The following is a 266,829-nucleotide window of genomic DNA, read 5'->3' as shown; positions in this document are numbered from 1 at the left end:
AAAGCCTGTGGTTCAAAATTTGACTACAATACTCTTTATTTTTTTTTTTTTTATGGTATCTTTAAACCGAATTCCTTTATCACATACAGCACACATTGCTATGTAAGAAAGTGTCATAATGCTCATGTGTCCCTAGGTGGTACTTCCAACCAAGGCTTGCCTTGTCCTGTGATCTGTGTGTGGATAATATGGAGTTTTATGAGAGCTCTTGGCTTATTAAAAGCCTCTGTCTGGAGGTGACCACCAGGCCAAGCATCTGGCAGCTCAGCTGAGGTGCCAGCAAACCCTGGCTTAAAACTTCACATTCAGTTTTTGAAGGCTAGCACTGGGAGGGTAGCAACAAATCTGAATTAATGGAATAAAATTCTACTCAACTGAAGTACCTGCAGCCTGTATCCTGATTTACACATGCAGATAAGCACAGCAAGCCAGGATCCTGGGGAAGACAGCAGCATTTAGTTGGAACTTGTGTGGGTTAGAGTAAAGAGCTGGACCATAGCTTCTCCCTGCACAAGAAGAAAGGATCTAAAAACATTTGAGCATTACTAAAACAACATAATGAGAACGAGAAGGCTGAAAGCTGCTTGCTCACAGTGTTTAATTCTTGAAAGTATTGGTGTTAGCATCCTAACGATCAGAAAGCAATTTGTGTTCAGGGCAAGGACGATTTTTGTTGCTTAGTTACCCTACTTTTGATTCTAAAAGGCAAACTCGTCGCTTTGTTACATAAGCAGCAGAGTTCCATCCATCCTGAGAAAAACACGGCGAAAACCTGAGAGCCTCACTCAGAGGAGGGGCTCACGGAATAGATTTCCATAAGGAACATGGAGTTTTTTTCCATTTTTCTTTTGCACACAGATTTGCTCCAGATGGTCTGAAAATGCCCTAGATGTAAATGGTACGGCAAAATATGCAGCAGTAGAGGAGATTATGGAGCCTCAGAAAATTCTTTGGTCTCTTCTGAAAACACAAGATGGATTAAAATGCAAAGCTTTCGGTGGATCCTATCCCAAATACTCCCTGCACACCAGGAACAACTTAGTTTCAGTTCCCTTGCTGCCTATTAAGAAGACTGAGAGAACAAAGCAGCAACAAAACCCCAACAGTGAGACAATGTCATTAACAAACAAGTCTTCCTTGCTTTGTCTTTTCTGGTAGACAAACTGCTCGCTGCAAATTAAATGGCTGCTTAATTACCAGTTGAGGAGTTCTGTGCACAAAACGAGATATAAAGCTTGGGTTATATTTTAAATGCAGGGAATTCAATGCAGCTTTGAGGGAAGAGAGGAGCAAGGAGCAGTGCACCGAGTTGGAAGTGTGGTATTCTCCCTGCCAGGGGTCAGGATGGCTCTGGATGAACACAAAGCTGGATTTTCAGTGCTGCGGCAGAATATTCCTGTTGCAGAATATTCCTGCTCCTTTCTCAGCTCACTCTGAGCTTCAGCATCACCTCTGCAAACTTCCTGACTCTGAAGAGGAGACAGAAAGTTAAACAACACCAAGGAAGGTTGTTCTGTGTCCAGCAAATGAAGGAATACCAGAAATACATAAAGGAAAATACTTGTTGGTCAAGAAGAATCTTTGGATTTTAATAAGAACGGGATGGAGTTCTGCTCTACCGTGTGACCACTAGACATCTGTTACAGTCCCAACTGTGGAGATATTGCATGTTCAAATTTGAATCTACATCCAGCCTGAATAGTGGCATAAAGCTCAGAGAGTATCAGATGTCGATAGACACAGTGTTGCTCCAGAGTCTGAGAAGTTAATTTCCTGTACAAGACACATTTTTTTCAATTTAGCTACAAGTAAAATAAGCTAAAGTAACATCAAAATGAGTTCAGACTCCCTGACTAATTTTAGGAATGATAACAAGTGAAACCTGCAAAACACAAACACCACATTTTTCTAGTCTAGTCTAGTCTAGTCTTCTTTAAAGTTTACATAATGACTCCTTGGGATCATTAACAAAATCTTCCAAATATCAACAAAATGCCATAGCAGTCTTTTATCACAGAGAGTCAAAGACCAGCAGATCTAGTGCAGCAGTTAGTTCACATTAAAGTTCTGTTACAAATTTTTCAACTATGCTGATTAAAAATCAGTTTATTGCTAATTAGGCAAAACCCATCCTTTCTAGATTAGAGTGGGGGGTGTTGTTTTGGGTTTTTTTGTCTTGAAAGGTTCTGTGACAGCAGCTAAAGCGCAAGTCTAGACTGAGGAAGGCTCAGAGCATCAGAAATAATTTAGGAGTTGCTAAGGAAGATTGTTAGGAAATCCTTATTTCAATATTGCCTTTCCAGTTACCTGTGCAGGACAATTCTCAGAAAACTAATGTCAGATAGGATTAAATATATGATGGAATGGTTTTGCATACTATTCTACAGGAAACATCTCCTAAATCAGACACTGAATTATCACAAGTGAAACCTGATTTTCCCAGGAACCCCGTCTCTATGTCAGCACTCGGTTTGCTCGTCTGGGCACTTCATTTGCCAGATTTACTTTTTAGCACTTTACAACCTGCTCTGCATCTATTGAGGGAAATTTAATTGCATCTTTTACTTCACTGCATCGACTGTGGCATTATTAATGCAAATGGGACTTGTGTTGCAAACGTAAGAAGCCGGCATCTCACTGCCTGCAGAGAAAGGAAAGCAAACCCAGAAGCAGCTCAGCTCCTTGCTTTTTAACAGATGAGCCCTCCACCAGTGACTTCGAATTCTAGCCTATTCTTGAAAGGTTAGATGAGGCTCAAGGGTGCACATCTTTGCTAACTACAAATAAAAGCTGTGTGCACTATGAATTAATGCTGCACAGCATCAGTATTATCAAAGGCTGCCACAGCAGAGTCCTGCTTTGGGCTGACCTCTGTTTAGGAAGTGATTTCTGTTTTGTTTCTAGGAAGGCAAACCAGACTTTCTGTCTGGCTGATCCTGCAAGACTTTCACGTATGACTTCCCAGGATGAAAACCAAGCACAGCATAATAAAGGCAGCAAGATAATTAAGATATCTGAGTATTTACTCTTGGTTCTTAATGTGTGTGTCAGATGGGAAGCAAATACTCTCAAAAGGAACAGCACACTCACCATTCCAGCATTCTCCTGAAGGCCAATAATGGCACTTTCATTTTCTCTGAGCCAGAGGCAGTTTGACTTCAGCAAATGTTGCCCTAAGCTAAAAGCCCACTGCTGCTGCTCTGATTTTCCTCGGAGGGATGTTCTGTGACCACTGCTCATTGCCATTCACTCTGTGTCTCAGTCAGTCTGGCTCTGCACTTTAAGAATCAGTTTCCATTTGTTATTTTGAACATTTCTCACATTCATCAGTAAAAGATGACCTAGCAGAATATTGCTCTGAATGGAGATAGAAAGACTGAGTCATGACAGGATGCTGATGGATAACAGTCACCAGCAGCACAGAGCATGTTGTGCAAGTGCCCTTTTGCTCAGGGAAAACACAAATATCTGGAGTTTCACCAGTGAAATAAAGAAGGAGAACTATTAAAAATGTTGGTACCTTGGTAGCTGGTGAGGTGAAACAAGAATAAGTTATTTGTGTATTTGATTGCAATAATCAGGTATGAAACTGCTTCTGTAGAGTTTTTCACAGAGGTTATCACCCCTTCACCCTGGGTTCTTACCCAGGTCAGGTGATATTGCAACAGGAAGTCTCTAAAAAGAGGAAGGGTATGCCAGCACATCAGTGCTGGGAGAGGAAAAGAACTTTATGACTGCAGGAAACTCTAAACAATGATAGGAGTAGGGTTTGAGTAAGATGGAGAATAATCTTTAAACACTACAAAACTAAATACAGATTTCATGCATTACTGGCAATCAAGGTTTTTTCTGCCAAACCTTTCTGTCATCAAACACATCCCTCATTGTTCTGCTGTGTTTTCAGTACTTCAGTCAGGCAGTAACATCCATCTAAACACTCTCTGCTGTGTGTATTAAGTAGCCTGGCTAACCTCTGGCACACACAGGTTGTTTCCTCTCTCATGCCCTGGCCACACTCCCACCACTCACAGCACACTCAGAACTGGGAATGCTGTGATGTGCTTGTGGTTGGGGAGGAAATGTGGAAGTGTTGCCCTTCATACTTGGAGTAGAAAATACCAAGGTTTGTAATAATCCTTTTACTGGGATTCTTTCTGCACTCGGAGTGGGAGATTAAAATAATAATAATAGAAAAAGTGAATTGTAAGGAAATTTTCTGTAACAATGTGACTCATAAGTTTTGTTAGCTATAGATTGATCCTACTGGTTGTCCAAGCACCTAAAATAAAATATAGGCTCAGTATTTCAGAGTGATTATCCTAAGTATTCCACCTTTTCTGTTTCTGGCAGTTCCTCACACATGTCACTGACAATCCTAGAGACAAATACACTTTTGATGAAGTACATTAAAGCTGTTCTTTTCATTCTCCCAGGTAATTTCAGTGTCTCTCTAAAACATAAATAGTTCCTCATAATTCAGTAGAAACCTCCAAATACCTGATAAGCAAAAGATAAATCGTTTGATAGAAATGATAAAAATTAGCGAAAGACTTGGTAATTGCAGGATTTAAAACAGCTCAGTGTGGGTAATCTCAGAACATCTGTTGTGCAGCACAAGGCAAAGCTACACTTACGGAAAAACCTGGAAACAAGGCAAAAGCAAGAAATCACTTGCAGGAATGCTTTGGGGTTTATTTTATTTTAATAAGATCTGTCAGAAATGAACCCACATAAAGCACAAATCAAATGAGCAGATTTCAATGATCTATCACCAGATGTCTCCGAGACAACAGCACAACTCCTCCGGAATGTGCCAGGACTCAACGTGTGGCTGAGCAATCCTGAGCCCCACAGGGATGCAATATGGGATTGCTCTCTCTGCCACTCCAAGCCAGAGGGCATTTACAGCCTTAATCCACTGCTCAAACACAGCAAGCAGAGTCCCCAGGTCAGGACTGACGTGTCTGCTCCTAAAGACGGCTGCAGAAACACTGCCTGCCTGTGCTGGCTCCAAAAGTGCCCAGGGAATGAGCAGGGAATGAAGGGGGTTGTTTGTGCTGTATGGAGGGACTTCAGCTGGAGCTGGATTTCCATACTGAGCATGGCCCAAAAATACAAAATGAGCTCGTGACCTGCAATCTGATGATTAGAGGTAGATAACACAGTCAGTATTTGCCTTTGCAAGTGGAAAGCCAAAGTATAAGACACAAATGAACTTTCCAAGGTCATTATTCAGTGGACATGCAGCATTCCAGTCTTCCTTTCTTAAGATTTCCTTTCCTCCCTAAGAAATTGCCAACAATTGCATTTCCATTTTCCATTGACTGGGAAAGTTCTGATAACATGATCCATGACCACAAAGGCCTTAACTATGGAAATCTCCTACTGATTCACCAGAAAGTAATAATAAATAAAGATTATTAAAGTCAAATGCTACAGAAGTGGCTTTCAAAACCGGTTCTAAGCTTTCTAAACAGAAATCCACAGTTTGTTGTGGGAAATGCCTCTGCTGTGGCTCTCCTTCCCACCTGCTCTGGCACAATGTCACTGCAGACCAGGAGCACTCAGAAAGGGATTTACAGAAACAATAGGTATTTTCATTTCTTCTCATAATTTCAAAAGATGACTAAATGGATGTCAAGGAGCTTGAAAGAGAGAGAAAATTTGATTTGTACTTCTGTTCCGCTGAATTTCTGCAGAGGTCAGCATAAGGAGTACTGAAGAATCCCAAAGAAGGAGAGAGAACACTTTGCCTGGTTTGCCTGAGGATTCCAAACTCGGATAAAATTTAAGTGCTTAACAACATTGATTTGACAACATTGCCACATCCTTAATAAGCTTTCATGAATGAGTGAAATAAACCCATATCTTTCACATCTTTCCTTCACAAGTATTTACATACTACCCGATGGCTTGCCCTTGGCTATTTGCATCCAAAAGCCTTAAATAATTAGCATTAATTAGACTGATCATAGCAGGAAATTTCAATGATCTCTTTATAAAAATTGGATTGCACAGTTCCATTTCTCAGCCTTATTTCTTAAGAGTCGCTCCATCCACACAAGTGAGATCAGTATCCAACACAAGCTTTCTTCTCCCTCTCCAAATGTTCCTATTAGAGAGATTAAGTGGATGTGGTTTCTTTGTTTTTAATAATTATTTAAATTGTATAACTCAGATTATCCTACCAGGACAAGCCATGACATTTTTTAGTTACAACACAAACCCACCTGTAGCTGGTTACAAAAGCCCACGGTGTAAATAAAAACATATAGGAAAAAGTCTTAATAGCTGCCCTAGTTTTAAACAGACCCAGTTTGGAACAGTTGCTGGGTTTTTTTAAAGGACAAATGTATTCCTTCTTCTCAGCTGTTTCCTGATACCACTGTCACACAGCAAGAGACAACAAAACTCAGAGATAGATCCAGTTCTTATCAAAGGAAGCATCGTGGAACCAGCACTGCTGGGAATCTCCATGGGAATCTTGGAATTTGGTCTGGATCTTTGGTGACAAAGCAGAAGTAGTCTTTACCTGTCCTGACTGAGCACAGTTCTAATGATTTGCCCTGCAGAATAAATGGTCAGAGAGGGGAAGGCAAACTGTGTTCACACAGTGCCCCTTTAAACAAGATTGGTTTACCCTCGCATTATTCAATTCCTTAAACAAGACTCATGGCAAGATCAGAGTGACAATATTTATCAGATTAAAGATCTGTGATTTCCTGACGAGATACACTCAGGCCCAGAGCATTCCATCAGCAGCCAACCTGCAGTGATAAAGAAAAGGATAAAAGCCCAGGGTTCATGTGGGCACAGCCACACTGCCTCCCCCTGAGGAGAAACAGGGGGAGAGGAACACAGGACAGGAGTGGGAAGGTGGACAGAGAGGCAAAAATACACAACATTTTTGTTGCTTTTGTTTCAGAGGAACCACTTTAATGAGCAGGGGTTTTGCTCTGAGCAAAGTTGGCATTCAACCTAAATCAACATACTTTTGTATTAACTTTGGTTTTCTTCAGGGACAGGTTCTGAATCTTGCATGGCCACATGTATATCTATGTCTTTATTCATTGAGTTAAAAAAATATCAGAAAAGTCTACTTTATATTCCTCTTAGGCTTCCCTAATGGAAATTATGTACCAGCCTTCAAAGAGATTGATAGAATACATCTGAGGCCTTTTACTATTAACACAAATCAGAGAATGTATAAATGATTTTCTGAAGATAAATATGCATGAAGAGAAAAATCAATTCTGTTTACCTTCTTCAATGGAAAAGATTCAACACCACTTATGTCTAGGACAATGTTTAAAAAAGCAATACCAGCAAAACATACAAACTTCTGATTCTGTTTTACACTTGAAAGCAAAAGGATTCCCTCCCTCCCCACCTCCGAATAAAATCCAAGGCTCAGAAAGAGCCCAACTCAAATCTTGTGTTCCAGTTATAAGTATCCTGTTATAGGGCCTGTTGGAACAAAGCAAATCACAGAGAATTGCTGGGCCAGGGTAACTCCAGAGCCCAGGAAGAGGCTGTTCTCAGAGGCAGCAGATAATTATCAATAGGATGATGCTCTATCCAAAGTGTCCCTGGAGGAGGACACGCTGCTCCCACCTTTCTACTCACCTATCCTATGTTCTCTTTTCCCCTGGAGGGAGAAAAATTGCTACACTGCAGCTGAACAAAGAACATTGTCCATAATTCACCTCTGCAGTCACTTTGGAATTTTTTTAAGCTCTGTGTTTCTTAAAAGCAGCCATCACACATGGAAGGTGGCAGAGACTACGCTTGCGACAAACACAGGCCCCACATTTTTATTTCATGCTGCTGTTTTCCCTCAAAGCAGGCACCAAAAGAGGTTTTTTTATTCAAGTTATCTGTTGAAAAGAACAGACTGCACCTACCTAACTGTATTGTGCAGCCATTGTGGGAGGCAGCCAAGTTTATAGTTAAACTTTTAGATGAGACCATTGATAGGTAAAACAGGAGCGAGTCCTGGCTTTTTACTGTTTATTTCCCTGCCTTCATGGGGAGCTGGAATCAAATTCTGTAAAGACATTTCTGGTAAATAAGACAACTGAAAGATGATATTGAAAGGAATGTACAAGGGGAGCAGTGCAAAGAATCTGGGCTGCCAGGTTGTCTGGGGGAGGACTGGCATGAGGACAAAGGGATGCTCGCCTGGGCCTGTGGGAAAAGCAGGTGACCCAGAGGTTTTGCTGCACCTTGTAATTAAAAGCATGCCCTGTTGCCATATAAGGCACCCACTCATTACTTTATGCTTCCTGCCTCTTTTCCAAAGGTTTCCCTTTGCCATGAAGACAGCCTTAGCTGTGTTTACAGCTGGAAGCTTTCCTTGATACAGATGAACACTACACAGCTCAAAGACTAGAGCCCAGCTCTCCCAGAAAAACTGAGAAACCTCCCAGATGAAATCCTCAATCTATAGGGCTCCAGTGACACTCACTGTTTTCGGAATATTTTGCCAGCAGTCACATTCTGATTCACATGATATTGCCAGCTGCCTTCCCACACTGATGCCACTTGGAGAGACAGCGATTTGTAGGAACAAAGCCTGGTGAAAACAATATTTAGGGACCTTTCAGCTGCAGAGACTGTGCATTACAAACACCACCTGTTCATAAACCAGGCTTCTGCTGCTACATCTGCTGTACCAATCCAGGCTGGGGATGACCAGCTCCAGAGCAGCCCTGGGAGAAGGGCTTGGGGTGCTGATGGGTGAAACCTGAACCTGCCCCAGCCCAGAAACCCCCGGTGCCCTGGGCTGAGCCCCAGCATGGGGAAAGGGATGGGGATTCTGCCCCTCTGCCCCCTCAGGTGAGACCCCACCTGCAGAGCTGCCCCAGCCCTGGGGCCAGCTCAGGAAGGACCTGGAGCTGCTGGAAAAAGTCCAGAGGAGGCTCCAGGATGAGCAGAGGGATGGAGCAGCTCTGCTGGGAGGAAAGGCTGGGAGAGTTGTCCAGACTGGAGAAGAGACCAGGGGTGACCTCATTGTGGCCTTGCAGTGCTTGAAGGGGCTACAAGAAATATGGAGAGAGAGTTTTTTGGAGAGCATACAGTGATGGGACAAGGGGGATGGCTTCAAACTGATAGAGAGTGGGTTCAGACTGGAAATTAGGAAGAAACCCCTCCCTGTGAGGGTGGGGAGGCCCTGACACAGGGTGCCCAGAGAAGCTGTGGCTGCCCCTGGATCCCTGGAAGTGTCCCAGGCCAGGTTGGACAGGGCTTGGAGCACCTTGGGATAGTGGAAAGTGTCCCTGCCCAGGGCAAGGGTGGCACTGGATCAGTTTGAAGGACCCTCCAAACCCAAACCATCCCATGATTCCACAATATGGCAAAAAACTTCAGGCTAAGATAGAGGCTATTAATATGAATCTGTCTTTTAGTAAAAAAACCCAAAACCACTTGAAATTAAAAGTGGATAAATGCTGCAACTGTGCATAACCACCACACTCAGAGGAGAGAGGGCTTTTTTTGGGCTGAAATATGCTGATTTATAGCTGCTGGAGGTGTCCTCTGCACAGAACAACAGCAGCATCCCCACATGTGCAAGTTACCAGTGCGTGAGTTCTTTCTTGCCTTTCCCATCTACAATTTATTAAACCTGTTCACAATTCCCTTGTTGGAGCAGATATTTCTACTGCACGGTATCTGATGCATCTGCAGAAAAATAAAATTGGGGATTATGTAGGAAATTGAACACTATGGTAGGATTTTTCCATATTGGTCAGCAGCGCTTTTACGATTGTAATTGATCATAAACAGAAATCAGTGCTTTGCAAAAACTGCCCTCCCTGCAGGACTGTGACTGAAAATGATTGGGCAAATGCTGAGTTTGCCATGGGAAACGTGGCCCTTATCACTCAGCTTTTAGAAGGAAAATGGAGAGGTTTAAAATAGCAATAATGCCCTTCCTTTTGTAGCTCCTGTTTTCCTCTTTATGTGGGTATTTGTGTCACCACGAAGTCAGGGGTTTGGGTCTTGTCTCCAGACAGCTGCCAAGCACAAATATTTTCATTTTCTCATTTCCAGCAGCAGTCAATCAGTGTCACAACTGTCACTCCAACAAATGACAAGCCCATACCTTTGGGATGCGTGGCTCAGAAATTTAATTCTCTTGAAGGAAATTCAGAAAATCGTGCACAGAAAGGGGCCCTTTCATTGCTCCTGTGTGAAAATCCCATCCATATACAATGACAAACCCAGTTATGTAACAATATCTGCTCCAGCTGTAAATTGGAGAAGCAGTGAGCAGCTACAAAAAATGGAATAAATGCGACTATGAAAAATCACCACCTCTTCTGTAAGGTTGTGCACAGACATACCCAGAGAATTTAGTGCTTCTATTTAATCAGCCACACCTAAACCACTTTCTGTTGCTTTCAGTCCAGTCAGCTTCCATAATGTTTTCAGGCCTTGTTTTGAAAGCTGCATTTATTAATTGGCTTCTCTTTAAAAACTACAATGACAACTCTCCTATTGCCACCATTTAGCTCATTCTGTGCATCTCATATTTGCTTAAAATAACCTAAGCCATGTAATTAGGCATGATAGCTGGTGGGGAAAAACCAAACAAACAAGCAAACAAACGCTAAAAGCAAATGAGGACACGAACTCTAGGAGAGCAGAAAATTCTCTGGAAAAATGTAAGTTAAAGCAAAAAGGGAAGATGCAGCCCTCCCAGAAAGGCTGAGTGAAATCTTCTAGAGCTCTTAAAAGGAATCAGTGTATCAGTTAAAATTACCTAAGTGCACGGCAATGGGAGATGTCAAACCTCTGACATCCCACCAAAGGCTCTTCAGGAAAATAAATCCCCTCAGAACAAAAAGAAAAGCCTTTGCATGGACTAATCTTTTAACAAACAAAAAAGGTCAGGAATAAGCAGAGAGTTTTCACAAAGAAGCAATATTAATATGGAGGTCACCAAGCACAATGTTTGGGACTGGTACAGTTAAACACTTGCAGGAATGTTCTGCAAGAAAGGGCAAAAACCACTGAGTTTTGAAAGGGTGAAACCCACTGAGTTTTTCAGACTACCAAAATCTAAAGCAGGCTTCAAGGATCTCATTGAGTGATGAGAAAATCAAATGCACAATGTCAAGAAGTGCAAAGCAATGCATAGTCAGGAAAAATTCCTTTGCTTACCCAATTACAGCTTTAAAATTAGCTGTTACCTCTCAGATAATATATGGAAGATGCTCTGGTGGCTCTCTAAGAACACAGGATTAACAAGAAAAGACACTGAAAATGTAAGAAAGTAATAGGAAAAGGATTAAGAAGAAATTGGAAGATTAGAAGGTATTCTGCTACTTAATAACACTCCTGTAATGAACACTTGGGGGAACTGTGACTTCCCACTGTCCCACCTCAAAAAACACAGATGGATTGGAAATGATAAACAGAAGGGGAAAAAAACCCAGTAAGGAGTGAAGTTGTCTTGTGGGAAGGACAGGGACAGCAGGGATTCCTCAAGCAGGAATAGCACTGGTGTGAGATGGGAAACTGGAGGAAGTCCTGCAATGTGAGTGAGAAGCAGTTACATCCTAAAGCAAAAGGAAATACTTGCTGTGGGAGAGAGAGTAGAAGCGCATTTGTTTTTAATTAAATGGCTTAATTGAAGATCTATCAGTTGGTGGCTCATCTGGTGAAGAGGAGGGGACAGAGGCATCTGACACGAGGTCACAGCTGTCTGTAGGGCAGCCAGAAACACAACTGGCCAAAACCTGCAAGGGAGCAAAGCCAGGGCAGCAGCCACAGCCTGGAGCTTGGGTCTTTGCCTTGGGCCGTGAAGGGAAATGTGTTCAGCAGCCCTGCAGCCCTGGGCAGTGCCCTGAGGGATGGAGTTCTGCCCCTGGCCAGCTGCTCACGCCCTTGGCTGGCTCGTCCAGGACCAGGGACAGTCCTGCTTTGCCTGGGAACTTAGTCCAGGTGATCTCCAGAGAACCCTTCCAGCCTCTGGTGCTCCTCTGGTGGCTCACTCTGCAAAAATTCTGTCCCTGCTGGCCTTCCCCTGGATGGCCACTACGGGCAATTATCTTGCTGATATTATTTGACTTACATGAATGTTTTCATACTCTCCTTCAGTTGTGAAGAATGCCTCAAATCAAGTTTGGTTTGAAATCCCTGGTGCCTTTCCCTGGTGAGAATGCCCGTTTTCACCAGCAGCGTTTCCTGGGCCTCGCTAGAGCTGCTCTTGGTTCTGGCACTCTTTTCTTTTGTTTAGCCCTGCTTTTGCCTTCTGCACATTCTGCTGGATCTGGACAAGATAAAGCTCCTACAGATAGAAGCAACACCCAGAGGACAGACTATGGGCATTTAGTCTCATTAATTACAATTACCAGGCAGCAAAAGCATTGTAACAGGAACACTCCGGGTCCTTTCCACTCTCTGATTCTGTGAGGGAATGATAAACTGGAGTGATATGTAAAGAAACTTCCTTTGAGAATATTAAGTGTTTTTTTCCCACATAAAACTCTGGAACAATGCTGGAACATTAATTTGGTTTCAATTAGAATGACTAGCCACATGTCCAATTAGCCCTGTGAGAGAAAGAGTCTGGTTTTGGTTCATCCAAAATACCACCATTACTAGAGAACATAAGAAATCTTTCATTGTTTACCCTCTCTCAGGATAAGAAATAAGCTGTGATATTTTTATGTCAAGATTCTCTCATTAGAAGATTCCTACCTCTAACAGTTATGAAATAGATTCTGTTCTCTCAGGTCCTGTGAAGGGGAAGTGGGAGAAGGCTCTAACTCACAAAGCAGCATAAATTTCATCATTCCTCCTTCTGGAAAACAGTCAGAAAAGTGGGTTGTTTCTCCTTTAATTAGAATGTAAAGGGCAGAATTGAGAAACTGTGGCACATTTATCACTCCATATGCCAGTGTAAAAGAATGCCAAAGAGATTCAAGCATTTTAAAAGCTAAATGTGTCATATAAGTGTTTAGACTAAGCTAAACAAATATTTTCATCTTGTTTTAAATCAAAACACCTATGATCATATAAAGGTGGTTTTTCCCATCTCTTTTCACCATCACTCACTCCAACCACTATGTTTTAAAGTAATTTTAGCCTGATTTTTTCTACTCATAAAAAGGCAGCTGTGTCTTAACAACATTCCCTTGATGTTTTCCCTTTTTTTTTTTGTAATTAATGGCCTGCATGACTCAACAGTTTCCACTGTTTTTATCAGTCTGTCCAGGCAGCCTTTTTTTTTTTTATACTCTCAATATTTGCAAGCAACTGGTCTATTATAGCAGGGTTAAAATCCTCTTGAAAACCACTTCTACAATTTTGAAGAGGTGGCTATTTAGACATAGGTGATGCGACTTTTTTTAGCATAGGAAGGGGAAATTTAATAGTCTTTGTTTACTGAACATCTCTGACTCATCTTGCCCAAGCTGTCAGTGCTCTCACTGAGGTGGAGGGAGGGAGCAGAAAAACCAAAATAAAACAGAGTGTGCAAGAGAGCGAGAGAAAACGAACGTGATCATGTCATTAGAGACTGCATTCTAAATTATACACAACGGGGAGCTGAGTTAAGATCTTAAATCCCCAGTGTTAAGTGTTATATTTGCCTTGTTCAGAGAGCAAAGCCATGTGCTGACATTCTAATTGGTACTTTCTGAGGGAGCTATGCAAAGGAAACTAGCATCACTTACATGGGAAGCAAAATACTGCCCCTGCATCTTCTCCCAGGCCTGCCTCCAGGCAGCACATTCATGTTTCAAAATATGGCACAGAAAAATCCCAGCTACCTATATCACACTCACTTTTGGTTTGCTTGAAATGTTGGTAGGATTTATTTATGTCTAGCAGATAAAAATATAACTGTACGTTGGATTCTCTTGCCCCAAATACCCTTAAATCCAAATCCACGATTTCCTCTGTACCCACACCCTTCACAGAATCTACACAGGATCTGGGATAAGAGGGGTTTGTGTTGTTCTCTATCAGAAGTGTGGCTGCTCCTCTGCAGAAGCTCACAGAGATTTGTCTCCTAAGGTTTAACTGACACAAGGAATTCTGTAAAACTCTCACAAACACCCCAGCCCTGCCTGCAGTATTGGCTCAGGCTTCAGAAGGAATTTTTTCACTGTCAATCACATGGCTTGTCAGATGGAAGTGAGAATATCATTTCTATCCCATCTCATCCAGTTCATTGCTAAAGGCTGCCATTTAGCTTTCCTTTCAGTGGTATAGATGATGGATGGGTAGAAGATTATTTGGATCACAGAACAGATGATTGCTGAATATACACTAGGAAGAATATTCTATATTTCATTTCAGAGATATCATTAACCCATGAAGCCAGGTGAGTATCCCAGGTTCCAAGCAACAACCTTCCCAATTTCAGAAACACTAACTCATTAAATAGGATTTCAATTTAAAAATCCCATCTCATGTTTTTACAGCAGGATGCTAACTTTGAGCCACAAACAAATTATGGCTAATGAATTAATATTAGCAACTCAATTAAACAACGCTCTAATCATTAGCTGCTGTGATAAGAATTTCTGGAAAAGGCCATTCAGGCTGTATTTACTGTATTTATCTAGTACTTTTCAAAAACACTCTACTGGAATACTTTTCACTCTTACAGATTTAAGAAATGCTTTAATTTAACACAAAGCTGTTAATCCTGTGCTAGTCCTATTCCTGGGAATACGGAAGCAGCAGAACCCATATCTGACCCCAGTTTAATCTTCTGCCTTGACATCACTGTCTGATGGCTAAATGGTGATCCCTGCCTGCACCCAAGCTGGTGCAAGCTCTGCAGTTGCAGTTTGCATGGTGCTGAGACCAAAGGATTCTATGAAAATAAACTCCCCAAAGGTGGGTCCTGTCTTCTGCCAGTGCAGGGGGAGCAGCCCAGGGGGATGAGCCCTGGGCTTTTTGTCATAAATACCAGGGCAAGTCAGCCCAAACAATGTATTTTATTTAAAGCCTCTAGTTACATTTTGGCCAGGCAGCAGTGTCCTTCAGGCTTTGTAAGAGACACCCACTCCATCCAGGGGACAATCAGCCTGTTTGGAAGAGTGCCGCTCTCAAAATGCAGATTTCTTTTCATCATTCTGGTTGGGGGAAAAACATAGCTTTTGGGCTAAGGTCTTGGCAAAACTGCCAAGCAATTCATTATGAAGTGGTTATCTTTGTTCAGCACCTAAGGTGCCCACGACTTTGCTAAAAGGGGTGTGTTAGCTCTGACTCCCCATGGGTGGGCACATTCCCAGTTCCTGCCCAAGGGACTAGCTGTGTATATACATGAATATTCTTATATATCACTTCTGGAAAGATAGAAACACCAGTAGTAACTGGCAAAAGTAAGAACTGAGCCCAAAAGAGCCAGGTTCCAGCTTGTTTGGAAGCATTGTTTGACACTTCTCTCAGCTTTCATGCTGCTGTTCACTGTCCCACTCCCCGAGGTGAGAGACGGCCCCCAGAGAGGATCCCAAACACCTCAAGGGTGTAAGAACTTCAGTGCAGTGACTGAGGGAATGCTGCCTCAGCCCTGCAGCCTCTGCCAGAACCATCCTCGCTGTCAGCGTGCTAACAGAACACCCATCTCACACAGCTCCATTCCCCCTCCAAGGATCTGCAAATGTTCCCCAAAACATTCCTTTTAGAGCTAAGCAATCAGTAAGCACATAAGTGATCAATGGATGTAGGAAGATCATTCAATCTGCCTGGCGTTGCTCTGTTACATCACCTTAGTGAGTGGAAGCATAATGAAATTGTCAAACTGATTTGTTATAAATCCTGCTTTATTAACTGCACTGACTCCTTTATTCTTTCCCCTTATGCACATATCCTCTCCTCTCCAGAGCAATTTGGTTGTAGGAACAGAAAATAAGCACTGCTTAGGACTGCTGCAAAAACCCCTGATGTTCAGCTATCAAATCCCAAACAAAAGGTTTCCAGATATTTTTATAAGTGCATATTATAACTTAGTTCCACATCTAATGTCAGAATGAAATAGTAGGTTCTGAAAGTGTCCTGCAAAGGAGACTCATTACAAAGTTAAAGATAGAATATCTTGTTAGGCCCATTTAGATTTTGACAGAGCACCATAAAGATGTAAAGTTCTGTGTTCCCCTCCTTCTTTTGATGAGTCACTGCTTGTGACACGGAGACGCTGTGCAGACTCAGTGTCTTTAAGGAGATTAGGTAGCCTTATGAAATGTAATTACAATAAATATGTACCTGTCAATTTGTAATTACATTCTGAACAAACCTCACGTTAACAGCAGAGTTAGAAGCCAGCAATAGAGGAATACAGTCTGCCAATAACGTGTCCAGCCCGTTTCCCTGGAGCAGCAGGCAGGGATTCAGAGATAGCCTTCCCTTCTGATTTCAGCAGTAATCAATTTATGCCCCAAAGCACAAAAAGGGAGCATCAGCCAGGCATTAAGGCTGTCTCTAAAAATACAGGGATATCTGGTTCATATGGCTACTGAATCAGAGTCATCTTGCTGGCTCCATGAGAGGGGCTCCTGGATAATCCAGTAAGTGAGAAGAGTTTGAACAGAAGGAGTTCTGGGAAGAGCCAAATGAACTCCTGTTAGCTGCCCATTAGATGAGAAAAGGAACATGTGTAAGTAGAAGAGTTGAGGTTTGGGTACCACCCTACAGAATGCGCTGCTCAGGCAAGGCCAGGCAGGCAGTCCACCCACACCTCCACCCAGGGATTTCTCATAAATTGAACTTAAAAATCTAGACTAAGATTTATTTTTGCTATTTGACAGTACCTCTTGTACCTCATTCAACCGACACTTAGCATCCATCTCACCTAATTTTCCTTGGAAGGCATAGCTAAAAAGCATAACTACTCAGAGCCAAAATGAGGTACCACTACTTTTACTGCCACTTCTACCTCCTGACGTGATGATGGCTGTCACTTGGGGAAAAACAAACCAGGAAAGTGCTGCAGGATTGCAAATGCTGCCAAGCTTGCCCCTAGCACAGATTTGACACCCAGGCAAAGGACAATACTTAAGTTCTCTAGAACAGGTGAATCAATATGAAGAAGCAATCAAAACCCAGGTTTGTCTGATATTTTTAACCATACAGAAATAATGACTGCTAATTTCTTTGCCCAGCACTCGGTGTGCTTATTTACAGAATTTCCTCAGGAGCTCTGCTCTTCACCTTGATTAAACAGTGAAAGGCACATACAGGGCACTGTGCATAACAAAGTTTCAGTTCTTTAACACAGAGACAAAAATATTCAGTGTCTCCACATGGGTATATTCACTGTTGCTGCAAATTATATGCACAGATGCCTGTGAAATGAGGTCCCTGTGCTGGGGATGGGCAAAAGGGAGCAGGGGCAGGCGAACAGCTCCCTCAGGAAGAGCAGGAACTCTGAGCAGCCTGTTGGAGACAGAAACACAGTGCTCTCACTCTTGCAGGTCAGTGGCCCAGCAGATGCTGCATGCAAGGCCCAAAACAAGAAAAGGACAGTCAGACACTTGGAAATGCAGAGAGGAAATTCCAGCCCTGTTTAGTTTGTATTGGCCATGACACCCACTGCTCAGGGGAAGTTTAATTAGACATGGGGGGGAGTTTGCCAAAAGGAACTCGTTGGTCTGTTGACTGTGACAACTGGCTGCAGTGTGCAAACCATTACTTTAAGTCCTTGTTCCGTCCTTCTCCCATGCTCCCAGGTAATTCTCCAGCCAACAGTTTGCCCTGTGGCCAGCTCTTTCTTAATTCATGTATTTAATATTCTGTAAATATTCACAATTCAGAAAAAGATTTTCCGAGCATGGATTTCAGGTGCTTTGAATCTTGGCAATATAAATAGCTACACATGGTTGTACTGCTCCAAAAAGGACAACTGGGAAAATTCAACAAAATTTCAGCCATAAAGGCACTCAGTAGAATGGGAGACCACTCTTTCTGGAGAGAGGAAATACGCTAATATTTCAGGTTATTCACTCTATTCATGTCTTCTTACTGTTCTCAGTAATGCTTTTGAAAGTGCATTTCTCAGAAATGTTTTTGAAAGTCTTAGGATCCTCCCAGAGAAGAACAGGGATATATATTTTCCTAAGATTTTGTAGAATGAAAGAATGTTTCTGTGAGCAACTTTGAATATATTGCCAGTTTGTGGTTCTGCACTTGCAAGAGCCTTCTGTTGGCTCACCCTCATATGTGGTAATCAGAATATTGCAAGTGCTAAAGGCCACAGACAGTGTTAAATAAGAATGAAAGATACTCCTGAACTTATCTAAACAAAACTCGTCGTATAATATGAACTAATTCTCTCCAGTTGCAATGCCTCAAAACCTTTGGATCGAATCCAAGTTCCTTCCCACGCAGACATTTCAGCCATGTTTGATGCACTTAGAGCTGACAGAGTTATCAGACTCTTATTTCACTCAGAAAAAGCAAAGGCAAACAGGATTTCATTTTGCTCGTTGCCTTGCAGGAGTTTGTGTCTATTCCTGTGTTCCCCAAAGAAGCTCCAGGATTTACCCAGAGCTTGCAGCAAGTGTGCAAAACACCATTCCTGTTAAACTGGCTGGTTAACAGGGACAGTGCAGTATGCTCTTCTTCAAACATGGTTTTACATTCATATCCATCAGTTTAAGTGTCTCTGACTGTGTTCCACATTTACCAGGTACACCCTTCCTGGTCTAATTCCTTGGGTTTTATAGAGAGCCCAGTGCTCTGATTGAATTTCTACAGCACTGGCTTTTGTTTCCCACTACTTATAAGCAGCTGAATATCACCTGCAGACCAGAATATTTACCCTTGCCTACAGGTGTGTGCAGTCTGTGATACAGGTGTGCAACCTGTGTTATCCTGATTTTCAAACCTATTTAGGGATGCACAAGATGAAATTAGTACAGAAAATAGAAGTGCAAGTGACTCAAAACATTTCGAAAGAATGTTCTTTTTTCTCTTTTGCCTTACCGTCCTCTCACAGAACACTTGGAAAAATTATGAAGGCATTGCACAATGGAAAATACATTTCCTCTTGCATGCAAGACATTTCTAATGCTTTTACTGCCTGACATATCAAATGAGATAAATTACATACATGCCAAGCATCAGCAGACGAAAAGCACAAATGACAAACACAGAAAAAGGAGGATGGAAAAAGCTCTGGGGCTTCAAGGATGTGGTTGTGGGTTTTCAGACAAAATACTTTAATGAATTTATTAAGGCAACAACTGTATTCATGCTAAGAAGTTCTGAAGTGCCAATTCCTTTGTTGAACCCTGCACAAGGCAACGAGGTTTTGGTCAAACCTTTCAGTGCCACAGCCTGCAAAATAAAGCACTGCTCACAGGCCAGCTCTGTGTACAAGCAGAGGGAAGAGAACACAGTCTCTAATGAAGGAACATTTTATTGCAAGGCATTTTTGGAGTAATGACACAGCTAAATAGAGCAGTTAGCCCCAGTGCCCTTCATATGTGGGATAGAACGAAGCCCTGTGCTGTGGTCATGGCTCAGCATTCATTGCCATCCACATTAAAGTCATCCAAGTCAACGTTGTCCAAGCTGGTGTCATCCAAACCAAAGTCATCCAAGTTGGAGTTGGCATTGGAATTGCCCCAGTTGTCATCACAATCTGAGCTGTTCTCATCACCATCCAAGTCAACATCCTTATCTGAGCTGCTCTCATCCAAGTGAACATCCAAGTCAGCCTCTGAGTCACCACTGGCCGTGTCCAAGTCATCATTGTTGCCACTGTCATCCAAGTGACTGTTGTCATCTCAGTCATCCGCGTCGTCGTCGTCATCCAAGTCATCTTCTGATTTATTGTAACACCTTTCCTAATTGCATGTTAGTAATGTAAATTAATATTATCAATTAATTACACTTAGTAAATTCCAAGTTCCCTAACCCAAGTGATTTTCTAACTTAACCCTGCAACGCATACGTGTTTCTAGTAGGTAAAAAAAAAAAGTGGGCTTTAGAGTTTCGTTCTGTGTTCAGGCTTTTCTTTCCTGGACAGTTCTAGTGGGGACTATATATCTATATAAACTGCATATAATACCAGGATGAATAACCAGAAAGTGCTCTCCAAGTAGTTTAAAAAATAAATTATTTAGTCTAGCTGTTAATAACATAATAAGATTAAGGTACAAAGAAGAGAATGAAAAAGTAATTTTTATTAGAAAACCTGACTTCATTTTCATATTCTAAGGACAAAAAAGAGAGAAAAATGGAATTTCTGGATTAACCAACAAGAGACAGAAATTTTCCTTCTAGTTTGAATACACAATGTTAAAGTTGTACTGCATTTCTTAAATGTTAACATGCAAGTTGAAACCAATTGTTTTAAGACAGGGAACACTAATTTTATTCTCAATGTACTAAATTAGCTCAGATCATTTTCCAGTTAGGGAAAGGTGATGGAAATACAATGGAGACAGAAGAATAAACTGCACTCTAACAAACAGTTACAGATTTCATCCTTATAGATTTCACACTTCCATTATCCAAAGTTTTCTACCCTCACCAGTCATAAATGGTAAGGAAACTCAAAATAAATCTGTTTTAGGATTAACATATGTTATTGAGCTACTGCAAGCACTCATATTATGGTCCTTATAAATGTTATACACAAGCAAACAATTTAACTGCTAGGACCACAGTAAAAGGAGTCAAGAACTCATTTCAAACAACAAGAATTGTTCTGTGTAGCTCTTAGGGAGCTATGCAAGAACTCAGAAAAAAAAACGACAGTGGATTTTTATTGAGTTGTACAGATTTATAAATTTCTTTTAAAAAATAAAATTAAATAAGAAATTATCAATACATTTATTTGTAAACATCTTTATAAGATCAAGACTGTTAGAGACATAAATAAAACTCCAGATGAATTCAGAGTTCTCTTCTGGATTAAGCAAGAAACCCTGGTTGCTGACCTGAAAGGGGAGCACTTTGTTTCTCTCTCCCATCTCCACACACTCAGGGATTGCTTGCCTGAGGGCTGTCTGGTGCTTGGCTGCTGCTGGAAGCAGTGGCAGCCCAATTCAGAGCAGTTTGCCAGGTGCTGGAGCTGACCCAGGTGCTGGAGCTGACTCAGCCTAAGCCCGCAGACAACCTCTACAGCTGGGCTGGAAAGGGGCACAGAGGGGCAGGATCATAGTGAGGAACAAATGAGGATGAGCAAATCACCAGATTTTTTTCCTTCAATAAGAAGAGCTCTTAATCCAGTACATCTCCATCATTAAATTATGGCCCTCTTTAGTATTAAACTTCAGCTTCCCCCCCCTGAACTTTGGATCCTGTTATATGTAATTTAATCGTGTGTGTAACAAAATTGAGGTTTTCAACTGCTAGAAACCTTGTCTTCTCTCAGTTTCATAAATTTTTTTCTCATCTTAGACACTTTGGACTGAAGAAATTTTTATTACAGACTTTCAACACAAACTATAATTTGGCAACTGTGAATTGTACTGCAGCATTTATATTAAACTTTAGAAATGGTATTAACAGAAAACCATCGTTCTTCTTCTACCAGACATTCGCATGGTTCCACTTATTTGTATTTGAAGTTCTGACCTTGGGGTCTCTCCAAGTAAAGGCCCTTCCAAGCCTTTTGGCTTCACCAGGTTCACACTCCACTGATGTTGTTCTACAGCGATGCCCATGAGAAAAGACAGATTTGCCTTGTGTGTTTTATTGTAGGAGACTGGCAGACAAACAGCACTGTTCACCAGGACAGCTCACTGCTCATCAGCACTTGGAGTTTGTCTTTCAACAAGGACTGGTTTCGTCTCTCGACTATGAAAGCAGGAGTACAAGAAGAAAATGAAGAGATCACCGTACTCTACTTGGAATTCAAGGATTCAACCAACAAATAAATGAGAAAGGTAAGTCTGACTTATCAAGAAAAAGCCAGACAACGAACGAAACAACCGATCATTTTCTAATTCTCCACAAGAAGCCTCTTGCCAGCACCTCAGTATTTAAACACATGGCTCATGCTGTATGCTCCCTGAGTCAGGCACGCTGCCACTGCCACTGTCAGCTGCTTGGCAAACCCAGCAGTGAGGTCAGGCAAGCGTTGCAATTCCCAAAACTTGTGCCGAGAAACAGTCAAAGGCACCTTAATAAAGGGCATTGTAATGCCTAACACAAGCTATGTCCTCCTACTGCTCATTATAGATGGGCTCTCTCAGAATCCATACTTTTTGTTTGTGTCTTGTGGGGTTTTCTAAGGCTTCAATATCATCTCTACACCATGGAAGCTCCTCCAGACTCTCGGTGTTGCTATAGGAACAGATTATTTCACTTACGCTGCTCTTTTAAATGGTCAAATTGGGTAAATGCAGAAATCATCAGCTGCAAAACTGAACTGATTACTCTTTTCAAGTTCCTTCTGAGCACACCAAATTTTAAGAGACATGAATCAGCAAGATATTTGGCAACTGAAACCAAAATTGGATCCGAAGGCAATTTTAATGGGTATCTTAAAAAATATCTTTAAATAAACTATATGACATATTCTCTTACATGAATATTAAAATCTCTTTAATTTCTCTTGAAGTCTGCTTGTTCCTCACTCTATAATTATTTCTGGACTGTTTGTATAAATCTAGACTGAGAGAATATACATTCCCCCCCCTCTTCTTAGTGCTCAGTATATTTGATTACCCACAAATTTCCTGTTAAAATTCAGCAAGGGAAGGAAACTTTGGGAGGAGAAGCATTTTAATTATTAAATCATGCTGCAATGAGGGCTACATGGACTGACCACAAGGAAAAAGGCCCAAATGATATTTGTGTTGTAGTGAACAAACAACTTCATATAGTCATCATATGTGAAATTGTTCATATGTAGTAAATGCAGTATTGACACTAAAACTGAGGAGGAGGGGAGGGAGAATTATGGTCATTATTCCACGGCCAGAAAGTTAAAACAGTCTGGAATTCCACAGAAAACTTCACAATCTGCAAGCAAATCAATTTTTGGGGTTTTTGTGGTGGCAAAGGTTACAGACTTTTTTTTATGGATAGGATCTATAAAGTTGGGATTAAAAAAAAAAAAACCAATAAGAAAAGGACATGTTTCTGTAACATACAGACATTAACCACCTTGACTGCCCTCATACACTGGAATTAATTTATGTTATCAGTGGTACATCTGGATTATACTGTGGTACATTTTTGTCTAAAAGAACTTTGGACCTCTGAGTATTTTTTCATTGTGCAAGAGTCATTCAGATATTAAATGTCTCTCTGCTGTCATAAGAGCCAGGTTCCTGAAACCATCCTGAGTGAAGGAATAGGAAACCTCAGGAATACTCTGTTTGGACTTCATATCTCACCTTTCTTCTTGGAAAGAAGAGTGCAACAATTACTTCAGAGCCCAGAGCAAGTGGAGAACACCAAAGAATTGCTTTCATGCACAGAACAGCACTGACCATTTCTTCTGCCTCCCCTTCTGCATTAGCAAAGTGTCCAGAGGGGATGGGGCCAGCAGATGGTGATGCTGCACCCCAGGGAATGCCAGGGTCACCATCCTGCGTGGAGCCTCTGGGTGTCCTTGTGCAGTGCAGGAGAACCCCAAGGCAAGTGGAGCAGCTCGAGGTGAATGCTGCCAGAATGTGCAGGGTAAGGTGTGAGAGAGGCAGCCCAGGCTGGGCTTATCAGAGCTTGGAGGAAAGGCAAAGGAAAATATATTGAGTGTTACACTCTGCAGGGGAAAGTGAAGTTTGTGATAAACTCTAGAGATGAAGGGTGGGTGATGGTACAGTGAAGGAAGAGGGGGGAATATGGTTAAAGGAAAGTCCTGAAATAAAACTCTGGGAACCTGATGCAATGAGAAGTGCCCCAAGAAAAATCTGTACATGAACAATCTCGGACATTTGATTGAAGTAAAGATGGACATTCTTCCATGGGAAAATTTGACAGGAATATTGTTTACGTCTGTCTGAATCCCTAATCAGTTTTTGCTACCTGCAGAATACACAAGACTTGAATTTTTGATGCTCAACCAAAAAAGAAATCTGTGCCTGCATTTAAAATTCCAGTAATGCTGCAGATGCTCAAGTTCTTCTGCAACACTTTGACTAATTCACCTTCCCTTCAGAATAACACAAGTTCTTTCTTACACATTACTTTATTATTCTTCATCCTACAGCTGTATTAAGGATATGACTCACTAAATAATGAACGGTTTCTCACATTTTAGCAATTTTCTAGCAGGTTAGATTTTAACTGTATGTCCACAGGACATGTCACAGGCAGAAAAGGTTTGCTTTGCACACCCAGGGGCAGCGCAAGCACTTGAATTCTCACACTCTGCTCCCCAGCAGGTCTCATTATTGCAGACAGGAGCTCTTGGCTCCCTGGCACTGATGGGCTGCATCTGCCCAGATCAGAGCTCAAGAAAAGCCACCCTGTGTGCCAGCAGAAATTTCTACAATCCATTAAGAGTCTTCTGCTGAACAAGACCCTGATATACTTCCCTCTACTTGTCCTGTGGGAAACATCTTTTGGTATTTTGCAGTTCTATTTTTCCCCAAAGCTCTCTGTAAGAGAGAAAATCATTTGCTCATGATTCATTTTTGTCTGAGAAGCTCTGCACATGTCACCATGTAAAAGAAAGCACTCAGTGCCAAGCTGTGAAGTATCCTGCATTGCCAATGTGCTTTTATTATTTGGTTCCTTGAGCTATATAGGTTTTTTTTAAATCAAAACTGAAACTTTTGTTTTGAAATCCAACCCTAAGGTTGTCAGAAAGATCAGTCTATTGCTATTAGAGAAGGAAACTGGGCTGGGTTTTTTAAATAGTGCCCAGAATGTCAACAGAAACACTTGACATTGATTCTTGCTCTGGAATGGAGGAGTCTTAAAGAAGTGAGATCCGAGCCAGCTTAATTGGCTTGGATTCTTTACAAATCTGGCTTAAAGTGGGTGAACTACTCAGTCAATACTGTATTTTGGGAGGTTGTGCATTTTATTCTGAAAACATGAGCTTGAAGCGGTGACATTTCAATTCTCTTGGAAGACAGCAGAAAAATAGATCTGAGAATTAAACCTCCTACATGGCCAGAGACCAGCAACAGAAAGCCCGAAGTCGCTGCTCCGACTTCTCCTGCGCTTCTGGCAATGAACTGCAGAGCTCACCTTGAGAAATGCCTCCTGTGCTGCCTTGTAATTATTCAGAATTATAGCAATCATCTACACATTTTATAGGGATATTCTTTCTTTGGAGATGCACAAACAGCAGGAACTAGTCATGAACTGGGCAGATTCCAGCCAGCCAAAGTTGGTCACCTGCCATGTGAAATGTGTTCCAGTCACTGCACAAACAGTAGCACTGGCAGCTCCCTTTAATGACCCAGTTTATGTTCTACTCCTTCAATTCGGGGTACCTGTAAAGGTGAAGATATCTTTCACTTAACTAACACAGACACCTTTTTCTCCTCAGTAATATGTAATTTAGTCTGCCAAACAGACCTATAAAACTGTTAGCAGCATATTGAAACAAAACCCTTAAAGCTTGCTTACCCCTTTAACTTAAAATAAGGGTGGAGAAAGGATTCTAGCACTGACCAAATCTCTAAAAACTGCTGTCCAAAATTCAAGAATATCAGAGTTTAAATTTGGGCTTATATTTGCTATATAATCACTTATACTGAAAAAAGGTTTAACAGAAACATCCCATAGGTTGGGCTCAAAATGTATCCAAGGTTCCCAACCCAGGTATGCATAGAATAATTAGGTCACCGATGTTAATGAAGGCAGGTACACCTTAATGCTATAGTGAAGGGCTAGCAGAGCTGTACATCCTTTCCCAAAGGCTACAGGAGCGCCTCAGTTTCCTTAAACACGCATCTAAATCCTGACATCATTAGAGCAGAGAGTGACCCTTCCAAGAACTGCTGCTGGAAATCTGTTTATCTTTACAGAAGCTGACCTACAGCATTAGAACAGACTGTTTCCAACAGGGCAGTCAAACACAGCATTTTTCTACCAAGAAACAGTTGTTATTCTCATTTACTATGAAGATAAACAGCCAGTCCAGGAATCATCTGAATTTTCGCTGTGTTTTAAGACACTGCTAATTAGAACCTAAGGAAAGCACTAAAAATACCCAGCCATGCAGCTGACATCTCCCTGATTCAACGTGAGAACCTTCTGTGCTGACTGAGAGCAGTGACTAACACAACTGCTTCAGTGTGTGCTCTGCCACGAACACTGCCACTTACCAGAACTACTTTTGCCTAAATAAGATGGATAACTAAGGTGAGAAGAGTTTTATCCCTTGCTGAAGGCAAGTAATTATTAAGTAATTCAGGAATTCAGTGAACAGAGCAAACAGCCAAAATTCAATATGTTCTGAGGGCAGGAGATCCAAGTTGCTGGGAAAAACAACTCCTGATCTAAGTCCATGAACTGTAAATGATATTTGAAGCAAAAGCTTTTTAGTGTTTCCAGACTTCTGGTAAAAGTCTGTGGTTTTTCTCTGACAAAACAGCAAATGAAAGAAGCAATAGTCCAAGGAACAAATACATAAATAAACCCCAGAAAATGTCATTAACACTACGGGTCAGAAACCGTGGAACTTTTTGCTCTGTGCAACATACAACCCTTCAATATTATTGCTACTTCAGATTGAACTGAAATATTATCTCAAGACTTCTCAGATTTTAGATTCATTAGAATGCTATGATGCTACTTCCCAATTTTTACCAGCACACCAAAGGGAATCAGAAGAACATCCCAAATTACTGATCAAAACTCAGGCACTCAAATATGTAGTTGCAACAAAGAGATACATTACAACAATAGTTTCTGGCTACTGGACAAAATTAATGAAAGCAAGGTCTCACTCCAGCAAAGGTGTCTAGTAATCTTGTCAAGAATTTGCTTCTAAATCTATTATTTAGCTAATAAGAGTAGTCCTAAAAGCAAACCAAACAGGAATAGGCTATGTAAACTACATGTAGGACTCAAGAATCTAAGTAATACAGTCTGTATTTGTCTATTTAACAACCTTGTATTTAAGTAAATATGATTTATGTCACACAAAATGTCAGAAAGAGCGTTCTATGTGCATCTGAATCGACCAAGGTGATTTTCATCTTCATCCTTCACAGCTGTCAAAATTTCAGATTCTCTGATGACAACTAGAAATCCAGTTTCCTACTAACCCTAAACGTGAGGCCAATAGAGCATCACACAGGTGGTACTCAAATGCAAGTTATCCAATTCAAAAGTTGTGGCTTTCGAGCTCAGAAAAATTTTAAAACCACTTCAAGCTCCTTTAATAACCTGTTTTGGTTTGAAATTATTTGCTTATCCACAGTTTGCTTTTTTTTACTGGATTCATTAGGTAGTTCTCAGCCTTTGGAACACATAATTTTTGCAAAATAAGTAAGAATTTAAGAACTAGAAGTAGACAAAACCTTTCTGAAGTTCACCTTTATGTGCTTCCATCTCTTCAGTAGCTCAGTGCAGTTTGCACTGAATATTTAGAGCCCTTCAATTTAGAGAAAATCCAACAATCAGAAATTACTTTTTGCTGTTCTAGTACCGAAAAAGAATATATTTCATGCTGCTTCCTCCACAGCACAACACTTGCATTCAAACAGGTTGATCTGAAGAAAACTGGGCAGTGATTTAGTTATACACAAGGGGTATCAGGTCAATTTTTAGATTTTTCATAGGTGTATTGCTCTCCCGAGAAATTCTTGCTCCCTCCTGCTGCTCTACTACCTTATCTGAGGGAATTCCAAATGCATGAAACAATACTCCTTTTACTGTTTCCGTGGGGAAGTTGGTAGGCCTGTAATAAATCATTTATCCTGAAATGCATTCATCTCTCTTCCTTTTTTAATTTCAATTCAGCAGTGCTAAATCCCCCAACCACCTACCTGAATTAAAATTACACCTCTCCATACCATTTGATACCATTTCCATCATAAAACACTAATGAGATTTTGTGAAACATCCTGATTTTAAAACACTGTGCCAGATAATTTAACACTTCCATCTAGAGCATCTCAAAGATTCGGGATGAATTCTCAAAGTTAAGATTCCCAGGGAATTCTCATTTTTCTTGTAATAAAAAGGTTTTTCCAGATTTAACTATTTACTTTGGACATGACACATTTAAGATGTATTTTACAGATCTATACTATTAATTTCTTGCTTCAGCACCTATGTGCAAGACTGGTTTCATCAGCTTATCACAAATTCTTCAAAGAAATTCAACAGTAACGTTCCATTTTGTTTTGGAATCTGAAGCAGACTGGAAATCCAGAGAATATTTTACACAAAACATATGTACAAACAGAGACACACATCAAAGTGGTTATTGAGGATCTCAGAGTACTAACAAGGCCAAGAACATCTAATTACTTCCCCTCTGGCGACAACAAATCTTACACAGCTATACAACCCAAACTGCTTTGTTGGCCACACTGGGATGTTCACTGGTCTGCACATAGAAGCTGCTGTTTCAGCACCAACACATTTGAAAGGCAAATAAATCCCAATAATTAATAGAAGTGTGATGCTTTTAGAAAAATAGCACTAGTCTGGTTGGATTTTGATCATCAATATGGGGGATTTTTCAGCACTGAAGTATCGCCTGCTTGCAGCTAATGAGCCTGGATTGATTGAACGAGCAAACCCAGGTACAGGTACTGATTCACCTGGATGAAAAAACTCCTGGGGCAGGGAGAGAGGGTGTTCAGACAGCATCAAACTCCATTTATGAAACTATGGAGGGACACTGGACTCGGTTTTGTTCCCTGAAGAACTGCACTTGCCACCAGCTGCCCCTCCAGCTGAGCCCCACTGCCTGCTCCCCTCAGAGCCTGGCAGCTCAGCTTGTCACCTCTGATCCAGCCCATCCCTCACCATTTTGGTCACAAGGATGTTGTGGCAGCCCAAGGAAATTTATTTTCGACAGAGAAGAAATACAGAAAGCATTTATGAATGACTACTTGTGTTCATTCTATATCATTCTTTTTAGAAGTCTAATTAACTATGAGATTAATGTAATTTGTAACAATTAGAGGCAGCTAGCTCCACCCTCCCCAGCAAAAGTAAAGCTATATTCTTACAGAGTTGTATTACCTATGGATCATATAAGTTATCATATAAGACACACAAAAAAGGCAGCCTGCAAAGCTGTGACAAAATGAGCTCATCACTGGGATTTTTGCAACAGTTTTGAACCTCTAAATGAAAGCAAAGAGAAGCCTTTTCAACGAAAGTTGAAATTCAGTTCTTTATCTTTTGCCTTTATCCATTTATGAGTGCACTGAAGTTTAGAGATGTTTGTTAAACACAGTCTTGAAGATTTCATAACTGCAAGAGAGACCAAAGGAAAAATATTCACCACAAGAAAGATTTAGTGTGTAACTGTTGCTCTGCAATGGAGTTCAAATCCTCTGAGGTTCTTCGAAGCAGAGAAAACAAAGCCTTATGGAATTAAGTGCAGAATAGGAAAGTAAATATAACCACAACTCAGGTGAACTGCACATGTGGACTGCAGGCATTTCAGACAGAACTGCTTAGGCACTTCAAGGAGCAGCATTTATGGTGAGAGAAATGAAACATAAACACTATAGCACTGATTAGCTACATGAAAATGGCCTTCTAAATATTTTTCATTTCCACTACAGATAACAAAGTTCATGTGAAATGCAGATAAGAATGGTCATTTCTAAATTATTACAAAATGCCAAAAAATGCATATTCTCATTTTTCATGATCATAATACATTATTGCCATGACATTATAACCTATATTCAGTATTAAAAGCTCCAATTTTCACAGAATATGAATTCCATTGATTGCATCTCCCACTATAACAATTTCAAGTGAATCAGCTTAAGCAATGGAAGAGCAGCTAGGATTCCACTGATAACAATGTAACGCAAGTGAATATTGTCATAAAGGAGGAATTAGAATGACAATTTGCCCTTTCATCTGTGGAATGAGGCTCTTTATACCAACACAGGGCCTCCAGTTGGACTAGAACCTAGAAAGGATAAAGAACATAAATGAACACTTTTTGAGGGACGAAAAATTCCTCCTGATTAAGACCAACCTCTTTATGAAAATGAATAGAGGTTTTTGAAAATGGCATTCTGAAGAAATGGCCACCAATTGTGTGATAGTCATTTTCTAGATCAACACCTTCCCTCATCTTTATCCCTGTTTTTGCAGCCCTGTCACCTTGCTGTCCTCCCTCTCTTGCTTCGGAACATGAAGGGCCTTACCCAGCCGGGCCAGGTAAAGGGAAGCAGCAGAACAAACCCCTTGTTTAGTAGCAGAACTGCAGAAATTATTGTAGGAGATAAACTCTTTGTGCTTTCGCACAGCCCACACAAGCATTAGCTTAAAATATCACTGTAATGTATTTTTCTGTGTCACTTGCTGTTTATTCTGCTTAATGATCCTTTTTATTCTTTCTTGTGTGTGCACAGAATTTCAATTCTGCTTTGGTAATTCATCATGATGAGAACATGCAGTTTGGTGGCTACAATTATTAGGCTAATAAATAATGTCCTGTATTGAAGCTGTATAGCTGCCTTCCTTATGATTTAAATATATTAGCATATTAGTAATAACAGAGGCAGCTAAATTCACTTTAATTCAGACACTTGAATTCAAGCTGTTGTCCAATAAAGTTCCTCCAGCACACAAATTGTACGATCTAACTACAAGATCTCACTTTCATGAATTAGTATGCAATCAAATGTGGCTAAGCTGTAATTAACAGCTGATCAATTAAAATACACAGGAATACCCCTGCAGAATCCATGGGGATCATTCAGCAATTCAAGCCATCATACCCTCAGCCTGACACCCTTACATGACTTATCACCATCTACACATATCACAGGAACAAACATTACGGTTAATCACCCAATTATGTTTAGAAGTATTCACAAAATGAAATTTTTTTTAAAAAAAAGGGTGGTAAGGAAGCATCCTGTCACACTCAGTGCCCTTGAAAGCATTGCCATCACTGAAATCACTTCTTTCTGAAGTCACCTTCAGGTGGTTTCATCATGTGCCTCACAGAGCCGTTGGCGAGCCACCATCTGGTGTGGCTCTAGGTTAATGCTGCTGGGAGTGCAGCTGGAGTTCTGTTACCACTCCAGAGCCAGGGCTCTGAATAATTCAGGAGTAGGGAGCTGAAATAGAAAGTATTGAAGTGGGGATAACCTACGGCTCCTGTTTGTTCCATCTAATAATGGCGCAATGGAACCCCCTCATTTGTTGCTGTTTGATGTCTCCATAGAGAGGGAAAAAAACATAAAATGTGGGGGTTTTTTCTTATTGCTTATCCAAATACTTAAAATGGTTTAAAGCATTCAGGAAGAAGAACGAGTGCTATTGATCACTTCTGCAAAATGGGCTCCCATCTCCCCGGGGATTTCAGCTGCTCCCATAGAGAGAGGTCAGTTTTCCGGGGCTCAGAAGTGGCTGGGGGCAAAATAAATCTCCCTGGCCTGGGGTGCAGCAGCCTGCAGTGCACCACCTGCAAGGACACAGCACGATTTTCATCTCCCAGTGCTTCACTGCATCCCACAGAGGGATGTGTTGCTGAGTGAAAACATGTTCTCTCACACATTGCCAGTCTGTCACAGAAATCCCTTCCTGACTAGAACAAGCAAGGAGGCAGGACCAAAGCAAGAAGAAAACACACAAATTTCAGTACTTAACCAACTTCTATGCTCATTTTAATTTCAATTATCTCGACTATTATTCTTGCCTAGCAAAAATGCATTTGTTGGTTGCTACTAACTGCTCCTGCTAATAATCTCTGGGCAAGAGAAGGATGAGCCTGCGTGTGGTGATGGCTGAGCTGGTTTCAGCAACAGGTCTGGAAGAGACAACTGGAAATATCCAGCTGCATCTCTGTCCTTGCTGGAAAATAATCCCTTGGATACTGATGAGTCAGAGGGTCACAAATAAGCTTGTGGGGGTGAGGGGGAAAGCTGTACTGCCAGAATGTACCAGAGTGCACATCCCCTAACACTCCTCAGTGGTTGCACATCACAACCTCTTCAAAGCTGAGAAAAAGGGTTGTGTGTCACCCCTCACCCCTGGGGTTTGTTCAAAATGAATATTTTCGAATCCAGAGGAGGATCTCCAGGAGGTAATTCAGATCTGGTACAGAAACAGAGGACACCTGGTGGTGTTTAGTTGTTAGCATATAAAAACAGCAATCTAATTCAGATGTGTATGCAGCTGCACCAGCAACAATTAACAGAACCCATGCTTTAAATAAATAAAAGATGGAGTGATGGAGAATTTAAAATAGTGCAATCACAGAAACACACAGATATTTCAAACAAACAACATGAGTTTCTGATTCCAGATGCTGCCACTACTTTATGAAAATGAATTTTTTTACTTACAACAGTTACAGGCAAGAAGTAGCAACTCTACAATCATAGGAGTCTGCCACCTCCACCAAACAGACACATGCTATGGAAAAGTAGGACAGATTCCCCACTACTGAAAATCCGAAGGGCACAAAGTTGTCAGTTTTGTTGGAGCAAGATCCACGGAGGCAAGAGCAGAGGAAGAACCAATTGAGCAGACTGTGGGCAGCAAAACCACCATAAGTGAGGTGCTCAGCACCTCCCAAATCACAGCATTCCTGATGCTGCAGAGAGGAGCCACTGGTCCACACAGGAGAGCTGAGCCCAGCTCCAGACTGCCACCAACCCATGGACTGACAGACTGTGAGTATTCAGATTCCCACAGTAAGTCAGTGAAATTGTTCTTTTAATTGAAGATGCTGTTGTTAAGATAACTGTGAAGACCCAGACTGGAACTTTCTATAGGGCAACAGATACAGGGAGCTGCAAATATCTCTTGGAATTCAGACGCTGAACAGAGTCAACCTCTGTGAGACTCCTTCACTCTAAGGAGCTGGAGAGCACAGGGGTGGCAAGGCAGAAACAAAGACTACACGTGCAGTTGTGTGGGGGCTATTCAAAGTGTGCATTTTATTGCCAAAAAATAAAATAAAGGCTCAAGGTCACACTCCTGTCATGCTCTCTCATATACTGCAGTAAGTATTAGAACTTACTTGGCTGGAAAGGAATGAATATAAGCAATGGACTGTGCAACATGCAGAATGTTGTTCCTTTCCTTACACAACTTTAATGCATGGACTTAATCACAGCCAAGGTTTTAAGTGCAAGAATTTTGTTTAAAAAACCCCAAACAAGTACTTTTCTCTTTTGAACCAGCACTGTCAACAGAAGAAGAAATCTTCTCATCTCTCCTGCTTGTACCAACACAAACATGTGTGGTGAAGCACATCAGTGACCTGCTTAAAACTAGACTGGTTTAAAAAGCCCCAACAACCCCAAACAGTTGGTTTGAACCCACATCAATTCCCCAATCTGTTCTGATCTGCAGCCACGCAAACACCTACACTGATACAAGCGGGTAGAAGAAAACTGCTCCCTTCATCAGCAGTGCTGGCTGAGAGTGAAAATCAAACTGAAGACCTTCTGGTGTTTGCAGGCTTTCTTACCAAAGTTAGCAAAGCAAAACTTCCACTGAAAAACAGATTAGAGGCCAAGTTCAGAATCAGTATGAGGTGTAAGAAAGCTTTATATAAACTTACAGATGAGCTCTGAGTTTTGTCCCAGATGACAATTAGTCTTGACACTGACTGCGCTACTGGAAACAAAATCAATTTCAAAGTCAGTAGTAGATGCAAGAGACAAACTTTAGATTTAGCCTAAAATACATGAAAGTCAGCTAAGGAGGAATTGCAAAGAATAAAGTTGTAGGAAAGCTGAAAAACAAGGCCTTTAAGTTTTTGAACAAAATCCACCTTGGAAGCCTCAAGGAGACAATTTGAGCTGGCAAGGTAGAGGTTGAGATGGACTATTCTGCAACACTCGAGCAACTTCTTCCCCAGATTTCCTCTAATACACAAATATCCAAGGTAAAATGTCCCAGAGATCATACCCTCTCAAAAGTTTGCTTTGTTACCCTAATTTTTAATGCCAGCCAACAATATAACTTCCTTCTGAAATGTTACCAGCCCGTTAATTTTCAAAGAAGCTTCCCCTTTTTTACTTATTTATTAGAATAAGTGTATTCTAGTTCCGTACCATCCATAACTATATATATATATATATAAAGGCCTCCAGCTTCTATTTTGACTGAATGAAATTAGACTTCTTTATAGCAGCACAGAAGGTGAATAGAGTTTAGAAAACAAACTTGACCAGTAAGTCAGTGTAGATACTTGAAAGTTTCTGCATGAAACTTTCTCAGTTGTGCAAAAAGAACTAGCCAAGCAATACCAGTTACTTATACCACCAAAATGTTTCTTTGTGTACTTCCATAAATTGTGTAGGGCTACATCATTCTCTCAAAAGTACTTCAAAACCTTTGGCTAACCTAAGCAGCAGGAAAAAACTTAAAATGTGAGCTCAGCAAATCTACTGTTCTTTATATTGTGTGCCATGAAGTATTTAAATAATAATTATTAATTATAGTGTATATATAATAATGTAGTGTTTCATATCAATGTGTTATTAATACCTTTAATAACTAAAATACTTTTACTAAGGAAAGAACAAGGTCCATGATCTGACTTATGAGTAGTTAAATCAGTTCAGAGACATTACTGGGCACTGAATCACAATCCTAGGGGAGAACAAAAGTCTCCAAACCCCAGCCATAATTGGACCTTTGGGATCTTATTATTCAGAGTAGTAAAAATTCATTAGTTACAATGTGATTTTTTCTAATATAAACACATTCCTCTTAGCATGCTGTTTTCTCCTCTGAAAATGGATATGTAGAACGGAGACTTCAGAAGGGTCTGTCGGGCTGCATCATTTGACGTAGAGAAGCTCAGAAAAGTTGAGGTCTGGTGCAGTTTTATGGTGGAACCCACCTCACACCATTAAAGTTTTACATTATTTGCCAATAAAAGGATTGTTCTCTTGCTTCAGGTGCTGCCTCCCAAAATTCCCGATGCCCAGGGTCACACACAGGCCGATTTATCATGTATTTATCTGCCATCAGAGTAACAGTTGTATAGACAGTGACTTAGCTGTGCATATCAAACTTCCGTGGGTGTAACGGGGTTACAGAACATCTCATGTTTGTTTTAAGCAGATATTAAGAGCCCAGTGATGTTTAAAGATCTAATTGTGTTTGGAATTTAGTGTGAGCATAAATTTATCTCTGACTGCTGGCCTTTTCTCAGAGCTCAGGTAAGGAATTTTGAAAGCCATAAACCACAGGAAGGTAAAATGTGATTTCTGGGTACCAGATTCAGGCAAGTGTAAAATCATGAGGGAACAAGGCACGCTTCAATTTCATGAGGCACATTTATACATCTAGCACTCACACGGAGCTTTATTATTTAGGACTCGAACATTCAAACCAAGCCAGGCTCTGCACACGGAGAGCGTGAGACAGCCCTGAGCACAACCACGATGATTAAAAGCTGTGGGTTTGTGTTTGTGTTCCTCGGGGGATGTGTGAAGAACTGTAACGCCGGCAACAAGTCCTGAGGAAAGCCTTGGAACAGGATAAAACATGAATTAAAAAAATAAAAAGTTAAAAAAAGAGAGGAGGAAAAACAATCGAAGAAGGGGCCCAGACTTGTGATGACCTAAAAAAATTAAGCCGGAACAGCGGTGGGGTGGAAGACTAAATGCTAGGCACACATGCTGAGCATCACCTCACTGTGCTGGGGCTGCTTGGCTCGGTGGGACAGCACAGCTCGGGGGTGGGGACCCTGAGGGGACTCAGAGGGGACAGTGAGGGGACACTGAGGGGACAGTGAGGGGACACTGAGGGGACACAGGGGACACTGAGGGGACAGTGAGGGGACACTGAGGGCACCCTGGGGGGAGCCTGAGGGGAACCTGAGGGGGACCAGAGGGGAGCCTGAGGGGGACCAGAGGGGACTGTGAGCGGCGTCCTGAGGGCAGCGTTGAGGGGAGTCCCGAGTGGAGCACTGAGGGGACCATGACGGGACCCTGAGGGAAGCCTGAAGGGAGGGCTGAGGGGAGTCCTGGCTGGAGCAGAGGGGATCCTGAGTGAAGCACTGAGGGGACGCTGAGCGGAGCACTGAGGGGACGCTGAACGGAGCGCTGAGGGCGTTCTGAGCGGAGCACTGAGGGCATTGTGAGCGGAGCGCTGAGGGGACGCTGAGCGGAGCGCTGAGGGCATCCTGAGTGGAGCGCTGAGGGCGTTCTGAGCGGAGCACTGAGGGCATTTTGAGCGGAGCGCTGAGGGCATCCTGAGTGAAGCGCTGAGGGCATTGTGAGCGGAGCGCTGAGGGCATTCTGAGCGGAGCGCTGAGGGGACGCTGAGCGGAGCACTGAGGGCATTTTGAGCGGAGCGCTGAGGGCGTTCTGAGCGGAGCGCTGAGGGCGTTCTGAGCGGATCACTGAGGGGCTGCTGAGCGGGTCCCTGCCAGCCCCCGCGGACGGCCCAGCCCCTGCGGGCGCGGCCGAGCCCGCCATGCCCACGCCGGGCTGCAGGGGGCGCAGCGCGGCGCCGCCGCTCCCCCGCCGCGGCCTCTCCTCACGCCGCCGGTGGGCGGGAGCGGCCGGGCCGGGCGGGCCCGCGGCCGGGGCCATGGCGCTGCCCGTGCTGTCCAGCTCGGCCGTGAAGTTCCGGCGGGTCCTGGCGCAGTTCCCGCAGGAGCTCAGCCTGGCCTTCGCCTACGGCTCCGGGGTGTTCCGGCAGGCGGGGGCCTCGGCCGAGCACGGCGAGGTGAGCGCTCGGGCCCCGCGGCGTTCCGGATCCCGGAGCCGCCTCCGGCCCTGCGGTGTGTGAACGGCAAGGGGCGAAGATCCCAAATCCCCGAGGGAATAGCGGGGGGGTGGGGGTCCGGTCCGTGCCCAGGGGCTGCCCGGCGTGGTCCCGGCAGCGGGGTTGTCATTGTGGGGGGCTCGGGGTCCCCTTTCAGCCCAGTGTGTACCGATGTGTGTCAGGTTATTTACCACTGCCTTTAAAGAGAGTTACTGCAGCTTGTCCAACTGCTGTGCAGCGTATGAGGGGAATTTAAAATATATTGCCGCACTGAAATGGCAGTCTGGGGGGCTTCCTCATCGTCTGAGGGCCAACAGCTTGGATATAATGTTTATTTTTATGCTTTGGGTTGTTTTGTTGACAAAAGCGAAGGAATGCACTAGAAAGGAATATGCTAGAAATGCAGTTCCTTGCTGCCAGCTCTCGGGTGGTGCTTTTATTTGCCCACATCCCTCCATTCATGGCCCAAAAGTGCTGTTCATTAGCACTGTAAGCTGTTCCACTGAGCTGTGAATTAGGGTGGTGGAGATCTTACACCTGCTCCCCTGTTTTGGAGGGTTGAAGCTTGGTCATGACCAGGACAGGAAAATTTTGGACTGTCTGATAGACTGACAATAAACATACAACTTCATTAGAACCTTTAAGCAGGATCTGACACTAATATTTCCGTTTTGGGTTTTATTTTTATTTTTCACTCATGAAAAATGACTAGCTGGAAGTTTGATACTGTGTATATCTTAAATTATTATGATAACATTGGCTCTTCTTGACGTGTAAACCCCAACACTCTTTTCCTTATCTTCAGAACAATATGCTGGACTTCGTGTTTGCTGTTGATGATGCTGTGAGCTGGCATATGACAAACTTGTTAAAGAACAGGAGTCATTATTCCTTCCTAAAATTTTTTGGCCCCAAAAAGATAACTACCATACAAAGATACGGAGCGGGAGTTTACTACAACACCTTAGTGCCATGCAATGGCAGGGTAAGTACAAGTAGTCTGAGTGAGTTAAGTCAAATATTTCTGTCTGTGAAGCATTAAAATTATTAGCTTAAAGCAGATTTCAGGCAGCAAATATTGCAGATTGTAATTGCAGATTAACTCGTGGTATCTTCAATATTTATGTCTCAAACTGCTTCACCAACAGCACTTTAATTAAAAAGCAAACAGAGCAGCTGGTCTTGCACCTTAAAAGTGTGAGCAGTGTTTGGAACTTACAGCTAAAGCACTTCAGGAACTGGATTTATATTCCTTATCCCTTGCTGTCTCCCAGTTTTGGTGGTGGTAAAGTTCTGGTGGTGCTTCATTTCAGCAGTTGACCATGTAGTAACAGCAAAGTGGTCTTTTACCATTTGTTTGATACAAAATTCAAGTTCCAACACAGCAAGCTGGAATTGACATTTGTGTGGTTTAGTGTCTAATGCCCTGACCTGCGAGGCTTGAGTGTAATTAATAATTTTGGTGAGTGGTTCTCATCCAGCAAGTCCTGTTCTTGCACCTCTGTGTTTGGTCAGGAGTGAGGGAAACACTCTGTCAGTCTTGGTGTTCTTGTCCCTGTACAAGATTTTGGGATTTAAGCTTTATCTGCTTGATGTAAAAAGGGATTTGGGATTTCATTGGAAGGACCAGTGGTCTTGGCCATGGCATTGTGTTCTTGGCTCTTTATGCCCTGGTCTTATTTTCTAACAACTCAGTCATATTACAGTCTATGGTCCCTTGTTGTCCAGAAATTCTAGAGCTGGCTGCCTTGCTGTGGTGATAATCTTTGGAAATTCAGGTAATACGAATTTATAACAAACTGTGGGAACTACCATGACTTTTCCAGTTACATAAAATAAGCTACAAAATCACAGGTTTTTTTCCTAATATCAAAGAGCAAGAGAAAAAACTCCCTGATACACACCCACCTCCCAATAACAGGATACATAAATGTCTGTAGGTTTTAATTTAGGTCTCTGAAAAACTATTTCTTGAGTATTTTCAATATCATAATGTGAATTATTCCAACATGTAAAGTTTGCATATGAATGGGAAATTTTTCTCTTACTTCGTGTGTTAATTAAAACAGATAAATATTTTCCTATTATGCATCCAGTTTTTTATTGGAGGTACGTGTTCCTTAGAATTAGGGACAGCTATGGCATGTAGGGAAAACAATGCAAGTATAGGTTTTTTCAAAAGCCTTTATATTGCTTTGGGTTTTTTTTTCCAGATGATAAAATATGGAGTAATTAGCACTGATGCCCTGATTGAGGATTTGTTTCACTGGAAAACTCTCTATGTCGCTGGGCGCCTACAAAAGCCGGTAACTGCTCAGTTCTCTCTCTGGAAATGCAAGAAATTACAGGGCTGGAAAATGATCAGTTGGAGTTTGAACTTTATCTGTTAGGGATCTGTGCATCAGTATTGCACAAATAATCTGCCCTGATTTAGGGGTGTAGCCCTAGAGGGATAATCTCTCAGAAAGGAGGTGAAATGTGGTTCTTAATGATGTTCTGTGTAATGTGGAAAAAGAGCCCCTAAAGGTGAGTATATTAATAACAGTTTTCTGCCTGTAGTAGATCTTGAATAACTGGACTCTTTTAATGCCAAGTCCCTTCAATGTTAAATGTGTTATTTGCCTTTTATAACAGATTATAGGGGTGGCCAAAATTTAACACAATTAAAGAATGGAAATCTTTAAAGGTGAAAGCAGCTTTGCTGTGCAGTTACTGTCTGGTTCATAATTGAATGAACCATGGGTTCTGCACGTTGGTTTTTCTCCTCCATATTTGGGTCATAAAAAATAGTCTTTGCTTTCCCCCTTGTGCCTGCCTCGATGTGCTTTCAGCAGATGGCAGCAGTGCTAAGGGAAAATTTGTTAGGAGGGGAGGGGAAGAATTAGAGGAGAAATCCCTTCAGGTCTTGGAACACAAGTTAATTATGCTTTTAACTAAAAAATTTGGAGTGAAAGTTTGAATAGATTGTCTCAGACTGCTGGCTTTATCTCCAGATACATATTACAGCATGATCCAGGTTAGAGCAGCTGTTGTCTTTGTGAAGAATGAAACTTAATGCATTGAGGAAGATAACTGAAGGAAGAATTCTGGATGTCATATCAACAGTGAATAGTGAATAGCTATTTTCAGTGTGACTGCATTTGCTGCTGCTTTGATTTGTGACACGGTACAGTGAATATAAATTCTCTGTACTGTGAAAAAGCCTTCCTTAACTTTGCTGCTCTTTCAGATTTACCCCAGGAATCAACATTCATCCTTGTTGTACCAGGGTGATAACTATTGCACTCTGACTTCCTGGGAGATTTGCAGCTCTTTGAACTGTTGCAAATTTGTTCATAAATGCTATCAGTGTTTCAGGCATTCAGATTTTGAAGCCTAGCATATTATTTTCATTTGAAAAAAAACAGCTTTATATTAGGGGGTGATTTTTACAAAAGGAAGAGGTTATTCCTTTTGCTTCTCTAAGACAAGGCTGGGGTCTTCCATGAGGAGGAATAGTGTCTCTGCTGAGTTTCATGTTATAAAAGGCCCTAACTGTGATGTCCTTAACATGTCCATAACTTGCTGATGTTTCCATGCCAATTCTAAGGTATTGCAGTCACCTGTGTGACTGCTTGGGGCGCCACAGATTTTTCTGTTCTGACTTTCCTTAGATTTCCCTGTAGCAGCAAGTTAGGAACATACATCTAAGTGAATTGGTTGATGGCATTTGAGAAAAATCAAGGGAATACCTTTGTTCACAATGGCCAGTGGGTTTGAATTTTAAGGTGTTGTAGAGTAGACAAATATTGAAAAGACATCTTTTGTAAGCAAGACAGTATTGCTTAACCAGAACACTTGAAAAAGACAGACTCACACCGAGCAGGGATTCCTAGGGGAGTTGTTTCCAGAAGTGCATAGTTATCCATCTCCTAAACCAGGCTGCCTTCATGTGCCTGGTGTTCTGTAACAGTGCGTTTCTATCTTCAGTTCTTACCGAAGATCTGCCTTTTATTGCAGTATATTTCCATATCCTAGGTGACTGGATCCTGTAGCTGGTCTTGAACAGTTTCAATGTTTCCTGAAAATAAACACTTCTTGGGGCAGGTAGAGGCACTCAAGTGACCTGTTCTTCATGGATAAGTGAAGATCCCCTCGAGTTCACATTCTTCTCATGCAAAGTACAGAAATAAAGCCCTGCTTCTTCTAGGACAACTTCTGTCTGAGAAACTACTTGAAGCATTTGATAGGGGAGTCCTCTATTAAAAAAAAAATTGAAAGAATGAAGATGAATAAGAAAACTTATCTCTGTCTGGCATTCTGTTCTCTTTCAGTGTGACAATAGTCTTTTTTGTTATTGCACAATGCCATATGAAGTATTTCTGTTGATGCATTCATATTTCCTGTTCTGATTAACCTTAAATTGATGAACATGAAAAGGTGACTAGCTCGTCAGAGATTAGCTAATGTCTGTTGCATATAGCACTTCCAAACTTGTGTGTAAAAACAGCCTTTTCCAGCAGACTGTTAATTCTTAAAAACATGTTCCTCTCTCTCACATGGTGTAAATAGAAGGGGATACTCTAGTACTTACTGTACCATACTAATAAGATCTAATCTTAAATTAATTTCTTAAACAATTCAGCATGAAAAATAAATAACATTTCTAGCTCCAGTAGCGCTTTCCTGAAGTTTTGCTTCCAATGGCTCTGCTTTTCCAGGTGAAAATCCTGGCCCAGAATGAGAACAGCAAGCTGCAAGCTGCTCTTGTCAGCAACCTGAAGAGTGCAGTCACAGCAGCCTTTCTCATGTTGCCAGAGAGCTTCTCTGAAGAGGACCTTTACATGCAGATTGCAGGACTCTCCTACTCTGGTGAGTCTGTGGGGTCTGAAGTGGCTGAGGAGAAGAGCTGTAGTTGGAGCTGCTGTACCACAGCTGGAATTTCATGTGTGATAAATTATCTGCCTTCTTGCTTTGGGCCTGCACTGCTGTGTGCATCAAAAATTCTGTCTGAATGGTGGCTTACATAACAGCTCCAGAACACTAATTGGGCTGATTCAGAGGAAATAGGGGTAGGTACATCAGCAACACTGCTTATACCTGCTTGATTTATGAACAGCTAAGTGTGAGTGATTGGATATGATGAAATAATGTGGGTTCTCTTCTGTTTGCATGGATTGTATTTTGGTGTAATGTTTCAAAACGTTGGGAAAAATTTTTTTCTTTCCACTCAGTGCAATGTTGAGTCATCTGATAGTCTGACTCATACCTTGTCATCTCCTTTTGAGTGTGCTGTGTTTAAGGTTCTTATTTAGTTAACTTGTGGATCCAGGTTATGATTCTTTGATGTACATTTAACACTCCTGGTTGGTATTTGTTGAGTTTCTTTTTTTTAGTCATTAATTAGGAAATTGGTAGAAAAATATTGAAGGAACTACTGCAAATCGCTCTTTAATGTAAGATGTAATTGTTACAATTTAACTCAGCACTGCTTTTTAAATGCTGACATCCTTACTGTAATTACTGTGAGCAAGTTTGGTTGGAGTTGTGCTTTACACAGCGCTTCCTTTGCTCATACAGAAATGCAAGTTTGGCTTTTAAAGAAAGCACAGGGGGGTCTAAGATGCAGCTTGGCCATTCTGAGGAGCATTGCTGTTTTATGTAACACTTCTGAGCACAGTTCAGATTACAACTCACTTTTCCAGAGCAGTTCTTTTCTGAATTGTTGCCCATTTTAGAGCACCAGGAAGAGGGTGCTGACAGTGGGATTGCCAGCCAGGGATGTTTGTTGCTTATCTGCCCACCTGAAGCCTGCCCAGCACTGGCATTGGATTCTCGGTGGGCACCAGTGACCAAGATACTTTTTATAAACTCTTCGAAACAGTGCAATTAAACAAAAACCAGTAAAGTGCTGAGACTGGCTGTGCTGTGTGAACAAAGCTAAAACAATACAGCCCCCAGTTGGGAATGCACAAGAAAAAGGCTGCTTGTGGATATTTATTTTGCTGCCATTTCGTTAAGTCTTTCAGAGGCTGTACTAGTAGACAAAATTGATTTTATGTGTTACTCTAATCAGTCTCCTTGGAGACTGCTGAAAGAGTTGTTCAAGCTTTAATTTAGAAAATGTTTATCCTTTATTTTTTTCTGCATTTTTTGAGAACACTGAGTCAGTACCATTTATATATGAAGTGTTTGTTTTGTGGCTTGGCATAAACTGAAATAAACTAAGGAAGGCTAGCAAGTTGCCACCTTTCAACAACATTTATCTCCTGAATGTGGGAAGTGGGAAAAGGAGTTGATTCAGAATTTTGGTTGTTGGTGCAAGCTACACTGAGCATCTAACTCCTGGCTGGAAACCCAGGAAACAGCCAGGCTAGTACCTAACAGAGGTAGTGGAATGCTTTCATACAGACTGACTGTCTTTTCACTTATTCTCTTTGAAACTTTTCAGTCATGTATCAGAAAAGAAAGTGCGAAGGCCAGTAATGTAACAGTGGTGTTGAAAGGAATTTCTTTTTGTAACATCTAACACAATACATGGCTCAGAGGAAAGGGTGATCCAGTGATCTTACCATGAGTGCCGTTAGCTGAACTCCAGGTACTGCCCTTGGAGTGCAGAAACAATGCAAATTATTTCCTCTCAAATTGGAAAATTTCAGTTTATTTGCTTGTGGATACTAAGTATGAGGACTGGGCAATTTGTTTAGTAATCTGTTGAGTCTGAGGTGTGGTTGCAAAGAATGTAACTGTTACTGCCACTTGGCAGCTGGAATTATTTTGTTGCCCAAGTGAAAATGTGGGCACATGGGCCGATGGCATTTTTATCAGAGGCCACGTAACAATACGTGCCTTCAAGGACATTTTTTCTGTGCTTGAAGGTATTTGAATAGTTCTTTTCACTATTAGGTGAACCTTACTGTGGATTGTATAGGCGTATATAGTATTGGAGAACAGAGTTTTAGATGACAGCTCTGTACTATGTTGGTATCTGTTATATTCTCCTTCTTTCTGATTTTGGGTTTTTCCTGATGGCTTCACTCTCTCTTTTCCTGACTAGGTGATTTCAGAATGATAATAGGAGAAGACAAATCCAAAGTGCAGAACATAGTGAAACCCAACGTTGCCCATTTCCAGAAGCTGTACAGTAACATACTCCAGGACTGCCCTCAAGTGGTGTACAAGCACCATCTGGGAAGGCTAGAGGCAAGTGTTCTCCTTCTAAACAGCTTTAAACCAAGCAAGTGGAAGTGCTTTATCACACTGACAGAAGGCAGGAATTATGCCACACACAAAGGAGAGCAGTTGTAGGCTCTGTACTTGCTGTTTGTTATGTTTCTGTTGTTTGGTTCATTCTGCCACCAGAAGAGTTGCCTTACATACCAGTTTCTTCATATGGAGGAACTACTGCTCATTTTCTGAGTATGGGCACAGAACTAGACCCCAGCAAGGCAACCAGCACAGATCATTGTAAAACGTGTGTTTTAATGACTTCCATATGGAAATAACAGGCGAGGAAGTGAGGAATAAACAGATGGTTTGTGTTAGAGAGATCAGGCTGTAACTCAGAGGTGCAACTTTCTGCAATCAAAAACTCATGAAAAACCTCATCAAGTGCTAGCTATGACGATCAACTGACTAAGCCCAAGTGACATTCTGGCATTAATACCCATACAAAACCATTTTTTCCTTAGATTTTGGGAAATCCAGAATGACCAGTATCTCGAATGCCACCTTTCTGGTATAACAGTGCAGTTAGGGGAGAGATGCCACAGTCAGTAGCAATTTTTCCTCTTGTAATCTGCATGTCCCTGTGTGAACATTCAAGTGTGATATAAACTTCATGGTGAAGTCACAAATAGCACCAGTTGTCTCATGGACATGGGCACCTCTTTATCCTCAAGCCTGGGTAATTATCTCCCAAATGCCACCTTTTTGGGATGTGTCTTTGTTAGAAACTGGCTTAACTACAGGCTTGAGCACAGTAAAGAGTTTTACTGCAATGCTTTGGAATAAAACATAGGCAAATCTGTATTGTACTGCAGCTGTCTCCATGTTTTCTTATTGCTTGTGAACAGTTTGGTGGAAGCAGTATTTAAATGAATTTGGGAAAGAATTAGTAATACTTCCTTCAACAAAAAACTCCCTGTTGTTTTACCTTTAAACAAATCCTGGTAGCATACTGCAAATTTATTGCTGGATAATAAATCTCTCCACAATCCCACAATAGTCATCAAGACTGTTGATTAAATGCCCTCATTTTGCTGTTGATTTGAAGCAAAGTGTTTAATACTTTATTGCTCACACCTTCCTCTGGGTATTGGCAGTAATTCCCCAGTGGAGTCCAAAGGTGGCTGACTACTGCTGGGGGTGCAGTTAGCACAGAATAGAACCCCCTGCTCCAGGACATGCAGAGCTACAGAGAAAATTTCTTCCTTCAAAGGTCCCTCAGAACCAAGGCAAGGCAGACCCCAGCTCTGAGTTTTGGTTCAGGCACGGATTCCTCCCACACAGTGCTCAGAGCTGCTCACTGTCGGCTGCCTCTTGAGTTGTGGCTGACTCATCTGGAGATCATTTTCTCCACACTGACAAAAGGGAGTGGAGAGGGCAACCAGACTCCTGTCTGATGTCTCCATGAAGTGTCTAAAACCTTGTGTGGGAGGAAAGGAGCTCTTCAGATTTTCCTCGGCTTTTGGAGAGCTCTGCCCCATCCTGCATTACATTTTGGAGAAATCTGTACAGGCCTGCATGTTGGTATCATTGTATTCAAAATAGGGTCGTTGAATTTCTGATTTAGATTGGAAAATGTGGGATGAATGTTTTCTTCAAATTATACAAACCAGATGTGGTTTGGAGTTTAAAGCAGAGAAAATGGTTTTCAAGCTGAACTTGAAATGTGTGTGTGTCTGCAGTTTGATTATACTCAGGCAGAAGAAACTCAGCTAAGTGGTCTTTGGGGAACTTTTTTTTATTGTAGTGTACTTATGTTTCCAAAGGAAATTGGATACAACAGAAATGATACAGTTTCAATGAAAACTTACTTGCAGACACAGCAGGATCATGTGTGTCTTCCCTTGAATAAAAACCCTTGCATTGAGTCATTTTTCAGGTTGAGACCTGAGATACTGCATTTCCCTGTGCTTGGGAAGTTTTTATTAGCATTGTCAATGACCTTTTCTAGTGAAATGGATCAGGTTCCGTGAGATATTTATCACAGGTCAATTTTCTGACTTCTTTAAAAAAAAAAAAAAAAAAGAGAACTGAATGACTGAATGTTTTTAATGTCTTATTTTTATAACATTCAGATTGATAAAAGTCCAGAAGGTCAATTTACACAGCTTATGGCTTTGCCAAAGACTCTGCAACAAAAGATAACTGCTCTGGTAAACCCTCCTGGAAAGAACAGAGATGTGGAAGAAATTTTACTGCAAGTGGCCCATGACCCTGACTGTGGATTTGTGGTGAATCAAGGTAGGTCTGGACCAATGTCTGTAATCTCCTTTAAGACACGATAGATATACAAATCTATTGTGTACGTTCTTCTATTTCAGGATGATTTAAAGAGAAGGGTGAAAAGATCCAGGAGATTAATCGTGAAATACATTCCTAAAAGCCTGGGTTTGGATTTGATTGCCACCAGCTTATCTGAAATACTATCAATAGCATTCCTAGTGATATAGGAAGATGTGTTGTGGTTTGGGTCCTGAAAGAGGCAGCACTTAGGGAATAGTGTGGCCTGCTTAGATCACCTAACTCTGATGCTTCCATCTTCAGGCAAAACTTCATCAAAATATTAAGCTTTATATCCTCCCAGTCATACATTGCAAGGCTGAGGTCATTTTCTGACTTGCTGACATTACCCTTCCCAGTCATCGTGGTTAGCCCAGACATGTGAGCCCTGGCAGAGAGCTCCAGCTTGGAGGGAAAAGGCTGAGGTGCTTCTCATCAGCACAACTGCTCTGAGGCAAGATTATGTCATATGAGCAAGTTAAAGCTGATGCTGCAGACACCGATGTTCTGGTACACTGCAGAGAAATGAAAAAGCTTAGTACTTGAAGTCCTTTATGTATTTTAAGAACTTGACACATTTTCTGTTCCAGATAGCAAAGTTTGCAAGCTCCCTGAGCGCAACAAAAATTCCCTAGATGCCTGGGAGCCACTGGACACAGCTGCTGAGGGAGCTCTCAGGCTGATTCCTTTGGGGCAAACAAAGCTCCTGGGTGTTGCAGTTCTCCACAGACAGCATGGGATGAACTGCACCTGGACATGGAGGTGTCCAGCTTCTTTCATGACACCTTCTGTGCTGGGCTGCAACAATTATGGGATAAAAACCAGGATAAAAGCTGGATCTGGGAGGAGGGGATGTAGTGTTTGAGCGGCACACAGAGCTCTGAGTCACCCCCCCTGAGCTCATTATGCTGGTGGTTGTGTTTCTGTAGCTCTGGCAGGCACAGCTGTGGCTGCACAGGGAGCAGCAGTTCAGTGTCAAACCCTGGACAGGTCTTCTCAGGCCCAGCAGTTTAAACTCTTAGGAGAACAAGTCAAGATGCTCTTACTTTTGTGGCCAAAGCATTTTACTAATTCATCAATCTGGGTGAAGGCCAGGCCAAGCCATTTGGGAATCCTACAAGACAAAGCTGATTACTCAAGTTGAATTGCATTGTCCCAAGATATTTTGCTACGTAGTCGTGATTTGTTCCTTTCTCTTCCCTATTCCTACCCCTCAAATGGTTTTCCAGTGGAATATTGTATCCTTACTTAGACATGGACTATGCTAAGCTTTGTTCTTCATTATGGAAGTAGCTTTGAAGGAAGTATTTAAAAATATTTGAAATTATATTCTATGGGTCAGTGCAGAATGTGTCCATTTGGAAGACTAGCTCTGGGACTGCTGCATTTCTACATTTATTTCATTTATTTAGTGATGTGAGTAGTTTTGTACATATCAGTATGCTTTTATATATGGTAGAACAAATACAACTTAATCATTTTGAAAAAAATTAAGGTTTTATGTACTATTCTTTTAATACCTAAGAACCACTGGACAATGAGAACTGAATGTGCCACAGTGCAAAGTGGTAAACAAGCCTTATCTCCAAAAGCTGTAATTTAGGAAAGCCAGGCAAGCACTGCACAACAGAGGTAGGTCTGCTTGATCAGAGAAGTGCCAAATCCCAATTTCATGTTGAAGTAAACAGGGAGTATAATTTGTTCTGCTCTAGAATGTTAATTTACCAGCACTTAGATGAAACATCTGTGAATCCTTGGTGATTAATCATCTTAGTAGAGAACTAATGGGAACACTAAATAAATGGATTCAGTCAATTCCTACTGCTTGTTGTCTGTTTCAATTTTGATCTGGGTTTTTTTTCTGTATGTTATACATAAAATAATTTTAAATAGTTTAGAGAATACTTTTAATTAGTATGAAAAAGCAGAGCAAACCCAAATCTTCTCTGTGTTAGGTGTATGTTTTACTTTCAGGCTAGCTTGATTGTATAACTGGAACAATATTTAACTTGTGCATGGTGGAGGGTAAAAAAAATCCCCACACCAGTGCTGAGATGGGTAACATCTGTGTGCTTTTCCCTCTGCAGGCATTTCAGGAATTGTGAGATCCTCCAGTATAGTGCAGAGTGCTAAAACCATCCTGACAGCTGGTAAGAATGTGTGTGATTTCTGTCAACATGGGCCTTCTGATTTCACAAAGGAAAAATGACAGGGCCCCCAGACTGTCTCATTACAGGAGTTTAAAGAATAAACTTTTTGTGTGTTTAATTAAAAGTCCCTGGAAAATAAAAGCAACATTTAAAGCAGAGGCTTTATTATAACTATTGCAAAATTATAAAATGCTGAAAGGAACTGCAGTCTGTGTGACTCTTAAATAAACAAACAAACCCTTCAACAACCCAAAAGTAAGAAAAAACAGCTTCTGAGTTCAATTTTATTTTCTCTGCAGGCCAGATTTGGCTGATGGACACTAGTTCTTCACTTTTTGTATTCAGAAGGCTTAAAGTTGCTCAAATGAATTTCTGAACTCATTCATACCTATTCCCAATTCTTCCACTAAAGCAATGATATTCAAATGGTGCCATTACTAGGTTTAAAGGCTGTTATTCCTGTTGAATTCAGCTTATCCTGAGTGCCCCGTGGGCAGAGCTCTCTGTGTAAGTGCAGGAGTAGGAGCAGAAATAGTTAAGCTGTGTGGATTATTTATGCTCCCTTCCTACCTCTTCTGATGGACAGAAAATCGCCTCTGGGGCTCGTCAGCTCCTCTTGTGTGTCATGCAGTAAATCACTGACAGCCTCTCTTGGCACTGGGACTTTGGGGGGTCCTAATGCATCTTTGAATAGCACTTGTAATTTTTATCATGGTTTGTGCACCTGAAACCAGTTATTTGTGAAATGTCTCTATTTCCCTTTGTCTTAACTGCTTTTTGCTTTATATGTAGTGGGGGTTTTTAGCTTTAAAACAAACTATGGTTTCCTTCTAATCAGTCAGTTATGGAGAGTTGTGTTTGAAAACTATTTTCTATTAGTGGTTTTAGTGGTGGAAATGTATTTTTATGATTTAATTCAGGTAGAGCAAAGCAATTTTGGTCCTTTGCCTCCAGCACAAGCCAAATTCGAGCAAGGAGGCTTGGGGGAGTGGATTTTTCTTACTTTTTGCATAATTTAGGTTTTTTTCAGGTTTGGGTTTTTTTAAAATGTATTTACACTCTTCTGCCAGAATCTGGCCAAAATCATTAGTGACAGAATTGAGGAGTGAAATTTAACTGATCAGGGATGTCACCTCAGTATTTTTGAGGTGTGATGTTTGTGTGATCTGCCCTGGAATTGAGGAGGGATGGGTGTCCATGGCTTTAGGAGTTAGTTAGCAAAAACCTTTTGCTCTTTTTAATTTTTTTTTTTTTTTAGATATCCAAACACCATTGAGTTTATGTTAAATCTGTCAGTATCTTCTGGATTTTCTCCCAGTCATGGTTTCTTAATTTAAAATGCATCCCTAGGGCAGCATTCCTGCTGCTGCCCTGGCTGTGCCAGCTCCTGGGGCTCTCCATGTTCATAGGATACAGAATTTACACAGAGAAAACAGGAATGTGGCTCCTACATGGAAGTATTTGCTTGACTCAGGCAAGGAATGTGTTTTACAGGAAAATGTGGAGCTTGAAATTCAGTCCCTAAGGATGCTGCATTTCTTTCTTTATTCTTTATCCAAATCTTGTCTACTATTCTGTTCCCCTAAGACCTGTTCTCACACTTCTTAGCAGAGACTTTAGGAAAAGTATAAGGTTCTGACCTTCTACAGTGCTTATGTCAAGAACAGTAGCTTAAATAAAAGAAATATGAAAGAGATCCATGAAATCTGTGGCTCCATGAAGTAAGCTCTGACTTTTTATTGCTGTTCCTAGTAACTGTACAAATACTTTGCTTGCAAAAGAGAGTTTTCATTAGCTGGCCATCCCTCTTTTTGAAGTGTTATAGGGCACACAATCTGTTTTCCTTAGCTGATTATTTTATCTTAACAACACCAGCAAAGGTGAGATGCCTGCTCTGGTCCACAGCATGGCAGTGCAAGGTACAGCATTTCCAAATTCAATGTTAAATCAGCAATAGCTGTGCTGACATGCCATGCTGGGTATTAACATTACTGCCAAGAAGCACGAGCACAAGAAGGAATTTCAACCCAGTTGAGAGAACTTTTTTCTTTCTCTGCCAATGTGGTTTTCAAGTCAAGCTCCAGCTCTGTTTTTGTTTGTTGTTAAATGCCCTATTTAGTTTTTGAAAATGCGCCTGTGTATTTCTTCGAGTCTGTGGTGAGGTTGCCTCTCTGTTTCCCATTAGAGATGGCACCAGGGTTTGATTTGTTTTCCCACATAGCCAGAGTCTGCCTGGGCTTTGGGAACTCTCTCTGCAGCTCTTATATTTAGCTCCTCTGAAGATGTTGGTACTTCTTTAGCTTCTTTCTTCTCTATATTTTACTCAAGGAATGTTGCAAGCCTTGAAATTTTTTCTATAAATACAATCTTATAGATTAAATCATCAGTTGAAGCATTTGTTCAAGATGCTTTTAAGTTAGCACGAATGTTCTGAACAGTGTTTGTTTTTAATGATTCAAGGATTTTTTTTTTTTTAAGGAACAGGTTTACATATAAAATACTCTGGTTTTGTGATGACTACTCTCTTCAGCAGCTGCCTGAGCAGATACTGCAGGCCACTGGCTTCACTGTAAATATCTGTACAAGGTTTGCATGTGCACTACAAATATATAAACTATTTGCTCCACATGGCAGCTCTTCAGCAGTACCTGCATCAGTGCTCCTTTTCCAAAGGAAATACGGGGCACTGCAGCTGGGCAAACCTACCAGGAGACTTTGGGGGACTCACAGCCAAATTGCTGTCTTCCAGCACTGATACTTGCAGAAAACTCAACGTGGATTAAGTGAAACCAGGCACAAGTCGTGTTTACACTGAAATGCTGTGGGCTCGGTCCCATGTGCATCAGGGCTTTGTTCTGCGTCCTACAGTGGAAAAATCCAAAGGGGAGGTGGAACCACCAAGTCCCAGATTCAGAGCTGAAGTAGAAAGACATTTTCATGTGGTCCAACTGCTTCGGATTCTGAGAGCGAGCCGTAATTACAACCATTAACTTTTACTGCAGCTGTGATTCATCAGCCCGAGGGCTGCTTTAGGGAAGCAGCTGGGTGGACAAACCCGCGCTGTGCCTGTGCTGGGGCAGCGGTGCGAGCAGCTCGTTCCATGCGGTGCGGGGAGTTCAGGGAGCGGAGGGGCAGGAGGAGAGCGCTCTCCTGCTGCTGAGCTGCTGCACGGGCAGAGCAGCCGGGCAGGCTGAGAGCAGCCGGGCAGGCTGAGAGCAGCGCTTTCCTTGCAGGCTGCAGTGCCAGCCCAGCTCAGCTGTGCTGCAGTGGCTCTGCCACACGCTGGACTGCACTTCCAGAAGTACCTGGAATTCATTGGAATGGCAGAGCAATTCCTCTGTCAGAGGGGCTGCATCCAGCAGCTTGGGTATTTTCAAAGCCACAGTTTTAACGTTGTGGGTTGGAACCACTTCTTTTATTTGTGCTGTGCCAGGGCTCAGCTTGGCCTTGTGCTGCAACAGGAATTGTTGCTGTGTGTGCAAGCTCCATGCAGATATGTCAGGCACTTGAGGATTTACATGGTTATTTACTTGTTATTTGAGATGCTGCAAAGAAAAGCCTGTCATGACTTCATTAGTGTGCTTGCTTTTACAAAAACCTATTAAATATGGAAAAGTTGGAGCATACATATGGGATGCACATGGGTTTGTAAGTTCAAAATACATGTATGGATGGTTTCTTACAAAAGGTGAAGTTGTGTTTATTTAAATTGCAGTTGGAGACATGAGAAGTGCAGAACTGATTGTCTGCAGCCTGTTTGTTATCAGAGCCTTCTTACTCTGTCACATTCCTTCACAAATAAAAGTGTGCACTTTTCCTTATTGCTGCCTACTCATTTGACTTCTTGCAACTCAAATTTGAATGCATCTATCACTTAAAATATTATATCTTTAAATGATTTCTTTCTTTTGCTTTTCTTTTCTTTCTTTTTCTTGAGGTCTTTCCAAATCAATTATTATTATGCCCCCAAAAAATTAAAAAATCCAGTGCAGCACATGGCTAAACTTGGGTTGAGGTTGCTTGTTTGTTGCAGATCTTTCCTTGTGTTCTGGTCTGTAATGTTGTTTGACTTCTGGCTAAATTCCTTCCGTGTCTTTTTAGTCAGTGTTATCAGGTGTTCAATTAAATAAACATAGCAAAGATTGTAGTAAGTGTAATCTACTATACCTTTAATCTGTGCAGGTGTCAAAAGTAGAGCTTTTTGTGCAGCATTAAAAACTTGCCTTTTCAGTTGTGAATTTGTAAGGGTGTGATTAGACTGAGTTGTAACCTGAACAGTCACTCTGTGTGTTGTGTTGGGTTTTTCACTTGTTTGTTTTGGGGTGATTTTTTTAAACAAAAAAGGAAAAGCAAGTAGCTGCACTGGCTGGGATCTCAGAACCCCCCTGAAATGCCAAGACTAACAGTGTTTTGTTTTTAAATTTACAAATACTCGATGACTAAACCCAGCAAAAGGCTGTAGGTTTTTTACTCTAGGTCTGTAAGAGAAGGCTCATCTCTGGTAGAACTTCAGAAGTTGTTTAACTCCGAGGATACATTTTACAAATTGTGTGGGGGTCATCCTCAATCCCATCATATCTAAAACTCCTCAATGCATGGAGGCAACGACTGCTGCTGTATCTCTGAAAATTGAGATCTCTGCCTTTGCTGTATGCCAAGTGCAATGGCATGGTATTTACCAGAATTCTGTTCTATTTTCTCTGCTTTGATAGCATTAAAAGTAATTTTGGTGTCATTATTTACTGTGTTATGACTGTGACAGGAAGGTTATTTGCATGTCTGCCTGCTGGATTAGGCTGTCATTCCCCCAGGGAAATACTTCATTTGATGTACTAAGCACCTTCTGAGTCAGCCTTCCTAAATGTTGATATTTTTCCTCTTTTTTTTGCTTTTTAGGGGCAAAGAAATCCATAACTTACAGTATGAAGAAATTATATAAGATGACAAAAGGAGGGTTAAAGAAGACATCTTGAGTCTTTACATACTGTGTATGGGTAAATAAATGGTACTTTTTCTCTAAATGTTTTGCAGATGTGACTTTGCATACTTGAGAAGATTACAGTGTATTTAAGAAGTCTGTTCTGATGATTTAAATGCCCAATTTTCCTTTTTAATGGGAGGCTTGTTGGCAATAGGGCAAAGGAATTATACTCTGTAAATACTGAAATGAATTTTCCTGTATATTAGAGCTTGAATTTTGAAGAACTCTAAGTAAAAAACATTGATTGTACAGATGGATTAAAACCCAAAGTCACTCATTTTCTATGTGTTGTTAGCTTTACTTCCCAAAATACCCTCAAGGTCTCTTTCAAAATAATAAAATGTCCCAAATTTAGTCCTTTCAGGGATTTACAGAACTGGAGAATCCGTGGAGTTTGAAGGAGGTATGGAACTGTCCTCTGCCATTCCTGCACTGCCAGGTTCATCCTTAGAATTCCTGAGGATGCTCCCTGGGTGCTGCTGCAGGGCAGACCTTGTGAATGGGAAATTATTTCTCAGGTGTGTGACATCCTGAATCCAAAAAGCTGCCAGAGTGTGGGAGAGGGAAACGAGCAGCTTGGCCGGTGTCAGATCCTTTAAGAAGGATATTTAATAATGTTAATAAATAAGGATATTTAATAACAATAGAACTGTGTGTTCCTCTCATGAGGCTGAGATGAAAAGTGCCCAACTCACAGGCGTTGTCACAAGGGCCAGAGGTGGAAGGAAAATCAGAATTCTGCTTGGGCAGACCTATGAAATAGGTGTTGTTTGGCAGAAGATTCTATCCAAACACTGGAAAATTGGGAGTATTATGAACAAAAGCATATATTTTAAAATTCTTTGATTATCTTTTTCCCCCCTGAAAATACTGCCCACAAAGATGGAGCTTGTACTCCCTTTAAATTAGCTAAAGGAAAGAAAACTGGGGTTTTACATGACTCTTTACATTAATCCTGCCATGAAAAAATGGGCATTACTGGCAGTATCCATGTCTGGTGCAATAAATTGGCAGGATCTTTTGTAAATAGAATATTTTTCACACTGACTCAGGTGGGTTTGCTAATTTGGGAAATTTTTCTTAATAGAAATAAATTCAGCGAAGATTTCATTTTACTTGTGGGAATGTCAATGATAAAAATAATTTAATGGTAAAAAATGGAAATAAAATTTATCTTTCCTGATTAGCATGTTTGGTTTTTTTTCTTGTGTATTATGTGATCATCATCATCTCTCAAACTATATTTGATTTAGTGATCTCACTTTAAAAAAGAAATTATTTCAATGAAGTTGTCCAGTAATTGTTTCCAGGGAGAAGTTCAGAGCATAAATTTAAGAAAGAAAATAGAAAACCCATTGTTGTATGTAATATGACTCATGCAGGCTTGCTCTAATCACAGGGAAACTTTAAATATTGATTCTTTTTAAATATTTGAGTGTGAAATTTTAATCCAGACTCAGGAAATAATTACTGTGAAATAGGAAATAAATCACAGTGAAGCTTTCTAACGTCAGAGGCAGATACCTAACACTTTGCATTATCCATTGGTGATAGAAAGTGTAAAACAAACCCCCTCAAATGCCCCTTTGCTGATGGCACAAGGCTGCCTAAACTTTTTATGGGGACAAAGAAGGTTTGTATGGGCCTGGCATTCTCTGTCCCTATTAGTAAGAGGCTGAAGTCCCCAATTTGAAAAGTTTATATTACAAAAAATGGAACTAGGGAATTGAAGCCACTTAAATAAACTCAACCTTGGGGTTTGGCTGGATTTTTTTGTTAGCATGAAGGGTTCCTTTCTAGATAATCTAGAAGTCTTTAATATGTAGTTGTAAGGTGGGTAGAGTGTATTAACTTCCTGTGTAGTGAGGACTTGGAGTAGCCAAAGCACTTTTTATCTTTCAGCATAAGCTTTATGAAAAGCAATCTAAAACCAGGTGTTGACTTGCTCAGGTGTGCTCAGTGGGAAGGTTAGGAACAGAAAATACTGATCCCAGTGGTAGAAGCAGACCCTGAGAGTTCCAAAGCTCTTGGACAAATGAAAAGGTTTAGGATGGAGCCCTGACCTTCTGGATGAAAGAACATTAGAGGGCAGTGACAAATCAGTCTGGTGTGAGAATGAGCCAGTGAAACACCGGTCTCCATCCTGCACCTCCCTGGCTGAGCATTTATCCCAGAAATAATGTTCTTGTGGGGGGGAAAAAAAAAAAGAAAAGTAAGGTACTGCTTGTTGTTTAGCAGCTAATTAACCATTTTTATGTGCAGCAGGGGCCGTGTGGCGTCAGGCCCTGCCCACCTCTGAGCTGTTTGTCACTGTCACTCTGCCAGAGGATCCCTGCACAGGTGTGACTTTACTGCACTTCCCTGTAACCTGAGCCAGCTGTGTTTGTCTTGTGTTGCTGGATACCCACTGCACGTCTTGATTTGGCTTTATGAACTCTGTGTACAGCAGTATGAGGGGTCATTTCTTGCTCTTTGGAGTGAGTTTTGCAAATCCCAGCTCGATAGTTCCTGGTTCCCTCCATCTGTTGATGCACTACCAGTATCCAAGTCTGTGCACTAAATCTTTGGGAGACGTAAAAAAGTCCTTCTTCCTCCTCCACATAGGCTGAAAACTGGATTCTGCTCTGTAAATCATTTATCTTGTGCTTTTTAAAGAGTGGCCTACCTTTCCCCTTGGGGCCACTGGTCTTGGATGTATTTATTTTTCTGGCAGAGAGCCACGAATGAATCATAGCCTTGAGCAGCTTGCTCTGAACTCCTCGTGATTGTTAAGAGAATACTCGGGGCAGTTGTTACAAGGCTTTGCTATGTAAAACTTTTAAGAGAAGAGAGATTGATTTCAGCCTTGTTAGCTGCTTTTGAAGTTCCCCACCAGTATGTGGAAATGATTTCTTCTGGTCATACAGCTGTAATCCACTGAAATAACCGGGGATCGTTCCACGGGAAGTTGGTACATGGGAATATGTTACTGACTCTTTGTCCTAATGAGGTGTGTTTGTTCTTTCACAACAAAAAAAGCCACTTTAGCCTTTCATTCCATTTGTAACTTTCCTGTTTATACCTTCCTGCTCCATTTCCATGCTGCTTTATTGTTTCTCTTCTTGAGTTAATTCTCAAGTCTTTCATTCTGTTCTTCAGACATCCTTCTTTTCTGGCTTGGCTGTTCCACCATGGATATTGTTTCATGCTCCCTCCCCCTTTTTCCTGTGTAACAGAGCTTTCATTAAAGGCAACCAGGCAGATGATTTATTTCTGATGTCTTAAAAGGCTTCTTTGTAATGAAGAGCCTGGACCCAATCAAACTCCTGAGGGTTTGTGTAGGTGAGTCAGCAGCATGGGCCTCGCTGCCTCTGACATCCACAGTGCTGGTGGGGTGTGTAACAGCCTCATGCTCCAGAGGGAATGAACTGGATGACACAGGAAGAAGGGGAAATCAAAATTTGACTGGATACATAATCATTTGGCTGCTCCTAAACTCGGTTTGGGGAGGGCACAAAGCTGAACCACCCAGGCTGCTGGCCTCCATCAGCACATGTGTGACGTGTTCCTCATCGCTTGCACGTTTCCCCTTTTTCCAAGTGTTGGAGCAGGGAGTTTCTCCAGGTGCCTGGCTGTGGGACCCTTCAAATTCCACCTATATCTCTTAAGTGCAGAGCCTGTATTTCTCACCTGTGCTTCCCTCAGGTTTCTCTTTGCATTTTGTTGACTTTCACTGACAGCAGATTGGAGTAAATGCTGCAACCTGAGCATAAAGAAGGTAGCAGACAGCTGAGCAAGTGGGATCCCTCTCTGGTAGAAATCCTTTGCAGTATCCCAGGGCTTCCTGATGTTTGCAACACACATCCGTGCCAGAATGGGGAAGGTCAGAATGGATGTAGAGGCCAGGACTCCTGGGTGGCTGAGGGAACTGGACCTTGTTCTTCACATTGAGGTGGTAATGCAAGAGCCTGTTCTGACTTGGGAAACTTCAGAATAAACACAGCCCTTGGTGAGTGTCCAGTGCAGGGGGATCCAAGCAGCGTTGTGACTCATGCCTTTTCCCAGCAATTATTTTAAAAATAGAATTGAAGTTGAAATATGCTTTGAAGGTCAGAATATCAGGTCAGTGTGTGTCTGATAGCTTTTCGTGGGTAAGGTGTTGAGAGAGGACAAAGTATTCTTCATTTTCAAAGTCACTCTGCTGGCCATACAGTCTGTGTAGAAAATGAATTTTCTTTGTATTGCCTACTGCAGCAGAAGAGACATAACCTCTACACAGCTGTTTTCTGCTCTGCTTTTCATTTGAGCCAACAGCTGCTCTGTCACTTTTGGTACTGTGGTTTCATAAAGTTTTGCAGTGACCTTATTTACCTGTTTTTCTAGATAAAAATCTCCACCACCGTTGCTAACAGATCCTGGACTTAATGACTGCCTTAGGGAGAGGCAGTAATCGCTTTTCTCCTGCGTGGTTTAACCTCTTACTCAGCCTGGTTCAATCAGAAATGTTTAGAAGTGGATTAAGTTTTAGTACATGAACGGGAAGCTTCACAGTGTACATTCTGAAATTATTCATCCAAACTCCAAACATTTTAGTTATCTCTTTAGTTTAAGAACTTCCATGTCATTTTTGCCTTCATAATCCGGCATTCTGCCAAATCCTTTCCAGTAGTGGTGGGGACAATTTGCATGATTATACACCTATTTTTTTTTCTGAGAAATGGAAGGTCTTGCAGCTGCAAAGACAACACTCTGATCTGACTGAAAATCTGTGCAAGTGTGGTGGGTATAGAGGGTTCTTCCTGGTTTTAAATTTGAATAAATTTGATTTTTAGAAATTTGCAGCCACAAGGAGCTGTCTTTAAAAGCAAAACAAACCAAAAACTGATCATAACACTCTGTGTTTTGGTTCCTTCGCTTCCCTTTGTTGTACTGTGAGACCTTTGACAGCCTTGAACCTGATGTTTAGGATACCTCCCCTACTCAATTAAATAAGCCAAATAAATAGTAAAACATCTCATTATTGAATTAATTTGTATTACTTCTCTACATGGGACCTATTTAGCTCCATGGTGCACGTGGTAAATTTGAAAGGTTGTGTTCCCACACAGTGATTATTTGCTTAATCTCTGCCTCCTGCCAAAGTTTCTCTAAACCTCCTATTTTAAAATTCATAGTGAAGCATGAAAGGGGAGCATTCAGTGGGGGTTTTTTTTTGGTTTTGGTTGTGGTTTTGGTTTTCTCTGTTAATATTGCCACCCTCAAGTTGTCTTGCTCTCAGCAGTGGTGAGACGTCTGGCTCACTCCCTGTACAAGAGTGAGAGCCAAGAAGTTTGTACCTTCCTAGGATGCTTCAAGAAGTGCTGCAGGAGAGGGGGTGGGCTGACACAGAGCAGTGTGTGCCTCATGATGCTGTCACAGTGCTTTGGCTTTACAGCCTGGGGCAAAGCTTTTTAAAACCAAGTTATTTGCACAAGAAATTCTGGACAATCTCTTTTTTTTTTTTCCCTCTTTTTCTTTCCCCTCGTTGCCTCCCGAGTCTGGTGTTGGGTCACAGGTGGTGAGGTTGTGCTCATTCTGCACCCCCCTGTTCCCTCTGTCCCTGCATCCCTGCATGAGACCCTTCCCAAGGAGCAGACTGAGTCAGCAGCATTTTGGCAGTTTGAAGGTGAGCTCCCTGCAGACAACAGCAGAGGATGAAATGCATCCCTGCACTTGAAATTCTTACAGCATTTGAAGTGGATTCTATTGGAGGGTTGTACTCACACAGCTGCTTTTAAAGTAAAGATCTGATTTATTTTGCTTTATTTTGTTGTTGTTGTTGTTTAAAGAATGTCTCCTCTGTTGTTTATCTGTGACTAAGTTTAGCAGGATTCCCCTTCCAGTATAGAATTGAAAATTGCTGTGCTATTTGTACTAGAGAATCATAGGATGATTCAGGTTGGAAAAGCCCTCCCAGACCACTGAGTCCAGGCTGTGCCCCATCCCTACCTTGTCCCCAGCCCAGAGCTCTGAGTGCCACCTCCAGGAATTCCTTGGGCACCTCCAGGGATGGCCACTCCAAACCTCCCTGGGCAGCCCCTGCCAAGGCCTGGGCACCCTTTCCATGCAGAAATTCCTGCTGGTGTCCAACCTGAGCCTCCCCTGGCCCAGCCTGAGGCCGTTCCCTCTCCTCCTGTCCCTGTTCCCTGGGAGCAGAGCCTGACCTGCTGACTGAAGAACCTTTTCTTACAGCCTGCAAATGTATGTAAATGATGTCGCTTACCATGAATTAATGTGGAAAATCTGAAAATAATTTTGCATCTCATCTTGAGCTGCAACCTGTTCATGATTTTAATTATGCCACCTGGACTACAGTTCATCTGGTCCTCTGTGAGAGATAGGATACAAATCAAATAGGGAGTTAAATCTATTATATGGATGTTTACTGCATAAGAAAAATGTGTGTAACAAAGAGGTTCCTCTGAATATTTACCTTCAGCTGTGGATCACTGACTACACTGACCTTCCCTTTACACTAAATTTGCCATTTGGAGTTTTGCTGTGAACCATTTGTGGTCTTTTTATCATCGTTTAACAAAACTTTAACAAATTAAAACCAGTGGCTTGTGGCCAAAGGTTGCTTTTAATTTGTTAATCTGACACTCCTTTTGTATTTAATTTTTTTTTTCGGCTACCTTGTCTGTCTTCATCTTATGGGAACCTCCATGGGGTGAAACCTTTTCTAGAACAAAGCAAGCAAAAAGTTCCTGTGGTTAAATGTTCTGAAAGAGCAGAGTTAGTGGTGTTCGTGGTTCTGTTTGAGTCTGAAAGTCATTGTTTGCTTGAAGATTATGCTGCTGTTCTGACCCTGCTCCATCTGAAATTACACTGTCTCTTTTCATCTTCCTTGGGATGATGGGGCAGACAATTATGAAGAGGGCAAGCTTTGTCTTGAAGCAGGTAATAAATAACCATCTCCATCAACTTACAGTTTGGATCGACTTGTCCGGCTGGAATTACTGCAATTTAACACATTGTGGTGTAATGAAATAATAAACTATCTTCAAGAAAATTTAAATCCTATGTGTTTTAAATTTTGGGCATGTTTTTGTATAAGGCAGCTTTGAGCTGCAGTGCAGATGAATGTGGATTTTTGCCAGGAAGAGTTTTAGTTTCAGAGTTTAGGAGTGTTAACATTGCTGGAAAGATGTTTGCTTCTGAGGCCAGGTAATTTGTGTGTGATCATACATGCTTTGAGATTGATTTTAAAAGCTGCTGGCATTTGGTGTAAAATTAAGCAGTTTTATTTAAAGAAGGTGTGGATAGATGGAAGCATGCATTGGACTGACAGAGGTGGCAAAGCACTGCCATGCCTTATTCAGCCTGTGACAGATGATGGGGTTTGTGATAGCTCTGAGAAGGGTGTTTGCTTTTGGCATCAATTTCATCATCGTTGTGAGGAGTTTGGTACACACTGGGCTTCTCTGCAGACTCCAGGGAACTTCAGGCATTCCTGGCTGCTGGAAAATAAGCATCTGTATTGTTGCTGTTCGAAAAACAAAATAGGATGGCAGTAAGAAACTCTTATTATAGTGGAAATGCTTTATTTTCTGGGTTGGTCATGGAATAGATGCCAGGCTTCATTTCAATAATAATTACAGGACTCATGGTTGAGTAGGGTCTGTAGGACTAGGCCATAGGGTCTCCCTGCAGACTGCAACTGCATTTGCTAGAATATGGGTTTCCCCCCTCTGGTTTCAGGACCTTTCCTGCCTCTATATTGAAAAAAAACCTCAAAAAAAGTCTTAAAACATTGTCCTGAGGCAGCTGAGATCCATGGCCAGCCACAGTCCCCGCTCCCTCACGCAGGGGTTAAGCCTTCTCTTGCACTGGCCACACTGTGTGGAGAATGGGCTTAATTTTTGGTGATTAACATCCATTTGGAACAGGATTGGCAGCTGCAGTCTGGCCCAGGATTTGCATCATGCCTTGGGTGCCTTGCCTGGGTGCTGAAGCACTACTTTTGTCTTAGTTCAGCTACAAACCCTCAACTATCTTGGTCAGTTTTGGGGTTTGAGCAGAATAAGTTTGTGCTGGTATCTGAGTCAGCAAAGAGCCTTTGATGCCATTGGGTTAGAAAGTTTGTGCTAAATGAAGACAAATCCCAACACCCGAGCAAAGCAAAATGCAGCTCATCACCCAGGACTGGGTTTGCTTTTGTCGTCTGTGAATTTGCCCGGTGAACAGCATGTGTTGAGTTCAGCAGCTCCAACAAGGCTTTCTAATGCTGTGTTAAGGTTTGTTTTCCAAGATTTCCAATGTTTGACAACTTGCACTTCATTTTTTTGGTTTTTCCAGATGTTGACACCTCACTGCAGTGGGAAGTCTGTCTGCAGGGGAATGCACGGGGTCGCTGTTCCCAGCCAGCTGATGTTCCTCAGGCTCCTTAGATGTTTAATAAATATCCTGTTCTAAAACTTCTGCTGGGAGCTGTAATAGCAGCTCCAAAGGATCAAAAGCTGTTTTGACCTCTCCTTTCTCAAGCTCCTCCTCATCCCAGGAGCTCTGTCTGGTTAAACAAAGAAATCCTTCCCACCTCTTCCCTCCAGCAGTTATAAACAGGAGTGGCAGACTTTTTTTCTCAGAGATACATATTAAAAACCCTTGTAATTAGTCTGCAGCAATTAATTCTTGTGATATGTACCAATGTCTAGTTCAGATCTTTTCTCAGTGCCTGTGGTTTTGTTTTCCATATTTCATGGTATTTTTCTTGTCCAGTATCTTGTTTTCTCAAACAAGTTTTATATTACTATTTTGACTACTTTTTTCCCCAAATATTAGATCATCAAACTCCTCTTGCTTGCTGGTAATGAAAATAATCTCCACTAGTCTATTAATACAATATCAATTTTAAAAAAATATATAAATATTACCTTATATTGTTACAGGTGTCATAGGTGGCTTTGCCACATGGATGAAATGAGGTTCATGGTTGTTCCGACACTGCATGCATTTCATTTTTTTTATCAACTGAAGTGTTCTTATTAGATATACTGAGTGTGTGGAGTCTAAATCTGGGTTTAATTTAGGTTTGGAATGTGCTTTTTGGCTAGCTTTTGGTGGCCCGGAGATCTCATGACCTGTCCTTGCAAGGATATGAAAATACTTCAGTGTCAGCTATTCTTGCATGATTTTGATGGACTTTTAAATGGGAACTGGGCAGCACAGAGCCTTCATGGGCTCTGGATCTTTCAAGGAATCCAAGTGCAGGGTGTGTGGGTTCATCCCCGGCCACTCCCTGCCCTGCACCTCCCACACTGCCTGGCTGGGCTGCTGCTTTGGCTGCACCTCTGGCTCCGTCTGGGAGCTGTGTTCCCTCCACCATTTCATGCAGAAATCCCAGTTTCAGCATCTAAAATGAACCCTGCTGTGCCTGGGTGCTTCTTTTCCTTGAGCAAACACAGACATTTGTGGTGCCTTTTCTATACTTGTGCATTTATTGTCACACTGAGGGAGGAGGAGCTGGACAGGAGAAATGCCGCGAGCAGAATTCCATGGAAACCCTCTCTATTTCTGCTGCCCTGTGCTCTTTTTGGGTTCCACCACAAATCTGCAACCCTAAGGCTCTTGGTGGGGCTCAGGTTGATTTGTTGTCTGTCTTTCCCTTTGCAATGCGCTCCAAGAGCCGCCTGAGGCGACCTCAGATCCTTGTGAGGATAAAATGCAGCACTCTAGGACCTGTTTGGTGACGACAGATGGTCAGTACAACACTTTCCCATATCTTCTCCTGCTCTGGAATTAATTTCTGCAAGCCTGTTGCTGGAAACAGCATTCCCAGGTTCTTCACAATGCCTTGGAGAAACCTTGGCTTGGCTTCTGGGAAGCGGCTCTTCCCGATGCACAAGCTGCCCGACAGCTTGATTTGATAACACTGCTGAAAACAGGCAGAGTGCTTCAGCCAGACTGGCTCCTAAATTGCCGGAATCTTGGAAATGGCACACTGGGAATGAGCGCTGCCATGGGAATGGCCGGGGCTGTGCCGGTGCTCGGAGGGCCGGGATGGTGAGAGCAGGAGCGATCCTCTCCCTGCAGCGCGGTGTGCGGGGACGGGATCGCCCTGGACGCTCCGGTTTTGTGCAGCGGTGCCGAGGAGCTCCTGCCCTGCAGACGAAGGGGAGGGGAGCAGTTCGCTGGCCATGGCGAGGGCTCAGCTTTGCTCTCACACACGCCTGGCTGCTGGCAGCTCCTCCGAGGGCCGAGTGAGTCATATCGGGAGCAGGGATTCTGTAAAACCCCGCTGCAGTGCGAGCAGTAAACAGGAAACAAAGTGCCGGATCTGCTCACACCAATTACCGTCAAATCGTGCGGGGGGCGTGGATGTGACCCCCATCCTCCAGCCGAGCCGAGCCAGTTCCATCAGGCTCTGAAACACTTGCTCCTCGTCACTCGTGCGTGTTTCAGTGCGGCTGGGGCTGCCGAGCCGCTTTGTCAGATGCTGTGGCAGTGTGCTTTAATTCGAAACGCGCATTTCTGCTTTTAAAAAGTGCTTTCCTCTTGAGAGAGACTTTTTTGGTGTTGTTTTCCTGTAGGTGTAGTTTAGTTCGTGTTGTTTGCCTGTAGTTTTTCCTGCGGGGGGAGGAAAAGGTTTAGGGTTAGAGCAGGGTGGGAGAGAAGCAGCGTTCTCCTCGCCCGCGCTCTCCTGTCCCCTCCGTGTCGTTCCGGGCCCTCCCGGGGCTCGAACCCGCGCCCCTCCTCCCCCGGGTCCCTCCAGCCCCTCCTCGGGGGCGGGGCCGGGCCCGCGCTCTCCCTACCTGCGAGGATGTGACGTCAGCTCCTCATTACCCTAATTGGGCTGACGTCAGGGCGCGCGGGGCCAATGGGGGCGGGCGGCGCTCCCCACCTGCTCGCAGCCGAATTCCATCATTCCTGGGATTCCTCGGCGGGCCCGCGCAGCCAGCGGGGCCGGGCGAGCCGCGCCTGCTCCGCGCCGCCGCCGGGCCCACACCGCCGCCTCCGCTCCGCCCGGCCCGGCCCGGCCCGGCCCGGCCCGCGGGGCGCCGCGGCCCCGCTGCCGCCGCCGCCCGGCCCCGCCGCCCGCCCGGAGCGCCGGTGAGTGCGCGGGGAGCGGCCGCGCGGGGACAGCGCGCACAGGTGGCCGCGGGGGCGGAGGGAGCGGCGCTGGCGGGCGGGACGGGGCCGGGACGGGGCCGGGACGGGGCTGCCCCGGGCCGTCCTCTCCGCGCTGCGGGGCTTTCCCCGCGGGAGCCGCGCCGGGCCGGGCGCTGGCGGCGGCCGGGGAACCCCCGCGGGGCGGCCGCGGAGCTCCCGAGCTCTGCCGGCGGTGTCGGGCTCCAGGTGGGGAGGGACCCGCGGGGTCACAGGCAGCGGGACCCGGAGGAATTGCCCCGGCAGGAGCGCCTGTGCCGGGGGATCCCCAGCAGCGGGACGCTCCTGCCGTCCGCAGCGCGCAGCTGGGCTCCCGCCGAGCGCGTTCTTCCGGCAGGGAAAATCCCCGGCGCCGTATCGGTAGCAGAGGTGAAACCTTCTAGAACGCGTCCCAAGGGCGCTGTGAAGGCTTTTGGCGCTGCATCTTCTATATTACATCGGCAGAGGTTTTTAATTTAGCCTGTAGCAGTGCGGGGTCGGGCTCGCTATGTGTTCCCCAGATGTGATCAGCAGTCAGTAATTCCCTGGGTTAAGCTGTCCGCGCTGATACCAGTGCACCCTTTTCTGAGAGCGGATGAATGGGAATTTAACACCCGTTTCCACTGGCGTTGGAGAATCCATAAAGCCAGCTCTCTTCCCTTCTGCTGTGTAGGTGCTTCAGGATTATCAGGAACAAGAAATAATGGTCATTTTTAAAATTAAACCAAAGAGGACTTGGCTGATCAAGAGTTCCAGGATTTCTCCTGCAGGTTAATATCTCTGATTAGATTTTCTCTGACTTTAGAACAGAGAGTTGTTTAAAGAGCATTCCTCACAGAGAAACAAGCTGCAAGTTGGGAAACCTGAGTGAAACTCTTTGCAGGCAGTGATACTGAGAACCCTTGGATCCAAAACTCTATAAAATTGGGCAGCAATATCCCTCCCCTGCCTCAATAGCAAACTTTTTAAAGGCTCTTCTCCAGGCTTTAAGGCCTTTATTTGTATTCTCCTATCTGTGAACTTGTGAGGAGATTGCTAATGTGGAATGTTTTGCTTAAATTCTCTACACCTCTTCTTATTGATACACAGTTATAATCGTGATATTTGGGATCGGGCTATGAGGCTTTTTGGGATCAGTTACAAGAACTACTTTGATCCACAAGAAATGGATCTGACCAGTTAGACTCTTGGTAGAATTTGAGCCTGCCTGTTGTACCTTTGCATTTTCTTATTTAAATGACTGGGCTGGAAGAGTTGCTGCTGAATCCCCAGCATCCCCTGTGGGGGATGGATGCCGTGGGGAGCAGGGATGGGATGTTTTGGTGCAGGATGCTGTTCCTTCTCTGCACAGGAACCCCTTTGTGGGATGGGGGTCAGCTTTTACACCCACCCTAGAGCAGCAACTGGGCCAGAGCTGAAGGTGGTGAGCGCCCAGGAGTGCTGCTGAGAGGGGCAGATCTGACAGTCTGGTATAGAATAAGGCCGGTAGCTAAAATAGGATAGAAAACATTTGTACAGACCTTTGGGGCAGGTTAATTAAGAGCATTCACATCATAAACCATCAGTTTCTTATTTACATATGAGTAGCTTTGCTAACCTTCTCAGCATCTCCACATTGCAGTGGTGAGTTGGTTTGTTTCCAGAGACACCTGGAAGTTTTCTGCTGGAAAAGGGAGCTTTGGTTCAGTTCTCTTTACTGTGGTTAAACGTTTCATCATGTGTTCGCAGCAGATTGTGTAACATTTAGGATGCTCTGGCTGATCTTGTAGGTACAAGACAAGGTCAGCTTGGACTTTCCCACCTTAAGTTTCTCAGCTTTGTTAGCTTTCAGTTCAAATAGCATTACTAATAGCTTTCTTCTTAAAATGTTGCCTTGTTAAGGGGGATTTATGCAACAAGACAACAAAAAGCACAAGGAAAAATACCAAAGCTCTGCTTTAAGCTTATAATTTTCTGTGTGATGAGTTAAAACGTTGTTTCTGTTTGAAGGTTTGCCTGTTCAAACACATTTTCCACATGCATAACAAGCATGGTTTTAAAAAACCCCAAAGTAGTGAATAAATACTTAAAAAAAAAAAAAGTGGTATTTAACCAAATAGCCTGAACTTACACTCAAGACTGTGAGTTGTAAATGCAGGGGATGATCAATGCTACTTGGTAATCATGACCTAAAGAGAGCTCTTCCACTTTTTAACATTTCACATGCGTATGTCAACACAGCATTTTTCCATCCACAAGTAGAAGCCCTGGTCTAAGCATAGCTGAAGAAATTTAAATGTATGGTGACCCTTTGAAAAAATTATTGATTACAACGTGCTTATCGTTATTCTCATTCATGGGGCAAATATGCTTTGCTCTCTCCAGTCATAAAAAATAAACGATATTTATCTATTTTGCATCAAACTTCTGCTTTATCTCCCTTCCTTGTGTGGACTAACTGATTGTGCTGGTCAGTTGTATCTGGATTTCCTCTTCAGTTTCACTTTCTTCCATTGAAATCAGCAGAGTTTGTCTCTTTCTAGGTACTTCTGGGGATGAATTTGGGCATTTCTGTGCCTGTATCTCCCCAGGTGGGAGCTGCTCTTGACCTATTTGACCCCACTTTTCAATTAATCTTGTTTTCCCTGTACTTGTGCTTATCTACACTTCAGTCTTGATGGTTTCTCGAGTGCCTTGCCATTCTTGAATCAGTTTTTCATTGTTCTAATGGGCTTTGTTTGTTAATCCTCCCCTTTTCCCTCCAACCTTTTCTGTGTAATTCCTCCAGATGGGAATTCAAGTACCAGGCTTTTGTGTCCATCATGGGAAGGTTCAGCCTTTCCCCCCTGGCAGGTGTAGATGTGTGTCTCAGCAGGTTTGAGTGGCTGTTTCTGGTGTTCCTCAGGTGTTTGCAGAGCCTGTGCTGCTGTTCCTGAAATCCAGGCATTGTCCTGGCTGAGACTTCCCTTTGGCATTTCATATCCAAACTGTATCAACATTCTTTTCTTTCTGTCTTTCCTGCACTCATGTCTCTTGTTCTCACCACCCAATTTTGCCCTTGTTTTTGGTATCTGACTTGAGCTGAGGTCTGTGCTAGGCCAAAGCCATGCCAACTCCATAATGAGATCACTGCCCAAACATCATCTTTGTTTCTCTTTCCTTTCTCTCCCTTTGCTATTCCCCCTATTTTTAAAATCAAGTGTAAAGCTCTTCTCTTTATCTCCCGTCTCTCCTGACATCCCCCACTGTGAATATTAACTCTGGAGGGATTCAATAATTGTCTCTCTGTTCGGGCTGAGTGCTGCTGGTTGCTCTGCTGCCTGTTGACTGAATTCCAAACAAGCAACCTCAGGGTTTTTCCCTGCACGCTCTTCCTGGTGCTTGGGAGGTGATGTATAAATCCCTGAGAACACTTAACTGTTCATTTTCTAAAGCTTTCACTTCTCTATAGCTTTCAAAAAAACCAAAACACATTAGCAGGCATTTGCAAAGCTGAGAGTACTCTGTGTGTCTCTGGAACCTGCAAAAATGTGAAAAGGAGAGGGAAAATAACGTGCTATTTCATTTCAGTGGTGGGGTATTGTGGGCTCCAAGTGCTGCATAAAAAATGGCAGGTGGATCAGTGTTTAGATGAGTTTTTAGACATCTCTGAGTTCACGTTTCATGTCCTTACTGTTTTCCAGAGTGTTTCTTTGCTGTTGTGTAGGTGAAAGGCCAGAACAGGGCAGTGTTGAGTGGGAGCAGTAACTGATAAATAAGAGCACTGACTGAGACATTAAACTAATATTTGAAATTACAGTAGATGAAAATATCCTGAATGCTTGTAAAAGTGCTTTGGCTCGCGTCTCCTCGAGTCTAACAGTTCAGACTTTGTAACCAGTGAGATACACTCGGGAAACTGTTTCCATGGTGTTAAATCAGATGTAGCCAGGGGAAGTCCAGTTGTATCTTGTGTTTCACTCCTCGCTTGCTTTCCCTTACCGAGTGCGTGCACAGAGTTGGGTTTTGGTGGGGGACACTTATAACAATTCAAGGTTGGATTCTGCTGCATAGACAGGTTTTTTGTCACACTGAGAAATAGCTGGATTTGGTCAGGAGTCTCCTTTTTAACTGTTTCTTTTTTTGGTGTGGTTTTCTTTTTTTGTTCGTTTGGTTTTTACATTTTTTTAAAATTTTGTTGTTGTTTATTTCTTGGAACCCTGGGAAGTGCACTGGTCTTTCCTTGCTGAAACGTGACTCCCCCAGGATGGCTGGGCTGCTCTCTGCCCTGGCCCAGCTGCAGCACTTGCTGACCTTGCCCTGATCAAATTAGGGCTTTAAACTTGGAGCTAAGAGAGGATCCCTCTTCTCTCACTCTCCTGGGCAACCTTTATTTCTTTCCTCAACTGTAAGCACCAACTTGTTAGTCTAATTTAGGGATAAAGGGATAGTTAACACTATTTGAAAAATAAAGGGATATTTAACACTATTTGAAAAATAATCTGGCAGTGTACAGCTCCTTGCGGGTAATTTTTTAAAATCTGTTTTAAAAGTCACAGAATATCTGGTATTGCACCCTGGGATTTGCAGGTTTGAATGAACACAGCATCCTTCACAAGGCCTCGATCTCAGAGGAGCACCTCAGCAGCTCTCTCATGATCTGAACTTCAATGGTACACAAAACTGCAGAACTCTATTGAGGCCACTTTTAGTTGAGTTGTTTTTAAAGTGTCTAATTTCCTGAGCAGAATTAAGACTTGGTTCCTGTTTCCCTCTCCCAGTGTGGATTTCTGTCACCAGTTAATTCTCTTGCTGGGAGCATGCTCCGGAAAGGGATTGGGCATCTGCTACTCCCATTATTTGAAAATTACTGGAAAGCTGAAAGAAAAAGGGCAGTTTGTTTTTAATGAGACATTTTACTGTCCTTTACATTGTTCTTTAGCAAGAGCTGGTTTTTTTCCTAAAGAGTTGACCAAAAATATTTGTATTACTGTCTTTGAAGTGTAGGACAAAGCTAGCACTGAATCCTGAGTTACCTCAGTCTGGTGTAGCTGCATCCCCCTGGTCAGACAAACCTGAATCGTTTTCCAACTGAATTTTGACTCTGTTAGAGGAATTTGTGTGACAGGGTCACTAATGGACAGTCTGCTCTTTTAAACTCCAAGAAAACAAAAATATGAAAGAAATAAAGCATCAAGGGCTGAGGGACGCAGTGGGATGGTGCTGAAGGCTTTTGAGGGAACATCCTCTTCCCAGTCTTTGCTTTGGTTTGGAGGAGAATGTGGCCAGGTGTGAAAGGAATAAATAATGAAGACAAACTTAGTAAAATAAGGTAAAATCTTGTTTTTTAAACCCTCTTGCCCACAGGTACTGTCTTTAAATGAGTTAATTGACTTTATGAGTTTAGTTAAAATATTCTTCCTGAGCAAAAGCTGGTTCTGGCAGGGAGGGAGAAGCATGTTCTAATCCTTAACACAAGTTTGTCTCTTGGTTATTTTAAGTTTGTCTCTTCTTCTTGCACAGCTCCATGGAAATCTTACTGGATTTCATTATTTAAACTGAAAAATACACGCTTTAAGCTTAAAAATACATTGTTTCAACTTACAAATGCTTTAAAATCCTTTCTCTTAGGCTTTAAAGTCTTTGATTAGTTGAAAGACTTTGACTTATTTAGGGAGTGAGGATAGTGAGGTTTATTGTTTTAGTGCAAAGGCAAGGAAATTGCTTCCCAAACATGTGTTTGTTGTTAAGTCAATGTACATGCAGGACATGTGTTTGAGATTTCTGGAGCTGCCACTACCTTTTTTTTTTTTTTTAAGATCATACTGTAAAGTAAGTTACAGTAAACAGTTCTTATGGGAGAAGTTTTGCAAAGTTTTTTGTGGAAAAACCTCAACAAAACCATTAGTTGTTCTGGTTTTTTTCCTCTTTCCCCATTTTTTTTTCTTAACAGTTCTGCCTTTGCTGTTGCCTTTTTATTTGGAAACACATATAAGTTGTTTGCCTTACAACTAAAACATCTTGACAACATGTTATTCTCTTCCTTCCTTTCCCTTTCATATTTTTGGAATTTCATATTGGGACTTTTTTTTGAGGAGCTGCTATACAATCATTGGTGTTATGGCAGTCTGTTGCTTGGTGTAGTGCTGGAGTAGGCATTTTTAATGTGGTGGGGTTAATTCTTCGTGCATGGGAATTGTGTGTTGTAAGGGGCAAAACCCAGGGAACAAACAGCTACTGAAGTGTGATTATGATTGAAAAAAATACAGTTCTGTGTGTGGTTGTACATACACATACCCAGAGTTCAACTATGTGTTTATTGGTGGGGGAAAAAAAAATCTTAATAAAATTATAAAATTTGGATGATTCTAAGTTGGGCATAGGAGAGAGTATGGAGGGGAAGTTTATGGGATCCTGAGGATCTAAAGCAATCCATGCCCTCGTGGCAATCCAGACCAGCTGTCCCTGCACCTTTGGGTATTGTCTCCAGTAGCTGTTTTTTGGGGTGGGAGGCAAACCCACTTGCAGCAGGTGGTAACAGCCCTGTTACAGCGTGTGTGAGCAGTGTAACAGCTCCAGCACTAGGGCTTGGTGTTCTGCTTTGTTTGGGTGAGCAGCTGGTGGCAAAGCCAATCCCAGTGTTTTCAGCAATGACACTTCTAGTGAGTCCTGTGCTGGTCTAACACGAAAAGAGCAGCAGAAACTTGGGGTTTTGATTCCTTTTGCTGCCGGGCTCCTGTTGTGCATCACTGCTTCCTTCTGTAAACCTGCTGTGGGGTGTTCTCAACAGCTGGCACAGCACCCAGAGCGTTGCCTTAAGTTTACTCTCTGAAACCCTGGTTCTGAATTTTGCAGGGTCCAGAGAAGAATGGAGACTCCCTTGGATGTTTTGTCGAGAGCAGCATCTCTGGTACACGCTGATGATGAGAAACGTAAGTTCCCTGCCTTGTTGGATCCAGCTGCTTTATGTTTGCACTGTGGATCAGCCTAGAGGCTGGTTTGATCCAGCTTGGAATTTTACTGAGCCCAAGATGTATAGAAAACTGTCTTTAGGGTCATGTAGAGGTGAAGAAAACCCTTCAGAGGTTGTCTTCCCCTGGTGCAAACCCAACACCTTGTGTTTGAATTGGTCAGTGGGCAGCAGAGAATCCCTGCTGTTATTCTAAAATAAATTCATGTGAAGGTTCCTCTCTTTTCCCAGTTGCTTTTGCATTGCTAGCAGACAAAAAGCCGTGATGGAGCTGCTGCCAAACTAAGGCCAGTTCGGGAACTCAGACTCCCTGATAATTTTGGTTAGACCTGTTCTCATTTAAGAACACACAGCTGGGTGGGCACCAGGGGGTTGCAAAGATTTCAGTGGATAACTCTTGGAGTGACTGTTGTCATTAGTGAGGAGCTCTTCATTTGCCTTTCACTTCAGCAAAAGGGAGTCACAGGACTGTAACACAGTCAGAGGCTCACGTTGCCCATTTTTTGGGTAATATTTTTGCTTTTACCATTCAGGGTGAGAGTTTCAGGTGGGGTAACTAACGTTAGAACAATATTTTCAATTCTGCCGCGCTTCAGTGCCACCTCACAGATCAGATTGTCACCTGCATGCTCACTAGTGAGTGTCCTTGGTGCTTTCTGAGCAGTGTGTGCACTTTGGGTATCAACCTCAGGAGGTGCTGACTAGAAAAATTCTATTTTGGATTTCAAGCTGCTTTTGTGAGTAGCTTCTGAGCATAAAATCACCTTTTAAGATGAATGCAGCTTTTCTTTTTTTGGTCTTTGTTCCGTAGATGTTTTTGAAAACTGTTTGCCTTGAATGTTGAATAAAATAATTGGTTTACTGCTGTAAATCTGCTTTGTAATGAACGTTGGTTTTGCTGTTCTTGCATGTTCACTCTGCTACTGGATAAGTACCAAGTTTTCAGTGGTGCCACTACAGAGGGATGATCTGGTTGATTTGCCCCAGTTATTGACTATTACTGGTGAAATGAACAGCAGTGGAGCTCCTTGAGGAAATAATTTCAACCATGGTTTTGGCCTGGGGGGGGGATTTCTTTTGGCTACATTTAAAAAAGTATATTTTGAATATGTATTCTCAATTTTCTTGAGCTTAAATGCATTCTTTTTGGTTAACTATTGCCTAAGACTGTAGTTTGATTCTGAGCTGCACAGGGTAGGAATGTTGGGCTGGATTTAGAGAATCCAGAGGAAGTCTGATTCAGTGCAACTTGCATGTGAGGGAGCTGATGTGTATCTGGTTCTAATTTACATTCCTTTAGTCCTACCACTTAGACTTAATTAGATTTATGCCACTCTGCAGCTTCTAACTTGTGCTGTCTCCAGCTTGCCCTGCTGCTGTATCACACCCCAAAATGCTGCAGCGTGAGGAGCTGCTGAGAGGAAGAAATGAGCAGAGCAGTCCCTGAGCTTGTGCCTTTCTGTGTCAGCTTTAGGGCTTCGTTCTGAGTAAAAAGAATTTAATTTGGAAGTTAGTTTTGATCTTGAATTTAGCAGTTAGGCTTGAGCTTTCAGTGAGGTTGTAGCAGTGGTGCTGTCTGCATTTCTGGATCCCCACTTGCTTTGTCTAAAACAGAATTCTGCAGAGTTTCCAGTATTCCAGCCATGACCAGGGGTGCAGGAATATTACCAGTGTTGATGAATTTAATGCTTTGAAATGTGAAGGATCCTCTTATCTCCTTGGGCACTCACTGCAGGGCCAAGTAATAGTGGAGTGTCTTAGAACTGTTTAAAACAAATGCTTTTCAACTTAGCAGTACTTAAAGAAATGAGCTTAACCTCAGCCAGCAACCAGGTGCCACAGCTGCTCCCTTACATGTCCCCAGCCCTGCTGGGATGGGGAGAAGAATCAGAAAAAAGGGTAAAACCTGTGGGTTGAGATAGGAACAATATAATTATTGAAATAAAATATTATAATAGAGAAAATGAAAAGAGGAAGAGGAATAAAACCCAAGACAGACCCACTGACTGATGGCCAGCACTGATGGGTGGCCCCCAGTTGATTCCCCCAGTTTCCATACTGGGCAGGACGTTCCTTGGTCGGTGGTAAGTTAACCCTGGGTGCTGCTTTGTCTCCTCTCTGGTTTAGGAACTATGGACTGCGTTTCAACAGCTCCCAGTTTAAATCATCCTGCACTTGTTAGCAATGCAAACTTATGAACCACATTTGTTTAACTACTGTGTCACGGGAAAGATTAATTATGGAGCAGAAATGGCTACTGCAGTTTTGGATTTTAACTCTTACCACAGAGATGTAAGCAGTTACTGAAGTTTATGGTACAGTGGGTCTGTAATAAAAAATGAAGAGAAGGCTGAATGAAGGGACACAGGCACTGATGTCATTATTAGCCAGACATTTAAAGGCTCTTCACTCCTTTCTGACTTGTCAATAGTGGAGGAAAGGCCATAAAAAGTCTGTTTATCCTGAGGAGGAGCTATAGGTAACGTGCAACTATTTCATCTCTAAGTGGGACCTGTAAGGTTTTGCTGGGATCTTTCCAGGGCTTCAGGAATGGGATTTAGAAGAAGTAACCATCTCTATGATGTGCATCTGTGCTGGTTTTTCATTGTTATCATGCCTTAAACCTTATAGAATTTGGGGTATTGTGAACTTGATTTTTGTAGTTTCCGTTGAGGTGCTTGACACTTGTTACTCCTCTGTCCCTCTTCTTTCCCTGCACTGTTCTTGCTGGGGTTGTTCTGATTTCTCATCTGCTCAGGGTTCAATTTGGCTGCTTTTAGAGGAGCACAGGATAAGCTGGTAGGGTTTAAGCAAGTATTCAAGCAGTAAGGAGGATTAGCATTTTGTATTTATAAGGGGTTTGGGAACTGGTCTTGCAGTTATAAGCAGTGTTTTAAATAGCATAATCTTGCTATTGAGAAAACAGGGAAGGAAAATACTAAGCAGGACTTGTGCTTGCAGATTGTGTTGTGAGCACTGTGTGGATTTTGAGCTCCAATATGTAAGCCCAGTTTAAAAATATGGGAAAGAATGAGACAAACCATGTCTTTTCTCACTCCCTCAGGGTAATTTAGTGAAGTCTGCTGTGGGCAAGCAGGAGAAAATACACTTCCATAAGGAAATGCAAGGTTTGGAGACAGCTCATAAATGGCACCACCAAGTCCTGGGTAACAGCTTTGTGTTTTAATGCCTTGAACCGAGTCCATACCTGCTGAGCCTTGATTTATGTTCTGCAAAACTGATACAGAGCTGCATTAAAAAAAAGGAATTATCTTTAATGAAGCCATGCTCCTTGCACATGTGCCATCAGTCACATGCGTGCAGGGAAGCCTGGAATTGCTGTTCCACACTTCTTGCCAGTGAACAGTGTTATTGTTTGGCAACAGTTGCTTTTATGTGGTTTAGTTTAATCCACTTCAAATAATTAAGCCAGACCATACAGTTGATACTTCTAGTACTGAAGAATTATTGTGCTTTAAAATCCCCTGCCCTAATCCACTTTGTAATAAAATCCTCATGTAGACAAGAGCCACCAATGAGTTTTTACTGTTCCTCACTGGTATCAGGAGTTCATTAGGAGCATGAATTTTGTGCTGGCTGCTACCTCCTCATGAATAAATATGCAATGATTATTTGTTTTGGATAGCTAATCCCAAAAAAAAAATCCTGCTTCAAGGCTGAGTTGAGGAGAATTTATTATTTTTTAGCACTATTGAGGAAGATGATGACTCTTTAAGCTTACTGTTTTAAATAAAAAACAAGCAGTTTTTATAGCAGAATTAGACCTGAGTATTGTTATTTGTGTTGAAGATATTAATGATGAAATATTTCCAGCATCACCATGACTTTCCACCCACACTGCTACTGTTTGTTGTGTAAATTTATGGCAAATTATGGGCAGTGAGCCTGAGGCAGGTTTTAATGTCAATGTTTGCAGAACTTTAAAGAGCTTCCATCCTGCTGTGGGAACAGTTACATCAGCACTGATCCTGAAGGTGTTTTGGGTGACTAAAAGTGAGGAATTGGATGGAATTTGCTCTATGAATGCAGTTGGTGCAAAGAAAGTCTCAAGGATCATTTGCAGTTTGTTTTTTGGAGGATTTTGAGGGTTTTTTTCAGCATTGGTTTGGTTGTGTGGGGTTTGTTTTCCCTTTTTCTAGAGATTCACCTGCTTCAGAAAAATGGGGAACAGGAGGGCATTTTTGCACAGAAGTGAAATAGCAGTCTCACGTCACAATCTTTCTTTGTTTTCTGCTCACAAGTTCCCCCCATTCCAAGTAGAACTGGGAGGAATTGTAGTGTAAGGACAAGAAATACTCTATGGCAAAATATTACTCAGAACAATGAAAAATTTCCAGTGGGGCACCCTGTTATCATACAGCTTGCCCTTTGTACTTTCATTGGCACAGGTAGGTCCAAACCAGCAAATCTTGTAACACAGAAATAAATGGAAGAGGTCTTGGCTGTGTTCTGAGTGCAGAGAGGTTTCAGTGTTGCTGCTCATTCATGGAGCTTTTGCTTCAGGGGTGCAAGGGAATCCAGTTGGTTTAAGAAGAGCATCCTGGAGCGTGTTTAGGGTTCTTCTGACATCTAAAATATGTTTGTGTCCTTAAGAAATTCCTTGCTTTGGAGGGTGTTGGGTTCTGCTCCTCTACCTGGGAGTCATTCCAGAGACTGACTAAATCCCTGTCTTGGCTTTTCCCAATTCAGCCTAAATAAGAATTTTCCTTAGAATGAAAAGGTTGTATATGATGCTTCTACTAAAAATCTTCCTTCCTGTGACTTCCAGGACTCCTCCAGAAATGCAGTTTTTTGTTTTGTGGGACAATACTTGCTGCAATCCTGCTTGGTTGAGGGCAACACAACCACTTGAACTCAGATTTTTCTTTTGCATTTTGTAAATAAATTTAACAGTATTTTGTATGTGTGTTCTTTTTCAGTGCTTTCGGAGTTTGGGGGTTTTTAATCAGGGTTTGTCAGCTCTTGGGTGTCTCTTGTTAATTAACCCAGCACGAACTTTGATTTAGAGCTTGCCAACTTCTTCAGAACCTCGTCTGGTTGAGAGGAGGATAAGAAGTTTTCCAGGATAATTTCTCATGTGAATATAAATGGATTCACCACATGGATGTTTGTTTCTTCTTTTATGGCTAATTCAAATATTGATTTGATTGTCTTTTTGCCAGGTCGGTTCAGAGAAGAGGCAGATATTTGATATACACAAAAAGTTGGTCTTAAAAATGAGAGGTGTGATTAGACTGTGGTGTTCTGCAACTCACTTTGATACCCTGGATTCTTTAATTGTGGAAATTAATATGTAATTAAGTAACAGAATAGTTTTTATGATTTAGCAACTGTGCTTGTGGGCAGAGCTTATCTGTGCTGTCCAGCAAAAGAGAAACGGAAGTTTCCTGAAGGAGAAGCTCTAATTTCTAAGGAGCAGTGTCAGCAAAAATCTACATTTGTAATCCCTTAACAGCTATGAGAGGTGTTAAAAGTACATTTATCAGTTTGTCATTTAAGTAATGTTTGATCAGTGGTGGAGTCCTGTTAGTTTCGGAGTGGAATTTGTGACATAAATAATCCTTTTTTTTTTTTTTTTTTTATGGAAGGGGAAAAACATGGAAATGTGATGTTTCAGCTGAGTAATAATGTGATGGAAAAACGTAAGTGGTTCAATCCTTGAGATGCAGCCTGACTCATCTGATGTTGTACGAATACCAAAAGCTTGAAATAATAAAACTCTGAGTAATAACATGCAGGGTGTTCTGCTTTTAAATTGATGAGCCACACAGAAAATACTAATATTGTCTCTGTTTTAAATATCAGTAAATCTGGTTTTCAGTCAAATATCTGAATGAGTGAGTTCCTGATATCCCACTTCTTGTCTTTCCAAAAGCTCTAGCTGTTTGTATTACTCAGTATCTCACAGAGTAGCTTCCTGTGAGTGGTGTCAGGGCCATCCCATTAATTTTAGGGCTTTCTTGGAAGGAGTGTTACGTAGGACAGCTGCTTGGTTGGCTTGTTTTGTTTTAAAAAAACAATGAATTATTCTTACCCCCAGAAAGTTTCACCCTCTTTTTCTCCGAGTTTATTGTAGCAAGAAAATAAAAGAATGTTTTCAACTTGTTAAATAGGCTGGAAAATGGGGCAATTGTCAGCCTGGCGCCTCGATGTGTTTTAGTAGCAGGGGAACCCCATTAGCAGAGCCAGCGGAGGGCTGGAAATTCCTGCAGGAACAAAGGGCCTGCGTGTTCCTTTGGAATTAATTTTTCAAAAGTTCAGCAGCCTGCAGTTTGTAAACACGTCCTAGCATCCTTCAGCATCCCAGATGTTCCTGCCCAGAGCTCCTGAGCAGCGGCAGCCACACAATGTGGCTTTTCTTCCTGAGCCCTTTTCAGCTCACTGGGGATAAAATATGGGGGCTGGTGGTGTCCCCACCCACGTAAACGGTGTTTGCTGAAACATTCTCTCTTTAAATGTTGTCTGGCAAGTGGAGGGGGAGGAATCTTCTCGCTGGGATGGAATTTGTCATCAGATACCAGGCAGGGCTCTGAAAATCACAGCTGGCTGAATACCGCGCTGTCAAGGGTGAGAGCACATCCCATATGGAACTTGTCAGTGCACATGCTCCTAAATGATTGTCATGTCTCTAATGCTGGGCTTGGGATTTGTGCTCAGCTTGTCTGTTTTACCAGAACTCGGATTTCTTACAGCCTGAATTCCCCAGCAACGCAGGGAAATTATTCACCGATTAGGTTCGGTCTGTGAAGTTTTCTGGTGGGGATGAAAACTGGAGAAATGGACCAGGTTTTACAACTGGAATGTGCTAGGTTGTGGAAATCTGCCCATTCTTCTCGTGGTCCGTAGGATTTGGTGTGTTTAATTTGGTTTTAGGAAGCAAAAAAGGAGTTCTTTGCTAATTAGAAGTACTGCAAGCTGACTAGAAAAATGCCGGGTGCTTTCCAGGATGTCCTGTAAGAGCACAGAGAACACACAGGACATTCTTGGAAATGGCAGTGCCACACACGAAAAGGCAGCGAGGCAGAACTGGTGAGAGGAAAGGAGTTAAAAGATTTCAGCAGCACTTTGGATTTGGCATATTTACTACTTTCTCTACTTTTTTTTTTTTTGTGCTTGTTTCTGTAGGTACTTATTTCAGCACTTTATCAAGTGTCTGGAGGGGTTGGAATAGAGCACTTTGCAACTTCCTTGTTGCCTCTAACACCGTGCCTTAAACCAGGCTCAGCATTATAAACCCAATTCTTTTAGAAGCAGTTAAAATTGCCTTAAAATGGAGGTGGTCCTATGCAACCTTCACTCCCTTTTCAGTCACACAGTCTTTAGTGAAATCATCATAGAATTTTTACAGTTCTGCTGTAAAAAGCAACATGCAAGTTCTTAGTTAATGAGCATCTGTTTGGGATTTTCTTTTCCCTGGCTGGGAACCCAGACTTTATTTCTGGAATGCCATTCAAATTCTGACCTGCAGGAGGAGGGATCTGAGCATGGATTTTCCAGTCCAAGGTGCGTGATCCGATGGAATGGCTTGTGAAACAAAAAGAGGATACAGTCAATTAACACTCTGCTTTACTAACTTCTGCATTTTGTCCTGTTGTTCAAGAAGGAAAAAAAAAAAAAAGCAGCAGTGCTTTGCTTCAGCCTGAAGAGAACTTATTTTTTCCCCAAGGAGCAAACACCAAAATTACTTTTATTTTTTTCCCCATCTCTTGCTGCTGACTCAAAAATCAATTACTTGTGAAAGCAGAATTCTGGCTACAAATCGGCAGGGCAGCTATAAACAATGTCACCACAGAAACTTGTGTCATCCATAAGCTTAAAAGGAGAAATGCTTCTTATTTAGCAAATTGAAGAGTGGAGAGTGATTTATTACTCTCCTCTGATTTTATTTTTCCCTTTCTGTTCTGACTTCAAGCTTAATGACACGTTCATTGAAAGGTGCCCCAAAACACCACAAGAGGATTTTTGTGCATCCCCTGCAACAGCGTTGTTGGTGATAATAATTTCATAGCGCTGGCACAAATTTGCTTTAGATACACATTTATTGCTCTGTAAGGCAGAGAAATCCTGAACAGTTGGGCAGAAATGGCCCTTTGTGTGTTTTCAGTTTCAAAGGGAGCAGTTTCAGTACATGCACTGGGCTTTGCTGGAGCTGTGCCAGGAGCAGCAACTGCTGTTATTTTCTGGGTCATGCCCACGCTGTCTGTTTGGTTTGTGTGAAAACATCTGTGTGTTACAACTGTAACTTTATTACTGGAAATCTCCTGCCTTTTTTTGCTTTCTTTGGAGCTGGGTGGATCTGGCTCCTGACAGAAGAGTGCCCAGTTCATCCATGGTTCCGTCCCTCCCTCTCTCCAGTTTCTGTGTCTTAATGCACCTCTTGCTTAGCCTGCCCTGGAAAAATATTTGATTATAAAACATGCAAAACTTCCACTTTCCCATTTGAACTCCCCTCCAAAATATGAGGTCTATTAAGGACCTCTTTCAGTTGTTTTTATCCTTAGGTTTACCTCATCAATAGACAATATAATGGTTTTCCAGTAGTGCTCTGGAATTCCAGTATGTTCAAGTTGAGCAGTGTTGAAATCTGGGATCTTACTGTGCAAGGATCTGGCTTTGGGAGAATTTCAGAATATTTTCATTTCAGAATATTTTTATTTCAGAGTATATTTATTGCAGAACGCTGGTACTTACATAATTATATCGTCTTATGTTACATTTATACCTACTCAAACTATTGCTTTATTTCAAAATGATGAACTCCAAGTTTAGAAGTATATTTGGGTAGTTACTTAGCTTTAAAAATTATCAATCAATAATTTTTTCCTATGTTAAATAAAACAGGTGCACAGCTTATTAAGAATATCATTTGTCAATGTTTGCATATGAAGGAAAGTAACGGGCTTTCCACCGCTGCCTTCTGCGGAAAGAAAGAGGAATTTGGAAAATTGAGAAACATTTAGATTTTTGTTTGTTGCATTTTTTTAAATGAGAGTTACTAATCTCAGTGGAGAGCTCTGAGCTGTCTGTTCTTGATGAGCCTCGGCGGGTTCCTGCCAGGAGCTGCTCCATGGGCACCCTGTGGCTCCACGGGCAGCGGCTCAGCTCCCCGCATCCCTTGGGCTGAGCTTCTCATGACTCCCAACAGATGGTTTGCCTTTAAAGGTCACTTTAACTTTCTGTCCAGGCTGGCTCCTCACTTCCCAGAGCGTGCCAGCAGAGTTCAGAGCTGGAATGTGGGTTGACATCAGGAATGGAATTTCATGGATTTCTTGTTCACTTCCGGAGTTATCCAACCCAATCTCACCATACCCACTTCCACAACAACTGGCAGGGCATGTTTTAAAGAGGTAGTGCCATGTCAGAACAGAGATTATGTGAGCAATTAGGATGTGGTGGGGTTCTGAATGGCCAGAGACACAATCACTGGGGTTCTAAGGGCTCTGTTTTTGCAAGAATTCAAGATTGAATTTATCCATGCCTATAGGTAGAGCAGTGGTGTCATGTTGTAATAAAAACTTGGATATTATTCTCTGCCTGTACTCTGCTGTGTTCCCAGTCTAGATGTCCCTGCCTAGACTCTTGTTTATGGTCATCTGTTCAGATTTGCATGCATATGTGTGTCTGACCTTTTAATAACCTGGCAGCTCTATCCTAAATTTATTTTCTTTTTGCTCCTCAGAAATAGGGCCCAGTGGCATTAGGAGCTGTTCCACTGACCTTAATGCAATCCCATTAATGCCACTTTCTGCTCTCAGTCATACTCAAATATTAATTAGTAATGGGAGGAAGGTTGACAATAGGAAAATGTAGATTTTTACCACTGCTTGAGGCTGTTCCCTTGTTGATCTGTTCCAACCCATGTCCTTGTGCTCCCCTCTCAACTGCAGTTATTGATAACAGCAGGTTCTGGTAGCACTGCAGTAATTTCAATTAACATCTGTAAAGTACCAAAGCAGAGTTTTGTGGAAGACCTTTTATTTATTTCTCAGATTGGGTTCTATCTTGGTTTTGGCTAGGACAAAGTTTTTTTCATTCTGACATGACAGATTCCAAATATACTTTTACAAACTCCTTGTTTCCCTTTCCTCTTTGGATTCCTGCTCCTCATTAAGTTGGAAAGGGATCATAATTTTCCTTTTTAATTTGCTGAAATCGCATGTTCATTGAAGTAAGAGGAAAATATTTATGCAAATGATGCTACCTTGTGACTTTTGATTGTTAAAACATAGAGAAGATAAGTAATTTCTCTGGTAGCTGTAGAATAACTGGTGTTTTCTGTGAGAAATAGAAGCTGTAAATGAAGATTTTTTTTTTTTTTTTAAAGGTCTCTTTCAATTTACTCTCTGCATTCTCTGAGGTCTTATTTTTAATTTTCTTTCTACCTGCCATTATGGAGGCAGAGGTGTGTGGGTCATAGATTGGAGGCTGCAAATGAGTGTGCAACTTATTGCTGGGATTAAATTCCATGGGCCAGCTGTTTAATTAGATGTTCCATGTGAATTGGTGTCCTTGATTTTGTATGGCTGTAAGGAAATCCACGCAATGTCATTTGTGAAGTAACTGAGATTATTTTGATTGCGCAGAAATTAATTGTTATTAATGTAATGAAACATTTAAAATATTTAATGCTTTTAAGCAACAGTTGTTGTTTTTTAAATTAGAGCTTCTTTTGCATTTTGTTGAAATAGCAAGAAATAATTGGAAGGTACTTTTGTTTCAGTTAGAGGGTTGTGTCATCAGCTTTAACTGAAATGTACCTCTCCAATTTGATAGCTGCTCTTCCAAAGGTGGAAAACTCTTAACAGTGAGTGAAAGAAGAGGTGAGAAATGGTAAAAATGGGGGTGAAAGAAGGACAAGGCTGTCCTGTGTTAGAACATTCTTAGTACAATTTCTTTGCCATGGAGTGAGTTGTTGTTTTAGCTCATAATTGCTATGAGTTTAGATATGTAAGTGTTTTAAAAGGTTCAATATCCAGGTTCTTCTGAAGCAAAAGTATGAGAAGGAAACTGGAACAGCATAGGGAATTCTACAGGGAATTAAGCTGGAGGTGGGGAGAAAGGAACTGACAACTTAAAAGATCCTTTAAGAGCTGCAGCATTATTCCTTAAAGTCTGCTACAATCATATTTTAGCCCATCACTGTTTTTTCAGACTGTGGGGTTTGCGTTTGTCACTGTACTGAGAAGCAGGTGCTGAATCTGTTGTGATTTAAATCAGTGACAACAGTTTGTGCTGGTGCAATGGCAGGGATAAAATAATAATATCAGGGATTAAATAACAGCAGGACAAATCCTGGTGTCATCAATACATCCCCCCCCCGAGTTTGTTCCCAGTTTTAGGCTGTGTATTATCAATTTTACTTGGAAAACAATACAGGAAACCAACTTTGTGAAACCAGACCCTTATCATGACACAGCAGCATCAGTTCAGTGAGTTGATGATGTGATTAACACACACTGTATCAATATACAAACATCTTCATTGATTCCAATCTACAGAGGGCTCACTGCACTTCAGTCAGATCAGACCAAGAGTAAGCTTTGTAACTGGAATATTAGAGGAGACATGTAAGTGTGAGGAGACAAGAACTTGCTGTTTCTGTCAGGATTTGTGTGTGCTGATTGAGTTGGGAGGCCTCTCTGCCATCTGCTGACACCCTGCGCTTGGACCTGTTTGTCTGCAATCACTGCTTTGCTGAGCTTATCACAAACAACATTGCTCAATTCTGCTGCTGGCATCCAAAGGTGCAGGATTTCTTCTGAACCTCTGTTATGCAACACAGCAAACCCAGTTGGATCCCTTTTTTATAGTATTTTTTTTTTTTTTTCTGTGAGACTTTGCAAACTGTTGGGTGTTTGATAACCTCTGGCAGTGCTCAGATATCACTCCTGGTGCTGAGTCCCAAGCCAGCTGCTGTGCAGGCTGCTGTGGCTAATTGGTTTCTTTGGGATTGTCTTCACTGCACGGACATTCCTGACACAAATTCAATCTTCCAGCAAGCAAAGGAAACCTAAATCGAGCAGGCTTTAAGCTGAGCTGGTTGGCCTGTCTGGAAGTATAAAACAAAGCCTAAATTAGCTCAACAGAAACGGTGTTATTGAAGTATTCAGTGGTGTGATGGTTGTCTCCTGTGTTGGTCTGATTGGAGAGAAGCTCCAGCACAGTTTACCAACACTTCTGAGGCTGGCAGAGCTCTGAGGGCTCCGTATTTGTTCAGTATGTGGAAAACCCGAGGAGAAAGTGGGGTATAAAAACCAGTCTGTTACTGCCTTTCAGTAGGTAAGAATGACATGAGAAGGGTGACTGCAGTGGGAGCAGAGCGAAGCTGCCAGGCTGCGAAGGGTGGGTGAAACTTTAAAAACTTGTGTTCCACATGTACACGTTTGTGTTCAGGGAATAAGCACAGCCTTGAGATGGTACACAGCTCACCAGAGATGGATTTTCTTGGTGGCATAAAATTCAATAAAAATAGGAATTCAGACAGAAGGTTTGGCAGGGTGATGTGTGAGTGTTGCTGTACGCTGGCAGCACAGCTGATCTCCTATTTTGTTAGTGACATGAATTTACTTGTGGCAAATCTGCTGCAGCCTGACGAAGTATCAAGGACTTACTGGCTTTTGAGCTGGGAGGATTATTTGTTTGGGAAAATCAACAGACACCTGGTTGATGTTCTTCTGGCTTTCCCTGTGGAAGGGATGTGTGCACAGGAAGAATCTGTGGGGATATCTGATATAACCGATGGTGAGTTTCCCTTTGTAGCTGCATCCTGCTGCTGATAAGTCTGAGGTGAACTTTGATCTTGGGATCATCTGCACTGCAGATTTTTTTACTGAGGCTGCTGCCTTGCCAGGGCTTATTCCCATGAACAGTAATTAATTCTGATTATTGTGAGGTTCGTGGACGTGGAGTCCTCATTCTTATATTTGATCTGGGTGTATCTCACCTCACACAGAGAAACTGTGAGTGGACATCTTCCTGAGACTAAAGTCAGGGTTTTTAGCTGAAGTTAAGAAGCAGATTGTGCTCACTGAGATGCGTGAAGGGTCACAAGAATCCGGGAATGTGGAAGATATGCAACTCAACCGGCTTCCCAAATGGTAACATTTTGGTTGCTGCAGCGCTGGGCTTGCAAATCAGGATGCACAGGCAGGAATTGGCTGCTTCTCTCTTATGCAGAGGGTAAATGCTTCACTTTCTTGTGAGATCCAGCCTTCCGTCCCTGGAAGAATCTGAATTTATATCCCCCATCAACAAGGCTGTAGAGAGGAGTTTGCAGCCTGAGCACAGGCTGGAGCAAGGAAGAGGAGGAGGGTGTTCCATGAGAACCGCGCAGGACCAGGATTCCTTTAATAAAGCTGCTCCCCTGGCTGGCTGGTGGCTTCTTGAACACATTGTCAGTGCATTAACAGGTCAGACAGGTTCTGCCTGAAAAGAACATCCAGACCAAGAGTTCTTTTATTTGTAATTACCAGAGTGGATGAAAGCAAGGCGTGGTCCTTGGCCCGGCGAGGAGAGTCAGGATCTGACTGGCTTCTGTGCCTCCAGGGAAATCTCATCTTCCTGCCTGGATTTCTCCAGCTGCCATAGAGGTGGATACTTGCCTCAGGTGAAATCTGAATGTATTCATGCTTGTGAGGTTCCTCGCAGATAGAAGTTCTGTGCATGTAATATTTCTAATCTATTGTCTGTATTAGATTTTAGAGAATTCACCTTTTCAAAAATAAAAATACATGGCTTCAGTCTAGGTGCGTTCTTTCTTCTCTTTGTGGAAAGTAACTGGAACATACAATAATTTCTTCCATTGTGTTATGGATGTTTAAGTATCTGGCTTCAGAGAAAGCTCAAGATAGTGAATTTGTTCTGAGACAGAAGATATCTTCATGGCTGAGTGCATTTGATGAATGAGACACCTAAGAAGAAAATGTATTTTGACAGTCTTTATCCATCTGCACTTTTTAAAAGTTGCTGTGTTCTGCCCAACCCAAACATTTTGGCGCTGCACGATTGGCCTTCAAAAATGTTCAGTTCAAAGGTTTTCACTAATTTCCAGTTCTGAGCTTGTGGATTCACTTTGAGGCCTAATTTACATGATTATTTTTTTCTATCTGTTAGATTTAAAAGCTGAAAAAAAATTAACATAAATTGTATGCAATATCTTCAGGTGCTCAGGGGAGAAAAGGGGCTTTAAGAAAAGCATCAGTATTGCAAAACTTTGCAATATTGTGAAGTTGCAACATAAAGAACGTGCAGGAAAAAAAGGAGCAATACTCTTTAAACATGTCTGTATTTTATTACACTATTTATCCTGAAAACAGCTTCCTAAGGCATGTCATGGTAAAGAGCAGAACGTCTCCAGCTCAGGACTTTTGGCTTTTTGTTAAACTCTGCTTTGTAACCTTTTTGCTGCTGCTTCTTTTAAACCAGAAGCACAGCAAAGCAGCTGAGCTGGGAGTGCTGGGAGCACCAGGCTGCTCCTGGGGTGTGTGTGTGTGAGCATTTTGGAGCTCATGAACAGTTACTCAGGGCTGCTCACACACCTGGCAGCCGCTCTTGCTCCAGACACATTTCCAAGGCTGACATAAACTCAATATTAAGGTTGTAAACTGGGAGCTTTTGATTCTGAGGCTCCACTGCCCGACTTTGATGCCTGGCTGGAATGCTTGTTGGTGCACGCCGTGTCTCTCTGCCTCTTGGTTTATCATTGTTCCAGCAAATCAGCGCTTCACACCAGGGATGTGACTCCTCATTTAATTGTCCTGGCCCAGCCCGAGCACTCATTTTCATATGACAGTTCAATTTCTCCAACTTCTGGAAGCAACAAGCCCAGAATTCTTGGCAATAGTCTGATTTACGTAATTAGCCCAGCTCACCACCTACAGCTGATTTTTTTTTTTTTTTTTTTCTTGCTTGGGAGCTGGGATTTGTTTATAGGGGAGTGGAGTCTTTATCAGAAGGAGTTGCTGGGACCATTAGGACTCTTCTGCTTCTTTAGCCACCAGTCCTGTCACAAAATAATGCCTTTTTTACCATTTCTCCTGGAAGGAGGAGGATGTGAACTCCAGTATACTCAGGACATCTCTTTTTCCAGCTTTTTTGGAAAGAAGGTGGAGTATCACTGAGTTAGAGAAGCAAACATTGCTCATCTTGAGTTCACGTATCTGAGAGCACCTGCAGCTCGAGAGAAAGGAAATTAAAGGTCAAGAGGAAAAGGACCAAGACAGGGAGAGATAAGGAGGCAGTCTGAGAGTGTGATCTGTCACTTCAATTTGGGGATCTCAGTGTCCCATGACCGAGTAGCTTTTGGTGCTGTCCTGTGGCTCCAGAGCTGCCAGGAGCCAGAACCAGGGGAGCTGAGCAGCTGTGGCTGATCCAGAGGGAAACAGGGAATTTTTAAATCCTGGGTCATGAAGAATTAATCTTTGATTGGGAAATTGTGGTGGGAGAGGATGGGGGGGCTCTGGGTAAGGTGGGATTGCTGGGAAAAGTTCTTCGTTCAGGAAGAGAGGGATGGGATTTAGGGTGTCTGGAGAACACATCTTGAGGAAGGGTGTTGAGATTGTTGGAAAGAGAGGGAGAGAGAGAGGAGCTTGTAGGTGAGTGGAAGGGGGTGTTAAGATGGGAAACCCTTGAAAAGGCTGAGGAAATTTTGAGGACGTTGTGGAATATTTGTGGCATTTGGGAAAAATTGGATTTCGGGAAGTGAAGGGGTGGTAGATGTGAGCCTTGGGGGGAAAAACTGATCTGTACCCATAAACCTGCAGCCCCCAGGCTTTTTTTTTTTTTGTGGGTAAAATTTGGGAGTCGTGATCCTTTCCTCTCTGGGTTAAAAACAAGCAAGTGCTGAAACATGGCAAAGCTCGGGTTGTGGTCACTGCAAATTCCTGCAGCACCTGGGATTCCTCATAGCCTTGAGTACAACCTGTGGCATGGGCAGTGCTCACCAGAGGGAGATTTTGTTGACTTTTTGGTAAATTAAAAGCCAACATTTGGGGTTAAAGAATGGTCCCTTCTGCTAAAGGTGGTGAGGGATGGTTGTGAGATCCCTAAGAAAAGCAGGGTAGAGCTGGCAGAGGGGAAGTGACAGGAAATGCAAATAAAGACTTTACTGTTTTGGCAGAAAGCTGGAAGTTAATAACAAATAAGTGTCTTTTTTAATGCAAAACATGAAAAAAACCCTTTTTTCCCCCCACTTTTTAAAAGTGAAAACAGCACAAGCACAATAAGAAAAGCTAGCATTGATTCCAGTGAAAAACAGCTTTGGTGGAGAATTTTCAGCATTCTCTAGGTTTCGTTTTTGGAAAGAAAAATGTCTTGCCTTGTGTAGCTGTGGAAATGGAAATGGTGACTTTGATCCTTTGGAAAAAAGGGTTTCAGCTCCCATTCACTGTCAGGCCTTGTCCTGGCTGCAGAGCAGCAATGTTGGAAGGTTGTGTTTTGGAACAGGGAGGGCTTGGCTACTTTTGTGAGGTTTTTCCCTATTATTTCTCTCTTTCTGAGACCTGAATTTGTACTTTTGGACAGCAAGGGCATTCTCTGCAGTATTTATTTAGTGGAATTAATACAATTGATAACGTTCCACTTGTGTCCTACAGAGCACTGCACACATCCGTGTGTGTGTGAATAAATCAGATACAGTTAAAACTTACTCTTCTTGTGTTAATAAACAATGCAAGGGCATCACCTCATTGTTCTTTTTTCTTCTATTGATCCAGAGGATGCTCCTCAGCATCCTGAGCAAAGGTTCTCTGGGTGGCTGGGTTTGTGTGAGCACTGCAGTTTGGGATAAGTGAGAGTGTGTTTAAGGTTGGGCAATTTTTTTTTTCTTGGTGTGGTAAAAAATATTATTAAGGTCAAATACTTTTTCAATAATAGAGAACAAGACCCTCAATTGGAAAAGAACAGCCTTAGAGCATGAATGAAATTTCATTTAAATTTAATGGACTAGGTTGCAAGTTTTATAATTGGGTTTTGCAATAGGTACTTATTAATATTTTAATCTTAATATTTAGGATAAGTAATTGCTTTAATGTGTAGAAGCCAAAATTATTCTGTTCTGTAAGAAAATGGGTGATTGATTTTAGTGCATGGGACAGCATTGGGAATCCTGGTTTTATCTCATTTATAAGGTAGTTCTAATTATTGTAATATTCAGTCTGTGTGCAAGCAAGGTCAGCTCCATAGATTTACATATGTTGACATCTAAGCTCAATTAGGCCCTGTGTGTGTATATATATTTATATTTTAAAAGTATATTTTATGTCTTGCCAAGTGAGCTATAAGGGGAAATGTTTTCAAAGACTTTCGTGATCTTGGAGCTCTCTGCTTTATTTCTAAACCCTGTAATTAGTGGCTTCTGGAAACTGGATTTGCTTCTTCCCAAAGCTGAGGGATATGCACAGTAATTTTGAAATCTAACCTCTAAACAAGGTCTGGCTCCTAATTTTCCTAAGTTAAAACTTGTTTAGATGCCTGAGCATCAAGCTGACTTAAAATAGGTTTTTTTTTTTTTCTTTAGTACTCTCTCTTTTTTATTATTTTCCTTTTTTTTTTTTTATCCCCTCATATTGGGAAGAATACAAAGTAATTTCTTTGCCCTGCTAACACAGTGTCAGGGCATGGCAATGTTTGCACTTCACTGTTTGCATCTGGAGGCTCTGGTGGTGTTTGAGACTCTTTGTAGTTCAAGTTGAATTATGTTTGTGATTATCATCAACCCTTCAGAAATTTAAATTAGTATGCAAATAACAGAAAAGGTTATCAAGTTTTTAATTAGCACGTAACAACTTTTCCACCCAGATAAACTAGATTGATCTGTTGTGTGTGCTTTAGCTGCATTTTTGAAGTGTTCTCAGCCCAGCCTAAGAAAAAACAAAAAGAGAAATACTACTGCAAATTGTGAGCTGCAAGATACCATTGAGAAATGGAAAACATTCTTGATAAATCAGAGGCTTCACACAGCACCTCTGTGAATATTTTATATATTCACTCAAACTTAAATGTGGTTGTTGCCAAAAAACCCCTACAAGCCCCAATGGGATCTCAGGGAAGCTCTGTCTGTGCCCTGCCTTGGATCCTGCCTTTCCTGGCCCCAACTCCCACCTGAAAAGGGCTGTGGAAGGACAGCAGGTGTGTTTAGTTTGGGGTGGGAGACAAATAGTTCTTGCTAATGAAGGCAGGTTTTAATTCACCAAAAGCTTTTTGGGTTGATAAATACCTTGGAGTTTTCTGATCTGGTGTGAAATAGCTGGTCCTAAACTGCTAAATATTTACAAACAAGTGATCTGAAATTTTTATTTACCATCACAGTGATGTTTAAAACCTCTGTGTCTTTGAGAAAGTGAGTAGTACAGCATAAGAACTGCAGTACAGAATAAGAACTGCGCTACAGCAAGGCATTTTTAAAAAAAAAAAAAATTTAAAAATCCATCTGCCAGTCCAGACAAGTCATTACCATCTATTCCTGGGCCCTACAAGTGCTTGCAGCTCTAGATATTTTCAGGCATCACCATGTTTTTGGTTTCCCTGGCGTTTTGTTCAGTGGGAACTGAAGCCAGGCTCTCTGGTGGCCTGGTCCTGCTGGGAATTCCTAAGTTAGCTGGCAGTGTGTGACACACACACTCATAAACAGATTTCCTCACTAGACCATGCTGTGTTTGGGGTTTTTAAGCAGCACTGCCTAAGTTTAGGGTATGACAAGAATGGTGGAATATACAAATTCTTTTGTTACAAGTCAATACTGGGTGTAAGCCTACTGTTTCAGTCTTGAGAAGCTCCAGTGATAATTTTGTGTTCTCTAATGTCTGGCACGTTGGTGAAACCTTTAACTGGGGGACAGGTAAAACAGGAAGGAGGGCACCAGCTTTAGCTCAGAGATGCTCTGCCTGGTGGGGCTTTCTTTAATTTTTTATTTATTTTAAGGGAACAGCTAGTTTGGTGTGATTAAAATCTATTTGCAATGCAACTTTATGACTTGAAAGAAAAGTGGAAGAATGCACATCGGGAAGAATGTGTGGTTTGATCTCTTCTGTTCACTGGTGCAGTTGTGAGTACTTAATGCTTTGTAAGAAGTGTGTAAAGTTATGTTTTGTGGTGTCTGACTCACTGAGGGAAGAGTTGTGTTTGCTCTCTGTGGATCTCAGAGGCTCAGCTGTGAGATTGCTGCTTGCAAGGAACTTGAAATGTCATTTTCCTTGTGGTACTTTTCTGGACTTGCTGCGTGCTCAGTCCATTTTAACTGTATTTCCTCATCACACCTGAATGGACTTCAAAGCAAACACCCCATCTCGCTTCAGGGAGAATTCTTATTTTCCTTTTCTCCTGTGAAATCCATTCTAACAGAAATGTGAGAACTGGGGTGGTGAGAGCAGCAGTGTTGCAGTGGAGTGTGCAGAAAAAGAGAAGCCTTTTCCTTCAGGCACATCGCCACCTAGCAACCCTCAACTCCAATGCGCTCCTTTCCTAGGGAAAGAAAAAAGGCAAAACCTATTTTTAAATGTTCTTGCTTTATTCCTCCACCTCCTCCTCGGTGTGCATTGAGGTTTCAGTAGGTGCCTGTCTGACCTGAGGAGCTGCAGCTGATAATTATCCACTCAAAAATGGAATGATACTGAGCAGCACTCTGTGGCCACACAGACATATCAGAGTATGTTTCACCTCTAGAAAGCCTATTTTTTCCTCTCAGTTGCAGAACTGGTCGCTGTTTCAATAGTAGCTCTCTGTGATGATCTTCATGGGTGGAATTTCAGTTGTCTCCCATCTGTGGGGTTGATTCTTGGCCAGTGTTGCCCATTTTCCCCCTGGAAGATGATGTGGAGTGCAGGCACCAAAGGCATTTTATTTTCTCAGGCTCTTCAGCACTGCCTGAGGCAGCAGCACTTGTGAGAGAGCAGAGGCACAAGAGGGTGGAGGAGGGCAGAGAAAAGGCAAAAAAAGCGCAACTCCCTGTATGTTTGTAATGTTCAAATGCTCTAAAACCCATATAAGCTCTCACTGTCAAGTCTGACATCATAGGCTTGATATATTGAGACTTTTTTCCCCTACAAAAATTCAGTTAAACAAATAATATCCAGTTGTAAGGATTTATTTTTATATTAAGTCCTGTTATTGACAGTGGTGATTGACCTGCTCTTTTTTGTTTTCCTTATTTTGCTTTTTGTGCCTCAGAACACTTCTGTGGTGAGACACTGTTGTGTGCAGACTGAATTTTTGCTGTCTGTGTTGAAGCGCAGCAGATCCCTGAGAGGCTGAGGTCTGTCCCCTGCTCTGTGGGATAATGAGACTGAAATCCCATGTAAATCCCACCGGAGCCCGCGGCTTTCCCGTTACCTCTAGAGGCTGCTGTTGTGTTAAAGTTCAGTGGGTTCACGGCGGATCCCAGATCTGGGATTCGCTGCCTGCCAGGAGGAGGGAGCGTGCAATCCTAGAGGAAGTACTCCAGACAGTGTGAGGCAGGGATACCACAGCACGGAACTGTGTCTGCAGCTCTCGGGATGTAGAAGGAATTGATAAAAAATAGCCTTTTTTCTAACCCACCGATGATGCATTGATTATTGGTTTCAGTTCGGTGGAAGGACGCTCAGATGGATGAGCAGCAATCCGAACTGAGAATTTGCTGACAGGAAATAAGTACTTTACAGTGACCCTGTCACTATTTGAGGTCAATGCCTGCTGGATTTGGATTTGTTGAGCTGATACATTTTCTTCCAAAGACAGTTTTCCTAAGAATGGATCTTGGGTTTAAAATGTAATATGAGATAGGTTTACACTGATAATTCCCCCCACTCTTTCAGTAGGCATTGCCTTGTTTTCAGCATAGATATTTTAATTTAGAAGTTCAAAAAGCTCCCGGTGTTTGGTACCAGTTTATTATTATTTGTTGTGAAGCTTGCTCGTTATGCAACATTTGACAAGTCTGATCAGAGTGTGCACTGAAATGCTGAAAGCCATTCACTTAACAGGGATCATTATTGCCCAAAAACCTGCACACCAGTGACTGCTGGTCTAATAAAGGAGAATTAACTCCTTTATTAATGTCTGGACAGCACTGAGTAGTCAGTGGTTTGTGGACAACACCCAACCATGCTTTTCCAAACAGCTTGAAGAAATATGTAACTTTAAATATAGAGGAGAATTCAAATTGGACTTGGAATTGTAATGCCCATGTGCACCCCTGTCTAGTAGGGCACTGCTTTAAATCAGTTTAAATAGTGCTTTCTTTTCTTCCTCATCTCCTGCACCTCCCACAAAAATTGAAGTATTTTAAAGTGAAAAGATTAAATACTTCTTGTCCTTCCCAAGCATCCAATTCAGGTGAATTCAGGGATGCTCTCTATGTTAAAAACTGTACATATCAAAATATTGTTCCCAAAATTGGTGAGGAGCTTGCATTTCATGCTGAAGAAGCGTGCCTCTCTTTTTTTTTAATGATGTACGTGTGGATTTTTATTGCTGTTTATATCTTAGAGGGCTCAGATTTCTCTTGATGTCTTGAACAGACGGCTATTTTAATTTGATGGATTGGTGTAGAGTATCTCTGTGTATGCACAATATGCAAAACTTCTAGTGCCCTGCCTAAAAATCACCATATTCTACTCTTTATTAAAGGTATTTCTATTTTTAGAAAATAGCATGGGCTGCTTTGGTCTGTGTGGTTGCAACTTTTGCAGAACAACTGCAACTTTTTATTGGATACCATTCAAGAAACGTGCTGTTACCTCAGCACTGTGTATCTGAAGTGAGGAGAAACCTTTCTTATGTTCTAGGCAAACTTCTTTAGAATATTCAGTAGATACTAGCAGTAAATTTAAACCACCTGTTCTCACTGAAATATCCAGAGCATTCAAGCAGTAACTCTCAAAATGTCACCCTGTGGCTTGGCTCTGTCATGTCCTACCTTCCCCTTCTCGAGCAGAGGGGAGAACTTCTCAGGGTGCAAATGAAAGTGTTTTAGTGGTTCTCTCTGTCTGCCCTTGTGTGTACCATGAAGATTCTCTATTCCAGACAGGCAGGGATGAGCCGTGCTCCAAGCTGAAGAGGGCAGAGGGAACATTAGGACTCCAATAGCTTTTTTAGTTTCTCTTGGAGCAAACTTCCCCGGGGTTTATTTCTCTTTTTGTATCAACCCCAGACTTGAGGTGCTGATCAGCCGCAGGAAATGCAAACCGGTGCCCATGAGGTTCGCGCATGCTGCCACCCTCCCAGATGTTCTGCCCTCCCAGATGAGTCGCACACATCTGTCTGAGCAGGCTTTGTGCTCCAGGTTGGGACTGCAGAAGGGCATCATCGGTGGGTTAGAAAAAAGGCTATTTTTTATCAATTCCTTCTACATCCCGGGATGAGAGAGTTGCAGCACCAGTCTCCATCATTTCTGTCACCTCAACTGGAGCTTTGGCAGCTGCTAAAGATCCAGAGCCCGGAACGTTTAACCACTAATAGCTCTTGAAAAATCCGATCTGCCTGTGCCCTGGTGGAATTGTAGCAATGTGCGCGATGCCTGTTTATATGCATGGGGAGAAACCTTTTTAAACTGTTTATATACAAACTATATACATGGGGAAATGGCCACTGGCTCACGCCTTTTATTTTAATTGTCTCTCTCATTCCTGTGATTCCATTTATCATTCCTGCGATGCCATCCTGCCATTCCATGGCTGCTGTTCTGTCCTCTTGCTGTAGAACCGCATTACTTCTCGCTGTAAGGCACTGAGGCCGTGCTGGGGGGTGAAACAGGCGTTGGAGAGGCAGCATTAGTTTGAAACAGAGGATCAGCATCCGCCCCCCAAAGCTGCCGCCCGTGCCCGGGGGAGGCCCCGGGCTTCCTCCCCTTCCAGCCGCCTCCTCCTCCCGCTGCTGCCGGGCGGTGTTTCCTGTGCGAGCGGCTCTGACGCGGCCGTGCCTTCCCTCCTCCTCTCCTCTCCTCCCTCCCTCTCTGCCGCCCCCCGCTCCGCTCGGGAGCACAAAGCACCCCGGGCACGGCAGCGCCTGCGCGGGGCGGGCCGGGCTCTCGGCGGAGCGGGCTCGGGGCCCGCGGGCAGTGCCGGCCACTGCCGCTGTCAGCGCCGGCGCTCGCAGCGGGCTGCGCCCGCGGACCTGCCCTCCTCCCTGCCTGCCCTGCCCTGCCCTGCCCTGCCCCGCCGCCTCTGCTTTGCTTTTACACTCTTATTTTTAATTATCATTATTTTTTAATTTTTTTTTTTTTTTTTTTTTTGAACTGGGAAGAACTCCGCACGGCCCCCCCCCCTCCCCCGGCCCCCCCTCCGCTGCGCAGCGCGTTCCCCTCGGCGGGCTGGCAGCGGAGCGAGAGCGCTCGGAGCCCGCTCCCCCTTCCCGACCCGCTCCAGGCTGGGCCTCTGCTGGAGTTTGGAAGCCGGGAGCGCTTCGGCACCGTCTGCCCGGCCGCCTCCCCCTCCCGGAGCCGCTCCTCTCCGCCAGCCCGATAAATGCTGTTTATGAGGATGGACCTGTTGAACTACCAGTACTTGGACAAGATGAACAACAATATCGGCATCCTGTGCTACGAAGGTAATGGTGCCTCGCCACGGGAAATCAGTGGTGCCCTCGCACGGGGAGGGATGGATGGATCCCTTCGTCGAGCGGTGCTCGCTGTTGTTTGTCAGCGGGGATGTTTTCGGAGATCGCCGGTGCGGGACGCCCCGCGGGCTGTTGTCAGAGCTCTGTTTCAGGGCAGGGATTTCTTTCTTTCCATTTGAGGGGTTTTTTTTTTCTGTTCATTTATTTATTTTTATATATATATATATTTTTTTTTTTTCACAAGCCGCGTTTTCAGCTCCAGCTTTACTTTCCCTCGCCGGCCGCATTGCTGGGACTAAAGGCCGGGCTGGCGGGCGGGGGGGTTTGTCCGTCTCTCCCACCGCCGCGGGGCCGGGTCGCGGCCGCACACGTGTGGGCCCGGCCCGGCCGCTGCCGGGGCCGAGTGTCCGGCGTGTCCAGCGTGTCCCCGCGGGGCCGTGGCCATTGTTCGGCCCCCGGAGCCGCCTCCCCCAGCGCCGCCCCGGCCTGGCCCCGCCGGCCTTACACAAGGCCCGCGCTGCTGGAGCGCGGCCCCGCGGCTCCCGGTGCCCGGCGGGGCCGGCCCGCGCTCCTCGCCCGCTGCCGGCGCTCTCGGCCCTGCTGGGAAGGCGCCTGAGGTAACAGGGCTAAATCAGTTTCTTAATCTTCGCGGAGTTTTCTCTACGTGCGGCTCGGAGAAGTGGTTATGGCTTGGCTCTGCCTGCAGAGAAAGGCACCGCTGAGCTAATTCGGCTTGGCAGCGGGGCTGGTTTTGCTGTAGCCACACACAAGCACGGCGAAAAGCGCTTTTTTTTTTTTTTTTTTCCTGATTCAGCAGGAGCGTTTTCCATGTTCGTTTGGAAAATAAACTTGCTGGAGTTGTCAGGAAAGAAACAATGCGGAGCAGGCACAGGGCAAGGAGATTTCTGTTCACACTGCTCAGAAAAAGGCCAGGCCAGAACACAGGCAGCTGAATCTCACTTTGGAAATTACAGTCTTTTCTGTCACTTAAATCAGCACGGTTTCTTCCCTTCAGGAAGTGGAGGAGCTCCCTGTTGTACTGTTAATATCTTTGTTTCTCCTTTTATTCCTTCTTTTTCTTTCCTGCACAAATATGTATATATTCATTTGAATAAAGCTCTTTTACAGAAGATTGAACTGAATAATACAGAGCTGGGGTTCAATGGTCCCAACTTCTTTCTTATCCCATACTTTCTTTGTTAGAGCAAGAAAACTAGTTAAAAAAAAAAAAAGGAAAAGGAAAAACAACCTTTCAGGATCCTTTAACTTTCTAATTTCAGGACCGTTTAAATTTTTCACTGCTTGCTCCCTGCAGTAATTAGTGTTTTCTTTGGAAGCAATTGATAACTTCTGGTGAAGACCATGGAATTTTATGCAAAGCTTTATTTACATAATACATCTTTCTGAGTGTTTTGTTGACTAAGTTTTGTTGATCTGTAGTTTTGGCTCATTAGTTCAATTCATTGTAATTATGCTTAACATTTATGGAAGATTCTTTCCAGCCCCCTTTTTTTCCCCACCTCTTCTCCAGTAATTGTTATTTAACCAGATCTTAGCTTTAATGGTTCAAAAGCAAAAGAACAGCTAAAGGAATACACTCTACTAGAGCAGTTTTTGTTTAGGTTAGACATCTGTTGCTATTTTCCTTATTCTGGAAGTTAACATTTTTAACACTAAAATAAACACACACAAAATCAAGAAAAGAAAAGCAAAACTTCAGTGGTGTTTATAGCGAGGTGTTTATATCCCAATGGTTTAAAAAGTATAAACACTGGCAACATCTGCTCTGAACTCAAAGGGTGTTTTAGAGATGCCTACAGATCTTCCAGGCCTCTGCCATGGTATTTATTTTATAAGTGAGTTGTGTCAGCAGTGATGGATCTTGTCTTTCCAGGAACACTGTTGCAGCAGTTACTATATTGACAACAAAATGCCCTTTTGAACTCAATTAATTAGGATTTACTGAAGGCCACACTTGAACTACTTACAAATTGATGCCTTCCTGAAAAGTACTTTTGAAGATATAGGATAAGATACAAATACATTATGTGATGGGAAAACAGGTTTGAAATTTCAGAGGAAAGAAGGATGGGCCTGTAGGCCACAGGAAATAGATGTGTTCCTTATTCCTTTAGATTCCCTCTTGAAACACTTGGTTTTGTTTTTTGAGATGGTGGGTATGCTGGTGAGATGGGTCAGTAGTGTTTTATGAAGTTTACTGGTGGTTTTACTCTTTCAGCTCTGGCACTGCAACTATTGGATTTGCAGCTGCAGCCTGTGCACGAGAGGTGCGTTGGTACCTAAGCAATAAATAGGGAAAGTTCCTCCACCGTGTGCCTTTGGCAACCCTTTAGTTCAACATGGAGCAGAGCAGTGTAATTTGCATCCCGAGAGGAGTCCTGCTTTTTCTTGCCCAGCAAGAGTCACAGATAGCAATTTGTTATCTGTGAGCTGCAGGCTGCTGAGTTAATGCCAGCCCTGGAGAGCCTTCCCTGGCTGGGAGGGGCTGGAACCTCCCAAGAACCTCATCTCCTGCTGTTCCTAAATCGTGCCATTCATGATCAAGCTCCAGCCATGGAGTTTCCAGCACAGAAACAGTGTCCAGGTGCTGTTTGGGTCATTAAACACGTTTCTGATTTTGCCTTCCTCTCTGGGGGAAGAGGAAAAATGGTGATAACATAGATGGGATCTGCCTTGTGGGCAGCAGGGTGTCTGCTGGGGCTGGGCTGGGAGTGGCAGATCTGGAAGTTCTCCCCATTAACTGTTCAGAAGGGAGGCTGTGCTGCAGATTTAGCTCTGCAGGTGGAACCTGACCTGAGGTTGGCTGTTTTCTCAACCATGGGATGATTTCTTTTATTGTTTTGTTGTGAGGTTGGTAAAACACTGGCACAGGTTCTCCAGAATGGCTGTGGAGTCTCTACCTTTGGAGATACTCAAATCCCACCTGGAGCCCTGAGCATCCCAGCCTGGCTGAGACTGGTTTTGAGCAGGAGGTTTCTAGGTGATCTCTGGAGGTCCCTTTTAGCCTCTTGGAAATTTCTGCACACTCATGTAATTAAAACAGCCAGGAAAAGGATTGTAACTAGGGACGAGGGGGAAGAGTTTCTGAGAGGGGGTCCATAACTCTGAAGCCCAGGATAAAGCCATTTCCTTTCCTAAAGGTTGTTTGTTTTACACTGATAATTTGTATCCTTTTGAGGGTTTTCTTAATCTTATTACTAGTTTTGAGCCCCCATGATGTCCCATGATAATCTCAAATCCACCTGATGCTTTTGGAGGAATATCTGAATTTCAATGAGTTGGTGTTTTTTTTGACAAGTTGCGTAAAGAAGATGTTTGAGTTTTGTCTCCCTCCCCAGTGAAAGAAAATTTTTAAATCATTCAAATGGGATTGTTTAATCCTCACCGATGGAAAATGAGTTATATTAGTGATGATTGACCATTTCAGGCAATATATTGTAATATATTTGGTGCAATAGGAAAGAAAAGAAGAAATAATTGGAGAATCGTTGCCTTGGCATCTGGATGCTTATCTTTATGTGAATACATCTGATATTCTTCTACTCAACATTGCTGCCAGTGATCAACAACGGCCAGTTTAATGAGGAGTGCTTTCATATCATTGTTTTCTTCCTAATGAGCTCAGGGACATCAGAAAGCTCCTGGGAGCCCTCGCTGAGGTGCAGAGGCCAGGGAGCAGCACCATTCTGAGGCAGGCTGGCATTCCCAGTGCTTCCTATCAAATGACAGGCACTTGATCCGGGCAGGTATTCAGGGCTGGAACAGCTGCATCTTGTTTTGTGGTGGAAACTCATTTAACTCCAGCTCGATATTCTTTCTCAGTCCGGTGTGTGAGGTAATGGAGTGCTCAGAGTTAAACAAAACAGAGCACAGGTGATCCTGCTCTTTGACTCCAGGGCTGTCCAGCGAGTTTTGGCTCCTGGTTTCCCACGGAATATGCATGAGGAGGTGCAGTCTCCAGGCAGATTTGTTTCATTCTGTTGTTTATCCGAGGGAGTGTACAGATGGTGGTGTGTTGGAAGGCAGATTTCTGCCTTCCTTCCTCTCTCTCCCAGTTTCAGATGCTCTGGGTTATTGCTGCATTCTCAGGGCTGGAACTGCTGTGCTGGGAGAGGCATAAAGAAATGCAATAAGATGCTAAGAAATCCCCCAGGCGTGTTACGAGACTTGGAGCACTCAAAATAGTTATGCAGAGTTCTCTGGACAGTCTAGAAGACTGAGATTTTTGGTTTTTGTTTTTTTTTTTTTTAATGAAGAAAATTGGATCCAGACTTCTAGAAAAACACCCCTTTTCGGTTTCAGGACAGCTTTCATTAGTTAGTGGCATATTACATAATTATTTCACTGACTTCCTGTAATGCTGGAGTGTTCCTTGGCTTGCAGAGCTGAGTGTCCTCTCAGGGCACTGCAAGGCATCCTGAATATGTGTCTGTCTTCCCCAAAAGGCCACTTCAGATGTTTGCTATCAGAGGCACAGATTCTGCTAACTTCATTTGCTTTTTAATGAAATGCAACGTGTTTTCTTAAGTTCTAAAGAAGAGTTTCCATCAGCTCTCTCTGCTGACCTTGCATTTTTCTCTGCGTTTGTAACATCAGTTTCTCCTATTAACTCCAAAGTTTGGGTTAGTTTCTAAATATATAAAATGGCTTTAGCACTGTTCTTCTGCTAAGAATGGGATAAGAATCTCCTTCACGGCGAATTAAGTGTTCTTATTTGTAATGCAGTGTAAAATTTCTGTTCAAAGCCGTGTAAATTAAGATGCACCTACAGAATGTTCCCCATTTATAGACCATTCTGTGAGTTTTGCTTTTTCAATCTCTTTCATCTTCAGGAAAAAACAAAGAGCCCCAGCTTCACAGTTGGGCTTTTCTTACTCATTTCCTCCTAGCATGAAGTTGGGAATATCCTCTTCAGTACTGACATCAAAATTCAGTTTATTTTCCTCGTTCATCAAAGGCAGGATAGATTTAGGTCATACTTAACCTTTTTTTTTTTTTCCCCTGGAGTTCTGTTGTTCTCGCCCTGGATGCTAGTTCAGCATTTGTACTGAGAACTCAAACAAGGAAATTAAAAACCCAAATATAATAGAGTGTTATCCCACAGCTTTCAGTAGATAAGATAAGCAGCATATTTTTTTCCTGAGATAAAAGGTAGTGAGGTTTGTAGCAGTAAGTTGAATTCTGTGTTAATGAGCAATTTGCTTAAAGGCTGTAACTTGTTACTCACAAGTCAAATTTGTTACAGTGCCAGGTCTCTTTGGATATAAATCCAGGGATTTTAGGAGACATTGAAAAAGCTTAAATTGCTCCAGAGTTTGAACAATGCACTGTATTGTATGGAGAGCTGTTAGAGAAAAAATAAAGCTTAAACAACAGTCTTCATTGTGTGGCATCTAAAATTATGAATGAAAAAGTTCATCCATATGTATTGGCTTTGCCTTTTTTAAATATCTGCTTTGCATGAAAATAGTTGTCTATTAATTTCTTCTTGAGGTTTAATACAGATGGGCCTTTATATTTGATTTTGGCTGAATAGACTACAGAGTTTGAACATGCTGCATGCAGACAGAGTGCCAAGCAATTTAGCAAAGTTGTTTACACTAACAATAATCCAGCAGGACAGAGCCTATAATTTCTCACTGATAATAGTGTGAGGTAGTGGTGAACACAAGTTCCTGGAGGAGTGTTTACAAAAATGGCTTTATACTTCCTCAGTGTTGAAGAACCGTGAGGGGTTTGGGGTTGAATTCCTTCTTTAAAGCCAGCCAGCTTTTCCTGCAGCCTGTATCGTCTCCCTGGAAATTGCTCCCCAGATCAGCACGGATAGCTGCACACACAGGGGCACTGTTTGTCCCTGCCTTTGGGGAGAACTGTGGGATGAGGCTGGGGGACAGGAACAGACTCCCTCTGGATTTCCTGGAGGCAGATTTCCCCTGGTGCTTCATCTCACAGCTTTTTTAGGAGTTCTCACTCCTGTCCTACAAGTGGGCTCAGCGGTGTGTGGAGCTCGGGGAGCACTGGTGTGTGTCCTGGGAGGGATGGGGGGAGACGGATCCTTCAGGGCACTGAACAGGCAGTTGAGCTCTTAATTAGGGTTATCTCTGTCCACTTGTAAACCTCATGTCACAGATGGATGGAGCTGGAAGAGGTTTGGTCTTAATAGCAGGAGTAGTCTGGCACTGGTTGTAGGGTAAGGCGAGCTTGGGGGACTTTAGTTCTCAGAATCACAGAATATCCTGAGCTGGAAGGGACTCACAAGGACCATCAGTCCAGCTCCTGGCCCTGCACAGACACCCCAACAATCCCACCCTGGGCATCCCTGGGAGCTCTGGCAGCCTCGGGGCTGTGCCCATTCCCTGGGGAGCCTGGGCAGTGCCCAGCAGCCTCTGGGGGGAAGAGCCTTTCCCTGATCTCCAACCCAAACCTCCCCTGATGCAGCTTCAGGCCTTTTCCTTAGAAAAGGTCATTCCTTGTTAAGAAACATCTCAGTGCAGCTTCTTGTGCAACCTTGGTGCAGTTGAGGTACCCGGCACCACCACAGCACTGGCTCCAGCCAAAGAAAAAGTCACCCAGAAACCTCGGTGAGGTGATGGGATTGCATCAAAGATCTTCAGAGATCTAGTTTTAATAGGAGTGGCAGTCCTTAAATCTCAGAAATATGGGTGGTGGGGACAAAAACGTGAAACTGAGGTTAGAGTCGTTCCTTATCTAAGTTTCACGGCACTGGTTGGTATCAGGTTTTTTTTAAACAAGAATTTAGAATGTTTCCTTTCCTAAATTTCATGGCACTGTTTGGTATCAGATTTTTTTTTAAGTAACACTTCTTTTTTTCCTTTCCTTTTAAACTTTGTTGTTGCTTTGTTAAAAGCAAGAACTTGTCAGACACAGTAGCACTTGGTGCACTCCAGCTTTTCCCCCTGAAAATGTTACGTGATGCTTTGTGCCTTGTTTTGGTTTTGGAGGAAAAGCTCATCCACAATGTGGTGTTCATGGATGGAGGCAGGTAATATTCGGGATAAAGTGGAATGTTGCAGCCTTTGTGGCACGCAGGGGGAAAGGGAAGTTGCCTTCAGCAGGCTGGTGCCAGCTCAGTTCCCTCACAAACCCTGTGGCTCCTGTTCTTTCCTAATTCCCGTTGTTACCAGAGTCTCTGATTATTTAAAGACATGTTCCTTTTCACTCCTCGTCAGTTTGGAGTGTTCCCTGTCAGCTGTGAGAACCAGGCATTGTAGTGTATAACTTTCCTCCTATTCTTCCAAACGTTGCTAGCAGGTTCCAGGAAATATATTTGCTCTCCCAGGAAAAGTTTGGAACCGGTTGTGTTTAAAAAGCAGTAGTTTTTCCTGGAAACCCGTTTGACAGGGCAGCCATGGAAACCTCCCAGCACTGCACTTTCCTGCTTTGTGAGGCTTAATATTTATTTCTCAGCATGCAGAAATAGGGGGTTTTTTTGCTTTTAAATATGGGTTGTAGTTAGATGTGAGAGAGATTTAGTAAATAATCCTACTTCTCTTTTTTTGCCCAGGGTAGGAATGGCACTGCTGTATGGGAATATAAGCCAATTTGGAACGTTTTTTATATTTTGTTTTAACTCAAAACCCCAGACCAGCAGATTGGCAATAGCTTTTGTACAACCTACAAAGTGCCCAGACATCTTTTGCATGAGAAGAGTGAAACCCAAAGCTGCCTAATGGATCTTTTTGAGTAGCTGCTGTTCTTTTGGGAATGAGTGGGGATTTACTTCTTTTACAAATGATATCAACACGCTGTGGTTGCACTTTAGAGATGGTATTGAGACTTCCAATTAATGTTATTTAATTGCTAATGTTCAGTAGGTCTCACTTCTGAAAGTAAATTAAGATATTTGTGACAATAGCAGGTTTGGACACTTTCAGAGCAGAAGATTATGGTTTCTTGGCTCCAGATTACAACATGGGGGCTGTTTTCTCTGTGATACTCTGCTAATTGTAATTAAATGGCCCTATAACGAAAATTAATGTTGTCCAGGCAAAAGGAAACTATTTCTATGAATCTAAATGATCTAGGAAGATCAGTAAATGCCGCACAAGAGCTAGCCAAGAAAAATAGGACTGTTTAGTTGTTGTGTTTATATTCTTTGGAAAGCAACATCTTGTAAAGCAGCTCGACAAAAAGTGCTCTTACCATACAGAAAAAGAAGTTGACACAACTGTGGCACCTCCTTTGTGGAGCTTTTATCCAGAACACATGAAATGAAGATGGGGTGAGGGAAGTGCTGTATGATTCATATAGGACAAGTTTGAACTCAGCCAGTTCCTTGGATTTAGTAGAAATATTTATGGCATTGAAGGGGATTGATTTTTTTTTTTTTTTAATATTCTTCCTCCTGCTCCGGATCTTTTTTAGATGTCCTCCCCAGACATCTGGTGTGCATTGGTGCTTGTTTAACCCCCACCCTGCAGTTTTCCTGCTGTGGCATCTCGGAGCTCTCGCAGCCCCTCTGTGGTTGGCGTGAATTAAATCTTCTCGGGCCGGCTGGGGGAATGCTGACGTGCACACTTTTCCTGCTGCACACTCCAAACCCAGGCTGCAGCTCCAGAGGTGAGCACTCTGCTCTTGTCCCTCTCTAGGCATCACACTGAGCTATTTGCCAAGGGTGGCAAAAGTAGGGCATTCCAGCATTTTGCAAGGATGTTTACAGAGCCTTGGCTGGGTTCTGTATCTTTGAAAATGCTTCTCTCTGTGATGTTACATAATCCGTGTATTTAACTCAGCTCATCACAAAAAAAAAAATTTAAAAATTAAGTTATCTTTCTTTAAAAACCCTCAGAAGTCCAAGTATCTAAGATTTTTACTGCTTTGAGGTACATTATACTTGCCTTAACAGCTGAGTTCTGAGTTTTTCTTTGCAGTACAGTAAATTGAACACTACCCCATTTGAGTTCAAGTGTTTCTCAATTGGTGCATTTAGAAACAAGTATGACAACAAACACTGTAATACTCACATTTGCATATATTTTGAATCCTCTTTGCAGAATCCTTGCTCTCACAGAAGCTCAGTTAATTCAACTTTTAGCCACTCCTGTGAAATAAACAGTGAAAGTTATCCTTATTTACAGTGGGGAATTAAGAGCTGTAAGTGGTTGAATTCACAGAAAGCTGGGATAAAGCTGACAGCAGCATTCCAAGTGCCTCAGTTGGAATATTTTGCCATAGCTGCTAAACCTTATGGTGACCTCTTACTAAAGAAAATTACTTTTACCTGTTTGAGATGTGCAAATAAAGTACGCAATTAATCAGCTAAGCAGACCAAACAATGAGACTTGGACTGCTGCTGTATGGACTTGATCCTTGCTTTGTGCTCAGCAGTCATGGAGGGGAAAGAGGAGCTTTTGGACCAAAATATTGTGACTTTGGCCCCTTTGTAGTGGACCCCACCCAAACTGAGGTGATGGAATCTCCTTCAGTGGATGCAGTTGAGTTTGTTTAGCTGATGAAAGGAATGAGCCCTTACAGACAATGCTGGGAAGAATTTGAAGCTCCCCTGTCTGAGCCACAGGACCTCCCCAGGTCTGTTCCTTTAGATCAGAGCCTGTTGAGTTGTAGAAAAGGAATGTGCCCAGGATGCTGGCAGTTTATTTTTATATTCTCTTTGGAGGATGAGTTGGGATCCGAGACTTAATGAAACAGCAGTCCAGCTGTGCTTGTGCAGTGCAAGCCAGGCTGAGCCCATTTATGACCTCAAGCAGTGCTTCCAAACCTTTTAATTAATAATGCAGTGTCTCACTGCCCCCAGCACTGCTGTTTGGTTCCATTAAAGGCTTCACAGTTAATACAGCCCCTGCTTAATTATGGGGTGGCACATCTTTAACATGTGATAAGGGGGTAGAGATGTGCAGAAACGTTTTTCAAGTGAGACAGGGAAGGATTTAACAGGTATTTCACTGGGGAATGGTATCCCAGTAATGCAGTGAGAGGTTTGGCTCCTGTGGGGATCGGGTGATGTGAGTGGTGAGTCACAAACACACAGCTGACATTTTTTTGTTACCTCTGTTTTACCAACCCATCTGCACTTCCCTCTCTTTTCTGGGTTCTGTCAGGAGTGAGTTGCTTCTCTTTCTCTGAAATACATCAAGAAGGAGCCTGGAGTTGTTGTCAAAAGGGAGATTTGGCTAAGGACTGGTAGGTATAGGGCAGGAAGACACAGCCCTAATTACAGGTCTTTGAGCTGCAGAGTGTAACTTTGGCACTGCTCACCCCTTCCAACCCCATGGCTGTCAAGATAACTTCAAAAATAAGAACCTCTGCTTGTTCTTGCTTTTCCAAGAGTTCTGGAAAACCTGTCCTCAGTGCCCAGAAAACTGTGAGAAAGGCTGCTCAGCAGCATGTAATTTCTTGGTAGCAAACACAATCCCTCCCTCTATCTGCCCTGCCCTAGCTTCCCCTTGGAGAGAACACTGATTTGGAGTGACCCTGCAGCTTGGCCCCACAAACCACCCTCGTGCTTATGAAATAAACAGCCGGGCTCTGAGCTGGACAGTGCTGCCATCCATCCCCTGGCACCACGGGACTGGCTCCCTTTTATCCCTGCGACAGCCTCCAGCAATCCCAGCGCTGCTGCTGGGCTGGGTGAGGGTGTTTGAATTCACATCCACCACCTTCAGTCCTTCTGGGCAGGAATGAATTTTCTGCTACCAGCTTTTTCACAGCTGAATCTTCTAGTGCAGCAACAGTTTTCAAGCTTTTGTGCTCTCTGGTTCCCTAAATTTTTTCTGTACATCTCTTCATAGCCTTTTTTTTTTTTTTTTTCCCCCAGTAAATTTAATGTAGTTGTGTGTCATGAACCCAAGATTAAAAACTGCTATGTCAGAGGCACAGAATTAACATCTTTTTCTTAGTGGTGGTGTGTGCCTGTTTGTTTTGGAAGACAGTCCTGACAGGAACAAGGGTGATATTTTAGATTTTATGTTTCTTATACCAGCACCCATAACCCTGGAGAAGTTACATGGAATCCTTTCCTCTGTATCTCACGAGCTGCTCTGTTCTCTGCACTCCTCTAGAAGCCTTTGCAAGTTCTTGGTTATTAAAATGCTGCATGAGAGCAGCATCTGAGCGAGTGTTGAGGTGTGTCTCAGAATAACACAAATCCAGAGGGCTGAAGGATCTTTATTATCCACCCTGCAGGGCTTGTGCTGAGCTCAATTTGCTCTATTTTACCATCTGAGGCAGAGGCTGGGCCCTCTCTCAGCCTCAGCAAAGCCCTGCACATGAGGAACTGGCACGTCCTGCTCATTTTCCATGGCCAGAGCATGGTCAAAAGACGATCTTGTTTCCCTCTGAATGGCTGCTGTGGTTTGCTGAGGATTCCCAGTGCTCGAGTGCCCTGCACAGTTGTCACTGCTCCCTCGCTTCCCTCTGCAGAAGGGATTTTGGAGCCCGTTCTGAAGGACAAAGGGATTTTGTTCTCCACAATGGATTCTTTGTGGGAGATGGGTTGGAATTGTTCTGCTGCTCAGTGGATTAAAATCTTGGCTGTTCTGTCCAGCGTGGCCAAAGGGGCTCCGTGTCCCTCACACGGGAGCCTGTGAGGCTGCCATCAGGTAGCAAAACCAAATGGAAATCCAACTTTCTCCTGTGTTCATGGGGCCAAATGTGATTTTTTTTTCTCATTTCACTGTGGTTTAGGAAGAGAATTTGGTCACTTGGATGCAACTCCCAGGGATCCCCTCAGGGAGTGGGCACTGAGGACTTGGAGCCAGCAGAGTGACCCTGCATTATTCCAGATCCATCCCAAAGGCAGCACCCACCTGTGCATGTCTTTTGCTAACATTTTAAATACATCTGCTTTTCTGTTCATATTTTAAAGCATTTCTATCCTCTCTTGAGGGCCATTTTACCTTCCAGGTAGGGAATATGGGGAAAAATAAAATGGGACTAAAAGAAACATTGCTGGAAAAGCGCAATATCAGATTTCACAGCTCTTTTAGAAAGCTCATTTTCTTGGTGTTCCAAATTTTTCCACATGTACCAAAGGCGAATAATGTGAGAAAAGGTGTTCAGAGCATGTTTATTTTAAACTGTAATAAAAGCTTGTAGTATTGCTAAGAATAGGCTCCAGTTGAAGTAAGTGGAATATTCTTTTTACCTTTCTGTTGCACCTTTTGCTTCAAATCCTTACGAAGGAAAGAGTGCATGATTTATTGGATTTACTTTTACTATGACCCCATTGCAAGTGAACATCTCAGAATTAATGTTTGGAGCATGGTTGCTGTAGAGCATCCTGACTATGTTCATATCCACAAGGGACGCTGAATACCCAGAATTTGTGTTACAGGATCATATCCATGGAATATCAGCCATCAGAGCAGAGGGGGTTGTTTTAAACCTGAGTATCCACTAATAGAAATAATATCAAAAAAACAAACAAACAGAGGGAGGGTCGTAAATATTTTCTCTTTAGGGGGAATTATTCAAATCTGAGCTTTCACAAATGGAGTCTGTCTCTCTTTGCCATCCCATGAAAATACTGCTCTAAGGTAGGATTTAGTGCACTGAAATACTGCCTTAGCCCCCAATCTAAGAATTCTTTCTGTTGTGACCTTGCTGTGACTTTGATTTACTTTTGAAATAGATGGCAGGTCTGGCTTTGATTGTTTCAGCTAAAAGACAGGCTGGTCTTTGATCAGTTTAGCTTTGTCATCTTTTATGTAACAAAGTCATTTAAGACTCTCAGACTGGGTGACAAAAAAAAGAGCACCTAGCTCTGAAACCACCTTTGGTCTGGGAAACAACATCTTCAACATGTTGCCTTAATTATATTTCATTCACTAAATTTTTTTTATTGATAATGTTTTTACATTTTCAATAATATCACATTATCACACGTGTCTTTTGGTGCCCAGTAGAGAGGAGTGTCCTGTTTGCTAAGCATAAAAGAGTATGGAATTTACTGTTTTCTGCAGGAAATGTAGCTGATCCTTCTCCCTTTGTCTTCCATTCTCCCCTCCTGTGTTTGGGATGCCCAAACTGCTGCCCTTGGCTGAACTCGGTAGGTGGGCTTAGCCCAGAGCTTGGTTCTTCTCTGAGCCAACACAAAATGATAATTGTGCTAATTTTTAGTCCCTCTTAGCTGACTTGAGATGGTTGATGCAGGTTTTTCCTGGGAGAACTGGCACAAAGGCTCAAAGGAGTGCTCCTAGGGAGGAACCCAGCTCCTTGAGCACAAACCCATCCTGTGTCTGGAACACGGAGAAATCCTTTTCTGACATTGATGTTAACAAGTATTGTAAACAACCCTGGTGTTATTTATCTGGAGATCAGTGTAGTTTAGCATTGATTACATCCAAATCTTGCCTGCCAGATATTTACAATCTTGTTTCAGCCACAGTTTGCACGAGTACAGGTACTCTAAGCAGAAGAAAAGAACACTTCTTTCAGAGTTTTGTAAGAGCTACCTAAATGGGACATTATCTTCAAGTGAGAGCTGCAAATTTATGAGGTAATCTCATGCTCTTAAGTTAGACCCAAGCCTGAGTTCATTGCTGGGCTGGCACTGAACACAGCCTCACAGTCACACTGCTGAGGTGTGAAAGCTGCAGTTTGACAGAGGAAATCTTAAGCAGCTCTGCCAGACCACAGCATTAGAATTTATTCCATCCTGCTTTCCCTGTGGCAGATCTGCTGCCCTCCTTCTTCCCATGCCATCAATCCTTGCCTCCTTACCAAGGAGACTCCCTCAGCTGCTACCTGCTTAGCAGAGCAGAGGGAATTTTTCAGCCATTATTGAAGCGTTCAGCAAAGACTTTTTGTTAATCTTATGTACGTGTGAAATAGTTTGTGGAACTGAAGCAGTTCCCCAGCCAAGGCAGTTGATGTAGCAATGGTATTTTGTACAGCTGTGCTTTTACAGCGTGATGAGAGAGAATTTAAGATGAGTAGTTTGTTTTTCACACTACCTTTGAAGGAACAAATAGGGTGATGTTGGCTCGGGGGAGGCCAGTTTGCCATTTTCTGCCTGTTGCACTGTCGTTTTTGGTACACAATACAGCATTTTCAAGACCTATTAAGTAGAAATCATCTCTAATTTTGATTAACAGTATATTTTTGGCAGGATCCTCAAGTGAGCCTGCTGCAGGCTGCCAGTGATGCTGCTGTACCAAATTCTGGCTCCTTTGTGAGGCTTTTGAAGGAAAGATGAGGAAAGTGGGTGGAGGTGATTGAATGCAGAGGTCACTATTTTATGTCCCTGCCTGCAGTGTGGAGCATAACGTGTCCCTCCTTGGCAGGCAGGGGTAGCTGGAGGAGCCAGCACAGAGCAGTCACTTTAATCACTGTATTTTGGTTTTGGCCATGGGTTTTCTGGCGTGCAGATCTCTGCACAGTGGTAGCCAGAGCTTGGTTCCAGGAGTAAGTGCTTTTCATGTGTTTTGTAAACGGAGGAGAAGAGGAGGCTTTTGCCAATTTTTCTCCACATGTATATGTGACTTTCTGGTTTCCTAAATTAGTTTTTTATTATCATAGCAGAAAGCCAGTAAAATATGTGTCAGATAAAGGAATCAGTAAGTTGGCTGCTGAAAGAAATCTATCAATTATAATAGAGAATATTTTCAAGATCTGATTTCATAGCAGCGTTTTTTCATCAGGCTGTTGCCATTAATACTTAATTTTTTGTTGTTCTGCAGTTTGCTGTTTTATTATGCTCTCCAGATAGGCCTGTTTAATGTACTCTAAAGGAAATACAGACTACTGTGACTCTGTTTACAGGGTTTGATACACTGCTTCCCAGAATTAAGTCTTATTTAAGCTCATCTTAAATCAGATCTTCTGTAGAAGCAACCCAGAAATAAAGTAGTGGTGCAGAATGCTGGTTTTTGGGAAAGGGATTTTGTTTGTTTGTCTGAGTGGGGGTTGCAGAAGTGCTCAGCAATGATATAAGTAATATAATTTGTAATTCTTCTTGAGATGCCTTTCATGGTGACCAAAGGTTTCCTCCTGGGGAGAATGAATGGATTAATTCGTTGTCTTTGGTCAAGCAAGTGAAGCAAATCTGCCTTGAACTGCACAGTTTTAAGGTTGCCTGCAGCCTGTTTCACACAGCTCTGATTGCTGGGGAATTTCCCAGTGCCAGGGCTGTCAGTCCTCTCCCACCATACAGCGTGAGGTGAAAGAACACCCAGAGCAGGCAGCTGGCAACATCTGCACAGGGACTCTGGTGCTGCATGGCAGTTCTGTGTTGATAACTTGTTTTGATGACTTGTTGAATTGAGTAATTTGTGGTGACTTCCCTGCTTGGTATTTGATATCTCAAATCATGTGATTATTTCTTTTTTTTGGTGCATGAATTGAAATTTTTATGCCATTTATCCCAATTTATCTTGGCACAGACTGGCTTCTGTCTTTGCCATAGTGGAATAAAACATGCAATAGTTTATAAATTCATTCCAATCTATTTGTTATTTAATCTCCTAATGATTTTTAGAATATAGGGATAAAAAATAAAATAAATTTTATTTTATAGTATCCTTTTCACATCTATGTTGCTTTTGTGAAGAACTAGGCTCTGCAGCATATGCCATGAAAGTAAATTTTGATCTTGAATCAATAGAAAAAAACTGCCCTTGAAGATCTTCATGTACTATTCATTCCTGGGAATTTGGCCTTAAGAACATGAGGCAGCTCCTTTCACTAATGAGAGTTTGTCTGCAGGTATTGGAAAAGGTAATTAAAGGTGTGATGCCCATTAATTAAAGTCTGTTAAATGCTCTTGCCCATGTTTTTAATCAATAGAATGGCCTGAGGTCATGGTAATTCAATCCAAGACCTTAAAGGTGAGGACCCTCATGACAAACACCACAACTGAGGAATTTTAAATGTTTGGGGTTTTTTTCTAAAAGTTAATAAACTTGTCAGGAATTCACTCTTGTGGATAAATCCATGTGTCAGATGCAGAACAGAAAAGTAAAACGGGCGAGGGCAGTGCCGGGATTTTCTTTTGAGGAGTTTTTATTCTAACCTGTCTAAGGTCTGCATCGTGTCAATCTTCAGCTGGCAAGACAAAGCCTTTCATTTCTGGGTTGTAATTAATGCTCAGACCTTCTGCATTAAAGGCAGCCAGCGGGGGAGAGGAAATTGGGAGGGGGATAGGATATGGCAGCCCCGGCTCCGTGCAGCCCATACCGAGTCGCTGGGTCACAGGAAGGAAGCTTGCTGCCAGAGTGGTGTATATTTTTTTTTCCAGTCTTTGGTGACTCCTGGAGCTCTCAGACATATCTCAGGCTCCTCTGGTGTCTCTCTGTCGAGTGCACACTTGTAAAAACACGCCTTTTGCTGTTGTGGTGTTTGCCTTGTGCGGACGTTCCGGTGGGGCCGCGGCTCCCGCTGACCGGAGAAAGGCAAACAGAGCTGGACATGCCCTGTTTTTTACAGAGAGCTGTCCCGGTGCTGTGCGGGGCTGGGAAGAGCCCTGCTGGCCTGACAGACATTGCGTTTGCATGTGTTGGTTCAGAGCACTTTCAGCTGAGGCTCCGAAGCGGTTAAAGTAAAGCACATTCCTGCTGACTGCATGGGCTGGTGTCAAGCGAGAGCAGAGCTGCTCTATAGGCAGACACTACGTCACGGTGTTATCTTTGTTTAGCTTGTCTGTGCTTTATCATGTTGCCCAACAGTTTTAATAAAAAAAGAGGGGGGGGGGGGGAAAGAGGGCTAGTATGAATAGTTGTGAGTAGAAGTATCTGAAAGCAGCAGATCTGGAGTGCCTTCCACCAGCTGCTGACTGAAACAAAGAGGAGCATTATGAGAGGCACAATAAATGTGTTTGCTATCTCTGCTCTCAGTTGCAGGGCAGACACAAGCCGTCACAGTAATGAATTTTGAAGCCTGGAGTTTGGAGTTGGGGAATTTATAAAACACAGTTGTTTTATCAGAGTGTTGTCTTGCCAGCTGTGTGATGCGAGTCTGGTTTCCATGGAGTGTGGTCAGCTGGGGGAGACAAATCTAGTCCCTAAAACAGCATTTGGGGCCACAGTCTCCTCTGTGGTTTCTCTCTCTCTGCTTCAAATTCACGTTTGGTAAGGAGGAGAGTAGTGGGGAAGGAATTCTATTGAAATGAGGAGCAGTTTTAGCCCTAATCAAATGTGCAGGATCCATGAGAACTCACGGTCCTGTGCAAAACCAGTAGTGGAATATGCATTTTATCCCTCTGAACAACATAAAGAGATTTTTCCTCTCAATTTCCCCTGTTGTCTGGACTCTGGTTTGGCACTGTTCTCCTGCCCGGAGTGGGCAGGATGGGCTCTACAAATTGAACTGTCCTGTCTGCCCTTTAAGAGACTCTCACTGCTCCCACCTGTTCAAAGTTTGGTTAATTTGATTAATTTTGGCCAGCTGGCCCAGTGGTGCTGGTCAGATCCTGGTGTGTTTAGCTGAAGGTCTTGGTGTTCCCTGCATAATCAGCAAAATTCATTACCAAATTGGATAGGCTTTAATTAGAAGCCCTCCCTTTCTTTGCTAAGTTCCTTTAAAACATTCTTCCAGCATACAATAGCATTTTTATCAGATTTTATACTCAGTCTGGATGTTAATATATAAATGCTGTTGTTACCATACATAGAAGAAATGAATTTTTAAATTTTGAAATAAAAAAGTCCCATTTTGGTAATTGTATAGTATCAGGTTCTGTTTGGGGAAAAAGGGCAAGTTTCTAATTCACTGAATTGAACAATGTCCAGAGATTTTTGGGGTTTTGTAAACACCCAAGTTAGCTTTACATGGGTATTTAAATTGTTCCTGTCAGGAGTTGCTCAGGAGTCAGTAGGAGTCAGGTGCCTACATGGAATTTGTAACTGCTGTTGTGGAATTTTGGGTTGGAGTCCCCAGAAGTGCTGGGAGATACTGCAGGGAGAAGAGTGATGGTGCATGGGTGGGAGGACACAATCTCCAGCCTCGGGTGCTGAAAGCTTTATCTTCTGACACTGGTCTTAAATTATTCCTTTTCAAAGACAGAAGTGAGGGAGATTCCTCACTGAGAGGAACTGGTGTGATGTGGTTTGCTTTGAAAATTTAGAATGTGAACACTATGGAGGTGGGGGTTTCTATGGGCAAAATACAAAGGCTGAAGGAAAAATGCACAAATTTACTGATCTGAAGACAATTTCCATGAGAGGTCGTGTTGATAAAAGCTTCTCTCGTGGCACTGGGGTGGTTGTGGGGGCTTCTCAGTTGATGTTTGGTTGGTTGGAACAGGAGAGCTGTGGATGTCTGTCCCAGAGCATTTGCAGCAGGGCACAGTTTTTGCTATTTAGAGCTGAGATGGAAAGTTCCTATTTAGATTTGGTGCCAGAGTCTTTAATAGAAATCATGGCTTGTGGTGTATTATAGGTCAGCGTATATTTGCTAGTTTATATTATGCTGACTAAATTGGCAGAATGTTTATTTTTACTGGTAAACATTCAGGAGGTTTTCTCCTCACTCCTCCTTTTTCCAACAAAATGTTATTTGTCGTGTGTGGAATTAAGGCAGCATTTTATAAATCATCTGCCTTGGTGATGATGTGAAAATGTGTGGTGGCACACAAAGATTTCCATTGTCAGGTACCTCAGGGCTCTAGATGGAGTTAACTTGGGCCTAATTTTAGGTCTGGAAATTATGGCTGTGTAGAAAACAAAATGCTTCTGGCAGTGTAGGAAAAATACAAATTTTAAACTCTAGCAAAAGCAGCTATTTCAGGGATATTACCAGAATAGGTAAGCCTGGTTAATTTAGCTCCTCTCCAAGCCCCTGATGGAGCCCCAAAAGCACTTTTTAAACATCTTTAAATCCCTGTGAGGTCTAAAAATGACCTGTGGCTGTGAGGATGTGAGTTCCAGTAAAGTCTGTCCGTGGTGAAGTGCAGCACTGTGCTTCAGGCTGCAGGAGCAGTGAGACATTTAACTGAAACGGGAAAAGCTGTGGCCACGCTTTAATGCCTGCTTAGCAACGATCTGTCCATATGTTTGAGCACAGCCAACTGTGTCATTGCAGGAATTATTTATACACAGCTCCCATATGCAGGGAATGGCTTTTTCTGGGAAGTGTTAGATTATATAAAAACTTACCATCTACTCAGTCTGCCACCCCGTTGGAAATTAGCATTTCTGCAATTCCTCTGCTGAAGAATTGGGCTCTTTTGTTCGTGGCTCCAAACATAGTTTTAAAGTATAGAGAAAGACATTTAAGGACATACTTAAAACTTGCATCAGCATGTTCCAATTTCCCCCCTAATTTTTTTCCTTGCATAGTTATATACCAGACAAGCTTGTTTTGGACAGCCTTTTATAAAGGGAATCATCTGAGAATCTGAGCGTTTATTCAGTTTTAGATCTCGAATATTTGGCATTAACGTGAACTGTAGCCCTGGAATTTATAACCGCGACCATAAGAAGAGGAACAAAGCTGATTTCCCTGTGAATAGTCACGGTTTGCAGAGTGAGGTAATCACAGCCCAGCGCTGGGATTGCAGCCTGCGAGGGGGAATCTGAGTGAAAAAGCTGTCGCAAGGATGGGTTAGTTCAGCCCTCCGGAGCATCCGGGGTGAGCTGCCCCGTCTCCTGCTGCCTCTCCTCACCGCTCGTCCCAGCACGAAGTGCGGGTTGCGATGCCTCGTTCATCCCACAGCCGCCTCACACACGTGCGGTTCGGGACCTTTTCTGGGGGAATTTCGGGGGGTTTTCCTGCGCGCTGCCGAGGCGGGGGGTTGTCGCTGTTGTCCCCGTGGTGGTGACTCGCTGTGTGTCTCCCCGGGCAGGTGAAGCGGCGCTGAGAGGCGAGCCCCGAATGCAGCCCCTGCCCGTGTCCCCCGCGCTCAGCAACCACCGCACGGGCCCCCCGCCCATCAGCCCCAGCAAGAGGAAGCTCAGCATGGACCAAGGGGACGAGGAGCTGGACTGTGAAAACGACCACGTCTCGAAAATGAGTCGGATGTTCAACCCGCATCTGTAAGTGTCTGTTCGCGTCTGTGCCCGCACGGAACTGAGCGCCGTGCGCTAAAATCGCGTCCTGGCTCAAACTTTGCGCTCGGCTTTTCCCTTTGTTCCAGCTTGTGTGGGAGATCCGCACAAGAGCCGCCGCGATTAGATGGGTTTTCTTGCTTTCTTTTGTTTTCGTACAGCGTGAAGTAACAGGAATTAGCTCAGCTTAACTATTTATAGCAAACCATACGTATTCACCTTGCGATTTCTGGAGTATTGTTGCCTCGTTCTTTGTAAAGCGCTGCTTTCACTTCCCCCGATCCTGAGGCTCTCTGTGGCTGGGGGTGGGGAGGCAGCAGCAGCAGCAGGAGGAGGAGGAACACAAGTGCTTTGCATTTTTCTGAGGCCAGGAGCTCTGAGCCAGCTGCTCCCTGGGCTGCCTTGACAACTGGGCAAGCGGCAGTTGTTGCTAAACATTCCTGCCGGGATTGCGCGGCTCTGACAGTCAGATGTGGAATGTGCCGGCCAGGTAAGGCGTTGATGAGCGAGGTGCATGTGTTGGGCAATCAGCAAATGCCATTCTTACCGTGCGCTCATTCCTGGGAATGCGAGCCTGGCTGGCACTGCCGGGAGAATTCCTGTCGTTCCTGCCTGGAGGAAGCGATGGAGCAGCGCCGTGCTCCTGTCCCTGCTGCCTCAGCTCCCGCAGCCCCGGCATTCCGCGCATTCCACGCTGCGCTGTGCAGTCATGGGATGTGGACAGAGGGGTTTATCCTCCCATAAATCACCACCGCCTTACTCACAGCCTGGGCCCGCAGTCTGCAGCCTTGGAATTTGTTACAAATCGGGAATCCAGCGCTGAAGTAATGCAAAACAACAAAAGCTCACTTCTCATTTACAACATACCTCCTCCTCTCGCCGAAAAAATTAACTATTTATAGCTTTCCTCTGGGGCCAGGAGTGCTTGGAAGGAGCCAGGCACTGTGTTTCTGGGGTGCACATGCATGACACAGCCGAGGAGATTTATGGCATTTTTGAAATGTTATGTAATTTTATGGGGGAAAAGTGTGATTTTTATTTTTTTTTCAGGCTCATTTTCTAGTGATGAAATAAAACACAGCTGGCAGTTATGTACATTATAACACTTTATACAGCGGAGGCCATAAAAATAATGAAGTCTGAACCAACAGACTCATGTGCAACCAAGGTTCAAAACTAAAAGATGCAGGCAGTTATTTCATGTGCTCCCTTAGCTATATGTTAGAGCTGTCTAATATTTTCCAGTGTCACACATTTTTATGGTTTTGCTCAATAGATTCTTTCTGTGATTTTGTATATGAAACAGGCATCTTCTTGTAATAAAAAGCACTGGTTTTCTGTCCAGGGTTCATGTGACTTAATCTGTTTCAATCAAACCATCTGCTGAAGATGAATTATAATCTAAATAGCATCCATGAGCCATCTCTTTTACTACTTTATTTTGTAAATTTGATCTGGCCATACAAAAATATGCTTTCAGCAGAATATTACAAAATCTCAAATGTTTGTGATTCATCTGAAATAGCTGATTATCTGTATTTCAGATATATCAGGAAAGTTCGTAAACATTCTCAGAATTTAACTCTCACTTCCCTGCCACTGCCTCCAATGAAGTTATTTTTTGACTGTTTGTCATATTTTCCCTCTTTTTCAGATTCTGGTGTTCTGGTTTAATAGTAGAAATTGGTTACTTAAACCCTGTGCATCTGTCCTAAGAATTTTGGTTGGGAGATGAGAAGTGTGTTGTGGGAAGCAGTTGTGTATTCATCCACTTAACACCAGCATCTCGTGGTTGGAAAGTGATTAAGTCGGCCTAGAATTGTGTGTTTGGTTCATTATAAATGGTAGAACCTTTCGTTAGCAATTTGATCTTAACTCTGAGGTAGCAGCTCCCCACTGTGCTTCAGTGGGAATGAATCCATTTAAAGGCTTTGGATGTGTTATTAGAAATCCAGTTACGTCAGCCTTTTGTTTGGAAAGGGAGCGCTTTGAGACATTCCCTGCTCAGGTGTAATTCCCTGAAGTATCATTTGTGAGCTGTACTTGAGTATGTTTACTTTTATCGTGGAAAAACACAACTATTGGAGTGCAGTCTCTGGAGCAGAGTGAATCAAATGCCCTGGCAAGCCTAGCAGGATCCTCAAATGTGTAATGGAATTTCTGTGCAAAGAACAATTTGTCAAAGGTGATTTTTCAAAGGAGAGAATTCTCAGCGTTAGGATAATAAAATACACTTTAGAGCTTGTGGATTAATTTTTAAAAAAACCAGCATGTGACATTGCCTCCCTTTCTTATATAATATGCTTCTGTATTTTTGTGGTGATAGAAGTTGTGAACACCCATACTCAGTTGGGAAGAACAAGCACTTCCAAATTTAAACCTAGCAACATGGACTATTGGTAATATGGAATTCCTTTATTTGAATTTCACACTTTCTGGTGTGTCCCTCAGGTGCTTTACTTGAAATGCATTCCCTGAAGTTAAATCTTGCTGAAGTAAGAGGTGCTTTTGGCTGCGTGGTGCTCTGTGGAGGAGAAGGGAGCTTGTTTTGAGGCTCGGCTTGAAACACGGCTTTGTTTTCCCGTGAATTCACTACAACCACCGCGATTTACAGCGGAGTGATTGGGAACTAGGATGACATGAAAATTCTGTGTACTGCAGGGGCGGGTGGCGCCGTCCTGAGCCCTCCGGGGAGCGCTGGGGGCAGCGGGGCAGCGCTGCCGGGCACGGGGCCGCCGCTGCCTCCTTCCCGGGCTGCCTCCTTCCCGGGCTGCCTCCTTCCCGGGCTGCCTCCTTCCCGGGCTGCCTCCTTCCCGGGCTGCCTCCTTCCCGTTCTGCCTCCTTCCCGGGCTGCCTCCTTCCCGGGCTGCCTCCTTCCCGGGCTGCCTCCTTCCCGGGCTGCCTCCTTCCCGGGCTGCCTCCTTCCCGGGCTGCCTCCTTCCCCTTCTCCCTCCTTCCCCTTCTCCCTCCTCCCCGGGCTGCCTCCTTCCCCCTCTCCCTCCCCCTTTCCTTCCCTGTCTCTCTCCTGCTCTCCTCCCTCCCTTTCGCCTTCCCTGCCTCTCTCCTCCCGGGCTCCCTCCCTCCTTCCCTCTTCCCTGCTCCCTCTCTCCTCCCGGCTTCTTCGCCTCCCTCCTTCCCTCCCGTGTTCTGTCGCTGGTTTCCGCCCTCCCTCCATCCCGTGTTCCCTCCCTCCCTGGCGTCTCTCTCCTCCCTCTCTCCCTCCCCTCTCCGCGTTCCGAGGCCCCGGGCACACAAAGGCCGCCTTGTCCCGGCCGCCCTGAGAGTCCCCAGCCGGGCCAGCGGGCACAGCGCTGCCGCCCGCCCGGCCCTTCCAAAGAAATGTCCTTTGGAATTCATCCGGGGACCATTATTTCTGTTCCCTTGCGTGGAGTACGTCAGCCTGCAAGTTGGCGTTTGGGGTTTGTTGAGCGGGCTTTTGCATGGAGAATTTTCCCCTCGTTCCCATTGGGTTTGGTGGCATTAGGATTGCAGTGGCAATTAATTTCTATGTAAAAATCTTCCTACAGCAAAATGTTCCCAGCTGTTAAGTCTGGGGGATAGTTGTCTCTTGGTTTGTGTGATACATAATTCGGCTTTTTCTTGTAATAAAAGGTCTGCACACAAATAAGTTACTTTAACATGTATTGTGCAAAATGATGTGTAGTTTCAGACTCTTCAAATTCTGGGCTGTGTCTTCACTTTTGTTACACGGAAGAATGATGTCAATCCCACCCAAAACACTCCTGAAGCTGCCCTACACCACAAGTTTTTTACCATGAATATCCAGTGGTGTTTGCTCATTTTAATGACACTGTGATAGAAACTACTGGGGCATCCTTTAAAAAATGTGTGTCCTGAAAGTTACCTGTATTTGAAGACCGTGGAATAATTCAGGTTAGACCATTTCATGCAACCTCCTGCTCTGAGCAGGCTCAACTGCTTCTTCATCAAGCTTAGAGTTGCTCAAAGGGAGAAATTTTGAGTAAGATCTGAAGTATTGAAAGAAAATCATGTCCCAGTTGTGGAGGAACCTGGCTCCAGCAGGGCTTGAAAAGATGCAGAACTGGCTCTCAGAGGTAGCGTGGGAGTTGTCAGAGAAGCTCTGTGCTGCAACTGCTGCTCTTTGGGTTCCAAACTTCATGTGGTGTTGAGAAATATGTTCTCACTGTCATTTTATTGTAACAAATTGGAGATGGGAAAAAACCCCAGCACACAGTTCAGAACACCCAAAGTGTCTCTCATCCGCTGAGTGAAGCGTTTTCACCCAGTCCTTGGCACAGATGTGCCCTTGAAGGATTTTAGGGTTCACCTGGGGCTCTCAAAGCAGTCCTGTTGGAGCTGAACTCCTCAGTGGAACTGAGGCAATGTGGCTCTTGTTGATTAAGTGGATAAAGGGTCACAGAGCAGGTTTCAAACTGCTTTTCCTAATTTATTTTTTTTCTTTTCTTGTATGCATTGCTTGAATGATGGAGTGCATCAGACATATTTTCTTATTTATTAATGTAGATCACACACTGCACAAAATTATTCTTAAATTGTTTTCAAGAAATGTACGTTAAATTGAACCTTCAGAGACAGACTTGAAAGAGCCACCATATCTGAGTTAATATTTAACACAGAGTTTTGCAGTTCTTAGCCAAGGGGGAATTTCAGAAAGCACTCCAGTCCCTTTCAGTTGAAGCACATGTGAAAGGTTTGTTAGGAACAGTTTCAGGGCTAAAAGCAATTTGATTGATAGCTTATCAGTACTTCACAAAAAGACCTATCTGTCAAAATTTGGGTATGTGTTGAGGTACTTGAAAAACCAGGCAATGTTAGCTCAGGTGTCTGCTCCACTTGCAGACAGAAGGGGTTTGTTAGCCAGCTCTAGATCCCTGCTTTGATACCATGTTTTCCACTTTCATTTTCCATCTTTTGTGGAGGAGCATGACCCTTCCATGATGGGGCAAGGCTCCAAGCTGCCTCTTGAGAGGAAAAGCCGTGTAAGTGTTGCACAGAGGGGTTTGATCACCCACTTGGGGAAGGCATCCGGGGTCCTGTGCACTCAGGGATGGAATGGGAACCACAGAATCACAGAATATTCTGAGTTGGAAAGGACCACAAGGATCACTGAGTCCAACTCTTAAATGAATGGGGAATCCCTCGAGCCCTGGTGTTGGATTTTTACTCCAGGGTAAAAGCAAAATTTTACATTGTGTGAATCATCCTGTATCAACATGGGGTGAAATTTAGCACCAATCCAAAAGCCTGAGATCTCAGCAAGAGGCAAGAAAAGAACCAGTAACCTTTGCAAACATACTCTAGATGTATATCCCACCCCATGGAAACAAAGGTTTAATCTCACTTCTTTCTATTTAACCATTTTCCCAGATGTTTCCTGCAGTTTGACAGATGTGCTTTTTACTAGAAAGTTGTGCTCTTGAGAATGAGACTGTTATGGACACGGTTGCTATAGACAATGACTGTGTGAGGGTAAGGTTTGGAATAAAACCCTACATTAATTTCTGGTTGGATCAGTAGTTTTGTTCCCCAGGCTGGTGGTGCTGGTGTTGTGGGATGGCAGGCGCAGTCTGGCAGGTTTAACTCCTTGCTGCAGCATTGCCAGGTGCTGGCAGACTGATGGAATTCCCAAATAGTGATCTAGGGGAAGAAGCTGAGGAATCCCAGGGAATCCTTGAGGGACAGGGCAGCGGTGCTGGGCTGGGGGTTGTGGGATGTCCTGAGTCTGGGCTGTGCAGGGCTGCGGCTGGGTTGGTTTAAGGTTTATCCCCAAAGAAAGAGGAGGGGAATAAAAGGGCTTTGCTGCCATTGGGGGCTGCAGGGTTTGATCCCAGTGATGGGATTGCCTTCCCCAGAGGGAATGCTGTGGAGATGGATCCCAGTGTGGGTGGATCCCCGTGTGATGGGTGGATCCTGGTGTGGATGAACCCCAGGTGGATTGGTCCCTCTGTGGATGGACCCCGTGTGGATGAGTCCCAGTGTGGGTGGGTCACAGAATATTCCAAGTTGGAAAGGACCCACAAGGATCATCAAGTCCAGCTCTTTAGTGAAAGGCCCATACGGATTGAACCCACCACTGTGGTGTTATTAGGTGTGGGTGGATCCCATGTGGGTGGGTCCCAGTGAGCTGTGTGGACGTGAGTGACACTGCTGACATGACTGATGTTCTCCTGCCCAAATGATGCTTCATAAACCTTTGTCACGTTTTTAATCAGTAACTGTCACAATTCACAAACCATTACCTTCAAAAGGCAGTGTAATCCCCAAACACTTTTGCTTGTGATTTGCTTTTTTAATTAAGTCTCCCTTAAACCAGAAGCTGCTGTGAGAGGAGACTGTTGATTGCAGAGTTGGGCGGGGGACGTAACTGGGGTGCCTGAGCTGCAGAAATGCCCTCTAAACACTCAGCTGCTGCTGCTGCTGGGGTCCATTTGGTTACCAGCTTTTCAAGGAAATATTTTACTGTATTGGTCTGAATAGCTGTATAATATATAGTGAAGCTGTTACTGTATTTATAGTGCTTCTAGAGTTTTCAGTAATTCGGATTTTATTAGCAATTACAAACAGTATCAATAAACTTTTAATGAAATGTTTATCCCTTCTTTAAAACAGCTTGTGAAAAAAGTCTAATTTCTTAAAACAGGTTGTTTAAACACTGCTCTTGGTCTAAAGGCCTAAAGAGCCTGGGTTTTTGTGAGAATTTTTGAAATGTCTGGAAGTGAATTATTGTAGTTTCTCAGCTTTTCCTGCTTCACATCAGCTAATGCTACAGTGTGTATCTGATGGATAGAGACCATAATTTGTAAGCTTTAAGGATCCCAGGCCCTTTTCCCTCTTTCTCATTGGACCCACTGAAGCTGGCAGGGAAGGCTGTGTAGTCCCATTTTCTCCTGACAATTTGGCACAGTTAATTCCAGCGCTGTGACCTTATTTTCAGAGGCTGGCTTGAGTTGTTAAAGCTCTTACCAAATAAACTGGCCATGCTCATGTTGTTGATGTGTTTTACTTCCCCTATCATCTATTTGAAGAAAATTATTAATCTGCTCCTCTGCTGTAAAATTCAACCTGATGCAGTCTTTTAGGTGGTGGAACTAAGTAAAATCCCACAGACTTGTGAGAATTTGGGGTTCATGGATTGATTTAAGCTGGTATCCACTTTTACAAAAACAGTTCCATGACAGGCATTGAGTGATGATCAAAAGTATTTTTTCCCAAATAAAAAAAAGTAGAAAATATTGTAAGGACCAACCTAGTGAATCCTCTAAGAGAACATAACTGGCATTTTTTATTTCCTTTAACAGTCCTGCCAGGTTTCACCATTGAGTTTGACACCAGTGAGTTTTCCCAGAGCCTGCAGGACAGACTGAAGTGCCCTGGCAGTGCTGAGTGCACGTGGCTGATCCTGGTGCCCTGGGACATGACCCACTGCTGCATTTGATGTGTAGCCTTTCCCCTGACACTGGTGTTCTCTGGGTGATCATAAATAGTTTTTACAGTATTTTCCAGTGACTGGGTATAAAAGGCTCATTGCACATGCCAAGTTTGACTTCAAAAGGAATTACAAAAGCTGCACATGACCCCTCTGATGGATGGGTAGAATGCAGGAGGAAATGTGTGCCAGAGGCATTTGGATGGGCACTGCAGTGGGTACAAATGAATCCCTTTACAGAATCTGTCCCTCTGAGCCCTCTGACCTTGGAGCTGTTTCCATGGAAGCCTCCTTGCTCTTTCCCTACACTCAGGTTTTCCTTCCTGCTTGTTAGAAATTTGGAGTGTCTCTTTTACCTCATGTTTTTATCATTTGCTCTCCTGGAAGTTCTCCCCTCCAAGTATCCGAAGTGCCTTAAGCACTTGAAGAAGCTCAGACTTGTGCAGGGATAGTTTTAGTTTCCCTTCCAGCAGTGATGTGCTGTTCTAGATCCCATCCTCTTCATCCCAGTGCCTGCAGTATCCTGCCTTGCTCCCCAGGTGTGAGCATGGACAGGCTCCCTCTGCTTCTCCGGCTTTGTTTGACTGCCCCAGGTACCTCAAACCAGCCAGGCAACTGTGGTGGCTTCTGCAGAGTTTACTTTTGAGCTAGAAAGGACACCTTTGTTCTGGGCTGCACTGTAAGCTGTAGGATGGAGTTTCTGGCACACTTTGATATGTCTGAGTTTTGCAGTTTTGCTGAAACTGGCATCCAAAAAAATGCTCTCCAAAGTGCAGTAGCAGCATCTCCCAGAGACAGACCACATCCTCTGCAGGGCCTTTCTCAGCTCCCAAAACACTCAGGTCTTCTGTCCCTTGCTCTTCACAGCTGGCAGAAATAGTTCTTCCATTAAGCATTTTTCTGGTGCGTGGTGCAGGATTTTCCAGAGGCAGCTGGAGCCACTGTTGTTCTTCGAAGAAGGAGTTATGGAGAGGTGGCTGAATCGGATAAATCTCACAGGCTTGGTTCCTTGTCCTGTCTCCTTCCCAAGAACTACTCTGTACCTAGGCAGGAGTTGGGACAAGGAAGCCAGAGATGCCCTGTTGCAGCTTAGATGATCAAAAAGTTTCTCCTCTTGGACTGATGGGATTGTTGGGAGCCTGAAAACTTTTTGCCCTCAATTCTTGAAAAGTAAGTTGGATCTGGTGGGAGCTCAGCTGCTGGTTCCCACCTGGTAAGAGTTAAACACAACTTCGAAGATGTGAAAAGGGGTTGTGTTTATTCTGCAGAAATGACTGTGCGTTTTAGGAAACTTTTTATGATTACTGCAATATTCATTTATACCTAGACACTTCCTGTTGTGGTAACACTGAAATGCTGGAGCTTTCTCTTGTTCTAGCTCCACTTTTTGAGCCATTCATGATCTTTTAAATTTTCTTAACAGGCTAATTTGTATTAAAACTACCTCAGCAGAGTTAATGACATCAGTTACCATTTCAGAATTTTCCTGTATATGTATTATAAGTTAAAATTTTGTTATTTATGTCTCAGGAATGGCCTCACATAAAGGCTCTTCAAAAAATGATGAAAATTTAGAACGAGCCATCAGGTGTGCCATGCAAAAGAACACCTAAACATACGGGTTGGAGTAGGTTTGGAGTTGGAATATGTTTGGAGCTGAGCAAAGCAGCAGCAGTGCAGAGCAGAGAGATTAGTGAGTCATTTATCCCCCCTTTTTAAAAAAAGTTGAATTGCAGGTAACCTGCAGTCTGCACCTATTGCAGCAAGGTAACTTTGTCATTGTTTCTGCATTGTATCTGCACACGTGTTCCAGCAGTGACAGAACTTTTAATTTAATAAATCCCTGAGTTTTGCTGTTACAAAGCAACCACTGCTGTCTTTTAAAACAATCCTGTAAGTGTTGGAGCAAAGATGGCCAAACATTAAAAAAGAATCCTGTGAGAAAAATGAGTAGGATCTGAGATTGTGTTAATTGATTTTACTGTACATTAGATTTAGATTGCAGTTCTGTTGGTTTGGCTCTGGACTGAGGTCTTACATCATGCGGTTCTCTTGCATTCTTTCATACTTGTGAATATTACTGCTTCAGGAAGGGAAATCCATCTGTATCTGAATGTTTGTGCTTGGTGCAGGCTGTAATGGGACACTCCTTCATGCATTTCACAGCTTATTGATTTCTTTTACTGTGAAATCTCTTCTCCTGCTTGATTCCATTTGCAAGTAACTATCTGGTCCAAGGTTTAGCTCTGAAAATCCTGTTTTGGTGAGGATAAATACAGAAAGTCTGACTTGTGTTTGTTTATATGTGAGATTATCCTATTTCTTTTTAGTGTTTTTTCAATGGTTTAGACTTAAAAGTCTTTCCTTTGAGGCTGGGTATTCGTTATCTTTCTCAGGAAAGCATATCTGATGCCCAGGTTCTGTGGCAGGAGTGATTCCTGCAAAAACAAGGATCTCTGCAAGCTGGCTTTTTGGGATGGAGTACTGAGCCAGAAAAGGAAAAGGCTACTCAAAGGAACCGGGAAGCACAAAGCTGATAAAGTGGGATGGGAAGGGGTTATGTATGCAGATGACAGTCATTCAAGAGGGCATTGGGCTGCTGGGAGTATTTTATCATGTTATGAATACTTCAGATAATCGGCCAACAGAGCAAATTGCTGCTACTTTCAGGTTTTGTTAGGGTTTTTGTTTGTTTGTTTGTTTAGTGAATTTGTATTGCTTAAAAAATTCTAAGTAAGGAACTCTTAGGGATTTTTCCCTCTGGAAATACATCATTGTATTTTGAAATACCACCTTAAATTCTAGTTTTCCCACCTCACAGTAACAGAGTTAATGTGTGCAAGTAGATCCTTTTGCAGGAGATGATACTCATCACGTGGAGCAGATATTCTGTATCAGTGGGTTACAAATCCTTAAGTAGCCTTTAACAAAAGCAGCTGCCTTCTTTCAGACTTAGTGAATAAAGACAGTAAAAGATGTTGGAAACCAAGTATTATAAAGATGCTGAAAATACTCAAATCATATTGGAATTAGGTTGCAGAAATGAAAGTTTGCTCTTAAGCAATGCTCTGCATTGTGTTTGTGTGAAGAAAAGGGGGTGCTTGTTCTTTGTGTGGACAACCATTTCAAGCCAGAGCTCCGGTTCTGCGGAAGGGAGTGTGAACCGTCTGTGATTTCTTCCCTTGGAGGTACAGTAATGCTTTTGGCAAGAGTTCCTGAAGGCTCTGCAGGCTGGAAGTGAGTGCAGGCAGAGCTGTCCCCTTCGCTGGGCCCCTTTTTTCCCTTTTCCTGCAGCAGCTGGCAGAGGCCGCCTGTTGCTGTGGGACGGGTGTGAATTCCCCCCTCTCGGTGCCAGCGAGCAGAACAGCCTCGGGTGAAGGTTCTGCAGCACAAAACGCTGGGAACAGAGGGCTTTGGATCCCTCGGAGCTGCTCTGAGCAGGGCTGGGACGCTGGGATGTGCGTGGGTTTGGTGACAGCCACCCCAGCACATGATGCTTGGTAAGCACTGCATGCGGGCTCTGATTCACTGGGGAGCAGCAGGAAAACCATGGCTGCTTTTTAAGGATTGGAGAAATTCACTGGAGGTTGGGATCGTGTCTGATTTTGCTAAAACACACCTGGAAGTAGCTGGGATGCCTGTGTTGGCAGGGAGGGAGGGTGGTGGGCATGCCTCCCAGTGCCTGGGTCTGCTCTGGGCTCACCCACGGGAATTGCTGGATTTCAAGCACTGGAATTGCACTGGCATCTCCCCCACTGCTCATGGACTCAGGGTTGGTAAAATAATGCTGATTTCTAAGACAAAGTGGAGTCCAGGCATGGCAAAGCTGTTTGGAGAGCTGGATTTGTTTGTAGTATATATTTTTAAGTTCTTTTTCAAGCTTGGTCAGAAATCCTTCTGTGTGATTTTGGGCCCTTATATTTGACTTGAGAGATGCATCTCTGAACTTGTCTGGAGTGTCTGGAATGTTTGAGCTCGTGGACTTCAGTGAAATATGATTATCTTCACACACAGGCAGTTTTGATTGCCCTTCAGACAGTGTCTAACAGCAAAACAAGAATGACTACTAATTATAATAACAACGACAACTGTTCCATAGAAAATTAGTTTTTAAGTGATGTTCTCAACTAAATTACTTAATAATGTGAAATTGATGAATGCCCTATAAGTAATCTTACAATTGTCTGACAAGAGGAGTCAGGTATCTGTAGGATTTGCTATTTATGTGTGAATAGGAGGGACTCACAAGTGCTGCTGTATTTTCACGAGGGCAGAGCTTTCATGGTGCTGTCCTGCACGGTGCTGGGACATTTCCAGCTGGGCTCAGAAGAAATAATATCTGACGTGGAAGTAGAAGCTTCAGGTGTTTTTCATTTTTTCCAGAGACTGTATGAGTTGAAGGTGGATGAATTGAGGAGAGGATTTTTAGGGAGTGGATTGTAAGTAGTTCCCTGCCCGGAAGAGTAGTTCTAATTTAGGAAGAGGGAATTATTTGCCTACAGAAAGGCCTGGGGTGTGGTCTGCTGAGATTGCTGAGATAACTCAGTAATTTTAGGTGTCTTGAGGGAAGGTCTGCCTGCTGTGCTTGTTCCTGGAGACAAGTTGATCCCACTGCCCAGTTTTTTGGTCCCTTCTTCCAAAAGCCTTTAGGGAAGATTTTTGTTGGGTTTTTCTGTGTTAATGCTTTTTGTTAGGATTGGGTTTTTGTTTGTTTATGATGTTGGTGGTGGTGGTGTTTTTTTTGGCAGAAAAACTACCAGTTCAACAATATTTAGGGCTGTGACTCTTCATTTAAAGTGAGGATGAGTGAAATAAGCACTGTTGTGTAAAATGGAAAATTTATTTTGCTTGGGAATTTCAGTAAGTTTGTTCATCAGTGGGCACTTGACAGCCCCACTCCCCCAGTAAATGCAACACTAAGTTGTTGAAAAGGGAGTTCTGAAACAAAAAACCCCAAACCACTGCTGTAGATGCATGTTTTGTTTCATTTCATAAGCATTTTTTGGGGAGTAAACAAAACTTTTCCTTTGAAAACCAGCTTGTGCTTACTAAAACAAAATAGAATAATTTTGAGCAGAGAGTATTTTTTTCTTTGAGACGGTGAAAAGTAGGAATCTCCTGGAGCTGTAGGTGGTTTTGCAGCTTCCAAATTGTAATTTTAATTGTGGTAGCCCAGCTAATATTTAGTTGAAAAGTGAGAATTTGGCTTGTAGCCACCAAAGGTTCTGCATTGCAGCACCAAGAAGGAGCATTCGCTGAACGGTGATTTTAGCCATGGGTTTTGGTGCTGCTGTTTTCCAGGATATCCCAGGATATTCCCAGGATCCCTTTGTCCAGGCTGCGTGTGAGCTCCCTGCCTGCTTGCTCAGGGCTGGGGTGGGATCATTCCTGTGTCCAGGAGCTGTTTCCATGCTGTAATCCAAGAGGAGCTACTGTACATTAAATACAGAGCCTGTTGTGCTGCCATTAACTCACTTTGCCTCAGTCATTAGCTCAGAGCGCTGCAAGTCCAAACTTTGCGGCTGAGGCTGCTCCTGCAATTGAATTCTCCTGGAACTGAGCTGGGACAGTGCTGGGACAGTGATTCCTGGGGAATTGTGAGCTGCTATTCAAATCCAGCCTGGAAAACAGGCTCGGGGAACACGCAGCGCTCAGGACCAGCTGTGAAACCTTCAAGGTTGGATTTTCCGGTGGATTCTGCTAATCTGCAGCTGCTCATTTGTAATTAGTGAAGAGGGCCAAGCCTTAGATGGGGGGCAGAGCAGGGGATGCAAAGGGTTACAATTGTATTGTTATGCTGTTGGCTCTGCCCTCCCCAGCCTGCCAGGGGAATTTGGCACAGAGTCCCTGTGTCCTGAGGTTCCCAAGTCACTGGTTGCCTGGCATCGTGTTAACCCAGCGTCTACCACGAAAAATGAGCTGAGATTTGATTCAGGAGCAATAATTTCTCTACAACCAAGTGATTCTTGAGCAAGCTGAGGAATAGCACAGAAGAATTGTGAGTAGTTCAGCCAAGGTGCTGTTCCTGAATGCAGCAGAGATCTGGACCCTCATGTCCAGAAAGGAGGTCACTTCTAGCTCTTACCTGACAGGTGTGGTGTCACCACAAAGGTGACAAAGGTACAGCAACAGGTTTTATTTGAAAAAAGCGTTACTGGAATAAAAGCTTGTTGAAGAGATTAACTTGGAAGTGGCAGGAAGATGATGAGAGGGGAGCGATGGTTTTGTCTCCTAATTCAAGAGTCAGGGCAAGAGCAGTCCAAGCCATTGGATTTTAGGTTGTTAAAAAGAAACAAAAAGAGCCTGTGAAGAAAAGGGACTTTAAAAAGTACTTAGCTTAAAGCCTGGAATCCATGACCATGGGATGTTGTTGAGGCTAAAGGATTTAGGGCTGGGCAGGATCACCAAGGGACATCCCCACACCCCGTGTGGGTGTTTTAGGGGCTCCTTATTTCCCTCTATTGGCAGGACTTTTTCCCCTCAGCCTTGCTTTTGGAGAGATTTTCTCATTGAAATAGACTGTTTGAACTTGTAACTTCAGCATTGAATACCAATTCCTTTTCTGTCTCTGCCTTTCATCACAGCATTTTAAAAGATTTTTCCTGCATATTAATTTGCTGTGATAGGCTTTAAAAAGCGGGGGAAAAACCACCTTGAATTTCACACGCAGACAGGACACAGAGGGCATTTCACTGATACTCAGGAATGGTCCAAAGACAGGCTGTTATTTTTATTTTCCATAGAGCCAGTGGTCCCTTCTGGTGCTTTCCTCTGCAGCTGGAGTGTGCAGGTCCCCACTGAGGCCCAGTCAGTGCAGGCACTGTGTGAGCTCTTCCAGCACTGGTGACTCCAGGCTGCTGGGGATGCCCACGTTCACCTGGTGAGGAGGGAAGTGCTCTTCCCTTGAGTCACTGGCTTGCCTTTAATGACAATTCTGTTGCTGTATGGGAACTGAAGTCCCCCATACACAGATACAAACCCAGCTTTCTTCTCATTGCAGTGAATGATGGGCTCATTATGTGAGCACATCTATAGGGATTTACTGTTCAGGAGTAGCTGGAAATTACTCCTTTGAAAGAGCAGTTGTAATTGAGTGATTCTGAGATAAATGCAGTGTAGTTTGCTTTTCCTTCATTTTCTCCTCTGAAAATTTTGCTTCTTGCCTTGCCTCCCTGCATTTATGCTGATATCAGCCATGTCTTTTCAGCAAAATAAACTTTCCTTGGGCTTCAGCAATGCTTAGGGAATATTGCAGTGTTAGATGGAATGGGATTAATAGTATGGTAAATGAGGAGGGGTCTGGTCTTAAAAAAAAGTTGTTTCTTGGTGCATCTAGATGAGTATCTGAAGAAATTCTGGGCTGAAGAGAGATGCTGGTTGGCAGAGCTGGCAGATCTGGGGGGTTGGCTTCTCTTTGGGATGTCCCACTGGGGGATTCCGCCTAGCAAAGTGCACTTCCTCGTGTTCCTGACAGGGCTGACGGAACGTTGCACTCTCAGGACGGCCTGGAACAACACTAAGGCCTCTTCCCTGTTTTGTCCCCTGCCAGAACCAAGACTGCCAACGGGGATTACCGGAAGGAGCACCGGGAGCGGAGCCGCAGCCCCATCGAGCGGGCGGCTGCCCCCACCATGAGCCTCCATGCCAACCACATGTACGCCTCCATCCCGAGCCTGAGCATGGAGCAGCCCCTAGCACTGACCAAAAACAGCATGGATGCAGCCAGGACAGTCGGCATCTCCCCCAGCCTGAGCAGCGTGGAGCGGCAGCAGGTACGGCATTGTCCCGGCTGGGGCACGGGGAGGGCTCCCAGCTGCAACCACAGCCTGGGAGGAGAAGCTGCTCCTCAGGCAGGATGTGGTTTAAAAATGCACACTGAGTGTCACAGCTCGTTGTGACATTCATTGTGACATTCCCAAGCCTGGGAATGCCTGGGTTTTATTTGGGAGTACATGTGTTTGAACTGGGAATTCAGAGTGTGGTTCAGGGACGCCCCAGCACCTGCCAGGCAATGTCTGGGGGCATCACCTGTGCCTCTCCTGGTGATCCCTGTGTGTCCCCTCCCCTCTGTCCCAGTTCTCTCCACCCTGAAGAAGGGGTACAACACATAAGGGAATATTTGACACTCAATGATCTTAGTTTTAGCCAGCCAAAAGCATTTGCTGCGTTGTTCAGAGTAATGTTGCATCACTAATTCACTTTTCCTAAAGCCAAGTCATTATTTTTGATTAATTTATGCCTTATTTCCATATGCCAGAGTGGTTGTTAAGGTTTTTGTGTTGGTTGGTTGTTCTTTGCCATCTTGCACATGGTGTTTGTTTTGCTGCAGAAGTGCTGAAGCTGAGCCATCTCTGTGCAGGTTAGGCAAGAACAGTTTTCTTACGTGTCAGCCTCACTTTTATCCCTCTTACAAGTGGAGAGACAAAGCAAGAGAGTTGAGCTGTGATGAGCTGCAGCTGAGAAATTAAACTGGCCCATGTACCCAAGCTCTTCCTTCCCTGGACCCCTCTCTTTGACATTTTGAACTAGATTACAATCATTTTTCCTGGGAAAATAGAATGCTGAGGCAAGGCCTTGCTAAGAGCACAGAGTAGGAATCATACGTAACAAAAAGTGTACTGAAAAAAAGAAATCCTAGTTTGATGATTCCTTGTTTTGGGGTTGTTTTTCTTTAACCTTAGCAGGTTGAATGAGATTTCATCTTACTCTGTTTCTAATGAACAGGTGGGAGAAAAATGCCTTATTTGCAGCAGGACAGGGGTATTCAGCTGCTGTAGTTAGTGATTGTTACTAAATTCTCAGTTTATCTCAACATTTTTGTGTAAGCTTCTGTATTCTGTACACACACAACCATAGCAGAGGATTCTGCACGGTGCCTTATCCTGTCCCTTGGGTCTTTGAGGTGTTGGCATGTGCATTTCTGAGACATTATTACCTGTCTTGCTCTACTTCCCTCCTCTTGCATGTCCACAATACTCTTCTGACGAGATTAAAATATAAAATACACCACTTCAGAGAGGCACAAAATCCTGGCCCCTATAGAAAATAAATACTCCCACACGTGAACTGCTTACAGAAAAATTAAATCATTATTTTTTCTTTATTTACTGTTTTTTTACTTTGCTGCCAGTGCAGTAAGATGTAAATAACCTCATTGCTGTTTTGTCCTGGCAAAAATAGTGTTCAACCTCCCTGGAAAGCTCAGCTCTTACTTTACTGGTCTTGCTCTTACTCTGCCTAAAGTACCACCAAAGAAGGAAAATTCCCTCCTTCCTCACTGACCTTGTATGGGGGTAGGTGATTTTTTTGTGGGTAAAATTGTGTAAAATGGCCAAGAAATTAAATTACATCGTGTTAATCTTTTGAACACTACTAATTAATTTGCATTGAGTATAATAGACTCTGCATGATCAAATATATGAAATTTATTCCAATACCTGTGTTATTTCCCTTCAGCCACCTGGAGAAACTGGGGCGTTTCTTTACCCAAGGCTTTGTTTCAGTGTAACATTTCCACAGTAAACAACTATGAAAAGAGCATTTTATGTTTACACTTTGTAGGAAGTATAGATGGTGCAGTTCTGATGCTGTAATGTAGCTGTGAATAGACATTTTGGGGAATTTGCATGTGCTGAGAATGACAGTGATGCTAATTAAGTAGTGCTGGAAAGGCAGGTGAATTACAACAGGAAAGGACTTGTGGTCGAGGCTGGCTCAGAGTTCTTCATATCGTACATCCTATGGAATTAGGATGCACTGTGGAATACAGAGGTAGGGCTAGGATAACTCAACTTCTGATTAAAATTATAGCACCAAGACAACAAATACCTGTAAAATGTGCAAAACCCTTCTGAGTCCTGACAAAGATGCGTGGCCATAGAATGAAACAAACATTTAATGTGTTGGCATTTAGTGCTGCATATGGAACTCTGTGAAGTTGACACAATCCCTGTAAAACCACTTCTAAGATTTGCTTTCACACTGCCCTTTTTCTGTTCACTGAAATAGCAAGAACTGCCATGGAAATGCAATGTGAATTTTTATTTTGATAAAAGAATATTGGATATTTGGGAGGTTAATATGAATTGAGTAGTTTATGGGTTTAATTGTTGGGGCTGTGAAGTGGCAACAATCACTGTAAAATCACTTTTAAGATTTGCTTGCACGCTGCCCTTTTTCGGTTCGCTTAAGTAACAAGAACCTTTGTGGAAATGCAATGTGGATTTTTATTTTTAACCAAAGAAACAGCTGAATATTTGGGGGGTTAATACGAAGTGGGTTTAATTGCTGCTGCTGCTGGCCTGAGTGTGACACTTGTGTCCCCTCCAGAACCGTCCCTCTGTTATCACCTGTGCTTCTGCCAACAACCGGAACTGCAACCTGTCCCACTGCCCCATCGCCCACAGCGCCTGCTCCGGGGCTGCCTACAGGAGACCCTCCAGCTGTAAGTGCCACACTCCAAACCGGCCCCACTGGGATTCCAGGACAGCAGAATGGGCTCCACTGTGCCCATATTACCAGGGAGAAAAGGAGGTGAAACAATGCACACCCCTTTGCGTCCCCCAGCAGAAAGTACCAATGCAGAATTAGGGGGAGAGGGGTGTTCTTTCTTCTTGTTTTAAAAAGCTTCTTTTTAAAAAAAAAAACAAACCCCGAGCACCCCACACAAATAAGTCATTATGTTTATTTTAGCCCAGCTGACAAACAGCAGCCAGGGCCAGCAGATCCCCCCACGCTCTTATTTTAGGAGCTGTAGTTTCCGTGCTCTCTCAATGGCCAGGAGACTCTTGTGATTCAGCTGCAGTCGCAGAAATCTTTCCTGCAGCCACAAATACCCTTCCAAAGCCTGTACCCTCCAACCTGCTCTGCACGGAGAACACAAAAAGCTTTGGAGGGCAGTTGCTACAGCAACCCAAGCAGGGAGCTTTAGCTTTCTGCCTTCTGTGCAATTAGTACTGTTCATGAAATCTGGTCAGGCAGTACTTGCTGGGAACCCTGGGCTGTTTCTGTTCACTCTCCCTGCACAGAAAGCACAGGGGAAGCTCAGCCCTTCCCTTGCAAGTCCTTTACCTGCTGAGGCAGAGCTTTAACTTGCAGCATTGCCAAAAGCCCAGGGCAGTGTGGCTCCAGCAGCCAGGATGTGTCCATGGAACAATACCAGGATGATGCAGGCAGCAACCTAAAGTCCATAGTAGGGTAATTGTAAGTATTTTTATTAGGAGTAGTGTTTTTTTTATTTTTATGAAGATCAGTGTGTTGTTGATAACTCGGACTGGGAGCTGAAGGAGACCCTTAGACTCTTGGAGAAATCAATCATTGGGGATCTCAGATGTTACAAGTTTTCTCACAAACTGGTGCTACTGGTCCCAGGGGAGCTGCTCCAGTGGGCATGGGAACAGGGGGTAGATATTTCCAAAAAAGATTTGTCTCCTGGCAGGTGAAGAGGTATCTGTGCATGACACTCATGTTTATTTTAGGATCAATCAAGCCTTGCTGGAGCATGGGGGCAGTGCCATGGATCCCAACAGTTCCAAGGATTGTTGGAAAGATAATTCTCATTGAGACATATAAATACTGGTTCTAAATTGTAAAACTGCAGTGCTCTTATGTTCAGTCTGAGGAATTACTGCAGTTCCTGTTCAAAACCTGTCTTTTAAGGCTCTTGTAATAGTCTTACAGCACTTACTGCAGTGGCCATGATTCATTTAGTTCTGACTGCTCCCAGCACAAGTGTGTGGAGTAAGATGAAACCCTGAGCTCAGCTTTTGGCATGCTGCAATTTAGGATGAGGTCTCCTCACACCTGACTGCTATCAGCAGGCTTGGGAGCCGATTTTAAACAACTGTTTACATCATTAATTCCATTTAAGCCTAAATATAGGTTCTATGTGATTGTTTTGGGAGAAGGTTTCCATAGAATTAGAGCTGGAGATGTTGGTTGCCTAAGGGAGAAATACAATTATATATAAATGCTCACCTGTTGCAGGTCACAGAAAAGCAAAAATACTTAACTCCAGTTTTTTTCTTTCATTTTAACTCCTTCCTCCCCACCTTGTTCCCCACTGCTTTCACTCCCAGGTCTGTAAGGGTGTAAGGAAGGCCATCTTCGTGACTGGGACTTGTAGTGACAGGGCATTATACTACAGGGGGAGATGCTTTGAGGGTTGGAGCCCTTCTGCTCTGGTGACAGGCTAGGAGAGAGGGGGTGGTGTTCAGCCTGGAGAGGAGAAGGCCCTTCCAGTTCCTAAAGGGGCTCCAGGAGAGCTGGAGAGGGACTTTGGACAAGGGCCTGAGGTGATGGGACAAGGGGAATGGCTTCCCACTGTCAGAAGGCAGGGTTAGGTGGGATATTGGGAAGAAATCCCTCCCTGTGAGGGTGTGGGGAGGCCCTGGCATAGGGTGCCCAGAGAAGCTGTGGCTGCCCCTGGGTCCCTGGCAGTGCCCAAGGCCAGGCTGGACATTGGGGCTTGGAGCAGCCTGGGACAGTGGGAGGGGGTTGGAATGAGTGGGATGAGCTTTAAGGTCCTTCCAACCCAAGCTATTCCCAGAGTCTGTGACAGAGAACAGGATAAAGTGCAGGTTGTGAGTGCAGCACTCAGTGCCAGGCTTTTAACTCCCCCTCTGCCTCCTGTCCCCACAGCCACCACTGCCTGTGACCCGGTGGTGGAGGAGCACTTCCGCAGGAGCCTCGGCAAGAACTACAAGGAGCCTGAGCCGGTGGCAAACTCGGTGTCCATCACAGGGTCAGTGGATGACCACTTTGCCAAAGCACTGGGGGACACGTGGCTGCAGATCAAGGCTGCCAAGGACGGGGTGTCGGGCAGCCCCGAGTCGGCGTCGCGGCGGGGCCAGGCGTCCCCTTCCTCCCACATGGTCAATCACAATCACTCGCCCTCCGTGGTCTCCTGAGGACAGGACCCTTCCCGTGGTGAATTTGCATGGTTTGACTGAGCTTGGAACAGTGCTTAAATAGTGGTGGGGGAGGGGAGGTTAGTTTTCGACACATGTTTTTGTGTACTCACTTTCTTGTTTTTTTTGTAAAAGGGTGCCCTTAAAGACGATAGCAGGAACTATTTCATAAAGATTCATACGATGTAGCATCCTTTTTTTCCTGCCTCAATTACCAAAGAAACCTCTGATGCAAATCTGCTGCCCCTTAAAAAGATAATGCACGCTAATCCACAAAAGCCATTTACACTTAGTTGGTTGACCCAAGTGCTTTTTTTGCTTTTCTTAGCTTCTCAAGACTAGAATTTGTCTGGTTTGCTTACATTGCCTTTTTTTTTCCCTCTGTGAAGTAATTTTGTATGTATATACTTGAAAAGAACTGTCATGTATGATTTGCACTATTGGAGGAGGACTGAAGTTGCACAGCAACTTTCTGGAAGAGGCTAATATTTTGAGGGCAAACTGCTGAAAAAAGGGTTTAAGGATGACATTTCTATCAGTTTGATTTTTCTTAGAGCAAAACAGCTTTGGAAGGGGAAGTCTCATACAGGTTATAGGTCTTTCTCTCTTTAGATTTCAGGTGCTTAGTGCTTGCAACTGGACTGCATAATTTACAGAACACGGGCATTTTTTCCTAAACACTGCAGTTTGTTAGACTAGAGCTGAGGTTGGAGGGTTCCATAGTGCTTAACGATGCATGTTTTATGAAAAATAGCTGGTATCTATTAATGTATAGACAGTAAGAATCATAATACTTATTAGCTTCTCTTCAGAATTAGTTTATTTTTGTCAGTAACAACCCTAGATATACTTACTGCTGGTACAGTTGTACTCTATGATATTTGTATTTGCTATTCACTTTAGTGGCAGCAGCACCGAGGGCAGCTCAGGACAGGCCTCGTGCAGCACTGCTGCTTCACAGGGATCTGCTTCCCAAACCCCAGTCTGTGTAATCCACCCTGAACTAGCTGCAGGAACTGCTACCCTTACGGATCTTGGCTGGACAACAGATTGTTACAGTTTGTGAAAGATGATCTTTCAGTTTGTTTATTTTTTGGTTTCTTTTTTTAAGCCTATCCATCAGCCTATGCCAAGTCGCAGCATACATTCCTCCAGTAGGGACTTTATACAGGTATTACTGCATTTATTATCATTTGCTATATTAATAGCTACTAACTAGAAATTAGGCAGTAGAGGCAGGCATAAAACCACAGCTGTGCTAGTGCTAAGAGCTTCTCTTCTCCTTGTTAAGTGTAACTACTCTCCCCCGTACATTCCATCTTCCCAGGACAGTTGCAGCTAGGGCTTGGTTTTTATACTGGGTCCCCTGAAAGGATGGGCTCAGTGTAGGAAGTGAGAACTGGTTGGAAGATGAACTCCACGTGATGTATTATGGACTACATTACAGTATTGGGTCCATTGTGGCTTTTATTTTATGCTTTTTGTTGTTTTGTTTTTTTTTTTAAAGTTAAGCTATTTAATTTGGAAAAGGTGCAGGGTAGAAAGAGATCGGGAGATTGGCTCTTACTCTTGGTGAGAAGGTGGCTGCTCAGTTTTCTTTAAAAAAATGAAAAAAAACCCACAAAAAAAACCAACCCAACACCTAAGCCCCCCAGTTTTACACATTTCACTACCATCTTACTGGGTAGTCAACGCTTCCTTGCTTTGGCATTCAGTACCCTACTCTCTGTAGGAAGATTGTTAAAAGAACACTTTTTTATATAGGTAACTTTAAGACCATCGTTACGCTGTGCGTAAAGAATGTACAGAGAAATTTGTAGGTATTTTTTGAGGAACAATTAATTTGTTAATGATATGTAGCTATTTAATTTTTCCCTTTCCTTTATTGTAATCATTCTTTTTTTTTTTTTTTTTTTTTTTTTTTTGGAGAAAAAAGTTGATCTTTTTTTTTTTTGTTGTTGTAGATTTGTCTGTAATACAGTAAAAGTGCAGGAACACAGTTATTCTATGAGGACACTGCATTAGCATTAATAGCCACTTGTTTGTTATTGCTACAGGCTACTGAGCAGTATAACAGTCAATACTAATACTGTAGATGGACTCTGTGGAAAATGTGACTCCTCTATTTCTTTGTAAACACAAATAAGATAATGTTTTTAAAGCTAATATTTTCAATAATAGCTGTTTTACAAGGTTACATTTACTTATCTGAGATAGGTAAATGGATTTGAGGGCAATAAAGACTTAATGTGCTATGTCCAGTAAAACAGGTACTGGACACAACAATGTCACAAAAGCCAAAGGGTTGGGGGGAGGTGGAAGGACACTTAACTGAACTCACCATCACGAGACGTGGTGAAGTTTCTTCACAGAGCCAGGTTATCTACAGTTCAGTTTGAAAGATTCTCTCTGTGTTTGTAAATCTGTAATATACCATTCTTTTGTGGCCTTGTTTCACCTGGAAAAAAAAAAAAAAAAAAAAAGGTTTGGCAGGCCATCTTTTTTTTTTGTACTTAAAAGTAGCCTTAAAGAACAATAAAGTGCTCTTAAATCACAGGTGTGTTCCTAAGCTTCTGTATGGCCTGGTGGGAGAGGAATTGGTGTCTGTGCTTCGTGAGCTGGAGGCAGGAACAAACTTCTGGCCACATCCTGCTTTCCTTCCTTTTTTAGGACCATAACCCCACTGATGGGGCTGCCACAGCCTCAGCCTGGGGTTCAGGGGGGGTTTCCCTACAAGAGTTTGTCAACAAACCCTTTACAGGAATAGAAAATGCTGTGGCTGCCCCAGCAGCCGTGCTGGGCCTTGAGGAGCTCACCTGGACAGGGACTGGTGTGGAAAACACCAGCTGCTTCTGCATTTCTGGTCATGAAAAGACCAGTTTTCTGGCATTTTGTTTGTCCCCCAGCTTCTTCAAGTGTCACCTAGAGAACGGGAATCCCTGCCTGGAGAGCACAGCTGTATTTTGTCCTCTGTTCTGGGTGAGCAGCATTCCAATGGCACTGGAGATGGTTAATCCTTAAAAAAGTAGTTGTAATTACCTGAGTTTGAGAAAGCCCAGTGAACCAGGCAAGAACCTGCAGAGAACTTTCAACACTCAGTGCATTAGAAGGGGCTCCAAAGTGCAAAAAAAGGAGCCTCTAAAAGGAAGGAGACACGAAGTTGCTGCTGGCTCAGCAGGGCATGAAGGGTTTGAAAACACGGCAGGCCTGGCATGGCTGGGCTCGGCGTGAGGGAGATTCCATGAGAACACTTCCAGGAGGATTGGTTTAACACATCTGAAACACATTCCTCTCCAAAACCCATGGAAAGAGGCCCAAATCCATGTTGTGAGGGTGTGTGGGAGGGAGGCCAAGGACAACACACCCCACAGGCCTCACAGGCTGTGCTCTGAGGGGAGCTGCTTTCCCTTCAGGAAAAAGGGAAAACATCCCTTCACCAACGTTTTGGGGGCTCCACGGCACAGGCCAGGAACATCGCTGTCTTCCAGGCCAGTAACTTACAGCAAACTCCATTTTCTGCATGGTAAAAGGGTTTTTCTAACTGGCACAAGCAGTAATCCTGCACAGGGGGGTGGCACCGTGGCCTGGAGAAACCAGCCCAGACACACATTTCATTAAGCCCTCCAGTATTTGTAATGGCATCTTTTTCTGAGACCTAAATTAGAGGCAAACCCAGCTGTGCATTTGTAATCTCATCCCTAGGCACGACCATTAGTTTTAATAATTTCAATCCAACCATTGTTTCAGTTTCAGAAAGCAGACCTGACATCATCAGCACTGAGCTGGGCTCTGTGCAGAGGTCAGGAGTGCCCTCTCCAGAATGCAGTTCTGATCCACTTCAGGCTGGATTGGTTGTGAAAATTACCTTTGCAGACAAATCTATCCAGAGGCCAGAGAGAGCTGGGCAGTGCTGGTGTGACCTAGAGTGGTACAACAGGTCACAGCTGTGTGTGGGCACCTGGGCACGATGGCTGTGTCCTCACGGAGTGCTGGCACTGGACAGTGACCACTGACCTGCCCAGCTGGGCTAAAGGAACCTCAGCAGCCTGGGAGTGGCACTGCTCAGGCTCGGGATGATCCCTGTGAATGGAGACTTCTCCAGTATCCAAACACTGCCACCAGCTCATGTTCTTAACGTGACACCCGGGCAAGACCCATCCAGGAGCATTTCCAGTGTTATTTGTGCACTCCCGAGAGCTGGCACACTTAGGCTTGGCCCAGGGGAATGTTCACACTATCTTTAGATCCTTCTTGAAATTTAAACCCCTCTGCATCCTCCTGATCCGTGTCCTCTGGCATGGACACAGCCCCAGGTATGTTCCCAGGTCTCCAGCTCTCTTCCCTTAGCAGACTGATTCCACAGCTGGATTACAAGGTATGATAAAGCACATTCTATCCCTGAAGGGCCTTTGCTAAAAACTATATCAATTTAATAATTTTTTACCCTCTCTTTAAATGGGAACATTCTGCCCCTCTCTGAACAGCTACCTCAAGAGCTTTCTTGGGTGTAAGACAGCCAAAATAATTTAATTGCTTCTTTTTAAGCTGCAGTTACTCACAGTGGGAGCAGTGCCAAACACCAGAGCATTCCCAGTACAGGCTCCTCCTTGAGCTGCCCCTTCCTTGTGGACAGTGTCCTGCTGAAGGCTCCATCCCCATCCAACAGCAGCACCCATCCCTGAGGAACACGAAATAGGAAATTCTCCTATTTTCCTTTGTGAAGCTCAGGAGCCCAGTTCAGCAGACGACAATGGGCAGGCTCAGGGGTTTAGAGCTGCTAATTGCTGTGTCACTTGGGCAGCAATAGCCAGGGACATTCCTCTCTGCTGGGAATGGTTGGCATGGGATTAGTTATACATGGATATTCACACTGGCATGCATTTATATTGTGGCAGAGCTGGAAAAAACAGAATTTCTTTTTCCACAGGCTAATTTCACATAATGACAAAGCAGTTACTGACTTCCACAAGAGCACATTTCACTGCAGTCACATGAGACCCTTTCAATCTCCTCTTGCTTGCAGCCCAGCCAGTTTCACTGCTCACTGCTGCACTGTTCAGTCTAATTTTACATTTTATTTTGCTAAGCAGCAGCTTTCTTAAATGCCAGGGAGAACATCTGTCTTCTCTCCATCACAAAGAGACACAAAGGCATCTGTCAACACGAAGCTGTGTCAGCCAAATGCCTGCTACATTTAATAGTCAAAAAGCTGCTTATCTTAAAACTGTTTACTCAGTTTGGGGAAATACTCTGCACACAGAGCCCTTCTGAGAGCGTCTGCTATCGTGGGGAATCAAGGATACCTTTTCTAATCCAGGAAAACTCAAAGCTCTGATCTCCTGCTTCCTGAAATAGTAAAATACTGTGGGTCGAGCTGTGTTAATGACATCTGGCTTGTGTGTTAAAACATACACAAGATACCACTGAGGTTGTAGTAGTTCTGGGTAGTTAAAAGGAAGTATAAAAAATACAGGGTTTTTTTATTTTGCTTTCAGAGGAAAAAACTGATTCAACTAGTTTTAAAAAGAGATTTCTCAGCCTAAGCCTAAACCTTTGCTCTCACTGCCATGTTCCAATATTCACTTACCTTTTTTTTGAGGGGGGAAGCAGAGATGAAAATAGTGGAAAGAACTAACAATACTTATAGATCAAAGCAAGGGCTTTTCCTTTTTTCTTCCAAGGGATGAATTCCTGGGCTCCTGCTAAGGCTACAGAAAATGTCAGCTTATCAACTTCCCCAGAAGAAAGTGTGTGTGTGTTCAAGCAGCACCACAAAGGCTTTTCCCTTGCTTTCCCTGACATACCTGGAGTGAAGTTGATGTAATTTTTCTTCATCACAGGCTGTGAGGAGTTACTGGCACTGTCCTGGCTGCTCCAGCATGTCCTGTTCCATATCCTGACACAAGCACAAGCACCTGCTCAGGAAACACACCCAGGATCAGAGCTGTTAAAAATAAAGTCACCCTCTGCTGTGAAGGTTTTTACTTCTAACCTTTTGTGACTCGTAAATCTCTTCTTCCCAGTGGCTCTCATACTTCCCTCAGGAATTGGAAAATCATGATTAAAAGAAGTCATTTATTAACCTGCAGTCCAATTACTAAAGTAACAGCAGAGACCAGCAGACATAGTTCTTAAAAAGTAAGCACTATTCTCATTTTTCCCCTAAAACACAGTCACACACAGGTACGTAATTCTACTTTTGCTGTGAGAAAGCCCCAAGGATACATCAGGAAAGTGTCCAGAGGAAAATAACATCTAAAAACACTCAAGACATTTTCTATGTTGTAATAAAGATGTGACTGGCTGAATACAGGCTCAGAATCATCAACCATATAAAGGTAAAATGCACTTCAGCTTTTAAAGATGTTGCCTAAATTGTCCTATTTCAGAGCTCTCTGTTTTGCTCCCCTCCTCTGACAGCTAATTCAGCCTCCAGCTCCCTGGTCTGGGCAATGTAATTAATGTCATTAACTCAAACAGGGAGTTTTCAGGTGGGGAAATGAAGAAAAAACCAAGAATTGCAAAGCCACCACCCACAGAGCGTGGTGGGATCCCAGGGCTTGTTTTAAGGATTTTCAACAGATTTCCTCACAACAGAAAATAATGCTTTGGTTGCTGCCAGGCTTACAAATGCAGCCTGTGAGTCAAGCTCTGACCTTTCAGGATGATGCAAAATCAGCAGCAGTAAATCAAATCATGACTTTGCTGACATGTCTGTAACTTTGAGTGATTAATCCAACAAATAAACAATTTCTGCCTAGAAATGCAGCAAAGAGGAGTGTGGGACTCTCCTGCTCTGCCCTGTTGCAGCTGAACTCGATGCAGTTTTGCTCCTACCAATTCTCACAGGAAATGTGAAAAATGCCTGGGTGAAGGCTGAGGATTAAAGTCAATACAGATCCACTCATTAGAGATCATTAAAGAGAAACCAGTGAAGGCAGGAAATATTCTCTATTTAGATGAAAAGTTTGTTCCTTTTAACATTGCCCCATTGCAGATCCCATCTTCTCTCCATTCTGTCCTTCTGGGACACATCCCCAAAGCAAATTACATGGATTTTCCCCTCAGAGAAATGTCCATTTTACCAGCGCAGCTAAATTAGCTCACACATCACTCTGGACTTTGAGACTTCTTTACACAACTCCCCAGCCATTCAAAAATTGGTTTTCTGCCTTTCTAATGCTAAAGAACAGATACAGACCATTGCTTTTCTATTGCTTGCACAAATCTCCACTGCTGTGTGGCTGTTTGCCCTGCACAGACACCCAGGGACAACAAACAGAACAACATCAAAGTGCTGCAGTGCCTGGAAAGCTTTCTTGCCATCAGTTATTTTGGTTATAACTCACGTGATCAATTGTAACACTGATATCTCACAACTGTGTTATGCAGTCCCAAAACTCAGAAAATATTTCACCCAAATTTTGCAGGAGCAAAATTAAAATCAGGTTATTCTAAATAACGACATTTGGAATTCATTCTGTTCTTGAGCCATTTAGCTTCACATTTTCAAGGCTTTTTTACACAGCCACAAAACAGATGGGTTCGGTTTTAAATTAAAGAAAAAAGGAAACAGATCCTTGGGAATTGGAGGAACAACAAAACAACAAAACCCCGGTGCTGGGAGAGCAGCAACATTTTGAGAGTTGAGAAAGCTGCAATTTACCCAGAGAGGCAGACTGGGGAAAAGCAAAGATTCTCCCCTCAGGAAACCTCCACTGCTTAGCTCTGCATCCCCAAAGTGGGAATCAGCTCCACTACGACCTCAAACCCAAACACTGCAGGAACTCCCACACAGGATGGTGTTCAGGGAGCACAGGGATTGTTCACTGAGGTACAAGATCACACAGTGACACTTCCAGATCTGTATTTATTTATTTAGCCTGTGGGTGAGGAGTCTGCTTAAGCAAATCTATTGCTTTCATTGCTCTGGAGGTACAAATTCAGAACAGTGTTCCTGCCCTTGCTGAGAGCACCAGAGCAGCTGGGTGACAAGAGAGAAATAGCACTTAATTTCTGCCAAAGAGAAGGTGAAAGCTGGCTGGGTGACCTGTACTACCTGTGACCCTTTGAGGCCTTACAGCCACAGTTACCTGTAGTTCCACAAAAGTGTGGAAACAGTGTGGGAGCTCCCCAAAGGAAAAAAACTGGTGCTGAGCTGCAGGAGAACTCCTCAGAGACAAACCCTGGCCAGAAAAAGGGATGTGCCAAGGCCTGTCAGCAGCCAGGGAGATGAACTGGAGCTCGGAGGAGTGGCAGCTCCTCAAACCAGTGACGGTACCTCTGCTGGGAAAGCTCCCGAACTGGGGCAGCTCTGGTCCAGCCAGGCTCCATCCAGCTGTTTTTCCTGGCTCTCCTCCAGGTTCCTCTTCTTCTGCCCCTTCATATCTCCCATCTAGAACAAGAGAGGGAAGGAAAACATTAACATGGTACGACAAAAGAAATGCTGGAGCTTCACTACAACAGAGATTTGGGGCAGTGGGCAAGGCTTTCAAAGGTTTTTTCAGTTCATGTGCTCTTGTCTCATAATGGAAGTTTTGTACTTTTTTTTTTAGTGAAAAGTTTAACTGGGGAAAAGAGCCAATGACAACATTGGGAAAGGTTTGTAAAACACAAAAATATCACTAACACCACTGGATAGCCCAACAAATTACAGGTCATGGCAACTTATTTACACTTTGTACTTAGTTCATGAACACTGCTCTGTAGTTCACTCAGGAAGTGGACAAAACCCCCCCTTTTTTTTTTCCTCTTCTGGAGTATATTTGTGATTCGAATTCATCAAGAAATGCTTGTTAATTAAGAACATTTTAAAAACCCCCAGCCCAATTCTTACTTGCTTCTTAATTCTGTTCCATTACCAAAGTCAAGGCACACCAAATGAACGCAAAACTTCGGCTCCTGGGGACAGGAACTGTGTCAGTGCAGGCCTGGGAGGACACAGCCAACATTTCCTGCCACTCTCAGCCTGGGCTGCTGAGCTCTATTAGCCCCAGTTCCAGCTGTGCTGACCCAGGCTGAGCATGGATCTGAACCCCTTTGGGATCACTTACTGTGAGACAAAGTCAAGCTTCTGGCACTCAGATGGGTAACAAACAGCACAAGCCTCAAAACCAGAAACTCCTTTTAAAGGGAGCATTCAAATAACATTTCCTTTTCTGTTGTTTCTTTTCCATCAGAATAACAAAGCTCTTTGGTGATTCCTCTCTATTTCAGCTGATTTGTTACACAAAGCCCAGAACATACCTGCAAGAAAGAGCCAAACTGGAACAGAGAGCAGTTAAAAGTGAAGAACAGATTTATTTAATCCTCTTTTACACAGGTAAGTTTTAAAAATACATGCTTAATGTACGATTGTCTTTACATTTGATATCAGCCTTCTCTCAGAACTTTGAAACCCAGTTTAAGACACCATCAAACCCTGGCTCAAGCATCCCAAGACGGGCATCCAAAAATTGCGGCAAATGAATTCCAGTAACCACTCCTGGACAAGTTATCCAAATTCAGCTACAAGGCATTAGCAGTGCTAGAGGTGAGGCAGACCTGCATCACCTCCAGAGTCTGCACTGTTTATTCTCTTGCCCAGCTGGCTCCACTGAGACTGGTCTTGCTCTACCAAGCCCTCACTCTGCCAGAGTCTCCTCTGAACTAACTCAGACTCTCGGGGACTTTCCTCAGCCTCACACAGCCCAGGAAATTCTGCCTCGATCCACCTTCCCATGGCTGCGACAGTTACAGAGAGGACAGAGGTGCTTCAAACAAGCAGCGTTTTTAGAAAGCCCAGTAAATTAATGACATCAAACTCCAAACTGTGAAAGCTGGAATGGAAGACCTTGGCTTAGAAAATTTCTGAAGACACAACCACCTACAACTATAGCAACAGAATAATTTTAAAGCAGTGTTTTGGTCATGTTCTGAAACATGTTGTGCTGCACGTCCCCATGTCCTGAGTGTCAGCCCCTCCTGACACCCTGGTGACATTTGAGTCCCATTCTTTTCCAGTATCTCACATCAAGAGGTATTTTGTTAATCTCTGCTCCCAGAGGACTTTTAAGAATTGCTATCTTGAAGTTATCTCTCTGAATCTCTTAATGACATTTCCAAATACTACCCACAGGAAAAAAACTTAACAGATACCATCATGGTTGGGAATGAATCTGTCCAGCCACAGGGCAAGGCTGGCCATGCACCAGTGACCTGTTCCATCCCTCCCTTGCAAATCCAGGCTCAAAGAAGCCTGGCTTAAGTTTGTAGCGTTGCTAAACTCAACTGAGTCCACAGGGCAGAAGTTACAGCTCACTCATCCCAACTACTGCCAAGGAAAAATCACAAATAGTGGCTAAATGCATGCAAGAAACATGCAACAGCAAATGTTTTAATTAGGGGGAAATTGTCTTTGTGTAACCAAATAATTGTGGTGTTATCACATTCACACCACCTACTGCTCAGTGTCCCCAACTTGGTGCCAATAATGATGAATTACTGGGATGTATCAATAGGATATATCCAATAGCCACTGGGTGGGACCTGAGTGAGAGCTTTTAATTAAAAGCCATTTAAAATGTAATTTAGAAAATAAGGGACCCAAGGGAAACTCAGCAGCAACTTTAGGAAGATAAGATGAATTAAAAAAAAATTATCAGAAAAAGTAGAAAGAGATACAGAAACTTTTTTTAGAACCTTGGTCTAACGTGTCATCTGAAAAGTAACTAAGTTGTAATAGTGCCAGATTTTGACATCACTGGAAGAAAGCCCATTACCTAGAGCAGCCACTGACCCCACTTCCCTCGGAGTTTTCCTTTAAATGCCACCACAGAGGCTCTGCCTGCTCAGTGAGAACCCAGCACAGGCAGAGCCACCCCGAAAGGCTCCGCTGCACGAGTTCCTGCAGAGCTCCAAACCTGCCACTACCAAACAAAAGGCCAAACAAAGGCATCCTTTGCTCTGCCCAGCAACAAACAACCCAACACACCGAGAGCCTGCCCAGGAACACCCTGAGCCCATGACCTAGACAGACACGCAGCTCCTCGCATTCCTCCGATGGCCAGAATTCCTGCCGTGACTCCTCGCTGCATTCCCCAGCCAGCTCCTGCCTGCAGTGACGTGGCCAAGGGCTGCTGGCCAGGCAGGAAACAGCTGCAGCAGCTGCTCGTCCCCCAGGCCTTGCTGCTGCCACCGCTGCCTTGGGGACACCCTGCACAGCCCCAGAGCTGCTGCAGCTCCCCCTGAGCCAGCCGAGCGCTGTCCCTGCCAAGGCAGCTCTGCAATGTGCCCTGCGTCTGCTGTGCTGCAGGTACACGCTGCTGGCAGAGCCACTGCACTGCCCACCAGCGTGCAAAGACACCTTTTGTTTGCGCTGCTTCCCAAATAATAATGGAAAACGATGCTCAAGACCTTCTCCTCCCCTCAGCTGCTGCCCTCTCCGCACCAGGAGTGAATTAAGCCTGATTTACAACAGCAGAACTTCTACAAAGGCCTAATTACCGTGATTTCATTCATAAAGAGCTAATGTATAAATATGGCTCTCCCATTTTAAGTAACATTGGCAATTTCAGCAATTCAAAAGGTTAAACCCTGGATCCTCTGAATGGCAGGGCTGCCTTAAGTAATTAAACCCCCTCATCCCTCCCCCCTCACACACAAAAAACCTCAAAGCGAAGCGAAGAGCCCTATTTAGGAAAGCAGCAATTCCAGGAGGAGCTGCCGGTGATGTCATGGCATTTAAACGTCGCCTGAGTCACAGGTTCCTGAGGAAGTGGCAACACCTACGGAATTACTGGATAAAAGTCAGCCTTGGAAGCACGAAATGAAAATAAAGACGCTCACAGACAAAGCAAAAACCTCAAGGAAAATCGTGCCTGCTTTATAGAGTTCCTCCCCGGTAATTTGTGGGAAGTCTGTCACTGGAAATGAACGTGCGTGTCACTGAGAGCCCTCCCTCGGGGAGGCTGCGGCACTGGGGATGTGGGGAGAAAAGGAAAAAGAGGAGAGAAAGGACTCCAAAAATTGTCAAAACTCAGAGTCCAAATGCTTTCAGTGCAGCAGACATGGAAGCTTCTCTCCTTCCTTCCTTCCTTCTTGCCTGTCTTCCTTGCCACGATGAGGAAACAATTCCAGCAGCTCTGCTCCAGGCAGCTTTAGCCCGCACTGGTTTGATTTGGGAAACAAAAGCATTCCAGCAATGAGACTTCACACGCCTCGAACCTTGCAGTGCAGGATGCACCAACTGCAGCTTCTGAGAGAAGAGTGGAGACCACCAGAAGACCATTAGACCAAAAGAGAAATTAAGGAAAAAACTAGAGAGCTCCAGTTTAATGTCTCCCCTTTCCTACTTCTGTAGTGCAGAGTAGTATTTCACTAACAAATCAAACAATGAATCACTCTGCTGAGATCTTGCAAAAGTCAAACGTCCCAGTGCCAAAGACTGAAGTTACGCACAAGCCTGAATTTTTGCATGCTCAGACTACTGAAGCAGCAACCCACAGCCAAGGAATGTAAGAACAGAAAGTAACTGGACGGGAAAGGAGGGAAATTACAAGGAATAATTTTTGAAAAGTCGTGCTTTTGATTTGGAGCAGCACAGCCCTGTACATATGCTCCTGTCCTTTCCTGTTAGCTCACTAAAATATTTTGTTAAGAAGCGATTTGAACTTTTATCCCATTTAAAATGAAACGCACGTGTGCATGTGACCTTCACCGAGAGACAAAGCCCATTGTGCTTCCTATCAATGTCCTACATAAACATCCATGCAAAGAACAGGAGGAAACAGGCATTTAGAGAGCTCCAGGAGATGGAAGGAGCGTGTGCTCCCTGCCAGCCAGGAAACACAGCACAGGCTGTTTTCAGAGCTCCTGATTATGCCTTTTCTCCCTAAACCCAAGGAGCTCCAATGGCAAGGGAGCACTGGCTTGATTAAGCAGAAAGAACTTGTGCTGACAAACAACTGGTGGGTTCTGAAAATCTGTTCAGAGAATGTCCTAAATAATTCCACTGCATTTGAGAAAGTGCCATGGTGAAGTCACAACAGGCAGATAATATAATTAGCGAGGGCTGCAATTACAGCTTGAACTTATATATGGTTGGAGCAGTCATCTGCATCCTCATCCTGAGGTGAGATCATCCGGACTGGGAAATTAGGTGAAAAAACTGCTGCCCAAAGACATGGAATACCTGAAGGTACTCAAAGTACATCATTGCCACTCCGGCTTAGTGCTGTTAATTCTTCTGGGAGGAGCTTCAGCCTGGTTAAAATAATCCTCAAGTGACTCATTCCAGGGACTCCTCCACAACCTGGCCTGGTGGAAGGATGAGGATTGCTGGCCTGAGGAGAGAGGTGGCTACAGATGAGCACGAGCCACAGCCTGGTTCTCAACGCTTCAAAATGGCAACGGAACAGTTTGACCCAGGATAACTGAAAATAAAGCCCAGAGATATTACTGATAGGTTATCAAGACAAGTAAAATGAGAGCAAAAAGGTCAATAAACTGTTACGGGTTTTTAATTCCAAACCTGCCAACTGTTGCACAGGTAAGAAAATGAGCTTTCCAGAAATGATGAAGCTGAAGTGGGAATAGAGAGGGCAAGCCTAGATGAATTTCAAACCTAAAGCATTACCTCTGTGGTGTTTTGAAGCACTGTCAGGCTCTGGAGAAGGCCCAGGCAGCTGCAAGGAAGGAGAGCTGGAAATGGCACAGGTAGGCAAGGTTTTCATAGGTTAGGAATTTACACCCTGGCACAGTCCAAAGTCTTCCTAGTGTAGTATTTCTGCCTTTAAAAACAGTTAATCCAGGTGCTCTGGAAGAGCAAAGGTGCACAACAGCCTCTGGAAGGAAAGTTTCATTCCAGCAGGATATGCACGAGCACATCAGCTGCGCTGAAAATGAAATTTAAAAAAAAAAGAAAAAAAGGAATTAATGAAGCCAAATGGTAACAGGCTGGAGACATCTTCCAGGCTCTGTTTCTTATGAAGTCAGCTAAATTTCCCATGTTGCAAATATTTCTTTAGTGGCTCTCTTTGGAGTATAAACGCTTATTTGTTCCTAAGGAAAGCCTTGCGTTCTTATTTTAAAAAGAAATAAAAAATTTAAAAAAGAAATGATTTTAAAAAGAAATTTGGCAGTAAAATCCCAGCACTGAGCTGCTCCTGCTCTCTTCTTCCTGTGTACACTCTGAATGCAAAGTCACAGAGCAGCAATCCCTGAGCCAGGGGCACGTGGAATGGCCTGGAGCACGTGGAAGGAGCAGACAGGCTGGGTATGTGCCAGCTTGAAATGTATTTACTTCTGCAAGAATGTGAGCAATCCTTCCTATTCCCGTAAGAATGGAGAGCTACGACTCTCCTGGAACTCCTAAAATTTAGTTATGCTTTGAAGAGGAACTATATAAAAATATCCTCATGGATTCTGTCCCAGCTCCCAAAGATTCTGTGAGAGGCACAGTGTCCTTCATCACCATCAGCTCAGGGACCTCACCCAGCCCTGGCCTCCATGAGAATCCTGCACAGCCAAGTCTGTTCCCAGAACACATCTCAGAATCACACTGGTTTTATGGGGTGGCTTGAAAAAGGGGAAGAAACTCAACGGGAAGTTGGGAGCTGGGCGAGTTCACCATGGCCCAGCAGGCCCAGAGCAGGGTGAGGATGGAGCAGCAGTGGTGAGCTTGGAGGGGCTGGGGTTACCCTTGGACTTGATGATCTAAAGGGTCTTTTCCAACCAAATGCTTCTCAGATTCCATCAGCAATCCCAGTTATGCAAGTTAACAGGTATTTAGGAACAATTTGTTCAGTAGGAGGGAAACGCATGCTGTCATTTGATTCCACAGAGCAAAGCTCAGAAATAAAACCCATTTCAGTGAGGTTTCTAAATAAGAGCACAAGTGCTTATAGATGGCAGAATCACTCCATTTTGCAAATACTTCTGTTGCATCTATTTAAGGTGGGCAGCCAAAATTTATACAAAGAAACAAGATTAGAGTCATAGAATGCTAAAGGGTTGGAAAGAACCTTTGAGATGATCTGGTGCCACCCCTGCCATGGGCAGGGACCCACACAAAGGGTAATAAGAAGATCAAAGATGACAAAATGGGAATTTTAGTTTACCTCACTGGGCTTCTCTGAGGACACAGTACCAAAGCCATGCAGAACACAGGCAAGGGAAAGCATTTTTCCGAGCTCAAGCTCAATAATTTTAAGGCCTGGAGCAGTCACTGCAGTTTCCTTTGTTGTGCCAAAATAACTCCAGCGCTGCTGACATCTACTGAAGCAGAATCTCTTCAGTTCTTGGGAGCCATCAGCTTCCTGGGAGCCATCAGCTTCCTGGGAATAGAACTCCTGTGGTTCCACCCCTGATGACCTTCTCAATCAACCTGCCTGGGCCACCATGAATCTTCCTCCATGGATCTAAGTGTGGTTTCCACGTTTGTGCCTTTCTCCCTTCCAGAGCCCAGTGCTGAAGGCTTCAGACTCAAAACACCCACTTTGGGAAGGGTTCTGGCCGTGGCTGGGATGGCACCAGGACAGTTCAAGGTGTCCCTGAGGGAAATCCATTCCCCACGGACAGAGCAGGACACAGCAGCAAGGATGAGAGCAACTCAGGGCTCCAAAAAAGAAAACTCTCCTACGGAATCTCAAATTCCTCACTCTGATGGATGTGTTACGTTCATGTAACAAATTCTGAACCTCAGCCAGCAGAACACACTGCAGGGGTGACACTGAAGCAAAATCCCAGCTGGTAGAAGTGTGAAATCACAACAGAAGCTGTCATCCCATGAGCTTCTTTAATGCTCAAGCACAAAAGTGGTGTCAGAGCTCTCCACTGAGATCTTCTAACAGTATTAAATGTCCCCAGGTGAGGCCTGTGGGTGCCACAGCTGCAGGCTGCCATATAATGCCAGGATATTTCTATTAGATAGTTGAGGAATATGAGCAGGATCCTCTGAGATTGCTCATTCCCTCTTCCCAACAGATTTGGTTCACACCAGAAAAGCCCTGGCTGGGTTCTCCAGTGAAAGTTCAGGTTCTTCACTGGTGCCATGGGGGAAAAGCTCCTGGCAGCACAAATGACATTAAAATCCCACGTTCTCCATGAAAAAGGGAAAGTTTAGCTTGTCCTGTTAAACAGCAAACGCTGGAGCTGGGGACTGTGCAGAAATCCTGCATTAAGTGCACACATGGCAGCAAATAAATGTATTTATCTGCTGTTAGTATTTGAATGTACATTCATTCATTCATGGGAATGGATTCTCGGGATTTGTCACTCAGTAAATGCCCAGAAATTGAGTCAGTGCAAAAGGAGAACAATTCTGGTCTGCAAGGAGAAAGAAAACAACGTTCTAGTGAGACAAGGGAAGTTATTCCAAGCCAGAGTGAAGTGTTTCTGCACATCAGGGACATCTGGGAAGCACATGGACAGGAAACAGCCCAGCCTGGGAGAGCTGGATGGCACTGGAATGAGAGGTAAGGAAACATTGCATTAACCCTGAGCTCTGGACCTTTCTGCCTCCTCTTCTGCACAGACACGTCCCAAGCAAAGCTACAAGGGAGCTTTAGCAGGCCAAGCAGAGTTTCAGGTATTTAAAACAATTATTAATGTTTACCAGGTTCAGGAAGATGTGCAGCTTTCAAGTTGCAGATAACCCCAAACTGCAGAGCCATTCACACTCCACGGTCAGCAACTCCCAAAGATAAAAAAAGCAGATTATTCCGTTTAAACTGCCCTGGCACCAACCCAAGGCTCCAGCTGGACTATGGCATGGCTACAAACATGGCTCCAAAGTCATCATGTACTTTAAGTGCTTTAAAAATGTACATTGCAGGGTGTCAATCTCAGTGTCCAGTGCCTGGCCACCAAAAGAGGACTTGTTCTGGTTACCAGCTCTGATTTCTAAAATATATTGAGTTCATATATATTTTATATTACACTGAAGTTACCTAAGCTAGACATTCCCCTACGTAAGAAATCACATAAATACAATGACTATGACAATAAATAAATAGAAATAATGGCTATTTTAGACAATAATGGCTATTTTAGACACTTGGTGCACACCTCAGCAGGTTTCAATAAATCTTCTTTTCTGATCAGAATATAGGAGTTGCAGATATCCTTGACCTGACTGAACTTCTTCTGAGGTGGCATAAGAGAGAAGATGGGAAATTCTCTACAAAAAAAAAAAAAAAAACCAAAAAAAACCTCTGAGCTTATGTTAAGGAAGGAACTAAAATAATTGGATTGACCAACTAATTTTCCTAACATATCTGGGAAACAGAGGCTGCTTGGCAGATAAAGTGATTTGCATTTTTTTAAGTGAATTAGCTCATAAACCCCACAATATAAAGCTATGAAAGGGATTTCAAATTTCCTTCTAAAACCTATTCCAAGTTAAGACCAATAGATTCACTTTCAATACTGCTGTAATGTACTTTGATATTTTAAAGCTCCTTTTTCCTCAAGCTATTTTTTAAACTCAAGGATTCTCAAACTCCTGTTTGTGCTCAGCCATAATCTCTGAAAAAACTCAAATGAACCAAAAAGGAAAAGAGATTTGCTCTTTTTGAACTCCTGCAAGGTTCTGCGTGACCACACCCAAACCCAGCAAAGTCAGAGAACAAATTTCTCATTTCAGTGAAGCATTTCCCTACAAGTTTTGACTGAATCAATGACCTAAAGCAGTTTTTAACCGTGTAACAGAGCCTTCTCTGAGCTTCAGGGGAGCCTAACCATGATACTAATGTATTTTGGTCTTTCCTGGGCAAAAATCAGTCCAACCACTTTGTTTCCAAGGTATGAAAGGATGACATCTTTACAGGGAGTAACAATTCCATGGATACATCCAGAACAACTGCACCCTAAATTCATGTGGTAGAGGCAGCAGGTTTAGGTCCTTACCCACTCCTGCCCACCTTTAAATGTGAAATTTAATTCCCAAGAGCAGAAAATGCTCAATCTTAACAAATTCCAACTAAAGTGCCCCAAATCTGAGAGAGATGAACAAAGACATTCAGAAATGCTGCTTGGACATGGCCACTGACAAGCCAAATAAAACCTGGCACAAACAAACCACCCAAATTGGCTTAAGCAGCATATTTTATATGTAAGCCATATTCAGAAACTTAAAAAAAAACCCCAAACAAAACCCAAAAGAAAGAGAGCAGGTTTAAACATAAGCACATTGCTCCAGTTATTTACACAATAAAAATGAAAACATGGCGAGTTGTGTCCATAAGAGACTGCTTTGAAAGTGGAGTTATTCACGGCAAAACGTGGGTTCTGTTTGTTTGTCTTTGCAGCAGCCAGGAGGGGTAAAGCAATCATTAACTTGTCCAAGCAGAGATAAAAGGCAGGGCTGCAGTGCAGAGCAGGGCATCCTCCTCCTCCTCAGCCACCTGATTTCAAACTGTTTCATCATCACTCATGTCCCAGATCTGCAACAAATAAAGGAATTTTAGTTTGTGGAGTTGAAATATGCCCTTAATACACTCCTATAAATTCACATTGCTGTTTAAAAGGAATAATAAATAGCATTTTATGAACTGTTGACTAGCACCAATGGAGCTTTACAGAAAATTCAGTGGTTTTCTCCTCTGTTAACAACCTACGCATCAATAATTATTTGTCATCTTGGGGGTACTTTTAACATCTACTTTTCAGCATTTGTCACTTTGGCTATTTGCTATTTATTATCATTTACAGGAAGGCTCAGATGAAACCCCAGACATTCTGGGCTGGTTTGCTGACTCACTGGCACACACTTCATGTGAGTAATAACTTCTAATAAACAGCTTATTTTACTAAACTGCAGAAAAATTATTCTAGACATTAATTCAAGAACTAATTGGTCACTTTACACTCAAATATTGGATGTCATAAACAGCAGCTTAAGGACAAGAAGTTATATGGAAATTTGTACTTTTCTAGTGCTTAAAAAAGAAACAAAGCTACACCATTTTTTCCTGCAGTACAACACAATTGTACTTTTACTTTCTGGCTTGCCCTTGGCCAGTAAGTGGTTACAGAGTGGGGGGAAAAGTGAATATTTTCACAGAATTTCAAGGCATCCTTGTGAAAACACTGAGGTGGAGTAGCAGAAATTCAGACCAGGGATCTGCAGAGCTGTTTGTGGGGGGAGAGCATATTCTCAATATCCTCCAAGCTTTTTCTTCCAGAGAAACAGGGGTGCTCCTAAAACACTTTTTCTGATATTTTAGAGGTTTAGCTCATGGCAAATACCCTCTTTTCCACCTGGCAGGGCTTAAGCTCAGGACTAACACGGGTACAGCTTTGAGCTGGATTTAAGAACATAGTAACACCAAGTGTATAATACATAAAACCACATCTCTGACTGGGAGCGTTTCTAACTTGCCCAAATTATCAGCAACACTTGTGGAGTGTTGCAGATGACACTTGACAAGTGGTTTGGATGGCAAGCACAAAAATGCCATTTCCAGAGCACATAGCCCCCAGAAATCCCTTGCTGGCCATGGCCTGACCAAAGGAGCTGCAGCACTTCTGTGTCCCTGGGGAAATGAAATTCAGTTCCTCTGTTCCAAAACACAACTCGTGTGTTGGCATGAGGTGGCCAGCTGAGTTATTCTCTCATTTTACATCCTGACCACTAAAATCTATCAAACCCCCCTCACAGCAGAGCATGAACAGTTATTTGGGCTGTAAATTCTTCAGGGCACAAAGCAGTGTTTTACATGCACACAGTGCCTGGGACAATGGGGCACTGTTCTCACTGCACTGGGTAGACAAATAAAAAATACAAATAACCCCTTTTCTAGCCAGCCAACAATGCCTATTGACCTATAGCTTTAATAAACCCCTACAGGAAAAAATGGACTATTTCTGGAATTTAAAAACATTCTGAAGAAAGCTCTTCACATCCAGCCTAGGGAAAGACATAAAATCAAACATTTCTCTGCAGTGCTACGAGCTGTGTAAAAGGAAAACTCTGAATGGCAAGATTTGCTCCATTCCTAGAAGCGTCACAAAATGGTGGTGTAAATCCTTATGGAAAATGCTGAAGGAACAGTTTGTTTACAAAAGGAAAAAAGAGTTTTCATCCTGCCCTAGATGAGCAGCTTGGAGCTTGCCAAGGCAAACACAAATGTCCAGCTCGCCAGTCAGGGTCAAGGATGTGGAAAATAAATACAAAAAACAAAATCTTTAAATAGAGTTTATGGTATGATTCAAGCCAGAGAAAAGCAGAAATCCCAAGTTCAGTCAGTCCCCCCAGCCCAGTTTCTGCAAACAAAGCCCACAGACTGCAGGCCGGACAAGGAAATTCTCTCCTATCTAAAGCAGCTCTTTTCTAGGAGCTTGTAATGAAAAGGAGGCTTTTTACAAAAAAATCTTCACAAAAATACTGAAAATGAGGTTGCCAGGTATTTAACCAATACTCAAACATCCTGGACTGAGGAGGATGATTTTTAAATGTTTGAAAAGTATTTTCCCCCCAGGAGAACAGAGAGTTTTGGAAGACAGTTTACACTTCATGCAATCTCAGAGCAGTCAGAACCATTACACCATAGAATGGACTTAAAGCTCATTTTATTCCAAACCCCTTCCACGGGCAGGGGCACCTTCCACCAGTCCAGGTTGCTCCAACCCAAGTCCAACCTTGGACACTTCCAAAATTCCAGCACAGCATTTTGAGTCCAATTTACAAAGGTTTATAAAGAACAAAGCAGTGGTATCTTAACAAAGTGCATGCAGAGGGAAGGGGAAAACACAAAACAAAAGGGGAAAATTCAATGCAGAAGTTAACAATTGCAAATTACCTCAAAGAAAACAAGCTCCACGGGACTGTGCAAAGGAAGTTGTGTGAAATACTGACAGCTACGTTATCACAGGCTCCCGACTAACAGCAATAGATGTTTTCAAAAAAAGACATTTAAACTTTAATAGATGATGACTATGGAGATTACTTCAGAAGAGTGAACCTTTTAACAGAGGCAGTAACAAAATACAGAAAGCCTACAAAGACAGTGTGTAAAATCATTGTAAAAGAGACTGACTTCCAAACCAAGCTGTGAATTTGGATTTTTTCACTTCTCCTCTGTCCTGCAGCACACCTGGGTGAGGCAAACCCAAACACAGCTACAGGCAACGACAGGAGAAGTCATAAAATGGGAAGATAATGAAGCAGCTGTCAACCCCACCCCAGCCTGCACAAATCTGGGCAGATTATCTGAATGCACCTGTTCCTTCAAATACCTGCTTTTATATTCAAACTTCTTTGGAGAGATTCTTAAACTTCACATGCAAATTACGGCTATTCAGCAGAAGAGGAGCATTCTCACACTTGTTTTCTTGCAAGTCCAACTATTATTTTTGTAAATAATAGGAAGAATGGGGGGGTAAGGGGGGGAGCCTACAAATTCCCACTGCTTGATTTTCCACAGCTCCAGATTGCACATTCAATAAATCGAGTGAAACAGAGAGTTTTGCATTTCCTCCCCACCACAGGAACACCTGGTACCTGCAAACTGAGCTTCCACAACAACAGCTCCAAAATCGGTGCTCACCTACCCAGGCAGTGGCTTTGCATCTTCTGATTAACATCTGTGATTCAAACAGATAACGACTGTTTATCTTATGAATAAACTTGCAAGAATAGAAATGTACCTTGAGGGGATTCTGAGAAGTTTCTTGCCTCCAAACTGCCAAACAAACAAACAACCCCCACATGTTGTTTTCTGCACACAACTGAGATGAATTTACAGACACAGGGCGCAAAACACTCTGCTCAGGAGGACCTGGAGTCGATTTTTTATGCAAACCACAGGATTTACTGTGTTGTAAATGCTTCACATATGGTGAGGAGTAAAGAGTAAAATTCTAAAGGCTGAAAATGAAATGTTCCATCAATCAAACAGCACAGCTGAGGATCACATGAGAACACGGCTTCCCAGAGCAATTGTCAAACCTTAAGTCTATGATTTAGAAACAAGCAGGATTTTTAATGAAAAAAGAACACATTTCAAGCAACCTTTTGCTATTTTACAGCAATGAAATGTGAGTTTTTTGATGAGGTTAATCATGTTCTTGTTCTGTGCTCCAGCACAGAGACAATACACCAGAATTTTGGGCAGCCTAAATCACTTGACAGTGTGGATATCTGGCTAAACATCCCCACGTGTGTGGATATGTGGCTAAACGTGCTGGAAGTGACCAGAGCTGCATGAACACACCTGTGGGACCTGTTCCATCCCTGGCTGCATCTCAGCAACAGCAACAAAAATGAAACTGCACCTTGAAATTCATTAAATACCTGCAAGTTCCAACCTGCAGCTTTTGCAGCCTTTAAGGTACAGACCGAGGGGGATAATTACAAAGTTCAGCACCCTCCTTTCATCTCGGCTCCCTCTGCACAGTGAGCACTTCCCTTCCTCGCCCTCAAAGCAGGCACACTCCAAGTGTTTTCCATGCTCAACAATTCCCTCCCCCATCCCCTTTCCCACAGGAAAGAAAGCCCAAGTGAACACCCGACAGGAGCAGTGCTCTGCACTAAGGGGAGATCTTGCTTTGCTCAGAGCATTCCTCGCTGCCCAGGATCCAAGGGAATGCACTCCAGCAAGGATCCACTTGTGCTCCCAGTGCAAGACCTCATCCTACAGTAATTCTCCCAATTTTCTTTTTCAAAACTACCTTCTAACTTCCTCTAATTAGACTGTATCCAAGATCAGCTCTGGCCATAATCTGAATAACTAACTATCAGATATTTCCTACTTCAGCTGACACACAAATGACAAACTTAAAGCTACAGAAATTAACCTAAAAAAAAAAAAAAAATCAAATCCAAGGCTTATAAAGCCTGCATTTCTTTCAAGCTGCTTTATTTAAGCAGCAGGTGGAGAAAAGGGTGGATAATTCCTCCAGATCCCTGCACACAGTGCCCTATCCCAGCTAGCTGACCTGGATGACAAATCCCTGGCATCTCTTGTACCTCCACAAATTCTGTTTTTCTGTGTCTGCCCCACAGCGTTCCCTTTACTTTCTTGCAATAAAATCAAATCCATCAACCTTGTACCTTTTTTATTTTTTTTTCTCAATGCTGGTGGCCCTGACTGCTGCTTGTTTTGCCCTTACAGCCTTTCCAAAATTCGGTATTTTCAGCCCACAGCCTGAAAGGTCAGGGTGATGGGGCACTCTCATTTTAATCTCACCAAACAGCAACTCTTCTACAAGTTCCTCTTGTATGAAATTTTTTAAATAGATGTACAATACCTTGAAGGACAGAATGGTTTGGGTTGGAAGGCACCTTAAAGCCTAAATATCTTGTGGAACTGGTATCTGAAGGGCTTTGAAAGCTATTTTTAAGACCAAAACAGAGAAAGGCAAGTAAACAGCACAGAAGGTATTTGTTTACAAATAAACTTTTAGCTACAAAGTCTTTTTAATATCTCCAGCTCCAAGCAGATCTACAAACAGTAGCACCAAGCAGTAATTAGTCCCTGCTGGGCTTATAGCACTTTTCCCAGGTATTCATCAGAAAATGATATGAAAACACTCACAAAAAGGATTTATTTTGGTCACGACTAACCATTAACGAAACAATACAAAAAAAGAAGCAAACCAAAAATGCACACCAGGGTTTTTCTGGTATAAAAATGCCTCAGACAGATTTCCTTCCATTGTTCCTTGTTTTATGGGGGGGGAAAAAAAGTCCCAAAGCACCGAAGCAGCGAACACAAACCCAATTTCTCTCCTGTCTAGAAGTGCTTGGAGCTGAAAAGAGAATTTTTCAGGGCATAGCACCGGAGCTGTTGCAATGATGGCATCTAAGCAGAGACTTTCTACCACTCTGCCTTTTCTTCAGGCTCCTAAAAACTGCAAACAAGTGTGAAAACAAATAAACACATCCCTCAGCATGCTTGATGATTGCCATTATTCTGTTTTGTGTGGGATTTTCAACTTCATTTTGCTACCACCGACAGGCAGCCATCCAAGGAGAGCGTGTGTCTGAAGGAAGCCACAATTAATGTAAATTCTGTCATAGGAATGGTTAGATCTGATATAAAGCCTTTGACTGAAACGAAAATAAAACATTGTAGTATATAAAAGTGTATCTTTGAATTCTTCTGTCATCTTCCCCCTTTGATGTGCCCAGGTTTTACATTAAAAATAAAACTGTAAGTTTATATTCATCACGTTTATAAATCCTGCAAAAAATTGGTAAGACAGATATAAAAGCAAATTTCCTTTCAAGCCTTGTACAGGAAATGTGGATTGGATACATAAATGGATCTCAGAATAATTAAACCATTTCTACACCTGAGTCTGTGCCACTCCAACTGCCCAGATTTTGTTTTGCTGTAAATCCATAATTTGCCATGTCCCACTGCACCTTTTTAACTCCCAGGTGATGCAGAGCTGCTGTCAAAGACCTCTAAATGAGCTTTCAGGTCACGACAATCAAAGTTGGTAGTTCCTGATTAACAGCAAGCAGCAGATTAACTCTACAACTGAACTGCAGGAACAAACAATCCAGGAACGACGAAGAGATTATGGAAGATGGGACTTCAGGGACACTCAGTGCTCTAACATGGGGGCACAGCATCAGTGAGCTCCAGAGATACCTCTGGAAATCATTTTGTCCATCCCTTCACCCAAAGCAGGGCCAGCTCCATCAGGGTGTTGTTCAGGCTCCTGGCTACAGAATCACCACAGAATTACAGAATGGTTTGTCCAGCTGAGTTTTAAAGACTTCTGAGATTTCACAGCCTCTCCAAGAACCCTGCTCCAATGTTTTGACATCCACATATGAGATTAAATCATCCCTTGTAACATCTTTGTTAAATTAGCCCATACCTACCACATATCCATAAATATGTCTTCCATCATCACCATCACCACCCTCACAATGCTTCTTTACAGCCCCTGACAGAGCAACACCCTCCTGGCAGGACCAGCACACTCATCCAGGCTTCCAACAGCTTAAAGATGCTGAATTCTACAGCTCTGTTCACCTAAAACCCAGATAATCCTCATTTATTCTGAAGAAATTCCAGCTGGCTGGCCAGACAGAGCACACATTGCTGTGGGAAGGATCAATCTCACCACTCTTCATGGAATCAGAGATTTTGGGTGGGAGAAGGAACTCAGATTGACTTTTGCAAATCGTATCATGAAGGGACACTGCGCCTTGAGAACTGGGAAAATCTTCCCCTTCTTTTCAAAATATTCCCAAATTCTACAAGGGGAAAAAAGATCCATAGAAATCCTTCAGGCTTTACTGACTGATTAAAGAGCACAGATCATCCTCAGAGGAGACAGAGATTCCCATAACAATAAAAAGTGTTATTGGAAGGTCACCTAACCCAGATATGAATCAAGTTTCAATCCTACAGCGTTTGCGTGTTTGATCAGCCACGCTCCATCTTCACAAAGTGCAGCTGGCAAACACGAGCAAAATATGCATTATTCTCAATAATTCCAAACCCAACAACAGGGATCCTTTTCAGCTCAATTCCCATGATCAGAAAATAACATTTGGCAGAAAAAATTAACACATGTCCCACGTGCAGTTATGTCATCTTACATGTGAGTTCTGTGCACATCTTTAGTATAACCAGACTTCCTCTCATGCACTGTCTGTAACACGTAAGTAACAGAAAACTTGAAATGCAATCAAAATATTAATTCATTAAAACTTTGATTTATCCAGTGACCTCACTAATCTCATCATTGCTTCCATGGAGATACGTGTGGTGTATACACAACATTTCTATCTTGTGGAGGAGGCAGCAAGAAGTTAGGGAAAACTTTGTCCTCTCTCCTCTTTTACTGAAGGAATGCTCTCCATATAGTTAGAAACTAAAATAATTTCTGAAGATATTGAGTGAATAAAAGAACATGTTTTGCAGTGTTAAATGCTCAAAGATATGGGATTATCAGATATATTTCATGATATATAGTTGAGAAACTTAGGGGAGATAAATACATTTGTATTAAAATCTTCCATGCCAGGTTCCCTCATGATTAATCCTGTCACTTTTTCCATCAGGTTTATCAAACAGGAAAAAAAAAAAAAATTACCCAGAAAATTGCAAGTGCTGGTATAAAAGCTCAGCTAGGAAAAAAATCCGTTATTAAAGGTAAGGTAATGACAGTGATGTTCTAGAAACAGAGGAGGCAGATTAGGGTTCTGGTTTGGTTTTGTTTCAAAAGGACAGAACAAAAAGAGCAGAAAAAGTGTGAAAAAGCAGAAGGTGCCCAGCAGTAAGAGAGCTCTGCAAGCACCTTGCCTTGCTCTGGGAACATTTGCTAGGCCCATGCAATAAATTCACAATAAGTAACAGAGGCAGCCTCCACTTCCCTCAAAAACTTATGTACTGATTTAAAACCATATGTCCAACCCAGATCCAGCCAAAAACTTGTCCAAGTGTCAGATTTATTCCTCTAACACTTCAATTAATACAGGCACGACTGAACAAACAAGAATTTTGATGAGACCATGCCGATATTTTGGGCCTGGAGGGTCTTGCAGGACTCTGGATTCCGCAAGCCCTTTCAAAACTGCTTTTGATTTTCTGACCACAGAATTTCAACATCTGCTGGACTAACAGATTGTCTGCAAGTAGCTGTGTCCCAGCTATCAAATCTCCTTATTTAATTCCCAATTTTTATCTGTCCTGCTGGACCTGCTGTAACAAATTGGGCTCCCACTTGCTCTGCTGTTGATTTTTCATTCCCAGGAACAAAGCAATGCTTTCCCAAACTCCTGGTGGTGGGCAAACCTTATTCCAAAGCTTGCTGGATGAAGCCACGACCACACCAACCAACTGGCTTCTCGGAGGGCAGCAAATTGTTCAGCGATCCCAAACCAAACCCACCCTGCTGCACTTCCCTGGCTGTGCCCCAGTGCTTTGAAAAAGCAGAGTGACACAGCCCCTGCAGTCTGATCCAGCTGGCACAATCCAATCCTCCTATTCCAGGTCTATTTAGCCCAGTCAGGCTTAGCAAAGCCCTGCTGCAGCCCTTCCATGGATCCCAGGAACACAAGCACCCCACGGAGCTCTGGGGATGGCACAGATGTGCTCCAGCAGAGGCTTCCAGTTGCTTACAAGCCCAACAGCTTGTTTTGGCTCAGAATTCCCTTCTCCCCCCATCTGGGGTGGCTTTGATCTTTGGGTCTATTCTGTGATTGCAATTCCATGAGTTTATGGGATCACAAAGAACGCGTGAGTCCAGCTGAGAGCGACAGAGTGAGAAGCTGCTTTTAAAAGCTGGATTGCAGGCAGCAAATGGGGTGAGCATGGTTTCAAAATGGGACTACAGACCTAGGCTGTTCAATGGATTTTCCATAAAATTCATCATTATATATATATGTATATATGTATATATGATCAAAACCAGGTTTACACTCATTTATAAACATTTAAAATCATATTACACTTCTGGAATCACAGGATCCCAGACCTTAAAGCCCATCCAGTGCCACCCCTGCCATGGGCAGGGACACCTCCCACTGTCCCCAGGTGCTCCAAGCCCTGTCCAGCCTGGCCTTGGGCACTGCCAGGGATGAGCTGCATCCCATCTTCAGCTCCACGTGGAATCACCTCATTCTCAGCCTGACTCCACACCAAATTTCATTCCCTTTTTTTGGCTCAACGGAACATTCTTGCAAAATGCCAGTGCTGCATTCAACTATTGTGTAATGCAGAGACTTCAAGAAAACCCCAACCCAAACAACCCCACAGAAGACATGTAACACAAAGTACCATTTCCCAGGAGCAGTATTCCACCCAAACATCCTCACTGGGAGCTCAGAAAAGTGAATTTTGTATTTTCACACTCCCTCTCCTGCATTAACCTTTCAAGTGCTTTAGCACAAAATTTATCTAAGAGCTGTTATGTACTGCTGATATTTCTCTTGTGGTGTGATAAATAAAAGCATCATTATTCTACTGAAGGAGTTCTTTGTCCTCATAACTATATAAAACTTTTATATTGCAACTCAGATCTGAGGTTTTGATTTCCTCCACATCAGGGATGGCTGTTTTACCTCATTTATTATGGGTAGCAGAAGAGATTTTCTAGTGAGCTAAATCTGAATTAGAGACATTAGAGACATTCTTCTCTGCCCCTCTGCACAACATTTAATATCATTTACTTTCATTGTAGATTAAGCAAAGTTTTCCTTCATCTCTAAAGACATGAGCTGTTTCTTCCACAGATAAAAGTTCATAGTCCCCAAAACCTGGCAAAGGCAACCTTGATAAATTATTCCAGATACACACAGTTATAATGGAGAGAATAAATTTGTTACAGTGGTGATTTTTACAAATCAGAGCTCTATCAGTGCACTTTTTAGATAAGGCAAGCTTTAAGAACCTTCCTGGTCACAAATCATTCACCTAAATGAATAACCTCCTTTTAAAAAGCAATTTCTTCCTTCTCTAAGACAAACTCTCAATTTAATAACTTCAGTTATTAAACAAATTAAGCTGTACTGACATTATGATGTTACTCAGATGAATTAGTCACATTTGTCATGAACAATTGAATCCTCCAATGGGTTTAGCATCTTGACTGAATCTTTTTTATTTTAAGGCTTATTTCTTGGTGGCAGAGGGGGGATTGCTATGGGAAAGAGGGGTGGCATTTGTTTTTCATGTGCTGCTCAGCATGCACTGTAGTGAAGCTCCATTTCCAGCTGAAAAACCTACACAGCAAATTTAAACATTTAACCAAAGACTGCCTAATTATTTTAATAAATAATCTATAATTAGTACAAAACCATGCTTTACAATTCTTGTTTTGAAAGTCAAGGAAACTGTTTTCTAGTTCAAAAGGTTCCTAAAAAACTAAATGAAGCTGTCCTGGTGGGATGTACTCATTTCCTTCTGATCTGATAGTGAAACATTGTTCAGAGTGACGTTGGTGATGGAAGGAAGGAATTGCTCATGGAAACTTTTGTATTCTCTGTGCAGCCCCATTAAAGCCTCAACAACAACAACAAAACTTCCATAACATTAACCAGCAATACTGAGGGGCTAAAAACCATCCAGCCATTACCAATCCTATCTCAGGTTTGGATCTGCACGCTTCATTTTCTGGGATGGTTGCTTTGAAGAGCAGGCAAGACGTCAGACTCACTTCAGAAAACCTCTCCAATTACCAGAGAAAATGAGGGCTATGAGAGCATGAAGTCCTTGTCAAAAACCCCTGTGTGTGTCCAGCCTGGGAGCCTTCCTCAGCAGGTGAATGATTCTCCAACTGCTCCCAGCACAGCAGGGATTGCTCCCAAATTCTTAATTAATATCTAAAAATACCTTTAATCAATAGTTTAAACTTACTTTAGACTTCATCCCTTCTGGACAAAAACTCTGTCTAGGCTTCATGTCTTGCTAAACAACTGAATGGGATTTATTTTTCACAAGCAAACCACACCTTCAGTGGCAGTGGAGTCCTATAACCCACCTAGAACCACCTGTCCCTGGGCCAACAGCCAGGTGATCACTCTATCCAGCATGACAGACCTCATTTATTCCTGTCTGGGCTGTAATTTGTGATCTCCCTGCTCCTTCTCTTATTAACTAGGTAAAAGCTGCCCCTGACAGCAGCAGCAGAGCATCAGGCCTCAATCTGCATCCTGGGGATATCACTGCAGAGCTCTGCACTCGCGCTCAGGAGTCTCCACGATAAAGCAAAGCCTGAGCAGAGGTTCTCAGGGTCCTTCTGTGGTCATGACCAAACATCACTGGATTTTTTGACTTTGTTCTCACATAAAGCAAGGCCTGCTTTTTGGGCTACACAAAGCACTGCTTCCAGGGAACTCAAAAATCCAAAGACTGGCAGCGAAGACTACGGTGTTGCTTGAAAAGTTACAGTTCTTGAGTAAACCCCAAAGTGAAGAGCCCATGAACAGCTAAAACATTTGTGCACAAACTGAAAAACTCCTCTCCCAGCTGGAAACAAGCTGGAACTTGCATGGGGCCCTGGCAAACTCCTTAATTGTTGGGAGCAGACAAAGTCTGTTTAGTCATGTCTGCTCAGGGCAAGGATCTTACAACACATCTGCACTGGCTCTTTCCACACAGGTCAATCAGTTCTCCAAGGCTGTTTTTCCACCCCTTTTTTTCCATCCAAGAATCCCCCCTCCATGGACACCCTCAGCCAGGCTGGTGACACACGACCAGCAGAATATTAAACCAAATGATAAATAATACATAAGTTAGCACACAAATCTTACTGGGTTTGGAGCTCTCTGTCTCACTGAGGGCATGGTATGACCCAAAGGTGGACTGATTCTGTTGGATTTTTTATATTTATATGGAAATATAAACTCTTTCCTTCAGCTTCATTTTGCATTCTGGAGAATTTTCAGCCTTGCATGTGACACAGACACAAATAATTTATAAGTATGTCACCAAATTCTTAGTTAATATATAAAAATACATTTAATCAATATTTTAAACTTACTTTAAACTTCATCCCTTCTGAACAAAAAACTCTGTCTCATGAAACAACTACGTAGGATTTATTTTTTCACAGGCAGAAAACCCTAAAAGATCAGGTTCAGTAAAAGAAATTATATATCTCCATCAATGTCTCCAAGTTCTAATCTGGGGCAGTGATAACATCAGTGCCATTAGTTTAGAGACAATTGCTGTTTGCTTTATTTAGAGCAGCCAATCCAAAAGGGATTTATCTCTAGACTAGAACTTTTCCCACACCAAGGAGAAATGAAATTCATATGGAGCCCAAGTACAAAGCTGGGCAGGCACATCCCATTATTTCATTGGGGGGAATTTGCATTTTAAATTGTGGCATTGCTGCTCACAAGAAGAAAGAAGTCAAATGCCAACAAATCATTCAAAAGGCAGAACAAGTTCCAAGTTATTATAATTAGAAAAGTTCATGCAAAGATGGAAAGTGCCATAAAAACTTCTGGAAAATTATGCAGTGAGTCAAGGGTTACTAAAAGACAACAGGGAATGATGTAACTCCTGCATTTCTTCATGTTTGTAACTGGACTCAAAGGACATCTGACCAGCAGGACAATGTGATGCAGTTGTGTTCTGTGACTTATAGAGTATGGCACAATTACATTAATAAAGGGAATTTTTGTTACTTGGAGAAAGTGGTGGTGTCACTTTGATTTACAATCCAGAAAAAAAGGAAATTAGAAGCATCTTCAGAAAGGGCAGCACCTAAACTGGTGAAATCATGCAGCAGTGAGACTGAAGGATAAACATATTTAGGTTGTCTGATTATTGGTGACAGCTCTCTGAAAAATGAGTTAAAGGAGATTTATTAGAAATGTTTCATAGAAACTGAGATGAAAAACCTTGTAACTGGGTTCTCAAATCACTGCAGGCTGGAAGCATCCTGCAGGAGAAGGAAGGTGTCAGAACACTGACAGCACTGGGGATGAGAGCTCAAAAGGAGACTGAAATAAAATAAAATCATTTTTAAGACAAGCTGAGAGTTTGGTCACAAGATGCACAGATCAGAACATGGAGAAGCTCATGGTGGCTGACAACATAAAGGTGGTAGAATTATAAAAATTCCTTTGTGTGAAACATGGGTAAAACACTGGAGACAAAAACTGTAGGGACAGTGCCATAGGGGGCTTAACAAAAGGGAGAATCCTGGAGATGAAAAAAAAACAGTGCCACACAAAGATCCCCTGCATCAGTAAAGTCACCTTCAGTACTGGTGGCACATCTGCCTGAAGAAATAACTTTTCCACTGGAAGGGTCAAAGCAATGATCTGGACCAGCATCTTTGAGAAATATCGCGATATATGGGAATATTATGATTACTGAAGTTTAAGAACCAGATTAAACAAAACAAGTGAATCTGAAATATTGCGATATATGGGAATATTATGAGTTTTGGCGTTTAAGAACCAGATTAAACAAAACAAGTCAATCTGAAATATTGCGATACATGGGAATATTATGAGTTTTGGAGTTTAAGAACCAGATTAAATGACGTGGGTGAATCCTGACAGCTCTAACAAACCAGATCACAACAAACCATTGCTGTGTCCAAGGACTGGTGGCCACGAGCTCGTCCCCACCCCAGTGGAGCTCAGCTGCCCGAGCAGGGCAGAGCAACACTTGTGACTCTGATTAAAAAACTGCTCCACAGTCCTACTCCCAAAGGGCTGCACAATGGGAATTCCAGCCTCCTGCTGAACCTCATCCTTCCAAATTGCTTTGTCTGTTTTGGCCTGAGGCTGCATATTAGAAATGATAAAAGTGCTTCTTTCAAACTCAAAGCAAGACAGTTGCAGTGCCAGTGTCAACATGACAGAGTGCTCGTGGCTACAGGGGGGGAGGAAGGAAAAGAGGGGCAGGAGAGAGCTCTGCACTTCATGCTGGGCAAGTAGGAACAGAGTTTTTCTCTCTGGCTGAAGCCCAGGCTTATCCCACCATATTTTTAACCTTCTCTAAGTTGACTAGACTGGAAGAGTTGCCCTGGCAGCAGTTACAAATCAAACTCGTTATAATTATTCTTACAACATAAAAATGAAGAAACGTCCCTGGAAACAGCTCTGCACCTTTGATATGCATTCAGTGCTCATTTAGTCAGGGTTTGCCTCGTTCAGAAACACAACCAATGAGGAAATAAAGAGGATTTCTTGAGAGGAAGCCAAAATGCAATGTTTTATGCTGACCTACACATGTAAGGTAAGGAGGGGTTTTTTTTTCCCCCCCTCAATGAGTGAGCAAAAGTTCAGTTTCAGGAGGAGAATACCTCTTTGACAGCACATAAATTAGAATTAAGGACAGACAGATACAACCCCAACAGACTGTAGTGGCTTATCACAGTACTCAAGAATCACAGAATATTCTGAGTGGGAAGGGACCCACAGGAATGTCCAAATTACACCCAAATAAGACTTTTCAAATACAGTAATTACAATAATGACTAAGATCACAGAATCGTAAAATGGCCTGGGTTGGATGCACACAGGTGTTCACCAAGAGCCAGAACAGAAAGTCTGAACAGTCACTTATTCAGTCCTGAAGAATTATTCCCCTACCTAAGAAGAAATATTTATAATTGCAGACATTTTAAGGCCCACAGAGAACGTGTCTGAGGAATTTGCACAATTCAAAGGGAGTTTATAACTCTGCAATGCCAATTTGAATTTCTGAATGCTTTGACTCACGCTGCCATTAATTTTTATGAACAGAAAACCCTCTAACAAACACGGTCAAAACATCCTGCAGACAAATGCAGGTGAAGTTGCAATCTAAAATAATACACTTTTTATTTACATGATGTGCATGTCCCTGTGGAACATGGCAAAAATTTCCACAGAGCACAAAGCCCAAACCAAGCTTGTGAATGCAACCCCAGTAAGTTACCTGGGTTATCCCTTTAAGACACTCCACGGCATGCAGGATTCTGAACTTGGACTTTTGTTTATGTACAGTAAGCTTTCACAGATTTTATTTATAAACTCTTGCTTGGAATTTTCAATTATTTTATTCCCCAGTGCTTCTCCTTTTATGGCCATCTGTTTCTTCCCATATTTTGCCCCAAGGCACCTCAGCTGTCTCCACAGCTGAATGAAATTCCCATCTCTGGCTCAAAGGAAAACTTTTTATTTTTTGTTTATTTGTTGAACTAGAAAGAAGCCACTCATCAAAAGGAGAAGCCTTTACCTCTGAGTTGGGTCTTGGGATGCTGCACACATTCTCCCCACAAATATCTGTATATTCTGACTTTGAGATGCAAGAAAAGAAGCAGGTTATTGAGTGTGGGAGACTTAACTACTGTTACTAATATCAGGGCTGCTCCTAAATGTTTTATAATAGAGATAATTAGTGAAAATTTTCTCTTCAATTCATGATTCTTAAATAGATCATTTCTTACAGAAGCCATGTATTAACTGAGTAGTGAGCAGTAATATACAGAAAATAATGATCTTCTCAATCAGTGCTTAAAAACTTAACAATCCTGGTGCCTGGCTTGGTACAATGCAAGAAAACTGTGTTTAAATTGGAGAATTATAAATGAGCATAGCTGCCATCATTGACTCAGAAGAGAAAGTGAGACACAGGAAGGGGGAGGAGATGTGGAGAATTTGGAAGGAGGAAGTTAACAAGGAGCTATATTTAAGCTTTTTATCTACAATTTTCCAGAAAATGTTTTACAGCCAAGAGTCTCAAGATAAATGAAAAGCTGCCTGGAATAGGAGAAGCATCCAGCTGTCAACAGCAAAAGAGTTTCCATCAAATCATCCAGCAATGCCCATCACATCAGCCATCTCTGAGCTCACACCCCTCATTCAGGCCTCCCTCAAAACCCTCTCCAGTCACTTGCTGAACTCAGGCCCCAAACCCTCCCTGGAGGGATGGCCACAGCTGGGGAACGGAGTGGCAAAGTGACCTGGGAGGAACAAAACCCAAAACCAACCCAACACCAGTCCTAACAGGAAAAACGGGAAACAGGGATGGCCGAGGCCGGGGGCCGAGGACGGGGCCGTGCTGTAATCAATCAGTCTCACAGCAAACAACTGAACTCCAGCCACCCCAAATTTTTCGGCTTCCCCTTGACACATAAATATTCTACATCAAAGGTTATTCTACTTCTCCAGCTACTCTGTCCCCCTAATCCAAGGTCCCTCCTTCTCTGCCAGCCTTGCTGTGCTCATCCCTCAGCCTGCCACTGCTGTATGACATTAATTGTTCCACGTCACCAACTCCAGCTGGAGAATCAGATTAAAAAAAGATTGAAGCAAGCAATAATTTGGACAATTGGATCACTGAAGGAGGTTTCTTGCTAAGTGCAAGCTGTTACATCCTGACTGCTTAACAACACATCCAGTGAGAGACAGCATCTTTAAAACCAGGCTCAGCCAGGCTGCCACCTCCCTCCAGGTCCTGATTCCTGCCTGTCAAACAAACCCTCCCATGTGATCCTCCTGCTCAGGAGATAAAAATCAGACTGTGTCTTTTGGGGACTCAGATCTTAACTCTGCTCCCTTTGAAGTCAATCAGAATTTTGGCATTTATCTCAATGATGAGGGATCAGATCCCAAAGTGTTTGTTCAGCAGTTCTGGAAAGATGCCAGCCTTAATAAAATCAATCGAAACACATTTTAAAGACATGGCCAACCCAAATATTTATTTGCAGACTCCCAGACTCATCCCAGGATCTGGCATTTCTTTTCCAGCTGACGTGCACAGTGATGCTGCTTGGCAGAGGCACTAACATGTTCCCCACATTTCATTAGCCAACATTCCTGTTCCTGCAAGCATTCAAATCAGAAGCTTGTAAAGACTTAGCAGGGCTGAAACACTGCTCAGTTTCTCATCTTCACTAATGGAATAACGTCTTTGATAAATCTGGCCCAGCAAGATCTTAATCCTATGGTTGGAAGAAGTTCATGAACTTAGCAAGGTTTTCCCCTTGAGGAAGAATCCTGCTCAAGATAAGCTATGATATTTACTTTTCAAAAATTAATTCTATTGCTCCAATGGAAAAAAAAAAAAAGTAAAACGTTGAGGGTATTGTTACCACTACTTTCTAAAAGTACCAAGTAATAATTAGAGTGGAAACTATAACTTTTTTCCATGGTGGCTGGTTACCACCACGTCCTTATATTTTCAGGACACCACATAGTAGAACAATTTGGTGTTTTCCAGGTTTTTTTAGAATCACAGATAGGATTAGAAGCTGAGCTGTGAGGACAGCTGAAGGCTTCTGGGGGAAAGAGAAAAAGCATCAAGCATTTCTCATATCTGCACAGTTTGATGCATTTGCAGAGTGCACAAGTGAAAAGATAAATGAAAGCAAATCCTCAGCACAACCACTCCAGAGCTCTGAGAGATCCTGCATGAACACGTTTTTAAAAGATTTTTAGACATAACAGCATTTCTTGTAATCTTGTTTTTTTCTCTTGCTGGATTATTTACATGCATGAATTCTCCAGAATTTCAATTTCTCCACTCTGTTGAAAGCTCCAAGATTTCTATAAATATCAGTTTCCCCATCATGCTGTCTCTGTTACAGACACAAAGACCAGCACATAGTCTCCACCCTCATACTTAACCCATCTTAAAATCTCCTTTCCATTATGTCAAGGGTTTTTGAGAACTAACCCAGCCCAATTTTTTACTTAAAATGCAAAATTTAAAACCAGTTGCCAGAGCTGTGAACTGATCTGAACAAAACAAAAAACAACCAAAACAAAAATGAAGCATCTGTAAATTGCGGGTTAGTAAGAAATCAGGGAATAATATTCTAATACTCTGTTCATAAGGAATTATGATGTTAAAACAACAACTCTTTATCCTGCCTAAGAACACTTAGTGTTAACAGCCAATAATGTGGCAAGAACCACCAAATATTCTACAGTGAGCCATCAATATAGATAATATAATAATACAGATGTGATAAAATTCCAATGTAATTCTGAAATCTCTGTGTCTACTTCTAACCATGCTAACCATGTGACTATTTTAATTGGTTTTAAGATTTGCATACATATTACAAGAAAAAAATACAGTGCTTTTGTGGGGAGCAAAAGAACTTCTGGTTTGAATGACTGTATCCCAATTAAATCACCTAATGCACATCAGATCTGCAAACAATAGTGGGTGGTGTTTCCTGGAGTAGGGAGATGTGGCTGCTGCCTGGGAAGGAACTCACAGCACCTCATTTTCATGGGGAGTCACCCAGCTCACCCTCACAAGAACTGAGAGCAGGAAACGGGGGCTTCTTGTCAGGGTACCCATGCAGAGAATGGCAAAGTTGATTTGGCAGCCTGAGGCAAAGAGGGAAAAGGAGCTGAAGTCGATTCTGTTTGAGTCTCCAAATCTGTTCCCAGGTTAAGCAAACTCACAGAAAACAGGAAGCATTTGAACACTGCTTTTGAGAGTTACAGATTTCAACGGTGCACGACGCAATACTGCAACACGTGCTGAAAATTAGCTCAGAAATGATGGATCTTTCACCATTTCACTGGGTTATAAAAAAGTTCCAGGACCTGAATCAATATATGGGTATGTATTGGATTTAGATACAGGCTCTGAGTGTCAAATACAAGTCTGCCAAGGAAACTGAGAGCCTTTTCCCCAAAAAACTTAAGGGCTAGGACACATTATCCATGTTTTTCACTGTTTTGTGGGTGGCTTAAACTAGAGTTTAAACAAGCCCTGCATTATTTACACCCAGGGGTACTTTTAAAAGCTGCATTCCCAGTTAATCTAGAAAAGCAATTTAGTTTACAACCTATTTCCAGCAGGAATAGCCAGAACCGATTTTCAATTATTCATGTAGTGAAAGGGAAACTCAAAACTATTCCTGTTCAACACCACATAACATCATGCTAAACTTTCAAATAAAGCTGTACATCTCCATCTGCCCTCCACGTGATTAATGGGCACATTTTTAACCAGTGCGTTAATTAGTGCCATTAATTCCTAAGTGCACAGCTTGGAATTTCCTCTGGAATACCCTGTGCTAGAACTCTCCACTTACACACAGTCAAGCCTGAAGTGTGTATTCTAAATTGCTGAAGCTTTTTCTGTAGCTGTAAACACAAACTGATGAATCTTTTATCAGCTTCTCAACACACCTGAATATTTCTTTCGAAGGACACGAGTTCCCTTGCATGTGATTTGCATGGAAAACAGGTTATGGAGATCACAGTGAAAATTATGGAAGGTTATGCAGCTCCCAAGTTCACCAAAATTGCTGCCATTGTCATGCTATTCCCTTAGATTATCTCCAAAATCACACGAGCTGAGCCAGTTTCCAAAGAGATGAAGAAGGGCTTGAACCTGGGTGAAATTCAATAGCAAAACTTCCTCTGGCTCCCTTATAAAATTTTCAACATGTTCCAAACTGGTTTTGTGTGTTTGTTCCTATGTGGTTTCAACGCAGTTTGGACTTGCTCAGCACAGTTTGAAGCTGCTTTTGTCCATGCACAGAAAGCAGTAAAACATGGGCTGAGCCCCAAAAGAACGTGGTGAGCTCTGCACTCAGAGATCTGGGCACTGGGCAGTCCTGCCATGCCCACACCAACCTCGTCTGCTGCACAGTATATTCCATTAATGAGGAAAATGCAAGGGTTATAGAATTGTCAGTCTGCTCCCAGCAGCAGAAAGCACCAGAACTGTGAGCATAAATTACTGCTCCAAAAGGGAAGCCAGAGAAGGGAACAACGCTGTCCACTAGGACTTCTTTCTTTTTTCTTCTTTTTTTTTTTTTTTCCAATTTAGAACAGCAATTATTTTCTAAAACTTCTCATCCTGACAAAGCAGAAACAGCAGGGCAAGACTGGAGGGCTTTCAAACCAGAGATAGCTCCAATAATTATAAAGCTGAAGTTTAGCAAAAAAAAGTAGGATTTTGGGGGTTTTTGCATGTGTCAACACAGCTCCCAATTTCAGAATAGGATATTCACAAATAGTTGATATGGACAATAACATTTGTTTTCTAGTACCACATCCTGTATTACAAACAACCCTGTTAGAATGTGTCTGAATGTCCAACCATCCACAAAATCAGCTCATTCCTACTGCAGAAAAAAACCATTCACCCTCCAAGCCATCAGCTCCAAATCTATGAATTAAAAAGTTTTCAAATGATTCTTAGGGAAGTGCTATTAAAAACTTAATTAAGCAATACCATCAAGGTGAACTCTTATTTGTGCTCACTCAAAATCATGGCTGAACACTTAAGCTCAAGGTGAGACTTCAGTGTAGCTCAAATGTTGGAAATGATGAAAGCTTTCACAAGTGCAGGCTTAGTGAAATACAAGAACTGAATACAGTGACAGATCTATGTGTGAATTATTCGAGTTTTGCTTAGAATTATAGAAGAAATTAAGTTAGGGACACCTAGAGGTCATTTACTCTACAGGAAACTCATCCCATTTAAACCTTCTCCTCCTGGGATAACATCACTGCCTTCACCCTTTTGCTTCCCCACCTTTGACAGAGTTTTCTGCTTAGAAAGACAGAAATGTTGTGTTCCAAGTGCAGCACCTTAACTGTGGGATTATTTAGAAAAAAAATTAAATTAGATACGAGTGTGAAAAGTGTGGAATGAAACCACTTTTAAAACCAAACCCACTCCTCAGCATCCTATGAAAAGTTCCCTCAGAATGAAGACCCCTCTGCTTGCATTGGAAATTTAAAATCAAAATCTCAACACTCACCACACTCCTGTGAACAAAACCCAAGACTTTTGCTTTGTAAAATCACAAATATTTATGACTGAAGTTTTTTTATTCACAACAGCAGAATGATATTTGTTCAGCCTCACACAAACGAAGCCTGTCCTGTGAAGTGCCCCTTTTCTTTAAGTTTAACCCCAATCAGAAACCAGGTTTCAGTACTCATTCAAGGGTGTGACTTCCCTCTAAACAATAGCATAACAAACCCTATAAAGGCAACAGCGGACAGGTGGAACTGTACTATGAGGATAAACACAGTCAAAACAAAGAGGTAAGAGGTTGTTTTATTTAGTTAAGACCAACAAGTCCAAACAAGCAAAGACACCTCTCAATTTAAGATTACTTTCCTTCTGGCAGAAAATGAAAAAGAGTATTTTTACAGTCAAATGACAGCTCCTTTTTTTCTTTTGCTTTAAGTATCAAAATATCCCACACTCCTAATTATGAAAATCTCCCAAAAGACAACTTGGATATAACACAGAACAACTCCCTGATTGCTATATATTTCTCTATTTAAGACAACTAAAACAAAGACAGCATGACAGCACAAATACTCCCAAAATCAGCACTGACTGAGCCTTTTCAGAGAAGGTTTTCCCTGTTAATTTTCAAACCACCACATACAATAGAAGCCTGAGTTTCTACGTGCAAATACATTCTAACATGCTCGATTTTGGTCAGCATCTTACATAACCCAGCTCCAGAGAAGTCTCCGTACAAAACAAAACCAAGCCCTCCAACAAAGAATTCCATCTGTCTCCCACATTCCCGAGGCCCACAGTGCCACAAGCTCCAGCTCTGATTCACAGGTAGTTGGCCAATGAACTAAAAAGCCAAAACAGAGCAGAATAAGAATAAAATCATGTCCTGGCAGCCTGGAATTGCACCAGGAGCCTCCAACCACGCTGGGATGAGCAGGGAAGGAGCAGGAGGAGGACAAGGGGGGAAGGATGAGCTCCACGTTTGCTCCTCAGGGAACACCAGGCAGATGCATCTGCAGCAAGTTTTCATGAGTGAACTGCAAGCCTTGCTCGGAGTTTATTTTGCAGTCGTGTGTCCTTGCTGGGTTGATTTTGACAAACTGCTTTCCTGTGGCTCTGCCTGGAAATGACAAGTGAGGGCTCCTGTTGTGTGGAGGAGCTGGGAGCCACCAGCCAAACCCCTCCTCCTGTGCTCTCACTCAAATATTTGCTGAATAACAACATCAGAGCTCCCAAAATGCTGAGTCCCCACGCAGAGGGTGAGACAACGTCCTGCTTTCAGGTTTGGGTTGTTTGCCTGACGTTTCTACCCTGGCACTGCTCTGTTTAAATCGTGATACGAGGCTTTACAGATGTGAAACTCCAGCAGTTTGGCTGAAGAATTAACAACAAAACCTCCCTTCAAACAGCAGCAGGAATGTCACTGGCAGCAGCACGTGGTAGCACAGTTCAGGAGCTAAGTGCATACAAGAGGCACTGTCCAAATCTGCACTTAGTGCTATTTTTACCCCACAAAAAAACCCCAAAATAGCTGAAGATGAATATTTTAATACATCGGAATGTTAATACATTTGACTGTTGAATGGAGAAAAATAGATTTCAGCCACTTCCAACAGAGTTTTTATGCTTGGATTTTTCAAATCCTTTCCTTAGCAACAAAACATAACAAAGATAAATAGCAAAGTGAATTTGTCACCTACATCTTCACTGCTAAAGTGTCTTTTCTCTGCTAGGCAGCAAAATGTGACAGATTTCCCTAAAGAACAGCATTTCTCAGTGAACTGAAGGAGAAGTGACAATATTGGGGTCCCAGCTGCTGAAAGTACAATTTCTTTGTATTTCTTCCATTTCTTCCTCCTGGGAGAGGGGAATGTGAGAATGGTGTGAAACCACTGACACTTGAGACACGGTGACTGAGCTGAAGTGTAGGACGATGCAATTAGGAATTAAGTCTCGTAATACCTGCAGCACTCTTGCTTATTAAGTTTGAATTTCTGTGATTTTCCCAAGAGAAGTTATAGAGGACAGGTGGGAAAAGTCTGCTGCACAAGCAAGAGCTCTCAAGACTTCATGAATTTCTGTCAAAATTCCATTATGTTAATTAGGAACTAATTTATAACCTGAAGATATTGACTGGCATTGAGTAACTTCAAGGAGCTCAAGATGCCTGCGTGTGAAAATTCTGATAGATATTGAGAAATCCCCCTCAGAGGCTTCACTTCTCAAATTAATCCTTCAAAAAGACACAACTGTACTGCAAGCATCACATAAATGCTTCAGATGTTATCTCCTCTAATTCCCTTCCGCAGAACAAATCAAACAGAGCTGTATTTTGTAAAGTTACCTGGAAAGACGGAAATTGTTTGAAATGATTCAAGAGAAACACAGCCCTTGGAATGGGACAGTGGCTGCAAAGGAACTGCACCTTATGACATTAGAGAGAAATACCATAATATCTTTAAATTCTAATTTTTCAGCAATTGGTTGTTACAAATGCCTACATTAAATACGGGTAACAGGATCTGCCTGCACTTTGGAAAGTACTGCAGGAATAAATTAATTTTAGACTTGCAGTCATGAAAAGACCTTGCCTTAAATCCTGACTTTATTATCAATAACCACAACAGGAAAGCTCAAATGAGCCTTTTTGAGAGAGCCACAGGCCTCAGTAACTCTTTGATTTGGATTTTTGAAAGCAAACCCTTGGCTTGTGGTAGCAGGTTTTATACAAAGACCCTCCAAAACCTCACAATATTTGCATAGGAGTGACCTCAACATATCTGATTAGCACCAAGATCCTGCATGTTCCTGTAAAAACATTCTTCTATTTGCTACAATTATAGGTTGACATATACATTTCAGAACTAAAAGGAACCAAAACATCGTTTAATTCGCCATGAATTTTTGTTGTGGTGTTGTCAGACTGTAACTGCCCATGTCAAATCAAGTACAGCTGCACTTCCAACCAAGCACAGCAAGCACAGCAATGCTGAAATAGATGGTAAAGAAGTTTTTTAGAAGAATATCTCTCTTTTGCTGGATTATAGAAATAAATGGTAAAAGAATGCATGGCCAGCTCAGAATATGCAGTTTCAATGTCATTTGTTTTCTGCTTTGGTACTACAACTATCACACAGCAAATAAAGACCAGCACTTGGGTTTGTTTTGACATCTTTTTTTGTAAATTTTAAACTAGGTTTTGCTTGCTTTCTAGCTTCCCTTCTCCCCTGAAATTATCATGTTATCTGGTAGGATTAGGCATCTAAATCAACTTAATAAATCTCAGTTATTCTGCGAAAGCAGACAAGGAGATATGTGATTAAAATATCTTAAGTGTATCTTTAGTTATGATAATATAAGTCCAACTCTTGAGGGAATGGCCCACACAGGGACCAAACCCACAACTTTGCTGTTTTTAGCACCTTGCTCTGACCAGCTGAGCCAATGATAAAACAAATCACCTCAGAATATCTCTGGGGGTCAGATAAACACTCTGGGGACACTCCTGATTTGCTTCAGTTCACATTCAATATAACGGGAAAACATTCATGAACTGTCAGATGTGGGTCAAATTCTTAAAGAGGTCCAAAATCCTGAAAACTCAGCATGTTTGTATTTTAACTGCTGCCTTAATGAGTCCCTCAGTCAGCCCAGAAAACTGCGAAGAGGAAAGGAGGGCTTGGCTAAATCCCAAAGGTGCTGTAATTCCCAAAGGATCAGAGGCTTTGCAGGGCCCACAGTGCAGCACAGCCATGCCCAGTATTTCCTGACCCAGGAATAGCTCGGGATAGATTTTCTCACAGTTTCCAGGGAGCCACAGGGGCATCTTTCCTTCCTCGACCATAAATGCTCTGTGGGCCATGCACAAGTGCCCAGTCCCCCTGGACAAATGCCCACCGTGGAGAACCACTCAGCAAACCTGGAATAAAAACCTCCCTGCTCCCTTCCAGAAGAGAGAACTGATAAACATCTGGGCTCTGGAAATGCCTTTGTGATGTTTGGATCTTGTACCAGCAAACTGCTCTCACACACTGTGGTACCTCATCACATGATACTGCACTTTTCCAAGAAAAACCCAGTCAAGTGAAAAGACTTCATTACCATCAACTCTCCTTTCTTAAAAGTTACATAATTGCTGTGCAATCTCTTATAAGATCTTATTTATTTTAGCTTTAATTATTCACTTCAATGGAAGGCTTATTTCATAAAGTGTATCTTTTCACTTTAAATAAAAAGCACAAGTCTCTTTCTCTTCGCTGTATATATTTTGTTTACCACTTGCCAAAACGTTGTTTCACATATGTGAAAAGAAAACTGGACTGAATACATGTGAAATAAACTATTGGCAAAGACACTGCAAGGGCTTGCCATTGAGGAGATTCACAAGGAAAGCCTTCTACTTTTTCCAAAATCAACAAAGGTATTAAAAAAAACAAAAACAAAACCCTCATAAAAAGGAACAGAAAGGATTTTTCAGGTAACTCTGAATTTCCAAGCTATTAAAATTTTCCTCAGAAGACTTCCACATCTCAGTTGTGCGTCCACCAGAATGTCAGGGCTCCCCTGCTGAGGAACGGCAGAATTATAAAGTCCTGGTTTTATTCCAGTCTGTGTTCCTCACTCGTTTAGCAAGACTGAAAACTCCTGATTAAATCATCAACAACTCTGATTAGAACTGGTTTTGTTGATTGCAATTGTTGTTAGAATTCTGATTAGAATTGTGGGAGAGAGCACTTAAATTCTGCAGGTTTCCTCGATTTTTGCACAGTCTTGCTTAGTCCACAACCTACATTATTCATCTATTTTAGTCCATCAGGAATGTTTTTATTACTAATTTGAGAGCTCCAATTTGAGATCAAATTGAGAGATGTTAAAAAGCAAACTCCTGACCTCCTGTGTGCACAGTTCCTGCAGACCAATCGTTCATGGCAAGACAAGAATTTGTTGCACTCACAGCATTTGCATCTCTCGAGTTCTCAGCTGGGGCAGAAAATTGTTTTCAGCCAAACAGATGCTTGTAAAATCGAAAATGAAATGATTTCATTTAGCAGCTTCATCTCACCAAACATCCACCAGCTCAGCTCCCACTAAAGTTTTCCAGGTGCAGATTTTTTAGAAGGCATCTCAAAGATGGAATTTTAGGAGAAAGGGCAGACACAAGTTCAGGAAAAAAACTATAGAAAGCTGCTGCATAACTTCAATGTTATAAGGAAATATTTTCTAATGTTTATGAAATTATCATGTATCTACTTTAGGTTATCCATAACATACTGCTAAAATCAGATTAAATTACATCATCAGCTATGCCACACTCATCCATAACAGTTCAACTGTGCAGCTTGGTCAAACTGACACTTCTTTCCATTTCCCAACAGCCAAAATATAAAAGTAAATGGCACAAACACCTACAAAACTCCCTTTTAAAATAATTTCAAAGCTAGCAATTTTCTCACAATTTTTCAAACTTTACAGGTGAAAAAACCAGTAAGAGTGAGATTGAGCTTCCTGATAAAAGCCACACAAGAGCAGAAACAAAACTGGGAGAGGATTCGAGGATCCCCAATTGCTCCTTCTCTGCGAGAAATGCACATTCCTTTCTAAACCCCAAACAGAAATAAAAGATGGGAGAAGATTTATGGCAAATAAAACAGCCCTTTTATCCCTGTCTCAAACCACAGATTTTGGTTCAAACCCAGTGATTATGGGGAAAAAAAAAAAAAAAAATCACACTTCCACAGCACAGCACAAAACACTGGTAGATCCGAGCCCTTAAATGTCTTATTAGCAGAAATTGTTGCCTTTCAACTCTGTTTTCTCCTCACCCTCAGCAGCTCTCAGGAGATGCTGGCAGGTATAAACACGCTTTCTTTTAATTACAGAACTGCATTACTGCTGTAACTGATTCCCAGCTCCAGCAAATTATGATCAAGTGCCCATTGTGCATAACAATCATTTAATGGCCGACAAACCATAATAAAGAAAGCTTTAATGAAGAAAGCTGGAAACGCGCCCAAATTTTATGGCAGCGCACTCCAAAAGAAAGAGTTACAATCTGTATTTAAGATTAAGAGAGCCTTTTAATCCAGATGGCCAGAATTAAACAAAGCAGTGCAGGGAAATTTTGATCAAAAGCTAGTGCAACATGAAAGTCCCAAAATTCCCCCAGCAAACCACGGCTAATTATTTCAAACAGAGGCTGCACATTCACTTTGGATTGGGAAGAACTCCGAGGGAAATACAACGGGAGCATGTTGCTTTCTCTGTGATAATCCACTCATGCACTAGCTTTTCTATCGTAAAAGAAAGCAGCAAGAAATCTCCCTGCTGGCAGAACTGTTTGGAGAGTTAAATAATAAAATTTTCAAGGAGTTTGCAAAATAAATGAAATTATTTCAGATCAGCGTGCACGTAGCTTTAAGATAGAGCTGAGTAAAACTGAAGACACTGCAACTGGAATTTGGAAAGGTCCTTAGTTTCAGTATTGTGTTATTAACAGATGACACCCAAGTTTCATCCCAAGTTTGCTCCCCTTTGCTTTAACTCCCTTGGAAGTGCTGACACACTGCTCAGCACCAGTGGCTCTCCCCAAGTCATGTCCCAGTCAGCAGAGAGGCTGGGAGATTTCCCACTCAGCATCAGCGTTCTGGGCTTGTCCTCGGATGTGTGGGAACAGGCCCGTGGCTGCTGGCAGCATCCCACCCACTCCATGAGTTGGGACAGTCATAGCCCTAAACTGCTGAGTGCTTCTAAAGCCCTCCAATGATTCTTTAGTGACTAAAAAGTACAAATACCCATTTTTAGTAGAGCAATAAAGCAGCAAGAGGCTCTGCTTTTCAATGACTCTCTTTCTGCTGCTGGGGGTTTTGCAGAAACCCCAGCGTGGAGAGGTACACAAAGAAGTTGATTGCTCAGCTCCTCTACAATAAAAACATTTATCTTTTGCTAAGAGTTTTTATGTTGATGAAATAAAACCTCTGTAAAATTCATCAATTAATTAGAAATCATACGGTCCTGCAAAGTTTGAACTTACACAAACCCAGCTTCACTTCACCTTGTAAAAACACCCAACGAGACCCCATTTTGGACACCTACTTTATTCTTGCTCTGATGTTTACACCCATTTCTTTGATCTTTTTGCTGAGGCCAAGCCAGTGCTGAACTGTGACATAAATCACTTTGTCACAGTCAGAAATACTGATGCAGACAGAAAAATAAGGAACCCTTGGTGAGCATGTTTGTAACAGAGAGCGGGCAAGTCCCAGGGAATAATGTTGCTCCACAGCATCCTGCTCCCTCCCTGAGCCCCTGAACATCAGAGCAGCCCTGTCAGCTCTGCTTTCTGATGCTGTCCCTGTGCTGCTCTGGAAAATTGAGAAGTGATCTGGTTTCTTACACAGTGACTTTATGCTCTTGCAGAGTTGGAAGGAGATCACGGAATCTTTGATTTGTATTTTTTTTGTTTCATTATTTTCTGACAGCAGCAACCTTTGAAAGTCTGCCAGGCTCCCTTGAATGAGAAAGGACTGACAAAATCTGATCAGCCTCTGCACTGATGTCAGTACTGCCCATATTTATATTGCCTTATTTACGTGCACACACAGAAGGAACGTTCGCTCTCTCTGCTCAGCCACCTCCTGCTCCCAAACACACACCAAGAACTGCTGCAAGCACAAAAGCTGCCAGTTAATCTGCTTTTTTCTGTAAAAAACTGCAACATTTCCACCTCATGGATTAAAGGAGCTGAGGAAAAACTTGCTGAGAACGTAAGTGACACACACAGAGGTTTGACAGAGAGGAAATTAACCCCAAACATCTGAAACGCCGAGCACCAGGTTCATCCTGGCTGCACAACATCTTTCAGTTTCTAAATGTTAGCATTTTCCCTCTGAGCTCTCCTCTAGGTGAACAAAACATTATTGATGTGACTCCAAATCAGCAAAAACACTGCAGCAACTGAGCGTGAGCTGAATCACAAACTGTACTTGTGGTGATAACAGCATCTGCTGGATTATTTGCAGATTGAGCAGCAGAAAGCAAATCCTGTGCAAAAGCAACAATGGGCAGGCAACTGCTGCTCCCTCTGGGACAAGGAGCAATCCAGAGATGTTCAGTCCCCCTTATCCCAATTTTACAATCAAGCATCTTGTGCAATGTCAGGGTTTCTGCTGCTGTGTGCATGAACGGGGCACTGCATCATTGTGCCAGGAAAATCAGAACTGTCACTCCCAAGGGTTTACACAGGGGAAAAGCCAACTCCAATGGAGCTGTGACTACGGTCAACTATTCAGCAAAAACAGCCCTGAAAGGAGAAAAGTAAAACAAAGGAAAAATCACACGTGAAATTTATTAATGAAAGACACAGGAGGAAAATCTAACTGAGGAAAAGAGATCAGAATTGCCAAAACAAGATGCAAAAAGAAGGAGAAAGCAGCTGGCCTGAACTATTCCAGCTCTTCTTCCAGGACTGGTGGAAATCAATGGAATATCAGTCAGTCCTGTGTCTGCACTTGGGAACTGGCTCTTGCTCCAAAGCTCTGCTCTCTCCGCTGTACAAGAGAATTCTTAGGATAACTAAGTTAAAAATTACAACATACCACACTGAAATAAACACTGGAGAACAAATAATTATAAAACAGTCATTAAAATGCCCCCCCAAATCAATGCATTATTTATTTGTGGAATGCCTGCAATTGTTTTTTAAGGGAGTCATAAAAATTCCTCACTCTCCAGGAGTCTGTTCATGAGGGCAATGAATTTCCAGAAAACCCGATTTTTTTTATACAACTCAAGAGAAATATTTTTGGATACAAACTTTAAAAAAAATAGTGCTTTAACACTACTAGCTTTATTCCTTAAAATGAACAAAGACTTGCCTGCAATGTAAACAATGAAAATAAAATTAAAAAAAGGAAGACCACAAGTCTTGTAACCTAAACACAATACCCATTGTCTGGACTTCCCTGTTTCCATGAAGCACATCTGATTTTCATTCTGGATTAGAACACTCTGCTAAAATTACTAATACACTGGGATAAAACTTAATTTAAAATTTCCAGATGAACAACTTCAGCTCTGATCTGTGTTCTGTAAGTGAGAATTCCCATTTTAACTCCGGAACAATGATTAAAATCCAATATCGAATCCTAGTTCCAATAAGTTTTGATGACCTCAGAGAGAACAAACAGTAGTTTCTCAACAGAAAAAAACACCACATAAAACTCAGATCCACTGGCAGCTTTTGTCACTGCCTAGCCAGGGAAAGCTTGGCTCGTGGCCTGATATGTTTGCAATTCCAAGAACTTCCAGTATTTTCCTGTGAAGAGATACTCAATTGCCAGAGATAAAAACTCGACTTTAAATGTGCTGGAGTCGATGGTGAGAACAAGGATGACAAACTCCTCTCTGCTATTTCACTTCCTTGGCTCTTCTGCTCAATAAAAAGCCATGGAGAGACCTGAGCTGGACAAAAAAATGGGAATAGAAGGGGCTCCTTCTCCTTTTTGTTTCTGTGAGGGGGGTGCAAACAGATTTGGGAATGGTCAGTGATGCCAACATGCTCTGGTTTGTAATAAAAACACACAAGGAGCCCAACAGCAGCTTTAGCACAAAAGCTTCGGCACAAGAGATTCAGCCCAGCTTTTCCCTGTGCTCCACTCTTTCCTTGGAACTGGGGTGAAATAACAGCAAAACCTCCAGTGAAAAGTCCAGAAAGGCCTGTACAAAATCCTGACAGAAAAACCAGGGGCAGAAACTGATGGACTCACTAGTCTGAATGAGGGCACACATCTAATTCTGACAATGCAAATACAATATTTCTAAAAAAGGTATCTCAGGCCATCAGTATTCTGTGGACAGCCTTGAACTCCCAAGAAATTACATTATGAAGAAGATAAAGAAAAAACAAGATTAAAAAAGGCCTTTTTTTTAAAAAAATATAAATGTTAGTGTTTAAAGTGTAACTTTTGACGTTCAATTGTCAAATCTGGAGGTAACAGGCCTTGGCAAGAGCTGTGGATTAGAATAACTCCCCAGGCACACAGGGTTGAGGGAGGCTGCTGACAAGGGGCAATGGGCTGAAGGAATATTGCCCAAAAATGACTCTTAAATTACACCTGATACTCCACAGTCAGGAAAAACAGGTACTGACAACTTCTTATTGCTCAACGGGGATGCAAGTATTGGGAGCTGCATGTTTGTACAAGAAGAATGGAAAATCAACCAGAATAGTAAATTGACTTTATAGGGAGAAGAGGACAAATGCTGGGCAAGGCAATGGTGCTGTGAGGCCAGCAAGTCACTAAAGGAACAAATGGAATAAAACACAGGACCTGATCCTAACCCTAAGTCCAGTCTTTGTAAAGAACAAATTTAAATATTTAAATACAATCCAAATACTTTTAAATATAACAGCACCACGGTATTACTGGTGCAATTCATTTGTCTAACAGCTGTTTAAAATGGAAGTGTTTGCAAGCATAAATAGAATAAATGCTGCATTACTCAACCAGATTATTGTGAAAGAACAAAAAGACTGGAGAAAAATTATGGTGGTTTTTTTTAACATGACAATGTGCTCAGGGGAAAAGGGCCAGTAATGAACAGCGTTTTTTTAGAACATTCTGGTAGAAAACCAAGTCCATTATTGAGAAGTAAATTGTTTAGAAGCATTCCTATATCAACTCACAACTACCATTAGGACAAAAGAATACAAAAATAACAGGAAGCTACAACTGTTGGTTCTGAGAGTTTACTGTGAACTAACTTGAAGTAAGTTTGCAAATCTGGAAGATGAAAAGATTAATGTTTTTATTTCAAGCCATGCAGATGCCCCCTTAAAATCCAACATCCAGAGGATGCAAAGGAGACATTCAAAGCGAGCAGGCGTGAACCAAACAGAAATTATGGATCACAGAGGACATGAGAGGAGAAGTGTTGGGATGCAGGCAAATACAAAGGAAGCAAGAGATGGGATTGAAGTAAGTGAATGAGACAGAGGATTTCATCACTAAATTCACAGCAATGATCCATCTTGGAGAACTAAAGCAAAACTGAGAAAATGTTAAAAATAACAGGAACAGAGGAAGGTTTAAACCAAACTCTATTGGATGGGGCTAGAGCACTTTATAGTAAACTGGAAAAGCACAATAGGAGGATGGGAGGTTTTGAATGCTTAACAGAAAACATTTGTGGCCCATGAACGAAATAGTTCCAGCTCCCAGCAACAATGACAAAATTGTCACAGCAAAAGGGAAACCAGGAAAGTACTTAGGAGAAAAAATAATAGCAGTGGTTTGCATAGCAGTGACATCTGTGACTATGTCAATCCAGGCACAATGAGAGACAGAGAGCTGTCTTCATCCAGCTTTAAAAATACCTTTGGGTGGGATACAGAGAGAAAAATGAGCTGAGGGCTTGCAGGGCAGGGGAAATCCCAGCTCTTGGGCTTTGTGGACCAACAGATTTTTCCTAATTGTCACTAACATATAATCTAGGCAAGAGATTATTGCCATTCCTCCCTTCTGCCCTCCAACTCTCTGACATCCAGAACAAACAGATTTTTGCACGTTAAAGTTTTGATTCTGTGATGTCCCTCACAGCATGGAACGAGAAATCCTAAATTAAAATAATCCAGTGCCACTTGGACAAGGGGTTTTGAGAGCCAACACTTCAAACCAGGCCACCCTTCCCACACGGGTGGCTCTGCAGATGCTGCTTTACCTCCAAATGGTGACACCACCACACATTCCAAGCCTAATTTGGGTTGGTTTGGTTTCTAACCTGCGCTCCTGCAGGATCAGGAATGATCCTCTGGGCTTCCCCACACCTCCGTTTCCTGGGATTTGGAGTGCCCTGGTGAGTCCCACAGGGATCACACCACACAGTGTGTGAGGCTCCTGAAAAACCCCTCATTTGGTTTTTCACTTGGCTCCTCATTCTGTAACCCCCATAACCCCAATGTGCTCCCAGGAGTTCACACAGCTCCTGCAAATCCTCTGGAATGTGCCCAGCTTGTCTCCCCACCAAACTACAACATGCACCTGGGTCCCTTGTACTCTCTCTGCTGTACCTACCCAGGGAGTCTCTCCACAGCCCCACGAGCAGTATTTCAAAAGGTACAAAGGACAACAGGTATGAAAAATTACAGGTTTGACTCTGCAGGGGAATGATTTATTGATGCTGAGAGCTTAATTTAGTAATCAGGCACTATCTGAAGAGGAAAAAAAAAAAAACAAACCCACTCGGCCCCAGAATAGTTAGATGAGGAAGCTATTCCATCTTTTGATGTAGTTTTGTCCCAAATTCAAAGTTAAAAAGACTGGGAAAGAAGTTATCCAATTCACTGAAATCCAATCTCATTCTGGATTTCACCCAGGTCTGTACCTCAAAGGCAGAAGGGACTTAGTCATATTTTTTACCTAACTAAATTCCTGAGTCACATTGCAGAGGGGAGAGTCAAAGGGAACGCAAGAACAATTTCTGCCATTCCATATTTTCTCTTTATGGTATTGCTTGTGAGGAATTAATGTTGTAAGACTATTTCAAAACTTGAAACCCTTTCATCATTGATTACGGCTCATTTCTCATTCAGACTCACGTTAGTACCCACAGCACTAATTCTGCATCGTGGCATCAAGAGCAAATGACGACTGCTGAGCTAATCTTAAGAAAGCAATAAATAATTTGCAATTAATTATCTGTTAAAACAATAATCCTTTTGAAACATCTCTGCAGTGCTACAGACTTCATGCAATGGGATGAACGCAGCTGCCTAGAAAGTGTTTCTGGATGTCACAGCACTCTCTGAGCTGGGTGAGGGAAACAATGTCAAAACGTTGCCAGTTTTACACAGCTGAGATTAATGAAATGATCAAATGGATGTGAGATGCACTGAACTCCTAATTCACGTAGAAAAGAGACCTTGCAGCAGCCCAGCACACCACAGAGCTGTTACACACCTGCATTTCCTCTCTAATTACACTGCCCGTGACTAAGTTTTGTGGGGGAAAAAAAGCCAATTCCAGTCCTTTGTTTCTAAAACCACAATTCCCCACTTGCCCTTGCCTTGCTCAGACCCACGTGAAAATTGCTGTCACTCCTCCTGTGCCTCCTCCTCCCACCTCTGCAGATCCCACTGCCCCCAGAAAGTTTCATCCCAGAGATCCAGACCATCCCCAGCAGCTCAGGCCGTTTTCTCCACCACAACCTCAGGAATTACAAATCATTTCAGAAATAAGATCTTGATCACATCAACTCTGATGCACCCCACTGCACTCATTAAGCTTCATTTCTCTGTGCAAAAGCTGGATTTATTACTTTCTGTACATTATCCAGCAATTGGGAGACCTAAGGAATGCTCCCACAAAATTCATCAGTTGCTCAGCGTCAGTTCAAAGCTGTCAAACCTGCTGATTCATTTCATCAGCATTTACTGTGCTTCATTAATTCTAGATCTAAATGTTTTCAACAAAATAATGAAGTTATATATAACTCAAAGCAGCAGCACCAATAAATCCTTCAAGCCTTTGGCAACTCCTTTAATCCAGAGTAATCATGTTTCCTTGTATAACAAGTCTTGTGATGTCTGTAATAGCATCTCACTATAGTAACAGCAGCCTTCATGTTAGAGTTCTCTTGCATGCCTCGAGTATTAATCAGATCCCAGATTTAAATATGAAATTAGAGAACTCTTGATACTCTTCCTGAAACAGATATGCCAATCAGAGCCCCCACACCCCCCCAAATTTAAAACGAAGTCCAATAAAGATCAGGCCTACGGAGTTGTTGATGCTGGAGTCAGACACTGCAGTTTGTTGGTTATTGCTGTTCTTTATTACCTCATCCCTTCACATTACAATAACAATTCTACACAGTCTCTTCTATAGGCACTTCTCTCTGCCACAAGCTCTTTTCTTCCGCTTTTAACCAGAAGAGAGTAAAGAAAAAAACTCACCAGAATGAAGGATTGCAGACTTCATGCTAGAGCTGAGAATATCATTCGCCTTTGAATGAAAAGGCCTCAATGATCAAAACATTTATTCTTCAATTTAGAAATTTCTTAATGAAAACAACATTCTTCTATTTCGTAAGTGACCTTAAATCCTAGCAATTTTCCAAATACACAGACTTTCTTTCTAGTACTGTCCTGAAAACTCCTGCAGCATCCTCCAGCAGCTCTTACTCACAGGGATGTTACTACTGACCAACCTTGCTTGAATTTATCTCACTTTGCAGAAAACTTTGTGACCTTTACACCCCAACTTAACTAAATGATATTTAACAGCATTACTTCCTTTTCCCAAATCTCCCATAACCATCCCTAATGTCCACCACATAAAAAGAAAAGTCACAGTCAGCTCCTTGAACTTTATCGACATGTTTGGCTATAATCAAGATTTTACTTTGTTGAGCAATCCAAATATAATCTGCAGGCACAAATCTATGAATTAAACAATATTAAATTGCATCTTACATGCATTCAACAATTGGATCCAATACTAAAGTCTGGATTAAATCCAGAAAGCAGAAGTATCAAATAAGTAGCCCCAGCCAAGGCTGAAGCTGTAATTCCAAGACAGGCAGGCTTTGAGGTATTTCATTACCCACCTAAAAATGTGAGCTTGTGTTTTACAGTTTGGACTCGCTCCAAAGGCTGTCCCCAGTTAATCCAGGCCTGCCTTTGGGGAGCCCAGGACAGCTGGAGAGGATGCTGCCCGTATCAATATCCGTGTGATGGATGTGTGCTGGCAGGCTCGGGCAGCAGGCAGAATTCAGGAGAGAATTCTCTCACAGGAGCCTGCCTGTTCCACTGGGGCAGCAGAGAAAATCTGCAGCGCTGGGAAAGCAGCCCCAGACCGGTCTTTAGAGCACTGCCAGGGCTGCCCACAGTGGGACAGCTAAAATAGCACACCCAGCACTCCCTCACACACAAAAGCTTCAACAGAGGCTCTTTAATTCTTCCTCTGAATGAACCTCAGTCATTTACTTCCATATTTCTTGCAGTGAACCAAACTCATGCAAAGAAGTTTCTTTTAGAGGCTGGAAATAACATCTTATTTTGCATTTGCATCTTCTCTGCCTGTTACCCTTTTCAGATCTAGTAAGAATTAAAATCCAGCCTCAGGTTCATGACTGCCTGTCCCTGAAAAGAAGCCCAAGGTATCAGAATTTATTAGATATGAGCCTATTGCCTGTGGAGGAAGAGATTAAATGAGTTTTAGTGCTTGAATTACTCTTGCAGAAAGGTGAGCACAGCACTCCCAGGTACAGCACCACCAGTGTTTTCACAGGCACCATGTGTGGCAAAGGCAGATCCAGAGATTAGCACACATAAATCACTCACCCAGGGAGGAAAAAAAAAAGCCTCCCCAGTTGCCAGCTAAGACAACCAACACAAAAATGCATGTTTTTACAGGGGCTATTCAAAGAAATAGCTTTAGTGGGAAGAATGAGTCATGGGCCAGCAAGCTTCACACACTGCAGCTACTCAGAGGGAGAAGACAAAGGGAATTAGGACTTAGATGATTATTTTTTTTTTAAATAACCAAGAAGCATTACCAAAACCAGCTGCTGCACTGTAATACTTCTAAATAGCTTTGCTATGCCTTCATATTCTCTTCCAGTAGTAGTTTTCTCTTTCTCTCTCTAACTTGCATTTGGGTTTGCTGTTGTTGGCACACTGTCTCAGTAGACATTAGACAAATAAACTTTTCAACAACATAAAGGCTTTTAAAACTGTATCTCTTAACCCCTATCCCCTTGAGAGGGTGGAAAGTGATTGCTTAATTCTTTACAGGTTTACTTGTGCCTCCCTTCTCCCTTTCTGTGACTGACTTTCTTTAGTTACCAAAAAATAAATAAGCCTCTTAGCCGTTATCTCCACCTAAATCACAGTTTGTATCTTTTCCCTAACCATGTATTTTTTTGGTTATTTATTGATTAGCCTATTGGATTTCACACTTGACTTGCAGGGGATTAAATGCACTGTCTGGTGGGCTTGAGTCAGTACTTTACAACTACAGGAATTTATTTTGTGTATAATAAGTACTTCAACAGAGCCCTTATTTTCAGATGACAAAGTACTGATGTACTTGCACACACAGAGTTTTTCTCCAAATTTATTTCCAGAATCTCACAGCCTTAATGTCATTCCAACTAGACCAGTTTTATGATGTTTACTTTTGTGTTTTAACTGGAATAGAGTCCATTCGCCTCTTGTATTAGAGAGGCCTGCGCCATTAAAGAGCCACTTTGCAATATTTTACACTGCAAGAACCAGACAACATCTGCACATACACCTTCCTACACAGAGATGGCAGCAGAACGGCTACACACAGACTCCAGATCAGCTCTGGGAGCTGATCCTTATCACATCTTAGCCACAAATTTCCTTCCTACCAGGGCTTGCAGCTCAACCCAACTTTTAAAAAGTTCTGTTGTTACATTTCCAGGTCTGGCATTTTCCCCTTTACCAAAACCACTCCTATTTATCCAGTAAAACTGCATTATTTTAAGGTTGCTGTGTAACAACTAAAAATCATCACACCTGTAGAATAACAAAAAGCTTTCCTGTATGTGAAAATAACAACAAACTCAGTAACTCATAAACAGCTTTGGCTTTGTGAAATATCACATGTAGGAACAGCTTTGGTGTCCCAGACTCAACACTACAAAATGCAACAACTCATCACTAATTTGAAGCACATTATTTAATCCCTAGAGTGGGGTTTTTAAAGGTTGAGAGACCAAGAAAACAGAAACTCATCCTAAAACTTTATTTTTTAATGCTATGCTCTCCAAACTTAAAAGTGAGACACTTTCCTCTTGGCTAGTTTTTTATTTTATGTATAACAACGCAGACTTTTATGATGTCTCTTCATGAGGTCAGGAACAACTTCCATTTACAATTTACAAGATGTAACTTTCCAACTAACTGGACCTTAAATCAACTAAAAGAAGTCACTGCTAAGGAAAAATTAGCACTGAAGCGATAAGAGAGAACCAATCCTTATCTTCTCAGGCACAAAGTGGCTCATCTTGGAACCACATCTGGGTTTTAACTACAGCATTGGTCATTAATTTTTATCACTCCTAAGCTATCAGGTGGTTTCTCCAGGAATCCAGCCAATTCCACAAAAACAACTATGTTGCATGGCAGATTTCAGCTGGAAGCCAAGCCTTAATGTGTTCCAAAAAAGCGTTGGGAAAAGGAAACTTCAGGAGAACCTGAACTACAGTAAGGGAAAGGAAACACCAGCACTCTGCAGAGATGTTCATTAAAGTGCAAATACCAGGAAAATATTCAAATGGAAAGAGAGCTCAGGCCAGTAAGAGCTGGGTTAGTATTAATTTTAAAGGCTACTCAAATCTGCCTGTTTTATAAATTAGTGCCAACCAAAATCCAGCCAACAATATCTGCATTACAGCAGCAACGTGGATGAGAATCTTTAAACACTCACGCTGGTAAAATTATTCCATAGTTCACAAAGGAAGAAACCCTAAGAGATGGTGAAAATTTCAGCTGAGGAGTAGTTCACAAACCGTTTTCCAAATGAGATTTCCACAGAGGAGCATGTCTTAAAATTGATGTTCTGTTCTTAAAAGTTGTGGTGCTTAATTTCCTGTGTGAATTAGCAACTACTGGCATTAAAGAGAAGCTGTGCTAAATCCCCAGGATTTTTCAGCAACTCTTCACATTGCAATCCACTTCATTTATGACCATTTCCTAGTTCCACCTATATTTACAGGAAAATCAGCTCCAAAGTTGAAAAGAAGCCACTGCTGTTTGTGCAGAAAGGTTTTGTGGTCTGAATCAGATGCTGCCAATAACAAACCACCCATGCACTTGGGGGATGTGATAATTGACTGCATGGCTTCAGCCTGACAGGAATGCCCTCCGAGAAGGCCGAGAGATGCTTCCAGAGGAAATCTGGATTGCCGGGAGGAGGCAAACACGGGTAACAATGAAATACTCTGGTGGGCTCCAAGATGACCAGAGCACATTAATCCCTAATAAAGTAACTCAATTAACACTTGATGGAAGGCTGAGGCAGCCCTGCCCCAAGACATTCACAGCACCTCTGGGTAAGGCTGCAACAATTGGTGTTTATTGAAATCTGGCACTGATTTGTCCAGCAGCAATTTTCTTTTTTTAATTTGAATGATCTACAAGGGCTCATATACTCTTGGACTGAGAAGCACATTGTAGAATTTATGTTCTTAATTAGAATGAAAAAGTTCATCAGCGTGCTTGTCTGTGTTGTGTAATTTCTTATTCTTCACATGAGAATAATAGAATGCATCTTGAACAGTCTATTCATTCTTCTTTGTGACAAAGAATATTGGAATGGAAGAGATTTGATCCCTAAATTATTTTACTTCTCCTTTACTGGAGATTTTTCCTTCAAAAGAAAAGGAGTCAACAGAGTTTGAAAATCTTTCTAGAAGAGAATTGCTTCCCCAAAATTAAGATTTTGCAGCTTCAGCATAGCAGTTCCCTTCAAAATTTTGGGATGCTGTGTTCATCATTAGCAAAAATTACTCTAAAACCTTAAATAAAGTACAATTTAGTATCATTTACTACCACGGCACAAATCAAAACATTACTTCATCAGTTCAAATACTCCCTGTTTAGGTACTGATCTAATGAGGGCAATTAAAATGAGTCATAAAGAAAAGTAGTGCACCTTTGCAATGCTACTGGAGGTGGAGTTCTTATGAAAAGAGGAAAGCCCAGAGTCCCCTTGGGAGAGAACAGCTGATATTGATCACCTGCACTGATCAGTTCTGATCAGAAAGAGGAAAACCTGTAGGAGCCCAGAGTGCCGAGAATATTTCTCTGCCTGTTTTTAAGGGTTCTTACCCCCCTGAACAACACTGGTTTAGCTTCAAACCTTGGAAAAAATTACCAACGGTCAGACAAGAACTAGAAAATACAGTGGCGTGAATTAGGTGATAGACTATGATGTAAGATTGTCACAGGGTGAAAAATTTAGAGGTTTTAGGCTTCTCTTTTTAGTACATAGATAAGAGTAAAAAATATCAAAATGGAGGATTGTTGTTCTCTAAACCTTCTCCTCCTCCTTCTACTACTCCATATTTTGCAGTAAAAGTAGTTTGGAATGATTGGATAGAGAATTCCGCAGTTCCTGCCCGTGTTACTGAATAATTGGTAGGAAAGTGAAAATAATGTACATTTTTAGTAACTACTGGTTAAAATATCTTTAAAAGGCTGTGTAAATCTTGATAGAGAGTCTTCACTCCTGCTTTTCTGTGCTCTGTGCTGTACCTGGGTCACGCTGGTGGCTCTGTTCCTCTGATAAGACTTAATAAACAACTATCTGGAAGCATTGAAACTCAAGGAAAAAATCTCGGTTTATCTCTCAAACTCCCTGCAAGGACTTTTCAGCAAATTCTCTCCCATCAGGAGGGATTTGATTTATGGCACGGTTCAGTGTCAAAAACCAACCAGGAATTACTGTCTGCAGAAGCTTCATGAGGAACACAGAATGCACATGAAGGCTGCTGCAGTTTCACTGCAGCTGAAGGTACTGAGGGCTTGCCCAGGTTTTTGCTGCAAAGCTTCTTCCCCCCCACGTAAAAAGTGATGAGATAATAAATTTATTCCTAATAGCACTTTCCATTTTATAGTTGCACGATATTTACTGTGAAATTTTACACAGAGATTTAAACTCTATCAGTGTTTTGACACTATGACAGCAATTCAGTTAAATACATGAAAAAACCCCCATATTAAATAACAGAATCTGTTGCTAACCCAAATGCCATTATTCCATTTCTTTCAGTGGGTTTCTTTTCCATATAGTTGACATTTCACACAAAAATGATAACTGGCTACCAGCCAACTGTCCTTCCCTTGGCTCCAACAAAATAAAGGACTGCACAAGCCCCTCCCAGCCTTGAAGGGACAAACACACATTTACTCAGATACATCATGAACCAGGAGTATTTGTGCACATCACTCACTGATGTAAGGCCCAGGAAGAGCATTTCAATATAATGACTGATAATAATTGAAGTTATCAGTGAAGGTATCAGGGGAAAGACAAGGAGCTCATGTTTTGCCAGCAAACAGAGGCACCACTTCACAGGTATTTCTAAACCCTTCCCAAAGCAGCAGAAGGTATCTGCTAAAGCCCAGTGTGAGGCTTGTCCAAAGGCTGGAAAACTCAGTTTGCAGTGTTGTGTGTTGATGTAACAATTACCTCCCCTTGGCCAAGTGGCAGCAGTGAAATCCCACGTTCGGCAGAGCCCTGTGTGAGGGGTACATTGATTAAATCTATTTTAGGCATGGAATCACCCAGCACAGTCACCCCAATGCAATGCAGATTTACTTATATTGAAAATCTCCTTTCTCACTTGGACTGTGCTCAGCACAGAAAAAATTTACCATTATTCAAAGATCTGGGAAACACTGCTTGGTGAATGAAGAGAAATGATGACACTAATTGACATCATGAGAAAACTCAAAAACAAAAAACCAACCCACCTCCTGAAAGAAAACAAATTAATCTCTTAATCTCTTAAGAAAGAAATTCCAGGGCAGGCCTGAATCTGTCAAAATGAATTTCTCCTGAAATGCACCAGATTAAAAACATGAAGGAAAACAAAAGCTCACACAGAGAAAAGTCTCAAATATTAATTTTGGGCTACCCATCAGTAATGATTTCTTTAGGAAGTTTTCATAACACCAAATAAAATTAAATCCTGAATAATACTTGGCTAACAGATAAAAATTGTCAAGTTACAGAAGTTACTGTTACAATATTGTTGTAGCTGGGTTTTTCTGTTTTGCTTGGGGTTTGGTTTTTTTTTTTTTGGCTATTCAAATGTTATTGTTTCAGCATCAAATACACTGCATAATACAATGCAGAATCAGAAACAAGCAGGATATTTTTAATAGCAAAGCACACTGGAAATTCTGAATTTTCTTCCAAATTTGGACAAGCACAAAGTTCCTTTTTAATACCAGCTGCTTATTCTACAGCCTTGCTCCTCAAGAAATGACTGAAAAATGGTCAGGCACAAACCTCATATAAGTGCAGAAACATGATAAAATAGGGTTGTCTGTATTTTCTCTGAGTATCTGACTAGATTAAAAAAAAAAAATCCTTTTTTTTCTTTTTCATTAATACGGATAAGAAGGAATGTTTGGGATACAGTAAACCAGCACAGAAAAGGCATTTTGGAAATACCAAACAGGCCTCATTCAGAGACCACAAGAACTTGTCACAGAAACTACAGACACCACACTTTTTGTGAGAGACAGAAACTTGAAGTACAACATCACTGAAGTAAAAGAGCACAGACACAGGACCTACCAGCACCCAAATCTGACCTTTACAATCACATTCAAAAATAGGAACTGTGCTCCAGATTTGATCTTTTTTTCCCAAAGCTCTTTATGACCCTCTTAGATTGCAAGACTTCTACCCCTTCTTGTTTTTCAATCAGTCAGAAAACCAAGTGAAAATTTTATTTCTGGTGTGTGTTTTAGAATCTTCTTTCATCCTGATGGAAGCAGGAAGGGCAGTAAAGTATCCAAGTAATTCAGGAATTGAAATCCAGAGTAAGAAAAGCGTATTTACATTTGTGTCTTATTACAAAGAGAAATGAGTTGAGTGCATATCAGGAAAGCTGTGATTTAGGGTTAGGAAACTTTAGATTGAATTAGAAATTTTAGAGGAAAAGCATCTTCACAGCAGCAAACCCAACACCCTTTGGAGGGTTAATCTGGAGCACGAGGGGAGCACACAGCTGGGTTTAGGGATGCACTGAGCTGGAACAGTCCTGGGTAGCCCAGCCAAGCTCGGACCTGGAAATTATTCACTTTTCTGCTTCCAATTCCACACCTCCAGCCCCTGATTAACAACCCAAGGATGCTCAGGCTGTCTCTATTTTAAGCCCAGCCATTAAACTCCACTACACAGCGAGCAAGGGTCAAGTTTAAAAGTTGAGGTTCGCAGAAAGGAAACAAAGTGATGTGGAAAACAGAAATTCAGTGCTTCCATGAGCTTGGGCAGCTCCCCAGATGAACTGAATCCAGTGGAAACAGGGCCTGAGTGCTGACATGGGAGTTTCCCACAGCTTCCATTGGCCTTCAAAGCCAGGCGTGTCACCAGAGGCTCCTGCCCAAGCTGCACAGAAATATCTAACTGGGATTAAAAAAAAACAAACCCCAAAATGTTCCAGAGACCCTAAATTAAAGCCAGATGTAGAAAGAGCAGATGCCTGAAATGTACTGTCAATCCAAGACAGGATAGAAAAGCTTGCTGATGTTATTATTTATTAATTGTAATGCTAAGGAAGTCATGGAGAACATTTCTGATTTCCTGATGCAGCTCATGTTGAAGAAATAGGTGCTCTATTGACTAAAAACCCTGCAACTACTATCAAATTTAAACCACACTAAATCTGTGTTAAAATATTTTGGTCAACAGCACAGCCCTGGAATAGGAATTAAACAGTGCAAATAAAAAAAGATTTTCACTAAGTGAAAAGTCTCCCATATCTTACTGCAAATTGTATTCCTTAAATCTGGGCAACCACACTCTGAGCTAATAATGTGGGGGGAGTTTTCATGGAAATTCAGGCCATCCAAAAATGGTGTGTTTAACAGTCACTCCTACGGAACGTGCACAACTTATCCAGGTTCTCTTTCAGGCAAACTCAAAACTTAGAAGCAAGTTCTCATTAAAGCACTTTTACACACACATCATGAAAGCTGCTAAGCATTTAGGTGAATTAAAAATAAAAACTAATAATAAAAGAGGTTCAGTGTGTGATTGCACTGAAGAGCAGCATGACAGTTTTTCTGACCATAACAAAACACTCTTAGTGAAATGTTCAATGAAATGCTCACATTTTAACAGTGAACCTTTTAAAAATCAGCACAAGATTGAGCAGTTCCCCTATCAGATGCAGGTTTATTAATCAAATATCAGGGTTTTTATATATGGAATTACAAGCCAATTATGATGTTACTGGGTAAATATAAGGTTGGATGACATCTAACTTTACAAGTCTATTTTCTTTATAGTTCTGGAATAGCACTGGACACATTTTACTAGACAGGAGGAAAGGAAAATCTGCAGTTACCAGAAGCCATTTTTATGGTCTCCAAACACACCAATAATCCACAAAATCCCTCTGAAGAGTTTGAGTGGAGAAAGGCAGATAACTTCCCACCAGAAAAATGAAATATTCCCATCACAAACCAGGCCATACACACCTGATGAAACCTCTCACTGCTTTTGCTGCAGCCTTTAGAATGTCACAAGAATATCTCAAATCAAAGGAGCACCAATCTTAGCAAATCTATCTAATGGCTCCATTTTAGGGAATACATTCTGCCAAGAGCAGCTTCAAAGCAGCCAGAAACCCAAAAAACCATTTTTGCAGACCTCACACTCCCCAGCTGCAGCGTGAGAAAAAGGAGCTCGAAATACAAGAGAAAAGGAGCTCCAGATACGAGAGTAATTCCACAGAAAAGATATTAAAAGCACTCTCTTGTGCACCTAAAAAATATAAAAATTGTCCCAGCTGATGAACAGAGACTTGTGGAAGACCACAAAACAACCTCTTTGTTTTTCAGAGCCAGCAGTGGCAAAATGTAACAAAAAACTGGCTTTTAATCCAAAGCAAGCAGGAGTGCTCCAGGATCTACAAATAATCTGTCAGCCCTTGCCATTCATAAACACAGATTCATCAATAGATTGGTTAACCCTGCTAAAAGAGATGGATTTTCCCAAAAATACAGCAATCCTATAGGGAAGAATCAAGAAAGCTCCCTGGTTTTATGGTAGTTAACCTAATTTGAAAGCATTAGCTCTGCAAATACTTTGTATGTCAGATTTTCCACCCCTGAGCAGTGATTTCACTGCATAAACCTCACTAAAGAACCCCAGGATTTTTGAAAGGATGCTAATTCTGGGTTTTAAGCTAAACTTTGACTTCAGTAAGTCGCACTAAACTCACACCAGACTCTAGATTTTGTAGAGAGTATCTAAAATTTCATTAACAAACACCTGTACACATTCTGAAGCTGAAAAAGGGATTAATACCTGCAAAATAATACATTACTAACTAATTGTAATTGGTTTTACATTTTCCATTAGCAGCCTAGACACTAAAAGCCAGGCCTGGCAATCAGACTTTAATTATTCTCACTATTAATGAGTGGCACACATTAAAGGGTGCTTGTTTTCCCTTCTTGGATCCCTCTCACATACATATATATATATATTTAAATTTTTCCTAGGTATGACCATGCTGATTTAAGAATGCATTAGGTATTTTACAGTTCACATTTCCAGCATCTGCTTCCATTATTTTCAAAGGCTAAAACATGAAACAGAGAGCCAAGTCATCGTTATCCCCCCAAAACCTTATTAAGCAACACTGTGGAGCCCTTTCCAGCTGAAAAAACAGCTCCAGCACTTGCACAGGCTGCAGGGACTGAACAACCACTTCTCAGAGCCAGCTTCAGAAACATCCCTGGGATACAGCCACGCCAAGATTCAGTTATGATGTAGAAGGGGAGAGATATTGGCAGAGAGGGGAAGGAATACAAATCATTGTTAAAATGCAGTATTAGGGCAGAGATCTGTTTCATTTTTTAAGGAACACACTCAGTATCACAACTCAGTATTGAGTTATCAGCAGTGCTGCTGCCCATGAGGTCAAACACACCCCAGTTTCTTCCCACATTCCATTTTCTGTCACTGGGCAAGCAAACAGCATTGTTTGCCCCATATTACAATCCATCAAGCAGCATAATTACATTTTACTTGACCTAAAATTGCAGTTGATTTCCTCACACCACATAACACAAGCCACTTGCTTCCTTTAAAAGCAATATTTAAGGACTCAGATCCAGAAAGTGACAATGAATTAAAGAGAATGTCTAAACCATCGTGTCAATCATTCTGTAAATCAAATACCACAGCTTGATTCTATCAGTGATTCATTTGACCACATGGTTAATTCTTAAGATCCAAATTTTATTTGCTTACCTCAGCAGCCTGTGTCTCCTGGTGTAATAAAGTTAGACCTGTCAGGTCTTCCAAGAAGGAATGTGAAGAATTAAAAACTTTAGCTAGGAAATTGAACCCTTCTCGTTCATACTGGTCAAGGACCTGCCAAATAAACAAACAGAAAAGTACTTCAAATACAATACCCCAAATCTGATTCATCCTCGTAGCTGGCTCACAGAATAAAGGCACAATCTTTCTGGACACTCAGAAAATGACTGAATATTGCAAACAGGTAAAAATGACAGAGAACAAAACAATCATTTTCCCCAACTCAATTTCTAAAGCGAGGAAAGGTGGAAGTAAGAGGGAAGAGAAGTGGGGTTTAAGATCTCCTGGTTTAAATATATTTTTAAGCCTAAAAAGAGACAGATGATACAGCAAGAAGGAAAATTTGGCTGCAAAGCCATGAAAGGAGCATTTGAGTTCCACAGAACACAGTAAAAGCCTGTTCCAGGGTATCAGTTCAGGGAAAGAACCATGCTGGGACAGCCTGGAAAATTCCCCGAGTAGGTGTCCAAGCCCAACATCCTCCCAGTCTCCAGAGATCTGTGGTTCTGTGCTTGCTGTATCTTAAAGTAGGCTCTATTTTTCTGCCTTAATTTTCCCAGTTTATCTTTCATTTGGACAATCTTAGAGGCTCCTACAAGAACTGTGAGGTTTTAGCTTATGCCCCTCTCAACCCCTGAGCATGAAGAGCTTTATTTTAGCTTCAGATGAGGATTTGCCAGGCTGATTTCAACCCAGTGGGATGGAGATTGAGGGAAGAGAAGATAAATGTCAAACATGAACACAACTCTACACGTTTTGTGACAGCAGGTAGTCAGAAAATATAAGGAACTTATGTCTGAGCAATCCCAGTATCCGTTGTTTCCTTATTTTTGTTCCAAGTTCTGGTCATTTAATGCCTTGCTCTCAGAGATGAAGCAGCTGAGCTTGATGCATTCCAAACAACTTTTCCTACAGAACTTCAGGCAGCAGAGCAGGATGTATGCAGGGACCTCAAAGCCACACAATATTTAAATAGAAAGGAGCAGAATGTTTGACAATGGAGACAGAGAGGCAGAGGAAGGATCACCAGGATCACCCTGGATCCAGAAGAGGCAGGATTTTCACAAGAGTGGAAATAGTTCCTTTAGAATTCATCAAATCACAACTTACTCTCAACAATCTCACTCTTTCCTAGTTTGACAAATCCTAATAGTCTCAAATACACATTTCATTGATAAAACCGTGGGAACTTGCACAGCCCAACAACATTCTTCAGCAAAACACATCCAGTGAGCTTTTCCACTGAGTCCTACAGGAATTCAAGCTCATTAAAAAACATATTTATATTTAGATGAGAGAATTCTAAGTTTATCGTTAAAAATAGACTGGGATCCTCACTCAGACCTTCATGCAAAGCTATCTGGTGCATACTTGGATATCAAAAAACACAGACAGAAACAACTGAAACACAACTGTGGAAAGGAAGATGTGGGAACTCGTGCCTTCTGATCAATGAATCACTATGACTTTGCAGAAGCTTTTTATTGTTTAAAATACACTCCACTCCCACATCTCACAACTTGACATCATACCCTACTTAGACACTTTGCTTAATTATATATTCTACCTACTTATCTTATATTACTTATACATATCACTCTACTTACACATTTCCTTACTTACACTTTTTACAACTTCTACATAACACAGTACTTATGTATTTTCCCCACTTATACATGTTACTTTACTTATACATCTTACAACCTTTACATGATACTCTACTTACACATTTTATCACTTATCCATAACACAGTAGGTATACATTTTGCAACTCCTGTGTATGAGCTCCCACATTGCTGGATTGGTTTTTCTATTCTGTCCATGAGCTCCACACACACTTTTCTGATAATATGATTGGTTTTAATCTAGTGCAGCACAGTCCTTTTTTACCTATTCCTTGCTGTCTTGGTATTTAGTTTTTCAGCTTCTTCTTTCTCAATTCTTTCCCAGTTTAGCACAGTTTACCTTTCAGTCCTCGATGAATTCCTGAGGGCTCTAACAGGTGGGGCTCCTGATCCAGGCAAGCAGCACCGAGATGATGATGGCAACAAAACCCATCCAGTGCTCAGCAGCCAAGTTAGTCCAGGAAATCCAAACAACAAGCCAGCAACGGACAGGGAGCAGATAGAAACCTGTCCCTCTTCTCCCCTCAAACCTTCAGACTGGAGCTTAAAAACCCCTTCTGGGGCTGATGAGCTGCAGCTGAAGGTGGAAAGGCCAGGTGAAGCTCGTGAGGGTAATTCTAGCCTGGTCCCACTCTGAGGGCTCTAAGAATAGCTAAAGATGGTTTGGCTGGGGCACACTATCAAGTTTCAAATACCTTACAACAGAGAGACAGATGTAGGTGATTATCAAACACTTGGAGCCTTCTTGACCACACTTACTCTTCTAAAACAAACACCACCAGCACTTCATGTTCTCTTATTGAATGTACAGAAATTGTTCTTCATACTTTAAAGATTTATTTAGGGGTTTGGTGGATTTGTACAATGACTGATAAACATAATCATAAATTAAAAAAGAAAACAGGATTTAAAAAAAAAAAATATTGGGAGCATTTCTTTGTATTTTCCTTGGTGTTTTTTTATTCCTGAGATAAACGAAGCAACGTGAATGTTCACAAGGCAATACAGAGAACTGGACAACTTCAGCATTCCATTTGGGATGCGTCCTCTCAATATTATCCACTAAATACAGTGGGATTGCACTGGGGATTGATACATTTAATGACTATTCTGGGTTTCAGAATTCTACTAGAACAACCCAAGTGCAGCAGTCTCTTGCATCTGGCTCTTTGTGGAGAACAGACACCAATTTCTAACCCTGGAGTGCGTTCACAGCCCTGCCTGTGGGAATTCCTCACACCAGCAGGGTTATCCGACGTGCTCCCGTTGCTGGAGTCTGGGGGAAGCGCAATCCAGATTTTTGGGGATGCAGGACAGATCAGAGTTCATGGCCCCCTGAAACCATCCCCAGCCTGCACACAACGAAGCTCAGCCTTAGTTTAAGATATTACAGCACCTCAGAGAAATGCAGGGACAACAGCAGCGGGATATTTTGGTCCCTTCCAGGGGTAGAAGATGTAAACCACCTTGGGCTATGCAAATATTATGAGCAGAGCAGGGAATTGAGTGCAACCTTTCTATACACAGCTCGTCTATCAAGCAGCCCTTAAACCTGGCTGGGTTTGTTACTCAGAGAGCTCTGCTTTGATCCTCACTCCCAAAAACCGCGATCGAGCCTGGAGTGAGAATTTCCAGGTGCTGCTTCCTCAGTAAGTGCACGAGTATGGAGTGCCAGGGTGCTGAGCATGAGGTGCCCTGGTTTATCTCAGAGATGTGCCCAGTCCCTGCCAAGGCCAGGCAGGAATTCCTGAGCTAACCCAGAGGCACCCTGACACCCCCAAGGTCCTGCACTGCCAGGGGATGGAGCACCTGGAACAGCTTTCATTAAATCCAGGAGCCCTTTGTGTCATCAGCAGCACGGACAATGCCAGGAAGTCTCCCATTAAGTGCCTTTTAAAGTATTAATATTAATAAAATATTAATAAGCTCACAGATGCAGGAGTTGCAGGTACATTATTTTTAGACTTTTTTGCTGGGTAGAACTGGGATACATTAATGTGACCAAATCTATTGCTATGGAAAGATTTCCACATTTATTTTCCCCCTGTAGCAACTCTGCTGTGTGGCAGAGACCCTCCATAGTGCCACAATGGCAAACTCAGGTTTGGGTAACAAATCTCACCACACACCCCATATCTTAAAAACCTAAAGCACAACAATAAAGAACATTTTTTTCTTCTAGCAGCAACCACAGAAGCCTGAAAAGCTGTATTAAAAAGTGTACTTGCTGATTATAATGACTTGCTTTTTAGAATGGGGACAGCCTGCTGAATGGAAGTATTTGTTAACTAGTTTTAAATCCAGAATTCCAGCCAACAAACATCAGATCAGGGAGCCACAGAATCACCTGCAGCACCACATTTGCTGCCTGAGCAGGTACCATTAAAGAAGATATCCACTATAATGAAATCCTTTCAACACAGGCAGTGACTGGGAGAACATTTTGGCGCCCTCAGGGACTTTATTTCCCAGCTCAGATGATTAAAACTTTCCAGTGCCACAAAAGGGAGGAACTCCATTAAGCTGCCCACATCCAACCCTTCCTACCCAAATTCAGTAGCAGCTTTTCTCTGATAAATGGAACAGGGCACAGATTTGTTCAGCAGCCATTGAGCAGACCTCAGAAAGGAAAAAGAATGAGGCAAAATAATCTCAGATTCCTGTGCCAGGAGACCACCCAGGGAATAATCACACAAGAATAAAGCCAGTCTGGACAACAAATAGACACGAAAGAACTCGAAAAAATGTTTCCAGATTTAATAAGTGACTGATTTGTTGTTGCATGGAAAGGAAATTTTCTCCTATTTAATCATGTCCAGCAGAGCCCAAAGGCCCATGGCTGGCATGAATTTGCCTTTGCACTTCTGAACAATTCCCTTTGCTGCTGACACCATCCTTGGTCCCACTGTGATCCTCCTGAGGAATAGCTTTACAGGAGGAATGTTCTTGAGAGATGCTATAATTTTTATGATTATTGATCTCAAACCAGTTACTGTCTGACCACAGATGTAAAAAATCCCACCTGAACTCTTCCAGGGAATAAATACATCCCTCCCCAGTCATTCAGGGATGTGTCACTATGCAGCAATTCATTTTCCAAGCAGAAAAAGACCCAAAACTATAAAAGCACAACAAAATACATAATTCTTGCACCCAGCCTGGCAAGCTGGAGCAGGAAGGATTTATTAAGGAACTCTTATCCTCTCCTCACCTGCAGGTCGCTTGTCAGAGCTTAGGAGGAGAGCTGGAAAGCACCAATTCCTTCTGGATTTCATGGCTGCTACAAACACTGCCAGGAGAACCCACATTTTCACACCACCCTCTCCTGCCACATGCAAATCTCTCAGGTTGATGCCACAACCTTGCCTTCAGTCTCCATTTCACAGAGCTCTATAATTGCTTTTCTACATGATGGCATTTTAACAGAACAAATCAAGCTGTGGATGCACATCATCACAACAGGACCAAATTCATGTACTGCCAAAGCTTTCTGAGTAAATGATACCCAGTAACCCATCCTATGAGCAATCTTTTTATTCTGGCCTGTTTACTGAAGTTAAAAAACCCCCAAATCTCATGGCAGAAGGAAAAAAATACAGGCTTGGAGTAAAAGAACTTGCTTGGAAATGAGAAACAGATGTGCAGCCCTGGTGTTATATTCTTTTTAACAGCATTCTGCACAAAGAAGTCTCAATTGCTGGGTACAAAGACATTCAGAAAGAGAATCTGGCTCCAGGATTGCTTTATAGCAGAAAAGTTAATATCTGGGTAAGCAAAAACACAAAAAACAAGCTCCTAACCCAAAGAAACTGGCTACTGATGCAAAATTGGCTCTTGTTTTACTTCAGTCACATCAATTTAAAACTTTTTAACCAGTATTTTACATTTGGTTTGGCTTTTTTTTTTTCTTTTCAAAGTCATTTGCATCTGTGGAGCTTGAAACGGTGCTGTTTACTTCCCAGGAAAAATAAAATAAGGACTGAATGCTACCAGATGGATTATTTACACTAAATAAGATTTCTACCCCCAAAACAAGAGGGTGCTGCACTTTACACTCTGCTTGGATTTAAACATTTCCCTCCCACAAATGGGGCAGATACTTCACTAAATATTTCAGAGTCCCAAAAAATCCCAATATTCAAGGTTCTGTTTACATCCAGGCCCATCAAATTTCTATTTTTGCACACTGTTCACTCCCTGATTATCACAGGCCATGCAGAAAGGAGAGAAAACTACTGTTCACTCGCTGAAAAGAGACATTTGGAAAATAAGACAGACATGAAAAAGTCTTGCCAGTTCCACTCTTCAAAATTCAAGGTATCTGCTGTTAAAACAGCAAATTTAATGAAAGACAACAGTGCTGTGAAGAATCCTGAATGAGAAGAGAATAAGCTGAGCCACTGGGACCTTGGGCACTGCTGATATTCAAAATTTGACCACACAGCCATAATTCTGATTTCCTTAAAAAACCCCTCATTCCCAGACTCTTGCCTTTTCACAAAGCTCTCAATTTTTATTGCCATTTGATCCTAAGAAGTCATAAAGCAAAGCCAAATAAGCTGATGCTGTAATACAGCTGTGAAAAAGAAGGCAGTAAAATTGCACTTTTCTGAGGATCATGGAATGATTTTTCAGGGCCTCTTGTTCACGGGGTTGGAGCAGGCAAGTCTGACAATATTGCATGAAAAAAAGATAATACTCCAGGAATTGCCCCAAATGTGTGTGTGAATGGTCACACACACTTGTGCACTCACACATGATTAAGTTTTGAGAACAAAGTTGTGCAGAAAGCTGTGCTCCAGGTGTGCACCCGACAAGGCCATGCTGGAAATACTGGAAACTTAGAAACCACAAGGCAAAAATGGCATAATTTTGGGCTCATGTCCAAATCATTAAATCACCCTATGCATATACACAAGTCTCTCCTTTCCTTCCCATAATCAGTACTAAAAATGAAAGCAAATCAGTATAAAACCTTAATTAATCCAAGTACAATGTGCTGGAAAATCATTTAAGGAAGAGATTGCTGTTTTAATTTAGAGTAGGAAAGGGGTGATACAAATGAGCTTTTCCTGTTGCTACTTCCTACCCTGACTTTGAATTGCAATGGATGGAAAATGGAGAATTAACTTACTGAAGAATCAGCTCTGAAGGATTTTTTTAGCTTGGGATTTTTCAGTTGCTTTTGAATGGTGAAAAGGAGGAAAGTAGAGATCTTAGAAATTTAAGAAATAACAGTCTAAGCATGGTCTTGTCAACATTTAGTTCTTGGGAGCTGCACACATTCTTTTCTGGAATGATCTCGATGTGCTTCATCAAGTAACCATTTTTTCTGATATGAACTGACAGATAAAACTGCAGGATTTTCATTTTAGCCACTCTTCCCTTTCTCAAACACTTCACACAGATTATTTCAAATGTAACAGCATCCCCAGATTCCAGCCAGCCTAAGGAAGTTTCACTGCACAGCACACAAGCTGAAGGCATTTCCTGCCTGAAAACAGGAGTACAGAGAAGTGAGAGGAAAGAAAGGGCTGAAGAGAGAGCACAAGAAAATCAACATCTCCGTTTTAGAGACTGAGAAAGAGGAACAAAAGGGCTTTCTGGTAGCCAGCACCATTAGATCATGTGCCCTGACCTCCCTGAACACGTGGGTACATCCTTCAGCCCCCTCCCAGCCACCCCCTGCTCGCTCCACGTTTTCCACTGGATGGATATTTACAACTCCATTGATCCCCACTCTGCTTCCTGTCCAAAAGTGATGCTGATGAGCTCATCAGCAGTTGCAGCGTGCTTGGCTCCAGCTCATTCTGGCATCAGTCACCCTCTGTTGTACAGGGAGGCAGAAAGCCCTGCTCCCTCCCAGCCCCAGCCCAGGGGAAGGACAATTCGGGGCAGGATCCTGTGTTATCCGTGCACAGGGACAGGCACCTAACCCTCAATTTTGCCTTGAGGGAACAGTCCAGGAGCAGCCCCCATTGTCTGCAGAGAACCCCTAACGCTGGCAGGGAAGCACGGGCACTTTCCCAACACCCAAGGGAATGTTCTCCTCCCAGCAAAGCAACTGCCTGATGCTGAAAGATGCTTTGGCTGCCTGCACAAATGGGTGCCCCAGAGGCCCCAGCTCTGCAGGGCTGGTTGGAGCCAGCCAGAAGCTGGGAATGACTGGGTACTGCCCAGGAAAAGTCATTTATTCCATCCAGCCCTCCCCTGCCAGCAGCACTTCAACAACGAGGCTGATCTGTCCCACACTGAGCACCCAAAGCTGTCGCTGCCTCAGGCAGAAACTGCAGCTGCTCAGTGCTTCCCAAACCCACAGCTCCAGCTTCAAAATCCATGTTTTGCAGACCATTCCAGAGCAGAGGGTTTTATGATCTGGATGTGCTGCAATACCTATGCACACAGCACTGGAGGAGCATCAGTGTTTTCTTCAAAACCACATTTACTGCATTTCATCAGTTTCTGCTATTTTACCGTCTTTTACAATTCAATTCCCTCCACTCTTCCTATTTCAAATGAAACAAACAATTCTGTAAGCACAGATATAGCAGCACTTTAAAAACGTGGACAAATTGAATAAAAGTCAAACTTTAAGTTAAACTCTTCAAAAATATTTGCAAACAAAGATCAGTTTTCCAAAAAGCAAGGCTGATGATCAGTTAAGTTTAAAAAAAATAGGCATCAAGGTAGACAGACACCTGTCAAAGTCTGCAATGAGGGTGCAGAAAAACATATGAGAAACAACAACAATAATAATTAAAATAGAGAAGCATATTGTGTCTCCATGAATATGCACTGATTCCTTGGAATAACTGAACAATAAACTTGGGAACAGAAAGCACTAGGCTGCAAATATGCAAAAATCTCATGGAAGTGAAAAAGAATGACTACAAACTGCTCATACCCACCAAACAAAAAACTGAGCTTTTGAGTTCCAGATGGAATCCTACAGAATGAGGGCTGGAATTGTTCCTACACTCAGCAGCAGTGGGATGAACACCATCATCATCATCATCCCAGCAACCCCACATTGAATATTCCCGAGTTTGAATCCAGCTTAGTGTTCTCCAAGTTTGTTTTTGCAGTTCTTGTAGGCAGATATTTCAAGGCAAAGTTTTTTAGTTCAGTTTTGTTTTAACTGACAGAAAAGGAATTGTGTAACAGCTTCACAGAGAGACAACAGGAGAGCACATGGTTGCCATTAATATAAATAATTAAAAATTATATTCTAGGCACAGGTAGATAATTGAACAATACTAGAAAACTGCAGTGATGCTGTCTTTTTCCTCATTGATAATCCTTTACTTTGTACTAACTGTAGTTAGAATTTAATTGAATTGGAAGAAGAAATATTGGGGAAAAAAACCCAAACAAACCCCCCTTTTAGATACACAAAATTTCATTTAAATGTAACAGAAATACAACCTGTCCGAGATATGATTCCACTGTTTTAAACAATGGCAGGTTTCTTCTTTCCCTTAAACCCCACTATTTTTAAAGTTAAATGCAACAATGGGAAAATTCATTTCTATGCCACCTTAAGAGTAAGAGAAGTCCTAAGTTTAACTCAGAATGCTGCAAATATGCCCAGGTGTATTAATGATGCATTCTTCAAGTCTCCATGAAATCTAGCCAGTACTAAGACAGAGGCTGCACTGTGCAGACTTGTCAAATGTTCACATATGTAAATTAGGGAAATAAGGAAAGTTCTAAATGGACTCAGTTTCACTGACTTCACGTTACAGCACAGCTACAGAAAGAACTCTTAAAACATCCTCTTAATTTTTGAAATGTTCATTCCTGAAGGACAAACATTTCTCCCCATTTCCTTCATCATTTCTGCAAGCTCTGCAGGAGAATTTTCTTTTTTTTTAGCACAGCAAAGACCACGGCTTTCCCCCCCCCCACCATGACTTCTACATCCACACAATGCTTGAAATGAGAAATGTATAATATAAAAAGATTCAAAGGAGTGTCCCTGACAGATCATCCATTGCTACTGGGAGAAAGCAAATAGGAATGTCTTAGTGCAGTTAGGACAAATCCGAAGGGCCTGGAATCGAAATAAAAAATTATCTCAACTGAAAAACATCAGTAAGTGACAGAACCTTGCAGGTTGCTGTCATAAGTGATCAGAATGATTTCACATAAAAATGCACGCACAGCAGTCAGCAGAGGAGAACAATGAGAGCATTGTTGAGGCTACACGATGATGGATTTCAAAACTGAAACACTCATAAATAACTTACGCAACCCAAGCACTCAGTAAATGTCACAGCAGAAGTGTTTAATGTATTCCTGGGATGGCAGAAAGGGAAAACATCTGCAAGGGCAAGGGAACATCCTGACTGAAAACAGAAATTGTAACGTAATGCCAACAGTACCATCCCTGATCCCAGCGTCTGCCCCTTCGTCACACGCAATGAACTGAGAAACATTGGACATTCACTCCGTGGTTAAAAAGCCACTTCAGCAGCTCAAGTTCCCAGCACACTGAGCAGAAAGTAGGGAAAGAACTTGGAAATTAGCAGAGATGCTCATGCTGGTTTTTATCAATTTCATAGTGGGGATAATGACAGGTGAGAATGACTGCTGTAGGGGAAGGAGAGAAATCTCTTTAAGGAGAACAAATCAGCTTTCCAGCACATGGATGCTAAATCCTGACTCTGGAGGGAACGTGAGCTATGTGTAAAAACAGAGGAGGCATCTCTATACCCAGGCTGGTTGGTGGCAATTATCTTTTGTAACATTGAACTCTGGAGCTGTGGAGCCTCCTCGTTCATACCACGATGCACAGGAAATAAAGGGGAGCAATAAAAGGAAATTTTCACTGCCCTCATTAAAATACAAACACTGGCAGTTTTGCATTAAAATCCATCCATATTTTAACACTCATGATCCAAGGACCGAACCAGTTTTCTGCAAGGATCAGATCTACCCACTTTTCCAAGGAATTGCAATGCTTCTCACCATAATGTAATGAGAAAACAGCCTCATTTTGCTCTCCACAGGGTAAACAGGTTAGTTAGCACAGCCAGTAATAAGCTAAACATTTTCCCCTGTAAGTAAAGCAGTTGTTACAAATAAATATCCATCCTAAAGAACTCTGGAGTCTCCCTTGTCAATGCCAGAACAAGTCTGGCACCAGAGGAGCTCTCCCTGCTCTCTGTGCCCTGAGCTCTTACAGGGATATTTGACATTCCAGCACAGCTTCTGCACAACCAGAATAAGACAGAGGGGGAATCATAAAGGAAAATTTGGCCCAGAATAAAAATAGATTGGTTTCCTGCTGCGACCACCCCAAAATTCCTGAACAATTGCCTGCGGGAAGCTTCTCTGGCACACGGCCTGGGCAGGACAATTCTGGGTAAAGAAAAGTTGGCTGCTTGCAAGCCTGGCCTCTCCAGCTTCAAGAGCAGAGAAATGAAGGAATGACTGAGTCAAAATGAAAAGGACTCAAATCTCCAAACATGCAGATCATTAGCAGCTTCTCCTGAGTCCTCCAGCTGGACTGGATGGCTTCAGGATGTACTGGAATTCTTCTAAAATTCCTAATTCATTAGTTTTATGCTTTAAGAGTTACAGAGTGACAAGAGCTCAAGAAGGAGAACGCTGACAAAAGGAAAACACAATGAATACAACGCCAGCAAATTCAATTCTATCAGCAGAGCCACTTGTGTGCTGAAAGTCTGAATCTACAGCAAATCTGACATAGAGCAGGATGAAATGATGCTAAATTACGTTATTAAAAACCAAACAAACCCTCACACAACAAACCAACAGACAGAGTACAATTAAATTGTAATTGGATTTATCATTTCAAAGTATCAGCATCACATTTCCACATAATGCAGGGTGACATATTCTTATGCTAATAAATAGAAAGTTAGCAAAGTAAACAGAGGCTGTGTTTCTACTGTAAGGAAATCTGTGAGCCAATGAAGCAACCTTTTCAGCACACAAGTAATTCAATACCCAAACCACATGAAAAGTGATCTCTCTGGGAATAGCACAGCTGCTAAAATCCAAGTCAGTTTTTATTAAATCATCGAGTCTGTTTATGTAAAACGGGGCTCTCTTAAAATGACCTCCAAGAGGAAATGATTTGCTAATGAAAAATTGATACTTGCATTGAATTTATCTGCGTGGATGTACATTTTTATTGTTTTTACATATCAGTGTTTCCTGAACTGGAGATAAGAAGAAGAAAAGAGAAAAAGAAAAAGAAAGAAAACCTTATTCTAACACTTTAAATAACCCACCATCAAGGTTTTAGCTACTGCTGAGCTTTCAGCTCTTCGAGAGGGCAGATAAAACTGCTACTATTTTTAGAAACATCCAAGTTTAGTGCTTCAGCTTTTGAAGAGCAAATGCACATTAAGAATCCTTCAAAACTTGTCAAATGTACCCAGACAGCCCAGAGGAAAAAAAGGAATACTGCAGGAGAAGATACTGTGTGAGATCTCCAGAAGATGCCAGTGCCCCATTATTTTTTGATGGCTGTTTGAAAGGAGGACGAGCGCAGTGGAAGGAACAGAAAGAACTTCTGGCAGTCAGTCTCGAGGTACAGGAGAGTGAACTAAATTAATGGCACTCCCAAGCAGTTCAAACCATGAGTCAAACCCTCTGCATCTCCCTACTGAGATATCCCAGGGAAAACTTCTGGAAGTTGCACTCCACGGCCAGAAAAAACTTGCCAGAGGGAACTTTTCAAGGCCACAGGAGAGGGAAACAATGCAAGAGCTGCCCCAGAGAGCCAAGAAACAGCTGGGAACTCTGAGGTGACTCAGGACTGGCAGCACCAGCAGCAAAATGAACAATCTGGTCAATAAAGAACCGGTAAGAAGCAATGTTTTCCTCCTCAATTGTTCATTATTTGTCTGTTTTGTATCACAAATCATAAATTTAGACAATTTTGCCTATTTGTAAAGACATTAAGCCCCAGAAATAAAGAGATATTTATTCAGCAGGCATCAGAAAGGATTTCTTAAACAATACCAATCTCATTCCTTTCTCCAAAGCTGAAAGATATGGACAGTATTTCTGTGATAAACTTTTCAGAAATGTCTTGGTCAATCTCTGCTTGGATTCTTCAGCTGAGGACAGCATTTGTGTGAAGATAAACAGTGCAGCATGCTGAGAGGTGATGCCAAAGGAATTTGGAAAACACGTAAAAAAGAAGGGTATGAAGGCAAAAGAACGTTAGCTGAAGTGAGAACAGATCCCAAGCCCTAAGGAAGTCAGAGAAAATGTCAAAAAGTACCCCAGAACTGACCTAGAAATATAAAAATAATAGAAAGCACAGACAAACTCAGCCTTACCTTGGCTGAACAGGCTGTGCACTTATCAAATGCTAGGCTGACTGGAAGAACATTATCAAATCTGGATAAAAATCCTCGGATCTAGAAGATGAAAGAAAAAAATTACATTGCTATTTTAAACATTTCCAAAACTCAACATGAACTGGACACATACATTCAACAAAAGGAATATCTATAATGTTCTAACAGTCACCCCCAGTAAAACCTGCAGTAAATTTCTACAAAGCACAACATTACTGCTTTTCTATACACAAATAATGGCACAACTACCTAAATGCAGCACTATTTCACCACAAATAGAGGCACAGCACCATCTGCAGTTAGCCTTCTCTGAGTGCAAAGGGCCATGAAAAACAAAAAGCCATGGTGTGACCACTTAAACACATTTTTTCCCTGTCTCTATAACCCAGAATCTGAAAATTTAGCTGTTGTGCATTCCTCAGTTATGATGTTAATATGATATTATTGATAGGTGATTTTAGAATTCCAGACCACTATTTCTGCTAAGAGAGGGAGCACTGGAAGCACTTTGCAGCAGGGTTTGATCATTTCAATTATGAACTCTTTGTACTGACCATCCTTTTTATTCTGTTTATTACAATGAAGAGATGCCACCAGGAATAGAACTTAAGTAACTCTGCTATACAAATAACAATAATACCTTAATTTTGAAGTTTTTAAGCTGAATTTTTGAAAAACTGTATCACCAACATTGTAACTAGAGTTTGGGTTGAGTAGAAGAAAAAAGTGCTGCAATGTACCAAAATTACAGGAATATTTTTGAGAAATATAATAATTGTGAGTTGGCTTATTTGAATTGTTTTCAAACTCTGAAGAGATTTAAAAAGTGAACTTTAAGATGCTCATACTGTCAGCTCTGATGGAGAACAGAGAAGTCAGAAATTGCTCTATTCACATCATTCCTGCTCCAAACAAATTCCTCCTTAGCAGGTAGCAGGAATTGTGTGTCCATGAGTAACACAAACACAATGCCAGGAACACACTGCCTGGGCCTGTGTGATGTGTCAATATCATTTATATTTATTTTTTAACAAGCATGGAGAGTCAGTCCTCTGGGGAATGGAATCTGATTTTTGTTAAGGAGACAACATCTGCGATGAGCAGTTCCCAGCTCTTAAACAAAAGCATTTATCAGAAATAATGTACCTGGTGAGGAACAAGTCCAAGAGAAGTGGGTGGTTCATTCATTCTGTCATCACTGCTGCTGGCCACAGCATAACCACTGCCAAAAACCCAACAGGGAAAATTAGAGCAAGACAACACACTCAGAATTTCCAGTCAGCTTCCAGGAATTTTGCTACAGCTTGGAATGTAGTAAGGAATCCATGTGGAAAGTCTGTTTCACAGGAAGCAAGATTCAGCATGATAAATATATATAAATCAGTCTGAGACTCATCTTCGACTCCTAAGTCACTTTTTCTCTCACGAGTTTTAAAGAGAGAAAACGAGCCTCACTTCCAAGGTGCAGAATTTCAGAGTAATTTCTGTATCACACACGCTGAACTTTAAATAAGCTTTGCTTATCTGGAAGCCCTTCATGTGCCACACGTTACAACAGCTCCTCATCTCACCCAAACACCATTCAGCAAAGGAAAGCCAAGATCCACTAACAGCAACATTTTCTTCTTTTGAGATATTCGCAATACTTTTCTATGGTTAAATTCAGAGAGAGAAGAAAAACTCAAGACTTGATGAATCAGTTCCCTCAAGCACTGCACACTACATTATTTTACAGACAATGTTACAGAACTGTCCTGCTTGAGGTGTAATTCCTCCTCCTCTCTAAAGACTGTATTGAATCTGTCTTATTTCTCAGAGAACACCTCAGAACAGCAGCAATGGCTCACCCTTCTGGATGTTGGAGGACAGAAACCATTAACTCCACTGCCAGGGCTCCAGCCACCATGGCCAATCCAGGCCGACTGACTGTGCACTGCTGGTCCAGTGTCCGATCCCTGGTGGACTACAAACACAGACAGTTCTGAAGGGAAGAAAAAATAACTCCAAAGTAACCAGCTGCCCTGTACAAAACACCTCTAGTGCTGTGCAATTCATATCTGCCATCTTCCAAATAAAAATGAGCTATTTCTTCACCCCTGTGTATGTCAACATAAAGCAGATCCCTCCCTGAAACATCATTAAAATCAAATAAAAATCCAAGTCACAACAAAAGAGAGATATAATCACCATCTGCATAAGGTTCTACTCACATCCCCTGGTGCCACAACATCATTGCAGAAGTAGCAGCCCAGTTTATAGCCAGGGATATTTGAGAAGAGTGAGGATCCCAGAAGATCAGAAGAAGCAGAGGCATTGCTGAAACGTGAATCACCAGATTCTTGCTGTTTTGGTTTCTTTAGGCCGTGTCTCATAACAACAAAAGTGTCAAATCCCAAGGCAGCATTGATGACCAACTGTGAACAATAAAGAGAGAACAACAGATATTAAGTGAGCCAAAAAGGGAGGGGGAAAAACAAAAAAAGCCTCGAGGCTTTTCGCTATAAATGCCAAAAACCCACACGCTGTAGATGGATGAACAACCCATTAACTGCATATTTACCATCTTAGCCATAAACAGAGTGTCTGCAAGGTGCAGAATTCCAGTTGTCAAGCACTTAGAAAAAAACAAAAGCAAAATAAAAGTCTGTTTCAGAAAGTCACAACCCCTTGCCTTTTTCTGTGCCTTTCAGGCAAATCTGATCGAAATGAACGACTCCCTCTAGTTGTTACACTGACAAAAAAGTAACAACTTCAAGCACTGAAATGCCATCTGTTATCCAAAACAATTTCTGCTCAGTAAGGAAAGCAATTAATGATTACTTATGGGCTTCATCTGCATCTGCTTAGTCACATGGGGAGCAGGAGCAGCTGTGCTACACAATTACTACACAATTACTCTGTCCTCATTTTCCCCTTGCTCTCCACTTTGTGGCAAGTGCACAGAGTAATCTGAAGCACAATATCAATACAATAATGGCTGCAGCCAGTAAAATATAAAGGAAGATGCACTGCTTCATCTGCAGATACTTTAGATAGAAATTCTGGTGCAGCAGTTTCTCGTTTTCCATTCTTACAGCCAGGAATTGTTTAAAAGAACAACTCTGAGGGAAGCTCTCTCAAGAATTAGTCATCTTCATTAGCAAGCTTGTGAGTCTCATCATCATTCTCAGTATTCCAAATAATTTCTGCATATTCTCTTTCAGCCTTGTAGCAGTTTATTTTTCCTCAGTCCTGAAGTGGAACCCTGCTGCTGAATCTGCACAGGGTTACAGCAATTAAAAGACTGCATCTTCTCACTGCCTCTACCTGTAAAACCTGAATGTGGTGCTCCACTTCCAAAATATGAGTAACAGCTGGTACTAGCAGAAATTAATAATATTGCTAAACAATTCCCACTGCAATCAACTGTTTCTCTCTTCTCAGTTTACTGGCTGGTAACTATTTCATTCTAGCTGATTGACCCTTAATTAAAAAAATCATCGGGTTTTGATAAAGACACAGTGGAAAAGTATCTTCTGGCATGAATTAACAAAAAGAAAAAACAACTAGATTTTTACAAATTCCAGTGCTCAGCAGGAACAGAGATTTAATATGTGACATGAGGATTTAACATGTGAGGGGTTTGTTTGTCCGAGATGCTTGTTTGGGGGGAAGGAATGGCAAAGATCATCAAGGCAACTCGATGATGAAGTGGGGAGACCGACTCTTACTGCTACCTGTAGGACCTGGCTTTGTGCATCTCACACACACCATCACTCAGCATGTTCTTTATTTTCTTTTTGAGACTTTGGGAAGCAAACTGTGCAGTGCTTGAGATCTGCAGGTGCCACACAAAACCACATTTGAGCAGAGCTCTCACTGAGTGATTACCAACATAAGATACTGAGCATTTGTTTGGACATCTTGAGATTTCCCTGCTGTACTTTTCCAGTGACAGAGAATTCCATCTCCTCCTATCAAAGTGATGTTATCAAATCAACCAACTGTGATGCAGACACACTGCACCACTGAGCAACAGAGAAATGTCTCCAAAAATGTCAAAATTTATCCTCAAAATGATTTGAATGCTGCAAGAAAAATGTAGAGGGGCATTGCTGGCTAAGCAAACACGAGAGGGAAGTTTTGGAGATCATAAAACCACTCTATCCTGATTGAACCAGACAGGATTCATATAAAATATGCAAATAAAACTGCATATATTGCTAAAAATTACCAACCATCATACACAGGAAGAGTAGGCTGGCACTGGCACTTCCCAGGTCAATATCCAGCTTTGCAAACTTACTCTTTTTGACATTTCTGTGCTGTTTTTAAACAGCTGAAAGGTTCTTGGAAGAGCACAGGTACAAGCTGCAGAAAGGACAGGACGATTAAGGAGGAGCTGGTGAAGTTATCAAGTTCCACATCCTTACACCTGAAGTTACAATTCAGCGAAGCCCTCGCTAAAGGAACACGCTGCTCTCTCCGCTGGCAAAGGAAAGTTCATAACGAAATAAAAGCCCATTGTTCAGGGCCAGAAATGTATTTAAAATAAGGGAAGAAATGAAAGGAAAGGAAATAAATGGAATAATACAGTACCTTCCTCTTGCTGGCTGCAATGACAGCAGGCAGCCACCGACTCTCCCGAGTGTCCATCAGCAGGAAAACAACATCGTGGGCATCAATGAGCTCCTCAAGCTTCGCCACGTCCTTCTGAGCCTGGGCCATTGTCACCTCAGAAAAGTTCACTGGGTGGCCTGGCATGGGGATGCTCATGTTATAACCTTCTGAGCTCTGGAGGGAGGCAGGCAGAAAATCATGCACTCAAATGGTAACCTTGTGACTGAATTGGTATAAAATTCAACACCAATCACAGTACAAACTCAATTCCTCTTTGTCAGAATGGCAGCTCTGCCCTTTCCCTCTCTCTGTGTGGCAGGGCTGGGCACTAAAGCACTGTGCTGAAGTTTCTGAGTCTGTATTTATGCAGAACAGACTCAGAAAGTTTTGCCAGGCTTCGCAAATCACTACAAGAACACAGTGGAACTGCTCCTAATCCCAGGGGTTACAAACATCACCACAAAGCCAAGCAGCCACAGTTACATATGATTATGATCTGTTAAACTTATCTAAAACCTGTGTCCTGGAGTCTCTTTCCAGCCCCTTCCCAGAGGATTTTAACAGGCTGCAGTCTGCATTTCTGCTGCTGAACATTGACTCAGTCACAGTCAGACACGTGTGCAGTATCACACACTCTGCTCCTTAGTTTCAGTTCCCGAGGAGAACAACAACAGCTTCAGATGATTCCCCTGTAATTCCCCCAGCCATGTGTGAACTTTAGACAGCAGAAAAGCACTTCTGAGACTTGTCTCTGCAGAGCTGGAGGCTGGCACTGTGCAGATGCTGGAGGAGTTTGTTCCTGTGGCAGAAACATTTCCTTCTTCCAGCCCCTTATTTGGGCAAGACATACTGAGAGCAAATATTGAGCCAAATAAGCATATACACAATGCAGATACAATGCAAACAATTAATTCACTCCTTTGGAAATGTGTGAGCACAATCTGCCAGCCATCTGCTGGAAGGGAAGGATGGATCCCTCATTTATGTTACAGAGGCACAAGCCTTGCCAAAGCCTCCCTGCTTGTCACTGCACTCTAAGCAGCTAACAAACTAAAAGCCAAAATGTAAAAGCTGGATGAACCAAGCATAAAATTTCATGGGAAGAGAGGGAAGGAAGGTTGGTGGAATGTGCTTTTACATGGACCAGTTACCAGCACAACTCATAAATCCAGGTGACTCAACTAACCAGAAGGGTGACTATAATTCGGAATATGATAAATATCCCTGAGGATAAAAAGAACCAGGCCCATTTAGCAGCCTGGAGAAATGAGCATGGGTAACACCTGCATTAACAATTCCAAAGGATACACCTTTATTCCCCTCTGTACCATCACCACAGACATCAGGAAATTACTGGAGCAGGCTTTACTTTCAGTGTCATTATCTCCTCCAAAAGGTTGTGGCAGGAACACAAAACTTTAATCCATGCTGGACCTGAGTCATGTGTCCATAGATAACTCATCAAGCCTGTGCTGCACAGGTGCTGATTGATTAGATAAGCACAGCTGACACTGCTCGTGACTCAGGAGGGCAATTTTTGTTCAATAAATTACAATAAATAAGTTGGATGTTAGCTGCACAAAAACATGGTCAATGAGGCTTGTAAAATACTAAAATCCTACTGGAATTCAGAAGAAAAGCTCAATCCAGGGACTGTAGCTGTAGGAATACAGACAAGTCTGGCAGCTTCAACAATTTTATTTGAATGACCATCCCCAAAAAAAAGACAGCAGTCACCAGCCAGAGTGGCTGAGGTGCACCTTGGCAGCCAAACACTGGCAAAAAAAGCTCAAAGGGCACACTGGTATTATTTTAAGGAGGAGTAAATGTCCATATATTTCCCCAAAGGAAGGTCTTGCTCATTCCACAGAATTCCAAAATCTCAGGAATCTAAGAAAAGTTTTAAAATGCCTCCAAATTATCCAAGACAAAATACTTAGTTGCCATCTCATAAAATATAAGGATGACATTAAAAAGAGGGGACTATATGTTGTTCCCTTGGCTGGAGGTTAAATACTAAGCTATTATCTTCTAATGTAGAAAATCAATTTTGCAATAGGATTGCAAATTTTGGGTCTAAAAGATAACAGGAAACCTGAATAATACATTTATTACTTCCCTCAAGACCTCCTCCCACAGTAGACAATTAGTATGTCTGACCTGGCATTACTCAAAGTTCCTTAGACAGGAAAAAATTTTCCTTCACTATCAATAAGCTACCAGATGACTTAGATGATCCTTAATTATATTTCATTACTCCAAATATTTGCCTCAATAAAGTTACCAGATACAGAGATTTGAAGTGAAAGATTTCAGTAACCAACGTAACACTTGCGTCGTGTTTTTCCCCACTAATGTTTAATTACCAGAATTTGGAATAGCAATTTAAAATCACTTTTTTTTTATTTCCCCAGTGATAGTAACATAGAAATAATGATCTTACCACTCCTGGGAAGATTTTCTGCAGCCTGTCTGCTGCTGCCAGAGCCTTGGGCCTGCCCCCACTCAGGCAGTCCTCGAACTCGTAGAGTGGCTGCCGCACGGGGTTCGAGTAAGAGATCTTTGCATTGTCCACAAAAGTGATTTTCCTCACCCCCCAGCCCTAGAGGAGAAGATAATTTAATAATGAGAAGTGAGTTTTGCCCACATTTTCAAGCTACAAAAGCTTTTGCAATTATTCAAAGCAGAAATCAGGGAACAGAAAATTTGTTTGGTCCAAATATAGCATTTAGCAGAAATCCCTCAAACCCTGCTGAATTCAGTGGAATATGGTGAACATCCCTGAAAGGAATTATCAGCACACTTACTTCAAGGGCTTCACTGTGAATTTGGTCTTTACAGCTTGTTAATTTGTTCCAGAATTTCTTTTTTAATATAACTTCAAAATAAAGTACCACTCTAACAAGGTTCCCTTACTATCTCATATTCACAGAACTTCAGTTATTTCCAACAGCTACAGCTCCTACCTCTTCCCTGCAATTCATAACACCAACTAGTGTGCATTATATGTACTTTGATGCAGAGAATGCAATTTTTCTCTGATGTGTCACGGCAGCTGGACAAAAAAAGGGAAGAAATATAGAATTTATGAGAAACAGGAGATTGATTGTAAGATTAAGGATTTACCATCAAGGTCCTTGCAACGCTACAGCCCAGTGTCCCAGCTCCCAGCAGCAGACACTTGGCAGACACAATCTTTTCCAAATCCAGAGTAGGCACCAGCCTCCAGCACATCAACTTCAAATTCAGATCCACGGATGATTCTGCTAACCTGTGCCATGCAATAAACAACAACAACTTCTGAACCCTCCTGTGCTTCTGCAACAAAGCAATTACTGGCAGTCCAGCTGAAGGAGTTAATTTTTATATTTTTTTTAAATGAGAGAAAGAATTCAGCAGTTTAACACACAGGCAATATGAAAAACAAACATACAAGGGCTTCTGAAAAAGTAACAATCCAAAACTAAAATTTTAGTAACAAAATTAATGCAAGCATGAAAATAAAAATGGTGTCTCAGCCAAGATTCCTGTTAAGCTGAGTGCCAAGACAGGTAATTTGTCCATAAATTTTTGTTTCTTTTTTAAACTAACTGGTCTCCTGTACCCAGTTACACCTGCCCTTAACATGAAACATTCCACTTGTGCCCTAAAGCACGTGGGCAGCTCTTTGTGGAAGCTTGAGAAAGAAAATGAGGAAGGAAATCTGTGTTCAAGCAAGGGGCAGATTTTTGTATTCATCAGAACACAGGGTGTTAAAACTCCCATCAAGCCAGGCCACCACAGCTCTCAGATTCCTGCAAGTTTCATTCCCTTACACATGATAAACAAAACTTTTTCAGCATCCAGTAAATTATTTGCCCAACAGGGGTTGAAATAGCAGTTGTCAGGGCTGGCCTTTTACCAACACCTCTGTGGGAAGCACTTATATCATTTATACAAGTAAAGAAGGTCAAGTTACCTAAAGAATTAAGAACCCTGAGGTAAACTTTATTGAATGTCTAGGAAGACATTGAGAATTTCCACAAATGCTTGACAAAAATGGCTTTGCTTGATGGGCAAAATGTGAACCTGAACCATGAGACCAACAAGTTTTTCCAAGGCAAGGACACAGATGCAGTCACTCTGTAACCCCACTCTTTTCAATCCATGGCCCAAACATTATGTGCAGAATGATAACAATTATTAAGGTCACATTTCCATTAAGGCCACATTTCCTGAGCCCTTTCCTGTCACAATCTGACAAACCCCAAAGGCTGAACTTTCCCCCTTGCTGATTTTCATTACCAACCTGCAGGTTACAGAATTCAATGAAATGACCACAGGCCTGTAACACTCTGACCTACGTTTCACTCAGTTTTAAATGAAATGCATTCAGAGTTTGAAGCTGGAGTCCAAAACTGCCAAGATTTCTGCTGCAGGCAGTGCACTGCTCTGTAAAGGTCCTCACCTCCAAAAGGAATGTCCAAACAACAGGCAGAGTATGTGTTACTGTCTGTTCTTACCTATTTCACATTTCAGCTTGGTATGGATTAAACCCAAGTAATGAAAAGTATGGGAATTTAAAAGGTAAGAAGCAAACCTTTTTGGATCCATGCATTCACTGAGATTCACCATCCTTGGCCCCATGCCTCCCTTTTGGTTTTTCTCCCATCCCACAGCTTTTGGACAATCTGTTTGAAATATTTGAAACAAAAACAAAAAAAAAGCAAGAAAAAAGGAAAGAAAGAATGAAAACCTTAATATCACAGGACAGAAGAAAGAAATTTTATTGGATTTAACCCTGTAGGAAAAACACCCTTATTTTAAACCTGCCAGTAAATAACCTGTATTTGAACAACCTACTATAACCTGCTACACAAATGGTGCTGTTTACATCAGCTGAAAGCTCCTGGAGAATTTCCTTGCTCCCAGGTGTCCCCTGTGCTGCTTTTGCCTGTTCAGCTTCACACCCAGCACAGAGATGGCATCATTCCCCATCAGATCTTTAATGTCAAGCTCAGCAAATTCTTAATTCAGAATTCAGTAAATTTTGCCAAGTTCAGTCATCATTTCACGTTCCCTAGACCCTATCTGTAGATTCAGTGGAGAATTATATATCTTAATTATATGTAATTAAACAATCTGCAACAATGACATGTGAAGCATTCAGAATTTTTTGCATGAGGTAGAGAAATTTTGTAATACTGTCCTGTACCCAGATATTAATTCTGAGATTATGTTCTAACATTTCAAGTCCATTGCTTTAAAATACACCTGGATGTGTCACTATGGGATTGAAGGAACAGTTCCACTGGGGCAGGTTTTTAACCTTTTTAGAAATTATCCAGAAATGTTGCATCACATAAATTCACTATCACCTTTTTCCTACCTGAGGGACTGTATGCAAATTTAACAAGAAAAAATGAGACTGATTGCTGTTTTATTGTATTTTATATGACACCAGCAGGACTTGTTTTTAAATTAGAAGCACAATTACAGGAGGAAAAAATTAAGAGAGAATATTCCCTCTTCTTTCTTTCTTGAAGAAGGAACAATCACTTCCTTTAAAGACATTTAACAGAAATTCAAACAACTTAAAATCCATTTGAAATAACTCAGCATAAGCAAAGATCTTGTAGTAGTAATTCATTTTTCCACGTCTGCAGTGATTAAGGAGGGAGATAAAAAAAGGGAAATAATGTTTTTAATGGCTTACCTGGGCCCAGGGGTCTCTCTGGCAGTTTGATTTCAAAGATGATGCTGTGTGTGATGTCTCTCACCCCTTGCATGGTCCTGTCTCTGAAGCAGAGCACTTCAATCCTCTGGAGAACATTGCCCCTGCCACAAAAAAAAAAAAAAAAAAAGATAAATAGAGACAGACATGCAACTTCTTTAACAGAAAAGGGATTTCTTTTAAACACCATTTCACATGGGTTAGTCCTTTGCAGGTTCTGAATGAGGCTTTTTGTCTTGGTACTGAACACTGCTGTCTGTACCAGGCACAGAAAGAGAAACAATTCCTTGAGTATAAGAAAATGACTGGTTTGGTGTGAAACAGCTCCTAAGCAATGCCCCTGCCAGCCTGTCCTTGCATTTATCCAGCAGTGGACAAACTGCAGGTTTAGAGGAACAGAAGGCAGAAAAGCACCACAGCACACATCAGCTGGACTTTGCTGTGGCACCAAGATCCTCTGAGCTCTCAATAAATATAATTTTACTCCCTATGATTCAAATCCCCCAAAAATGAGAAGTTTAGTGCCTAAACCCCTCTGAATGCCAGGACTCTCTGGGCCTTTACAGCTCCTTGTACAGCCCAACCAGCTCACCCAACCCAGCACTTCCCCTTCCTGAGGGCTCTGGAATAAAATGTAACACTCAAAACTATGCAAGTGCCACTTAATTACAGTTTTGTTACAGCAGCCCCAATTTCTTTGTTACTTTTAATATTTTTTTTTCCAAAAACCAGAGTGTAAAACTGTGTCCTGTCTTCCCATCCTCTACCCCACGAAAAAATTCTAGATGGTACCAGGAGAAAAACGAAGAAAATCTGATTTTTAAAATGTAACTCTGCTATTACCTGACACTAATTAATTATATAAGTTCACAGAATATTTTAAACAAGATTTGAAACATCTGGAGGGTATTGGCAGGGGGTGAAGCAGGCATTTCCAGGTACATGCATCCATGTGAGGATTAGGATTAATAGGAATTTGTGACTGACAGAAGTGAAAAAACAGAATAATGCACAAAATGAGAATCGCTCAAAGTGGGTAATGCCAAGGCAAAAAGCAAAATCTTAGGAGTATGATATGAGTGAAATGCCATGAGGAGAAAAATATCTCATTTGACACCAACCAGTAAACCATTTTTGTGGGAAAGAATTAAACAGATACCATTTCTGGGCTGCCAGGATCAGGAAATTTCTCAGTGGCCATCCTGGGTACTGGGATAAATTACATGGATCATAAACTCCAACTGTCACCTGCAAATAAAATTGTTCCACGTGAGAAGCCATCCATCCACTGTTCAGTTCACAGCAAATGTTATCTGGCATTTTTAAATAAAAATTCTGGACAGGGAAGGCCTACACACACATTGTGCATATTTATAAATATTTATATGGTCACACCAGATTTTACTCTTCTTGCCACAGCCCTGAGATTTATTCAGTTTGGCTTCTTTAGGGACACTGGTTGTTCACTGCAGTAAATGCACCCTCATTACCTTAAAAACACAATTATGAGGGAAGCCCATCAGCTGAAGCCTTTCTCCCAAACCAAAACTCTGTATTGATTTTGAGATGATCAAGAAGTGAAAGGGTACAGGCCAGTATTAAAATGCCCTAGGGTCTATCACCGTGTCCTGCAGCCGTAGGGAGGAGGAGGAGAGAAGATCCAGCAGGCAGGAATTGTGCAGCAAGATTGACTGATTTAATTATTTTACAAACTCTTTATAGACTTTTTTCTCCATAATCTAATTGGACAAAGGATCAGCCACCCCTTGGGGTGATTGGCTAAAATCCTAAAACATCCATTGTCAAAATATTTTTCTACTGTACTATAAACAAAACTTTTCAAGGTTGCAGGTGGCTTGGTTGTTTACAGAACTCTGCTGCCTCTTCTGTGAGAGAGAAAAGTCTCTCACAGGCTTAGAAAATAGCAAGAAAATCCTTGCTACAGCATTTTTGTATCCACAGGCCAGCAAGCCAAGAAAGCAAAGGGAAAACAGCATAAAAATCACTTTACAGCCAACCTCAAGACACGACTGCTGTGCCCAGCTCAGTATTAGAGCTTCAAACCATTTGCAAATTAAACCTGTAATTAAATAAAGTTGTATAAAATTCTCATTACCTTTCCTCCTTGGTCTTGAAAGAAGCCATCCCACTTTTTTAGCAGGGATATCACGACAGAATTGTCATGGTACTTGATTAAGAAATAAGGCAGGGCTGTCACCCCCTCCTGCTGGCAGAGGTCATCGTATGCTTTCTGCAGGGCTTGAATCTGAAAGTGGAAAGAAGCTGAACCAACAGTTGGAACAATTCTGCAGTGTAATATGAAAGAAACTAAAAACTGTTTAACTTTTCTCCTAAAAAAAAAAAATTAACTTCTTTTTCTTGTCCAATCATGCATTTTATCAATAATTTTGTAATTTTAATGAGCAGGTTCACTCAGGGGCTGCTCCTTCATAAAGGTTTCTTTTAAATGAGCTTCAAAACCATACCTATATATTCACCCATTTTAATTTTTATGTATAGCTTAATACATATCAAAAATAAAGATATAATATATAGCTTAACATAACCACCTCTTCGAGAATTGTTTGCCATATCTGCATTTAACTGAGACAATTTAAACAATCATGGAACAAAAGGTAAACAAAAAACCCACATGGAAACGAAAAAAAGTGAAGATTTCATAAGAAATTAAGAGTCTCAAGTTAATTCAGTGTGTGGTAACACAAAATATTGAGTTTTACAGCTCACAAAAGTTGTTAGCATTACAGACTTCACAATATTTAGTGTTTTGGATACCTGATTTAGTGAGAACCTATCCCCAAGACACACAGGTTTCTCAGTTATATGAATTCCATCAGGGAAGCAGAGGGCAGGGTAGCAAAACCAGTAATAGAAATGATACTTTTTTAAATCCTAGGAAAAAAAAAAAGTTGTAAAATTAGAAAATAAAGAGATATAGCAAAGTAAATGATATAATGCTAATTAGAATTAATGGTTTATGATCCTAACCATAGGAACCACAGGAATCTTTACCTCACAATGATTTTAGAAGATCATAAAAATACTAAAAGACTTCCCTTCTCTGTATATGTCTTGATTTAAGATTTAAACAGACAGTGTGTGTACAATCCTTCAGTTTTCGTTAGCTGGAACATTTAGTAAAACTTTCAATTTGTTAAACATGAAACAGCTGCTCTGCTTTTACTGATACCTGTAAGGCCATCAGGCAATCTTATACATGGGTAGAAAATAACACCAAAATATATTAATACAGCATTTCTCCTAAAAAGAAAGCACTTCTTCACCATTCCACTACAAAGCTCGAAGCAGGAGACACAAATTCTCTCTACTCACTGCAAATGTCAGCAGCAGGAACCTGTTCAAGAGCATTGGGTTCTCCAGAGCAGCTCCAGATTTGATTGATTCCCAGATCTGCCAGGGATTATGGGGACAAGAAGGAAGAGAAAGGGCAGAGAAACACCAAGAGAACATCAGAACAGCTGCAAAAATCTTTAATTCTTCTAGCTACCTTTAGAGCATGGAAAAAAACATTCACTGCCATCTTTTCTAACTGAATTTATCCAGACTACTGCCTGCATTAAAAGAATTGTAAAGGTCAGACACAGGGAATCACGAGGCCACAGGAATGCCAAAAATTCCCAGTTTTGAGTGAAGATATACATCAAAACTTTGTTACCCAAGGCAATCAATTAAAGCAATCAAGGCTTGGTCAAAGTAAAGCATCTTAAATTTGACTTTCACCTCTCCCCAGGCCATGACATTAAATTACCTGGTTACAGAGCAGGCAGACAGCCCCTCTGACCCACCTTTGTCTTGCTTCATCTCAGCCTTCTTGCTGCTGTGGAGCTTCCCCATCTCTCTGTCACACAGATATACTGCAGTAATCTGAAGTTTAAACCAGGCCCTGCTGGTTTCTGGGTGTCAAGACAAATTCTAAAGATGCACTCTACAGAATTCAAGTCCCTGGCAACTCCAAGAGCATTGTTTAGCTTAAAATGTGATGGAGCTCTCCAAGTATAATTAGTTATTATTGGTTATATTAGGTACTACTCTTGTAAGGAACAGCAACAAGCAAACACCAAACTCTTCTTTCCAAAATAAGCTGAATCCTGAGGTTACTCAGGACTGGAGTATCTCCAATATTTGGGGCAGAGTAAAGCACTTCAACTGGTAGAAAGGATTTAGGAAACACTCTGTGATTTGATTTTAAATCTTACCTCATTTGCTTCTTTGTCCAGAAGTGATTTCTTATCACAAGATTTGAAAGTCTCAAAAGTGTTGGTGTTATACAACGTTCCAAAAGCAGGACAGCAGCGTGCTGGTATTGAAGCATTCCTGAAAAAAAAGAAGGAAAACTCTTGAGAATTGGATACCAACACCTTTAACAGAATCATCAGCAGCAGTATCTACCTTGTGGTGTAACCTTGCCCTGGAATTATCAAATGATGAGGCACAGCAACAAAATTAACACCATTTCTAATGAGAACATCTTTATGAACAGGGATTGATAGAATAATAACCAGTGCCAACACACATCTCCATCACTACTTCAAAAACAGATCAGGTATTTTCTCTAAGCAAGGTGACACTAAATCACTGACTGAAGATTTTAAATGCTGTTCAAATATAAGCTACCCATGACAAATGGGATTTTCCCTGAGAAAAACTAACTTAGGCTGAACTTAGATGTCAGTGTTGTACTCACATAAAGATTTAGTTAAAATTCGATGTTTAGAACACATCCCAAAGAAAACCTAAACCAGACAGAAGATTGAGCAGCTTCTATAGTTTGTAACATCATCAGCTGGAGAAGCTGCTGTTAGCAAACAGTGTTTTATTTTTGAGATAAATTAGGTAGAAACCCTACAATATTCCCTTAATTTACAGACCTGATTGATTTCATTGCCCCCTGTAACACTGTTCTCAAAAAATGGTATTTTTCCAGTCATAACAGTTAAATACTTGGGTAGAGATTACAGTGTACCAACCAGGAACTGCAAAAACTATTTGAAATCCTAATTAAAGCTATAAGGGAAGGAGTCAGATGACTAAAAAAGCCTCCCTAATGTAAAAAGCTACAGAAATAGGAAAAAACTGTGGTTTATATAAACATACATGCAGCTAGTGAGTGAATTTAAGAATTAAGAATATTTTAAATTCAGCCCTCAGATGAATACACTACTTCAGACACAGGGAGTTCATGTGGGGGACTCAAAGGAGCCTCTCCACTGTTATAAAGTTCATGAAAATGTGTCTTTATTTTCATGCAGAGTTTGTCTAACTAATACATCAATCTTATGCAAAGGAAGGTAAACCACAGCATGTACTCACATATCAAAGGCACTAAACTCCAGTGTCAAGCGAGCTGGCAAACCCAAAGGATCACCTGGACAAAAAGCAGCAACAAAGCTCCTTTGAAACTGACATGTGCAGGTTATTTCCCCTCGTTTTTGTTGACCTAAGTTACCCAGTGAAACATTCAAAATTCACAGTCACGTTTTCTAATGTCTCAGCAAACCATGAGAAACGTTGCATATTTAGAGGAGCATCAGGAGAACCCTGAACTACCAAAACCTGCTCAGCCTCTACCCACCATTGTAGTAGTAGCCCTTGATAACCTTGGGGGTCTCATCCAGTCGGTACTCATTGAGTTTCTTCTGGGTCAGTTCGTGCCAGAACCCCGCATCCAAGGCACTGCTGAAGGGAGCAAACTGCAGCTTGGAGAGCCCGGGATCCCCGGGATCCCCGCTGGCAGCGGCCATGGTTCCAGCTGCTGATCACTGCTGAACAGAACCCTGCAACAGCAGATAAACGCGGTAAGGCTACAGCGTGGGCACGGCACCGGCACCGACACGGCACCGACACAGGACCGGACCCGAACACGGACATAGCACCGGGACCGACACCGGCACCGGGACGGACACGGCACCGGGACCGACACAGCCCCGCACAGCGACACCGGCACCGGGACCGACACGGCACCGACACAGGACCGGACCCGAACACGGACACGGCACCGGCCCCGCGCAGCGACACCGGCACCGGGACGGACACGGCACCGGGACCGACACAGCCCCGCACAGCGACACCGGCACCGGGACCGACACGGCACCGACACAGGACCGGACCCGAACACGGACACGGCACCGGCCCCGCGCAGCGACACCGGCACCGGGACGGACACGGCACCGGGACCGACACGGCCCCGCACAGCGACACGGCACCGACACAGGACCGGACCCGAACACGGACACGGCACCGGCCCCGCGCAGCGACACCGGCACCGGGACGGACACGGCACCGACACAGGACCGGACCCGAACACGGACATAGCACCGGGACCGCGTAGCGACACCGGCACCGGGACGGACACGGCACCGGGACCGACACCGGCACCGGGACGGACACGGCACCGGGACCGACACGGCCCCGCACAGCGACACGGCACCGACACAGGACCGGACCCGAACACGGACATGGCACCGGTCCCGCACACTGACATGGGACGGGCCCCGCGCAGCGACACGGCACCGGGACCGACACGGCCTCGCACAGCGACACGGACACGGACACGGCCCCGAGACCGACACGGCCCCGGCCGCTGGGCACGGAGCAGCCACCGCCGGCCTGTGCGTGACTGCAGCCCCCGCTGCCGCCCGGAGAACCGGCTGAGGCCCGGACACACCGACCGCGGGAGCCTGCAAGGGGCAGCGCGGGGACGGCGCCGGTGCTGTGCCGGTGCCGGGACCCCGCGGGGAGCAGTGCCGGGGCAGTGCCGGTGGCCGTGGCCGTGGCAGCGCCGGTGCCCCGCGGCCGGCAGGACCCGCAGCGCTCCGTCCCCGCTCCCCCATCACCGCTGCGCCGCTCGCTCCGCACTTCCCGCATCGCCGGCCGGCTCCCACCTGCGACGGCACCCACAGCGCGCATGTGGCGGCGGCGGCCGGCGCCGCGTGATGACGCCGCGGTGGGTGGGCAGGCCTGAGGCGGCCCCGGTCCCGATTCTAATCCTGATCCTGATCCTGATCCTGGTCCCGGTCCCGGTGGGGTGCGGCGGTGCCCGCACGCTCTCGGCAGCATCCCTCTGCTCGCCTCTGGCCAGCCCAGCGCAGCCACAGCCGCCGGCTCAGGTGGGACCGTGGCCCGCAGCACCTGGAGCCCTGTGCCGTGTCCCGACCTCAGACTGCCGCAGGCCGCCTCTAAACCGCCCCGGGGCTGAGGGTAAAGCATTAGAGCGTGCCAGGGAAAACAGAGCTCCAGGGGGTTTGGTGGGGGTCTGACCTAGGGGAGGAAAGGGAGGCAAATTCTGAGAGGTGCACAACAAAAAGTGGGGAGGAAAAGAGCACTTGTCGAACCAAGGAAAATTCCGAGTTATTAGAGAGAAGAAATTGGCTGGTGTGGCTGGAATAGGTCTCCAGAGAGACTTGACTGCACAAGCTCTGAGCACCGGGATCTAGCTTTGATCTTAGCTCTGCTTCGAGCCCGAGGTGGGACTAGATGGCATCCAGAGATGCCTTCCAGCCTGAAGCTTTTAATGAGTTTTATTGAGATATTTCTCTCTTTTTTTGTTTTTGTTTTTTTTTTTTTTTTTTCCCCAGCTCTAGAATACGAAACAAAAATACGTCTTCTGAAAAACAGGCATCACCTCTGCAGGTCCTTTATGCCTTTGTATCAGGAATATAAATTTGCCAGAGCTGCCTTATATTTTGGATTTACAGTCACACCCACATGGCAGAAACTGACCCCAAAATGGGGAGGAAGCCTGGGAGGAAAAGCCACCAGCTAAGTGTGGGCACAGCCACGTAATGACAATTGGTCAGGGAAATTTTCGGAGCTGAAATTCAGCAAATTCTAAGTTTCAGCTGTAGAGACGATGTTTGGATAGAGGACCTTGCTGTGGAGCATGGGCTGGATGGACCTGCCAGGAATTTCCCAAATAAAATAGATTGGAATAAATGTGGGAGTTTGCTACAGATGGTTGCATCCTTGTGTCCACCTATGTTACATGAGTGAAATCCTGCAATTCCTCCTTTTGCATTTCACTCACTTCATTAGTATTGGTAATGCCTTTATTCTCTTGGAATAAAGAACTTAAAACTCAGTTCTGCATTTTTTTTCCCCCAGGCTTGAAAAGGTTTTATTTTATGCCTTTTTGGTCCTTGTATCCTCTTTTTACATCTTCCTATAGGCAAATAAAAGGAAGTAATAAACATAAGAATAATAAGCAACCAGAAAACAGGTTCTTTAAAAACAAAGAAAAAAATCTGTTGAGTGTTTCTGGCACCTATTTCCATAGGTAGGAGTTTGGATTTCCCCGAGCAAAATCTTGCAGCAAGGGAGAACCATCCTGGGACTGAAAGTGGGAATTAAAAGGAAGCAGATTCAAACCCTGGGAATTAAAAAGAAGAGATTCAAGCTCATCAATTCTTGGGAATTACGGGCTCAGCATGTTTTTGGAGAGCTTCTCAGAACAAGAACTCGGATTCTTCTCCAAAACTCAGATTGAATTGTCTTACAGATTTTAATAAAAATAATATTTAGTTAGGTTCACATAATGTTTTCCATTTTGGGACTTAAATCAATTTTTTACAGCATTCTCAGTGAGCAAGACCACAAAATACAAACAGAACCTGGCAGAACTATCAGTTCATTTACAAAAAAAGCGCAATTTAGTGCTGTACCCCTGTTACTGCTGCAAGAGTGGGACACTGCAAAGGTAAAAATCTGTTGGAGCACTGAATGTTGGAGTCAGTAGAGGAAAAAAAGCAGGAATATGCTCCAAAAGAACACCCTGATATGATCAGAGAAGCAGCTTTTACCCCTCAAAGAACTGAGTTCAGGATTTATTTTGTTGTCAGACATGCACCATGTTTTTAAAATAATTTTTCAACTCAATATCAGGAGTGTAAACTATTTTCAGGAGCCATTTCCACACTGCATCGACATTAATTGTTCTCTTTATGTTCTAATCCTTGTAGACACATAATTTGATGAAAATTAATCATTTTGTCATTGTATTTGATATCTCAGTGAATGCAAATATGTTTGTACAGTATTTAAATTTAGCTTGGCACTTCCAAGTGAATTGGCATTCTGGCTGAAGGAAAGGATGCACTGAAACATTTCAGTTTTAACTTCTAAATTTTAAATTTTTAACACCTCCTCTGCAGGAGCTTAAGTGAGGAGAGTAGTCCTCAGCACCCCTGCTAGCAGTGGAAAATCTGCAAAGCTCAGGGCCTCCTAGAAATGTTCAGATACATGTTAATGCAGTGCTTCTGCATTAACACCTGAGGATTAGAAATGTGTTTTTACAGAGAATCTTTCAATCGGTTTCATTTCTTTTGCTTTCACGAAGCGGTCTCGCAGGAAATTTAACGGACCCATCCTTTCAGAGGATGGAGAGAGGCCAAAATGTGCACCTGCACTCACCTTTCCTTCCCGATCATCCGAGGAGTTCCCCGCAGCATCCCGGGGCTCGCTCCTTTCCCACCAGATGTCCCCACTGGCGCAGGCAACGCTGCGAGAGCGGAGTTTTGTGCCTCTGGTCCCTCCCACCACACCTTAATCCCAGCACAACTGCAGTCCAAGAAATCCCCAGACTCTCGTCGTGTCCTCTGGAAGCTCCGTGTCCTCCGACCTTGTTTGTTAACTGGAAAGCACTGAAAATGTTTTACAGGAAACCACGCCTGGAATATGCTCTTGAGCCTTGGCCCCACGTGGTGGGAGGCATCTCCAGTCCTGACCCTAATTTGCTTTGCTTTTCTTACATCCAGAGCCTCTGGAATTGCCTGTTCAGTGAAATAAACTGAGAAATCCTCTTAGGTACCTTGCTATTTAAAATAAGTACTATCCCTTTTTTTTATTATTATTATTATTATTATTATTATTATTTTATTATTATTTTTTCTTCTTTTAGATCTGTTAATAAACTTCTTTATATTCTTTCAAGGTTGGTGCCTGCTTTGCGTTTCTCCTAATTCTCTGCTCACAGAAGGTAAACAGTAATGAGTATTTTGGACCAAACCACTACAATTATCTAATGGCTATAAAATGTGGCTATCACCAGTCCTGTCTTTGTTATTAACACAGTGACACTAAGATCATGGGTAAAATGAAGTGAGATTAAAAAATATTCAGGCAGCTTTACTTTCCTGGGTTTAGCTCTTTGAATGTTCTTTATTTTTTGTCGTTACAGTCACCATCATTTTTAAACCAATTTTTGATGACCTTGCTTAGGTTTTGTCGTGTATTGGTACATTGTAAAGTCAGAAAAGGCTTTTCATGATCAACAGGACAGATTTCTTGATGACTCTCAGCAGCCCTTGGGTAAATGTGTTTTTCAGCACTAATAACTGTGGCTGACTTTTATTTCCTCAGGGATCATCTAAATTACCATCCATTTTGGCCAGAATTGCTGTTGCAAATCACAGTAGAAAAAAACAATGTAATGGCTGTGAATCTCAGTGATTGTTTGTGAAAGGCCAGGGATTAGAGCATGTGTTTCGAAAGGTTCTGCTCTGTACCCCAAAAAGGTGTCTTTTAGCACTGGGGCAGGTGTTCCTCCTGCAGTGAAAAAGTTGCCTGAATTCTGCAATGAATTTTGTTTAGTTTATATTCTCTCTCTGCATTTTGCCTTTATTTCTCCCAGATTTAAGTTTCCTAATTGCAGTTTTTCCTGCATGCAACTTGAAACCAAAGTCAATTAATCTCTGAACCTTGTGGGATACACTGAAATAGACTGAATTGGAGTTTATTCCTTTAGCACATTTTCCCAATTTATTAAAATGCAGATGTATTAGGGCTCTGTTTAATATTGAATACTTTAAATACAATTAAACACTCGGGTGTCTAATTCAGAGAAATGACATGGACAGAGGAATAATACTTTGCATTTAGAGTATTCTATCCAAAATTTATGAGCAGTCTTTCCCACATTCCCCTTAGTGTTGCATTGTTGCTGTGATCTTGTCTTACTCACTTTATGAACTAGGCACATGTGGCACAGAGGGACTCTGAGCAGCTCGAGATCCCGAAGAGAAGAGAATCCAGAATTTCTCCTCTTACCATTAAACCACTCCTTTTTGCTTCTGATGTAATAAAGATATTGCACAGGACACCCCTACAACTCATCCCCCCCCAAACTTTTGGCAGTTCTCAGCTGAAGGAGTTACAGGTCAGAACTTTGTTGTTAACGCAGCAATTTCAGAAGCGAGAAAGTGTTCAGGATGTGGGAAATGCATCAGCACTACAAAGTGAATCAGAGCACATCTTTTTTCTTTGTAATATCAAATCCAGCCCAGCTTTCAGCTGTAGGGTGTACTTCAACATCTTCTTGGTCTCTTTTCCAACTTAGAGTATTCCATTATTGTGTGTTTCTCCTGAAATGTTTGACAGCAAGGTTTACAAAATGCAATTAAATATGAAGGGTAGAAAAGGGAAACATACTTCATGTATAAGCAACTGTATTCTGCAATTCTAGAACAGCAGCATACCCTTCTGGAGAAGATGGTGACAGTAGGAAACCCTTTTAGGACATAAAAATACTACTTTTTTTCAGCAAAGTTAACGTACAGTTAATGTAAGTGTGATATCAAAGAGATACAGTAGGGTACACTTAAACTTGATGTTTGATGAAAGGTTTGTGATTTGGAGGAAGCTATAAATAAATAAGGGAGTTTTTTTAAACAGTTGAAAGTTTGTTATTTGACTGTGCAAAGTACCTCCACTTGCAAATCTCACTGCACAAGCAATGTGTTCCTGCGTGTAGTGGAGTAAGTTGAAAGAGAAAAATGGTTTTGGCCAATCACAGAAATGTGGTTTCTTCCTTTTCTGGAGCTGAATAATTTATAATCACTGAAGATGCCTATGTGTATCTCCATTTCTGTGATGAAAGAGGTGATCTCAAATGGTAAAGGCTGACAGCAGTGTAACAGTTCACAGATTGACCCTGAGTTTTTCAGATTCTTGACCTGAAGTAGCTCTTCAAATGTGTTAAAACTATTAAATGCACATTTCCCACTTTTACTAACACTTTATAAATTACAGTTTGCCAAAGTCTTTTACTTTACCCGTCCTTCGAAACTGGACTATTTTGTTTGGTTGAACTCCTGAGCTGCATTTGAGCTCCAAAAACCCAGATCAGTATCAGTGAATGTGAAGGATCTTTTTGAAAGTCTTCTTGAAATTGTGGTTACAAAGAGGATACAGGAATGGATTTAGGGTGGAGTTCACGTAGCCGAGCCATATGGTAATCATGTGCAGTTCTGAGAGCCGTTCATGGTCGTGGAATGTTATCACCATAAATAACACAAAGTAGGGGATCCAGCAGAGCATGAAGACTGCCATGATCACCCCCAGCTGCTTCGCTGCCTTCCGCTCCCTGTTCCCGTGCCGGTGGGTGCTCCTGGGATGGCCGTGCAGGGTGTGCCAGGTCTTCCTCAGGAATGTCAGCCCTCTGGAATCCCTGCACTCAGTCTTTCCCTGAGGACAGCAGGCTCCTTTAGGGTTGGAACTGGAGTGCTGTGCACGGGGTGCCACCTCAGTGAAGGTGTGGTTGTCGGATGCCGCACTGGAGTCACTGTCCTGGCAGCCAGGCTGCTCCTTATTCCCAGGCTTTTTTGTGGCACACACACCCTTCTTCCCTGTTTCATCCAAGCCACGCCCAGGCTTGGCCGTGGTGACAGAGAAACAGCTCCACTTCAGGACTTTCCCATTACTCAGTGCCTTTGAAGATTTGTCAGGATTCCTGAAATAAAGCTCTGCCTCCACTCTTTGGGGCTCTGGGGAGCTTTGCTTCTCTGTGCCAGGGGTGTTCTCGCATAAGATTTGCTTCTGGAGGCAGATATTTTTCTCGTCCTTTATCTTAGTCTGATGCACGGTGGTTTTTTCCAAGGAAGACCAATAAGCTCTGTTGGTGAGCTCTCGGTGCTGGCAGTGTCTCCGAACAGTTCTGAAGATTTTACAGTAGAACCACAGCATCAGGAGGGAGGGCAGGTAGAAGTTGAAAATGGCTGTCAGCACTTTAAACCAGGTGACTTCGGAGAACTCTGTCTCACACTTGTTCTCCTTCACCTTCCTTTGCCCGTTGTTGGCAAAAACGTGCCAGCCCAGGATGGGGATGACCCAGGTGAAGGAGAGCAGCCAGGCCCCCAGGATGAGCAGCGAGGCTCTCATTTTGGTGCGGTACTTGAGGTATTTCAGCGGCTGCTGCACCGAGCGGTACCGGTCCATGCACAGGATGAAGAGGTTGAAAATAGAGGCGGTGCTGGCCACGTAATCCATGGACAGCCAGAACAAGCAGGCTGCCAGCCCCAGGGGCCACACGGGGCTCAGCATGTACACGATGTTGAGGGGCATCACAGCCACCCCCACGATCAGGTCTGCGATGGACAGGCTCACGATGTACAAATTGCCCACTGTCTGCAGCTTCTTCTCCATTTTCACAGCACACAGCACTAAAATGTTCATGACAATGGTGATCAGGGAAATGCTCCCAAGGAACAGGCCTAGAAGAGCTGAGGGAGCATTGCTTGAGTTCTCTGTTGTGTTCTTGGACATCTTCTTCACGGGCGCACAGAGTGAGAATCGGAGCGGACGTCCAGGCCTTGGAAGTTCAGTCGTGGTCTGCACTCCTGGATGAAAATGTGTTGGGTTGCTTGGGGATTTTTATTTCCAGAGCTACAGAAAAGAAAAAAAAAACCATGCTCAATCACTGTAGTAATAAGATAATAAAGCTAATTTGTGCCTCAGCTTAGCACTGTCCCTTTTAGGGCTTTCCTACAGAACAAATTTTTACAACATTTTACACAGAGGTAATTTGTGTTTTATGAAACCCAAATAACCAATCCCAAACAGTTTTCATAGGGCTTCATATATTTCTGACCCCAGAATCTGAAGAAGAAATTTAATTCCTCACAGCTTTAATCCATTACATCTCATTAAACAGCTGATCATGAACCAGAACATAAACTCCATATTGGCAAACTGATTTAAAATGTGTTAGTAAAAAGCATATTAACGTATTTTGCACTAAATAGTTTAAACAAGCCAGTGCTTATTTACAACCTACATCTAGCAGTTGGAGAATCCAGCAATTGGCAGTCAGTAGGCAGTCATTCAATTATAGGTAATGAGTAATCTCTTCCTACACAGTTTAGGCTCACACAGATTTCAAACATTTAAAGATGCCAGGCCTATTTTAGATCCAATACAAAATGATAGGAATTTTCAGGATTAATAAGCATCTTCTGCTTCCCAGCTGCTAACTTCATGTATTGATGCACAGTCCAGAATTGATTAATAATATTTTACATCTTGGAGCATATGATCCATTGACCAAATTCTGCCTCCAGTACATTGAAGAAAAATGTCTGTGAAGGTGACACACATTTTTGTGCCATGTCACAGCTTTTCTGAGTTTATGTCCTGGTAAATCTCTTAAAGCAATAAGGAAGGAAATTGAGCCTGTAAATATATTTGCTCAAAGTATTTACACAACTGACACTGAGATATGCATGGGATTTCTCACCCTCATAACTCTAAACATGGCCAGAGCAATACAATGCAAGAGATTGTTCAATAATCAGCATTTTCTATTGAAATCCGGTGATGCAATACTTCATGTAACTTTATCTTTCTTATTCCAGTAATCAGGGTTTAAGCTGAAATGATTTGTGCTTCCTTATGAGAGGTCAAATTCCTTCTTGCCTGGGCTTTACTTACGGGTGGGTGTTGTTGGGAGAAGAGCTGTGTCCTTGGTGGCAGCAGCATCCACAGGCAGAGGGAACAGGAGCACCCTGGGGAGTGCTGTGATCCCGGATTCCTTCAGGCTCTGCCAGGACAATTCCTCTGTGGCAGCTGCTCACAGATGACAGAGGCCTCGAGCATCTCCTGAGAATGAGGACAGAAATTACTCCATGGATTTTAAACCAGCCTGTCCAGAAAATGGTTATATCCCGCTATTTCTTCCACCTCTTCAAGTGTGTTTAAGTGTACAGGGCATGGCCAAGGCAAGGAGTTGTTGCAAGAACCTGGAATGACTCACCTTCACCCCCAGGTATTTCCATGTAAATGTGTGGTAAAATAAAGGGAGAAAAGGCAACTTTGATTGAGTCTTCAACTGAAAAAGAAAAATAACAGCAAAGAAAGCTGCCTGGTTAGACAGCTCCCCTTGGCTGTTCGTGAGCTGCACATGGAATGCATGAACTGCATTTGGGCTTGGGCTGGATGATCTCCAGAGGTCCCTCCAGCCCTAACAGTTCTGTGATTCTGGGAATAAAACAGAGCAGAACACAGTCAATGGTGTTGACTGCTCCCCAGACTTTCTCCTCAGCACTGCTGTGGTTGGATAGGGCAGGATTTAGGAAGCAACTTGCAGATCTTGAGCTGGAGTAGTCCTGCTCCAAAGAAGGATAGGTGCCTTTTTTTCAGGAGCTATTGTAATTCCTTATCTGTAACTCAGTTGCCAGTAGAGGAGAGCAATAATAATGAATACATGGGGTTCAGTGTTTGCACAGTTTAATTACACCAAAACAAAGTTCACTAAGAACAGATTTTAAAGAAAGCAGCCCAAGACCTTGGATTGCTTTTTGGAAATTCTAAACCATGGCCTCACCATGGAATGCTTCTTTAATTTTTGCTGTCTGTGAAGAGCTTTTTCTACGAGGAGGCTCAGCAATCATCATTTGTTATTGTATTACAGTTCCAAGGAACAAGGCTCTACTGGGAGATGCTGAGTGGGTGCCTCAGTGCCTCATTAGTGCAGGTGCAATCTATTAAGCCCTAAGTGGGAGTAAGTTTCTAGAAGCAGCTGCTGGCGCATCTTTTACTGAGAGATTTTTAAGAGGCTGCAGGTCCAAAGGGCAAAATTCTTGTTCATCAGACTAAATTCAAGGCAGAAATTAAGATTTTTATTCAGATGGCCTTTACTCACTCTGTTGTACTGAAGAAACCCATTTATTTCTAGTGATTTTTAAAAAAAGTATTCTTTAGGTGTTGAAAGTATTTGCATGTTAGAAGTTTGATTGATTTCCCTCTCAAAAACTCATTTATTTCTCTGTAAGGGAACAACCCCTATTCAATGCCTGCCAATATCCAAGGAATATTTTGGATAAAAAGTAAATGAAAAAACATGGTAAACCTGCCTGCTATTCCCACTCAGATGACTCAATGTCTGAGTCCAGCAAGGACCAGGCTTTGGTTTTTTATTCCAGAAAAGTGTCTCGCACTGTCAAAGGACAGACTGAATTCTGTCTGCCCTCGAGCTGTCTCCCCTAGGCAGCCTGAAATGAAAAGATTCATAATCTGAAGATGCAGTGTCTGACCAGCCAAATTCTGCCAGTCTGCTGGATTGTCCTTTTCCCCTCACATACCTCTTTTAAGAGAGTTATAAATAAATCTTTTGCTGTGTGAACAAGCAATGCTGCCTGACTTATAAATATTATAAAATTTAATTCCTTGTCTTGTTATGACTCTTCCTTGGGGTGGAGGAGCTCCTTAATGACAGCTCTGGACATCTGGCTGTCCAGTTTTGCATTAATTGCTTTGCATTTCTTCGGTGGCAGGGAATTTTCAGTGGCTTTTGTAGGAAATGCTGTGCTGGGGGGAAAATGAGGCCAAGACTAATGTAGCAGATGTGCTGAAATCTACTCTACAGAGCAGACTGCGGAGCAAATTGCTGTCTGAGTTGTTGGGTTGGGGATCTGCAGGCTGATTTGGGAGCTGGATGCCCCAGGAATGATGCTGTGTGCCGGTGGGATTGGGAAAGGTGCTGTTCCTGGGGTAAGAAAGGGCAAGAGGCTGTTTCTGAAGCCTTCTCCACACTTCACTTCCAAACTTGAGGGCCCAGTGCCATAACTGCTGCATTTCTATACCCTCTCCTGGTCCTGTCACTTGTCTAAAGAAGGTGAACAGGCTGTGTGGTTATTCAGTTATGTCTGGGAACACACATCACAGGTAATTTTAAAATACTTCAGATGGACTCTTTTTTAAATGAATTTATCCAGTTGCTCTGGACTGTGAAAGGTCCCCTCACACTCAGAGCAATGACCCCTTCACGCAGGTGGCCAAGGGGCCAGGGCAAGGTCAACCCCTCTGCCCCTTTGTACAGCAGCTGTATCGCTTGGCTGTGGGCTGGGCTGGGCCATTAAATTTATCCTTACTCCTCCAGCTTGGATGGTGATGTGCTAAGGAGAGCAAGCAGACCTTATGAACAACAAGCAGATGGAATGCAGAGCCTGTCGTGAAGGAGGATGGAAACTTTTAAGTAACTTCGTGAAGTGTTTCAAGGAGAAAAAAGTCTTTATTATTATAACTGTGTGATATACTGAATTTGTAACTTGCTGATATAGGGATATTTTCTTTTCAGTCCACTGATTCTGCTGTGCTCCCACTATTTCTTTTAATTGGTATATCTGGATATTAGGGTACAGCCTGTCAGGATTGCAGATAAATATTTCTGCTTTTATTTGATAAATAAATCTGCTTTTATTATTAAATACTACATCTGTATTTACTGCCTTTTTTTTTTTTTCTAAATAAATACATTATTTTTAAGTTTGAGCCTTAACCTGAAATCATCAGGAGATAGAAATAGACTTTTGTGACTCTGGCTGGCATTTTTTAACAACTCTCTTTAACCCTTGGCCTATATGCCATGAATATTAGAAAGAGCTGAAGATGGACACATTCCAAAGAATGTTTTGGCCTTCAAAATGTAATCTCAGACTTCCAGAAACTCTTCTTCCAGCAGCTCAATCTTCTAGTTTCAGTTGTTCTAAATGTCAGTTTTTCCATGACAAAATCCAGTCTTGTCCTTGTGATAGTATTTCCCAAATATGGTTTATTTTTGCCAAGAGATTGGGGGGACAACCTCATATCTTGACTAGAATCCTGAAGCTTCCAGATATGGTATTAATTTTCCCTGCTAGTCTAAACACTATCAGTATGAACTAACTGCTCATCAATGTGATCTCTCAGCAAAACAGTGTTTAAGTGTTACTTTCTTTAAGTATTGCTGTGCTGGAGAAATCATAGTCTTTACTCCATTACTTGTGTGTAAAAAGAGCATTTGCTGTGGGTGCTAGAGCTGTGCAGTAACTGTTGTAATAGAAGAAATTTGTGCTGTGATGCACCAAACAAACCCATTAGCTGTAAAATCCCTTATAAACCAGGGGAGTTTCCCAGGAATGTGGTTCCTTTAAAGCTGAGCAGCTGCAGTGGTGCCTTTCTGTTCTGGGTTTGGAGCCCATTATCCCAACTCACTGTAACAGGACATCTTTGCTACAGGAATGGCAAAAAAACCTTGATTTTTTTGGACTCCACCTTGTGCTACTACTGACTCCAACCCTTGGCAACAGTAAAACTCAGTGGGTTTAATCACTCTGAATCATTTAACACTAATTAACATAATTGTAACATTGACTACAATTGATTGATTTCCCTCTCAAAAACTCATTTATTTCTCTGTAAGGGAACAAACCCTATTCAATGCCTGCCAATATTCAAGGAATATTTTGGATAAAAAGTAAATGAAAAAACATGGTAAACCTGCCTGCTATTCTCACTCAGATGACTCATATACAATTAACTTTTTAAAAAGTAAATATACTTTTTAAAATGTAACTCACCCTGTCATTCAGACATCAAGATCTGGTTCTTTCCAAGTGACTTGGTAAGCCACTACTCACAAAAGTAAAAGCCAATGTGTGTGAATAAGAGTTGGTAGTTCTTTCAGTGCTGAGGTTGACCACTATGAAAACTCTTTGGGGATGTATTTGAATTCAGCTCGAGTGAACTTCTGGTGCTTTGAAGCTGTATGAAAACCTTCATCACAAAAATGCACAGATTTAAAAATCCTAGTGGGTTTGAGGAGTCACTGTCTCCTTGTACTGGCAATAAAAGGAAACCCTGTTACTGAAAGATTTATTTTGGGTCGTTTTTAAAAAAAATTCACCTTTAATTTGAAGCACATATTATCAATCTCTTCAAACAGCAGGTGAACTTACTGTATTACTTACTGTATTACTATATTACTGTAGTAATATGATGAGTTCCTTCATATTTTAGCAATAACTTATTGAAAATACAAAGCTTTTCCTTTATAGAGATACAGATATGAGTTAAACAAGCTTTTTTTCCTTCTTTTTGCAGGCAGCTTTAATGTTTTTTGTTGAATTAAGCAGATGGCAAAGGGGCACTGCTGGACCACAGGGTTTCTTACAGTGAGAGAGCCTGGTGCCTTGCAAATAAACAGTTTAAAAGCAGCTGATCCAAGAATTCTGACTCCTCTCCATCATTCCTGACTGTAAAGGAAAGCCTGGGGAGGCTACATCAAGAATGGTATAAGGTTTAGGGCAGGTTATGTCCCTGCTCTAGTGTCAACCCCCTCAGGATGTGCTGGACTTGTATTTGAGAAAAGATCTGTATGAAAAGAATGCATTTACCTCGCGAGAGCACAATTGTCTTCAGAGGGGGTGAGGGTTAAGTTCTCTATCTTCCTCTTTCTTCAGCCAAGCCACCGTTCTCCCTCAAAACAAGGAACCCACCCCTCCCTGCCTGTTTTTCCCAGCCGTGTCCCCATCCCTTCCCTCACCGTTAGTCACCAGAAAGATGCTTAAAACAAGAGCGTAAATATTTTGCAGACAGACAGGAACTCCCCTTTAATTGCTTAAACCATCTTAATTCAAGTGTGCCCATTAAGTACAATGGAGAATCCGGACTTTATCTATCTGTTTCCCTTCCCCTCCTTTCCATTTCCATCTGAACATCCCCTCCGTGCTCTGGCCCTTGCTGGCCTGACCCCCAGCGACTCCTCTCTGCTCCGGGGGCAGGGGGCAAACCTGGGAGCCTTTGGAGCTGCTGGATCTGCAGCTGGGACAAGTGTCCTCCGGGGAGGAAAGCTGCCTGAGCTTCCTCCGGTGTATTGGCGCACTTTGGGGATTTCTCTTCAGATTTGTTTGCCCCGACGGGAGACCCTTTGCTCCCCGCACCCCTCTGCTGCTCTGGGCTGGGATGCGCCGGGTAAGGAGCAGAAAATTTCTGCCAAGGGCTCCCAGTTAATGCTGGGGGGGAGTTATCAAAAGCGGGGTGTGTTGCTGAGTTGTGCTGCTCTGGCTTTCCTGCCCCGCTCCTCTCGCTGCGCTCAGGTACCGCCGCAGCCTCAGCCGGGACGAGCGATCTCCGAGGAGCCGCCAGCGCTCTCCCAGCCTCAAATCCCTCAAATCCCTCCCGCTTCCCCTCGGCCCCGCTCCCTCCCCGCTTTCCCCGCCGCCGTTCACTCACCAAAGCAAGGAGGAGAGCGCGGAGCGGCTCCGGCAGCTCGGGCAGCGGGGCCGGGCGCAGCCGCTCCTCCTGCCGCGGGGCTGGGCAGGGCCGGCCGGGACGCGGAGGGGGCGTGGGACGCGATGGGAAGTGAGGGATGCGATGGGATGGATGCGGTCGAGGCGGTGGGAGGCAGTGGATGCGGTGGGAGGCAGTGGATGCGGTGGGAGGCAGTGGATGCGGTGGGAGGCGGCGGGAAGCGATGGGCTGCTATGGGAGGCGGTGGGCTGCGATGGGAGGCGGTGGGATGCGATGGGAGGCGGTGGGATGCGATGGGAGGCGGTGGGATGCGATGGGAGGCGGTGGGATGCGATGGGAGGCGGTGGATGCGATGGGAGGCGGTGGATGCGATGGGAGGCGGTGGGATGCGATGGGAGGCGGTGGATGCGATGGGAGGCGGTGGGATGCGATGGGAGGCGGTGGATGCGATGGGATGCCCGGCCCCGTGCCGCCCCGGGGCTCCGGGACGCTGCAGAGTGATGCTCCCCTCTCTCCGGGGCTGCGCTGCCGGGAAGAGCCCGGCTCTGCCCGCCCGCTGCCCGCAGCTCCGCTCTCCCCGCCCGCCGGAGAGCCCCGGGTGTGGCTGGAAACCTGTGGCGATCTGAGCTGGCTGCAGCCGGGAGGTGACGCCGGGGTTCACCTGAGGTAACCCAGGAGTCTGCGGAGGATCAGACACCACATCCTGCTTTGGGATCATCCCAGCCCTCAGCAGCCACAGGACTGTCACTCTTCTCTGATAACCAGCACTGGGTCTGAAGTAGAGACCGAGTTTCTTTTAGTGGAGCTGCCTTACACAACTACTTTAAGAGCTGGAAAACCCCAAGTGTGTAACACATTTCTGGATATCTCAGCTAAACTGACGTTTTTGTGATTCATGTAGTTCCAGTACATCTGCTCCGTGTTAAACATGCACACAGGGTTTGGGGGATGTTTTTGCAACTAACTTACCCATTTTCGTTCCTTTCTTCAAGATCATGCTTATTTCCCCCTCACTTTTAAAAATATTTAGAAATATGTTGCACAAAACTCTCCGTGGATTCAAAGGGGTAATTTTGTTATGTAAGTCACGAAGAATTTGTGCAATGGTGTTTTTGCAAACAGCATTGTTGGGCACTTGGTAACTTCATTGTCTGTTAAACTGGTGAAGAGGAATAGTAAATTTTGCACAATTCCTCCCCACCATGAGCAAACAGGAAAATACAGGATATCCCCATGTTCCTTCCCTCAGTCTAAGAGGATAATATCCTTTGCCAAAAAGTGCAGCTCTATCAGCAAAGAAGTGTTACAGCCATTAACTACTTTTTTTTTGGTGTTACTAAGGCAATTTTTCTGCCCTTGAATTGTTCCCTATCCCATTGCAATTATGATAAACCCAATTTCTAAACAGATGTTTGCTTGGGTCTTGTCTCTGGGTGTCAGAGCAGGGACCAGGCTCTGCTCAATGGTGCTGAGAAATAGGAAAAGAGGCAACAGGCAGGAGGTGATCCCAGCAACTTCCACCTGGACAGGAGGCAGAACTTCTTCCCTGGGCAGTGACCAAGCACCAAACAGATTGTCCAGAGAGGGTGTGGAGTGTCCCTCACTGGGGATGTTCCAGAGCTGTGTGGACAAATCCTGTGCCCTGGGATGGCCCTGCTGGAGCAGGGAGATGACACCAACTGAGCCACTGTGGTCTCTCCAGCCTGATCTGGGATTCTGTGCTGAGAGGCTTTGCACTGGAAAATTCTGCAAGAGATGAAAGTCCTTTCTTGCTCCTGCCTCTCACACAGTGATTTGAAGAACAACTTCTGTGCTCGCAGGTCATGCTGCCCACTGCCCACTCCACGATGTTTCGCTTCACTTCTGCACCAGTTTCCTGCTCAGTCTCCTTCGCTGTTGTTTGACCTTTTTCAAACAGGTTTTAGGTGGGTTCCTTTGGAAGAACGCTGTAAATCAGGAATGTTTATAACTTTTCATATAACATTAATTTGCAGCTGCTCCCTGTGTTTATCCTCCTTTGGACCTCTTCCATCCAGGGAATGTTTTCTGCAGGGACTATCAGAGATGGACTGGAGGCCTTAAACCCATGCTGAGGGGTTGCTGTGAGCTGTTCCTGTCTCCCAGCAAACACGTTTGTTCCCAACTGCATTTAACCTCCTTTAGAATGGCAGGGGCTTTGTGCTGCTGAAGGCAGAAGTGGAATTTCCATTTATGTAGAAAGGACCAAAGTAACTCATGGAATCCCAGGATGGGTCAGGTTGGAAGTGACCACAGAGGGTCACTGGTGCCAACTCCCTGCTCCAGCAGGGCCATCCCAGAGCACAGGGCACAGCACTGTGCCCACACAGCTCTGGAACAACCCCAGGGAGGAGACCCCAGAGGCTCTCTGCACAATCTGCTCAGGGCTGGGCACTGCCCAGGGCAGCAGTTCTGCCTCCTGGGCAGGGCAATTCCTGGGCTCAGGCCCTGCCCGTGGCTCTGGTGCCGCTGCCGGGCCCCGGAGCAGAGCCCGGGCCCTGCCCTGAGCCCTCCCTGCAGCCAGGGACAGCCAGGGCTGAGGGCCCCTCTCAGCTGGGGCTCCTCTCGAGGCTGAGCAGCCCCGGCTCCCTCAGCCTGTGCTGGGCACGGAGCTGCTCCAGGCCCTTCCTCATCTCCGCAGCCTCTGCGGGCCCCGCTCCAGGAGCTCCCTGGCCCTGCTGGGCTGAGGATCCAGAGCTGGACATGGCACTCCAGAGGTGCCCCCGGGCTGGGCAGAGGGACAGGGTCACTCCAGAGGTGCCCCAGAGCTGGGCAGAGGGACAGGGTCACTCCAGAGGTGCCCCAGAGCTGGGCAGAGGGACAGGGTCACTCCAGAGGTGCCCCCAGAGCTGGGCAGAGGGACAGGGTCACTCCAGAAGTGCCCCCAGGGCTGGGCAGAGGGACAGGGTCACTCCAGAGGTGCCCCCGGGCTGGGCAGAGGGACAGGGTCACTCCAGAGGTGCCCCCAGGGCTGGTTCCTGCTGCCCCCAGGATCCCATTGGCCTTCTTGTCCCCAGGACACTCTGCTGGTCACCACGCCAGAAGGAGCTACACTTGTCACTAGAAGGAGCTTGAGGGATTGTCTCATGTGCAGAGCTCTGTATTTATTGTGAAATTGTAATTTTTCTTGCCAGGCAAAGCTGCAAAAGTTGTCCTAACTTGTGCCTGCCAACAGGTTCACAGAGGCATATAAATAAGAATTTCACAGAATTACAAATATAGCAGGCCTTTCAAACTTCTTCTTAAAAACTTCCAACCCAGACTACTTTTGCTGGAGGGTTATTAAGAGATTCAAACAAGCTCTGATGGAATTTCAAACAAAGCAAATGGATTATGGTTTGTGACATGGAGCCCTCTTTATTTACACTGCCATTACTCTTTATCTGGGAAAACTCTGCAACAGGCTAATAATAGTACAAGTGTTGAAGTGTTTGTCAGTGTTTTTTAAAGTTTGTTTAAATGTTCATTGAGTGTCTGCATGCCCCCTCTCCTTGTTTTTAATTCTGCGTATTAAACTTCAGAGTGCTGCAAGCGATTGTTAAAGTAGGTTTTTGATTTAATTTGAAGATTCATCTTTATAATAAGTAATAAACTAATCCACCCATGCAGATGAGTAAATCTTTGGAAGTTCTTTTTGATTGCCTTGTATGTCAAGAGTAGTGGTATGTGGTAGACAAATAAAATTTGTGCTGGTGTTGTTTTTCTGTATTTTCTTACCAGTTCTCTTCCATGATTCTTTTGGATGCAAGCAATCTTCTGTTGGCAGCAGGGATTTGAAATAACTGTAAGCTTTATGCCTTTAGTGATATCCATGGCTCGCTGCTCCCAAAGCACATAAACTATTCAGTTATTGTTATACCTTAGACCACTTACTGTCATTAAACTCACTCAGCAATTTTTGTTTTCTGATTGAAAAGCTGCCTGTTGAATTGACTTTATCCCCCTCTCTTTCTCTCTCTCTCTCTTTTCATAATTATTCTAAGATTTACTTTATTTCAATTATGAAGCTGTTCTTCTCTCAGCCCTCACGTTTTACCTTTTTCCAGTTCTCCCCATCCCACTGGGGTGGGGTTGAGTGGGTGGCTCATGGTCCTTGGTGGACTGAAATCCATTGGTCAGGCAGAACTCAGTTTTACTCTGCGTGTTTTAGGGTTTTATCCTGGAACAGAGCAAAGAACATTGGAGCTGTAGCTGAGAGATGTTGCTCGTTCTCTATATCAGTGTGGATGTTTAGGTGTAGAACAAAGCATAACCTTGGCTTCAAAGGAATCCATGAATCCAAACTGGCTATTCCTGATGGAGCACAATGAATGGGGAGAAATAGGGGAAGCTGTGCACCTCTAAAGATCCCAAGTTGCCATTCTGGGACTGGAAAATTAAGCCCTGAGTCCTTAGTCTCAAATTAAACATCTGCAAAGCGAAAGCTGAGGTGCAAAATGTCATCCTAAGAACATCCTAAGCATTCAGGTAGCTGAAGGAGGAGACAGGTGGGTCCCAGCCACATTTGTGCATTTATAAATGCTTTTATAAATGAATTTCTAAATGAATTTATAAATGCTTTTCCTTGGACACTGCTGGGTCCATCCATATCCCCCTTCCCTCAGCTCAGGGCTGCAGGAAAATGGGTCAGGTGGGTTAAGTTTGATACTCCACAACCAGGAGTTCTGCACTGAGGTTTGGGCTCCGACTCTACATTTGTCTTTGACTTTGGACAGCCTCTGTGCTGTAGGTTCTCCACCTGTTGGGTGTTATTTTTGTCCTTAGGGGGCTGCTTTGTTACCAGTGTTATCAGTGGATCCATGGCATTTTTATATAAACATGAAGTATTTAATACAGCCAATTTTTCTGTCACTGCCTTTAATGTAAGTCAATTAACAGAGGTATAATGGATGTTATGGTATCTTTGCTAATCAGTCTCCAATGATTTTTTTTGTTTGGTTGGCTTTTTTTTTGGACAGTCTGGTGGGTTTTGGACAGTGCTGGGTTCTGAGATCAGAGCTCTGGGATGGACATTTAAAATTCCCATTGTGCTTTCAACGTGCCAGATACATTGGGAAGTCTTTTAAGTGTAGGTGAATTTCCTACCTGTCCATTTGAGTGGTCAGCTTTTCAGCCATAGGTCAAGCACATTCACATGGAAAAGTTGACTCCAAGTTCCTGGGAATATTAACAGAAATTACACTCTTCGAGGTCTGTGATGTAAGATTTCCCTAGAAATCTCAAAATAGTAGTATTCAGAAAACATTTGAGAACTTGGCTTCTGTGACTGAAATTGCCTGATTTTTGTCTTGCAGATTGTGACAGGCCCTTCTCCTGATAAACAGGGAGATTTATTCTACTGTATAAATATGTTTCTTTATGCTTGCAGCTGGTGATTTATTCTGGAATGGGATAAAACACTGCTGTCAGAGAAACTGCCTAGTAAAGATAAACCAGTGGATATAAGAAACAGCTTTCTAGTCCTTCAAAGCGCTCTATTGTGTCATGAGGGCTGAATACACATTAACCATAAGCGGGGGGGTGGAAAAAAAGGAGTGTTGCAGTTTCAAAGCTCCTTGGTTCTGGAATAGGGGAGGAAGCAGCGTGCTGAGGGGCAAAGGCTCTGTGTAACCATTCAGCTGCACATTCCCAGACATCCAGCACCTGCTGGAGGCAGAAAAGCCTGCTCATTCACTGTGTTCCACCTCCCAGTGGATTGTAGACGCTGTTTGAACTGGGGTGTTACACCCTCATCTCCCAGTTCCAGCTTTTCCAGGCAGAAACGGGAGGGTGGCATCTGCTTTGCTTTCTGTGCTGTGCACAGTGCAAAAGGAAACTCGTGGAGAGGTTGGTTGGGAGGAAGCTCTGGAGGTCACCTAATCCAGACTCTGTCCCAGTGGGATTCGTGCCCCTCCTGGAGCTGGCCAGCCCTGGCTCTGTTTAGCTTTAGGAAGCTTCCAGGGATGGGAATTCCACCTCCTCTCTGTGTAGGTGACTCTGGTATTGCACTGCTCCCCTGACGTGAAGTTCAGGCACTGAATGAATGAGGTTATGGGGTAAAACCCTAAAAAGGGTTGTGATCATCCTTTAGGGGTCTCACTGGGATGGAAGTGGAGGAAGGAATGAGGTAGGCATTTTTTAACACCATAGAATATTTATTATGGTTGTGTATACATTTAATAAACCTCTCACATTTTAACCAAGGGAACAAGGCTACGAAAGTGTCATTACAGATGCCTTTTAAAAATCCTATTTTACTTATTAAGTTTAAATATGGAAAGATGATTTTAGGTGGGGGAAATCACACTTTCATGCTGAGACCACTCTTTTCACCCATGGTTTAAATCTCTTTGCACAGAGCCAGGGGACACTGTCATCTTGCAAATCATGATGGTCATGGACATGGGATGGAGTCACAGAACAAGCCAGTTTGGGAAAGTTGGACAAAATTTCATTGTCATTAACTTCTTTAGTGTCTTTCAATTCAACCTGAGCTTTCCCACATGGAACACTCAGGGATACAAAGGGTAGAGATTGAATCTCTGGTGAAAAAACCAAATAATGCTCCTTCCAGACCCTCCAACTTTTCTGCAGTGAACAGAACATAATCCAAAACCTAAAAGGCCACATCTGTGATTAATGACAACTAAATGAACCAGATTCAATTTTCTAATGCAATCAAAGTCAATATTTCCTAGTGAAAATATTTCCATCTTTCCATCCATGCACGGATGTCGCTATGCTGAGTTTTCTCCAATGGAGATGAGTTTAGTTGTTCTTCAGACTGAGACAAGAGACAAGAAAAATCAGTTTCCAAAACATGGAAGCATTGTGGAAGCTGCTGAAAGGAAGAGACTAAAATAACCTTGTTTTATTTTTAAATCTGACTATGCAATTTTTTCTTTTTACAGTTTTTGTAAAGAATGGAAACACCTTGGAGGGGAATTTTTTGGGGGTTTCTTTGGTTTGTTTGTGCTTTCTAGTGTTCAGCCACCATATAAATAGATTATTCTTATTAATCCTCCTGCTAAGGACTCTTGTGGCAGGAGGAGATTTGCATCTCTGCTTTTGAGCATCTAAGAGTTGGCTCTGATGGAGATTTCCAGAAATGTTGTGCTGGACTTTGATTGCTGTTTCCCACTGTCTTTCTTTATTTCTGATGCTTGTCGAGTGAATATTGGCTTTACATTGATGCAATTTCCACCATAAATGTTATTTATATTCTTACCTCCACACTGGAGCTGTTAAGGTGAGTAATTGCCCACGAACTTTAAACAACACTGGCTGATTGTCTCTGTGGATGAACATAAACTGGCCAGGAAGAGGAGTCTGTTCTTTTTTAATTCCATCTGTCTGCAGGAGATGGATCTGGTTTTAGCTGGAGCTGAAAGGTGAGCCTCGTTCCACACCAGGGACTGATACATGAATGCTTTTTTAAAACACACAAGTGCTTTTTTAGTGAACCACAGAGCTCTTTTTAGCCATTTAGCCACCCATAAACCACATGAAAGTGCTCGTAGGCACTGTCTGGTGCTTACACTTTTAAAATAATAATTTTAGTCTGTTTCTTACTGATACTAGAAAATATTTCACGTCCTGAAAAGCAGCCTGGGGGAATGTGTAATCTTGAGAAACTTCACTTTTTCTTTTCAAAAGCCCTAAGTTTTAGATATTTAGGCGAGTTATTAATGTTTGGTAACTGTGTTTTGCGAAGGAAGAAGAAAGATTTTTATCTTCAAGATAAGGGAAACAATGTTTTGGCTCTCCATGTTGAAGGAAGGTGGTGGAAATGAGAACATTCAATTGGTTTTCACTGGCAGGGGGCCAGTGGCAAGAGGAAAGGTAATTATTTTAGATCCTGAAGAGACTTGGAGGAGCTGAAACTTGAATATGGCCTTGACTGAATTCAGCAAAGAGAAACTGAGTTGTTTTCACAAACATGTTTGAGTTTTTAGGGATGCAAACTTGCTTCTTCCCCCTCCCTGCTTTCCTTCATTACGAAGTTTTTGAAAAACTTTTCATCCTGAAAATTGGCCGATAGTCCTTGCCTTGGGAAGTTCAGCATATCCCAGATATGGATGTGTGCAATATATGAGAGATATCTATAAACAAACACTTCATTTCTGGATGATATATTCAGAATTAATCGTGTAGGGAATGGCATGGAGCTGACAGGAGAGCTCACTTATTTATGACGTGTTTCAGACTGTCCTGAGATGGTTTTAGTAGGAAGCAACAGTGGCTGATTGCATTTCCTGGGCAGCATTCCATGCAAATCCCGAGTTCTGCTTTCCTTTTCATTTCTCTGTTTGGGATTTTTTCCCGCCTGTGATGCTGGGTAATGTTTGTGTGCTTCTCACTCTTCTGAACCCTGGTAGCAACCTGTACAACCCACCCTTACTCTGCCCAGGTGAGACCCCACCTGCAGAGCTGCCCCAGCCCTGGGGCCAGCTCAGGAAGGACCTGGAGCTGCTGGAAAAAGTCCAGAGGAGGCTCCAGGATGAGCAGAGGGATGGAGCAGCTCTGCTGGGAGGAAAGGCTGCGAGAGCTGGGATTGTTCAGCCTGGAGAGGAGAAGCTTTGGGTGATTGAATTGTGGCCTTGCAGAGCCTGAAGGAGCTGCAGGAAAGATGGAGAGAGATGATTTACAAGTGGCAGGACAAGGGGGAAGGGCTTCAAACTGACAGAGAGCAGGTTTAGATGGGATGTTGGGAGGGAAATGTTCCCTGGGAGGGTGGGCAGGCCCTGGCACAGGGTGCCCAGAGCAGCTGGGGCTGCCCCTGGATCCCTGGCAGTGCCCAAGGCCAGGTTGGGCATTGGGGCTTGGAGCAGCCTGGGATAGAGGAAGGTGTCCCTGCCACGGCAGGGGTGGAATGGGGTGAGCTCTAGTGTCCCTTCCTACCCAAACCAGTCAGTATCTTGCAAAACAAGTTTTCTCTGAAGTTAGAAGATGCTGCAGAAAGAAACTGCTGTGGGAATGTGGCACACATCAGATATCTTAATGAGCTTCAAAGGCACTAATTGCTATCCAGATCTACATTGTTGTCTGAGAGGCAAATCAGTTTAAAGTAGCAAATGCACTGAAATTGCCTCACTTACAAGAAGTGGAGCCTTAGCTGGTTCTAATTTGTCTGAAAAGTGGATAGAATATTATTCTAAAAATATTATTGTGAGTCTGAGTGCAGTTTCCTTTGCTGGTGGATGAGTGGTGTTGTGGCAGGTTCGTAGTGCTGGGAATTTTTTTTTCTCATTAGACATCTAAGTTCCATAAACCAAGTCTTTAAGATGTGATCAGCTAAAATCAGGCTGCCTTTCTTATAAATGACTCCACGTGCTTCCAGTTCTTATATCTGACAGAGGAAAGAGCAGGAGATCCTTGTCCTTGTAACACAGAATATATTGGATTTGTTTGCAAATTGGTGGGTGTTTTAATATTTGTAAAATGTAACTTGATTCAATCTAATATCTGTGAAAATACTCAAATTTAACTGGAATTACCAGAACAACTTTTAATTTTATTTTATTTTATACTGGATTTGGTTCCAAAAACTGGCAGATATTTTCAGTGAGAAAGTGAAATCTGTCCACACTAAGAGTTAAGGTTAAAGCCAAGATGCCTTCCTAACCAAGCCAACAATTTCTGTGGGGAAAATTATTTGATACAATCTCTGAATATGATCACTTGTGGAGAAAGGTGCTGTAGCTGCACCAGGGTTGATGAAATGGAAGCACTCTGGGTCATGTCAGATCTCTGCAGTGTCATAAATGCAGGGTCTAAACCTTGAACTACTTAAACTGGGATTATTTCCTCCCCTTAAAATCCTTTTTGTCCCCTAATTATTGCTTGGCTCTGAAGAAGCAATAGGAGGAAATCTGGCAGTCAGAACAAAATACTTATCTTTTAATTTTCCATTATGCTCTTTGTGACAGAGGAATAAATGTATTTGTGCCATTTAAGAGGCAGCTACAGGTGGCACTCAGAGACATCATTTAGTGGTGGACTTGGCCATTTTGGGTGTGATTGATGATCTTAGAGGCCTTTCCCAGCCTAAATGATTCTCTGATCATGCACTCGAGTCTGCTTTGAGGGCAGAGGAAAATCAACCAAGGGGTGCTCCTCTGGATGTGGAGTTTGGAATGTTTCATTAATGCTTCTTGAGGATGGGGGTGGCACAAAAAGCATCTGAGGAACCTCAGTGTGGGTTGGCAGAAACTGTGTCAGCCCTTTGGGGCACGTGGAGCTGGCAAATACTTTTATTTGCAGCTTACATATCCTTTCCAGAAAATGTTTTATGGAATACTGAAGGAAAAGCTGATAAAAATTCCAAATCCCTTTTCAGCAGGATTAAACTTCAAAGGAAGGCATGGGTTTCAGCTGTTCTCACAATTAAGGTTATGTTGGAGCTTTTGAGGGGAGAGATTGTTTCCCCCTTTGTTTTTGCAGCAGTCTTAGAAGGAATCTGAGTCACTTTCAGGCTTGGTTTTGGCAGCATTTTGCATATTTCTTTTGCAAGCATTGGCTTTGGGAGCTGTCTCTTCCCATCAATGGAATTCTCCTCGTGGCTGCTCCTCACAAGCTTTTCAGGGCTGAAAGCTGATAAATGCTGAAACACTTCAAGGAGGTTTGAATCCAAATTATCTGGGTTCAGTTGTGTTCCATATGACCAAAGATGGCACTAAAAATCTGGTGGCAGGTTTCATTTAACATCCCTGCTGGTTCTTACAGAGCTTCTTGACATGTAGGAATGTAGAAAATGCAGAAAATGGGTAGAAAATTTCTCACAGATCCTTGTGATACAGTCACATAAATTCACTTTTCTAGGTGATTCAGGGCTCTTTCCAGTAAAATACATACGTTAACTTCAGGATAATATAAGAATATAGAATAATATAAGGTAGCATCCTCATGTCTTGACTAATCTGGGAATTGTTCTCGTCATGAATCAGAGTGATTTTCTTTTTCTGTGCTGTGAGGAAGAGCAATCAGGCCACCCAGGAGAATCTGTGGTAAACAAAGTGAATTGTACTCGTGAGGGGAAAAAAAGGTGCGCTGACAACTGCTTTGTATTCTCAAAAACCCCAATGAATAGCACCAGAAACTGTTGTGGTGTTTTGGTGCTGTGTTGTGTGGTGTTTGTGGAATTCATTGCACTGCCCTGGATCTAAGAGTCCACTTAGAAGCCATGCTGCCCTGGGTATAAAACCTGTGAAAAAAATAAATATTTATGAGTGATAGAAAGGGTCCTTAATAATTGCAAGATGGATTCAAGGAGACAGAAAGGCTTTCAGTGGAAGATTAAGTGCCTTTTCAGGCACTTTATCCATTTGTTTTCATCTTCTACTGCATGTATTGTTTATTATTTTGCTTCCAAAATAGTTGGTCTCATCTGTGCACTTTTTCTTGTAGCTCTGGGGTGGAACTGGGAGGGGGTTCAAGGTGCAAACTTTTCTAGAGCAGGTTTAGCTGAGCTCAGAAAGGGATTGCTGGAACTCAAAATTCCTTTCCTCTCCTTTCTTTACACATCTCTGTGTATTTCTCTGAAGTTATTTTGCTATCTCTCTGTTCATACAAGTAACATTAATGTTATTGTCCTCACAGAAATTTGTTTTGAGGCAAAGTTTGGCAGAATTTTAATAATAGAAGGCATTCTGAAAATAGACTGCTCTGAAGTATTCTGAAGTTAACAAACCTAAGCTTAGCCTAGGAACAAGTTTATTATATATATATTTATAACATATATAATATTTACTGTATTTATTATATTCAGTTATGGTAAACTGAAACAAAGTAGAAAATGATCCCGGGGAAGAAAGCTGCTAAATAAACTTTGTCCATTGCTCACAGGTATGCACTTGAACATTTAATGTACACCATGGGGTATGGGGAGCAAAATCTAATATTCTTCAGCTCTTCTGCCTCCATGTGAAGCCTGATCCCACCGTTTTCTGCCTGCAGCACCAGTTTTGTGTACGTGTTTTGTGCCATAAAGGGGTGTTTGAATTGAAGGGGTAATACAGTGTTAGCACCCCTGTAAAAGAGAGAAACAAAGGCCTTTTGTTTATGCCCAAACTGTCTCACTGTGGACTCCACTCCAGAGCAGGAACCTTTGTGCTGTTGCAGGTGAGCCGAGAGCTGCAGTGGCTGGAGTGACACTGGAAATTTATACCCAATTATTTTGTGCCCTGAGAGTTTAGGAAGTGCTCAGTAATGGTCATATGTCCCCAAAGTGCTTTTCTCCACATAAAATCATAAAAAATTAGAAGAGACTTCAAGGTCAGCGAGTCCAAACTGTGCGCAGTCCTCACCCTGTCCCCAGCCCAGAGCACCGAGTGCCACCTCCAGGAATTCCTTGGACACCTCCAGGGATGGGCACTCCAAACCTCCCTGGGCAGCTCTTCCCAAGGCCTGGGCACCCTTTCCATGGGGAAATTCCTGCTGCTGTCCACCCTGAGCCTGCCCTGGCCCAGCCTGAGGCCGTTCCCTCTCCTCCTGTCCCTGTTCCCTGGCAGCAGAGCCCGACCCCCCCGGCTGCCCCCTCCTGTCAGGGACTTGTGCGGAGCCACAAGGTCCCCCCGGAGCCCCTTTCCCAGCTCCCTCAGCCCCTCCTGGGACTTGTGTCATCATTCCACTTTGTAGCCATTGCTCTAAATCGAGAATATTTACAAACTAAGGATTTTTTTTTTATAAACGTTGTCCTTTCTTTCCCCCAGTAAATGAGCAGGGATAAATCCCCTCACTTTTCCAGCCACAGAGCTTTAGGATCCCAAATTAGCTCAGCTGTTTCCTTCCTGAGAGCCCTCCAGTCCCCTGTTCTTCCTGGGGATCAGAACAGGAGCAGAAAACAAGCAAACCCTGAGCCTGCCCCCAGGGAAATCATCGTGGTCCTTTGATAAGGAGTGATCTCTTCATTCCAGTGGGTCACACAGTGCAGCTCACAGGAAAGGTGGCAATATACTTCTCTGCATAAATTTAGCTAGCTCATTATAGAATCCTCTAATTTATCTAGAAGCACACTGGAAGTGGCTTTGAACAACAGTCACTGATTCCATCAGGCCTTTCTGAAGTACAGTTACAGAGCAGAAGCTGCCCCACAGGATGCTGCTCTCCTTTCTGCTTTAAAACCTTGTTATTTCCTGCGTAATACAGGCACCACCAGCAAATACTGAAAATTTTTAATTTTAGCCAAGGATACTTCAGGCGAATCTCATACAATAGAACTAAGTCAGGTATATAATTTCCTTTTTGGCTGTTTTCTTGGAAATGAGGAAACATCTTTGATTTACAGGAGGAGGATTTTTTTCTTTTTCCATGGTGGAATTCTGTGGTAATGCTCTGTCCAGATGGAGGTGATGCAAAATTTACAGAAGCAAATTACTCATTGGAAAGATTTCCACAATAAATATATAGAACATTTCTGTGCACACAGATAGGTTTGAATGTACACCATGGAAATAATCAGAAAAAACTTAAATAAAGTCATAATCCTGGTCAGAACTGCATGGAAGCAGTTTCCACTTTTAATGGGAGCCATGCCCAGTGCAACACAAACCCTGTCCCAGGGTTACCTCAGGATTGCTGCAGATCCAGAATTGATGACCATGGCTTACCTGAAGTCCTGTTTGTGTCCTTAAAATTGGTCATTCTTGGCTACTTTTGAATGCAAAGAAGGAACTTTCTGCTTTGGTTTTTTTTTTTTTCATGAACCTAATTTCTTTCTTTCTCCATTTGCTTTGTCATAAAGATGATGAAGACATCAGAGGAAGGAAGAATTCTGGGAAAACAGAGGGAATGGAAAGAAAGAAAACTACAGGAAGAATCTAGAAATAGAATAATTATAATTATTATTATTAGTCTGTATAACAACCAGCTTCAATGAGGAGACAAATCCAAAAGGAAGAGTGGCTGAAGACTTTATTTCAAGTTTAGAAAAAGAAGCAGCCCAGGTCTGTTTGGTTTTTAAAGCAAATAAACCAAAGTGTTGGTAGCAGAAGGGAATAATGGGCCGTCAGCAATATCAACAAACCCAGAAGGGTTGTTTGCCACTGCTGCTTCGAGTCAAACAAAGAATATCTCTGAAACCTGCAGAACTGGAAGGCATTTAATGCTGTAACCTCAAAGCGTGCTTGGTCTTGGGCAAGGCTGCAGTTAGGAACATGTGTGTGAATGACTGTCCCTGTTTTTGGGAGCTCTGTTTGGTGCAGACTGGCATCAGTGAAAGGCCAGCCCATGTGCACAGAGTTGCATTTGCCCTGAATTCTTTTTTCCCCACAGAATTTGTTCCTCCAATAAGCTGGTGATGAAAACCTGAGTATAGGAAGTGTCTGGGTTGGAGCAGCAAGCAGGTATGGGCAAGCCAGTGAAGGCAAGTCTGGCATGGTGTCCAGAGACTGCATGGATTTCATCCTGGAAATGACAGGTGTTCACAGGTTTTAGCCCATTCCCTCCAAGTTTGCCCAGAAATTCAGCCCTGGAGGAAAACTTTTGAAGAAATAACTTTAAAGGCTTCCCTGCTAATGTTCACAAGAAAGGAAGACAGACAAAAGCACAAAAGCATGTGCAGGGCTTCTCTTAAATGAAAACCTGGCTGATATTTAACTTTTTACACCGAGGAGTATTTTCTCAGTGATGTTTCATTGAAAAGAAAAGGAAAAAAGATACAGAAGTACCTTCTAAACACTCACTTTCCCCTCTGTCCCTGTTGAGCTACCATTTAGCACAAAGTCTCTGAAAGTTTCACCTCTCACTGCCTCTTCAAAGAGCTGCCAGTCCTGTGAGGGAGCATCCTGCTGTCCCCTGGCAGTGGGACAATTTATAGGGGTGAAGAGAAGAAGGAGGAAATTGAACTCCAGGCACTGCCTTTTGGATCAGTGAGTGTCAGGAAAGGCCCACGAGGAGCCTGGGATGTTAATAAAAGCTCATCCCCTTGGCACTGAGAGAGCATCAATCTCTTGGTGTGTGTCAGGGCCACGCTGTCCCTTGGATCCTCCTCACAGCTGTGTCCTCACAGGCAGGGCATGAACTGCCCAGAAAAAGAGGTCTGGGCTCCTCTGGGGTTGATTTTCAGCTAACTTGGACTCCAAACCAGAACCACTGTGGATTCTAACCCAAGGGGATACCCACAGGAAGAGGGGATGGAGGGTAGTTGGATTATCTGTGCTTTATTACATTGCATTTCTGTGCAACCTTTGCCAGTGAGGGGTTAAAAAAGCTTTAAGGAGTCCCAGCTTGGATTTAATGGTAGGATTGAATTGTGGGGAGAAGTGCTGCATGCAGAGGTGTAGGAGCCTTGGCACAGTGACCTTTGGGAAAGCCTTCAGGACAATGGCCCTGGAACAACAAAGGAATTCTAGGGAGAGGGAAGTGGACACCTGTAGAGAGGGGAGGTAAGGAAAAGCAACAGAGTCAAGAAAACTGGCATTATTGGCTTTTCACTTTGCTGCTGAGATGGGAGACTGGGAATGTTCATCTTTCAGTGCTTTTGTCACCTCCAGCTCTAATCAGTAATTCGATATCTACAAAATGTCCCTGGAAAGATCCATGAGGAAGCTTGAACTGGATGTGTCTGTCCAAATGATCAGCTGACAGTGCAAACAATGTTCTCATCGATTTTTACAGGCTCCCAAAGAAGCTGTGTGTGCAGAAAGTGTCCTGGTGGCAGATCTACATCAGCCAGTCATGGTGTTTGCAGATAAAAAGTGAAATGCTTGATGCTTGTGCTGATTGCAGGCAGCACAAGAGAAGAGAACAGAATGCTGAATTTATGGGGAAGTTGCAAAGGATGGGATTTGACCTCACACTTTACAAGTTCGAGCCTCATAATGAGGTTTCTAGAGGAAATCCTGACTTTGTAAATCCAGGCAGAAGCACTGCAGGCAGGGAGAAGGGTTCTCTCTTTCACCATATCCTGTCTGTTTCAAAGCAGAGTCATGCTGGAGATATATCTGCACGTGCAGGAGTATTTAAAGGTGAAAATACACGTGTCAAAAATAAGTGTGTGAGGAAAAAGATAGAGCTTTAAAAATCCTTCAGGATTTAGATGAGGAATTAAATCTTTGTTCCTTATTGTTGGGGAATTAAAGGGAATAAAAACCATAAATACATGGATACGATTTCACCTTGCTGTGTTTGCTTCCCCACCTCCTTTGCCTCCTAAGCTGCTGCAGAATGGGCGTTTTCCTGGTGTCCCTTGCTGGGGGACAGAGCTCCCCTGGTGCTGGGCTACAAATAGGAAATGTGAACAGCCCCTGCTGGACCAAGAGCAAGGGAAATAGAAGTAATAAAATTTATCACCTCTGACACTCCTTGCAGCACGTGGAACGACAAATGCAGGTCCTGCTGCTGTGGGGTTTTTTTGCGTGGATGCTTCATCTGGGAGTGTTTACAGTTAAAAATAATCTGTTCATGGTGATACTCAGCAGCAATAATAATGCAAGGATCTGGAAAATCACTAAGAACTGGATCTAAGTGCTAAAAGTGAAGAGTTCTAGTTACCTTCTGGTTTTTCCCAGGAAACGTTCTGGGGGAAAATAGAATTGAGATCACGACCTTTGCTTTATGCAGCTACTTAATTTCTTTTTCTTGTTTGACTGCATCTTCCTGTGTCCGTGCTTACTGACAATGAACCTCTGTTGTTCTGAGGAAGCACCAGCACACTTCTGAAGGATTTCTTGAAGTGCTCAAAAAAAACCTCTTCTTCAGATGGTTTTAAATATCATGTTTTATTTCAAATAATAGTAAGACATTGTGAAATAATAATTCAGAATTAATTCCGACAGCTCTGGGAGGAAAGCTTTTCCAGACTTTGAAAGACAATTGAGAAATTGATAAGAAATTGTTTTGAAATCTCTGCTGGCTTCAGAACTGCTCTGGCTACTGCCTGTTCCTGCAGACAGCAGGGCTGTGAATTGTAAGTTGCTTCACCTCTTGCTGGACTGACACATAAATTTCTGCTGTAAACTCCTCCCAGCCTCTGAAAAAAGACAGGTAAATAATCCCAGAGGAAGGTTTTGTAGGTGAAAGTCTTAAGCAATTTTGAAAATCCTGTCAATTCAGTATTTCCTGAGACCTGGAGTGTTTCCCTTCCAGCAGCTCAGTCCATTGCTATCTGCTCTTTGTCGTGGGTGGTGTGAGGAAGTTCTGCCTCCCTGCACCCAGATTCTGCAGCTGCTTCCTCACGAAACAATCCATTTCTTCTCTCTTTCTATTTCTGAGACACACAAATGCTTTTATTTTTCTCCTCTGGACTGTCCAACTGACTTGAATCTTTCCAGGACTATTTAAGACAAACACAGGCTCCTGCCACTTACAGAAAACCAGGGCCATTTGAATTGCCTGAAACCCTCTAAGTTTTTCCAGGAATTTGGCTTGTTGGAGAAAAAATAAGGACATTTATTATCTGTATGCATATTACACATAATTGTAAAAATTGTAAGAATAAAAGGAACTGGGGGTTTTTGTTGGTTTTTTGGGGGGAGGCTTTTTTTTTCCTTCTCTTCTCTTCTCTTCTCTTCTCTTCTCTTCTCTTCTCTTCTCTTCTCTTCTCTTCTCTTCTCTTCTCTTCTCTTCTCTTCTCTTCTCTTCTCTTCTCTTCTCTTCTCTTCTCTTCTCTTCTCTTCTCTTCTCTTCTCTTCTCTTCTCTTCTCTTCTCTCTCATGCTCTGCCCAGCTCTTTAATACCCTCTTGTGAAAGATCAAGCAGAAGATATGATTCTTCTATCTACTTTAGAAAAGAAATTAATTTTCCTTTAATAGCAATAAAATGTTACTATTTAAAATCCCATTTTCCCATCCCCAAACCCCATGTTTCCAACCCTGAGGCGTTGTTTGAAAGGTGCATTGATAATTACCCTGCCACCTAACTTCCTGTGTTGCTTCTAATGATTCTGCCATAAACATTTAGCTGGACATTTATTCCCTAATCTTTCAGCTTCCTTCTCGTGTGCCAGAAGCCTGGACAGGGCCTCCCAAATTCCCTGGTTTCTTCCTGACAGCTTCTGATTTGCCTCTTGGTTTTACACAAAGGTTGTGCAGCTCACTAATCTCCCCAAATGTGATTCATTAAGGGTAATACGATATTAAATCACTCTGACAAAGAAGCCATTTCCTTTTCCTTCTGACAGGATGCAAAAAGCCCTCTGGTTTGGATTTCTCCCTGGACTGCCCAGGATTTTTCAGTGGTTTGGCACCCACAGCTCTGCTGGAGGAGGGGCACTCCCAGCCTTGAGTTCCCAGAGGGAGTGGGAAAGGTAAATATTGTACATTTACATAATAATGAAGGGTGAAGGGGATCGTGCCTGGCCATTTTTTGGTCCAATCCCTTACTCCAGATGGAAAATTTGGATCTGATCTTCAAGTTGGATTGGATTCTTAACCAGTGAGATTTGGGTGTCTCAAATGACACAATTCCACTGCATCTCTGGCACTGTTTGAACGCTCCCAGTGGGAAGAATATTATTTCTCATGTGCAGTTGAAATTTCCTTGCCCGCACCCTGTTCTTGTTGCCTCTTACCCTTTTTGGAAAGGTCCCTGAGATGGGTCTGACCCTTATTTTATCTTTAACGTGTTCTTCAGTCCCCTAATAAATATTGCAGGAATAGGAAGTGGCCAGTTGAAGCCGTAAGATTTTTGGCTGTTTGTTTTTAATTTTTAGGAAAGCTCTACATGCATCGTGCATCCGAGCACGGTGGGGGCTTTGCCTGGTTATTTTAGTTCACACACACACAAAAAAAGGAGTTGTTACAAATGGAACTGGGATTCCACCTGTAGCAGAAAATTAATTGCAGAAATTAATATATTTGCAGAAATCAATATATTTGCTGAATGAAGTTGCAGCTTTTAAATCCTTTGACCTGAATGAAATAAACAGACATTATTAAACTTTCACTGAGAAGCATTGGAGGATAAATGAGTGGGGCAGGATTTAGAGTAAACTATGTTTGTTTTCTTAACGTTCCAGTGTTCCTGACTTCATTAGAACGAGCAATTTCCACAAGACTTGGTTCCCTGGGTTTTTGTGCTTATGGGACTGGTGTGTGTTTTCTGAACTAAAATGAAAGAGCAGCCTCTGCTGGCAAAAACCCCAGATCAAAGCAACAAAAACGAATAAAAACCTACCCAACCTTCTAGAAAAAGGTACTTTTAAGCTGCCTACACCAGCCTGTGTGCCTGAGATGGTGAATAAAACAAATGAAATGTGCAATTCACTGCGTGATTTGGCCTTGGCTCTTAGGTCACCTAAATAAAGCTGCCCCACAGCCTCCCAAATTTCTGAGCAGCCTTTTCCAAAGCTGGACCCATGCCATGCACATCCTGCGCCCTGTTCAGCATCAGAGGAACCGAGGAACTCAGGGAAACTCGTGGAGACCTCAAGATTTTGAGGCTGCAGTAAAAGAAGTGGAGATTTTTAGCAGCACTCAGTAAGGTGCAGTTCAACTGTTTCCCTTTCCTCCCTCCCTCCCTCAAGGAAAGTTATATTCTGTATTTTTTGTGTGTGTCTGTGTTAAATCTTCTGCTTACTCGAGGTTCTGCACCGTGTGAGAGCTTTACCAGCTCTGCCAGCACTGGGCTGAGGAAAAACTTTCCATTTTAAGGTGTAAACTCACTTTTCACTGTGTTTGGTCCTTGAGTGTGTATTTTAAATCTTGTTATCCGGAGGAAGTCTTCATGTATTTTGATAAATTACTGGCAAGCAAGGGTTCCATGCTGTGCCTGAAGCCTGCTGATAATCCCGAATTTGTGCTACAGGTGGAATCCCAGTTCCATTTGTAACAACTCCTTTTTTGTGTGTGTGTGAACTAAAATAACCAGGCAAAGCCCCCACCGTGCTCGGATGCACGATGCACGTAGAGCTTTCCTAAAAATTAAAAACAAACAGCCAAAAATCTTACGGCTTCAACTGGCCACTTCCTGTCCTTTCTCTTGGCTAAAAGATTCCTTCTGAGGAAAGCCAACCACCTCTTCTTTCAGCAGCAAAATGCCCAAAGAAGGAATTTCATTCTTATCCTACTTAAAAAAACCTATCAGCCCTGCATCTGCAGCTGCTCAGATGGGAATAACGAATGGGAATTTGGAATATGGGAATAATGGATTATATGGGAAAAGTGAATTATATGGGAATAATGAATAACATTACTGAATACGTAGTGAACAATTTTAAGGATTCCAAGCCACATTCAGGCTGTTAGGCAAGGAAAGATGAGGTGCAGCTTAAATTATTGGGCTGAAACAGTGGGTTTTGCTGCCTCTGAAGCTGTTCTGTAAAAATCCAAGCCAAAATGAGAGATTTGATGCCTTTCCAGCCAAGCTGGGAACTCAGAACGTGTCTGAGAATGTTCCTGAGCACGACGCAGTGGTCGGGGCCCTGTTGTGAGATTTAGATGCAAATTCAGTCCCTGTGAGCTTTTCTTAACAATGATAATGAGCATAATTAGAGGATCCTGCTAAAAGGTTAACAACTTGCAGAACTTCTGGGAATTTTAAAGCATATGGATTTTTTTTTTCTCCCCCAGTTTCTAATTAAAAGTCTCATCTCCAGAATTTTTCCCCTGAAAATGTCCCACCAGGACACAACTCTCTATGCTAAAGAGAATGTATCTCCTGGCTTAGCTTTTTTCCCCTATTTTTTTTTTTTTTCCTTTAAAGGAGATGTTTAATTTAGAGCAGCCCTTTAATTAGTGGCTGGTTAAATGTCCCAAGGGAAGGCTTTCTGCAGGGGGAAAAGCTGAGCTAGGCTTGCTGCTGACCACAGTAAAGTGCAGGGTGGGTTGGGAAGGAGCTGGATCCTAGAACCTGATGGAATCTGATGGAATCTGATGGAATCTGATAGAATCTGGTGGAATCTGATGCAGAAGAAAGAAATGAAGTGTTCAGTTTGTGTTTCCAGCCTCGAGTGGGAGCTGGGACAGACTCTGAGCTACCTCAAGTATCAGGGCTGGTACAAGAAAAGTCCCAGCTGAGCTTGAACACCAAGGAAAATTTAAAAAGTGCTTTTCAACTCTCAGTATTTGCTCTGATGAGCTTCTAGCAAGGAGCTTTTATACCTGCACAATCCTTCTGCTGTCTGATGTGAAATTAGAGCTGAATGTGGCAGCAGGAAATAAAATTAACTGCTTGATTTGCCTGTGCCTTTTTGAGACCAGGTGGTGCTGGAAAAAGAGAGAGGATTTGTTAGTTGGCAGTGCCAGCACTGTTCTTCCTGCCACTGGATGGCAATGTTTGACTGAAAAAATTAAGTATTTATGAGGAAATGAAACTGATTCCCCCTTTTCTTGACACGTCTTCCTCTGGGTTTACGGCTCTCTGAAATCTGGAGAGGAGAGAAATATTATATTGCATTAAACTGCAACTCAGTTTCTTTGCTCTGCCTGTTATCATCCCAACAGTGCTTAGAAACCCCCTGGGCTCTGAACCTCAGTGGGTTGGATGTTGGAAGAAATGTTGGATGCTGCAGAAAATTCCCATTTTACATCAAGGCTGGTTGCAGACAGCTCTCTGTGAGCTCAGCACCGTGGCAAGCACAAACCTCAGTGCCCCCTTTGCCATCCTGCCTCTTGCTCCGAGAAGCAGGTTGATAATTAGGGCCTATTAATTTTGCCACAATGAATATTTATGCCTCAAATTGCACAGGTGCTTTAAATCCTGAAACACTCTGGTGTGTCAGGTGAGGTTACAAGTGGTGTTTGTCAGACAGGATTAATTTGAGGGAAATGAATATAGGTTAATAGAGCTGTTTATTCCTGCTTAAATGTTGAATGTATAATTTATGGTAGAAGTTAGAACGTATTTAATTTGATTGGGTGGGTCAAAGGGAATATTTAACTTGGCACTGTATCTTCAAGAGGGAATAATGTAAGAGTTAGGTGAAAAACACCCAGAGGTCTCCTCTCTTGAAAGGCTTCTTCCACAAATTTGTTGGAGTTTTTTATGTTGTTTGATTTTTTAAACTGAATCTCTTCAGAGGAGTTCCACAGCTCTGTTACATTTTGTGCAAACACCTCGTTTCCTGGAGGTTTTGGACTTATTTTGTTGTATAAAAAGCATGTCAGAACCTTAGCAAAACCTCGTTCTTCGTAGCTCTGCTCTGCCACCAGCCAGCATTTGTGTGGATTATTCAGCTTTGGGCCAAGCCAGCAGTTGCTTGGGGGCTCATTTTGTTTAATCTATTTGCAAATGGTCAACGAGGAAGAAAAAAGTGGGTTGCAGTGGAGACAGAATGAAATTCTGTGATTGTGTCTGGACCAGGGCTTGTTTGCAGGATAAACTTGAGCAGTCTGGACATGAGGGAAGAGATGGGTGTGAGGAGGGCAGGTGCCCACCTGGCTGAATAGACTTAGACTTAATTCACAGTTACTTCAACAGGCCATTTCTGATGAAAGGATCCTTTTTTACCACTGCTCTGAGTAAAACCTGCTAATTCAAACCAGTAACTCGATATATTTGGGTTATTTCCAGGGATGAGATGGGAGCCCTCCAGTTTGGCTCCCAAAGACGGAATTCCTGGTTGGAATCCTGCCCTGGGCAGCCCCACTCTGGTGTGCAGGAGCAGGCAGGGGCAGGACCTGGCCTGGCATCACAGGACACTGAGAGAGGCACAGCAGGTTCCAGTCATGGAGCTGGTGCTGCTTCCAGGGAAAGCACGCTCCCGTTGAGGGAAACACATCATTTTTGTCTACACATAACAATTTGCACTCTTCTCACAGAGAATAATACCTGATGAACTCATAGATCCTTGAGAACTCTGCCTTCATGCCAGGGCCTTTTCCTTGCAATAATTAAATATAGAAGTTGCAGGGAGGTTTGGATGCATAAATCATCTTTAAACTGCACCGGGGCTGGACATGATCCACTGTAAATGTGTCTTCTTCCATTTGCCTCTCCAGCTGTTGCACAGCTCCTGACACACGGAGCAGGGAACTGGAAATAAAACAAGAGCAAGTGTTAAAATTTTTATTTGCTATCAGCTATGGCAGCATGGAAACATTTGTGTTTGAAACCAGAGGTGTTGGGAGCACCAAAAGGACAGAAAAAGCTGGCAAAGCATGAAGGATAATGACACAATTTGTGGTTTGTGTTTGATTTAAGAAGTGTTTAAGTGATTGACAGATATTATTCTCAAAAACTTTCTCACATTAATCCACACACACCTGGGTCCTTTGCACTTGGTAAAACATCATGGATTTATGGGGCTCTCCTTGTTTATTTGGGGGGAGATGAGCTCCCTTTGCATTTCCATTTAAAGTTTCCTTGGGTTCACACTGCAAAGAGAAAGCTCTGAAGGTGTTTCAAGAGGATGCTCCAAGGCTCCTGTAATTGTGGAGCAAGGAAGAGAAGATCCTTCTGCAGTTCTAAGTAGTTTCTAATGGAGATAAGAGGAATGTTATCCCTTTGGATTCACTCTGATGTGCTTCTTTTTGTGCCTGTCCAGATCAAAGTGTTCACAGGGTTTTGTTCTGCTTTGATGCTGCTCCAGTGCTGTGAAGTGCCATCTTCAAGGTCAGGTTGCCACAGCCTGCTTGGGTCCCCTCCTTGGGGAACATGTAGCACAAAACCACTTTCTTCCCCTTTTTTCTTGGTTCTGTATCTAAGCTCTAATTGGATTTTGGCTACAGGTTTGGGAAGCATGAGGTGTGGGAAGAGAACATTAGCAAATATATTTGATATGGAGAAATAGAAGGAGCGGGATCCCACAACCTTCCCCACACTGAG

At 42.7% G+C, this 266,829-nt stretch overlaps 4 protein-coding genes and 1 long non-coding RNA gene across 15 annotated transcripts; 2 read left to right on the top strand and 3 right to left on the bottom strand.

Moving 5' to 3' along the window:
• Positions 1–36,550: 36,550 nt before the first annotated feature.
• Positions 36,551–54,583, top strand: TAMM41 (TAM41 mitochondrial translocator assembly and maintenance homolog). 2 transcript variants are annotated; one of them, XM_048315861.1, is made up of 8 exons: positions 36,551–36,741; positions 37,586–37,765; positions 38,994–39,086; positions 41,481–41,631; positions 43,817–43,962; positions 46,062–46,227; positions 48,354–48,416; positions 50,895–52,237. In XM_048315861.1, the coding sequence occupies exons 1-8, from the start codon at positions 36,604–36,606 to the stop codon at positions 50,987–50,989; spliced, it is 1,032 nt and encodes a 343-aa protein (XP_048171818.1). In that variant the 5' UTR covers positions 36,551–36,603; the 3' UTR covers positions 50,990–52,237. The 2 variants fall into 2 exon arrangements, with proteins under 2 accessions (XP_048171818.1, XP_048171819.1); XM_048315862.1 differs by lacking the exon at positions 50,895–52,237 and adding an exon at positions 53,313–54,583 and having other exon boundaries at positions 36,553–36,741.
• A 6,354-nt stretch (positions 54,584–60,937) lies between these two features.
• LOC125331859 lies at positions 60,938–64,287 on the bottom strand. Its single transcript, XR_007206244.1, has 2 exons — positions 64,167–64,287; positions 60,938–63,981 (listed from the first exon to the last, which is right to left on the bottom strand). It is a non-coding gene; the product is annotated as an uncharacterized LOC125331859 (long non-coding RNA).
• Positions 64,288–64,434: 147 nt separating this feature from the next.
• Positions 64,435–137,853, top strand: VGLL4 (vestigial like family member 4). 3 transcript variants are annotated; one of them, XM_048315928.1, is made up of 6 exons: positions 64,435–64,464; positions 71,314–71,390; positions 114,759–114,948; positions 129,939–130,161; positions 132,719–132,833; positions 135,029–137,853. In XM_048315928.1, the coding sequence occupies exons 2-6, from the start codon at positions 71,327–71,329 to the stop codon at positions 135,295–135,297; spliced, it is 861 nt and encodes a 286-aa protein (XP_048171885.1). In that variant the 5' UTR covers positions 64,435–64,464; positions 71,314–71,326; the 3' UTR covers positions 135,298–137,853. The 3 variants fall into 3 exon arrangements, with proteins under 3 accessions (XP_048171885.1, XP_048171886.1, XP_048171884.1); XM_048315929.1 differs by lacking the exons at positions 64,435–64,464; positions 71,314–71,390 and adding exons at positions 94,668–94,969; positions 133,487–133,591 and having other exon boundaries at positions 135,029–135,117; XM_048315927.1 differs by lacking the exons at positions 64,435–64,464; positions 71,314–71,390 and adding an exon at positions 94,670–94,969.
• Positions 136,790–229,777, bottom strand: ATG7 (autophagy related 7). 8 transcript variants are annotated; one of them, XM_048315925.1, is made up of 21 exons: positions 228,428–228,690; positions 228,166–228,220; positions 227,052–227,169; positions 226,168–226,245; positions 225,610–225,726; positions 224,930–225,079; positions 223,973–224,061; positions 222,796–222,920; positions 221,680–221,770; positions 220,227–220,371; positions 219,544–219,702; positions 217,080–217,274; positions 214,712–214,915; positions 214,349–214,464; positions 213,648–213,723; positions 212,481–212,561; positions 199,466–199,588; positions 144,134–153,719; positions 143,579–143,692; positions 141,102–141,212; positions 136,790–141,005 (listed from the first exon to the last, which is right to left on the bottom strand). In XM_048315925.1, the coding sequence occupies exons 1-18, from the start codon at positions 228,594–228,596 to the stop codon at positions 153,687–153,689; spliced, it is 2,124 nt and encodes a 707-aa protein (XP_048171882.1). In that variant the 5' UTR covers positions 228,597–228,690; the 3' UTR covers positions 136,790–141,005; positions 141,102–141,212; positions 143,579–143,692; positions 144,134–153,686. The 8 variants fall into 8 exon arrangements, with proteins under 8 accessions (XP_048171882.1, XP_048171883.1, XP_048171881.1 ...); XM_048315926.1 differs by having other exon boundaries at positions 136,790–141,212; positions 144,134–144,198; positions 144,351–153,719; XM_048315924.1 differs by having other exon boundaries at positions 136,790–141,212.
• Positions 229,778–232,806: 3,029 nt separating this feature from the next.
• Positions 232,807–243,415, bottom strand: HRH1 (histamine receptor H1). The gene is made up of 3 exons (XM_048316218.1): positions 243,112–243,415; positions 237,553–237,720; positions 232,807–236,508 (listed from the first exon to the last, which is right to left on the bottom strand). The coding sequence occupies exon 3, from the start codon at positions 236,386–236,388 to the stop codon at positions 234,976–234,978; it is 1,413 nt and encodes a 470-aa protein (XP_048172175.1). The 5' UTR covers positions 236,389–236,508; positions 237,553–237,720; positions 243,112–243,415; the 3' UTR covers positions 232,807–234,975.
• Between the last annotated feature and the right edge of the window lie 23,414 nt (positions 243,416–266,829).

This window comes from Corvus hawaiiensis, chromosome 11 (assembly GCF_020740725.1).
Source record: "Corvus hawaiiensis isolate bCorHaw1 chromosome 11, bCorHaw1.pri.cur, whole genome shotgun sequence".
NCBI lineage: Eukaryota > Metazoa > Chordata > Aves > Passeriformes > Corvidae > Corvus > Corvus hawaiiensis.
Note: the sequence above shows the minus strand (reverse complement) of the source record. Positions and strands in the feature narration are given on the sequence as shown.

What these genes read in the sequence shown, in the direction of transcription:
- TAMM41 (XM_048315861.1), top strand. Translation starts at nt 36,604, where the DNA reads ATGGCGCTGCCCGTGCTGTCCAGCTCGGCCGTGAAGTTCCGGCGGGTC. An exon ending in TAGTGCCATGCAATGGCAGG is followed by an intron (nt 37,766 to 38,993) that starts GTAAGTACAAGT and finishes TTTTTTTTCCAG; the next exon opens with ATGATAAAATATGGAGTAAT. An exon ending in ACCATCTGGGAAGGCTAGAG is followed by an intron (nt 43,963 to 46,061) that starts GCAAGTGTTCTC and finishes TATAACATTCAG; the next exon opens with ATTGATAAAAGTCCAGAAGG.
- VGLL4 (XM_048315927.1), top strand. Translation starts at nt 94,888, where the DNA reads ATGCTGTTTATGAGGATGGACCTGTTGAACTACCAGTACTTGGACAAG. An exon ending in CGGCATCCTGTGCTACGAAG is followed by an intron (nt 94,970 to 114,758) that starts GTAATGGTGCCT and finishes CTCCCCGGGCAG; the next exon opens with GTGAAGCGGCGCTGAGAGGC. An exon ending in CTACAGGAGACCCTCCAGCT is followed by an intron (nt 132,834 to 135,028) that starts GTAAGTGCCACA and finishes CTGTCCCCACAG; the next exon opens with CCACCACTGCCTGTGACCCG.
- ATG7 (XM_048315918.1), bottom strand. Translation starts at nt 228,596, where the DNA reads ATGGCCGCTGCCAGCGGGGATCCCGGGGATCCCGGGCTCTCCAAGCTG. An exon ending in GAATGCATGGATCCAAAAAG is followed by an intron (nt 220,372 to 221,679) that starts GTTTGCTTCTTA and finishes TGCATGGCACAG; the next exon opens with GTTAGCAGAATCATCCGTGG. An exon ending in GTCCTCCAACATCCAGAAGG is followed by an intron (nt 213,724 to 214,348) that starts GTGAGCCATTGC and finishes GGTTTTTGGCAG; the next exon opens with TGGTTATGCTGTGGCCAGCA.
- HRH1 (XM_048316218.1), bottom strand. Translation starts at nt 236,388, where the DNA reads ATGTCCAAGAACACAACAGAGAACTCAAGCAATGCTCCCTCAGCTCTT.